Source organism: Staurois parvus, unplaced genomic scaffold (assembly GCF_062004578.1).
Source record: "Staurois parvus isolate SC_StPar_1 unplaced genomic scaffold, SC_StPar_1.0 ptg000053l, whole genome shotgun sequence".
Classification (NCBI taxonomy): domain Eukaryota; kingdom Metazoa; phylum Chordata; class Amphibia; order Anura; family Ranidae; genus Staurois; species Staurois parvus.
The window spans coordinates 4457840-4705470 of record NW_028317849.1 but is presented as its reverse complement, the minus strand read 5'-3'; the positions used below and the strand labels follow the sequence as shown (position 1 = coordinate 4705470).

At 42.1% G+C, this 247631-nt stretch overlaps 1 protein-coding gene and 1 long non-coding RNA gene across 5 annotated transcripts; one reads left to right on the top strand and one right to left on the bottom strand.

Annotated features, from left to right (window-relative positions):
- Nucleotides 1–39180: 39180 nt before the first annotated feature.
- KCNN1 (potassium calcium-activated channel subfamily N member 1) lies at nucleotides 39181–228205 on the bottom strand. Of its 4 annotated transcripts, none has more exons than XM_089667455.1 (9): nucleotides 228090–228205; nucleotides 210597–211049; nucleotides 200566–200661; nucleotides 176812–177230; nucleotides 75419–75560; nucleotides 75108–75218; nucleotides 58407–58534; nucleotides 52002–52071; nucleotides 39181–42858 (listed from the first exon to the last, which is right to left on the bottom strand). In XM_089667455.1, the coding sequence occupies exons 2-9, from the start codon at nucleotides 210966–210968 to the stop codon at nucleotides 42574–42576; spliced, it is 1623 nt and encodes a 540-aa protein (XP_089523581.1). In that variant the 5' UTR covers nucleotides 210969–211049; nucleotides 228090–228205; the 3' UTR covers nucleotides 39181–42573. The 4 variants fall into 4 exon arrangements, with proteins under 4 accessions (XP_089523581.1, XP_089523573.1, XP_089523566.1 ...); XM_089667447.1 differs by lacking the exon at nucleotides 228090–228205 and adding an exon at nucleotides 227249–227663; XM_089667440.1 differs by lacking the exon at nucleotides 228090–228205 and adding an exon at nucleotides 223452–223677.
- Nucleotides 223544–226817, top strand: LOC149470087 (uncharacterized). The gene is made up of 2 exons (XR_016310740.1): nucleotides 223544–223794; nucleotides 225610–226817. It is a non-coding gene; the product is annotated as an uncharacterized LOC149470087 (long non-coding RNA).
- Nucleotides 228206–247631: the final 19426 nt, after the last annotated feature.

The window sequence follows — 247631 nt, the reverse complement described above, 5'->3', positions numbered from 1 at the left end:
GTGCTATTGTATCTAATGTTGACATATGGGTATTTGCTGTAACAAAACATTTTTATTCTGGATGTTTCATTGTATTAATATTTTATTATTTTGTACATATAAAGGTTAAAAACTGGATATTTTCTCCCTTTGTTTATTTTTTTTAACAGTTGCGTTTATTGAATTCGTACAAAAGTAAAACAAGTCAAGGTACATAAGAACAAATAAGCTTATGGCAGTCAGTAGAAATACAATACACCTGAGATTCCAATGCTAAAGATCATACATAGTCAAACAGACTTCCTGGGTCAGATCGAAAGAAACATACATGTTGCACTGTGGATGGCCATCACCCACCAAATAAGAGTCAGGAAGGAGATCCAAGGGCATGAGCTGGAGCGGAAAAGAAAATAGTGGATAAAATAAAAAAGGGGGAGGGGGGTGGGGGAGAAGGGAGAAAGGGGGAAGAGGAGGGAAAGGGAAAAAGGGAGGGGGGCAAGGGGGGAGGGAAGGGAAGGGGGAGGGAAAAGGGGGGGGGGCAAAAAGGAAATGCATATCATAAACATAAACAATAGCCAATCAGATAAACAATACAAACTGGACATACCTACCAGAAAAAAACCCAGAATGTTATACCGTAAGGCCTTCTGCCTCCACCCACCAAGCCCAAATTCTATCAAACTTAGCCGGACAGTTACAACTCATATAAGTAAGTTTATACAGTAGAAGCGCACCGTTGATTGCCGATTTCCAACCCAAGACTGAGGGCGGGGCAGACTGCTTCCATCTCAATAAAATTTCTCTTCTACCATAATAAAGAGCATAGAAGAATGAACAATCTATTATGCTTAGACGTCTCTACGTGTTCCAGGAGACCCAACAACATAATCAGCGAATCCATGGGAATAGACAGTTTACTAACAGTGTTAATAGTATCTAGCACCCCAGCCCAAAAGGGAAGAAGCTTGGAACACTCCCAAAAACATATGGTGAAACGTGCCCACCTCCATATCACAGTGAGGGCATGTGGCTGATCTATCAGGATATATCGCAGTCAATCGCCACGGGGTGTAATATACTCTATGGATAAATTTCAGCTGTATGAAGCGGTCCCTTGCCGAGATCATGGTAGGGAGGCACTGAAAAAGACAATCCTCCCAATCATCCTCCGACAGAGATGGGAGGTCTGTGTGCCATTTATCATAAAGCAACTGCATTCTAGGGGTAGATATGGGTAGCAATGGATAGAGGACAATGGTTTGGGCAAGTCCTCCATTAACATTTGAGCAGGCCGCCGCATGACACAATTGTGAAAACCGGAAAAACATCCAGTTAGGCAGGCCATGATTGCATTTGAGTTTATCAAAGGGAAGCAGGACACCACCAGGCATAATATGGTGCAACATTTTAATGCCATACCGAGCCCACACCACAGGATCAGGTATTGTGTACAAATGAGGGAGGGCAAGGTTGCCTCAGAGCGGTGTGTGAGGGGAGCAGAAGCCAAAATGAATCCACACCCTCAGGGTCATCAGCATGGGAGTGATGGCCGAATTGGATTTTGGACCTCTATTAATTAGGTTTCGAAGTTCTGCATAGGAGCTGCCTCCAAGATCACCGCAGCATTATCCCTAGGCCGCGAGAACCACCAATGCACCGTGACTAGAACAGCTGCCCAGTAATATAAAAGCAGTTTAGGAAGTGCCAGGCCGCCACGATTAATAGGTAGGTGCAGAGTGGATCGGGAAAGTCTAGGGATCCTTCCAGCCCAAGTAAACACAGAGACAGCACCATCCACGCGATGTAAAAAGGATTGTGGGATCTGCACTGGCATATTCTGAAAAAAATAGATAAACTTAGGTAGAAATATAATTTTAAAAAGATTAAACTGGCCTATGGTACTGATAGGAAGGGAAGACCAAGTAGTACATTTTGTCTGCAGCTGTTGCAGGAGGGGATGAAGATTGTCCACTAAGAACTTTGTCAAGTCCCGCTGCACCATTATACCCAAGTATTTAAACTGAGAGACTGATTTAATAGGGTCGAAGGAAATATTAGGCAGGGTCCTCGGCACTAGAGGAAACACTATTGACTTCTGCCAAATAATGCATATTCCGGAGTTTCTGCCGAAGTAATCGATAAGACTCAGCACCTCTCTAAGAGACAGTTTACAGTCCCTCAAATACTCATACACGGAAACCCTATCCACCCAGTCGCCCACCGGTAGGCCATGTAAGGAATTGGAAGAGCGGATCAGGTAGGCCAAAGGCTCAATCGCCAAGGCAAACAAGCCTTGGCGATTGAGGATATTATTAGTACGTACTCTCGCAAGTGGTGCACTGTATAGGCATCTGCTCAAAGAAATGAAGTTAAGGCCAAATCCAAAGCGGCGCAGAGTTTCCCATAAATACTCCCACTTGACCGAATCAAAGGCCTTCTCGGCATCCAGTGACATCACTGTCGCGAGCCGCAGAAATATGGGTGAACAGTCTTCATATGTTAATATCAGTACCCTTCCCCTGCATAAAACCCATCTGGTCATGGTGTACCACTGCAGAGATAACCGAATACAGTCTCCTAGCAAGCACCTTAGCGAGTACTTTCGCATCAGTGTTTAACAGGGAGATCGGCCAATAGGAGGAGCAGTGATTCGGGTCCTTCCCAGGCTTCAAAATCACCACTATCACTGCTTTAGGCATTTGAGAGGGCCGAGTTCCTGTCTCAAGTAGTGTGCTAAAAAGTGTTTGAAAACGGGGAGCCATTTGCTCAATGTATGTTTTATAGAATTCAATGGGAAAGCCATCCGGGCCCAGCATTTTGCCAGATTGGAGAGCGCCAATCGCCTAATGGACCTCTGTAACGGAACTGGACCCCGACTGCACTAGGGTATTTCCGTTAGACTCCTGCTTCCCTGTCTGAACACAGATCCACGGACACCACCGCTGACCAAAAGACTAGACAAGACCAGACTTGAAGGAAACCAGGAAATAGACTGCTTTATTTTAACACAGACACAAGATATAAACATTCAAGGGAACAACCCACCTCCCTGCATATGGACACAGGGTGGGGCAAACCAAATCTAGCAACCACAGACACATCAGCAGACCCCCCCCACCAAGCCAATACACAAACACATACATCCCATAATTGTTTGCTCCCAAGCAAGACACACAATCAAGCAATGGGATGCACCACATGGCAGTAAACAATCAACAACCCCCACACCCCACCTATACATGTCTACACAATATCAGGACATTCCACCCTGTACCCCTAACAGGCACAGGGTGACTTACACATAAGAAGGATATGGGGAGCGGAGACAGGGGTCTCCCCACCTCTCCAAAGTGAGCTCCGGTCACAATCTCCTCCAAGGAAAACGGTGCCTCTAACTGCTCAATCTGCACCAAAGAGAGAGACGGCAGGTCAACATGATCAAAATAGGGGGACAACTCCTGTGGCGTGAAGATAGCCTTGGAGGAATATAAACATGCATAATAGTCGGCAAAACGCCGGTTGATTGAGATCAGATCAAGGATCCTGGAACCATCTTCAGCCTGCATAAGGGCAATATTGGATAGGGAAGATTGTTCTCTAGCCAACCAAGCTAGTAGGCAGCCCGCTTTATCTCCCTGTTCAAAAATACGCTGTTTTCGCCTTCCTGGAGGCCTCTGTGCGTAACAATAAAGTGTCCCTGGTAGCAAGTTGTAAGTTGTGGTGACTAACAGGACCTGCATTGAGCACATAATTAGATTCAGCTTCCTACAAGTCTGGTCCACCAAGTCCACTTCCTCCCTCCATCTAACCTGCAGCCCCCCTATCGTCCGATACTGGCCCCTAAGAGTAGCCTTACAAGTAGTAGTGGGCGCAGCAGTATTCTCATTAGAGTCCCAATAATGCTCCAATGCCTTCCCTATAGGGGGTTCTACATCAGGATCAGTGATCCAATACCGAGATAACCTCCAGACTTTTTCCCCCTGGGGCATCAGTAATACTTAGCCTAGGAAGGAGTGGAGCATGGTCATAAATCCCTCGTGGAAGGATGGAAATATCCCAAACCCTCGCTAAAATTGCAGGTGTAACATAACAAAGATCAATTCTAGACATAGTTCTGTGCGATGCTGAGTGACAGGTATAGGCTCTGGTCCCTAGATTTTTCCACCTCCATACATCCGTGAACTGGTAAAGCTCCGCCCACTTAGCCAACCCCGATTCCTCGCAGGGTATAATTTTTCAACACTAGGGACCAGAGTAAGATTAAAATCACCAGCAAGAAGAAGATGGGATGTGGGATAGGAGGCCAGGAGTGGGGCCAAAGTGTCCAGCGATCACGTGGAGGCAGGAGGCAGAAAATAGAGCCCAACAATTACCATTTCTAAGCAATTGACCATCACATGAATTATAACGTATTTACCCTCGGGATCCAGCCTGAGATGTATGAGGGTGAATGACAATGATTTCTGTATAAGGACACTAACCCCTCGAGCATAAGAAGAGTATGTAGCATTATAATAATGACCAACCCAAGCTCTCTTGAGGCCCAGTACCCTATGGCCCGTCAGATGGGTTTCTTGCAAAATACAAATATGTGGAGAATAGGATTTTAGAAACTGGAAGACCAAGGAGCGCTTAACTGGAGAGTTGAGGTCCCGCACTATCCAGGAAATACATTACAAAAATAAATACTGGAGAACTAAATTGTGATCTCTCAGGCTGGACCCCAGAAAGAAAACATAAAACTGTAAATCAGACAGCAGGAGGATCAAAAAATTAACTTTAAACCGTATATAGACTAAAGCACCGAAAAAAACAATTGTACCTTGCAACATAGAAAAAGGACGAAAAACACCCAATAAACATAGAAAACATAACCCCCCCCAAAAAAACTGGGAGAGTCATATATCCCTGAACAAAAACAGGCAACAGGCCATATGGATGTCCATGAAGCTAGTACAAAGAGCAAGTCAGAAGAGCTCACATGTCAAAGAGATGCCGCCTCAATGATGATGGGGCATATCACTCGGCCATCGCCGAGGGCACTAACTTAAATTATAACTGGTGAAACGGATGATCCAGGAATTGATAGACTCAAGCAGAGGTAGCAAAACAACTAATCTTCCACTGGTGCAACAAGATCAGCGCTGTGGTCACATGGTACAAGGCTATTCACAACAGCCTTGTACCATGTGACAAGCTCTGACCAATCACAGCTCACACAGTATTTCTCAATGGCTGCAAGAATGCAGACAGAGAGAAAGAGAAACGATTGCATCCTATATGGGTGTAAAAGCAATCACTGTAAAAAAAAAAAAAAATCTTCATCACCCCCTACAAGTAGTACAGTGTCACCATGGTATGTACTGCTAGGGTGACGGTATGTAAAAAAAAACAAAAAAAACCCATAAATAATAATTAAAAAAAAATAAAATAAAAATGTAAAAAAAATGTTTAAAAATTATAATTTTTGGTTATAAACTAATTTGGCGTATTTTTTTTTTTACTAAAAAGATAACGGAATAATTTGTGGCCAAGATTTATGATGAAATATTATTTATTTGCATAAGAAAAACACTTTTTTCAAACTTTTTGGACTTTTTCATTTATATAGCAAAAAAAATAAAAATCCCAGCGGTGAATAAATACCACCAAAATAAAGCTTTATCTGTCTCAAAAAAATGGTAAAAAATTCATATGGGTAGTGTTGCATGACCGCGCAATTATCATTCAAAGTGTGATAGCACTGAAAGCTGAAAATTGCCCTGGACAGGAAGGGGGTAAAAGTGTCTGGACAGGAAGTGGTTAAAAATAAAGGTGCAGGGAGGCGAGCCAGGTGGAGCCAAGGAGCGAAGGAGATTCTCAGTAAACCGAAGCAGATCATCACCCTCTGCCCCCTCAAGAAGACCCACCACCCTGAGGTTGTTGCCCCATCTTTGGTGTTAGTGAGAGGAATTGTGCCCCATCGATGGTGTCATTGGGCCCCATTCTTGGTATTATTGGGATGAACTGTGCCCTATCATTGGTGTCAATGGTGGGAATTGTGCCCCATTGTTGGTATCATTGTGAAGAATTAGTTGGTGTCAGTGGATTAAATAGTGCCCCAAGGGCCAGATAAAAGCAAGCAAAGGGCCGCATCCGGCCCCAGGTTGGCAGTTTGGACACCACTGCTCCATACTAATCTTTTCTATTCGATTCTTTGAATTTCTTTTCTATTCTTTTCTAATTGATTCTATTCTATTCCTTTATTTTCTGTTCTATTTTGCTCTGTTTAACTCTATTATTTTCTATTCTATTCTTTGATTTTAATCTTTTCTATTCTAGTCTAACTGATTCTATTATTTTCTATTCTATTTGATTTTCTATTCTAATCTTTTCAATTCTTTTATATTCTATTCATTGCTTTCTATTTTAATCTTTTCTTTTCTATTCTAATGGATTCTATTCTTTTCTATTCTTTTATTTTCAATTATGTTTTGTTCTGTTTTACTCTATTATTTTCTTCTTTATTCTGTTCTATTCTTTTATTTGCTATTCTGTTCTTTTTCCCTCCATTCTTTTATTTTCTATTCTATTATTTTCTAATTCTTTATTTTCTTTAATGTTTTATTCTATTCTTGTTTTCAAATTCAAATTGTTTTTCAAATTTGAATTTGTTTTCGAATTTGAATCGATTCAAATTTTGAACGAATTTCATTTCATTATTTCAGATCTGTTTAAATTCATTACTATTGTAATTCGGAATTCGGATACATATGAATCTCCGAATAGTGGAAAATTCGTATGAATTTCGATTCGGAGCCAAACTAACTGCACATATCTAATCTGTGCTTTAGTACCTCTCTCATAGTTTGTAAAATAACAAGAGCAATATATAAACTCAATAAACAGGTTCACTCACTAATATACAGCAAGGTGGCCACTATATACATACAATAGCACAGACCTAGCTATCTGGCAGTGTGCATGTGAAATAATAACAAAAAGACAGGGCAGAGATACTCTGTAGCAAGGATTTGTCTGTAACAAGGATTTAGATATACACTAATCAACTGCTTATTGTATCATACGAATACTTTCAAAATAGTCTTCTCTTGGGTAAAAATACAGCAGCAACTCCATGGACAGGACATTTGGCTCAGTTCTCTCTCTATTTCCTGGGAACTCCCCTTTATAAAGATATTACAGTCCTCTAATCTGAGGTTTCTGACCAAGCTAGTGAGGACAGGAAATGATGTACATAACTCTATGACAGTAAGAAGCATAGTCCTTTATAATTACAGACAGTAGAGGGCAGCAGATCCCTAACCTGGTAAATTCGTTAAAGTGGTTCTAAAGGCTCAAGGTTTTTTACTTTCATGCATTCTATGCATAAAGTTAAAATTTTTTTTGTGTGTAGCAGCCCCACCCAAACACTTACCTGAGCCCCCTCTTGATCTTGTGAGCCAATCAGGAGAGGGAGCGGGGCCACATCTCTATGTGTGAATGGCCATGCAGAGCATCAGCTAGGGGATGCGCGCCTTCTTGGCTGCCCCCATAGCAAGCTGAGGCAGGAGGGAGGGGCCAGGAGCACTTGAGGGGGACCCGAGAAAAGGAGGATACGGGCTGCTCTGTGCAAAACCAGTGCACAGATAGGTAAGTATGACATGTTTGTTATTTTAAAAGAAAAAAAACAAGACTTTAGTATCACTTTAAGATGCCGAAATGCCCTACTACCCTTCTCATAGACAAAAGATGGTCAATTATGCATGTAGCACCCCCTGACCCCTGAAGGCAGGTGGAATACCCCCAGAGACTGTGCAGGCTAACATTATCACATGGTTGACTCCATAGCTGCAAGGTGGGGGATGTGTAACAATTGGGTGCTAGTCACTTTAAAGCAGGGGTAATCAACCTTATGAAAAGCAAGGGCCACTTAAGTCCTTCAGTGCACCCACTTTTATTTTAACACTCTTACAACTTAAAATGTGAAAATGCAAAGTGTATTCCACATCATCAGTACTTTCAAGATTTATCAGTAAGGAATTACATTTTGGCCAAAAAATATGAAGCCTGCCACCATGAAAATGTAGACTCTTTTGAACAACACCCTACACTAACATTAACTGCACTACCTTTTCAAAGAGACAGCCCAATCCAGCAAAGAGACAGCCCCATATATTCAGCAAAGAGACATCCCAATCCGGCAAAGAGACATCCCTATATATTCAGCAAAGAGACAGCCTTATATATTCAACAAACAAATGGCCCAATCCAGCAAAGAGACATCCTTATATATTCAGCAAAGAGACAGCCTTATATATTCAACAAACAGATGGCTTAATCCAGCAAAGAGACATCCCCATATAATCAGCAACGAGACAGCCCAATCCAGCATAGAGACATCCCAATCTTGCAAACAGACATCCCCATATATTCAGCAAAGATATTTCCCAATCCAGCAGAGAAATCCCCATATATTCATCAAAGAGCCAACCACATATATTCAGCAAAGATATGACCCAATCAAGAAAAGAGACATCCCTATATATTCAGCAAAGAGATGGGCCAGTCCAGCAAAGAGACATCCCCATATATTCAGCAGAGGGACAGCCCAATCCAGCAAAGAGACATCCTAATCCTGCAAACAGACATACCCATATATTCAACAAAGAGCCTGCTCATATATTCAGCAAATAGATGACCCAATCAAGCAAATAGACATCCCCATATATTCAGCAAACAGACATCCCCATATATTTAGCAAAGAGATGGGCCAATCCAGCAAAGAGACATCCCCATATATTCAGCAAAGAGACAGTCTAATCCAGCAAAGAGGCATCCTAATCCTGCAAACAGACATCCCCATATATTCAGCAAAAAGACTGCCCGATCCAGCAAAGAATTATCCCCATATTCAGCAAAGAAACAGCCCAATCCAGCAAAGAGACATCCCTATATATTCAGCAAAGAGACTGCCTAATCCAGCAGAGATAGTCCCATATATCCAGCACAGAGACATCCTCATATATTCAGCAAAGAGATGGCCTAATCCAGTAGAGATATCCCCATACAATCAGCAAAGAGATAGCCCAATCCAGCAAAGAGACATCCCCATACAGCAAATATACAGCCCAATCCAGCAAAGAGACAGTCACAGCACAATCCAACAAAGGGAGAGTCAGAACCCGATTCAACAAAGAGACAGTCAGAGCCCAATCCAACAAGGAGACAGTCAGAGAACACATCCACGCCCTGTTCAGCTCTCACAGCTGTTCCCAATTCAGCAGTGCCAGCCACTCCTCTCCCGTGGGCATCACTTGTCCAAGACCACTGATCTCCTGTACTAGGTCAGTGCTCCGAGGGTTCAGCTCAACAAAGATCCAGTTCCGTTCTCAGAATGGCATTATGTACAGTAGAGTGGGATGCCTACAGGCGGAAGCCAGGAGGTGGAGCACTAGCATGCAGTGGAGCTAGAAGGAAGAAGTTACATCCTCCTACTCTACAGGTGCCTGTGAATGAATGTGATTGGTTGCCAGGACACCAGGCGGTCCTAGCAACCAAAAATGTTGACAGTGGCGGTCAGCAGCAGGTTGGGACTCTGGAGCCAGTGGAAAAAAAAATAAATTACAAAACATCAGTGTTGTTGGGGGCTAGGGGAAAACAAAACATTGGTGTCAATGGGGGCAGGGGAAAGAAGCTCTGGTCCTCCATGTTCCCCTCCCCAATTATGGGTCTTTAAGGAGGCTTACCCTGGGATGGGTTCTTCTGGGCTACGGTGGGCACCTGTAACAGGATCACTTTCAATACACATGGGGTGTTGTTTTCATCAATGCCCTGGGACAAGGCTGAGGTCGCTCTAGGTGAATACTCAACCTTAAGGAAAGCCTCTACTCTTAGAGATGAACGGCCAATGTGGTGCCAATGTGGTGCCAATATTTAAAAAGGGGTCAAAATCTTTACCAAGTAATTATAGACCTGTTATTTTAACTTCTATAGTTGGGAAGATACTGGAGAGTTTAATAAAAGACCAAATAGATTAGTTCTAGCTGGCAAAAAATATTTTAAACAACAGACAGCATGGATTCATGAAAGACAGAAGTTGTCAAACAAATCTGATTTCTTTTTATGAGGAGGTGAGCAAAACCTTGGACAGAGGGGTGGCAGTGGACGTGGTATACTAGGATTTTGCAAAAGCATTTAACACAGTTCCCCACAAACGGCTAATGTGTAAGGTAAAGTCTACAGGCTTGGAAAAATCTGTATGTAAATGGATAGAAAACTGGCTAAAATATCGTATTCAGAGAGTAGTGGTTAATGATTCATACTCTGAATGGTCTGGGGTCATCAGTGGTGTACTCCAAGATTCAGTGTTGGGACCTTACTTTTTAATATATTTATAAACAATATAGGGTCTGTGATTAAAAATCCTATTTCAGTCTGTGCAGATGACACCAAGTTTTGCAGTGGAATAACGTCCTTACAGGATGTCTTCAACTTACAAGCCGACCTCAATGCACTGTTTAATTGGGCAACTATGTGGCAAATGAGGTTTATTGTTGATAAATGTAAGTTTATGCACTTGGGGGCTAAGAATATGGATGCATCATACATACTAGAGGGGAGTACAACTGGGGGAATCAATAGTACAACTACCATCTCTATGCTGATGACACTCAAATTTACCTCTCCACCCCTCACCTCACCTCCACTTTCTCCGCCCGCATCACTCACCTCCTAAACGACATCTCTGACTGGATGTCGCTCCATTTCCTCAAACTCAACCTCTCCAAAACCGAGCTTCTCGTCTTCCCTCCTGCCCGCGCCCCCCCCCCCATCCTATCCATCACTACTAACATCACCACCATCAATCCCGCCCCGCAAGCCAAAGTCCTTGGGGTCATTCTGGACTCTAACCTCTCCTTCCAACCTCATGTCAAATCACTGACAAACACATGCAGGCTCCACCTCCGCAATATCGCCAAAATACGCACCTTCCTTACCCCAGACACCGCTAAACTACTTGTGCACTCCCTGATTATCTCACGCCTTGACTACTGCAACTCCCTCCTCACCGGCCTACCCCAGTGCAAACTCTCCCCGCTTCAGACCATCCTGAACTCAGCTGCCAGACTCATCCACCTCACCAGCCGCTCCACCTCTGCCACCCCCCTCTGCCTCTCCCTCCACTGGCTCCCTATCGCCCAACGCATCAAATTCAAACTACTCACTCTGACCTACAAAGCCATTCACAACACTGCCCCTAACTACCTCACCGACCTGATTCCCAAGTACCACCCTACCCGTACCCTTCGCTCTTCACAGGACCTCCTTCTATCTTGCTCCCTGGTCTCCTCCTCACACGCACGTCTGCAAGACTTCTCCAGGTCCTCCCCCATCCTCTGGAACTCACTACCCCAATCCATCAGACTGTCACCTTCCCTCCTCACCTTCAGGCGCTCCCTGAAAACCCACCTCTTCAGGGAAGCCTACCCCACCCTCACCTAACTGCTGCTCTCCTTCATTCCTCCTACCACTCCATCCCCCACAGCCACTTCCTCCTGTACCACTACCCCCTTCCTCCCAGATTGTAAGCTCGAAAGAGTAGGGCCCTCTTACCCCTCGTGTGCTGTTCGTAGCTGCTGTAATGTTTCATGTATTGTCCCCCCCTCTATTGTACAGCGCTGAGCAAACCCTTTGGCGCTATATAAACTCAATGTAATGTAATGTAATGTAATGTGGAGAAGGATCTGGGAGTTCTGGTAGATCACAAGCTTAATAATGACATGCAATAACAAGCTGCGGTTTCTAAAGCGAGCAAAATCCTCTCTTGTATTAAAAGAGGTATAGACTCCAGAGAGAGAGATATCATATCACCCCTGTACAAATCATTAGTAAGACCTCATCTGGAATATGCAGTTCAGTCTTGGACACCAATTCACAAAAAGAACATTGGGGAACTGGAGAAAGTACAGAGAAGGGCAACTAAACTGATAAGAGGCATGGAGGAGCTCAGATATGAGGAAAGATTAGAGGAACTGAATTTATTCTCTCTTGAGAAGAGAGGATTAAAGGGGGATATGATCAACATGTATAAATACATCAGTGGTTCATATAGTGAACCCAGTGTAGAGTTATTCACCCTGAGGTCATCACAGAGGACAAGGGAGCACTCTTTATATCTGGAGGAAAATTTAATCTCCAAACACGGAAAGATTTCTTCACAGTAAGAGCTGTGAAAATGTGGAATAGACTCCCTCAAGAGTTGGTTCTGGACAGCTCAGTGGATTGCTTTAAAAAAGGCCTGGATTCTTTCTTGGATACACAGAATATAACTGGATACTAACATTTATAGGTAAAGTTGATCCAGGGAATATCAGATTGCCTCTCGGGGGATCAGGAAGGAATTTTTTCCCCTGCAGTAGCAAATTGGCTCATGCTTTGCTGGGTTTTTTTCCTTCCTCTGGATCAACTGTGGGTGTAGGATTATAACTTTTTTTTTTTTTATGGTTGAATTGGATGGACTTTTGTTTTTTTTCAGCCAGACTAACTATGTAACTATGTACACCATGTACGCTTGCACCATAATTGTTCTCCAGTTAACTCTTAGGTTCCCGTGTAAAATGTACATCCTTTTACTACCGCTCGTAATTAGGTGGGCTGTGTTGAACACTGACCACAACCAACTGTCCAGCGTTTTCCACTACTGTCCCCAGTAGCAGAGTCGGCCCCGCCATGCACCTAGCACGGGCTCCAATGTGCACTTGACTTAACTCTTCAGCTTCCATACCTTTGTACAGAATGGGAATCTCGAAGGCGCAGATCTGCTTCTGAAGCTATGGGAGACTTAATGTGGTGTAGGAAGTGCTACAGGCCGTTCCACCTATAACAGGTACATACTATCAACAGGCTGCTGGCTAAACTTTTGTTAACCTAGGTAATAATTTGCTTGCAATCCACAGTGCATTAGTCCCTCTTGTATTGAACTGTATTGTTACTGTACTGTCTCCCTCCTAATGTAAAGCGCTGAGCAAACTGTCGGCGCTATATAAGTCCTGTATAATAATAATAATAATTAACTCTTGCAGAGCTGTCTTCATTCCCCAGTGTGTTTAATGACCTAGACTTAAGACTATACGTGCCAGTTTCATGCAATGCACCCCTTGAGTAACTTAAGAGCAGGCGGGAACAAAGTTTCAAAGCTATACTTCACAAAAAGTGCAAATTAACATCTCAAAGTCCAACATGCAAAAACAGGATTAGTCCTATGGCCCTACTCCTAACTCAGGCGAAGTAGAGTCCATGTACAGACAGGAGTCTATTAGTGGCATTTCCCAGTAGCTGGTATCTTGGGGGGGCGAACCCCAGGTGCAGAGGACTTTCTACAGTACGTCAGTAGCAGGTAACATTTTTGTACTCCTCGCGGCTGTGACTCTCAGATCCTCTTGCCTACGGGCTCTCAACCATGTTCCTCTCAGGGGCTTAGGCTCTTTCAAACCACTGTCCCTGACCACACAGCATCAGCGAGTCGGACCTAGAAATAACTAGCCAAAACCAAAGGAACGGGAAAGGCATTAACTCTTACCCTCCTGTCCAGGGCAGCATCTAACTAGCACATACTTCAACCTGTCTACATGTGCAGCTCCTTCTCCTTTTCAGCATATCATGGCTGCAATTAGTGAGGGGTGGGCAAAGTCCTTGAATGACTTCTGTTGACTCCCAATGTTAGAAAATCATGGTGGACACAGAAAACAAATTATTCTGGATAAAGATATCATCTTATACATTATGCATGACGTATATAATTTTAAGTGTACTTCTCACTAGGAAATCATTTAAAAAAACTAGCATTGAACTGTGATAGTAGTGTGAACCAGTTTGGATAAATGTAAGTATATATGTGTTATACTGGTGGGATTTCCTATGGAAGCTGTAAATTACCATAGCAGACAATGCTATTACAGGGATTGCTGCAAGATTCTGGGTCCTGTGTCCAGCATTTGCCCTGCTGCATGACAAACACAGGAGGTTACTTGCCCAGCATGGGCACTATTTAGAGAATGCAAAGTGTTCTCTGATTAGACAAGGTGCCTCACTTCTCCACCTTGTCTTCCCATAGAACTCTTTGCAAATGTCTCCTGAATGTCACCCTTGCCAAGTGGGCACCCTCCTGTGTTCGCTACGTAGCAGGGAAGCTGCTCAGCACGGGACCCCAGGGGCGGACTGACCATTTGAAAACTCGGGCACTGCCCGATGGCCCGGGGTCAGTAGGGGGCCCCATGAGATGCCCCTGATACCTTTTTCATAGGCTTTTTTGAGTTTGGGCAAGGACACAGGGGCCCCATGATCCCCTAATGCCCGGGGGGACCATGAGTTGTCAGTCCGCCCCTGCGGGACCCAGAAACTACTGGAGATCACTGTAGTAGCAGTACCTACTACAGTGATTTTCAGCTCACACGAAGATCCCACAGATATGGCTCATACATACTTAGATTGGTCCAAGCTGGACCATTGTAACTATGTGAAAATTGCCATAATTAAGCTGGTATTAAACCAAAAGCAAACATTTATTATATTGCAGCTTATGAAATCTTGTCTGTGTGCATTACTTTTCTCTTTTAGGCTTCCTTTCCTTTGTTTTGCATTGTGATCCTGCAGTGTTGGAACAAACCATTTGACAGGGGTGTAAAACCTTTATCCCTGAAGTTAAAAAATATATATAACTGCTATAACTGCTTGTGTAATAGCAGTGTGAGCTGGAGTTTGGCTTCAATTTGTTAGCGTATCTAAAGCTGCTAGTCCATTTAACACTCCCTTCCCCCCAGATTGACAATGCTGCTGTCCAAAGATGTCACCTGTGCTCCTTCATCCAGAGTGGGGGCACTCTAATACAGGAGATGTGTTACTGACCAGATTGCCAGGTGAAAACAAAGGGAAAAAACCTACAAAAATAAAATTAATGTAGCCACTACATCTAATGATTATAAGCTGCAGTATAATACATTTTGGTTTGGGGTTAAATGCTGCTTTAAGCTTTAAATATTCTATACCACAAAAAAAAAAATAACAGAATCTGATGGCCACTACCTAAATTGTGGTTTGGTCTAAATTGGGCTGGCTCTTTACAGATCTATATACCTCAGCCTAGGCAAGCATCATTTAAAAAAAAACATACTTCTCTTTTAATTACGAGTGATGCCTTGAAGGGTTTTAGAAGAAAATGTGTTTACCTTGCTGTATTTTTATCTTTGATCAGCAGGTGGCAGTATAAGCCCAATTTCTAGCTGTCATCAGGGTAGCCATCCATGAGCAGGATCAGAGATGTACTGATTGTTCTCAACAGCAATAATCTTTTACATTCTGTAGACAAGTGCTCTCCAGATTAAAGATGAAACACAATTGGATGTTTGTTTTTTCTGTTTTTTCTTTTTAATTTGTCACCCCATTTTATTACACATGATTGAAGGGTAGATAAATATATTTCTGTACAGAGTTTCTGAAAAACAATCCTATTTACCTTAATTTCAGCTGGGAAGCATTTATTCTGTGCATATTCATTGCACAAATCATGTGAATCTTTAATAAAGTGATCCTCATAACAGACAGTTTTGACTAAAAATATTACTCTTTAATACTGAAATGTTTCAGCCATTTGATTGTCTAATGCAGGGGTCCTCAAACTTTTTAAACAGGGGGCCAGTTCACTGTCCCTCAGACCGTTGGAGGGCCGGACTATAGTTTTAAAAAAAAAAAACTATGGTCATCTCCTGTACTGTGTTTGCATTTGTTCAGAGACTGCGGACATACAACGACGGTGGGAATACTGGGCCGGCCGCTCTATAAGACGCACAGACATTTCCCACCAAGTGTGTCTTATGGAGTGAAATAGTGTCCCATCATTGGTGTAAGTGGGAGGAATAGTGCCACATCATTGGTGTCAGTGGGAGGAATAGTGTCCCATCATTGGTGTCAGTGGGAAGAATAGTGCCCCATCATTGGTGTCAGTGAGAGGAATAGTGCCCCATCATTGGTGTCAGAGGGAGGAATAGTGCCCCATCATTGGTATCAGTGGGAGGAATAATGCCACATCATTGGTGTCAGTGGGAAGAATCGTGCCCCATCATTGGTGTCAGTGGGAAGAATAGTACCTCATCATTGGTGTCAGTGGGAGGAATAGTGATCCATCATTGGTGTCAGTGGGAAGAATCGTGCCCCATCATTGGTGTCAGTGGGAGGAATCGTGCCCCATCATTGGTGTCATTGGGAGGAATAGTGTCCCATCATTGGTGTTAGTGGGAGGAATAGTGTCCCATTATTGGTGTCAGTGGGAGGAATAGTACGTCATTGATGCCAGTGGGGGGGGTGGAATAGTGCCCCATCGTTGGTGTCAGTGGGGGGAGGTATAGTGCCCCATCATTGGTATCAGTGGAAGGAATAGTGCCCCATCATTGGTGTCAGTGGGAAGAATCGTGCCCCATCATTGGTGTCATTGGGAGGAATAGTGCCCCATCATTGGTGTCAGTGTAAGGAATAGTGTCCCATCATTGGTGTCAGTGTGAGGAATAGTGTCCAGTCACTGGTGTCATTGGGAGGAATAGTGCCCCATCATTGGTGTCAGTGGGAGGAATAGTGTCCCATCATTTGTGTCAGTGGGAGGAATAGTACGTCATCGGTGCCAGTGGGGGGGGGGGGGTTGGAATAGTGCCCCATCATTGGTGTCAGTGGGGGGGGAGGAATAGTGCCCCATCGTTGGTGTCAGTGGGGGGGGGAATAGTGCCCCATCGTTGGTGTCAGTGGGGGGAGGAATAGTGCCCCATCGTTGGTGTCAGTGGGGGGAGGAATAGTGTCCCATCATTGGTGTCAGTGGGAGGAATAGTGTCCCATCATTGGTGTCAGGGGGAGGAATAGTGCCCCATCATTGGTGTCAGAGGGGGGAAGAATAGTGCCCCATCATTGGTATCAATGGGAGGAATAGTGCCCCATCATTGGTAGCAGTGGGAGGAATAGTGCCCCATCATTGGTGTCAGTGGGAGGAATAGTGTCCCATCATTGGTATCAGTGGGGGGAATAGGTGCCCCATCATTGGTATCAGTGGGAGGAATAATGCCCCATCATTGGTGTCAGTGGGAGGAATAGTGCCCCATCATTGGTGTCAGGGGGAGGAATAGTGCCCCATCACTGGTGTCAGGGGGAGGAATAGTGCCCCATCACTGGTGTCAGTGGGGGGGGGGGAATAGTGCCCCATCATTGGTGTCAGTGGGAGGAATAATGCCCCATCATTATTATCAGTGACTATTCCTTCCACTGACAGCAATGACTCTTAACTAGCCGACCCCTGTTCCAGCATGGCGCTGCTGCAGCCAGCATACCTGGTTGCAGCAGTACCATCTGCACGGCACACTTACCGGGTGGTCAGCTGTCCTCCTTCCTTCACTTCGGCCTCTCCCTCCCTTGATTTTCGCAGGGCCGCTCGGCTCCGCCTCCTCGCCGGTGATTGGCCGCCTGTGTGCCTTTCCTGAGCTACAGTACTGGCGCCCAATCACCAGTGAGGAGGCGGAGCCGAGCGCAAGCGGACATCGAGTGAGGGAGCGGCCGGAGTGAAGGAGCTGCGCATCCTGGACTGGATCGTCGTGGGACTGGAGCCAGGTAAGAGACAGCAGCCCCCTGCCCGCCCCTGTACTTAGTGTCGGGCCAGATGAATGTGCTCGGCGGGCCGCATGTGGCCCGTGGGCCGTAGTTTGAGGACCCCTGGTCTAATGAGTACTCAATATATACACATGTATGTCCTGTTCTAGGAAACTATTTCAGTGTCTGGCATAGTCTGGCTCTATTTAGCTGATCTAGCCACTTGCATTTCATGGTGTGAGTCAAATTCCAGCCATATGAGTTCATAAAAAAGGTGTTGGCAATAAATTGTGGCTTTCTGTCCAGAAAACTTTCTCAACACCGCCATGTGCAATATTTCTAATAAAAGACTAAGCCACGGGCACGCTGGCAAATATTTCAGAACGGAAATGCTAATAAAGCATATGAGATCTTGTTAGAGTACATTTTTTACACATATTCCAATTCCAACCTAAGTTTTTTTTTATTTAGCCTTGGGTAGAGCAAGCAAAGGTTAGAACCACAGTTTTAATTGTCAAGACAGGAAGTGATGGGAAATTTTTGTAATTGGATAATAAACACATTTTTAGTAAAGTGGGGAAGGGTTAGAACCATGACCATGTTTATATTGCTGTCTGAGCCTTGCTGTCTTTGTGACGCTCACTCCTTCCATTTCTGGTGTGCAGAACTGATGAATTTTGTGAACATCTGAAAGCACTCTACTACTGCTGTTATCATTTGGATCCAATTGCTGGAATATTGTACTTATACAGCCCTTAAATCATGTGTAAGTTGTTCAATTAATATCTAGTTATTTGCCTGTAGGAGACTGCAGTGAAGATCCCGTTGTGGTTCTCTAAGCTGCCACAGGATGTCACTGAGTGAAACTAGCTTGGGCAATGATTGTAATGGGGTCCTTTGAGGTGGCTCTCCTCCTTGGGTTGCTTGGTGGCTGTGTACTGTCAGTCTGGGATGTTCCTACAGTGCGGTATAGGTGGGCTGGTGGGCAGGCCTTTGGCCTGTGGAGGAGGCTGGAAGTGTTTTAGATCTAGGACCAACCTGTGGGGACCATATGGCCAGGGTTCCTTTTTGTGTGGGTTTTCCCTTCTGGGGGAAGAATGACGATATTTACCATATGGTGGGGAGAGACTAGTTGCATTTCTCCTTTGGACTGTGTTCTGCCCTCTGCTGGAGTTCAGATCTTTTTCTCTCTTCCCTTCTGTACCTACAAGAGCTGTTGCAACTTGCCTGAAATGTATGGTCCGGCCTTTATCATATATGGCTGACTTTTCATTTAATGTTCTTCAGGAACAGTGACCATAACATGATTTCATTTATTGTTAGCTGTAAACAACAAGCACAAATGGGAAAAATAAAAATGCTCAACTTTAAGAGAGCTAATTTTCCAAGCCTGAGAGCTGGTCTCCAAGACTTAGACTAGGAGGGAATATTGGCATCTATTTAAACAACACAGAAATGGGAGTTCTTCAAAAAGACTTTATGTGAACACTCTGCAAAATATATTCCTATGGGCAACAAGTTTAAAAGGCTAAAAATCAAACCTATGTGGCTTACGGCCAAAGTTAAAAAAGCTATAAATAATAAGAAAAGAGCTTTTATTAAACATAAAAATTAAGGAAAGCTATTATCATTTAAACATTACAAAGTGTATAACAGAACATGTAAAAAGGAAATCAAAGCTGCAAAAATTGAAAACGAACGACAGATTACAAAAGATAGCAGGACAAACCAAAAATTCTTCAAATATATTAATAGTTAAAAGGGCTGGTCTGAGCATGTAGACCCTTTATAAAATAATCTAGAGTGGGTGACTGGGGAAGAAAGAGAAGGCAAATGTATTAATTACCTTCTTCAGCTCTGTGTATACAAAGGAGTATGGGGGAGCTCTTGTCTATAATGGGCATGTTATTGACACAGCTCCAGATGATCCACATTGGCTCACAATTGATATGTTCCAGAAATATTTAAACAGAATAAAGGTGAATAAAGCACCTGGACCGGATGGCATACACCCACGGGTCCTTAAAGAATTGAGCTCTGTCATTTCAAAGCCATTGTTTCTAATTTTTAGGGACTCTTTGATGACTGGCATAGTACCACTGGATTGGCGTAAGGCCAATGTGGTGCCAATATTTAAAAAAGGATCAAAATCTTTACCAAGAAATTATAGACCTGTTAGTTTAACTTCTGTAGTTGGGAAGAGTTTAATAAAAGACCACATAGATGAGTTCTTGCTGGAAACAAATATTTTAAGCAACAGACAGCATGGATTCATGAAAGACAGACGTTGTCAAACAAATCTGATTTCTTTTTATGAGGTGGTGAGCAAAACCTTGGACAGAGGGGTGGCGGTGGACGTGGTATACTTGGATTTTACAAAAGCGTTTGACACAATTCCCCCCACACGGCTAATGTGTACAGGTGAAACTCGAAAAATTAGAATATTGTGCAAAAGTTAATTTATTTCAGTAAAGCAACTTAAAAGGTGAAACTAATATATGAGATAGACTCATTACATGCAAAGCAAGATAGTTCAAGCCGTGATTTGTCATAATTGTGATGATTATGGCTTACAGCTCATGAAAACCCCAAATCCACAATCTCAGAAACTTAGAATATTTTCAATCAATAAAACAAGGATTGTACATAGAACAATATCGGACCTCTGAAAAGTATAAGCATGCATATGTACTCAGTATTTGGTTTGGGTCCCTTTTGCAGCAATTACTGCCGCAATGCGGCGTGGCATGGAAGCTATCAGCCTGTGGCACTGCTGAGGTGTTATGGAAGACCAGGATGCTTCAATAGCGGCCTTCTGCTCTTGTGCATTGTTCGGTCTCATGTCTCTCATCTTTCTCTTGCAATGCCCCATAGATTTTCTATGGGGTTCAGGTCAAGTGAGTTTGCTGGCCAATCAAGCACAGAAATCCCATGGTCATTGAACCAGGTTTTGGCAGTGTGGGCAGGTGCCAAGTCCTGCTGGAAAATGAAGTCAGCACCCCCGTAAAGCTCGTCTGCTGAAGGAAGCATGAAGTGCTGCAAAATCTCCTGGTAGACGGCTGCGTTGACCTTGGACTTAATGAAGCACAGTGAACCAACACCAGCAGATGACATGGCTCCCCAAATCAACACAGACTGTGGAAACTTCACACTGGACTTCAAGAATCTTGCAGTGTGTGCCTCTCCATTCTTCCTCCATACTCTGGGTCCTTCGTTTCCAAATGAGATGCAAAAGTTGCTTTCATGAGAAAAGAAGACTTTGGACCACTGAGCAACAGACCAGGTCTGTTTTTCTTTAGCCCAGGTAAGACGCTTCTGACGTTGTTTGTTGTTCAGGAGCGACTTGACAAGAGAAATACGACATTTGAAGCCCATGTCCAGGATCTGTCTGTGTGTGGTGGCTCTTGATGCACTGACTCCAGCCTCAGTCCACTCCTTGTGAAAGTCCCCAACACTTTTGAATGGCCTTTTCCTGACAATCCTCTCCAGGCTGCGGTCATCCCTGCTGCTTGTGTACCTTTTTCTTCCACACTTTTCCCTTCCACATAACTTTCTATTAATGTACTTTGATACAGCACTTTGGGAACATCCAACTTCTTTTGCAATTATCTTTTGAGGCTTTCCCTCCTTATGGAGGGTGTCAGTGATGGTTTTCTGCACAACTGTCAGGTTAGCAGTCTTTCCCATGATTGTGATTCCTACTGAACCAGACTAAGAGACCATTTAAAGGCTCAGGAACCCTTTGCAGGTGTTATGCCTTAATTAGCTGATTAGAGTGGGACACTTTGAGCCTAGAATATTGCACCTTTTCACAATATTCAAATTTTCTGAGATTGTGGATTTGGGGTTTTCATGAGCTGTAAGCCATAATCATCACAATTTTGACAAATCACGGCTTAAACTATCTTGCTTTGCATGTAATGAGTCTATCTCATATATTAGTTTTACCTTTTAGGTTGCATTACTGAAATAAATTAACTTTTGCACGATATTCTAATTTTTCGAGTTTCACCTGTAAGGTACAGTCTACAGGCTTGGAAAGTCCATGCGTAAATGCACTGTTTAATTGGGAAAATATGTGGCAAATGAGGTTTAATGTTGATAAATGTAAGGTTATGCACTTGGGTGCTAAGAATATGCATGCATCATACATACTAGGGGGGCTACAACTGGGGGAATCAATGGTGGAGAAGGATCTGGGAGATCTAGTAGATCACAAGCTTAATAATGGCATGCAATACCAAGCTGCGGTTTCTAAAGCGAGCAAAATCCTCTTTTGTATTAAAAGAGGTATAGACTCCAAAGAGAGAGATATCATATTACCCCTGTACAAATCATTAGTAAGACCTCATCTGGAATATGCAGTTCAGTCTTGGACACCAATTCGCAAAAAAGAACATTGGGGAACTTAAGAAAGTACAGAGAAGGGCAACCAAACTGATACGAGGCATGGAGCAGATCAGCTATGAGGAAAGATTAGAGAAACTGAATTTATTCTCTCCTGAGTTATTAACCCGTAGGTCATCACAGAGGACAAGGGGCACTCTTTATATCTAGAGGAAAAGAGATTTAATCTCCAAATACAGAAAGGTTTCTTCTCAGTAAGAGCTGTGAAAATGTGGAATAGACTCCCTCGAGAGTTGATTCTGGCCAGCTCTTTGGATTGCTTTAAAAAAGGCCTGGATTCTTTCCTAGATACACACAATATAACTGGATACTAATATTTATAGGTAAAGTTGATCCAGGGAATATCTAATTGCCTCTCGGGGGATCAGGAAGGAATTTTTTCCCCAGCAGAAGCAAATTTGATCATGCCTTGCTGTTTTTTTTGCCTTCCTCTGGATCAATTGTGGGTATAGAATTATAACTTTTTTTTTTGGGTTGAACTGGATGGACTTTTGTCTTTTTTCAGCCAGACTAATTATGTAACTGAGGAAACAAGCCTTTCTCGGACATGGGCTCTTGCCCAGAGTAATGAAAGGGTCCAAGGCCAGCAGGAAGGGATTGTGGGTTGGATCAGAGGACCCAGAATTGGATTGTTCCAAGCTTGGTTGCCCATAAGGTATCTCAGAGGGGTGATGTCTGCAGGTTTCTACCTGGCTAATGAGAGATAGAGAGCTCCTGCATCTGAGCCATGTGTTGCTTAGGACTAAGATTTTGCTCAGCTTGATGTCTGTTCTTTTGCCTGAGAGGGACAAGAGGGTTGATTTGCCCCATGTGCCCACATCTCAGCAGAGGTCACCGCCAAGCCAGCTGCAGTGAATGCCGTCTATTTATTTACCACCAAACATTTGAACAGAGAGATGTAGGAAACCGCACCTGGAGAATGAGGGACAATTCCATATGGCTAAAAAGACTGGGGCTCTGGTGATGGTTCCCTGCCCTGTCATGTTCATTTTAGGAGAGTTGTGGTATGTAATCCCCTCTAGGTTTGAGGTAGAGGCATCACTTGGGGACTCACAGGCTTCCAAAGACTACAGTAGGCCCCCATAGTCATCTCAGAATTTGGAAAGCAGTGAGTCCCTCAGGAGATTCCCAGCCATTTCCTTGCCAATGGGCTGGATTCTGAGACCTTATCATTTACCCACGCAAGAGGGGAGTTACATCACACCCCTCGGTATCAGGGGATAGTCTGGAAGGGACTGCATTGACAGAGAATGGCATGGTGTAGACTGCTGTACCTGAGAAGGAATTTGGAGATTATGCCATGAGCTCTGGAGCTAATGGTGCCGCAGGTCCAGCAAGTGGAGTTCTAGATCTACCAGACATCGAGGGGCTAGAGAAAACACTTGCTACTGCCAGTGCTGCTAGGGAAAAGGCAATATCAACAAGCTGGGGATTTAGTACTATAAGAAAGGCCCTGAACATGTGCCTGCCTGCAGCACTATTTAAACCAATATGTGGCTATGGAGTATGGGTGAGAAATCCTGTATGTGCTGGAGAAGCGACACTGCTCCAAAAAATTAAAGGAACACTTTTTAATCAGAGTATAGCATCAAGTCATTTAAACTCCTGGGATATTGATCTTGTCAGTTAAGTAGCAGAGGGGGTTGTCAATCAGTTTCAGCTGCATTGGTATTATTGAAATTAACAACAGGTGCACATGGGCAACAATGAGATGACCCCCAAAACAGGAATGGTTTTACAGTTGGAGGCCAAAAACATTTTTTTCCCTACTCATCTTTTCTGACTGTTTTTCACTAGTTTTGTATTTGGCTAGGGTCAGAGTCACTACTGGTAGCATGAGGCGATACCTGGACCCTACAGAGGTTGCACAGGCAGTCCAAATCCTCCAGGATGGCACTTCAATATGTGCCATTGCCAGGTTTGCTGTGTCTCCCAGCACAGTCTCAAGAGCATGGAGGAGATTCCAGGAGATAGGCAGTTACTCTAGGAGAGCTGTACAGGGTCATAGAAGGTTCTTAACCCATCAGTAGTACCGGTATCTGCTCCTTTGTGCATGGAGGAACAGGATGAGCACTGCCAGAACCCTACAAAATTACCTCCAGCAGGCCACTGGTGTGAATGTCTCTGACCAAACAATCAGGAATAGACTTCATGAGTGTGGCCTAATAGCCCGATTTCCTCTAGTGGGCCCTGTGCTCACTGCTTGGCACCATAGAGCTTGATTGGCATTTGCCACTGAACACCAGAAATGGCAGGTCCACCAATGGCACCCTGTGCTTTTCACAGATGAGAACAGGTTCACCCTGAGCACATGTTACAGACGTGAAATGGTCTGGAGAAGCCGTGGAGAACATTATGCTGCCTGTAACACCGTTCAGCATAACCGTTTTGGTGGTGGGTCAGTGATGGTCTGGGGTAGCATATCCATGGAGGGAAACACAGACCTCTACAGGCTAGACAATGGCACCCTGACTGCCATTAGGTATCGGGATGAAATCCTTGGACCCATTGTCAGACCCTATGCTGGTGCAGTGGGTCCTGGGTTCCTCCTAGTGCATGACAATGCCTGGCCTCATGTGGTGAGAATATGCAGGCAATTCCTGGAGGATGAAGGTATTGATACCAATGAATGGCCCTCATGCTCGCCTGACCTAAATCCAATAGAACACCTCTAGGATATCATGTTTAGGTCCATTTGATGCTGCCAGGAGCTCAGTGATGCCCTGGTCCAGATCTAGGAGGAAATACCCCAGGACACCATATATCGTCTCATTAGGAGCATGCCCCGACATTGTCAGGCATGCATACAAGCACATGGGGACCATACAAACTACTGAGTACCATTTTGAGTTGCTGCAATGAAATTTCAGCAAAATGGACTAGGCTGCTGCATCATTTTTTCACTTTGAATTTTGTGGTGTCTTTGAATTCAGTCCTCTGTAGGTTGATAATTTTCATTTCCATCAAACAATGGGGCATACATAAGTTCCTAACACATTACCCAGTCCATATAAGTATAGGTATCCAGCATGATATCCAGCATGATATTTTTCCCCATTGAGATCTGATGTGTTTTGAAAGTGTTCCTTTAATTTTTTTGAGCAGTGTATTTAACCACATTGCAGAGGAGAAGAGTGGTTTGCATGAATAGGCAGTGTGGGAGCACTTAAGTATTCCCCAGGATGTATTTTCCAAATCCAGCTATTATACTAAAAGTGGTAATAAAGTCATTTATTTCCCTAAATCAGACAAAAATAACATAACTTACATGCGTTTGATTTTTTTTTTCCTCCTCGGAGCTCCCTTTTTCAACAGTCCCCCAGCCACACCATTATATTCCTGTTTTCTCAGTGTCCCTTGGCCATCGGGACCTATGGAGTCCTGTATGACTGTGCGCCCCCACTCTTTTCTACGCCAGTGTGAGATTGAAATACTTGTGAGTTATGCATGTTCTTCTTATCTAATTTAAAAAAACAAAAATTTTACTTTATTGCCACTTTAATGATTGTTTGTTATGAGTAGGCATCTGATTAGTGTTCTGTAGAATCTTATGGGGTTAGGTTCTTTGAAGTAAAATGTGCGTAGTCCATGTTGTTATATTGTATTATATTATAATGTAGAAGGCACATGGATGTACCTTATTTAATTTTTCACATACATATTAAAATTTGCATGTTTTTGCTAGAAAATTACTGAGAACCCTCAAAGATTATATACTGTATTTTCTGAAAGCAGAGGTCCTGGAGAATATAATAGTGGCTGTTTATCAAATGCACATTTTCAGAAAAAGAATACACTTAAATATATTTTAGTGTACCCAAATGCAAAATAATACCCAATTTTTGGTGGGGGTGGGACTGGTTGTGTTCCTCTTGCCAGGAATGTGATCTGCCCTCTGCTAGGGTACAAGTCTCTTTCTCTCTTTTCTTCCTTACTGCAAGAACTGTTTTAACATGTTAAAATATTGTCCTAACATTATCATATATGGTTGACTGTTCATTTAATGTTCTTCCTTCAAAGACAAACGCCATTTAAAGGAGCCTGGTGTAAATCCTTCTCTATTTGGGAACTACTCTTGAATATGGGCCTATGCTCAGAAGAATGAGAAGAGCCAAAGCAGGCAGGAGGGGATTGTGTGTTGGATCAGAAGCCTGGGTTCAGGTTGGGGCAAACGGGGTTACCCACAGGGTATCTCAAAGGGGTGACGTCTGGAGGTTTCAGGCTAGCTACCACAGGAACCCTAGTGGACTCCAGTTTGGGGAACTGCAGCGTGCCCCTGGGTAGTTGAGCTGGGTAAGAAAAGAGTCAATGTGTACTACCTATTGTCCCATTAAATTCCATGCCTTTTTGGGATGCATGTATCTATAAGACAGTAGGGCACAAATTTCACCAGATCAGAAAATGTTTGTCTCTTTCAAATTAGCCCAAGAAATTTTTTAGTAACTTTACACACTTAAGCAGTTCTTATACACTGGCTCTCTGTAAATTGTAGGCAACCTCACAGGTAATTCATGAACAGCATAGCTTCCGTTCTAAGGGAAGGTTTTACACCAATCTCTGCATAGGTTTCTCTCAAAACTTCACAAGTGTCATGTCACCTCACTTGTCTAAAGCAGTCCTTATAGAGTCTTATAGAGGGTTGCTGCCTTGTCATTTATTCAAACCAAAATTTTAGGTAGGAAAATTCAGATCTACATTGAGACCATTGCTGAAGCTGTTGCAATTTAGACTACCAAGTCAAATTGCTTTCTACTTCATTCAGGTCTTGAAGAGAAAGGGTCCTTTACTCCCAAAACATGCTTTGCTATCAACTTATAAAAGGCTATTGTTTGCACCTAACCCCATATAGATCTGTCTGTTTTGGTGCTCCGTTTCTTTCACACTATTAGTCTTCACTCAAAGTCAATCAATAGGCAGAGGTAACCTTGGTTTAAAAGTAACCTAACTAAGATACTGACACTTCAACATTTTCCATATCATAAGGGCCTTCAAAGTCCCTCAAATCCAGCACCAGTCCTGACCAAACCCTTGCAGTCTCCAGTAGGGCAGAGTACTTGTCACTTGGACAAAAGATGTGTGAGCTCTAGGTGGCATCTTCCAGCATCTAGGACCTGGAAGCAACAGTGTATATCAGTGTAGCTGTAGAATTTTATTTTATTTGGTAGTTTTAATTTTAATGCCACATAAACTGCCCTGAAAACCATCTCACTTTAGAGACTATTTAAAGCAGAACTTTACTCATAACAGTTTGATAACAATTAATGTTCTTTAACAAAAGAACATACTGTACATTCCACATTGATAATTATGCTACTAAAATTAGTATGAGCTGTAAATTGCTTCCAGAATTTCTCCTGTTTCATCTTGCCAAAGGCCGACATTTTGTTGAAGCCCATAGCAGTCACTTTCTTATTGGAAACTTTCCCCCCTCCTTGATCTCAAAAATTGTACTGTATGTCACTTTCTGCTACTAAAATGTGTGCATTTCCAGCCTTGATTGTATGTCTTAGCTTAGTAGATGGGAAGGATGACAGAAGCCTTACAATCTGCTGTCTGTAATTGTGCCTGTTCACATTTTAACATTCATTCAATTGTTCAGGCAACACCATATGCTTAAAGGATAAGTTCATAAAAATATAATAAATGCACATTTTTTTTGCAGGTTAAAAAATGTACATTTATTTTTTTTTTTACATGTTCCAAAGGTGAATTTATCCTCTATGATGTACAGTACATGACAGGGGCAGACTGACAACTCATGGGGCCCCCGGGCAATAGGGGATCATGGGGCCCCTGTGTCCTTGCCCAAACTCAAAAAAACCTATGAAAAAGGTACCAGGGGCATCTCATGGGGCCCCCTACTGACCCCGGGCCCTCGGGCAGTGCCCAAGTTTCCAAATGACCAGTTCGCCCAAGGTACATGAGCTTTGTACTATGTACCCCAAAGACTTCAATAGGAGTGCCTATAAACACAATACACATATGTGTTTTTGCACATTTTTACACTTGAAATGCTTTTCCTCTTGAACTGCTCTTCTTGTCCAGCCCAGGAAACAAATGCATGACGTTTATATCTGTGCAAAAACGCTTGGGCAAAGCCTGTATAATGCTTTAAAATGCCCCCCAAAAAACTTTTGAGGAATGGACTCTGCTCAGCTGTGAATGCAGGCTAATGGGAACAATCATTACATGGGTATAATAATGTTTTCAGCAGTATGGCTACTTTCACACTGCTCTGTATGAAAACTGCATTAAAAACACATATGTGTTTTTGTCGCTTTTTTCCCACATTAAGTTAAATTTAATGCAGCACACTATGCGTTTTGCTGCATTTACATTGTATTTTCCCCATATCACTTCCCACTATTCTACTGCAATTTTCATGCGATTTCCAGTGCAACTATTGATGCGACTTTGATGAGACTTCATTGTGACTTTAGAAGTTCTCAGACCTGGTTTCACAGAATTGCATGACAAGGGAAATCACATTATATTTTGCCTTCAGTGCGATTGATTCCAGCCCCATAGATTTCTATGTTATCTCACTGATGTCGCATCAGCAAACATAAAAAACATTCCTATGCAACTTTGATGGATCAGTGTTTTTTTTTAACCCTTATCTATCCTCCCTCATCCTCATCCTTGCTGCCTAAAACCTAGGTTCACACTGAAGCAGTTTTGATCCTTCCTTCGATCGATCTATCCTTCCTTCGATCAATCGAAGGAAGGGTCAAGTGATCGAAGGGTTGATCGATCGAAGGAAGAATCATTTGATCGAAGGAAGGGTCGACCGATTGAAGGAAGGGTTGGTCAAATGACTGATCGAAGGAAAGGTCGATCAATCGAAGGAAGGCTCCAAAATCACAGCTGTATCAAAATCCATGAATGAAGGATGACCAGGAAGGAGAGCTGAATCCATCAAAGTCGTATAGGAATATTGCTTACCTACACTGATGTGACTGTTGTTGATTAGAAGGGCATCATTGAATATAATGTGATTTCCCTTGTCATGTGAGTCTGTAAACTGGGGCATGAAAACTTCCCACAGGTGCACTGCATTTTTTTATGCAGGTTTCATTTATTTCAGCAAAGGGATGCATTTTTGTTGCATTTTTTTTTTCCGGACCAAACATGAAGCAAGCAGGATTTTACTGAACTGAAGTGCAATGGACCAGTGTGAAGAACTGCATAGGATTTAAAGGGATGCAGTTTTCTTCCTCTTTTTTTAACTGAAGAACTCACCAAAAGTGGATCAGTGTGAAAGCACCTTAAGGTGGTGAGACAATGGCATGTGTAGATCCATAACACTCTGTTTTTTAGCTACATGCAGCATTCTTTAACCTCCCTGGCGGTATGATTATTTCAGATTTTTGGTGCTGAAAGCGGTACCATTATTTTGCATGGAAATTTGGCATTTTGTCTGTCCGAACAAGAGTCTAGTACACATCCCGGGTAGGATAAAACTTGAAACACGAAATCATAAATTATAATTTAATAAATAATCATAAAAAATAATAATATATTAATAAATTTAATTCAATAATATAATCAAACCAAAAACAATGAAATTTGAAATATAGCGCCAAGTTCGCACATCACTGAGCAAAGTCGCAAAATCGTTTTCAGTGTCTGATGATGAATTTCCCCATGAATCATTATCACTCAATTCTGCAAGTGGTTCTGATTTACGATCGCTGTTCTCTATCTGGTCTAAAACCGCTTTTGACCTAAAGGGGCGCTTTTTGGACGCCATGGACATTTCTCAGTTTCCAGGTAGAAAGAACAGTAAAAATGAAGGCAGGGCACAGGACAAAGCACTAGGGACAAAATGTATGTGAGATGGTTTGATACTGTAATGTTTTACTATGCGATTTTAGTGATTTTTGTGAATGTCACTTTTTGTCATTTTCAAATTTCCCGCCGTTCCGTCCCCCGTACGTCCCGACGCTCGCAGGGGACGGAACCCAGATGACAGATGCTGGCATCCGCCGGATTACATTGCCGGGGACACTGCAGGAGGGACATCGCGGGAGCGCAGGACAAGGTAATTGACCGAGGGATTGCGGAGCAGCACCACATGGTAAGCCCGAGCGTAGCTCGGGGTTACCGCTTGTGGTATTGAAACTTTACCCCGAGCTACACTCGGGAATACCGCCAGGGAGGTTAATGAATATCAAAGCAATGTTCTGATCAGGAAACTTCCTCCACAAATGACAAATGACTGTTTTTAATGAAGAATCGAGTATTTTACTGAACTTTATTTTTAAACAGGGCAATATGTTTTTATATATATATATATATATATATATATATATATAGTTGTGCTCAAAATTTTGCATGTCCTTGGAGAATTGTATACAGTATGTACCAGGGACGGACTGACAACTCATGGGGCCCCCGGGCAATATGGGATCATGGGGCCCCTGTGTCCTTGCCCAAACTCAAAAAAGCCTATGAAAAAGGTACCAGGGCATCTCATGGGGCCCCCTACTGACCCCAGGCCCTCGGGCAGTGCCCGAGTTTCCAAATGGTCAGTCCGCCCTTGGTATGTACCATTTTAAAGAAAACAGTGAGCAGGCAAACACATTTATTTCTTATGTGATTCATATTCAACTGTAGGTCATAAAAGAGTGACTCAACCATAAAACAAAACATGGCAACAAGTAAACAAATGAAATGACCCCTGTTCAAATGTCTGCATTTGACAGCATGCTGTCTTTTGTAATAGTTGTCTATGAATCCTTTCAGGTAGTATAGCTGCCCATTTGTCTTGGCAAAAATGCCTTCAGGTAATGTAAAGTCTTTGGTCATCTTGCATGAATTGCATGTTTGAAATCTCCCCAGAGTGGTTTGATGATATTAAGGTCAGGGAACTGTGATGGCGACTCCAGAACCTTTTTCTGCTGTAACCACTGGAGGGTCAACTTGGCCTTGTGCTTAGGGTCATTGTTGTGCTGGAAAGTCCAGAAACATCAGCTTTCATGCAGAAGAATGCAAATTGTCTGCCAGTATTTTCTGATTCCATGCTGCATTCATCTTGCCATCAATTTTCATAAGATTCCCTGATGCCTTTAGAGCTCACCCCCCTCTTCCCCACCAAAACATCAGTGAGCCACCACCACGTTCCACTGTGGGGATGGTATGCTTGTAGCTATTGACCCCTCTCCAAACATAGTGCTTATGGCTGTGACCATAAAGATCTATTTTGGTCTTGTCACTCCACAATACAGGATGCCAGAAGCTGGTCAAGGTGTTGTAACCTGGCTTTTTTATGGCATTGGTGCAGTAAAGGCTTCGTTCTGGCAACTCAATCATGAAACTCATTTTTGTTCAAGCATCATCATATTGTGCTCCTTGAAACAACCACACCATCTTTTCCCAGAGCAGCCTGTATTTTTCCTGAGGTTACCCGTGGGCTTTTCTTTGCATCCTGAACAATTGTTCTAGCAGTTGTGACTGCAACCTTTTTTGTTCTACCTGACCATGGTTTGGTATCAAGAGATCCCCAAATTTTCCACTTCTTCATAAGTTATTGAACAGTACTGATTGCCATCTTCAGAGGTCTAGATATCTTTTTATATCCTTTTAAGGGCTCATGTACACTGCAGCTGATAAACTCACGTTTTTTTAAGCAGCTCCTGAACTCACCCTAATGTTTTCCTATGTGTCCATGTACACATCTTCGTTTACAGTCATTTACAGTCATTTTTTTGAACGCAGAAAACTTGCATTCGTCAGTCGATTTTATCAGCGTTTCAAACGCATAACGCTTGTAAACGCGGCTAAATTTGGCAAATTGCGTTTATAAGCGTTTGCATTTGAAATTTTTTTTTAACTCTTCCAGTTCCCAATGCTGTCCAGAGTCTTTTTTCATCATGAAAAATGCATGCAAATTGTTTTCACAGTACTCAGATGGACAAAACACTTAACACAGTATGTTCCCACCACAGACCCCTCCCACCCTTGAAACAAAAGACATGTTAATGACCATTCACACCTCAAATTCGTCATGAACACCCCCTGCCAGGTGACCTTAATGACTCACTCCACCAGACACCTCTCCCACCCTTCCAAACAAAAGAAATGTTAATGAGCAGTTCCCACCTAATTATCTCAACACATACTGCTGTCTCTGCTTCTACTCTCTGTATTTCTCTGAAACAGTCTGAAATAGTTAATAATTTACCACTTTTCAGTGCATTCTGAGCATTTGGGAAGTTCTCCTGTGCTTATCTTTAAAAAAACGCTTCTAAACGCAAACGCACATAAATGCGCATAAACGCATTATGCAAACACGGCTAAACAGACTTTTTTAACCTACGTTTTCCAGCAGTCAGTTTCCATCGTTCAGAAGTGTCCCGTGTACATGGGGCTTTAATCTATATAAAGTTCCATTAACTTGTTACATAGGTCTTTTGACAGTTCTTTTTGGCTCCCCATGGCTCAGTATCTAGTCTACTCAGTGCATCCACGTGAGAGGTAACAAACTCATTGACTAATTATACACAGACACGAATTGCAATTTTTATATATACAGTGGGCATAGAAAATAAACACCCCCTTTAAAATAATCACATTGTGTTGCTTTGCAGCCTGAGATGAAAACAGACATAGTTTTTGTTTTATCCAGCTGTATTTACTCAGTGCAACTTATAACATCCAAGTGAAAGCAATAACATCAACATGTAAGAAAATGTTTTTTTCAAAACGTGATCACTGAGTTGGAAAAAGAATCACCCCCTTGTGTCAGTATTTTGTTGAACCACCTTTTGCTTTAATTACAGCCTTTATTCTGTTGTGATATGTCTCTACTAACTTTGCACATCTAGACTTTGCAATATGTGCGCACTCTTGTATGCAGAACTGCTCACATTCAGTTCAATTTGAAGGTGACCGTTTGTGGACTGCAGTCTCCAAGTTATTCCACAGATTTTCAATGGGGTTTAAGTCTGGGCTCTGACTAGGTCATGCAAGGACATAAGGACATTCACCCTTTTCTCCTTCAACTACTGGGTGTTCGTTTTTGCTGTGTGCTCTTCCCATTGACAGCTTTCGAGCAAAGGGCAGCAGATTTTCCTCCTTTGTTGCCTTGGTATGCTTTGGGCCATTGCCATGCTGGAAGACCCATCACGACCCATCTTCAGTGTTCTGGCTGGGGGAAGAAGGTTCTTATCCAAGATTTTTCAATACATGGCCCCATTCATTGGCCCCTCAATGTGGCAAAGTCGGCCTGTACCTTTAGCAGAGAAACAACCCCAAAGCATAATGTTTCCACCTTCTTGCTTGACCATACGGATGATGTTCTTAGGGTCATAGTCAGCTTTTTTCTTCCTCCAAATAGGCGAGTCGAGTTAATGCCAAAGAGCTCAATTTTGGTCTCATCTGACCACAGCACTTTCACCCCAATCCTTTTCTGAATCATCTAGATGTACATTGGCAAACTTCAGATGGGCCTGTACATGTACCTTCTTGAGGAGGGGAAGCTTGCGGGTGCTGCAGGATTTCAATCCATGACGGCGTATTGTGTTACCAATGGCTTGTTTGGTGACTGTGGTCCCACTTGCCTTGAGATCATTCACAAGCTCCTCCCATGTATTTCTGGGCTGATCCCTCACTTTTCTCATGATCATCCTTATCCCATGAGATGAAATTTAGAGCACTTTCTTAAATTGACAGGACTAATCTGTGTACCACATCAGCACATTCTGTAGGAGCCAGAATTATTATTGGTTGGTAGGGGATCAAATACTTATTTTACTCACTGAACTGCAACTCAATTTATAACATTTGTATCATGTGTTTTTTCTGAATATATGGTTGATATTCTATCTTTATCATTTATACACCTATGATAAAAATTATGGTCCCTTAATTTCTTTGTAAGTGGGCAAATTTACAAAATCTGCACGGTATCAAATAATTATTTTCCCCACCGTATATATATATATATATATATATATATATATATACCATCTTTCTGTCAATGCAGCTCCCAATCCATTTTTTTCTTTATCCTGTAGTGGCTGTCATTTCTGATTGCTAGGCCACTAGACAGTGGCAATGAAGCAGAATCAAAACAAAAAATGCAAAATGTGGTATTGCTGCTTGTTAAGGTAAAGTGAGATATAGTGACTATCTTTACCATACCTGGAAACCTTTGTAATCCTGTGAGTCTGAAATTCTGCAGTGGGGATAACATAGCAAGTTGACAACATAGCGATACGGGCAATGAACTGACAATCATTACAGTACAGGGGAAAAAAAACCTGGCACTTGTGACAGTCTTTGGGCAACAAACTGGCAGTTGTAACTATACACCGGCAACAAATCAACAGTGTCAATATGTGGTCAACACATGGGCATTTGTGAAAATATAGGGCCAACAAATGCACAATTGTATCAATATATGGACAACAAATAGGGACAGTATGCAGGCAACAAACACTCAGATAGCACCATTGCAATAAACTGTAGTAATACATAGAAAAAAGTGGCAATATGCAGGCAACATGGTAAACATGAGCGAATCACTGGCATTCATGACAATGTGTAGGCTATAGACATGGGCAACAAATTTGCAAAACCAGTAGCCTGCTTGTTCTTCTGTTCACACGTTCTTAAGGTAGAAAGATGGAGTAACTGAAGCTACAAACAGCACAACCTGAGCCTCATTCAAGATTTCTCCTCTTCTGCAGGGTTGGCTCGTTCTCTGGCTTGCTATGTTGTTGTTATGTCTTGTTTATACAGTTGTTATGTTGATCCTCTGGCTTACTGGGCCAGAATAAGTATGTTCATCAAGAAAGTCAGAAGCATCTCTTAAATAAGTAGTATTTCTCCTCCTGGCAGGCTTTTCATCTGTGCACATGGGGTTTGAGTGCATGGTTCCACAGCTGCATTTTATTAGGCTCAAGGACTGGGTTTCTGGAACCAGAATGCAGGGAATAGCCGGGATCTTCCAGACAGTTGGGAGACATGAAGCCTGTATCTTGGACATATAATGCACTGGGATTTTTGAAAAATCTTGTTTCACTGTTTGGTTATTTCTGTCTGCCTTGCATTTAGTTCTATAATATGTGAAATTCAGTAAACACAGTTCTGTAGCTGCACTCGGCTTCCTATACAGTGCTCCGGGAATTTCCTCTTTACCGATTGTCCTGGGACAAGGGAAATCTCTTCATTGGAGACTGAGACAGCATGAACACACATTTTAGCAGTGCCGGGAAGGCATAGAAGCACTGAGATTTCAGTCACTATCTTTGTTTTCATGGTGACACTGTTCTCAAAAACAGTTTTAGAGTTACGATTTCTGGGCTACTGATAAAAAAATAAAACTGTAATTGAGCTTTAATAAATGCATAACCATAATTATTCAATAAATACAATAACTGCCTGGAGTCCAGTATTAAGTTTGCACTGAAACACTGATCTAAACATGAGCTGCAGTAAAGCCATTGATTTCCCAGCAAAAGTCTTTGGCATAAGTAAACAAAATTTGTGGACAAACTCTAACAAAAAAAGATATCATGAAATTCATTATCTGTTCTTAGAGAACAATTGCTCTGAATGATGGCATATTTTATGATAGACCTTTTATTAATACGGACTTAATGGTGGACTTAAATGTATAAATGTAGTGCCAACCGAGATCAGTCCATTACAACTTAACCAATTTTCGATTGTATGTTGTTGTGAGCCAACTTTTAAATGCATTTTTCTTTTCTGATAAATAATTGTCCCCTCAACTCAGACCATTGGTAATGTTATTAATGATTTTTTACTAAATTACATCATTTTTGATCAAGAAGATATATGTACACAGTGCTACAAAATTTCCATCCCTCAAATCAATCGTTGGTTGTTTCTCACATATACTCTCTTTTCCACAATCAATAGTCAAATCATTTTACCCAATGTGTGGTGGGAGATTAAGCAGAGGCACTACAATGGTCAGTTAATGGTAGGGATGATCAGGAAACAGACATTTTTACTTAGTGGTACCTGGGAAAAGCAGATGTACTCATTCTGAGAGACTAAGGAGGGTGAGAGACCAATATGCTACGTTAGGATGAGATAGAGGAATCATTATTATAACACATTTGTTGTATGTTGTTGTGACAGGAGGTGAGACATATTATTGTTAGCCATTGACTGTGGTTTATTCATTGTCAAAAGAAGCAAATGCTAGTTGATTTTAGTCTTTGCTAACATTTTAGAGCAGTCACTATAGACTAAATAGTTTATTTCAATCATCATTTTTGAAGACCTATTACCATGATCAAGTGCTAGATTTTAAATCCTAGGAACAGCAGACATTTAAACTCATCAAATTAAGTGTTCACCATCCCAAAGGCCTAGTTCACACAGGGTGTACTATACCGTATGCCTGTCAATTGGGACCCAGCAGTTGCATGGACACGGCTGATATGTGCCAATATGACATCCATGTGGGTGAAGGGGCGTGTCCCCAAATGCAGACAGCATGAGCTTGGGCACATCCATCCACATGGATGGCATATTGGGACACAGCGGCCATGTCCATGTAGCTTCTGTGTGCAACTGACATCAATGGGACTGCTTTCATGGGGATGCATGGAACACGTGTATCCCCTTATGGGTAAACATGGCCAACATTGTGCAGGCATGGTCCATGTTGTCATCATCAGGGAACCAGTTTAGATTAAGGCCAGGCAGCCAACGTTGGAGCAAGTGCATTTAGGCAGGAAGTGACTGAAACAGACTGCTGGGGATGTGAACTACTATGATGCACAAAATATGAAAAAAAGGTAAAAACAAGTTTTTTTTTATGAAAAACAAGGCAATTTTTTATTATACACTGGGGTAGATTTAGTAAAACTGGTGCACTTAGAAAATCGTGTAGCTGCGCATGGTAGCCAATCAGCTTCTAACTTCAGCATGTTCAGTTAAGCTTTGGCAATACAATCTGGAAGCTGAATGGTTTCTAGGCAGAGCTGCACCAGATTTTTGCACTCTTCAGTTTTAGTAAGTAACCCCTGTGGGGAGGTTTACTAAAACTGGTGCACTGAGAATCTGGTGCTGCTGTGTATTGTAGCCAATCAGTTTCTACCTTCAGCTTGTTCAATTAAGTTTTGGCAATAAAACCTGGGAGCTGATTGGTTTCTATTCACAGTTGTGCCAGATTTTGTACTCTCCAATTTTAGTAAACAGTGCTTTGGGAAATTAGGGTTAGGGTTCATGTTCAATCACTGAGCATGTCATTCCACAACCACCTGCTATAGTTGGAGTAATACATCTATTAACTTCTTGCCAACCAGCCACTGTAGAAATACGGTGGCAGGTCGGTACGGCTGGGCAAAGGCACGTTTTAAAACGTGCGCTTGCAAAACAGGTAGGGGGCGCGCGTGAGGCACGTGCCCGCCCTACCCGTCCCGCCGATCGCAGCCGCGGGTGTCAGTCGCAAGGTCACGGCCGGTCATTACCTACCGTGTCCCGGCGATTAGCGCAATCACTGACAGAGAGGACGGCTGCAGTGTTTACACTGCAGTCGTGCTTTCTGTCAGTCCCCTGTCAGCTCCTGACATGCTGACCCGGAGAGAAGAGTTTATTTCTCCGGATCAGCATGTTCTTCTGCAGTACACACCCCTGCCCCCTAGTAAAACACTCCCCTCACACAGTTAACCCTTTCAGTAAATAAAAAAGTTAACCCCTTCCTCCCCAGTGCCATTAGTACAGTGTCAGTAGGTTTTTTTTTGCACTGATCACTGTATTGGTGTCACTGGGGATGTCAGTGACCCCAAGTCAGTTCCCTCCCAGTGTCAGAATGTCCGCCGCAGTCCTGCCATAAGTCGCTGATCGCCGCCATAAGTCGCTGATCGCCACCATTGTTAGTATAAAAAAAAATTTACAATCCCAGTATCTTTCCCGCCATTTGTAAACGCTATAACTTTCACGTAAACCAATTAATGTACACGTATTGGGTTTTTTTTTTAACAATGACATGTCGCAGAATACAAAAATGTAAAAAATTTTTTACTGGACATATTTTATAGCAAAAAGTCCAAAATATTGTTTTTTTTAATCAAAATTGTCAGGCTTTTTTTTTATAGCGCAAAAAATAAAAAACGCACAGGCAATCAAATACCACCGAAAGAAAGCTCAATTTGTGGGAAAGAAAGGATGTAAATTTCATTTATGTACCATATTAAATGACCGCGCAATTGTCCGTTAAACTAGTGCAGCGCTGTATAGCAAAAAAATGGCGTAAATTGCAGTATCTATACCATAGTTTGTAGATGCTATAACATTCACAAAAAAGCAATCAATATACACTTTTTGGGATTTTGTTTACCAAAAACATGTAGTAGAATACATTTTGGCCTAAATTTATAACCAACTTTGAGTTTACTATATATTTTTTATGGCTGAAAGTAAAAAATATCGTTTTTCTTCAAAATTTTTGGTCTTTTTTTGTTTATCGCATGAAAAATAAAAAGCGCACAGGTGATCAAATACCACCAAAAGAAAGCTCTATTTGTGTGAAAAAAAGGACGTAAATTTCATTTGGGTGCAGCATTGCATGACTGTGCAATTATCAGTTGAATTAGTGCAGCAGCGAGTACTAAAAAGAGGCCTGGTCATTAAGGGAGGTAAATCCTCAGGAGGGCAAGTGGTTAAAACATGTGAGTGTTACAAATAGTATATAAAAGTCCATATGCATAAGAAAAAGATGTGTAGTTTTCCTGAATAGCGATCTCCTTTTCAGCTGTATTGAAAGTGCCCTGGATTTATGGATCCTACTGTTTTGCACAGTTTCTAAGCATGTTGATTCACAAACTGGCCGCTTATATCTATATCCAGTCTCAATATCCCCCAATAGAATTCCTGGCTCTGCAGGCTTCCTGGGCCATTGCAAAACCAAATAACCAAATGAAGGTGTTATACTCCCCAAGTGATTTGTTATAATTCAGTATAAACATAAAATTGGTGAATCCAGCTGAAAGAGAGTGATTCCACTATGGTCTTGTGGGAAGTGGCACAAATACAATGCATTGCTCAGAGAACCCACTATTGGAATTCTCTAGAGAAGAAGCTGGCAAATTATTTAAATTATATTCTCCATGCAAAACTGAAATATTTGTTTTGTTTTGCTTTTGGAGGAGTATTCAATGTTGCAAAGCAGCATGCAATCGAACAAACAAATCACAGTAAGCCATAAAAAGTCTCCAATAGAGTTTATTTCTTTTTCTAGACCTGTGGCATTCTGATATTTTCTAGAAAATTGATTATAGCTTCTAAGTATCTTTTTTTACGTCCTTTAAAATAAAAACCTAGAAATTAGATATTACTAGTGTGAGCTGGGTAACTAACATTACCAACCCTTCCTAAAATGCAGGGGGTATCAACCTTTTCAGTGCTGGATAGACACTGTACACATTTTGGAGTTGGTTGCTTTTCCTCGGCAAGATTCCCTGCTTTGGAGTGAAGTTGGAAGCTGACTAGATTCTAGAAGGTAGTCAGTGCCCTCTATGGAAATAATGTTTCATATAGAACATGCTTACCCAGTATACCTGGTATCATCCATAGAAAACTCAACATTTATGCAGCAGCAGCATTCTTCCTCCAGACTGTGGTGCTGATGGCCAGATGGAGTACATGGCATTATGCATTTGAGAACAGAACCAGCAACTGTTTTCACATTAAAAAATATACCATCTGCAGACCTACAGTATATTCAGGTGTGTATTAGGTCCAGTTAAAAGCATCATGCTACATAGCCCATCTTCCAACTCTATAACTATATAGAATTATTAAAAAGTTAATCAGTAATATTCCATGTTTTTAATTTTTTACCTAATGTCTATCATAAAGCACTTTAACTTGAAGTGGCTCTCTGATTTTACCACCAATGATGTCTTTCATGTGTGCAGAAAAACCAGCATAAACATATAATGCACAAGTGCCTACCCAAACAGCATAATACACCCAACCCAGGTAGTCTTTTCATTGCCAATCGCCATCTTCTACACTAAAGGCTGCTGTCATCTTCATACATTTACTACTGGCGTGCACTGAAAAGTCTAAGTTTTAAAATAAATTATAATCTAGTGTTAAATCCAATTAACTAACTTATAACCGTATTAACCCATCACTTACAAAATTTCCCACTTCAAGTCATGATGGCCAATACAGAATCCAACAGTGTCTTTGGGAAGACTACAACCCTCCTAAGGGGGCATCATAGTGTCCTACACTACCCTATGGGTGCAGTGGGGAATACATGGATTAGGTGTCAGGCTGAGACTGCATCTGGCTTAGAATAATTTCATCTGTTTAATTTAAGCACTTACCTGCAAGATGTTCAGATCAAGTAGCAATGTGATAAAGACAGTGGTAATTTATGCAATAAATTATGCAATACTACAAACAAATTCAATTCTAGATCTGGAGTTGAAATGTGTATGTGTGTTTATGGAAAAAATAGCATTAAATATCTGTATTTAAAAAGTATTACTAATTTCAATTCTGTGATAAAGAGACCCTGTCACAGCCAATTACTCAGCAAGCCATAGGCATTCAGGGAATCTGTAGTAAGATAGGGTATGATTGTGGCAATCCTTCAGCATAATCAACACTTCAGGGAGCGCTGAGCAGAGAGACTTCTGGGCTGCTGGCCACGCAATTCTCCCTGACCTTACAATAACAGTGTGTTTTACCAGCATGAAGAAAACTCTCCCCATCTGTACTAAAAGCCAAGCATAGTAAACAATGACACTGGGATTACTACGCACAATTTTTTAGTGCTGACCTCATATGAGTTTTCCTCATGCTACTGATGCTGATACACATGATGTCGGGGTTAGGTGTGGGCAGTAGCGCTGTAAGCAGCACAGAAAGCTCTCTATTTGACACTCCTGGAAGTGTCAATTTTGCTGTAGGTATACTTCTGCAGATCCGTCACATAGTTACAGCAGGTTGAGTTTCTGTAAATAGAGGGAGAACAAATAGAAACCCCTGCCTGCCTTTAGTTTGTTTTGTACCAGGTGGTGATAGTTTCTCTTTAAATACCAACTGATCAGTGTTATAAATCAAATTAAAGTTATTTATTCATGTTTTTTACTGTTTGTAATCTGAGCGTTCTTTTAAATCAGATATCTTGGTTTATTCATTCAAATGTGATGGTGAAGTATTAATATGGATGTATATTACAAGCATCTACTTTAAAAAATAAATACATAAATAAATAAAGTTACAACCCCATCCTCTTTGCATTTAATGTGTTTTTTAGAGGAAGCTTTTTTAGTTTTGGGCCAATTTGTGCCTTGTGACAAATGTTGTGGGCAAAATATCCAAATAGGTAGTTTGTTCTGATGAGAACTGTCTAGGATTGGAATTCACTTCACTTAGCAGAGATTTTCTCTCATTTTCTTTTGCATCTCCAGTACAGGAAGTAAAAGGAAATCTCCCCAGCAAGGCAGCAAAATAAAAAAAATAACAGGATAGGGGTTTTATCAATTATCTACTCTATTTAAAACTAAAAAGAATTTTTGCCAATTCATACACTTTACAGAAAATGACTTCAGTGGAATAGAAATATGCAATTCAAATACAGTATATATTGTTTATATTATGTTTGTTGTTTCCCTATAAATTATATATATTAATGTGCCTTACAAATTTTACCTTGCTTACTGATTATTTTAAAAACCAGATACCAGTCTCATACACCATTCACCATGACCCTCATACAATAATACTTGTCACCCAGTGGGGTAGTAACATATTACATATTACACCACTCCAGAAATAAAAGGTTTAAAAAAATACAGAGTTTTGCTTTCTTTTATACTATATATATATATAAATATATATATGGCTATATTTATATATACATATTTATATATGTAAACACACACACGTACGTTTAAGACCAGTTAATGGCCCACTAACAACTGAACACCTTCCTGCCAGATGAATGTTGCGATTTCCTCTGACAAAAACAAGGTTACATGCAGTCCCATCTCATTCATAAGTGACTCTTTAAAATCTATACTATTTTTTATCACCTTCATTCCTATTTATATATCTATATATACATACACAGTTTTCTCTTTTGGCGGGAAGAGGGGGGGGGGGTTTAAAAAAATATGACTGACTGCTCATTTTTTAAAAACATGAAGCTGCAAGCCTCAGGACAAAGATGTTTGCATCTGTAACAAAACACATGGCAGACAACCTTAAAAACCTATTTTAAAACAAAATAAATACAATTTGGAGATTTCTTTAGCAGACTGATTTAGAAATCTATCTAGACTGGACTATACCCCATCACTGCGCAGGATCACCCTGTGACAGAGAGAGGGATAATCGCGCCATGCGCGTACTCGCGTGTGCGTGTTTACACAAACATTTTTATATTTTCTTTTTCATTTTTGATAGAACTTTCACTCCAGCATTTTCAAAGAACCCTCAGGGGTTAACAAATATCCAAGGCTTTTAAGAAAAAAAGCTGACATAATTAAACCACATAGTGGCTATGGATAAAAGGTGAGATTGTTAGGTCTTCACTCCACCGCTCCCACCCTGAATTCCAGCTGTCCTCTTCTCTCCTCAGCCGCTGTCTGAAGAAGTGTGAGGGGCAGTGGAAGGAGAGGTACGTCTCCGTGGGGGGCTCCATGAATTGTCCGAGCTGTTGGAAGGGGGAAAAGGCCTGTGGGACCGCAGGAGGAAGAGTTCTCCCTGCTCTCGGAGCAGAGCCTGAGCTATAAGCCCTGGTAGAGCATGGAGAGAACCATTCAGGGAGTCAATCTTGGTCTCCAGGGTCATGATCCTCTTCTCAAGATCATCATTTCGTTCTTGCAGTTCAGACATGAGGTCATACATCACATTCTGAGTCTGAGTAAGAGTCAAAAGATTACATTGAAATATTTAATATTTGAAATGTTTAAAAGTGCTACATCTTCTATTTTAAACACAATCTTGCAACATGAGGTTACTTAAAAACCAAGTGTATCTAAACCCCAAACTTTTCTTTTTAGTTTTTCAAAGAGTGGGGACTGGTTAGAACCCGTCAGTTTATTTCATTGCTGGCAGTGGGAGGAAAGCAAATTATACAATTGTTATCAGAACAGTTGTCTCCACTGGAAGATTTTCCCTCAACTCCTGTTCCTGTAACAACTGTAAGTTAGGATTTTCCATCACTTTCTGTATAGATGAAGAAAGGAAAGGGTGAATCTCCCCAGTGTGGGCACACACAGTAATATAAAGCTGACAGACCTTCTAACCCTTACCTGCTCTATATAAAAAAAAAAAAAAGTAGCTAAAGATATACTTTAAGTTACACAAACCCCCCACTCAGAATCCATGTTGTATTTGCCTGACTTTTGAAAGTTCTGCTTTAAGGCTTCCCCCTTAACTTCTCTTTAACATCTGGCATATTCTTTTGGGGTGGGGAGCGGGTACCTAATTTTGACAGGTACCCCTCTCCCTCTTCTGCTTGGATCGCCTAGGTGGGTGTCTAATTTTGACAGGTACCCATTCCCTCTTCTGCTTGGATCGCCCCTAGGCCTAGGAAGTCTCCCCCCCCCCAGCGCAGTCTTCTGGGACACGTCACAGGTCCCAGAAGACTGCGGGACCATTCACAGTGTGCAGCACAACTCCTGTTTGCACAGTGAGCGGTCAGCTGTGTTCCCTCTTTAGGAAACAGGTCCTCAAGTACTTGTAAGTCAGTGTTATGTTTTTGCAGAAAGGTAAACAAGAGGATACACCTATCTTGGACTGTGTACAGGACACCTTTAAAAGTTTCCAATGTTGACCATACTGGAACCATCACATAAAGACTCTTGGACTTGCACTTGGGTTCAACTAATAGACACTGGAAGGGTGACAACGTTGCCAGGATACAAAGAGATGATCATATAGCAAGTCAGGAATAAGAAGTTAACACACCCAGGATCAAAGTGCCAAAATCAAACTATATTTACAAAAATAGGTGGCTTTGTATTGCTATTACAAACCAAAGAATGCCACTGTATAGATATAAACATGCCAATATGCCAGCCACAGTGCTTGATCACTCTCAAGGTGATTTTGGGTCTTCAGAGGCTGAAGGCCACCCACAAAATGTATTTAGGATCAACCCCTTCAAGCTCTACAATACAAGACCACCTGGGAATGGTGGCTGAACAAATATTAGCTCTTCTCTTTTTTTCCCCTGGTGCCATAAAGTGTTGTATAGGTCATCATTTGATTGACAGGATGTGCACTGTGTACTTCCATTCTGAGAACACCGGTCAAAAGCTTAAGGTGGATTCACAGAGCAAATCCTGTCAATCAAGAAGAACTACAGCACCTCTATGGAGGGGGTGAGGTGATCTGCACCAACAGACCTATGCAGCATTACCCTTCTTCAGCACATCAAAGAGCAACAGAAAACTAAAACCTTGAATAGCCTGTAATGAATCAATATTTGTGTACACAATTTGTACATCAATTTTATCCATCCTATAACAGTGCTGTCACTACTCTGGTTTCTGAATATGTACATACACACACTATATAAATCACTCTATTTAACAACTAAGTGCAGTCAAAATAAAAACACAAAAACCAGCACAAAAACTTAAGCCTCATATTCATAATGAGAATATCGGACGAATTAAAAATTTTTTGCATGCTAGTCTCATTTCGAATGTGAAGAGGTTACTAAAGTTATGAAAATTCTTGTATGACAGAATAAAAATACAGAAGTGATATAATGTATTGTATTGTATTGTCTACTTGTCCCACTATGTGATATGAATTACTATGGACTAGAAGTTGCTGTTTTACTATGACAATCCTTGTTTCACTTGTCAGTTTGTGAGTACAGGTGCATCTCAATAAATTGGAATATCATCAAAAAGTGAATTTATTTCAGTAATTTAATTCAAAAAGTGAAACTCATATATTATATAGATTCATTACACACAAAGTGATATATTTCAAATATTTCTTTCTTTTTAATTTTGATGATTATGGCTTACAGCTAGTGAAAACTCAAAATTCAGTATCTCAGAAAATTTGAATATTGTGACAAAGTTCAATATTGTAGATTCATGGTGTCACACTCTAATCAGCTAATTAACTCAATACACCTGTAATGGTTTCCTGAGCCTTTAAATGTTCTCTCAATCTGTTTTAGTAGGTTACAGAATCATGGGGAAGACTGCCAACTTGACAGTTATCCAGAAGACAGTCATTGACACCCTCCACAAGGAGAGTAAGTCACAAAGATCATTGCTAGAGAAGCTGGCTGCTCACAGAGTGCTGTATCCAAGCATAATAATGGAAAGTTGAGTGGAAGGAAAAAATGTGGTAGAAAAAGGTGCACAAGCAACAGGGATAACCGCAGCCTTGAGAGCAAAGGCCATTCAAGAATTTGGGGGAGATTCACAAGGAGTGGACTACAGCTGGTGCTTCAAGAGCCACCACACACAGACATATCCAGGACATGGGCTACAACTGTTCCTCATGTCAAGCCACTCCTGAACCAGAGACAATGTCAGAAGTGTCTTACCTGGGCTAAGAAGAAAAAGGACTGGATTCTTGCTCAGCGGTCCATAGTCCTCTTTTCGTATGAAAGTAAAATCAAGATCCCAGAGTCTGGAGGGGGAGTGGAGAGGCACAGAATCCAATTTGCATGAGGTCCAGTGTAAAGGTTCCACAGTCAGTGATGATTTGGGGAGCCATGTCATCTGCTGGTGTGGGTCCACTGTGTTTTATCAAGTCCAAAGTCAGTGCAGCCCTCTACCATGAAATTCTAGACCACTTCATGCCTCCCTTTGCTGACCAGCTTTATGGAGATGCTGAATTCATTTTCCAGCAGGACTTGGCACCTACCCACACTGCCTTATGTACCAATACCTGGTTTAATGATCATGGTATCACTGTGCTTGATTGGCCAGCAAACTCCCCTGACCTAAACCCCAGAGAATCTGTGGGGTATTGTCAAGAGGAAGATGAGAGACACCAGATCCAATAATGCAGACGACCTGAAGGCCGCTAACAAAGCAACCTGGACTTCCATAACACCTCAGCAGTGCCACAGGCTGATCGCCTCCATGCTACGCCATATTGATGCAGTAATTCATGCAAAAAAGAGCCCCGACCAATTATTGAGTGTATAGTATACTGTACATGGACATACTTTTCAGTAAGCCAATGTCTCTGTATTAAAAATTGTTTTTTTTATATTGGTCTTATGTAATATTCTGATTTTCTGAGATACAGAATTTTGGGTTTTCACTAGCTGTAAGCCATAATCATCAAAATTAAAAGAAAGAAATGCTTGAAATATATCACTCTGTGTGTAATGAATCTATATAATATATGAGTTTCACTTTTTAAATTACTGAAATAAATTAACTTTTTGATGATATTCTAAATTATTGTGATGCATCTGTATATTACTTACCATGGTTTTACTAATAAAAGCCATGTTCTGGGGATAATGCACTAGGCTGGTGTGCCCTCTGTTTTGTTCAATGGTTTCAATGTATCCAGACTCCCCTAATCTTAAGAGGGCAACTAGGCAAGGCATGCCTATTAAAGCCAGGGAAATATAGGCAACGGTGATCTCTGGGGCTTACTCCCAAACGCAGGAGACTGTGTGTTTGCTATCAGTTTGGAACTTATTTATTCTCCATTCTAACCTAATTTTCTTTTTTTTTCATAGAAACAAGGCCACTCTTTATTTTACAACTAAGTCTCTCAGTACTGAATTCCAGGGCACCCTGGTATGCATGTTTCAACCAGTTATATCAACAGCCTCACCTTGCCCACTCTTGCCTAATTATTGGCCCATCACTGTGAAGAGTGATCTCACTGGCTGATATGCAGGAGCCTGAATTCCTTGATTGTGGTGCTTTAGCAAGTAAAATGCTTCTTCAGGTTCACTTTAAATGGGTGACACATTGAGGCTGCTTAGTTAACAAAATGTACTCCATTTGGAAGCATATTTTATTTTGGAGCAGGGAATACCAATATAAAAACTACATTACGAGTGTTGTTAAAAGCTTGTCAGATATTCAGAAGTGAAACAGTATATCTATATGGCTTTGTATGGAATATATACAAACAAAGCTGCCAGAAAAAGATAAGACTGTAGATGTTACCCCAAAAACACAATTCACTTGCCTGGCTGGGGTAAAAATGGATAACATTTTAATTATGGTAGTCTTGCAGTTAAATGCATGGGCTTCCTGAACAAGTCAAAATAGCTGTTCAGAAGAATAACATATCTGGTTTTACAGCTGCTCATAGGACATATTTTCAGTAGGAGTCCATATGGCATACATGTTTCAAGACACATGCAAATTGTTCATGGAAAAATACACCCAGGGAAGCAAGGCAATTAAAAGAATTAAGCTCGCTGACTGGATGGATGAAAAGACACATAGCCCCTTTTTCTGCACACTCCACTGAGTAGATTAATCATAGTATTAGAGTCAGAAAAGCAGAGGAAGTAGTTCAGTTGCAGTAAATTGGGACAAAGGTTCCTAGGAATGCAGATTTATAGTTATTAGCTATGACAAGTCAATGAATTGGGCCCAAAGAACAAAGCATAAAAATTTCATCCCACAGGCACACTACACAAAATTCAGCCAACATTTATAAGTGACTGGGCATGGGCTTAAGTAGCTTTAAACTGACCATTTTCCATTTACACTTTAAAAGTAAAATTCTGGCATTGATTTACTAAAGGCAAATAGACTGTTCACTATGTAAGGGAGTTAGCCCTAGAGCTGAGAGAATGCGGTGAAGTGTCAGTTTACAAAATATACCCAAACATGTGCAAGGGAAAATTTAAAAAAAAATGCATTTTTGCTTTCACATGATTGGATGACAGAAATCAGCAGGGCTTCATCTCATTCACTAAGCTCTGGGGCAAATACCTTTGCAAAGTACAACTTCCCTTGCAAAGTGGACAGTCTATTTGTCTTTAGTAAATCAGCCCCTCTGTCTAAGAGCAGAAAATGCAAGATGTCTACTATTATTAGCCAGAGAAAAAATGTCAGTTTCCCTCTGTGATTTAGCTTCACATTTTTACGAGAGATGAGCTTTTCTGACTTTAAAGCTAGGCCCTACCAAAAGCTATTCCACTTTCTAATGAACCAGACTAAAGGCTTGTTCACACTTGTGTGGAGACCAGTGCAGGTGACATGTGCGGAGCAGGGGAGGGCTGACAACTCATGGGGCCCCGCGGGCAATAGGGGATCATGGGGCCCCTGTGTCCTTGCCAAAACTCAAAAAAGCCTATGAAAAAGGTACCAGGGGCATCTCATGGGGCCCCTTACTGACCCCGGGCCCTTGGGCAATGCCCGAGTTTCCAAATGGTCAGTCCACCCCTGGTGCAGAGCATTGTGGTGTGGAAATCTACAGCATACTTGCATGTTTCCTTACCACACCCCATCTCTCTGTCTGTCACTTTTTGACATTTCAATAAAATTAAGTAAAAAAAAAAAAGGTAAACAGTGCCTTGTGTTGTAAAAATGCAAGGGACTGTCCCTGAATCCTATACAGCAAAGACACCAGCCAGGTGGGTATTTTGAATGAGCCTTATGTGGCCCTTGAAGGCACACTCATTGGATAGGAGAATAGAAATTCGTGGAGCTTAAAAGGCTAAGTTCACCTTTCTGAACATGTTACATGTTACACTCGTATTTTGGGTATAACATGTTCAGCATGCAACAGTAGTCAAGAAATTTTTCCCCTGCAGGAGCAAATTGGATCATGCTTTCCTGGAGTTTTTTTGCCTTCCTCTGGATCAACTGTGGGTATAGGATTATAACTTTTTTTTTTTTAATGGTTGAACTGGATGAACTATTGTCTTTTTTCAGCCAGACTAACTATGTAACTCTGTAACCCCTGCCAGGCTATTCTTTACTGTCTCTGTACCATTGTGAAAAATTTCCCTTTACTTCCTGACCTAGAGACGCAACAAGAAGTTAGAGGATGTTTCCAAAAGCGAGGGTAATTTCCTGCTTAGACAGGTGTCCTCATTGGAATATGTCCCCTAACCTCTTATTCTGGGGATACCTCTACAATTTTGGAATTCCCATCACTTTCTTTCTCTGTCACAATGGTGGCCAGTGCAAACAGAGCAGTGTGTCTCCCAAATGGCACAAACAGCAATTAAAACATATTAGATTGTCTAACCCTTCCTCACTCTACCAAAAAACTAGAAAAAAAGGATTTTGCATAGAGAATATCTTTAAATTATATTCCAGTCAAAACCAAACATTACATATCAGAAAGCAATACAAGGCACCTGTTCAAGGCTTATGTTATGATTTTCATTCAGCCTTTGTTAAAGTGCACAATGCAGCTTCTCTGCTAAAATCTCCTTACCACCGATAATGCTGTTCCAGGAAAATCATAAACCATGTTAATATGAAATTCAGGTCTTTCCAACCTCACCACCTGTTGTCTATGTCCTAGAGGTTTTACAACAAAGAAGTATGTGACCTGGCACCGCAGTGTCTCCCATTGAGAAAGTTCATATATATCTGGTGGCATTTAAATTAAATAAAATATGTGGACTATATGGGGTTGGTGTACTAAAGGCAAATAGACTGTTCATTTTGCAAGGGAAAATGAACCCTGCCGGGAATTTTTCCCAGCTTAGTGAATGAGATAAAGCTATGCTGACTTCCATCATCCAATCATGTACAAGCAAAAATGCTGTTTTCTTTATGCTGCATGGAAATGTACTGACAGTAAACACGTATATAAGAGTTGCGAGCTGAGGGGGGAACTACATCACCATTCTGCTGTTTATTTACTGTCCAGTTAGCAAGCTAGGGCAGAGAGATAACACCTCCTAGAAAGTTGTGTTATCTGCCTGGCTGTGGTTTCTGGCAGGACTGTGTAAACTGAAAGACTGAATAGACAGAAATACCAGTCCTGAAGCAGAACATGTGTTTGTATTTTGCCTGGAGATCTGCTTTAATGCCAAATTCTCGTGCATTCAATAGTATGTTGCACACATACCAGTTCCCTGGTCGTGGGAGGTATAAAGTACTATACTAACCTGTGTATAGTACTCTATTTCCTAGTGTACATTTTATTTATTTCAGGTACTTATATAGCACTATCAATTTACACAGTGCTTTACATATATATATTGTACATTCACATCAGTCCCTAACCCTCAAGGGGTGTACAATCTAAGGTCCCTAACTTATATTCATACATACACATACTAGGGACAATTTAGACAGGATCCAATGAACCTACCAGCATGTCTTTGGAGTGTGGGAGGAAACTGGAGTACCCGCAGGAAACCCACACAGGCACAGGGAGAACATGCAAACTCCAGGCAGGTGGAGCCGTGGCTTAGATTTGAACCAGCGACCCTAGTACTGCCAGGCAGAAGTGCTAACCATTTAGCCACTGTGCCACCCGTTGTTGCACATTGCTCCATTTAGTATGTATGAATCTATAGTGTACATTTCTCTGATGTAATTGGTATAGTGGGACTTGTTCTCTGTTAAGTATTATATACTTCCCACTTATCTAAGATATGGTACCTTGTTCACAATGACAAAGTGTTCAGTTCCCTCTAGTTACACAGCACCATTCCCCTGTATATAGTACCGGCCAATCAGAAAACCAAACTGTTGTAATAACATCAGAACACCTTCTGAGTAGTGTTATCTAACATTAGTGAAGTAGTGAAGCAATTTTGGGTGCAGGCCAGGGCTATGCCACCTTTTTCTTTTTCAATGCTAGAATGATAGTGCAGCATCCTCCTAGTCAGGTGCCAGGATAGGTAAATCTAGTTTTGGCCCATTATAGTCCATAGGGTTAATCTGTTCTGTTAGGCAAATTTAGTTGGCTCACTGTATCCATTGTAGCTAGAATTCTGTTTGGGGTTTATAGTGATATGTTAGTATAGGTAAATGTAGTTTTAACCCACTGCAACCAGTGGAGCTGGGTTTGATTATTTTGGTCTGGTTTGTGTCCCAAAGGCTGCCTGATTGTTTGCTTCTGCCTGTATTCTGGAGGAGCTCTGGGTAATCAAGATAGGAACATATCAATCAGCAGCTTAATATTTATGTAGCCCCAGCCAATCCCTGGGAGGTCTAGCCCAGAGGATTCTGAGCATATATAAATATCCTGGAGCGGAGAGCAGATTTGTCTTCTGCCAGGCAGAGTGAGATCATCACTCAAGGTGCTTGTTTTGACTTCCCTGGGTACGGCTGCCATGTGTTTTTGAGTGAAGGCCCAGGATGGGAGGCTGGAGGGTCTGGAACCACTGTATGTTGGTAAAGGCTTGCTGAGGGGCTGTTGTCTGAGGATCTAGTCTGGTAACAAAAGGAGAAGCTACCTGCAGGATACTGATAGGAGACCACCACTTATCCAGAGACATTCTGTGGGTATAAGTGGGGAAAGATCCTAGAGACTGAGTTCTGCCATGCTCTTGTGTGCTAGAAAGTCAGCCAGGTGTTTGCTAAGAAGTTAGTCCGGAAGAGTATAATCATTCCATTCCTTGTGAAGGAGCTGTTGCTTGGACTGTTCACCAAGAAAGGCTCAACCTCCTAAATCCTGTATTGCATGCAGAACCTGTACATTATTTGCTACACAGGGACACTGTTCGGAGTTTCAAGAGTTCAGAGTTTGAAAAAGCAAATTTAATATCCTCAAGTTTGTTCTAGCAAGTCACTGGAGTATCCTACTTTCCCCAATCCCCATCCAAGTTCATCCCTTATTAAAACAACAAAACCAACAACCCTAGACTGTTTCTTTAGCCAGAGTAAAACTGCATGTGTGCCTGGCTGCAGTGCAATAGTGGGAAAAGACCTTGGGACCTATAAACTGCTGGCCCTACGGGGCATCCAGCTACAATAGGAACCATGATCTTGGTTCTTATAACAGTATAAATATGAGCTATGAGCTAGCCATACATTATAATTTCATTGAGCTAGCCTTCCTGAAGTTGGTAGGTATATTTCAACTGAAGCTTGTATGAAAATAAAGGTCACTAATCAGCTCACCTTTGCTAAATCCACCAAAGTGTTGGCCTGATCATTGAGCTTTCTCTGTTCCATTTTCACACTGCGTAACCTGCAAATGACAGAATGGTTACTTTCACGATGGCAGACCAGTATTTGAAAAAGCCAGTTCCATGACACATGCAAAGCAACCAATGTCTTTTCTTTCTTCACAAAAGAAAAAAAAAGAAAACCAAGGCCAAAACAACTGAAGCTGAGAAATAACACCACCCCCTGTAGCACCTTCACATAGCCCAAAACATAGGACTGTTCAGTGCTGTCAGGGTTAAGAATCTTTATGCATTAGATCATGCAAAGTTAATTGAAAATGAGCAAGCAAAAAGTTCAAATCTGCATAGCATAGCTAAAGACCTTTTAATGAAAAGGCCAGTACACTGATGCACATCTTGTAATGGGTTAGAAGTTTAAAATTTGTTAAGCATCTTTGCATGCATCAGTATGAGTTACCCTTTGTACCACCATTACCTGTGATAGATAGCTTTCATGGAAAACTGGAGCAGCCACTGCAACCATCTTTGAAAATGAGTATGCTGCTAACTATTATGAAGAAGAGTCATTTCAGACTATGCCACCTGACAGATATCACTGAGTGAACTTCAGTTTCAAAAATGAAACTAAGCAAAATTGCTCTTTCCAAACCAGTGATTTACTACAGATTAGATCAGTTACAAAGCTTGGATAGTTTTTCTTGCTGGCCATGCTTATAATGGTAAAATACACTGTGTACTATATTAATATATCATATATCATAATACATTCTGTAGCTAATTAGAAAAATCTTGAAAGCAAATCTAAACCCAAGAACAACAATGCAATTATATTGCAGCTTATAAGTCATTAGATGTAGTGACTGCATTTGTTTTCTTTTTTGATTTAGGCTAAAAACATTTTCTGCAAGTACAGAAAAATAGCTATTGATCCTGTGTCCTCATGAGTGTGTGATTCACTAAAATCTCAGAGAATGATCTTAGATTTCTCAGCCATCTTCTGTGACCTGGAAAGCAACACCCCTCTATGTAATGTACATAAGAAGAGGAAGAGGTTTGTAGTCCAAACTGGGGCAGCAGCCTAGGATGACAACCCTGCTCCCTCATTGATACAGTGCAGTGAGTAAATGTTATCACTCTAGAAGGAAATGTGTGTTACTGGTGGGATTACCTGGTGAAAATAAAGAAAAAAAAGGAAACAAAGACAGCCACCACCTCTAAAGACTGGTAAGATGCAATATATACATTGTTTTGGGGTTTAGATTTGCTTTGAAAACACTAGACTTGCAGAGCAGCTTTTTTTCACATATTCCTACTTGTATACATCCATCTGTAGTTGGAAACATGTATGTAGGGAGTGAGACTGAAATGTTTCATGTCGAGCTTGAAACTTCAAAACCACAGAGATTGGCCATACAGGAAAAACTGAATTTGTTGGTGGGCAAGCCCTATTGTATGGCATAGTTCCCAGGGTTCCAGTTAGACTCATAGGGGTTTATTTACTAAAGCTGGAGAGTCCACAATCAGACTCCCTTCTGCATAGAAACCAATCAGCTTCTAACCTCAGCTTGTTCAATGAAGCTTTGGCAATGAAACCTGGAAGCTGATTGGTTTCTATGCAGAAGGGAGTCTGATTTTGGACTCTTCAGCTTTAGTAAATAAACCCCATAGAGTTTATTTTCTATTTTAGGGTGAACAGTAGGCATACCTGCTAGTTTCAAGACTTGAGAAAAAATGTAAGTGAAGATGACACATAGTACACCGAGGCAAAAAGTGTGTGTGTGTGTGTGTGTGTGGGGAGTCACAAAATAGCAAAGAATATTGGGCACAAATAATTAGGCAAAGTAAAAAAAATTCTATGGCATCAGTGGGAGGAAAAATATCTAGGCCACACCTATTTCTATGGTGGAAAGCTTGGATTAGAGGATGCCTATTCATTTCTATGATAGGATTTGTCATGGACCCGTGTATCCATGGGATTCTGTTCAATTACTGGGAGCCCCCACCTGGATCCAATACAGTCAACTGAAAGCAATTGCAAGTTTGAGTGTATTACAAGGTACTTTGATTACTTTTGGGTTCAAGCAGCTGCTGTATCAATTACAACCAATCTTGGAGTAGGACCTGGACTTCAGATGGACATAGACTACAAATACAGAAGAAACATGGACAGGACTTTATTAAAAACAAAATGCTACGAAACATTTAGGGGGAGGAAAGCTTCTCCTGCACTAAGGGTAAAGGGTAAAGTGTTCCTATACTAACCCCAGTGTTAGACTAAAGAAATGCCCATTTCTAATTTAAACCAAAACTTTTATGTCAAAGATTTCAGCCTAAGGGCTACTTCCATTGTATTTCACAGTGGAAGGATGTCTACTGAACAATTTTGATAGTCTTTAATTAGCACGTGCTCTGCTATCCTGTCACATGTAAAATACACACAAGCATTTGACAGGACCATTGAGTCTTTTGTTCATAAATATCTATGAGCGGCACTATGATAAAATGTGGTTTGTAACATCTTTTTCTTTAAATTATCTGCTAATTTACACTTAGTCCCTTAGTGGTTATAAAGTGCACATGACATGGGGGTCACAATTCCTGGCCTCCTTCTGGAATTGCCTGTTGTGTCTTACTATAAAACAATCCCAGATCTAGAACAAGTACGCAACAAGTAAAATCAAGATTCCTGAGCTCCATAACTTGTTTGAAGCACTAAACTGAGTCACTGTAAGAACCAAGCAAATTGCCTTTTCAAAAGGATATTTTAAAAATGGGTGACCCTTTTTTGCTCTCCTACCAGGTTTTTTTTAAAGCTAATCTCCAGGTAGATAAAAAGGACTAAAATGAATGTATCTTTCTATTCATTAACATATTCTTAAATGTACTTTTTTTTAACTCAAGCACAGAGCTTAGACTAGGAGAGGTAAAAGCAGCTTGGAGCCAGAGCATTGTGCTACAGTGCATGAAGCATATTGGTAGAAGAGAGTAGAGAGGCAATCTCATCTATCTGCTGCTTCTCTTTTCACTGTCCAGTCATAGGCTGTGGAGAGGAACTGCAAGTGTTACTATAGCTATAGATTTGGGTGTGGTTTGGCCAATGATTGCAATTAAAGTTAGGCAACTGTCTTTTATAATGTCTTATTTAGTTCTCTCAGGCAGCATGGTTACTAAAAAACTCTGGCTCATTATAGAAAGCAGCATGTTCACAGCTCACAGAAAGAAAAAAAATTTATGCCAGGTTTTCTCATTCATCAGCGAATGAAAAACCACAACAGGATCTCAGAGATGAAGATCACGACTTTGCAGTTGTTTAAATTCCCATGCAGACAAGCACCAATACATCTGGAGAAGTTACTCGTTGGAGAGTTGGGGTGGGGGATGGAGAAAGAAACTTACTTCTGTGCTCTGGTAGGGGATGATTTAGCAGAACAAAGACAAAACACAACATAATTGTTGTTGCCATTAACAAACAAGACACTAAACACAAAATGCAACACATCTAGTTTACAGGACTTAGGTGTATACAGGAGACAATCTGGAGGGTACATAAGCCAGGGAATTGCCAAGTAAATGACAATATAATTGATATAAGAGAATCATTTTAATGTGCTGATTAAAAATATATCAAAGGTTAGAGCCACTTTTGACAATGGGAATCTTTTATCTTAGAATGACATAGCGGTGTATCCTTGGATATTTGAATTTGTGAATCCTTGAAGTTTTTACACTCAGATTACTTCCAATGATTTCTTATATGTGGTTTCCTACATTGGGAAGCAAGGGCTGCAGAGACTAATCACGCAATCTAGCATTCTTCCCACAATAAAATAGAATGAGAAGCTTGTCTTTGTTGATATCTCAGTGGGAATGCACAAAAAAAGGTTCCACTTGGTCTCAATGACTTGCTCCACAATGGTCAACCCACATCTGTGCTGATTTATGGAAATAAAGCAGTGGTGAAGGCCACGTGTTCCATCTCTTTTTATATACTATAAAGCACTATTGCTGAAGGAGTGGCCTCTACAACCCGTCCATTATGTGAAGGCTTAGATTAGAGCAAGAAACCTTTTTTTTTGTGTTTCAAACCACTGCAAACAAAAATGTTAACTGTTATTAAAAAGAAACATGCAAGGCATGTTAATGTTACAGGGAACTACGCCCACTTGTTCTTTACAGCCAAGGAAGCTCCCATCCTAGCCTCTGTTTGATCTGCAGTTGCCATGGCACTGCACATGTGATCAGTTATGACACCAGCCATTTGATGGCTTGACAGTTCAGTTGAGAGCACATACTCCTGAAACAGTTATCATTTATGACATTTATCAGGAAACCGACATACAGTGATAACCAGAAAATTCTGAATATTTTCATGTAGGTCTGTCTGATCTGTAAGAACTCAAATATTTCAGCAATCCAGGCAATTATGATTTATGAATTACATGATTCTCTGCAGACTAGAAAAATCTGCATATCTTAGGAAAAAGAAAACATGCTTTTTGTCCATACACGAGTTTTGTGAATGAATTTCAGTGATCATGATTAATATCCATTATACCACCCGTTCTTTTATTATAACCTATAAGAATTAATTCTTGGCCCTTTATCTCTTTACTTCTCTCCCTATAAACTGGCACCTGTTTGGTTATACATTTCATCTGCATTGCTGCTGTATTTTTCGTGTTGCCATGGAAGCCACTTCAAGTATTAGCTAAACAAATCTCAGGGAAATCAGAGTTGTACAAGCTTCAGTTCATTTTGTCCATATTTATTTTCTGCATATATTTACTCACACAGGGAGGGTGAGAAATATTTAAACAGGTTGAAAATGAAAAAAAGGTATAATGTTAATTTCTAGCAGCCAGTTTAATAATAGATAATGTGTTCTGCCATTATTTGACCAATTGTTGAATATACACATTATAAGACAAATACATCGGTCTAACCTGATTGTATACATGCAAATATAGCATAACTTACACATTTAATAAAATTATACTCCACTGTAAAACATTGGAAAAAAAGCATATCGTTTATATTGCTGATTTTATTGCACAACTTAAATTATATCTAGAATTGTTCTGATTTTTTACTTCCAACATTATCTAATTCATAGATTAAATACAGTTTTCACCAGAAGTTTTTTTGTCCTTTGGTCTGCATAAATATCAATATAGCAAGAGCCCATAAGATAGCAAAAACCCCAATGCCTTATCTTTTTAGCAACATACTATGTTTAAGTGCACTAAAACAACACAGTGGGGTTGATTTACTAAAATTGCTAAATCTGGTGCAGCTCTGCATAGAAACCAATCAGCTTCCAGGTATTTTTGTCAAAGCTTAATTGAGCAAGCTCAAGTTAGAAGTTGATTGGCTACCATGCACAGCTGCACCCGGTTTTGCACTCTCCAGTTTTAAACAATCAACCCCAATGAGCACATATTTAGTACTATTGTAGTTATTTTTATGTATCTATTTGTAGGAGTTTTAATCTATGTTTTACCTTAATGATTCCTACGCATGGTAAGGATTATCTCTAATAGGTACCATACAACTTATTGAAGGGGTTATAATTACCATTAGGTGCTTATGGGTATGTGCCTAGGGCAGCAAGGCTGGAGGAGGCAGCAAAGTAGGACCTTACAATTTTTTCTCTTTTAATTTTTTTTGATCATTGGTATATCCTGTAGAAAATGGGAAGAAATGGTGCAGAACCTGTTAAAAGAAGGTTGTATATAAAACTGGCATAATTCTGGCCCAAGTAAGGCATTCTAATTTAAATAATAAAGAATGATTATGATAATTATTATTATTATAGTAGGGAGGGGTAGAAATATGACTACAGTCTATTTAAAAGTTCAGTCCTGAAATTGTGGAATTGCAAAGTAGTTGACAGGGGTTCCAACCTTCCCTTACTGTATTAAAAACCCATTGCAGTTCTATTACTCCACCACTCTATCTAAAATGAAAATTAAAAACTTTAGCTGCCATAAACTTAATTATCTTCCGAACCTAATTTAAAAGGTAAAGTGTATAAAAAAATATATCTCACATGCATATCAAAATTGGAGTTTAAGCCCAGTCTGACATATTTTGGCAATTTCCATCAGAGGGATATAGCGGCACAGACATAATACCATGTAACGTGCTTTGAAACTTGCAAAAAAACAATATTCAAAATTGACACATGGGTGGGCTTAGTTTACAAAAATGATACTCTGGATGTTAGGATAAAAATGATTAGTACTACATATGTTAAAAAAGGCTTTTTGATATTGCTCCCTTTTCTTCCCACTCTGCCCCCCTTATTTCGTTTTTATTTTGAACTTTTAGTTACCCTAATTTTCTTTCTCCCCTTGACTGACCTTTACACCTTTCTTTCCCTTCTACTCTCACTTACAGGTGAATTGCTTGCAGGAACTTGCGCTGATGTTTGCGTACTTTAGCATGGTCAATTTTTCTCACAAGTTTTGTGTGTTTGTAAATGAGCCACGTTTCCCTGAGCACATTGGCAGCTGCATTTTTCACCTGAAGAAAAAAGAATAAGAAAAAAACAAACAAATCACATCATCAGCAATAGTAGGAAAAAATTGTAATGAAAGAAGACAGAAACAGGAACACATGGAAATGAAGACTTGATATAGTGACAAGGAATTCTGCATGTAGGATTTTGAGGAAGGGTGAATGGGGAGAAGATGGTAAAAGAAAGTATTAGCAAGACATCATACCCAACAGACCACCCACCTTAATTTATTTTCTCCAATACCTTTACATACTGGACTAGAAGTAGAACCTTTTATACATGTGTTCATATAAAACAGACTGTCTAGATTGTAAAGAAAAAAGGTGATCAAATACCACCAAAAAAAATCTCTATTTGTGTAAAAAAAAAAAAAAAAAGATACAAATTTCAGTAGGTTACAGCATTGCATGACCGTGCAATTGCCAGTTATAGTAGAGCAGTGCCGAATAGCAAAAAACAGCCTGATCATGAAGGGGGTAAAATCTTCTGAAGGTTAAAGTGAAACTTCACCCAAAAGGGGAAGTTCCACTTGTTTGTATCTTTCCACCCTCCACTGCCACACTTGACACTTTTTTTTTTGGGGGGGGGGGTTGACAGGTAACAACACCCACTTCCTGTCAGATGTGCCGTGATGATTTGAGTTGGAGGTTCGGCCCTCCCCTCCTTCCCCCGCAGGTCCCAGAAGACTGTGGGACCACAAAGCCTTAAGGCTTCACTGCCGGTTTCCCTTACTTAAGATGCTGGCGCCTGGACACTAAGCCGACTGGAGAATTGGCTCGGGTGAGGATATGGATCCCTGGACAGGTAAGTATCTTTACATTAAAAGTCAGCAGGTACAGGATTTGTAGCTGCTGACATTTAATTTTGTGGGGGAGCTTTAAGTGGTTAATCTACAGACGCCACTTATCTGCATAGGCAGTTTTTTGGTAAAGGTGAAGTAACCCTTAAACAAATACAGGCTCAATGAAAAGGGCCCACTTGTTGAAAGCCTAGATTTGTGTAATGAAGGAAAAGTAAGAAGTCAATTAAACAAACTGGTTAAATAGATGAGGTAATAAAACCACACAGCCAAGGTAAAGAAGCTAAATTAATTAATGTTAAAAGCACATGTCAACATATAATGCCATAGTTATTCCACCAAAACACAAACTCTAACATTTTTAATATGTAGATATATGAAAGAAAATGTTACCACTGAGACTTGTTGGCTAGGTTCACACTTGCCCGCAGGCTGGTTGCAGGTGCAGGAATCGCACCTGCTCCTGCACCCACAACCAGCCGAATCGTACTGCTCTTACGAGCAGCGTGTTTGCGGGTATGGAAGCTTTATGGTCAAAAAGACCATACAGCTTTCCCTGTGGCCACATTTTTAAAAAGGTGCACACACCTTTTTCTTGCGGGCAATGTGGTCAAAGCAGCCCATTCAAATGAATGGGCTGCCGTACCCGAGCAAACGTAAACTGCACAGCATGCAATAGTGTGAACCTAGGCTTAAGGGGCATGGTGTCCTCAATCTACAACTCAACACTACAGGTAAAGAAATAAAAAGAAGTTCCTTTCTGCCATAATCAAGTGATTAAGCTGATAATAGTAGGGCATGCATTAGCCAGTTCTGTGCAAATTGGAGTAAGATCTGAGCAAAATGGGATAAAACATTATAGTAGTATTAAACCCAAAAACAAACATTTTATTTATTGCAGCTTACCAATTCTTAGATGTGGTGGGTGCATTAGTAGCCCTTTTTTCCTTTATTTTCACCTGGTGATCCAACCAGTAAGGGCTTGTTTACATTTGCAGTTGGAGGGCAGTAAAAACACATGGCTGAGCCAACTATCCAAGAAGCAAAGCTTCTTGACCTTGGAAGGAATAAAAACCCCTGCTACATTTGGCAGGCACAAAAGCAACTAATTTAGTTGAATGGAGACATGCTGCAACTGCTCCTTGATGAAGTGCAATGCATTTGGGGGGTTAAAAGAGGTGGTAAGGAGATGACATATCACCTCCTCACCACCTGTCAAACTCCTTTGAAATGCAATCTGAGTGTGGATTCAGGTCAGGGCTTCATTAAAGTGTAACTCTAACCAAAGCTCAGTTATGGACAGAGTCGAGAAGGATCTGAACCTCTACCAGGCTTTAATTGCAGCCTGTGTCTACACTCCAAAATATTCCCCTTATTTCCTATCCCGGTGACTAGAGATGAGCGAATTATTCAAAAATTCGATTTGGCTGATTCGCCGAATTCGCGGAATAAATTCGATTTGAGGCGAATATATTCGCTGCGAATTTAACGTGTAAAAAGGGTGTTTCTAGGCTTCAGAGAGCCTTTATATTAGTGCAGAACACTGTACCTTTAATTTAAATGCCCTTGGAGTCTGCTGGGGAAGAGAAATAATACTGTCAGTCAGTATGACATGCAGATGAGTGCCGTCGATCTTAGAATCACCGCACACTTCACTCATTTGGGCAGTCACGGGGCCAAAACCAGAGTGTGGAGCCACAGTGTGGCGGTGGAGGCAGCAGCAATGGGAGGCCATACAGCACCCTATCACAAAATGGAACCCACCAACAGTGTGAGGAGACCTGAAAGTGGCACATGGCAGAGTGTGGCGATGGAGACAGCAGCAATGGGAGGCCGTACAGGGACCCATGACACACTCTGAACCTGGCAGCAGCATGAGGAGGCGGTACAGGGGCCCATGACAGATTACGGGCCTGGCAGCAGCATGAGGAGTCGGTACGGGGGCCCATGGCAGATTACGGGCCTGGCAGCAGCAATGGGAGGCCATACAGCACCCTATGACAAAATGGAACCCACCAACAGTGTGAGGAGACCTGAAAGTGGCACATGGCAGAGTGTGGCAATGGAGACAGCAGCAATGGGAGGCCGTACAGGGACCCATGACACACTCTGAACCTGGCAGCAGCATGAGGAGGCGGTACAGGGGCCCATGACAGATTACGGGCCTGGCAGCAGCATGAGGAGTCGGTACGGGGGCCCATGGCAGATTACGGGCCTGGCAGCAGCATGAGGAGGCGGTACAGGGGCCCATGGCAGAGTGGCGGAGCGTAAGCAGCTAAAATTGAAGGCCATACAGAGGCCTATGTTAAAAAGTCCCCCCAGAAGCAGCGTGGGGAGACGACTAATAGTCGTCTCCCCACGCTGCTGCTGGGGGGACTTTTTAACATAGGCCTCTGTATGGCCTTCAATTTAAGCTGCTTACGCTTCGCCACTCTGCCATGGGCCCCTGTACCGCCTCCTCTTGCTGCTGCCAGGTCCAGAGTGTGTCATGGGTCCCTGTACGGCCTCCCATTGCTGCTGACTTCATCGCCAGACTCTGCCATGTGCCACTTTCAGGTCTCCTTACACTGTTGGTGGGTTCCATTTTGTGATAGGGTGCTGTATGGCCTTCCATTGCTGCTGCCTCCACCGCCACCCTGCGCCATGTGCCTCTGTCGTCTGCTCACGCTGCTGACGGCTTCCGCTTTTTAACCGAGGCCTGTGTTTGGCTTCCGAATACTGCTGCATCCACCGCCACCCTGCGCCATGTGCCTCTGTCGTCTGCTCACACTGCTGCCAGGTCCATACTGATTCATGGCCCCCTGTACCGGCTCCTCATGAACGTGGTTCAGCGGGTTTTCATCACTTAACGGCAAATCGTTGACAAACGCTGGGACGTTCAGTGTTGTGCGCATTAAGCCCGACACCAAAGGGCAGCACAGACCTGTTATTACTCGCTCAAGCATGGCTGAACAAAACCAGTCTCTACCACAAATTGGACCCAGACCTGCCCAGGGTCTCGTAAGTAGATTGCACGGAGGAGTAGAGTTCGTTATTGGAATTAACTGTGAGGGACTTTTAAACCTAGGCCTGTGTATGGCCTTCAATTGAAGCTGCTTCTGCTCCGCCACTCTGCCATTGGACTCTTGATAGTCGTCGACTATCAAGAGTCCAATGGCAGAGTGGCGGAGCAGAAGCAGCTTCAATTGAAGGCCATTCACAGGCCTAGGTTTAAAAGTCCCTCACAGTTAATTCCAATAACGAACTCTACTCCTCCGTGCAATCTACTTACGAGACCCTGGGCAGGTCTGGGTCCAATTTGTGGTAGAGACTGGTTTTGTTCAGCCATGCTTGAGCGAGTAATAACAGGTCTGTGCTGCCCTTTGGTGTCTGGCTTAATGCGCACAACACTGAACGTCCCAGCGTTTGTCAACGATTTGCCATTAAGTGATGCAAACCCGCTGAACCACGTTCATGAGGAGCCGGTACAGGGGGCCATGAATCAGTATGGACCTGGCAGCGGCGTGAGCAGACGACAGAGGCACATGGCGCAGGGTGGCGGTGTAGGCAGCATTATTCTGAAGCCATACACAGGCCTAGGTTAAAAAGCGGAAGCCGTCAGCAGCGTGAGCAGACGACAGAGACACATGGCGCAGGGTGGCGGTGGATGCAGCAGTATTCGGAAGCCAAACACAGGCCTCGGTTAAAAAGCGGAAGCCGTCAGCAGCGTGAGCAGACGACAGAGGCACATGGCGCAGGGTGGCGGTGGAGGCAGCAGCAATGGAAGGCCATACAGCACCCTATCACAAAATGGAACCCACCAACAGTGTAAGGAGACCTGAAAGTGGCACATGGCAGAGTCTGGAGATGAAGTCAGCAGCAATGGGAGGCCGTACAGGGACCCATGACACACTCTGGACCTGGCAGCAGCAAGAGGAGGCGGTACAGGGGCCCATGGCAGAGTGGCGAAGCATAAGCAGCTTAAATTGAAGGCCATACAGAGGCCTATGTTAAAAATAATAACATGTTTGGGGCATGATTCATGGCGGATTTAGTCAGTTGTGTCAGGAACTGGTGGTTTGAAATCCAGACTAATCCACGCCTGATTCATTTTCACAAACGTGAGTCTCTCCACACTTTGGGTGGACAGTCGTGTCCTCCGCGGAGTTACAATACCTCCTGCCGCACTAAACACGCGCTCCGATGCCACGCTACTGGCTGGGCATGACAGCCTTTCAAGGGCAAATTCAGCTAGTTGGGGCCAAAGGTCAAGTTTCGTTGCCCAGTAGTCAAGGGGATTGTCTACCTCGGTTGGCAGGGTGCTGTCCAAGTAGGCCCGAGCCTGTTGTTTGAGGTCCTGCTCCAGGTCCACCTGATGCTGCTGCTGCTGCGGCTGGTTAGTAGTTTCCTCACTGCGCTGGTGAAGAAAGCTACTCATCATCGACTGCAGACTGAGGCAGCCGCTGCTGGTGGAGCTGCCACTGCTCCTACCACCCCACCCCTCCCCTGCTGCCATGGCAGCGGAACGCGAGCGCACAGGGCCCACAGTGTCTGAGGATGGACGTTGGCGCAGAAAGGCAGAGACCAACTGACTACATAGGTGGTTTTTATAGTACTTTATTTTGGCCTCCCTCTCAGCAGGTGTGAAAAAGGCCACCATTTTTGAACGGTAGCGAGGGTCCAACAAGGTGGACAGCCAAAAGTCATCCCTCTGTCTGATGGTTATTATTCGGCTGTCGCTACGCAAGCAACCGAGCATGCTATGGGCCAGTTGTGCCAAGGAATGCGAGGGACTCCCTGCCTCCATCTCCACAGCATACTGCCACGGTGCGTCTGGGTCCTCTGTCTCCTCCTCCTCCTCCTCTACCAGATGCACCTGCTCCTCCACTCCTGTCCGCTGAGTGGAAAAACCACCCATTTCACTCAATAATTCCTGAGCACCAATGTCCTCCTCTACCTCCTCCTCTTCTTCCTGTCCTGCCCCCACAGGGGTCATGTGGCGTTGAGATCTGTGCGCCACGTCTACCGCACCCTGACCAGCCATTGTTAACAGCATTTGTTCCAGGACGTGCAACAGAGGAATGACGTCGTTCATCCCATAGCCCTGCCGACTCACGAATAGCGTGGCCTCCTCAAAGGGCCTGAGCAAGCGGCAGGTGTCACGCATGAGCTGCCAATGGCTGACATCTAAGTTACACAGGGGAGTACCTTTATCCGCTTGTAACATCAGGAAATCGGTGATGGCCTTTCGCTGTTCGTAAAGGTGGTCTAACATATGTAGGGTTGAATTCCACCTTGTTGCAACGTCGCAGATCAGGCGATGCTGTGGAATTCCGTTCTGCCGCTGCAGCTCAAGGAGGGTGTGCTTTGTGGTGTAGGAATGGCTGAAATGCATGCAAAGTTTACGTGACATTTTAAGGATGTCTTGCAGTGGGATGGTGGATTTTAGGAACCGCTTGACAACCAGATTGAACACGTGAGCCATGCATGGCGCATGGCACAACCTTCCTTGACGCAGAGCAGACACCATGTTCTTTCCGTTGTCGGTCAACATGGTTCCGATTTTCAGTTTGCGCGGAGACAGCCATCTGTCGATTTCTCTGTTCATTACACTCAGAAGTTCCTCCCCTGTGTGACTACGTTCGCCAAGGCATACCAGGTGCAGCACAGCGTGACACCGTTGCGCCCTGCACATGTCATATGCCGGTCGGGTAATGGGACTTGGCACGGGGGTGGCGGCTGAGGACACGGCGGAAGAAGAGGTGGTAGAGGCGGACATCTTTGCTGGACCAAGGACGTGCAAACGTGGAGGCAAAAGCGGCGTGACCTGTCCAAGTTGCTGGTGCGGCTGTGCCGGCACCACGTTCACCCAGTGGGCCGTAAATGACATGTACTGTCCCTGACCGTAGTTACAGCTCCACACGTCGGCGCTGCCGTGCACTTTGGCAGAGACCGACATGCTCAAAGACTGGCCCACCATCTCTTCTACATATGAATTCAGGGCTGGCACTGCCTTTTTGGCGAAGAAATGCCGGCTTGGCACTCTCCACCGCGGCTCAGCACAAGCCATCATTTCTCGGAAAGGTGCTGAGTCCACCACTTGGAAAGGGAGGGACTGCAGCACCAGCAACTTGGACAGGAGGACGTTCAGCTTCTGCACCGTCGGGTGCGTGCTCGCAAACTGTTGTCTCTTGGAAACGGATTCCAAGAAAGACTGCTGACGGAATCCGTGAAGAAGAGTAGCAGGAGAAGGAGCATCTGAACGAGCGGAAGATGCCAACGAGCGACAACTCCCCTCAGCAGAGGTGTTGGAGCCTTGACTGGCTGATAGAGGGCGATTGACGTCGGGTGACGGAGCAAGTAACGGAGCGGGTGATGGAGCGGGGGCTGGGGCAGGCAGAACCGCCGTATCTTTATCACGGTTTTCCCAGGCCACCAAATGGCGACGCTGCATATGCTGATGCAACGCTGTAGTCCCAACATGGGCCCCCTGGCCACGCTTGACTTTCTGGCCACATAGTCGACATACGGCTACGTTTACTTCCTCGGGCGGCTTGACGAAAAATTGCCACACCGCCGAGTAGGAAACTTTGCCCCCGCTACTCCTCACTGGCTGACTGCTACTTCCTCCGTGCACACCGGCACCACTACTGGCCGTGGTGGTAGGCTGCAGTGGAGCTGGTGCTCTACTCCGTGGCCGTTTGCCTCCACTGACACTGCTGCGACCCTGCTGCCTCCTGGGCAACCCACCGACTGTTTTGCTCGCTGCCAAGCTGGCACCCTCTTCTCCTGATGATGCGGAAGCAATAGCCTGATGACGACGAGGCTGCCAAGTGCGATCAGCCTCATCATCATCAATTAGGGTCTCCGCGTCACTACTAGCCCCCTCGGCTGCGTGTGGGTCAGGAGACAGACCTGTCTCTAGACCGGCTACCGAGCCACTCTCCTCGCCAGTACTTCTTCGCCTGGCTGCTGAAGAGGCGGATGTCTCCCCCCGTTCCTGACCGCCCTCTGTTAGCTCTTCCTCACTGTACAGTGGGGCTGAGCCCACAGCATGCGATACTTCGCTTGGTGAGGGAACACCAAAGGACAGGGGCAGGTAGAGGACACGTGATTTCAGTGGGCTTGCTCCCGGGCCATGCCAACTAACGGTTGTGTCTGACGTACCCACCGACCGTTGGCTGTAGGTGTCAGAGGTGACCTGGGAAGAGGAAGACGACCGAGTCAACCAATCGATGACGGCAGGGTTGTCGGTGGAGACACGACCGCTGGATGACACCGGGAGCACTGGCCTCTGGCTGCGACTAGTGCTGCCTCGACCCCTTCCTCTGCTGCCACGTCTGCTTGCTCCTGAAACATTGCCTCCTCTGCCACTCCTCTGCGTGTTGTCTGACATACTCTTTAATTCAATAGTGGTTGTGAAGCAGAAAGTAACGATTCTGTGTCCCTGAGTAACAATTCTGTGTCCCCGAGTAACGATTCTGTGTCCCCGAGTAACGATTCTGTGTCCCTGAGTAACGATTCTGTGTCCCTCAGTAACGATTCTGTGTCCCTGAGTAACGATTCTGTGTCCCTGAGTAACGATTCTGTGTCCCTGAGTAACGATTCTGTGTCCCTGAGTAACAATTCTGTGTCCCTGAGTAACGATTCTGTGTCCCTCAGTAACGATTCTGTGTCCCTCAGTAATGATTCTGTGTCCCTGAGTAACGATTCTGTGTCCCTGAGTAACGATTCTGTGTCCCTGAGTAACGATTCTGTGTCCCTCAGTAACGATTCTGTGTCCCTGAGTAACGATTCTGTGTCCCTGAGTAACGATCCTGTGTCCCTGAGTAACGATCCTTTGTCCCTCAGTAACGACTCTGTGTCCCTCAGTAACGATTCTGTGTCCCTGAGTAACGATTCTGTGTCCCTGAGTAACGATCCTGTGTCCCTGAGTAACGATCCTGTGTCCCTGAGTAACGATTCTGTGTCCCTGAGTAACGATCCTGTGTCCCTGAGTAACGATTCTGTGTCCCTGAGTAACGATCCTGTGTCCCTGAGTAACGATCCTGTGTCCCTGAGTAACGATTCTGTGTCCCGGAGTAACGATTCTGTGTCCCTCAGTAACGATTCTGTGTCCCTGAGTAATGATTCTGTGTCCCTGAGTAACAATTCTGTGTCCCTGAGTAACGATTCTGTGTCCCTGAGTAACGATTCTGTGTCCCTGAGTAACGATTCTGTTTCCCTCAGTAACAATTCTGTGTCCCTGAGTAACAATTCTGTGTCCCTGAGTAACAATTCTGTGTCCCTGAGTAACAATTCTGTGTCCCTGAGTAACGATTCTGTGTCCCTGAGTAACAATTCTGTGTCCCTGAGTAACAATTCTGTGTCTGTCCCTGAGTAACGATTCTGTGTCCCTGAGTAACAATTCTGTGGCCCTAAAGTCTCTGTGGCCCTAACTCTGTCCCTAATACAGACAGGTCTGTCTCTTGAATGACCGGAGGCTAATGGAGAATTCTAAGATGGCCGCAATTTATAGCTCCACCATTACACAGTGCTGGCTGGCTGGCTGCTGATTGGCTAATGCGATCACATGTCATGAATGAATGCATTATGGGTCAGCGCGCCTTGTCTGCGCGCCTTCCCAGAGATCCCCGCTCCGTCGCCACACATGTCGCCGCCATTTTTGGGAAAATTCGATTCGTGCATCCGAAGTTTGCTAATTTTCAGATTCGGCGCGAATCAAATTTTTCCTGATCTTCGAAACGAATTCCACTTCGCCATGTTCGATTTGCTCATCTCTACCGGTGACCACTATGACTGGTAAAGGAAGTGAAGAAATTTTCCCCAGTAGAAGCACATACTGTACAGCATTAGCAAAATAGCCATTCTACTGAATGAAATAATGTACACTCACCGGCCACTTTATTAGGTACACCTTGCTAGTACTGGTTTGGACCCCCTTTTGCCTTCAGAAATACCTTAATTTTTTATGGCATAGATTCAACAAGGTGTTGGAAACATTCATCAGATATTTTGATCCATATTGGCACAATAGCATCAAGCAGTTGCTGCAGATTTGTCGACTGCACATCCATGATGCTAATCTCCCGTTCCACCACATCCCAGAGGTGCTCTATTGGATTGAGATCTGGTGACTGTGGGGGCCATTGGAGTACAGTGAACTCATTGTCCAGTTCAAGAAACCAGATTGAGGTGATTTGAGCTTTGTGATGTGGTGCATTATCCTGCTGGAAGGAGCCATCAGAAGATGCTGTAGTTATAAAGGGATGGACATGGTCAGCAACAATACTCAGGTAGGCCATGGCATTTAAATGATGCTTAATTGGTACTAAGGGGCCCAAAATGTGCCAAGTAAATATTCCCCACACCACCACCAGCCTGAACCGTTGATACAAGGCAGGATGGATCCATGCTTTCAGGTTGTTTACACCAAATTCAGACTCTACCATCTGAATGTCGCAGCTGCAATCGAGACTCATCAGACCAGGCAACATTTTTCCAATCTTCTATTGTCCAATTTTGGTGAGCCTGTGCCAATTGTAGCCTCTGTTTCCTGTTCTTAGCTGACAGGAGTGGCACCTGGAGTGATCTTTTGATGCTGTAGCCTATCTGCTTCAAGGTTCGAAAGTGTTGTGCGTTCAGAGATGGTATTCTGCATACACTGGTTGTAACAAATGGTTATTTGAGTTTCTGTTGCCTTTCTATCATCTCAAACCAATCTGCCCATTCTCCTCTGACCTCAAGAAGGATATTTTTTCTTTTTCTGGGACCATTCTCTATGAACCCTAGAGATGGTTGTGCATGAAAATCCCAGTAGATCAGCAGTTTTTAAAATACTCAGACCAGCCTGTCTGGCACCAACAACCATGCCATGTTCAAAGTCACTTGAATCCCCTTTCTTCCCCATTCTGATGCTCAGTTTGAAATTCAGCATGTAGTCTTAACCACATCTAGATGCCTAAATGTATTGAGTTGCTGCCATGTGATTGTCTGTTTATCAATTTGTGTTATCAAGCAATTGAACAGGTGTACCTAATAAAGATGCTAGTGAGTGTATAAATGGACCCCTTGAAGTGTATATTTTATTGTTTACTCCTGTACAAACATATAGGTAGTTACTAGACCAAATATTCTGAATTACACTATAACTTTCCAGAGGTTTCCAAAACATAAAACAGCTTTGGTGTACCAGACAATTCATTATTTTATTGCATACTCAACAAAAACTCATGAATTCTTTGAGCACAACATGAATTGTATACTGCAATTCAGATGCTGTACAGGTACTTTATGGCTGATTGGTTTGTGCAGTGCCCATTTCCAGTTCCCAACCTGCTCATAATAGAGACTTGTATACAGTACATTGAACAGACCTACTTATTGGATGGAGATCAGGGCTAGTATGGCTTTCCTTGTATATGGTATATGGAATGTACAGTGGAAGCTGTAGTAGTTCTATTCAGAAATGGACTTCGGTAGCACAATATTGCACAATATATTGTTGCAATACAGTATACAGTAATGTCCCTTCCAGTAAAGTACCCTGCCAAAGCCATCATAAATACAGTACAATGTTAAAGTGATTGTAAAGCCTAATTTTTATTTTCTAAAATAACAAACATGTTATACTTACCTGGCCCCAAACGTCCTCTTCTGGGGTCCCATGCCAGCGCTCTTGGCTCCTCCTCCTCTTGATGAACCACCACAGGAAGTTGCTTCCTATGGGGGCACACCTGCAGGCTTGCTCCCCAGCCAAGCTGTGCACATCTATAGACCAACACAGCTCTTGGCCGATGGCTTCTCTCACTGAATCCTGTAAAGAGAGGGAGCAGCGCTGCTGCACTCAGGCACAGGACTGGATCGAGATAGGGCTCAGGTAAGTATTTATGCAGGTGAGGGGGCGATATAAATACTAGGACATGTTTTACCTTAATGCAGGGAATGCATTAAGGTAAAAAATGTCTTGCTTTTAGAACCATTTTAGATAAACAAATGGTTTGCCCAAATGGTAAAACAGCAACAGTAAATCAAGTACAATATGCAGTACTTCTATTCCTCTCATAATGACCAATTACACACCTCTGTAGGGTGTAAACAGGTCATAATTAAAGCGGAGCTCCACCCAAAAGAGGAAATTCCACTTTAAGCCATTGTCCCCATTGAGGATTGGCACCTTTGGGGAGCGGGTACCCGAATTTGACAGGTACCCGCTCTCACTTCCACTGCGATCGCCTAGGAAGCGGAAGTTGCCCTCCCCAAAGTCTGACAGGTCCCAGAAGAATACGGGACCATTCACAAAGCGCAGCGCTTCTCGCACATGTGCAGTGGGCACTCGGCTGTGAATCCGAAAGCTGTCACAGCCAGGTGCCCGCATTGAAGATGTCAGCGCTAGGGAGAGAAGACGGCCGGTAAAACCAGCGGTGGTGAAGACACCGCTGGACCGAGGGACAGGTAAGTGGCTGTATTTTAAATATGTTAAAGTGGCTGTATTTTAAAAGTCAGCAGCTACAGGTTTTGTAGCTGCTGACTTTCATTTATTTTTGTCTGGGGAAGGAAGCCAAAAAAAGAACTTTGTTTTAATGGGGGCCTGAACCTGGACCTACAGAATCTAGGCTGGCCTGCGACAGAGGCTAGAACAGCAATGGGCAAACTACGGCCCGCGGGCCGTATACGGCCCGGCGGACCTTTTAATCCGGCCCGCGGAGCTAGGCTCCCGCTAGGCTCCTCTCACAGTCCGCCCTGAAGACTGGTGTAGCATGAAAATCTGTATCCTATGAGGATCTGTCCCCCTCGACGTATCTGCGCATGTGCCGGAGATCGCCGATCGGCTGCTAATGCCGAAACTGGCACATGCGCAGATACTTCGAGGGGGACAGATCCTCATAGGAGACAGATTTTCATGCTACACCGGAACGGCGCAGGAACACGGCGAGAGGAACGCGTGGAGCAAAGGTAAGTGAATTGACACAGGGGGGACTTGGGGATTTAATATGGGGGATGAATTAATATGGGGAATGAATTACTATAGGGGGGATGAATTACTATATGGGGGATGAATTACTATGGGGGATGAATTACTATATGGGGGATGAATTACTATGGGGGATGAATTACTATGGGGGATGAATTACTATATGGGGGATGAATTACTATGGGGGATGAATTACTATGGGGGATGAATTACTATGGGGGATGAATTACTATATGGGGGATGAATTACTATAGGGGGGATGAATTACTATAGGGGGGATGAATTACTATGGGGGATGAATTACTATATGGGGGATGAATTACTATATGGGGGATTAATTACTATGCTTACTATGGGGGAATATTACTATACTTACTATGGATGACACATACACATCATTCATCTACTCTTGGTCCGGCCCCCGGGTCCAATATATGAACCCATTGCGGCCCTCAAGTCAAAAAGTTTTCCCACCCCTGGGCTAGAACCTAGAAAGTAGTTTCCCTTCTGGTCGTACAGAATCTAAATTGACCTGTGAGAGAGGTTAAAGAAACTGGAAGATAGTTGCTTATTTAAATCTAAATAATTATTGGAGAAGTCTGCTATGCTGATGGATCTTTGCTGTATCCTGTATCTTTTTTGTGTATCCTGTAGCTGTAACCTTCTCTTCTCAAAATAATTGAGCAGAAATTATCAAAAGAAGATTAAAACTCTGTCTCTCTGTTGACAGGATGGGGTTTATTTACTAAAGCTGGAGAGTCCAAAATCAGACTCCCTTCTGCATAGAAACCAATCTGCTTCCAGGTTTCATTGCCAAAGCTTCATTGAACAAGCTGAGGTTAGAAGCTGATTGGTTTCTATGCAGAAGGGAGTCTGATTTTGGACTCTCCAGCTTTAGTAAATAAACCCCGATACGTCACATGAAAGAAAGCTGGAGAGCTCACAAAATTCCAGAAGCTCCTTTGCGGGTAAACGTTACCCAAATATTTTTAGTTCACTTGAAGGCTGCAGGTGATGTTTATCAAGTAGAATAGCTTCATTCTAGAAGTTAAAAATCTGTTTCCGATGTGAAATACAGAGATTTGATTACACATACTTGTATTACTCTTCCCATTTTAGCTGAGATGGACTCTTCTGGATTAGTCAGTCATATAAAGGCTACCAATAAGTATGCAGGCAGTGCTAGGCTTTCTTAAAATACAGTAAAGCTTTTAAAAAATATAGATAAAATAAAAGAAAACATAAGTTTATACAATTGAAAACATAATAAATAAATAAATAAATAAAACTGACCATAACTAATTCCTTCAAAGGAAAACACTGGCCTAAACAAAATTTGTACTTTCTAATCGTAGAGCGTTCTATATTCCAAAATATAACCTAATAACAACATTATTGCTATTTTTGAAGCAAGTAAAGATTCCAGACAAATTAGAAGACTGCCTTAACCAGACAATCGGAATAATTTGCTGTCAGTGTTTGACCATCCTTAAAGAAAACCTGTTGTCACAGCAACATAAAGACTGACACTGTTTTGCTATGCATGAAAATGCAGATAAAGATTTTAATCTAAATATCTATATCTGCATACTTGTTCAAGGTTAGTGACTCAGAGAACATTGATAGCAGCAGCCAAGAAACTAGCATTTTCAGAAGGGGGTCAACAAAGGCAGCCCCCATCAGGGCTGCTGTTAGAAACCACGGGGCCCCATACAGCCAAAGTGACAGGGCCCCTCACCCTCCAAAAAAACACAGTTTACTATGCTTCAATTATGAATGAACACAGTGAGTGATCAGTACTGACCACTAATTGTGTTCATGCAGAAAATGAAGAGGCTTGTAAATGACATATTTACCAGGCCCTTCCCATAATCTCCATCCTGAAGGAATCTATTGTGTGCTCGCAACTGCCGATGGAAAGTAGAGGAGGGAATCTGGCAGCACTACAGGGGGAGGGGAGGTACACTAGGGGGGGGGGGGCTGGGCAGCAAGGGGAAACATATGGTGCACAAGGAGGGTGATGAAGGGGAAATTACTGGAACCAATCCCCTGTATGACTCTCTCTGCAGCAGCTAAAAAACTCTTTCACCAACTGAAAATCAGGGAGAGGAAAGGGAGAAGAAGCCAGCTTTCAGCTGTTGCAGAGAGAGCCGTTTGGAGGATCGGTTCCAGTAATTCCCCCCCGCCATGCTGATCACCCTCTCTGCCCTCATCTTTACCCAGATGCCTGGGCCCCCCCTGCTTGCTTGGGCCCTGTACGGGAGGACTGGTGGTACGCCCTTATCCACAGCTCTGGCCCCCATATTCTGTCATGGCAGATTGAAGTTAAAGTGACCCTTTCACCAATTTAAAATTTCAGGTATAAGTATTTAAACATGCTTAGTGTTTTTCCTTTCCATAATTATTTTTTATTTACTTGCGATGTGCCTTTAAACTTTGAAAATCTGACTACTGCAGAACAGTCAATTCCTTAACAGGGTGGACTGACAACTCATGGGGCCCCCGGGCAATAGGGGATCATGGGGCCCCTGTGTCCTCACCCACACCCAAAAAAACTATGAAAAGGTACCAAGGGCATCTCATGGGGCCCCCTACTGACCCCGAGCCCTCGGGCAGTGCCCGAGTACCAGAATGGTCAGTCCGCCCCTGTCCTTAACACAGTCTTCTTGCATGTCATAGTCCTCTTCTCTTCTTGAAGTGTCTAATTACTTTGTGCTGGTCCTGCTCCTCGACCTCTCCCTTCACCTCCCTACAGAACTTTTTACGTAGCTTCTGCAGGACGAGCACAGGGGAAAACTATAGGGTGTCACATGAGTAATAGCTCTGAGTATGCTGGGGCTGCTGATATAATATCCAAGATAGTGGTGTCCAGCAGCAGTATTGGGACTTTTGGATGTCTATCCAAGGGAGGCTTTTCCAGATAAATAACATACATAAAATTTGTTAAATATACATATAATCTGATGGAAGATTTATTTTGAAAAGAGTGGTCTGAGAACAGGGTCTCTTTAAGCTCACTAGGAATCAGAAAGAACCATGCAATGTCTGTGCTCACTCCCCCCCAGTGAGGCCTCTTTCACACAGGGCAGACTCCAACTGCAATTTGCTTGCTCAGCAGGGGATCTGACTGCTACTCCCCGATGAGTAGGCTCATGACAGGTCCATTTCCCCTCCACTAATGCTGAGCAGACAGGGACACAGCCCGCTCTCCTCTATGGGCAAGCTGGATGTAAATGGAATGCCTGTCCGTTAACACCAGCTGCCATCCGATCTGCTGGACAAAAAAGGGGAAATGGATCATCATCCGTCTGTTTTTGGTGGCCTGGATTGGATGTAGGTGGGTGTAAAGGGACAATGTTTCTATATACCTGGCGCTCCATAGAGAACAATGGAGGTTCCAATTGGGTCCACCTGAAAAGCGGACAGTCGAACCCAATCAGAACATTTGTGTTAAAGGGGCCTGACAGTTAAGAATTCTGAGGAGTAGGAACAGGGCTGCACACGACTACTATTTTTCTTCATTCTTCTATACATTTAGGAGAAGGTATATGGAACTGTAAATACTAGGGGTTTATTTATGTTTTCACCCAAGGTTCACAAAGCCTTCACCTAAGATCCACACACTTTTTCAGATTCAGTCAACTTTGTGTGAAAACGTTTCTTAATAGACCCCTAAGTATTTTGTCCTTAAAAGGGTTGTTTTTCCTAAAGTCACAAAGAAACTATGTTACCAGCCAAGTGGCAGACAATGCTTTTCAACCATCCAAATTTCTAACATTACCCATCACAAGCCACCCCATTCCCAGCCCATCCAGCTGCTAAGTACCCGCTTTGAAAGTTGTGTGTCCATCATAAAGTTGTGTACGTGTTTCTCAGCTTTGGTGAGTTCCAACTTTCTTGCAACAACGGCAACAACCAGAGCTGTGCAGCCTGCACCCTGTGGAAGGAAAGGAAATACTCACTGCAGACATGGAACAAGAAGAAAAAAAACATGAATTGAGATAGAAATTAGGCAAGAAATATGGGGTAGGATCTAAGGTACTACAAGGATGGAGGGAGGAAGGGACGACAGAGAGAAGCAGGAAGACAATGGGGAATGAATGATGTGAATGCAGCTCAACTGCTTTATTGTCTTACCATAATGCCAGTTAGTAGACAGACTCCCTTTCCACAATATGTGTTAGGCACCATGTCTCCATAACCAATTGACAGGAACGTTATAGAAATCAGCCACATGGCACCCAGGAAGTTACTGGTCACCTCCTGTTTGTCATGGTACCTGCCGGGGAGAGTAAACAGAGGAAGAGCAGAGTAAGTTAGTCTAGCAGGGGAGATTTTTTTTCTAAATTCTAAAACGCCTGTCATGCAGCATTTTCAAGTGAATGTATTATAGGCTGGATTCCCCCAACCTCATTTGATGTCAAAGATAACGTGCCCAAACGCTGACACCTGAAGGGTTTAAAGCTCAGTCCTGCAGTACTGCTTGATCAAAGATGTTTCTTTCTAGGACCCAAGTGAACTAATATTCCATATATTAAGTCTTGCAATTTCATTATTTTATTGGCCAGAAAGAGTTGAGGATTTGAATATTAATCAAAACATTATTTTTTATTAAACTAAAGGATGCAGAAATCCCAAAAATCTTTGCTACAAAATTAAATGAAGCTAAGTTAAATGAAAGCAAATTACCACCAAGAGTCTTCTGACTTTAGCCTGTTGATATTATTTATCTACACAAGTTTCAAGAAATTTCCGTACTGTTCAGGTGGCTTTAAAACCCAAAGTATAGTGAATGACCATTAGGAAATCTTATGACTACATCTATCACTCTTTATTTTTTTTTTACCTCTGCAGCTTCAGGTGTTACTTTTGGCCTCCACAAGCCACAGTAAGCATACAATAAATCTTCCATGGATGTATGTGGACACTTTAAATAGAATCTGGTTGGCTGTTCTCAGCAAAAGTGCCAGACTTTTTAAAGAAAACCACCAAAAACTGCTTTCATCCCTGATTTTTAAATTACAGCAAAATAAATTTAAATATTTAGCAATGATATCTGCAGCATCTTGTCTGCAATACAATACTGTGCATATCTTGTGAAGTTGCTGAAAGATTTAGCCCTATGATAAGCATTATCATTAGAACACTTTGGTCCTAGTAGGGACAAGTTGTCTTAGAAAATGGACACTGTGGAACACATTTTTCTGCCACAGAGGTTCTGCATGACCTAAATAATTAATTGTATTTTAGGACTGAGCCTTTAAAGAGTAACTCCATCTTTTTTTTATTGTGTAGCTAAGACAGAGCAGCAAAACAACTGATGTAAATAATAATCATTGCATATTTTATTCCAGGAGTCCACTGTCCCAAGCTAAGAGATTTCAGAGTTTGTTTTGCATAGGTAATGATTACTATTTATAGAGTTTATCATTTCACTGCTCTGATTTACTGGATCAATAGTTAGAAAGATGGAGATATACTTTAAACATGACCATGCTCACTGCATGCTTTCAAAATGAGCTTTTCTTACTAAGTTCTCTCACATGGGTCATGAGCGAAGTGGGCAAAGAAAATTTCATCAAACCCCTCACATGCATGCCGCAGACATGTGGCATGTAAGGGACATGCTTAAGCACATGGATGGTAGGCTAAACTGCATGCTGAAACCATCCGGGAACTTCATGACTTGCAAAAGTTCCCTCATCCCATGGATCCAGGTGATATGGGGTCAAGTGCCATTTCCAGGTGGAAACAAAAACATATCAAAAATGTCATCCTCGGACGTATTGATTTGAATTCCCATTACTCTAACTTTTATTAGTCCATTGGTTATTTTCATACCAGCTGCAAAACTGGTAGAGTCTGCTTATCAAGGCAAAAGGAGGCCGAATGAAACATACAATGTTATTAGGAAATAAAAAAAATGAAAAAAATTACACTTCTCAATGTTTTTTAACAGTCTTTACAATGAAGCTTATGAAAATTAATTAGAAAATCTATTAATTTTTAGTTCAGTGCTACAAAATTTGTTGTGTTTTTGAGCCTGATTAAATGCTTGCCTTCACGGGCTACAGACCCAGAAGCAAGTCGAATTGAGAATGCTTTTATGCTGGATAGCTGTTTGTATAGTTTTAACCTGATTACAACTAATTTCAAATTCCTTCTGTGGTACTTCTGAGTAGTTTAGAAGTCGCTTCATGCTGCTCTTTGGTTGTTTTGATAGCCTTCTGAGATGTTTCTGGGCTGCTTCAGAGATGCTTAAGGCTTCATGTACAGAAACCTATCCTGACGCGAGAAAATGCAAAATGCGGCAACCGCAGTACTGCATCTTTGTTACAGTTTTGCAGCATTTTGCGTTTTCCCACAGGCGGCGGTCAAAACGTTCCTATCCTAAATGCGATTCTTCCGCTTTCAGGAGATGGAAGTTTAACCTCACCTAAACGTGGCAACTCCTAAACTCCGATAAAAGCGTATGTTTTTCTATTCTATTCTTTTCTATTATTTTATATTCTATTCTAATGTATTCTGTTTGAATTCAAATTCATTCTATTCAAAATTGTAATTTCCGAAGACAGTTACAGTCTTTCTATTTTATTCTATTGTATTGTTTTTATATACTATTATGTTTTTTCTATTTTATTCTTTGATTTTCTATTCTACTCTTTTCTATTCTTCTCTATTCTATTCTTTGATTTTCTATTCTAATCTTTTCTGTTCTATTCTCTTCTAATTGACTCTATTCTATTCCTTTATGTGCTGTTCTATTTTGTTTTACTCTATTATTTTCTATTCTATTCTTTGATTTTCTGTTCTACTCTTTTCTATTCTTCTCTATTCTATTCTTTGATTTTCTATTCTAATCTTTTCTGCTCTATTCTCTTCTAATTGACTCTATTCTATTCCTTCATGTGCTGTTCTATTTTGTTTTACTCTATTATTTTCTATTCTATTCTTTGATTTTCTGTTCTACTCTTTTCTATTCTTCTCTATTCTATTCTTTGATTTTCTATTCTAATCTTTTCTGTTCTATTCTCTTCTAATTGACTCTATTCTATTCCTTTATGTGCTGTTCTATTTTGTTTTACTCTATTATTTTCTATTCTATTCTTTGATTTTCTGTTCTAATCTTTTCTATTCTATTCCTTGATTTTCTGTTCTAATCTTTTCCATTCTATTCTAATGGATTCTATTATTTTCTATTCCTTTATTTTCTACTTTATTCTGTTCTGTTCTTTTATTTTGTATTCTGTTCTTTTTTCCCTCTATTGTTTTCCATTCTATTCTATTCGATTCTTTTTCTATTCTATTCTTCTCTACACCTTTATTTTCTGTTCTATTTTATTCTATTGTTGTTTTCAAATTCAAATTGTTTTTCTAATTTGTTTTTGAAATTGACTTTGTTTTTTAATGTGTTTTCGAATTCGAATCAATCTGAATTTCAGGCAAATTTAGTTTTGGTATTTAAGATTCATTTAAATTCATTACTATTGTAATTGGAAATTTGGATACATTGACATCTTGGAATAACGGAAAATTCGTCCGAACCTTGATTCGGAATGAAACGAACTGCACATGTCTCAGGGTGACAACTCTCTCATTGTACTGTATCTATGGAGTAAGCAGTGTTGTCACCACAGGCTGCTCTGTTGATTTGGGCTACAAACCCTTCGCCCTTCATCCTCATTATATAAGGAGGAAAAGCTGTGTACCTCACAGAAGATAGCTTTGAGAGCTTAGAACATTGTTTGAGATTTCAGTTTTCAACGGGCATTTTTCTGTACTTGCAGAAAATGTACTTAACTTGAAAAAAGAAAACTAATAAAGACACCACATCTAAAGATTGGTGAGCTGCACTATACTACACTTTTGCTCTTAGATGTGCACTTTAGGGGCACTCTCAAACCTGTGCATGGACAGGTGGTTTTCTGCACTAGAAAAACACCAATCTCCGCAAGGGTGCATAGAAAACAAGAGTTTTTTTATGTTCTCTGTTCACACTAAAATGTAGGCGGCAAGTGTGGAGCACTGCTGTGAGGTGATCTGTAGCCTGTCCATATTTTTCTACACTGCATTGAACACAGGGAGCTCTCTTTTTGTCAGTGGGTTTGGGGTATATTTTATTACGTCATTGTTACTATTATTCTGTTTTGTTTTCAAGTAAGAACTGTGTTGGCTTTACTGATTTTTAAAGTGAACCTGTGCCCAGAATAAAGACATTAATTGATTTCTTATGAATTTCCGCACAATACCTGCAGCTAGAAAGATCTATGATGGTTTGTTTTAAAATACTTTTACTGCTTGTTAAAGTGTTACTAAACCTAGGACTGTGCATCAACTATATCTGGTCTCCCACAGTACACACAACATGGAAATACAATTATTTTAATAAACATAAACTGCTAAATACTTTTTCTCATCAGCAGTATATAGCAGTCTTGTGTTCAGCCAAGCACTAGCTAAAGCTTATAGGGGGATGCAAAACCGCTGACCTCTGTCTGACCAGTGCTGACTGGCCCTGTGCTGATCACATTTACTCCCCCCCCCAAAAAAAAACTCTCTAGCAATACACACCAAACTGAGCATGTGCAAATGCCTACAGTTCAGTCTGTCTTATTAGGAGATAAGAAGTGGACGCTTGAACAAGGGAAGGAACAGAGCAGTCACGATAAAAAGGCCTTTTTTACACAATGCGGAGGATTAACCCCTTAGGTTCCACAGTGAGTATAACAAGCATGCTTTACTGCATATACAGGCTGATTGTACTGTTGTGGGTTTAGTAACACTTTAAGAATAGGCATATACATTAATGACCATGGTCTGGGCAGAGTTGCATTTGCAGTATTAGAAATGTGGAACTTAGAGTAAAGTGGATCAGGGGTTTCTGGCAGTAGAAAGGGCTTTGATAGTATTTTATAAAGAGCATTATTTTAGTACATGCGGTCATTCATATGCAATGCAATGCTTCGATAACACCAATTAAAGAAAGAGGTATGCAGTAACCATGCACAAAAACATTCTATCTTTAGGTTCATTATTCTACACTGATAAAAGCTACGCTTTGAATGGTTTGGGCTGAAATAGGGTAATTGTATAACATTATTAAATATGTTCCAATGTCTTTATAAATTTATTTTTTCTTTTTAAATATGTTCAACATTTTAACCAAACTACAGGAATGACCTGTTCGCTGCAACAAAGTCACAGTAGGTCTAGTCATTTTATGTGGCAACATAACAAGGATACTTCTAGCCGTGTAAAGAAAGGATGGTGTTCCTGTGATACAGGTGAAGTTACACAGAAACAACTACAACTAACCAATATATATATATATATATATATATATATATATATATATACACATAAAACACTTCTGTGTAGGACCTGTAAGAGATTGAATATGCAGACTTAACCACTTATAACATAATATTGCCTTGATACACAGACACCAATGGTCAATAAGAAAAATACTGTTTGAGTGCTTCAGACAGGAATTCATGCTTATAATTCTATGCAATATTGTATATTAAATTATCACAATTACATAAATACAGAATCTTTAGAGGCATATTGATATAGTAGTGACTGTGACTTTTACCAAACATTCACTGCAGGGAAATCATTCACAGTAATTTAAATACATGCACCAGGGAGATTGACCTGCAGTGAAGTTTGGTGAATGTCACACTCGCTGCTTTATAAATAAGCCCCGTCTCTACATTATCCATTGCCCTTATTCTCTGAGATACCATATTTATTCCCATTACTAAGGGGTAAACATGCTTAGATGAACATTAGAGCAAAAACGAAGTACATGCTGGAAATGAAAGAACCCCAAACCTTTTTGTTATGTCATAAATGGATTCAAATGAAGATAGTATCTAACTGCTGTCATGAAATCAAGCAGTGAAAGTGGAAAGAGGGGTTTAGGAAGGAAAAGGGTATAGGTAGGAGAAAGGAAGCATTTTAGAGGTTGCTGCAGTTGTTTATTTTTCTCTTTGTAATTCTTTCAGTTGAATATATCCCATCTTGGAATCTGCATGGCTAATGCCTGGTCCATTCATACACTATATTAGCACAGTAGACAAAAAGTTTAACGTACACAATGCTAAAACACATAAAAATGAGGAAAACATAAAGTAAATACTATTATATCCTGGGTTACCCCAAGAAACATAGCTTAAACAGCATACAGATCCTATTAATCGCTGAGCTCTAAATTCCTGCAGAAGTAGGCCTTTCTCATAGAATATGCACAAAACTGCAATGATGTCTTTCTGCATACGGATGAACTAAACACTGGGCCCATCACAAGCTCAAATTCAGAATTCTGACTTTTAATCTCCGAATTCTGACTTTGAAACTTAGAATTTAGAATTTTAATCTCAGAATTCTGACTTTTAATCTCCAAATTCTAACTTTGAAACTTAGAATTCAGAATTTCAAGCTCAGAATTCTGGCTTTTAATCTCCAAATTCTAACTTTGAAATTTAGAATTCCGAATTTTAATCTCAGAATTCTTTCTTCAAATCTCCGAATTCTGACTTTGAAAAATAGAATTCAGAATTTTAAGCTCAGAATACTGACTTTTGATCTCCGAAATTCTGACTTTAAAACTCAGAATTCTGACTTTGAATTTTCTCTACTTGTCCTCTGAGTTTATGAATGTGACTATAGAGTAAAGTCAAACTCCAGGTTTACTTTCACTTAAAGCATAGTTCCAGTCACAATATAAAAGAATAGAAGTCAGCAGCTACAAAAACTGTAGCTGCTGCCATTTAAAAAACCGACACCCACCTGTCCTACGATCCAGTGGTGTCCTCACTACAGCCGAGTTCACCATCCATCCTGTGTCCCCGGCACCAGCATAAGTGTGGGTACCAGGCTGTGACAGTTTGTGGCTTCACAGATGGGTGCCCATTACACATGCGGGAGTAGCACTGTGCTTTCTGTTTTTCTTTCTGTCTCGTGTCCAAGAAGACTACGGGGAGGAAGGGGAGGACAACTTCCGCTTCCGGTCGCCTAGGTGATCGCAGTGGAAGTGGGAAACGGGTACCTGTCAATATCAGGTACCCACTCTCCAAAGGTGCCAATCCTTAACGGGTAGCAGGAGACGAAGCCTTAAAGTGGAACTTCCTGTTTTGGATGGAGCTCCGCTTTAAGTAGTTTGTTTGGACCAAGCTGGCCCAAACAAACTATTTCCTTTACTAATTATAGGGCTGCATAAACTGTATGTTGCCTCAGTTACATACAGTATATGGTGCTGTTTTATGGTAGCGGTACAGAGACTTCACATTCTGCTGCTGAAACATAATCCAGTTAGGCTGAGTACTTCTCTGCCATTCACAGGAAGCCATGTTCATTTATCAATGAATCTGAGGCTTCCTCTGATTAGCCAAGGTGAAGAGGCGAGTGGATAATGTCACAATATCCACCTTAGTCAGTCAGAGGAAGCTTTGTGTCCATTGATAAACAAATACCAGGCTGTCTGTGAATGGCTCAGAAGTGCTCAGTCTGACTCAATGTTGTTCTGGAAACAGACGGTAAGTCTCCATACTGCTGTTGAAAAACATTGCTGTATACTGTGTGAGGTTACATACAGTTTATACAGCATCGACAGAAGCTGCCTAATTTGGTAAAGGAAATAGTTTGCATGGGCTATCCTTCCCCAAACTAACGGTTTAAAGTGAAACCTTAAACCTCAAAATTTTCTATGGAACACTATACTACAAAATACTCCCACAAATGCAGGCCGTTGATTGCAAACAAGATTTGTTAATTCGCACACACAAAAAAGTATTTTCCCTAACAAATTCATTCAAGACCATGTTGCAAAAATGAATACACCCCAACGAAAGTCTTAGGAGTAAAGCTAGATTTTAGACAACAAATTAATAATTAACAAGAATTTAGCTACAGGTGAGTCTCAACAGGTGTCCAACAGACAGTTGATTATAAAAGGGCGTTACTTAACAAAGAATACCCCTTCCCATTTCATGCTGTCAGCAATGATGCCACATGGAAGAGAAATGTTACAAGGCCAGAGAAAGAAAATAATTTCTTTACACAGGAAAGGTGAAGGCTACAAGAAGATCAGCAAAACTTTATTTATCAGTCAGAATACTGTAGAAAAGTGATACCAAGAATTTAACAAAGCTGAAATTGCAACCATCTCACAGAGACTTCCAGACCGTCCACGGAAATGAACACCTCGACAGGAGTGTCTTCTGATGAGAAGGGTTGAAGAAAATCGCCATGAAAATTCACTGCAGTTAGCTAAAGAAGTAGAAAGCCAAACTGGGGTGATTGTTTCCCATGACACAATATGAAGTACACTGCAGAGGAATGCCATGCATGGGTGTTGTCCATGAAGGAAGCCTCTCCTAAAGCCCATGCACAAAAAATCCCATCTACACTTTGACAGGGCCCATGCTGAAAAAGAAGATGACTACTGGGACTCTGTACTCTGAAGTGATGAGACTAAGATAAATGTTTTTGGTACTGATGGCTTCAAAACTGTATGGCCTTGCAAAGGTGAGGAGTACAAAGGAAAATACATGGTGCCTACAGTGAAACATGGTGGTGGCAGTGTCCTTCTGTGGGGCTGCATAAGTGCTGCTGGTGTCAGGGATCTACATTTCATTGATGGTATCATGAATTCAGAGATGTACTGCTCTATATTGAAAGAGAAGATGCTACCATCACTTGCATCACTGGGCGTCGTGCATTTTTCCATCATGACAATGATCCAAAACACACATCTAAGGCCACTGTTGCATTTCTGAAGAAGAACAAGGTGAAAGTGATTCAGTGGCCAAGTTTGCCTCCTGATCTGAACCCAATTGCACACCTATGGGGAATTCTGAAGAGACAAGTTGAACATCACTCTCCATCCAGCATCCAGGCTCTAAAAGAGGTCATTCTTGAAGAATGGAAAAACATGGATGTTGCAATATATTGCCAACGTGTTCATTCCATGCCTAGAAGACTTGGTGCTGTCCTTACGAATCATGGAGGTCATAACAAATACTAGATGGAGTAGTTTTTGTTGTGGGGTGTATTCATTTTTGCATCAACTAATTTGAGTAAAACTGAAGATTTTGTAATCTACGTTATATTATTAACCCTACTTTCATGTAATGAGCTAAACAAATGTTCTATAAAGCTCAGTTTTGTCAACATTTTGGAAATTGTGTTCACTGAGATATTGATTAAAAATCTTACTTTTCAAAAGGGGTGCACTCATTTATGCTGAGCACTGTACATCATCCTGTACACCCATATACCTCTCTTATATACCATCCTATTTATCCATTTAGCTTTCTTATATACCATCCTCTTCATCCATGTACCTCTCTTATATATCATCCTGTACATCAACATACCCATTCAATATACCACCCTATTCTGTATATCCATTACCTCTCTTATATTCATCCATGTACCTCTGTAGTTAGTGCAGGGGGAGGACTGCGGAGTCTATGGCAGTGGGTAGTTAGTGCAGGAAGAGGAGTGCTATGGTGGGGGGTAGTTAGTGCAGGAGAGGTGTGCAGAGTGTATGGTGGGGGTAGTTAGTGCAGGGGGAGGACTGCGGAGTCTATGGCAGTGGGTAGTTAGTGCAGGAGAGGTGTACAGAGTGTATGGTGGGGGTAGTTAGTGCAGGAGAGGAGCGTGGAATGTATGGTGGGGGGTAGTTAGTGCAGGAGAGGAGTGTGGAGTGTATGGCGGGGGGCAGTTAGTGCAGGATAGGAGTGCGGAGTGTATAGTGGGAGGTAGTTAGAGAAGGAGAGGAGTGTGAAGTGTATGGTGGGGGGGTAGTAAGTGCAGGAGAGGAGTGCGAAGTGTATGGCAGTGGGTAGTATGTGCAAGAGAGGAGTGCTGAGTGTATGGCAGTGGGTAGTATGTTCAGGAGAGGAGTGCGGAGTGTATGGCGGTGGGTAGTTAGTGCAGGAGAGGAGTGCTGAGTGTATGGCAGTGGGTAGTTAGTGCAGGAGAGGAGTGCGTAGTGTATGGTGGGGGGTAGTTAGTGCAGGAGAGGAGTGAGGAGTGTATGGTGGTGGGTAGTGTAACAGTGTATACCCAGAGATGGATGTGGTTCAACCATTTTGGCTTCAACCTCCATCTTGGCAAAGGGATTAACCATCTTGACAAATATATTTCTCCCTCATTCTTCCCCCCTCCCTCCTTAGAGCCCAGCGACATTTGGCCAGTATGTGTGTGAGTTGGGAATGTCACAGGAGGGTCATAGGAGCTATAAAGCCCCCCAAGGGACTTGGGGCCTCCCTGTCCAAAGAACCTGCAAATTGTAACACCTTGTAAGAGATAAGGCAAGCTTTCCTAGGAGTTGAAAGAGATTCCAACCTAATAAACCTAACTCAGCGTAGGTGACAGAATCAGATAAACACTTTTCAAAATCCATTTCTCCCCTATGTCTCATATCTTGGAATATGAGAGACTTACATAAAAACCGGACCTATGGTCAGATTGACCACGATAAGGCGAACAGTTTGATAGGTCACTCGCATTGTCTCGGATACATAGGAAAACAGAAAAGTAGATCTCGTGAACCGTACAGTGTATAATTTCATAATTCATATCTAATCAGTCCTCAGACGTGTCTGCAATTTAATCTACCCACGGATGGAATCTCACTTGTGCAGCTGGAAAGTTATGAGCCAAAATATGAGTTACGGGAGATTTTGGCTCTAGTTGAGGTATCCACCCATACCTCCACACCCTAAGCGGGGTATTGGTGCTTGACTTCAGAGACACCCCCTGCTGGGGACTACAAAATAGGCTGTCAGGCCTAAGAGTCTAAGTTGAAGACGTCTCCCATTTTAACATCAGTACCACCTGGGGAGACCCGTGCCCTTTCCCTCTGAAACTTGGATCTGCTAACTCAGGACTTTGGCAAGTACCTTAACCCTTTCACCTCTCTCTGATATCTCTTTGCTGTGATGTTGGTTTCTGTTTATTTATATATATATATATATATATATATATATATATATATATATTAGTTACATCTTTTCTATAAATATTTTTATTGCACCCGTTTGACCTTTTAGTAATAAATCTTTCCTTCCGAAAGTGTTGAACTGTTTCTATAGCGCTTTATTGCAATTTACGAATTCCTGCCTCTAAAGAGAACGCTACTGTGTTTGTTTAACTATCTGCATAATCGGCCTGCAGTGACCGTATTATGCAGACAATTGTCTCAACCATTATAGTGTTTTAGCTGATATCGCCGAGTTTCCTCTTTCTCTGTACAAAAAGGAGGTGGTGGCAGTGTGAAGGGTTAATTGGTAATTAACCTGACCCAGTAACAATCGATTCAGGCTGCTGGTACATCGATTGTGGTCCAATTAGCTGGAAAATCATTGTGCAGGGTGCAGTTGAGTGTGGCATTGTTAAGCACGTGACATCGCGGTTATATTAGTGACCAAGGTAGTGATGTGCAGGTAGTGTTATGTTATTGTTATATTAATGACCAAGGTAGTGACATGCAGGTAGTGTTATATTATTGTTATATTAGTGACTAAGGTAGTGATGTGCAGTCAAATGTCCAAATGACACATCAGGGTTGATTTACTAAGGCCTCATTCACACCAAATGCGCAGATTTCGCTTGCAGAGACACAAGTTTACATCAGTTTTCATAATTTTTCATGCGTGTTTCAATGAGTTTTATACACGTTGCAGATTCCTGAAAGGCTCTGCACATGATACTAGTGCTGTGGTGTGAACAGGGCACATAGAGAACAATTGTTTTCTTTGTGCCCTTGCAGAACGTGCAGAAAGCATAACACCTCTGCACAGTGGTGTGAACGAGCCCTTAAACTGCATGGTGCAAAACCTGGTGCAGCTCTGTGTAGAAACCAATCAGCTTCCAGGACTTTTAGTCAAAGCTTAACTGAACAAGCTGAAGCTAGAAGCTGATTGGCTGCCATGCACAGCTTCACCAGATTTTGCACTTTCCAGTTCTAGTAAATCAACCATATTATATACAGTATCTGGTATTTTTTTTTACTACCATGCCGCTTACTTATTGTAACTACTTTATCCTTTCAAACAAAAATAGAAAAACAAAGAATTGACATAATTTATTTTTCAATGAAAACTGAACAGAAACAGACAGAAAAAAAACAATTCTTGCAGATATGTATTAATTTAAAAATCATTAAGGCTAGGTTTGCATTGTTGTATTGCATTACTGCCAACACACCATAAGTCACATATGAAAGGGTGTTGTGTTCAGGCAGCCCATTCATTTGAATGGGCTGCCTAACACACCAAACTGCACCCAAAAAGGTGTATGCAGCATTTTTGGCTGCAGCAGATGGTAATGCACATTTCCACATGTTGTGCTGCTCTGCAATACAAGTGCATTGTATCTGATTTCCCATAGTATATAGAACATGGAAGTGCAATTATTTTAGTAAATATAAACTGCTAAATATCTTTTCTCATCAGAAGTTAGAGCAGTCTTGTGACTTCTATCAGTGTCCAGCAGAGCACTGGTTAAAGCCTGTGTGAGATTTCATTTTGCTCTAGTAGGATGCAGAACCCCTGACCTTTGTCTGGACAGTGCTGATTGGCCCTGTGCTGATCAGGTGCACTCTCCCAGGAGAAAAAAAAAAAACCTCTCTAGCAATGCACACCAAACTGAGGATGTGCAGAGTGACTCCACATGATATGTCTTATCAGGAAATAAGAGGAGGACACTGGAAGAAGGGGAGGATCAGCGAAGTTGGGATCAAACAGTATTTTTACACAATGCAGAGGATTAACCCCTTAGGTTCCACAGTGAGTATAACAAGCATGCTTTACTGCATATACAGACTGACTTTACTGTTGTAGGTTTAGCAACACTTTAGGAAGGTGCTTTGGGGGCTATTAAGAATGAAAGGCACTGAATTGCACCAACCTACATGATCCATTTTGCAAGTTCATCATAAAAATGATACCTTAGATCCAGAGGTGGGTGGAGCTATAAGTAAGGGCGGCAGATCCATATGCATCTGCAGCTTGATTGGGATCTATTTATCAGACCACAAATGTTGGACCTACAAGCACTCTGAACAATCAGTGCTCCTTCTATCCTAACTTTATCTACTGTATTTGCAACACTAACAAGACAACATCAGTTGGTGAGAATAAAAAAAAAGACACATCACACATTTCGAATGCTACCAAAGCACCACTGGTTCCTCTGTGTTTTCCAGGAACATTGTCTTTTCCTTCTTTTTTTATGTATCCTTTAAGCGCAGCAGGGAGTCAAGTTCTGCTTCCCCATAACAGCTTCCTGCTCCAATGTGTCAGGCCATAATTTGCTTAATTACTCAGTTCCTCCTTCATCCACAAGAACAATTATGGCCATAATGCCACAGACATCAGCACTTGGGTTGGTACACAACAAAAGCAGTTTTCATAACATGGCCACAATTGAAGGTGACAGACTATGCAAACATGTAAAATAATGGTTCACATCACATATGTGAAAAGGCGTACTGGAAAAACAAACGTAGCCAAGGCAACAGGCAATGCTTTATAGAGAAACATAAGCTAGCTCAAAGACAAAACTAAAAGCAACAGGGTCATTATAGTCAAAGTCATAGAAAAACTTTCAAGGATCTTGCTATGTCCTTAGCTTGCTAATCTTTAACAAAATGAGGTATCATTTCTTATTTTCCCGTGCGTTTAATAATCCCATTAGACTTAGAGGCTCTAGCAACAGAAAATATACATGAAAAAAATGATTGTGAATGAAAAAGAAATGTTGCTTTAGAGCTCATGTACACGGAAAACTCTTTGGGACGATGGAAACTGACTGCTTTAAACGTAGGTTAAAAAATGTCAGTTTAGCCGCATTTGCATACCGGGTTTATGCGCATTTGCGTTTAGAAGCATTTTTAAAAGATAACCTCAGGAGACCTTCCCAAATGCCCAGAATGCACTGAAAAATAGTAAAAAATTAACTATTTCAGACATTTTGAGAGAAATAGAGAGAGCAGAAGCAGAGAGAGCAGTATGTGTTGAGATGACCTGTCTTTTCTGGTTGTATTCACCATGGATTTGAGTAGAAATATAGGGGTCTGACAACTAATGTTCTAATATGTATAAGAGTTTTTATTGCAGTTCCTTTTTTTCTTCTCAGGAAATTTGATTTGAAGTGTATGTCTGAGACACAAACTTAGCTGGCTAGAAAATGTTAACTTCCTCTTTCAAGGATAAGAAAAGCATGTTGACCAGTTTGAACCAGCAACTGTCATGATGGATGCTATTTTGGACTGATCATGTGCTATTAACCTGCACTTAACTCTGAGTTTGCTGTTAAGTATATGAAGATTTGATTGGATCAAAACCGTATGACCATGCCTGAATTTCTGTACGATCACACCCGGACGTTATGTCTATATATGTAATAGTCTAAAGCAGGGCTTGAAATTTCCGCTCACCTGCTTGCCAATGGCGAGTGGAAATTATGGTGGGGGCGAGTGTATCCTCCAGGGCAGGGGCGTATCTACTGCAATTTTTAGGGGGGCAGCACCACCCCCCCAGAAGAAGGGACCTTTTGGGCAGCAGCAGACAGAGCCATGCAGGGCCGCCAGCAGAGGGGTCGCACCGGTACCCTTGCAGTGGCCCAGACAGCAGGAGAATCGATGTGGGGGAGGGCAGTTGCAGAGCAATGCTCCTGTACCTCTCCCTCCAGCAGCTGACGAGCCGGGACCAGGGGACAGCCTGGAGCAGGGAGAGGAGAGGAGAGGTGTCAGAGAGGAATAAGCCCGGAGCAGGTGAGCTTTGCTGTGTTCTCTGGGATCTCCCTGCCTCCCTACCTACACTGACGGATCTTATGGGGCTGCAAGCCCCCCCCTCCTGCTGCCCGGAGATCAGCAGCCCTTGGAGAAGGTGTTTTTGTGCAGCCCCATACGATGTGAGAAAGGAAGAGAGAGAAAGAGAGAGAAGGAGAGAGAGAGAAAAAAGAGGCAGGAGAGGGCGAGAGAGAGAGAGAGAGAGGAGGGGAGAGATGATAGAGAGATAGAGAGGAGAGAGAGAGAGGGGGGAAGAGAGAGGGGGGGGGAGAGAGAGGAGAGAGGGGGGAGAGAGGGGGGGGATATAAGAGAGGGAGGGAAGAGAGAGAGAGAGGGAAGAGAGAGGGGGGATAGAGGGGGGGATGGGAGAGAGAGGGGGGAGTGAGAGGGAGGGAAGAGAGAGGGAAGAGAGAGTGGGGGAAGAGAGAGAGGGAAGAGATAGGGAAGAGAGACAGAGAGAGAGAGAGAGAGGGAAGAGAGAGAGAGAGAGAGGGAGAGAGAGGGGGGAGAAGGAGAGATATAAGAGATGGAGGCAAGAGAGAGAGGGAAGAGAGGGGGGGGTAGAGGGGGGGAGAGAGAAGGATGGGAGAGAGGGGGGGGGGAAGTGAGAGGGAGGGAAGAGAGAGGGGGGAAGAGAGAGAGGGAAGAGAGACAGAGAGAGAGGGAAGAGAGAGGGAGGGGGAGATAGGGGGGAGAGAGAGAGGGGAGAGAGAGAGAGAAGAGAGGAAAGAGAGACAGGGAGAGAGAGAGCGAAGATAGGGAAGAGAGAGAGGGGGAAGAGAGAGAGAGAGAAGAGAGAGGGGGAAGAGAGAGAGAGGGACGAGAGAGGGGGAAGAAAGGGAAGAGAGAGGGGGGAAGAGAGAGAGAGAGGAAAGGGAAGAGAGACAGGGAGAGAGAGGGAAGAGAGGGAGGGGGAAGAGAGGGAAGAGAGAGGGGGGGAAGAGAGAGCGAGAGAGAGAGGGAAGAGAGAGAGGGGGGAGAGGGAAGAGAGACAGAGAGAGAGAGAGAGAGAGAGAGAGAGAGAGAGAGGGAGAGAGAGGGAAGGGAGAGAGGGCGGAGAGAGAGAGGGAAGAGAGAGAGGGAAAATGTGTATTTCTGTGTATGTACATGTATCTGTGTGTTTGCGTGTCTGTACGTGCCTGTGTGTGTATACATGTGTCTGTATGTGTGTGTGTGTGTGTCCATGTGTCTCTGTGCGTGTGTGTACATGTTTCTGTGTACAGGTGTCCCTGTTTGTGTGTATTTGTTGGTGGCGAGTAACTCTTAAGGCCTGGCTAGTAGCTCAGGACTTGAAATTTTAAGCCCTGGTTTAAAGCTTAAGAGACAGATATATATTTTATATTACCTTAGTTCATCTCACATGAGGTGAACTTTTGTATGCTATATTATCTCCACTGCAGTGTAATAAATGCACCTTTCTTTGTCAGTCTGGATCTGCTATCTCATCAAGAAAGTCTCGCTTGGAGACACCCTAACCTGAAGTTACAGATCCCATCATGAGCATAACACAGCATGTCTACCATTTTTTCCTTCGCACAAAATCTGGAACTTACTGCACTGGTGTACTAGGGCCATTTGAATACATGGAAAACGCTTTGATGCATTTCTGATGATGAAAAAAGGCACTGGACAGCATCTGGACATGGAACAATTAAAAAAAGCTTCTAAAACGCAATTGCTTATAAACGCGGTTAACTGCATTTCTAAGCGTTTAGCGTTTGGAATGCCGGTAAAATCTACTCCTGAACCCAAGTTTGGTGCGTTAAAAAAAACGACTGTAAACTCAGCTGCCTGTAAATGACTGTAAATGACTATGTGTACATGGACACATAGGAAATCATTAGGGAGAGTTCAGGGGCTGCTGAAAAAAACGCTGAACAGCTCCTAAAAATCAGTTTATCAGCTGAAGTGTACATGAGCCCTTATACTGTTTAGAATGTAGTAAATAGCTGGTTAAAAAGAGGAGCAGCAGTCAGGCTTGTGTCCCATGGGCTAGTTTACTGAATATAGCATGCAGCAGAGCCAAATGCAGGTAAAGCTTCAAACAGCTACACCTCCTGAATAACAGTGAACAGCAGAAAAATGAATCAGACAGTTAACAAGAATTTCCCATGCCACAGTTAAAGGTCCACAACAATACAAATATTAGGCTGCCTGTCATTTGAATTACTGAAACCTGTACAGGGTCCAGGTTATAAAATGCTTTGCACCAGAAACATAGTTCTAGTCCTTTTGGTCCCTAAAAAAAAAGGAAAACAACACTTGCACTTTTGATGACTTATAAACTACTTTGGTTCTCTAATGCAAGAATGAATTTAATTTACAATAATGGAAATTTGGCTCTTTTACTAAACTGATTATGACTGTCAAGAGAGCCAGAGAGCACACGGAGACCGATTGAACTCGAGGTGCGGTCGTTTATTGGGGAAGTTTTTGGGGCACAGAGAACAGTTCCGTTAGTCCACAGATCCACACCAGACACAGCAACACAGTAAAGTTCTCTGGAAGGCAATATGGAACAACAGTGGTATGGTAATCCACAGGGTTAATCCACACAGGGAGCTCCAGGCAGGGAAGGGTTAAGTCCAGGCAGATTCAAGGAGAGCTCCAAGGTGAAGGGATTCCAGGCAGCAGGGACAGTCAGATCAGCCAGGGAGAGGAGAAGGGGGATGGGTGATGGTCGGCTGAGAGAAACTGGCACTCAGCACAGCCTTCTCTCACACACGCAGCCAAAAGAACACAAAGGGGGGTTGCCCTGCTCTCTCTTAAGTACAGAGCTAGGCGCCTTGCTGCAGCAGTGGTAACCCGAGACTTCCTGTCGGGTTACCATGGCAACGGGCCCTGTCCCCCAGGTCTCTGGACCGCCCAGGGAACAGGGCCTTTGTCCCTGTAGGACATGGAGCCTGGGAAGACCTGCACGAGGGGGAAGGGAGGGGGCCTGTTTGTGGATTCCCTCAGCAGGGGGCCAGACTGCAGGCAACAGGGGGGTGAGGGGCTGCTGGGGGCTGCCTGTGTCAGGGACACGGAGGACTAGAAGTCCCAGCATGGACAAGACAGAAGAGTGAGGGGCTGTTGAGGAGTGGGGGGGGGGGGGGGGTGGCAGGCAGCAAGCCTAGAGGATGGGGGGGAAGGGCCAGCTCCGTGACAATGACACACTGGTTAACTATGTTGCAGCTTCTCCCCCAACATATTTGAATAAACTTGGACCAAGGGTAGTACTCCCAAGGTCAGTGGCTGTTATTTCTGTACCCTTTACTGCCTAATCACTATAGTCTATGGGGTTGAGTTACTAAAGACAAATAGACTGTGCACTTTGCAAAGTGCAGTTGCATTCTGCAAGAACTGTTGCTCCAGAGCTTAGTAAATGGGCAGAGGCTCTGCTGACTTCCATCAATCAATCATGTGCAATCAAAAATGCTGTTTTTTAAACAAAAATTCTTTACATGTGATTGGGTATTCTTTGCAAAAGTGAAGCTTTACTTCGTTTACTAAGCTCTGGAGCAATTGAACTTGTAGAGTGCAGCTAACCCTTGCAAAGTGCACAGTCTAATTGACTTTAGTAAATCAACCCTTATGTGTGGATGTCCAAACACTATCCTTCTCAGCTCAGGTAATAGGGGCAAGGGTATGTAGTAGGCTGCTCATATTAACCCATATGCTCATCCTATTTATATTACTTAGCATATGTATTAATAACTAATAAGTAAAAATTATTATTGTCAAGCAACAGTTATTATTTCTAGAAATGTAAGAGTAAAATATGATATAAAATATGTATGTTTAAAAGTGGAACTCTAGATGACCTCTGTACTTCATATTGGTATCTTTTTTTTTAAGACAGTTATACTTGGGAAAGGTTTATGGCCTGCACGTGAAGACATTGATTATCTTTTCATTTATGTTAATCATATTGACATATGTCTTGACAACCAATCATATGGTACCACATGTAATTCTATAGTGAAAGATTCTAAAAAAGGAGTATATGATTTCTATTTCTGAGCATGTTTTGGACTTGCTGATAATAACCACTTTCCTGCCGCCCTATAGCAGAAATACTGCTACAGGGCAGCAGGGCTGTGCAAAATCACGTATATATACTTGATTTTGCATTTCCGGCTGCTTCAGCTGTCGATCACCGGGTCCCGACCAGTGATTCCCCACCGGCAACCGGCAATCACCAAGTATCACTGACAGGGGAGAGGTCTGTATGTAAACGTTTGAGATATCTCCCCTATCAGCTTCTGAACACTGCTTTGTATTGCTCTGCATAGCAGAGCAATACAAAGCAATGTGCTTACACTAGAAAAGAGTGTGTACTCTCCAGCGCTCCAGGAATCAAATGCCAAAAGGAGGCTCAGGGAACCAGGACAGGAGTGGCCTATGGATAATGCTTCAGGGATGCAGCTCTCCTCAGATGGGGGAATCAACAACTGGAAAAAGAGCAAACAGAGGCGCAAACACCTAGCACATTATCCACGATTTATTGAGAAGTAAAAAGACAAAAACATACTCACAGACATAGCATGTATGTAAAGCTTTGTATGACAGAAATGGCTGCAAAAAAGGGCAGGATGTTCTGACTGTCAGTGTGGTCAGGGCTGACGCGTTTCGGGGATGAATCCCTTTCCTCAGAGCTACTCAAGGGATTTGTCCCCGAAACGCGTCACAACTGACCACACTGACAGCTGGAACACCCTGCCTTTTTTGCGGCCATCTCTATCATACAAAGCTTAACATACATGATATGTCTGTGAGCATGTTTTTGTCTTCTTACTTCTCAATAAATCTTGGATAATGCGCTAGGTGTTTGTGCCACCTGTTTGCTCTTTTTTCAATGTGCTTACACAGTAAAACACACACAGCACACAGTAATACACCACTCAGCACACTGTTAACCCTTTGATCACCCCAGATGTTAACTCCTTCTTGCACAGTGTCATTAGTACAGTGTCCATGCTTTTTATGGTTACTGTATTAGTGTCACTGGAGATGTCAGTGACAGTTAGTCAGATTCCCCCAGTGTCAGAATGCCTGCCGCAGTCCTACTATAAGTCGCTGATTGCCACCATTACTAGTATAAAAAAATATTAATAATTCCAGTATATACTGTAAACCACTATTTGTAATGCTATAACTTTCACGCAAACCAATTAATTTACACGTATTGTGATATTTCTTAGCAAAGACATGGAGCAGAATACAATTTGGCCTAAATTTATGATGAAATTTGATTTTTAAAATTTTTTTACTGGACACGTTTAATACCAAAAAGTAAAAAATACTGTTTTTTTCTCAAAATTCTCATCTTTTTTTGTTTATAGTGAAAAATAAAATGCACATGCGATCAAATACCACCAAAAGAAATCTCCATTTGTGGGAAAAAAACAACATAAATTTAATTTGGGTGCAGTGTTGCATGATCACGTAATTGTCATTTAAAGTAATGCAGTGCCCTTTTGCAAAAAATGGCCTGGTCAGGAAGGGGGGTAAATCTTCTGAAAGGCAAGTGGTTAATAAACCCACTGCTCTTCTGGAAATTCACTGCCTGGTTATGTTGTTTTGTTACTTTCTACATCAGGCGCACACTTTATCATTTTCATCTTAAGTCCCAGGTCACACCGATACGACTTTAAAATCGTGCAACTTGCAGTGAAGTCGGATTTCACAGCTGGATGTCATTTCGACTTCCGGTGCGACTTGCAAGACATCTGAGGCTTGCAAAACACAGATGTCTATGCAAGTCGTCCCTGAAGTTGTGCATGCACTACTATCAAAATCGGTAGGACTCTGACCAAGTCAGAATCGCACCAATATGACCGCTTTAATTGCGGACAATAGGGTGTGACTTGCCATGTGATTTGAAATTCGCATAGCAGGGCAAATTGCATGGCAAGTCGCACCCAGTATGACCGGGCACTAAAGGCCTGCATGCACTGTGAGCAGGCTATACAGGTAAGACTGGCCACAGATGGATCAAAATTCAGCAGGAACAGGTTGAATTTTGATCCATGTGTGACTGTCCCCGTTCGCAGGACAAGCTGGAAAAATATTGTCAAACAGCGGCTAGTCAGTCTATTCTGACAACAGAAAGTCCCACTGTCAGAATACAATGTTCTGGTGGGCAAGGGGAATTCCTCCATCCACCTCACTTGTGTGGATGGAGAAATCTGTTTGTTATTTTTATGCATTCACCTTGCTGGCTGAACTAAAAAAAAAAAAATAACCATCTTTGGCCAGCTTTAGTAGATAGTCACTATCAGCCTTGTTGCCATGTGGTGATTGTGTTTCATGTTCACCATGTCCCAAACTGCCAAAAGAAAACAGTACTTACTGATTTATTCATTTATTATAGGTACGTGTATAGTGCTGACGATTTACACAGAGCTTTACATTTATATTTTACATTCACATCAGCCCCGGCTCCAAGGATGATTACAATCTAAGGTCCCTAACTCGCATTCATACATAAACATACTAGGGCCAATTTAGACAGGAGCCTACCAGCATGTCTTTGGAGTGTGGGAGGAAAACAGAGTACCCAGAGGAAACCCAAGCAGGCACAGGGAGAACATGCAAACTCCAGGCAGGTAGTGCCGTGGTTGGGATTCAAACTCTTGTGCTGCCAGGCAGAGATGCTCATCAATTAGTCACTGTGCTGCCCAGCTGATGCTAAAACATTTCCTGAGTTCCAGATGTCAAAGGTTCCTCCTGCTGGTCTCCATGTCACTTTTTTATACTATAATATGTGAAAGTCAGAGGTAGGAGGAAGTCAGAGGAAGAAAGTGCTGTGGGGAGGTTAGCAGTTGCTCTTGCTGGCATTCTCAATAGTCAAACCACTGGACCTTTCTGCAATGTCATCACACACAATGATGGGGCAGTGATCATGATGTAGGAGTGCCAACCAAATTCTGGCATCAGAATGCTCACCCACATTCTGACACTGTCTGTTGTGGGACTGTGGGGAAATCTAAGATTCCCCTAGACTACATGTGTCAAACACAAGGCCCACAGGCCAAATCCGTTCCACCAGGCCATTTCATGTGGCCCTTACACCTCTCCTGCAGCTGCAGTACCCCCCTCGTTTTCTCCCCTACCTTGATTCAGCAGTCACAACAGAAAGGAGGACAAAACTCATTTGCCAGATCCTGTTCTTCTCCATGCAGCCTCGGAGAGGATCTTCTCTGGCTTCTTTGTCTCAGCAGTTGGCAGCTGAGAGGAGGACAGAACTCCTACTACATGTCCTGTGCCTCTCTGTGAAGCCAACACATCTCCGCCACCCCTGATCTCTTCTTCCTGGCACCAGCACAAGGTCAGGGGGGTGCTTTGTGATGTAAGAGAGGGTGGGGGGCTCTTGACATCTAATGTAAGGGGGGATACTCTGAACATCTCCTTATAAATATTATGAGAATAATACAATTCTGTGCCAGTTGAAAAGGAGGGTCGCACACCGCTGGTATCATCCACAAGAAACGTTTTCTGGAGACTGCTCAGACAAAACACCATGGCAGAACCATGTTCAGTCTGAGCAACCTCCAGTAAAGTTTCTTGTGGATGATACCAACGGTGTGCGACCCTCCTTTTCAGACTTGTATCATCTGCTACAGGAATGTGGATGGGCTCTGTGCCGGTCTGCACCTATCCTTCACAACTTAAGTAATAAACAGGGGCGGACTGACAACTCATGGGGCCCCTGGGCAATAGGGGATCATGGGGCCCCTGTGTCCTTGCCAAAACTCAAAAAAGCCTATGAAAAAGGTACCAGGGGCATCTCATGGGGCCCCCTACTGACCCCGGGCCCTCAGGCAGTGCCCGAGTTTCCAAATGGTCAGTCCGCCACTGGTAATAAGGTATTACTAAAACCAGTAATAATTGAATGCAGAGACAATCATTTAATATGCAAAAGAGTAGATACATTTATATAGTCTTACAGATACAACTGGCTCTTTGAGGGTAACCATAATGCTGATGCAGCCCACAATGAAATTGAGTTGACACCCCTGCCATAGACAAAACAACCTGTATGTCCTGTATATGGTAGGGGGAAGATGTGGCACATAGGTTTTTGCCCAGACTAGAATTCTTCTGTAAAGTGTACCTGTGCCCTGACTACGTACATTTTAAATCCATTACATATTCTTAACAAGCTGTAAAGGGGCTTTAAAATAAGTAATTAAGCCATTCCTGACCTCTCTAGCTGCTTGTAATGTGGACTCGTGTTTTCAAAAATCCTCAAAGATCACAAAAAAGACTTCTCCAGTTTGCTTTAAAAGCCTTTTTAGTGCTCTTTTAGAATATGTAATACTTAATTTGTATAGCCTGTGCACAGATTCACATAAAGCTTTAATTGCCAACAAGAGTCTTCTTTAATGTGGGCAACTGCCAAATCCAAATCCACAGAACTTGTGTGCCTACTGCCTGAGGATGCCTGCATTGGCTTTTTCAGTCAAAGATCCTGAAGCACCTTGTGCAATGCCCTTGTCCACTGTCAGTATTGTATTTGGCATAGGTCACCCTATTACGTCTGGCAGGAACCGAGAAATACTTATTACATTTAGACGATGGGCACAGCAAAGCCTCATTATAGTCATGCCCTAGAGCTTAGTGCCAACAGAAAAAGCAAATAGGGCTTAGCTATAGTAGGCAGAGCAAATATGACACAGGGAAGGCAGAAGTACACAGAAGATAAAAAAAAATCTGCACTAGCAGTTTTTTAAATAACCTTGATATTTAATCCAAGATAAATAGATGCTGCTCACAGGACAAAAATTCATGTGCATATAAACTGTTTTTTTCTGCTTACTGCCTTGAAGATCATTCATAATACGCTTAATCGGGAACCATATGTATAGTACCTGTACCATCTGTACAAAATCCACAGTGCTTCATGCAAAGCAGATAGCTCATGGTCTGACAGATGTACAACACAATCATGACCCTTTAAACATGAAAGTCAATGTCACAAGACACAAGGTGATATATATATATACATCTATCTCTCTATCTATCTCTCTATCTATCTATCTATCTACAGTATCTATCTATCTATCTATCTATCTATCTATCTATCTATCTATCTATCTATCTATCTATCTCTCTCTCTCTCTCTCTCTATCTATCTATCTATCTATCTATCTATCTACACACAGTATATATATACATATATATATATATATATATATATACAGTATCTCCCAGAAGTGAGTACACCCGTTACATTTTTGTAAATATTTTATTCTATCTTTTCATGTGACAACACTGAAGAAATGACACTTTGCTACAATGTAAAGAAGTGAGTGTACAGCTTGTATAACACTGTAAATTTGCTGACCCCACATAACTCAACACACAGCCATTAATGTCTAAACCGCTGGCAACAAAAGTGAGTACACCCCTAAGTGACAATGTCCAAATTGGGCCCAAAGTGTCAATATTTTGTGCGGCCACCATTAACAACTAGGGGACCGGCCGCAGTAAATATACTGCTACAAGGCGGCTCCTGTGCGCAGGATCACGTATATAAACGTGATCCTGCATTCCGGGGTAGGGGGCGCATGCGAGGCACGCAACCGCCCTACCTGCGACACCGATCGCGGCCACATGTGTCAATCACCGGGTCCCAGCCGGTGATTACCTGCCGGAGCCTGACGATTGCCGGCAATCACTGACAGAGAGGAAGGCTGCATTGTTTTCAATGGAGCTTTCCTCCCTGTCAGCTTTCAGCACACTGTTTCTGGATCGCTGGTCACAGACTTCCGGATCAGTGTGTAACAGAGCAGTACACACCCCTGCCCCCTAATAAAACACTCCCCTCATACAGTTACCCCTTTGATTGTCTCCAGAAGTTAACCCCTTCCTCCCCAGTGCCATTAGTACAGTGTCCATGTTTTTTTTTGCACTGATCACTGTATTGGTGTCACTAGGGATGTCAGTGACCCCAAGTCAGTTCCCCCCAGTGTCAGAATGGCAGCCGCAGTCCCGCCATAAGTCGCTGATCACCGCCATAAGTCGCTGATCACCGCCGTAAGTCGCTGATCGCCGCCATAAGTCACTGATCATCACTATTATTAGTATTAAAAAAAAATCCAGTATCTATACCGCCATTTGTAAACACGATAACTTTCATGTAAACTAATTAATTTACATGTATTGGGATTTTTTTTAGCAAACACTTGTTGAAGAATACATTTTGGCTGAAATTTATGACGAAATTTGATTTTAAAATTTTTTTACTGGACATGTTTTATAGCAAAAAGTCCAAAATATTGTTTTTTCCTCAAAATTGTCGGGCTTTTTTTTATATAGCGCAAAAAATAAAAAGCACACAGGCAATCAAAAACCACCAAAAGAAAGTCCAATTCGCGGGGAAAAACAGATGTAAATTTAATTTTGGTACATCGTTGCATGACTGCACAATTGTCAGTTAAAGTAACACAGCGCTGTAACACAAACCGCTTATGTAACCGCTTCCTGACCGCCCTATAGCAGAAATACTGCTACAGGGTGGCACAGGTGCACAAAATCACATATATATAGGTGATTTTCACGCCCCTCCCAGATGGCGTCAGATTGCCCGTCAGTACACCAGTAATCACATTTAGCCCCTTGATTACCAGGAAGATGCTTATACACAATAATCCTCCATTGCTAGTATAGTGTCTGAACGGATCAATATCTTTGATCAGATCAGCACTATACCAGCGTTCACATTAGTATAGCATCCCCAAAAACGCAGCGTTAGTGGGATCAGCCCCGGCACCTGCGTTTAGCCCCTACGCTTACCACCCTTCTACCCTAGTAAGTGCAGTGTCAGTAGGTCAGTGTCACTTGATACATTGCACACACAACCGCAGTGTTGGCAGAATCAGGCCTGATCTCTGTTAGCACTTTCTGGTAAATTTTGATGACTCTCAAATGCAGCAGAGTGCTAGTACTAGTGCTGCGCTACCTGGTCTTTCACATACCTGGTCTTTCACATCCTGGTCTTTCACATACCTCTTAGATTGTAAGCTCCCAGGATCAGGCCCTCCTAACCCTCTTGTATTGAACTGTATTGTTGCTGTATTGTCTCCCGTTATATTGTAAAGCGCTGAGCTAATAATAATACCAGCACTGCAGTATGACTTGGTGACGTGGTGAGTCCCATAAGTGCAGTACAAGCTGGTGCGGTGGCGAGCAGAAGTATTGTCAACCACCAAGAATTCGCACACAGGCCCATAGAGCTCTTAGTATCCTTCCGATTAGCAACCCACAATTTCTGCAGCAGCCGTACTTCCCCCATTCACTGCCCAACCCGGAATTCAGGTGGAAATAGCAAATTTAACTACTCCCCTTGATTTTTTGGAGCTGTTTTTCACGGAAGATCTGTATGTATTGATTGTTGATCAAAGCATTTTCTATGCACAACAATGTATCGCCGCCAACCAAAATTCATACCTTGCCAGACCATTAGCATGGAAACCCAGTACGGTTTTCAAATTTATATTTTTTGGGGGCCTAACTCTCAACATGGGCATTACTAAAAAAAATGATTTGCAGTTGTATTGGTCCACAGACCCGATTCATCATATGCCCATGTTCTCTGCTGCCATGGCCAGGCATAGATATGAGAGTATAATGTGTTTTATGTATTTCAACAACAATACACTCTGTTGTCCTTGAGGTGACCCTGAATTTGACCAGCTACACAAAATTCAGCCCCTCGTAAACCACCTTAACCAAAAATTTGCAGATGTTTATACTCCCTAGCAAAAAATCTGCGTTGATGAGTCCCTTATTAATTTTTCTGGCCACCTTGCATTCAATTTCTCCCCAGCAAGCGTGCCAGATTTGGGGTCAAGATGTAGAAGACCTGTGGACAACAGGCTATACTTATAAGTTTCGGATTCACGAGGGAATATATAGTCATGTGGAGCCCTCCCAGGATGCCCAGACTACATGGGGAGAAGTGGCAAGATAGTTAATCATCCTTTTTCCATATGGTGTACCACTTATACGTGCACATTTTATTCAAGCGTGCCACTATTTAGCAATTTGTACAATCTTGGAACTGGGACGTGTGGTAAAGTGTGACCTAATGTGTGCCCACCATTAGAAGTGGGTGGATGCAGGGCAGTATATTTTAATGGTGGGCATACCACACACTTTTTTTTTTGGCAGAGATTTCTTCTCTTTTTTTCATTCACATGCATATACAGTTGTGTTCAAAATAATAGCAGTGTGTTGAAAAAAGTGAATAAAGCTCAAAATCCTTCTAATAGCTTTTATTTCCATACACACAAATGCATTGGGAGCACTACACATTCTATTCCAAATCAAAATATGAAGAAAAATATTTCAAATTTGTGTTGTTCCTCTAAAAAAATGGAAGAAAAGTGAATATTAGACTTCAAAAAATAGCAGTGTTTGTATTCTTATACACTGTTTCTGAGAACTGCTGTATATTTGTGTTGCATGGAGTCAACCAACTTCTGACACATGTGAACAGGTATTCCAGCCCAGGATGATTGGACTACATCCCACAGTTCTTCTCTATTTCTTGCTTTTGCCTCAGAATCTGCATTTTTTATGTCACCCCACAAGTTTTCTATTGGATTAAGATCCGGGGATTGGGCTGGCCATTCCATAACGTCAATCTTGTTGGTCTGGAACCAAGATGTTGCAAGTTTACTGGTGTGTTTGGGGTCATTGTCTTGTTGGAACACCCATTTCAAGGGCATTTCCTCTTCAGCATAAGGCAGCATAACCTCTTCACGTATTCTGATGTATTCAAACTGATCCATGATCCCTGGTATGCGATAAATAGGCCCAACACCGTAGTATGAGAAACATCCCCATATCATGATGCTTGCGCAACCATGCTTCACTGTCTTCACAGTGTACTGTGGCTTGAATTCAGTGTTTGGGGGTCGTCTGACAAACTGTCTCCGGCCACTAGGCCCAAAAAGAACAATCTTACTTTCATCAGTCCACAAAATGTTGCGCCATTTCTCTTTAGGCCAGTCAATGTGCTCTTTGGCAAATTGTAACCTCTTCAGCACGTCTTTTTTTCAACAGTGGGACCTTGCGGGGGCTTCTTGCAGATAGCTTGGCTTCACATAGGCGTCTTCTAATTGTACCAGTACTCACAGGTAACTTTAGACCTTCTTTGATCTTCCTGGAGCTGATTGTTAGCTGAGTCCTTGCCATTTTGGCTATTCTTCTATCCATTCGAATGGTAGTTTTTTGCTTTCTTCCACGTCTTTCAGGTTTTGGTTGCAGTTTTAAAGCATTTGCGATCATTTTAGCTGAGCAGCCTATCATTTCTGCACTTCTTTATATGTTTTCCTCTCTCCAATCAACTTTTTAATCAAGGTATGCTGTTCTTCTGAACAATGTCTGGAACGACCCATTTTCCTCAGAATTTCAGAGAGACATGCACTGTAACCAGCATGTACAACAGTCTGCTTGTTCACCAGGGCCCCTGATGGTGGGGCTGGACTTGGAGCAGACAGAGACCAGGTCGCGGTCCCTGAGTATACCCACCCGTGGTAGAGGGATCCGCCAGAGGTATATTCTGGAGGAGAGCCTGACGTGAAGAGCCGGATGGGTCCGTGCAGGACGGATGGATGGCTGAGCAGAAGCATGGTCAGACAGGCCGGGTCGGTAACGGTGGGGACAGCGCGGTACAAGGCAGCAGGCACAGAATAGTCGGGTCACTCGCCGGGACAGTAACAGGAGGTCAGATCCAATGGGGGTAGCCAAAGAGAAGTCAAACAGGCCAGGGGTGAGGGCAGGAGAAGACAGCACGCTCAGGATCAAGCAGGGTCGGCAGCAATCAAATAACGGGTACACAGAAGCAGGAACAGGTAGATTAGACCATACGGCAACCAGTGTCAGTGCAGAGCGGATTGACCTTGACCCTGTGCCAGTATGGAAACAGCAGTTGCACCATGCATGTGAGGTATCGCCATGAACGTCAGATCAAGGGCAGTAATTCTAACACTAGACCTCCTCTGTAAATCTAAAATGGTAGCTTGTAAAGGCTTTTAAAACGTTGCCTATGGATATTAAAAACGTAAGCAGTTTGTCACCATTGCACAGGGAATGCACAGTTTTAAAGCATGTAATGTTTGGTATCTATTTACTCGGCATACCAGCATCTTTTATAATTTACCAAATAATTGCCAATATATTGTGTTTTTGTGCATTAAAAGTAAAACAAAGTGTATTTTTAAAAATAAATTGCGTTTGAAAAATCGCTGCGCGAGTACTATGTGACAGAAAAAATTGCAGCACCCACCATTTTATTCACTAAGGTGTTTGATTTAAAAAAAAATATATAATGTTTTGGGTTTAAATTAATTTCCTAGCAAAAAATACAGATTTTTTTCATGTGAACAAAAAGTGTCAGAAAAGGCTTGGTCTTAAGGTGGTTAAAAGAGTGAATGATGTGTGGCATAAACTTCTAATGCTGGGCATAAAATGCCCCCACCCCCCAAAACAGCCCCTTTTTGGAAAGTAAACACCCCAAACTATCTGCTGAGAGGCATGTTGAATCAATAGAAGAATTTATTTTTTTACCACAAGTTTTTGGAAAATGACAAACAAAAGAAGTTTTTTTTTTTACACAAAACTGTCACTTAAATGATTTATTGCTCACACATGCCATGGGTATATGTGGAATTACTCCCTAAAATACATTCTGTTACTTCTCCTGAGTATGGGGGTACCACATATGAGAGACGTTTTGGCAGTCTAGCCAAGTACAGGACCTCAAAATCCAATAAACACCTTCAGGCTTTTAAAGAGCTTTATTTCCTCATTACACTTCCTGACTACCTACACAGTTTCGGAGGCCCTGAAATGCCAGGATAGCACCAACCCCCCCAAATGACCACTTTTTGGAAAGTAGACACCCCAAGGAATTTGAATAGAAGCATGGTGAATATTTTGCAGATCTCGTTTGTTGCCACAAATTTTTGGAATATGAAGAAAAAAACCAAAAACGTATTTTTTCTTTTCTTTTTTTATATTTCAAAACCTTGTGATAAAAAATGAGATCTACAAAATACTCACTATGCCTCTATTTAAATTCTTTGGGGTGTCTACTTTCCAAAAAGGGGTCATTTTCAGGGGTTTGGTGCTATCCTGGCATGTCAGGGCCTCCGAAACTGTAATAAGTAGTGAGGAAGTAAAATGAGGAAGTTACGCACCTTCAGGCTTTCAAAGTGGTCATTGGATTTCAGGCTCCTGTATGTGGCTAGGCTCCCAAAAAGTCTCACACATGTGGCATCCCCATACTCGGTAGAAGTAGCAGAATGTATTTTAGGGTGTAATTTCACATATGCCCATGTCTTGTGTGAGAAATATATAATTTAAATGACAACTTTCCAGAAACTTGTGGAAAAAAAAAAATCTTCCATGGACTCAATATGCCTCTCAGCAGGTAGCTTAGGGTGTCTACTTTACGAAAAGGGGTCATTTGGGGGTGTTTGTACTATGCTGGTATTTTAGCACCTCAAAAAATGTGATGAGCAGTACCATACCATACCATAGCATAGTTTGTAGACGCTATAACTTTCACACAAAGCAATAAATATACACTTATTGAGATTTTTTAACCAAAAGCATGTAGCAGAATACATTTTGCCCTAAATTTATGACAACATTTTTGTTTTTTTGGATATTTTTTATGACAGAAATGAGAAAATATTGTTTTTTTCAAAAAAATATTTTTTTCTCAAACTTTTTTTGTTAATAAAAAGCGCACAGGTGATCAAATACCACCAAAAGAAAGCTCTATTTGTGTGAAAAAAAGGACATAAATTTCATTTATGTACCGTATTGCATGACTGTGCAATTGTCAGTTAAACTAGTGCAGCGCTGTATAGCAAAAAAATGGCGTAAATTGCAGTATCTATACCATAGTTTGTAGACGCTATAACTTTCACACAATGCAATCAATATACACTTATTGGGATTTTTTTTACCAAAAACATGTAGCACAATACATTTTGGTCTAAATTTATAACTAACTGTGAGTTTACTATATATGTCTACTATATATTTTTTATAGCCGAAAGTAAAAAATATAGTTTTTCTTCAAACTTTTCAGTCTTTTTTTGTTTATAGCGCGAAACATAAAAAGCGCACATGTGATCAAATACCACCAAAAGAAAGCTCTATTTATGTGGAAAAAAAGACGTAAACTTTGTTTGGGTACAGAATTGCAGGACCACGCAATTATCAGTTGAATTAGTGCAGCGCCAAGTAGCAAAAAGGGGCCTGGTCATTAAGGGGGGTAAATCCTCTAGAGGGCAAGTGGTTAATTTCCAGCACTGCCTTAACCCTCTTGGGCATGGAGTTCACAAGAGCTTCACAGGTTGCCACTGGAGTCCTCTTCCACTCCTCCATGATGAAATCATGGAGCTGGTGGGTGTTAGAGACCTTGCACTCCTCCACGTTCTGTTTGAGGATGCCCCACAGATGCTTAATAGGGTCTGGAAACATGCTTGGCCAGTCCATCACCTTTACCCTCAACTTCTTTAGCAAGGCAGTGGTTGTCTTGGAGGTGTGTTTGGGGTCGTTATCATGTTGGAATATTGCCCTGCGGCCCAGTCTCCGAAGGTTCCCTCAATGAACTGTAGCTCCCCAGTTCCGGCAGCACTCATGCAGCCCCAGACCATGACACTCCCACCACCATGCTTGACTGTAGGCAAGACACACTTGTCTTTTTACTCCTCACCTGGTTGCCGCCCCACACGCTTGACCCCATCTGAACCAAATAAGTTTATCTTGGTCTCATCAGACCACAGCACATGGTTTCAGTAATCTATGTCCTTAGTCTGCTTGTCTTCAGCAAACTGCGAGCTTTCTTGTGCATCATCTTTAGAAGAGGCTTCCTTCTGGGATGACAGCCATGCAGGCCAATTTGATGCAGTCTGCAGCATATGGTCTGAGCACTGACAGGCTGACCCCCCACCCCTTCAACCTCTGCAGCAATGCTGGCAGCACTCATACGTCTATTTCCCAAAGACAACCTCTGGATATGACACTGAGCACGTGCACTCAACTTCTTTGGTCGACCATGGCTAGGCCTTTTCTGAGTGGAACCTGTCCTGTTAAACCGCTGTATGGTCTTGGCCACCGTGCTTCAACTCAGTTTCAGGGTATTGGCAATCTTCTTATAGCCTAGGTCATCTTTATATAGAGCAATAATTATTTTTTTCAGATCCTCTGAGAGTTGCCATGAGGTGCCATGTTGAATTTCCAGTGACCAGTATGAGAAAGTGAGAGTGATAACACCAAATTTAACACACCTGCTCCCCATTCACACCTGAGACCTTGTAGCACCAACAAGTCACATGACACCGGGGAGAGAAAATGGCTAATTGTACTCACTTTTGTTACCAGCGGTTTAGACATTAATGGCTGTGTGTTGAGTTATTTTGAGGGGACAGCAAATTTACACTGTTATACAAGCTGTACGCTCACTACTTTACATTGTAGCAAAGTGTCATTTCTTCAGTGTTGTCACATGAAAAGATAGAATAAAATATTTACAAAAATGTGAGGGGTGTACTCACTTCTGAGAGAGACTATATATATATATATAATCAACATTCCATCTTGTTCCTTGTTTTCGATGCAGCCTTTGGTTTTTAGACACCAACAGAATCCCACCTATGGGCATTTGGATTGGACTTATAAATAGGGTTGAGCAACTGAATGCCTCCTGCATTTACTGCCAATATGGCAAAACAAATATTTTTACTCTCAATTATTAAATGAAATATAACATAATATATATTTATCCTTAACTAGAATATGTAAACACAAATGTTATCCTCTGGTGTAATTTATTGGACAGGCTTGTCTATCTTGCCTGTATAGTTAAACGCCTCTGCTCTAAGATAGTGTCACACTATTGACTGGAAAGCAGCAGTGTGACAAGAGTCAAAGTGACAGCTTTACAATTTAGGGTGGGCAGCAACCTAGGATGTCAGTCCATTTCTAGACAGCTTCACAGACACTGGGAAAGAACTAGAGTACACTGACTACATTCTACCTAATATGACAAATAAGTTGCAAGACATTAGAAGCCAAGTTCTGTTTTTCGGTCCAATAAAGAAGCGACTGGAAGCAATAAATACAGTATAAGACTGAAATAGCATTTTCCTATTTTTATACCAAGTCAGTAAGAATGATTCAAATGACTGCAGCCTGCAGACATGAGAACTAGGCTTGAGTAACATGGAACATTATACTAAAAATATAATGAGCTAGAGAAATTGTGCTCTGTAGCTTTGCCTTATTGAAAACTCTGCACCTACAATGAAGGATGATTATAGAAAATAATCACTGCAAACTATCTGTAGATCTACGGCAGCCAAGCACAATGAGATTTAAAGCAGGCTACATTAATGGGGATGTCAGGACATGTCACGTAGCAACTGGATCTGTGAGCATGGCAAGCTTTAAGGTTAGTAATGTGTTATATAAAAAGAGGTTTCTCCTCTCTTCATTAACGGTGTCCCTCTGCCTTATAAACTATCCCTTTATAGAAATACCTTTGTGTAATACCACCCATATCTACCGTATACCTCAACTCACTCTCTCAGTGAATGATGCAAATGTTAAACCCTTAAGAGAAGCCCAATGCCAAGGGTCACCTTTGATTCTGCTCTACGCTTTCCCCTTAAATTAAGGCTCTGGGAAAGCTAAAGGAAATCTTGCCAATTCACCCCTTCTTTAATCTATGCACTCATCATTTCCACTGTGGACTACTGTAATTCTTTACAAACTGACTTACGATTCATTTAACTGGTACCAATTCAGTCATGAAGATAACTGCCAGACCTATCTTCCTTAGCAACTACTCTACTTCAGTTATTCTGTGCACAGGTTTCAGAATTAAAGTATATTTTCATTAAATGGCATTCTACCAGTGAATTTAGTTTTGCCCACATAGGATTACAGTTGATAACAAATAATGAAAATTATTTCAGCAACTATGGTGACCACTGCCCACCTTTAAACAAATCTTGGTTACCCACTTGGAAGAAAAATATATTTGAAATATATTTTAAAAACATTTTTCCCAAATATATTGACATATATTTGAAATACTACAATTTTGGCCATATTCAATATATTTCAATATATATATATAAAAGTATATATATACTGTATGTTGAAATGAGATTTTATTACAAAATATATGAAAATATTTTTAAAAATACATTTCAAATATACCCTATGTTTTTAAAAATACAAATCTACATTTTTGGAATGCATTTACAAATATATGTAAAAATATATTTTAAAATGACTTTTTTATATGTTAAAAAAAATCTGAAGACTATATTTTAAAAAATATATATTTATATATATACTGCATGTTGAAATGCGTTTTTTATATATACAAAATATATGAAAAATATTTTTAAAAATATATATTTTTTAAATACCGTATTTTTCGCTCCATAAGACGCACTTTTTTCCCCCCAAAAAAGGGGGGAAAATATCAGTGCGTCTTATGGAGCGAATATAAAGCGGCCGGTCCGGTATTTCTGCCGCCACCATGTCAGAATACCGGGAATACCGGCCGCTCAACTGTTCTCTCCTGCAGGGCCTTACCTGTTCCAAGCTCCAGCGCTGCACAGTCTTCCCGCGCTGGCTTCTGTGACAGCTTGGTGCCCACTGCGCATGTGCTGCGCTTTGTGAATGATCCGGTGTCCTCTGGGACACATGACAGGTCCCAGAAGGCGCCGGGCCATTCACAAAGCGCAGCGCTTCTCGCGCATGCGCAGTGGGCACCCGGCTGTCACAGAAGCCGGCCCGGGAAGAAGAGCGAAGGACAACTCCGCGGAAGTGGGAGCGGGTACCTGTCAAATTCAGGTACCCGCTCCCCCTCCCTCCCCAAAGGTCAGCAGTCTCTGGTCATTCCCTGCACTGTCTGCAGTCTCTGATCATTCCCTGCACTGTCTGCAGTCTCTGGTCATTCCCTGCACTGTCTACAGTTTCTGGTCATTCCCTGCACTGTCTGCAGTCTCTGGTCATCCCCTGTACTGTCTGCAGTCTCTGGTCATTCCCTGCACTGTCTGCAGTCTCTGGTCATCCCCTGTACTGTGTCCGCAGTCTCTGGTCATCTCCTGCACTGTGTCTGCAGTCTCTGGTCATCTCCTGTACTGTGTCCGCAGTCTCTGGTCATCTCCTGTACTATGTCCGCAGTCTCTGGTCATCTCCTGCACTGTGTCCGCAGTCTCTGGTCATCTCCTGTACTGTGTCCGCAGTCTCTGGTCATCTCCTGTACTGTGTCTGCAGTCTCTGGTCATCTCCTGCACTGTGCCGCAGTCTCTGGTCATCTCCTGCACTGTGTCCACAGTCTCTGGTCATCTCCTGTACTATGTCCGCAGTCTCTGGTCATCTCCTGCACTGTGTCCGCAGTCTCTGGTCATCTCCTGTATTGTGTCCGCAGTCTCTGGTCATCTCCTGTATTGTGTCCGCAGTCTCTGGTCATCCCCTGTACTGTGTCTGCAGTCCATTGGTTCAGAATATTTTTTTTTTCTTTTTTTTTACGCCTCTAAAACCTAGGTGCGTCTTATGGTCAGGTGCGTCTTATGGAGCGAAAAATACGGTATATTCTTCAAATTTTTTTAACATATAAAAAAGTAATTTTAACATATATTTTTACATATATTTGTAAATGAATTCCAAAAATATAGATTTGTATTTTTAAAGACATACAGTATATTTGAAATGTATTTTAAAAAATATTTAGCATATATTTTGTAATAAAAACTCATTTCAACATACAGTATATATATATATTGAAATATATTTTGAAATATATTGATTATTGCTAAATATTTGGGAAGAATATTTTTAAAATATATTTCAAATATATTTTTCTTCCATGCGGGTATGTGCGTTGGAAATCAGGAAGTCATCATAGCTGCTTTCAAATATTAGGATAAATTCACACCAGAACTGCGTTGGGTGGCTATTCCAGTGGAATCCCCGTGAGGCCTTGCACTAGTGCTCATGCTTGCCCCATCCGATCCCATGGAAGCAGGAGTTTGAGAGAGGCTCTATATGCCAGCACTTGTTGTGTCCACGTGTAGTTATGTAGTCCAGAATAAAGGTATTGCAATGTGTATTAAATAGGTTGTAAAGTCTTTTTTTTAAATAACAATAAAAAAGATGTTACACTTATCGGCTCTGTGCATGGGTATTGCACAGAGCATCCCCGAACCTTCTCTTCTGGGATCCTCTCTGCTCCTCATCTTCTCTGTGTGCCACCATAGGAGCCCCTTCTTCAGGGGACATTTGTGTGGGCTCTCTTCCAAGCTAATAGATACACACAGCCTGGCTCGGTCCTGCCCTCTGCCTCACAGGTTTTGCCTGACAGCGGCTGAACCTAATGGCTCCCACTGCCAGGGTTGTATTCACCACAAGGCAAACAAGGCACTTGACTAGGGCGGCATTTTTCAGGGGATCAGCACTTGACACTTGACTCTTGAACTTCTGTACCTCTGTACAGGATGGGGAACTCTGCAGTGCAGTTCCACTCCGGTTGCTATGGAAGATGGAATGTGGCATAGGGAGTGCCAACAACATCTCCAGGCACTTCCACCTATAACAGCTACATGTTTCTGACAGGCTGCTTGCTAAGAGTATCTCCGTTGCTATTGGCAACCACATATATAACTTGCACTAGAATGACTCTGAACATGCTGACTCTTTATACCCATGTGCTAATGACCCAAACTAAATACTGAGTACAGATATGTGCCAGTTACTTGCAGTGCACCCCTTTTAACCATTAGCCGCCCGGCCAATGGCCGTTTGGCGGCTTGAAAAGCGTTGCAGCTTTCCGGGTGCACGCCATTTGGCGTGCTCCCGCACATGCACGGTTTGCGCGGTTGCAGAGCGACGCAGCAGTGCGATCTGTCACCGCCCGTGCACCTCGGACACGGCCGATGACAGATCCGAGTACCGGCTCCCGTTGCCGGTACCATGTGACCTGCTGTGACCAATCACAGCAGGTCACATGACAGTTGTATACAATGGATGGCTTCATTCATGATGCCATCCATTGTATACTAGTGCCTAGCTGTGAATGGTCACAGCTAATCACATGCACATGTCATGTGATTAGCTGTGACCAAATCACAGCTAAGCACAAAAAAAAAAAAAAAAAGCTGAATGAATCGATTTCATTCAGGTAAATGCTTGCTTATAGCAAAGTAATTCTTTGCTATAAGCAAATTGTGTAAAAAAAAAAAAAAAAAAAAATACTGATCACTTCCCCAAAGTAGTACAGTGTTACTATGGTAACATTGTACTATTTTGGTCATAGTAAAATATGAAAAAAAATCTTAAAAAAAATAAAAAAAATGTAATAAAAAATTAAATATAATAAAAAAATAAAAAAAAATAAAAAAAAATATATTTTTTTTTTCATACTGTCACCAGTCAGTGTCGCTGTTCACCGCCATGCCAGTTATATGATGACGCTGTACTGCACTGGTGACAGTATGTAAAAAAAAAATAGTGAAAATACTTTTTTTAATTTTTTAATTTTCCGAAAAATTATGACAAAAAAATACAACTTCAAAAAACTCGCCATGCCTCTTATGAAGTACGTCGGACTGTCTACTCTGCAAAAAGGGGTCATTTGGGGGATATCTGTACTGTTCTTACATTCTTGGACCTCAAGAAATTAGATTGGCTGTCAGTACTTCAGGATTGATCAATATTCAGATCTATACCATAGTTTGTGAACTCTATAACTTTCCTACAAACTAAAAAATACATCCTAATTTGGGTTATTTTCATCAAAGACATGTAGCAGAATACATCTCGGCCTAAATTTATGAAGAACAATTATTTATTTGTAAACTTTTATAACAGAAACAAAGAAAAATGTGTTTTTTTTTCAAAATTTTTGGGCTTTTTTTGTTAATTTAGCAAAAAATAAAAACCCCAGCGGTGATTAAATACCACCAAAAGAAAGCTCTAGTTGTGTGAAGAAAATGATCAAATTTTAGTTTGGGTACAATGTTGTATGACCGCGCAATTGTCATTCAAAGTGTGAGAGCGCTGAAACCTGAAAACTGGCCTGGGCAGGAAGGTGTAAAATTGCATGGTATTGAAACGGTTAAAGGACTTCGGACCCGGCAGAAGGCAAAGTTTAACGCTTTATTGAAATAAAGTGCAACAGTACAAAGACCAAAAACAGACTAAACAGTTCAACAAGAACTCCAATGAAATAGCCATTATCCCTACATCTTTACTCCTAACCAAGCTATATATTGCAACGGCGTACCTGCAAAGGTAGAGTCCACGTGGATAAAGGTCCATTTGTGGCATTCCCCAGTAGTTGGTGTCTTCGGGGTGAACCCCAGGTTGGATGTCTCTCCCGATCTAAGTTGGTGTACCTCTCATGGGACACGGCTCATGGGCCAGCCACAAGGTTCTTGGACTTCTGCCAGGGGAACTCTCTGGCCCGGCCCACCATCCCTCACCATATTCACAGGAGCAGTGGGTCAGACCCAAAGATAAAGCCATAAAGCCAAAACCAAAGACCAGAAACAGAGTCATCCCCAACCCTCCCATTTGGGGTAGCACCCATCCAATCAATTGCAACCCTCCCACATGTGCTCTTCCTATGCCTTGAGTCTCATAGCTGCATATCTGCAATGTAAAATCCAAGGCACTGCTGCCTCTGACTGTAAATCTCATGAGATTTGAAGTGTTGCCTATTGTTCTTCTTGCTAAAGTGGAGGTTTTACTTGACGCCTGCAGCTTGGTTACCTGCTTTGGAGGGCAGGGGAGACATTGGGGTCTAATACACTCCCAATATTTCCAGATATTATGATAGCAATAAAGTTAAATAAAAATGTAAAAAAGAACATTTAATAAAATGTATTAGAAAAACAAAAACAATAACCCCCATTGACCTGCACAAACCAAGAAATGCAAATGAATGCAGAGAGTGCACACCTGTGATTGCACCACACATGTCATGAATGTCATAGTGAGAGCAATAATTCTAGTACCACAGCTCACAGTTAACTCTAAACTGATGAGCAGTAAATGCTAAAAAACTGTTGCCTGTGATACTTTTTGGGTACCATAATTTTGCGGTATCACAGGTGCACACAATTTGAAGTCCCCGGTTACACTGGTGTGAATTATGCAATTTGATTGTTTCAAATCGCATGATAAGTCCCACCCTATTGTCCACAATGAAAGATTTTGAAAGTAGTTCATGCACTACTTTTTGCAAGTTCAGGTGCATGAAGTCGCACAGATGTCTTCCAAGTCGCACCTGAAGCTGCACTGACATCTGAGTTTGAAATTGTGTGAATTCAAGTGAAGTCGCATGATTTCAAAGTCGGATTCGGTGTGACTGAAGAGTAAGGCCTGACATGTTTGGTATATAATTACACCACGCAGCCCTGTCTTTTATATTTTAATGAAAAAATTGGGTATATATTGTGTGTGTTTGCACTAACAATCATTTTGTTATTTTTTTCTTGAAATATCGTGCGACCTAAAAAATGCAACTACTATGTTTGTATACTACCAGGCCTCTGCTTTCAAAAACTATATATTATTCTGGGCGTTTTAAGTAATTTTATGACCAAAAATACAGATTTTTACATGTGCGCAAAAATGCAAAAATGCTGAACTGGTTAGGTGCTGGCTAGAATGCAGACGCAATGTGTTGTTTTGCTAGAGAAGGACTTCTTGTCTGAATATTCTTTATATAAAATGCTCTTCAAATGCAGACTTAAGATAAGGGAATATCCAATTGCCACTCGGGGGATCAGGAAGGATTTTTTTTCCCTCCAGGAGCAAATTGGATCATGCTTTGCTGTTTTTTTTTTGCCTTCCTCTGGATCAACTGTGGGTATAGGATTATAACTTTTTTTTTTTAATGATTGAACTGGATGGACTTTTGTCTTTTTTCAGCCAGACTAACTATGTAACTATTAGAGATGAGCGAATTTCTCAAAAATTCGATTCGGCTGATTCGGCGAATTCCAGTGTGAAATTCGATTCGATGCGAATTTCTTCGCTACGAAGATGACATATAAAAAGGGTTTCTAGGCTTCAGAGAGCCTTTAAATTAGTGCAGAACACTGTACCTTTAATTTAAATGCCCTTGGAGATGAGGAAAGAGAAGGAGAAGGAGAAGGAGAAGGATGAGAAGAAGGAGAAGGAGAAGGATGAGAAGAAGGAGAAGGAGAAGGATGAGAAGAAGGAGAAGGAGAAGGATGAGAAGAAGGAGAAGGAGAAGGATGAGAAGAAGGAGAAGGAGAAGGATGAGAAGAAGGAGAAGGAGAAGGATGAGGAGAAGGAGAAGGATGAGAAGAAGGAGAAGGATGAGAAGAAGGAGAAGGAGAAGGATGAGAAGAAGGAGAAGGATGAGAAGAAGGAGAAGGAGAAGGATGAGAAGATGGAGAAGGAGAAGGATGAGAAGAAGGAGAAGGAGAAGGATGAGAAGAAGGAGAAGGAGAAGGATGAGAAGAAGGAGAAGGATGAGGAGAAGGAGAAGGATGAGAAGAAGGATGAGAAGAAGGAGAAGGATGAGAAGAAGGAGAAGGATGAGAAGAAGGAGAAGGAGAAGGATGAGAAGAAGGAGAAGGATGAGAAGAAGGAGAAGGATGAGAAGAAGGAGAAGGAGAAGGAGAAGGAGAAGCAGAAGGATGAGAAGAAGGATGAGAAGAAGGAGAAGGAGAAGCAGAAGGAGAAGGATGAGAAGAAGGAAAAGGAGAAGGATGAGAAGATGGAGAGGGGGAGAAGGATGAGAAGAAGGAGAAGGAGAAGGATGAGAAGAAGGAGAAGGAGAAGGATGAGAAGATGGAGAAGGAGAAGGATGAGAAGAAGGAGAAGGAGAAGGATGAGAAGAAGGAGAAGGAGAAGGATGAGAAGAAGGAGAAGGAGAAGGATGAGAAGAAGGAGAAGGAGAAGGATGAGAAGAAGGAGAAGGAGAAGGATGAGAAGAAGGAGAAGGAGAAGGATGAGAAGAAGGAGAAGGATGAGAAGAAGGAGAAGGATGAGAAGAAGGAGAAGGAGAAGGATGAGAAGAAGGAGAAGGATGAGAAGAAGGAGAAGGATGAGAAGAAGGATGAGAAGAAGGATGAGAAGAAGGATGAGAAGAAGGATGAGAAGAAGGAGAAGGATGAGAAGAAGGACAGTTCTGTGACAGTTTCTGTCTATTTCTGACAGTTCTGGGACATTCACTCCATACAGCTGTTTCAACCGCTGTATGGAGGGAATGTCATGGAACTGTCAGAAATAGTCTATTTCTGACAGTTCTGGGACATTCACTCCATACAGCTGTTTCAACCGCTGTATGGAGGGAATGTCATGGAACTGTCAGAAATAGACTATTAATGACAGTTCTGGGACTCTGACAGTTCCATGACATTCCCTTCATACAGCGGTTGAAACAGCTGTATGGAGTGAATGTCCCAGAACTGTCATTAATAGTCTATTTCTGACAGTTCCATGACATTCCCTCCATACAGCGGTTGAAACAGCTGTATGGAGTGATTGTCCCAGAACTGTCAGAAATAGTCTATTTCTGACAGTTCTGGGACATTCACTCCATACAGCTGTTTCAACCGCTGTATGGAGGGAATGTCATGGAACTGTCAGAGTCCCAGAACTGTCATTAATAGTCTATTTCTGACAGTTCCATGACATTCCCTCCATACAGCGGTTGAAACAGCTGTATGGAGTGAATGTCCCAGAACTGTCAGAAATAGACTATTTATGACAGTTCTGGGACATTCACTCCATACAGCGGTTGAAACATTGTATCTATTTTTTTCCATAAATGACATTCTGCAGATACACTTAGAGGAGCGCTGCAGATACACTTTTTGCCGGCTTGGAATTATTCTTATTTTCATCCTACTTCTTCTTTTTCTTCTTATGAGGATGAGGATGAAGAAGAAGAAGTAGGATGAAAATAAGATTAATTCCAAGCCGGCAAAAAGTGTATCTGCAGCGCTCCTCTAAGTGTATTTGCAGAATGTCATTTATGGAAAAAAATAGATACAATGTTTCAACCGCTGTATGGAAGGACAGTCCCAGAACTGTCATTAATAGTCTATTTCTGACAGTTCCATGACATTCCCTCCATACAGCGGTTGAAACAGCTGTATGGAGTGAATGTCCCAGAACTGTCAGAAATAGACTATTTCTGACAGTTCTGGGACTGTCCTTCCATACAGCGGTTGAAACATTGTATGTATTTGTTTCCATAAATGGATCCATTTATGGAAACAAATACATACAATGTTTCAACCGCTGTATGGAAGGACAGTCCCAGAACTGTCATTAATAGTCTATTTCTGACAGTTCCATGACATTCCCTCCATACAGCGGTTGAAACAGCTGTATGGAGTGATTGTCCCAGAACTGTCAGAAATAGTCTATTTCTGACAGTTCTGGGACATTCACTCCATACAGCTGTTTCAACCGCTGTATGGAGGGAATGTCATGGAACTGTCAGAGTCCCAGAACTGTCATTAATAGTCTATTTCTGACAGTTCCATGACATTCCCTCCATACAGCGGTTGAAACAGCTGTATGGAGTGAATGTCCCAGAACTGTCAGAAATAGACTATTTATGACAGTTCTGGGACATTCACTCCATACAGCGGTTGAAACATTGTATCTATTTTTTTCCATAAATGACATTCTGCAGATACACTTAGAGGAGCGCTGCAGATACACTTTTTGCCGGCTTGGAATTATTCTTATTTTCATCCTACTTCTTCTTTTTCTTCTTATGAGGATGAGGATGAGGATGAAGAAGAAGAAGTAGGATGAAAATAAGATTAATTCCAAGCCGGCAAAAAGTGTATCTGCAGCGCTCCTCTAAGTGTATTTGCAGAATGTCATTTATGGAAAAAAATAGATACAATGTTTCAACCGCTGTATGGAGTGAATGTCCCAGAACTGCCATAAATAGTCTATTTCTGACAGTTCTGGGACATTCACTCCATACAGCTGTTTCAACCGCTGTATGGAGGGAATGTCATAGAACTGTCAGAAATAGACTATTAATGACAGTTCTGGGACTGTCCTTCCATACAGCGGTTGAAACATTGTATCTATTTGTTTCCATAAATGGATCCATTTATGGAAACAAATAGATACAATGTTTCAACCGCTGTATGGAAGGACAGTCCCAGAACTGTCATTAATAGTCTATTTCTGACAGTTCTATGACATTCCCTCCATACAGCGGTTGAAACAGCTGTATGGAGTGAATGTCCCAGAACTGTCAGAAATAGACTATTTATGACAGTTCTGGGACTGTCCTTCCATACAGCGGTTGAAACATTGTATCTATTTTTTTCCATAAATGACATTCTGCAAATACACTTAGAGGAGCGCTGCAGATACACTTTTTGCCGGCTTGGAATTAATCTTATTTTCATCCTACTTCTTCTTCTTCATCCTCATCCTCATAAGAAGAAAAAGAAGAAGTAGGATGAAAATAAGAATAATTCCAAGCCGGCAAAAAGTGTATCTGCAGCGCTCCTCTAAGTGTATCTGCAGAATGTCATTTATGGAAAAAAATAGATACAATGTTTCAACCGCTGTATGGAGTGAATGTCCCAGAACTGTCATAAATAGTCTATTTCTGACAGTTCTGGGACATTCACTCCATACAGCTGTTTCAACCGCTGTATGGAGGGAATGTCATAGAACTGTCAGAAATAGACTATTAATGACAGTTCTGGGACTGTCCTTCCATACAGCGGTTGAAACATTGTATCTATTTGTTTCCATAAATGGATCCATTTATGGAAACAAATAGATACAATGTTTCAACCGCTGTATGGAAGGACAGTCCCAGAACTGTCATTAATAGTCTATTTCTGACAGTTCTATGACATTCCCTCCATACAGCGGTTGAAACAGCTGTATGGAGTGAATGTCCCAGAACTGTCAGAAATAGACTATTTATGACAGTTCTGGGACTGTCCTTCCATACAGCGGTTGAAACATTGTATGTATTTGTTTCCATAAATGGATCCATTTATGGAAACAAATACATACAATGTTTCAACCGCTGTATGGAAGGACAGTCCCAGAACTGTCATTAATAGTCTATTTCTGACAGTTCCATGACATTCCCTCCATACAGCGGTTGAAACAGCTGTATGGAGTGAATGTCCCAGAACTGTCAGAAATAGACTATTTCTGACAGTTCTGGGACTGTCCTTCCATACAGCGGTTGAAACATTGTATGTATTTGTTTCCATAAATGGATCCATTTATGGAAACAAATACATACAATGTTTCAACCGCTGTATGGAAGGACAGTCCCAGAACTGTCATTAATAGTCTATTTCTGACAGTTCCATGACATTCCCTCCATACAGCGGTTGAAACAGCTGTATGGAGTGATTGTCCCAGAACTGTCAGAAATAGTCTATTTCTGACAGTTCTGGGACATTCACTCCATACAGCTGTTTCAACCGCTGTATGGAGGGAATGTCATGGAACTGTCAGAAATAGACTATTAATGACAGTTCTGGGACTGTCCTTCCATACAGCGGTTGAAACATTGTATGTATTTGTTTCCATAAATGGATCCATTTATGGAAACAAATACATACAATGTTTCAACCGCTGTATGGAAGGACAGTCCCAGAACTGTCATTAATAGTCTATTTCTGACAGTTCTATGACATTCCCTCCATACAGCGGTTGAAACAGCTGTATGGAGTGAATGTCCCAGAACTGTCAGAAATAGACTATTTATGACAGTTCTGGGACTGTCCTTCCATACAGCGGTTGAAACATTGTATCTATTTTTTTCCATAAATGACATTCTGCAAATACACTTAGAGGAGCGCTGCAGATACACTTTTTGCCGGCTTGGAATTAATCTTATTTTCATCCTACTTCTTCTTCTTCATCCTCATCCTCATAAGAAGAAAAAGAAGAAGTAGGATGAAAATAAGAATAATTCCAAGCCGGCAAAAAGTGTATCTGCAGCGCTCCTCTAAGTGTATCTGCAGAATGTCATTTATGGAAAAAAATAGATACAATGTTTCAACCGCTGTATGGAGTGAATGTCCCAGAACTGTCATAAATAGTCTATTTCTGACAGTTCTGGGACATTCACTCCATACAGCTGTTTCAACCGCTGTATGGAGGGAATGTCATAGAACTGTCAGAAATAGACTATTAATGACAGTTCTGGGACTGTCCTTCCATACAGCGGTTGAAACATTGTATCTATTTGTTTCCATAAATGGATCCATTTATGGAAACAAATAGATACAATGTTTCAACCGCTGTATGGAAGGACAGTCCCAGAACTGTCATTAATAGTCTATTTCTGACAGTTCTATGACATTCCCTCCATACAGCGGTTGAAACAGCTGTATGGAGTGAATGTCCCAGAACTGTCAGAAATAGACTATTTCTGACAGTTCTGGGACATTCCCTCCATACAGCGGTTTCCGGCAAAAAGTGTATGTGCAGAGTTCCTCTATTCTGCAGATACACTTAGAGGAGCTCTGCAGATACACTTAGAGGAGCTCTGCACATACACTTTTTGCCGGCTTGGAATTATTCTTATTTTCATCCTACTTCTTCTTCTTCTTCTTCTTCTTCATCCTCATCCTCATCCTCTTCTTCTTCTTCTGAGGATGAGGATGAGGATGAAGAAGAAGAAGAAGAAGAAGAAGAAATAGGATGAAAATAAGATTAATTCCAAGCCGGCAAAAAGTGTATGTGCAGAGCTCCTCTAAGTGTATCTGCAGAATAGAGGAACTCTGCACATACACTTTTTGCCGGCTTGCAATTATTCTTATTTTCATCCTACTTCTTCTTCTTCTTCTTCTTCTTCTTCATCCTCTTCTTCTTCTTCTGAGGATGAGGATAAAGAAGAAGAAGAAGAAGAAGAAGTAGGATGAAAATAAGATTAATTCCAAACAGGCAAAAAGTGTATGTGCAGAGCTCCTCTAAGTGTATCTGCAGAATAGAGGAACTCTGCACATACACTTTTTGCCGGCTTGGAATTATTCTTATTTTCATCCTACTGCTTCTTCTTCTTCTTCATCCTCATCCTCATCCTCAGAAGAAGAGGATGAGGATGAGGATGAAGAAGAAGAAGAAGAAGAAGAAGTAGGATGAAAAGAAGAATAATTCCAAGCCGGCAAAAAGTGTATGTGCAGAGTTCCTCTATTTCTGACAGTTCTCTCACAGCTTCTTCACATGTACAGCGGTTGAAACATCTGTATCCTAAATGGAAACTAATAGATACAAATTGTATCTATTAGTTTCCATTTAGGATACAGATGTTTCAACCGCTGTACATGTGAAGAAGCTGTGAGAGAACTGTCAGAAATAGAGGAACTCTGCACATACACTTTTTGCCGGCTTGGAATTATTCTTCTTTTCATCCTACTTCTTCTTCTTCTTCTTCATCCTCATCCTCATCCTCTTCTTCTGAGGATGAAGATGAAGAAGAAGAAGAAGTAGGATGAAAAGAAGAATAATTCCAAGCCGGCAAAAAGTGTATGTGCAGAGTTCCTCTATTTCTGACAGTTCTCTCACAGCTTCTTCACATGAACAGTGGTTGAAACATCTGTATCCTAAATGTAAACTAATAGATACAATGTTTCAACCGCTAAACATGTGTTCCTTCTGTCAGAGAACTGTCAGAAATAGCGGAGCTCACTGCAGGGACACTTTTGCCGGCTGATCGGGAAATGTTCGATTCGCGCACCCGAAGTAGGCAAAATTTCGGTTTCGCCGCGAATCGAATATTTCCTGAAATTCGACTCGAATTCCGGTTCGCCTGGTTCGATTCGCTCATCTCTAGTAACTATGTAAGTTTGACAAGTATGGTGTGGGAGGTTTTATTTGGAAAATGAAGGCTTATTGGTATTTGGGGAAATAGTCACCTGAAATCAAAGATACACATGAGTGGATTTTTACGCAATAGTTCAGGTTTGTCAGGCTACAATTAAGTTTCTTTTTAGGCAACTTTAAAATTTTGTATTGTTGATTTGATGTCCCTAGACATATAGGCCCTGATTAACTAATGTGCCTAGGGACATTTCTGTGGGCTAACGTCTACTTTTTAATAGCGACCGTCTACTTTTAGACAACAAAGACATTTACTAAAGAAAGTGTCAACAAGTAGATGCGAAATCGAACTTACTAACCAGGCACAATCCAGGTATCAGTCTAAGAAAGCAGACTTGCTAAGAAGCACGTCTAACACAATGAAAAATCACTGCAGAGACATGTTCACATTGAAATTTGCTTTTACAAATATCGGGACTTCACTTTAAACAATATCTTACATTTCGAAAAAAAAATGTAAATGTGTAAAAAATAGTTTTTTAAAGGAATTCATGACAGTCAAGAACTAGACGCTTTTCCAGCATCTATGAATGGATATAAATGCGCATGTGCAGAACACATTTTAGCTGTCTGCTGTGGGCGCTTTCTTTTTAGACACTGTTTAATAGTAAATCTCATGCGGTATTTTAGTAGTGACAACCATGTGTTAATGTTTCAGCTGTCAGCGGGGTTCCCCACTGACAGATGAATGTAAGAGAATTTCTGTAAATTAAATAAATACTAAAAAAATGGCGTGGGGTGCCCCCTCCCATCCATACCAAGTCCTACGGGTCTGGTATGGATCTTAAGGGGTAACTCCATGCCAAAATTTTTAAAAAAATGGCGTGGGTACCCCCCAAAATCCATACCAGACCCTTATCTGAGCATGCAGCCCGGCAGGTGGGGTCACATGCGTGATGTCCCCGGGTGGCCCAACCCCCATTTTTTTTTAATTTTGGTGTGGAGGTTCCCCTCTAAATCCATACCAGACCCGAAGGGCTTGGTGTAAGGCGCCAGCGACCCAGAAAAAGAAAAAAAAATAGGTTCCGCTCCCGACGATGGCTGCCCAGCCTTCTGCTGTGAGCTTGGTTGACAGCTCTTAAATATATAAGGGGCGGGGACATCACTCATGTGACCCCACCCCAGGTGACATCATTGATGTCACATGGAGCAGGGTCACTTGGATGATGTCCCTGGGTGGCCCCGCCCCTTACATATTTAAGAGCTGTCAACCAACAACCAAGCTCACAGCAGAAGGATGGGCATCCATCGTCGGGAACAGAACCTTTTTTTTTTGTCTTTTTTCGGGTCGCCGGCGGCGGGCTTCGTGATTGACGTTGGATCTACTTTGGGGGACATTCTTTTAGATTTTTCTTTTATTAAAGGACTTGTCAAAGACCGTGTCCTGTGTTTTTTTACACTATACTTTCTGTTTTTTGTGAATTAGTAGCGGTACCATGTACCCCATACTCATTCACGTAGGGGGGGACCGGGATCTGGGGGCTCCCTTGTTAAAGGGGGCTTCCAGATTCTGATAAGCCCCCCGCCTGCAGACCCCCACAACCACCGGCCAGGGTTGTGGGGAAGAGGCCCTTGTCCCCATCAACATGGGGACAAGGTGCTTTGGGGGGGAGCCCCCTTGCCCCAAAGCACCCCCCCATATTGAGGGCATGTGGCCTGGTATGATTCGGGGGGGGGGCGCTCGCTCGTCCCCCCCTTTCCTGACCTGCTAGGCAGCATGCTCAGATAAGGGTCTGGTATGGATTTTGGGGGGACCCCACAGCATTTTTTTTTTATTTTGGCGTAGAAGTTCCCCTCTAAATCCATACCAGACCCAAAGGGCTTGGTGTGGATAGGAGGGGGGACCCCACGCTTTTTTTATTTATTATGGTGCCAGTTTTTAAATGTAAGTCTCGCTTTTTTTTTTCACTATAGCTCAGAAATTCAGCTGTCACTTCCCCCAGCTAAAAGAGAAAGTTTCCTTTGAGTTTATATCCCTAAAGGAAACAATATTAACTTTTAGTTTCTTAAAAGATACAAAGTTTTCTGTAACTTCGGGGAAAGTGACAGATAAGCTTGTGAACTATAGTGAAGAAAAAAAAAAGGCTGGTATTTGCATTTAAAAATCAGCGCCGACATACACTTTGTATTGCGAAAAAAATTATTAACAATTGTGTATACCGAGGTATTATTTTCAATGGATTTCCATTCGTAAACTGAAAATGACGTTAACTGAGGCATTGGTAAACCGAGGTACGCCTGTATTAGTATTGCAATCCTTTGTTTTTGGGATACATAGAACCAACATACATCTGAATTGGCAACATAGCACAACATTTGTGTCATATTTGAGATATCTGGCTAGTTACACTGACCTTGCCCAGGAACTTAGGGTTGATTCACACCGCAGAAATACAGATGGGATTAGTGTTCAACAGCTTTGTGGGTGAGTAGTTAGTACTGCTGCCTCACAGCGCTAGGGTCGTCGGTTTGAGTCCCAACCACGGCAATGAAGTTGCATGATCTCCCTGGGTGGCTACCCTAACATAGATGTGCTGCTAGCATCTTTGCTTTCTGTCCAAATTATCCCTAGAATGTGAATTAGAATGAGGCCTTGTCTGTTCAAACACCTTTAAAGCTGCACCTTATGTGAATGTCAAATGATGGGATGAGATAAGGGCCTGGACTAATGATTGATTTGATAATGCTGGTTTGCACTCCACCCCCTTTTGGGAAGGATTTGTCAAGCCAAGAGCTAAGAGAGAGAGAAAAGGTTTTTTAAAAAAAATTAATAAAATAATGGCATGGAGTCCCCCCTCCAAATCCATAACAGACCCTTATCCGAGCATGCAGATACCGCATGCCTTCAAAGATTTATTTCCTTTGTTGAATTGCCTGCTTGGTTCCCACTAGATGCGATTTAAAATTGTACTTTTTGTTGGCAATTTCACCGTGTTCTCTGTAGGTTTACCAACAAGTTATTGCGTTTTCAATTGTGTTTTGCATTGCAATTTCTATTTAGTCTATATGTGAAATCGCTACAAAATGCAGAAAAAGTTAGACAAGAACTACTTTTGAAATTGTGCTGCAGCAAATCACGTATGTTAAGACACTCACATCCACATTCATTAGATCCGATATCAAGTACAATTTCAATTTCCAAATCGCACCTGAAATTGTGTACCCTGGATGCAACTTGGCATGCAAATCGCATGGCAAATTGCACCCGATGTGACTGGGGGCCACCCCGGTCACATCAAAGCAGATTTTGAAGTGGTGCGACTTACATTACGGTCACATCATGTGACTTACAGTGAAGTCACATGATTTCAAACTCGGGGGACATGCTGATTTAAAGTGCGATTTGCAAGACATCTGACAGATCTCTCTGCAAATCGCATGAAAAGTAGTGTATTCATTACTTTAGAAATTGTTGCGGCTCCAACCAAGTTTGAATCACACCAATATGAACGCTCTAATAGCGGTCACATTGAGTGCGACTTGGCATGTGATTTGCATGACATGTGACTTGTAAATCGTATGATAAGTCGCACCCTATTGTCTGCTATTAGAGCAGTCACATGGGTGCGTTTACAACACTGATTTTTAAAGTAGTACATGTACTACTTTTGTGCCGATTTGCATAGATATCTGTGTCAGATGTCTTGCAAATCGCAAGAAAATCGACATCTTCATTTTAAGTCTCACAATTTCTAAATCGGCTTTGATGTGACCGGGGTGTAATGTTTGATTTCCTGAGTGTTTTTCCGATTTATGGGAAATCCCGCATACTAGCAAAAGTGAATTGACATTTTCAGTATTGCATGGGAGATGTGGTCATGTGACTGCCTTAACTCATGCGATAATCTGGAGTGAATTGTGCCCATAATGCCAATAAATATTGCCATGGAGTTCCCCTTCACATCCCTGTTCAATGTTCTGTTGTATGCTGCACAGGTACACTTCACTGTGGTTTTCTTTCTGACTCTGATTTGTGGGGCCTGTACACCAAGGGTTAACGCAGGTGGGAAGAGGATTCATCAGGTGCAAACACTTTCTCTGACCAAAGGAATGACAGTGGTGGGTGTGGCCTATGTTATATAAAGAGTTGCAGTAGTGGGTAATTTTTGCCTTGTAAGAGGCCAGGTTATTTTCAGCAATTCCTTGCCTGTAGTGGTTTGGGGAGGAAGAGATATTGTGGTGACTTGCCCCCAGGCCACACTCACGCTGTGTTTTGATGTGGGCTGTAAATGTTTTGCATTTTTTTCCTTCTAAGGTGTGTTTGTGTGTTATTGTACAATGATTGTGTGTTTATTATCTTTGCATTGTAATCCTAACACATGTCAATTACTCTGCTCTTCAAAATCTGCACTTGGCTGTAGTTTGCTTGCTTATTTACACTGAAATGCAGTTTTGGGACAAACCTGATGAGAAATGTATGTGTGGGGGATTTGGGGAGGTGGGAGGTGTTTTATTTTGGCACGTATGTATTTTTATATTGATATTTTGATCTGCAGCCTGTCTTGTGGATAAGCCTACTAAGTGATTCATATTAACTGTTTGTTTCCTGCTGTAACCTGTGAAAGCACAGTTCATTAGAAGTATAATCCTTTAGATTTTAAGCTCTTATGAGCAGGACAGTTCTATTTTAGCAACCTCAATCCTGCTTTTTTCCTCCCACCAAGAAATTGACTACCTACTTGTTGCTGCTGTCCAAATAAATGTGGAATATGTATTTGATCAATAAACGTTTGGACTATGTATATTTTTTTGGGGGTAATTTCATGTTCAAGTTCAATATACTAGCACCCCTAACACTTATTTTTGCTAGCTATATAATATGCCCAAATCTAGCTCGTTAGAGTGCACATATGCAAGTATGTCCAAACTAACAAACCAAAAGCCCCCTATTTCCCCACAAGACCCTGTTATGTACCAATGAATAGTTCGTGCTCAATGTGCAACTAGCTATTCTTTTCCTACAATCCTCTTAACAGTAATAAATTAGGCCCCCAATTTATGTTGACTTTGGGCCTTTACCGGCAAACATATATTCGCCAATGCCAAATACACAATAGAGCTGCAAACATATATTCACCAATGTCATATACACAATAGAGCTGCAAACATACATTCACCAATGTCATATACACAGTAGAGATGCAAACATATATTCAGCAATGTCATATACACAGTAGAGATGCAAACATATATTCACCAATGCCAAATACACAGTAGAGCTGCAAACATACATTCACCAATGTCATATACACAGTAGAGCTGCAAACATATACTCACCAATGCCAAATCCACAATAGAACTGCAAACATATATTTGCAAATGTCATATACACAATGGAGCAGCGTGGAAAATTGCTATGGTGCACAAATAAACGCCAAGACGGCTGTTGGAGGAGGCGCTAGAGCAGCTGTCATACATCATCAAGTTTGCGGACAGGACGTTTGCACACACTGGGAAGTGGTAGTGGGGAGTGTTAGTGGATGGGAGTGTTAGGAGAGTTTAGTGGTAATTTGCAAGTCTATTTTTTAGCTTTGTCAATTGTTCTTTTGTGGAATTCCAGACCACATCTGGACATGGCGAGATTGCTGTTCTTGACCAAGGAGCTGATCCTCATTTGCAGGGGAAACTTTACTAATAATTGTTGTATTTTCAGTTGAAAACATGTCCAATTCCTAGATACATTGAGGTATATAGCAGAGGTTCAAGGTATTCTATAGAAGAAGTTATTGCTCTTCCTAACTATACAGGTGGCACGCACAGACACAAGCATACACCCAGGGCCAGTGTTAGATATCACGGGGCCCCATACAGCATACCTGACAGCCCCCCACCACCAGAGAAAAAAATCCAAATTATATTTATGGTAAAAATACACTAAAAACATTATTAATGGACATAATCCCAACCATATTCCTGTGAAATCTAAATGATAAAACTGTACTGAGTTCATAAATAAAGCTGTGTGTGTGTAATTGCTTATTGGAGCTCATTCACATGGGTGCTGTGGCCTGTAGAGTGTGAATCAATGGTTTGTTTTTGTGGCTGTCGCCGTTTGCAGGCAAATTATGTTACACAATGGAAATGCTGCAGGTCATAGTTTGACAAGCATATGGGTGCAGGTGTACAGCCCTGAACACATACAGTGAGCATTCAGGGCCACTTCCCCACGCCTGCACACCTGTCAGATTAAAACCTGTGTCCATACAGCTGCTGTGTCCCCATAATGTAACAGGTGGCTCTAGCCACATGAACAACCCACTCATTCATGCTGTACAGGCCAGAGGACCTGTGTGAATGTGGCATTTTTTACTTTTTTTTTCCACAGCTCATTAATTTAAACGGGCTGCCTAAAGTGTGGGAACATGCAAAAATACTGCAGGCATGTTATTGTAAAAGTGTGTTGCACCTAACCGCACAGTAGTGTGGTGCCATGCGTTTTGGTGGCTGTGAATGCGTCTGTGTTTACTAGATGTGTGGAGGTGAAATTAAGTTTTCATCATGGTACCTGCGCACATCTGCAGAGGACATTGCATTTCTTTGCTGTGCAGGAAAATGCGTGTTCTTGCATGCGTTTCTGCACCACAAATGGTGTGAACAGGTCCTAAGTGACAGTTCACACTATAGAAACACAGTCTAGATGTGTTCCAGATGCGTTTTTACATGCACTTTTTGATGCATGTTTAGCGTGTTCCAGTGCATTTTGGATGCGTTTTTGATGTGTTCCAGTGCATTTTGGATGCGTTTTTATGTGTTCCATTGCATTTTGGATGCGTTTTTGATGTGTTCCAGTGCATTTTTTTATGCATTCCAATAAATTTTTTCTGCTCTCTTTTTCTTCAATTCACTTAGGGACATGTACGTTTTAGTGCATTCCATGGCATTTTACCACGTTCCAGCACAGTTCTATGCATACACAATGCAGCCTGTTCGACTTTTTTGGCAGCACCTGCAATGCACTGGAACTGCAAGCGCTGATGTCAACTATGACTTTGACAACCATATAACCTTCTTTCTGTGCATTTTGGATGCAAAAAAGCAACTGAAACACATGTAGTGTGAACTGGCCCTAAAGGTTATTATAGGTCAGGGAACTGGACTGACCAGGAATTGTGAATTCAATCAGATTAGTGGTGAGATACAATCAGGAATCATATAATAATGCGATATCTGAGCTGTAGGTGATAGGAAATGAGACACATTAACTAGATCAGTAAATAAATAGTTAAATAAAAAGAGTGGGGCGGTGATACATAGATTGGCAGATGGAACAGGTGATGATAGGGGAGGGGGTCAAGTTGTATAAGGAGAGAGGTTTAAGGGCTAGTTCACACTTGACTTTATTTCTATCTCTTGCCAAACCCCCCTATAGCATTTGACAGGCATTTGGGAAGCGTTTTTAACACTCCTCAAATGCTCCCCAAATGCCCTATGCACGGTTTTGAGGCATTTGATAGGTGTTTGCCAAGCTTTAAAACTGCCTCACAAATGCCTGTAATGCAGTTAAATGGTATCAACGCTCCGCAAATGCCTCGCAACCGCACCGTTTGAGGAGCGGCACCATAGACTTGAATGGAAGGCTTCAACTCTTCCTGACTCGACATGAGGTGCCAGTTTTGCTGTGATGCAACGCTAATGCTTCAGTGTGAACAGCACTGTGTGTTGCCATGTGCAGAATTTTCATAAGCATTTGAGAAGCGTTAAAACGCTTCCCAAACGCCTATCTGACACCTGCTGACAAAGCTAGTGTGAACGTAGCCTAAGAGAAGATAAACAAAGTTGTAATGAAATATAAACAGAAGGAAAATTTAAAGTTTCAAACTTGTCAGAAGAACAGGACGCAGGTAAGGTTCACTCCCATTGATTGATCAATATTCCTGGCACTGACAGAACCCTGGAAATTGATCTCCATATTTTGGACATTCACAAAGGTCAAGGAGCTTACAATCTAAGGCCAGAAACTCAGACATACAGGTGAAACGCAAAAAATTAGAATATCGTGCAAAAGTTCATTTATTTCAGTAATGCAACTTAAAAGGTGAAACTAATATATGAGATAGACTCATTACATGCAAAGCAAGATAGTTCAAGCCGTGATTTGTCATAATTGTGATGATTATGGCTTACAGCTCATGAAAACCCCAAATCCACAATCTCAGAAAATTTGAATATTACATGCAATCAATAAAACAAGGATTGTACATAGAACAATATCGGACCTCTAAAAAGTATAAGCATGCATATGTACTCAGTACTTGGTTTGGGCCCCTTTTGCAGCAATTACTGCCTCAATGCGGCGTGGCATAGAAGCTATCAGTCTGTGGCACTGCTGAGGTGTTATGGAAGACCAGGATGCTTCAATAGTGGCCTTCAGCTCTTCTGCAGTGTTCGGTCTCATGTCTCTCATCTTTCTCTTGGCAATGCCCCATAGATTCTCTATGGGGTTCAGGTCAGGCGAGTTTGTTGGCAAATCAAGCACAGTAATCCCACGGTCATTGAACCAAGTTTTGGTACTTTTGGCAGTGTGGGCAGGTGCCAAGTCCTGCTGGAAAATGAAGTCAGCATCCCCATAAAGCTCGTCTGTGGAAGGAAGCATGAAGTGCTCCGAAATCTCCTGGTAGATGGCTGCGTTGACCCTGGACTTAATGAAGCACAGTGGACAAACACCAGCAGATGACATGGCTCCCCAAATCAACACAGACTGTGGAAACTTCACACTGGACGTCAAGCATCTTGTAGTGTGTGCCTCTCCATTTTTCCTCCATACTCTGGGTCCTTGGTTTCCAAATGAGATGCAAAAATTGCTCTCATCAGAAAAGAGAACTTTAGACCACTGAGCAACAGACCAGGTCTGTTTTTCTTTAGCTCAGGTAAGATACTTCTGATGACGCTTCTGATGTTGTTTGTTGTTCAGGAGCGGTTTGACAAGAGGAATACAACATTTGAAGCCCATGTCCAGGATCCGTCTGTGTGTGGTGGCTCTTGATGCACTGACTCCAGCCTCAGTCCACTCCTTGTGAAAGTCCCCAACACTTTTGAATGGCCTTTTCCTGACAATCCTCTCCAGGCTGCGGTCATCCCTGCTGCTTGTGCACCTTTTTCTTCCACACTTTTCCCTTCCACACTTTTCCCTTCCACATAACTTTCTCTTAATGTGCTTTGATACAGCACTTTGGGAACATCCAACTTCTTTTGCAATTACCTTTTGAGGCTTTCCCTCCTTGTGTATTCTGCACAACTGTCAGGTCAGCAGTCTTTCCCATGTTTGTGATTCCTACTGAACCAGACTGACAGACCATTTAAAGGCTCAGGAACCCTTTGCAGGTGTTATGGCTTAATTATCTGATTAGAGTGGGACACTTTGAGCCTAGAATATTGCACCTTTTCACAATATTCTAATTTTCTGAGATTGTGGATTTGGGGTTTTCTTGAGCTGTAAGCCATAATCATCACAATTATGACAAATCACAGCTTGAACTATCTTGCTTTGCATGTAATGAGTATCTCATATATTAGTTTCACCTTTTAAGTTGCATTACTGAAATAAATGATCTTTTGCACAATATTCTAATTTTTTGAGTTTCACCTGTATACTAGGCCCAATTAACCTAACAGCATATCTTTGGAGTGTTGGCAGAAACACACCCATGCAGAGAAAGCATGCAAATTCCAGACAGGTCAGCCATGACTGGGATTAGAACCAGTGACCCAAGTGCTGTAAGTCCTGAGTAATAACCACTAAGCCACTGTAGGAGACAGAGTTTGATCTGGAATGTAGAATAGTTACATGATTAAAGAGAAGGAAGATATAGAATTACATTGGGAAATTAGAACTAGACATTCAAATTATTTGAGATAAAAGTGTGAAAATGTTTGACATTTGAAAATAGAATGTATGACCTTCATTAGGAAATGCATTAGTTGGCCGATCATTTTTGAAGAAACAGCAAAAAAAAAAAAAAAATTGCTAGACGTCTTTCTGATGACTGATAGGTCTAGATTGATTGAATTGAGTCTGCCTGAATGTTCAGCGTCTGCTGGTAGACTCTATTCTTTGCAAATCAGGGCCAGAGAGTCTGCCTTTCAATTGTACATACCTTGAAAGTACACAATGGACAGGGCTGGAACATGAATCACCAACTAAGCCAGAATTTGCTTGGCATCTCTATAAGCTGAAAGACTTCTGGTTCATCCTTGATGGTTGATGTATGCCCCTACTGTGGCACTGACCAACTGAATCCTGGTCAGATAACCTTCTGCAATCGAGAGGTCCAGCGTAGTAAGGACAACCGAATCACTCTGAGCTCCAGAATATTGATTGGGAGACAAGTTTCCTTGACGCAGTCCCCTGGGACTCCTCCCCAGCCTGACTGGCTGGCATCTGTTCTGAGAATCTTCCTGGCCAATATGAGGAATGATTTTTCCAACGTGTAACTCACCATGTTAGGACATGCCCAGGGGCGGACTGACAACTCATGGGGCCCCCGGGAAATAGGGGATCATGAGGCCCCTGTGTCCTTGCCCAAACTCAAAAAAGCCTATGAAAAAGGTACCAGGGGCATCTCATGGGGCCTCTTACTGACCCCAGGCCCTCAGGCAGTGCCCAAGTTTCCATATGGCCAGTCCACCCCTGGACATGCCTGTTTTTCTGGGTCAAATGTATATGATGGTTCAAGGACCGAGCCTCCATGTCCCAAACAGCCAGAATGTTGAGTTGCAATGGTCTGGAATGAAAGTGGGCATGCAGTACTGCCTCAAGGAGACTACCCTCGTGCAAAAGTGGAGGGTTGTTCAGTTTCTGGACTGCAGATTCCCAACATGGGAGAAGTAGGTCTGGAGTTTGTTTTTAGGGAGGAAAACCTTGGACAAGAACATGCCCTGACACTCCAACTAATCGGTCACGCCAAGTTCTGGAGGTTTAGGATCCACTCAAATCTATGCAGAGTGTGGACAGTCCATTGGTCATTGGCTGACAGAAACAACAATTTGTGGGATTTTAAAGGTGCATTAATCATAATCAATTTGTTATATTAAAGAGAAAAAGTTCCACATTATAATAAAAACATACAAAATGTATATCCCTTATAAACCAATGTCTTACAAGATAAACATCTTGGGACATTAGCAGACTCCTTCCATAAGAAAGGTTATAAGGACAAAACTATCAACACCAGCATAAACACAGCCTTGAGAACCCCAAGAGAAAATCTATTTCAGTACAAAGAGAAAAAAACAAACAACCGTGTACCTCTAGTAACCACATACAACCCAGCACTAGAAGGAATAAGAAAAATAATCAAAGATTTACAACCCATCACAACAGAGGATGGAACTCTGAAAGAAATATTCTAGCAACCTCCAATACTGGCCTTCAGACAACCCCCCAACCTCAGAAATAAACTAATCAGTAGGAAACTTCCTTCTGATTATGAGGTTAAAATAATGGAAGCAAACCCTGCAATAAAAAATGCTGCAAACTGTGCAACCAAATCAATCCATCAAAAAGTATCAGACACTCAAAAGGGATCTTCAATATCTCCGGATCATACAGCTTCACCTCTAGTAATGTTGTGTACCTTATACAGTGCAGAAAATGTAGCAAAGGATCTTATGTTGGCAAAACAGGACAGAAGTTGCAAACAAGGATGAATTTGCACAGACATACCATCAAGGAACATAAAAAAGATGACTTTTGCACACCTGTGGGACACCATTTCGCACAACCAGACCACACAATGGAAGACTTCAATATTTTAGTTCTTAAAGGAAATTTCAAATCCATTTAGGAAAGAAAAACCTTTGAACTAAGAATGATAATTCTATTTGACACAAGAGATAATGGCCTTAATTTGGACATGGGATTCCTCAATCATTATCCAACAGTTTTATGACTATCACCTCAAGCATGACTCCCTCTGTGATGTGAGTGTTGTCTCTCCCACCCCCCCAGTCTGTGCTTTTGCTGTGTCTTATCTCTAGTCTCTTCTTTTTTTTTTTTTCATCCCCCACATCTCTTCTAACATTCTGCTAAAACTTTGTGAGTGGTACTGCTTGGACCTTGAAGAAGGGAACATACCCCGAAAGCCTGTCCTCAAAATTGTATGTTAGTGCAAATAAAAAAAAGTATCACGGACAGTACTCAATTGTTTCTGTCACCTCAAGCATAATATTACTCATCCAGCTTGGGGAGATCTCTTACTATAGCTGCCTAAATTCAAAGCAGTAAGATGCAGCGAACATAATGTATATTATACTGTACATATGAAAAGATTTTTGCTGTGGAGGAACAAAGAGAGGGGCGACAAATTGGTAATGTTGCAAGCTCACAGCAAGATGCAGGTATCATTAATGTGCTGGGAAAATGTTGACAAGCAAATAAATAATGTCCACAAAGACCAGCTCCCCAGAAGCAGGGAAGCAGGGAAGCAATTACTGCAATTCCTCATAGGACATTTGTACTAGAAGAAAAGTGTTGCGGACATGCAAATCCAGAATAGGGTGGATGGCTCATTTTGCCTTGGGGACAATGAACTGTTTCAATAGAAACCTTAGAACATCTCTTTTTCTATGACAAACGTTTTGACCCCCTTCGGGAAGAGCTGCTCCAGAGCTGCATGGAGGTCCATCAGTCAGTGGTGATGCTGGCAAGTTTGACAACATAAAGCAGGATGGACATAAAGACTAAAATGACAGCTAGCAGCCTCTTAATACCATGGTCTGGACCCAAAGGCCAGAACATGGTATCCAGACTTTGATAAGAGGATTCCCTTCCCCATTCTAAGGAGGACTTGCTTGTGGAACTGTAGAGTTTAAGGGCTCAAAACTTAGGCAGAACTGAGTTCCAAGCTTTGCTTTGGACTTGAGGAGGTTTTTCTCTCCTTTTCTGAAGAAAAGGGTAATACTGTCCCAAGTGACATTCCCCATTCCCATGGGCATATGCAACAGACATTTATTGGAGCCAAAGGGTTCTCTGCATGTGTGCTACAAAGAGGCTCATTCTGGATATTTGATCTGATATTCCCTATTCCAGGGGTCTCCAATATTTATAAACAAAGGGCCAGTTTACAATCCTTCAGAATTTAGGAGGCCGGACGATAGTACTCCATCGTTAGTATCATTGGTGTCAGTGTAAGGTATAGTTCCCCATTGTTGGTGTCAGTGGGAGGAATAATGCCCCATCATTGGTGTCAGTGGGAGGAATAGTTCTCAATCATTGGTGTCAGTCGGAAGAATAGTGTCTTGTATCAGTGAGAGGGCTGGTTAAAGGCAAGCAAAGGGCCACTTCTGGCCCCCTGGCCATAGTTTGGAGACCACTGCCCTAGTCCATCAACACAAGGCCACTGGCAAGAGCTCCAGCTGTTAGAGGATAGAAGTTTCAACCGGGACAGAACCGGGATCCTTAGACATGTCCTTAAACCAGACAGCAGGTGTGGCCGATGGACATGGCCACAATAGTAGGTTGCAGGGCAGGGCCTGCAAGTGAAAACAAGGCATTAGAAAGGGATTCTAACCTTTTATCCACAGGGTCTTTAAACACTTGATTCACGACAGGGAAAGTCCACTTTTTAGGAACTCCTTCTTCTCCTGTTGCTGGGCAAAACATTTGGGAAGGGAGTGAAGATTGTTTCGGGATTAGGCCAGTCACTGCACAAATAAGCTGCAAATGTGAGTGTACAGAAAAGGTTGCCTGGGGTCTCTTTAAAGAACCTTGGCTGATGATTTAGACATAGCCGACGCAGGTTGCTCCAGGTAAGGACCAAAATGTTTTCTTTAAGTTTGGAAGAGATGTCAGTAGTCCTCATGGACCTTGTCCTCAAAAACAGGCAAGGTGCAATCATAATCCTTCTCAGCTGAATGTGCAAAAGCAGCTGCAGATAGAGAAATTTTAGAGATAGACTCTGGAGGAGAGGACATAGGTACCTATTTGGAGCCCCCATGTGCTGAGTCAGCCAACATGGCTGAAATTTTACTCTTAAACTTAGATGCAGTAGTAGAAACCTCCTCTGTGGATAAGCAGGAGATGGGAACGACCCCTGTCGGGTTAGGCCTCTCAGAAAGGTAGTGCTTAAAGCAGGGAAAGTGGTCCAGGTGTTCTGTGTCAGTGCCCCTAGGGAATGCAATGCGACCCCTCCCCCCAGAACTATTCAATAACTGAAAGCCCATATGGCTGTTCCCCTTGTATAAGGTATGCCCACAAGAGGTACTTGCCACCTGTGACTTAACAGGGGAGGCATCAGGGAGCCGGATCACATGCTGGAGCAGCTGGGCAGATGATGGGAGTAAGTGGGCTGGTCTGCATGTGTAGCCCAAAATGGTGCATGCATGTATATTATGGACAACCAAAAGGAGGCTAAGCATACTCAGTAGGGGTGCATGGGTAGTAAACCTGAATATTATCACCAAAATTCAAAGTGATGCTGCAGCGTCCTCTCCCACCACCGGACTGCAACAAAAAGGTTTGCAGCAAGAACTCCTGAGATTTAACCCCTCAGTGGACTCAAACCAGCACATCCAGACTCACAAAAGGGCATGAGCCCTGACTTACCACAGCAGTGGTCCGCTTACAGTCTGCAGTCGTCAATGGGTTAAGAGCAGGATTGGGGGCATCCTGTTCACCATTATTCATCCTTTTGGTGTACATACTACTCAAGGAGTCCTCAGGGACAGGGTTCCTCTGGTAGTGTGGACCATGGCCCTAGACCTGTAAAGCACTCTGTGGCTAACTCTGCACATTGCACTGAAGGTTCTTAGTGGAACATCTAATGCAGTGCCACATTACAGGCTGGCTTCACCACTTCTTCCCAGTAGGGTCTGGGTATGGCTCCTAGGGCAAAGCTGAGGGTCAGTTGATCTGGGTAGCACTGTGGCAAAGTGGTTAGCACTTTCACCTAGCAAATCTAGGGTCATTGGTTTGAATCTCAACCACGTCATTACCTGCATGGAGTTTGCATGTTCTCCCTGTGCCTGTGTGGGTTTTCCCCCATGTACTCCAGTTTCCTCCCACACTCCAAAGACAGGCTGTAGGTTAACAGGCTCCTGTCTAATTTGCCCCTAGTATGTGTATGTATGAATGTGAGTTAGGGACCTTAGATTGTATGCTCCTTGAGGGTCAGCAACTGATGTGACTGTACAATGTATATTGAAAGCACTGTGTAAATTGACAGTGCTAGATAAGTACCTGTAATAAATAAATAAACTGGAAGCTACCACAAGTCCCAGTAGCTCTGCAGCAAGCAGTGGAAAATCACTACATAAAAAAATAATCTTGAGAGAGTTGCTTTAATCAGAGGGGAGAAGAAGTTCTTCTGAACACTAACAAAAAAACAAGGCAGGCTAGGAGAGTGAGGGATTACGGTATACTGTGCTTATACAAGGTTGTCCTTATAGCTCGTTTGCTTGTGTTCATTCTCCTGAAGTCAGGAGATACATAACCCTATGTACCCCAATACTCTTTCTTTCCTATAAAGCATTATTGAGAATTATCTTTTTTTGCTTATTATTGCATATTCTTCTGGGTTAATTCACATTATCGCATTCCGTTGGTGTGTTAACACACTTTCCACATTACCACATGTCACAATAAGCCAGCCAACTCATTATAAATGGGTTGCCAATGCACCGTAACAAATCAAAATATGCACTAGACTCTTTTTTAACAATGCGGAATAGCACAAGGCATGGTATGTCCATAGTGATGTGCTGCAGTGCACTTTGCTTTGTACTTTACTGTACATTGAATTAGGGTGACATTCACAATGAATGGCACCAAAGTGCATTAAACATGGGGCAAGTGCATTGCCATGCATTGTGGGAATGTGCTTGTTTTAGCACACACTGCCAAAGCACACAAGTGTGAATGGACCCTCATTTCAGAAACATAGTGTACATTATTTTTTTGAATTTATGTGTAAAGAGTAGGGTTTCACCAATTAATTTTTTATTTTTTTTTTCATCAGCGAGTACGAGTACCAATACTGGTGCTCATGAACATAGCCAATACCGATTAAACAATGAATGGTTCAAATTGCACAGCAAATCGACAGAATTTACACCGCATTCCTGTTCAAATTAAATGTGATTCTTTGCAGTGTAATATGAGCCCATTCATTTTGCATGGGCTCAAAACGGAGGGATTCTTGCTTCCACAAACACAGATGCTGCGGAGAATTTTTCCTCCAACTCATGCCAACAATAGGGCACTCTTCCACCTATTCACCATTGACAATTTCACATGTTTTTCTCCATATGACCACCAGCTGCCAACTGCTAACAATGGGGTAATTTTTTCTACTCACTAATGGTGATGCACGTTTCTTACCATTGACTATGGAGGATAGGGCATGTCTGACTATAGATGATGGGGCATGTCATCCTTCTATTGTCCACTAATTCTAGGGCATATTTCCATCCTAATAACACTGACAAAAGGAAACTGCTTCCTCTTACTGACCACTGACACCAGAGATTTTTTTTTACACTTACGGAGGCATTATTTCCTCCCACTGGTGCCTGGTCAATATTTTTTCCCACTGATCAAAAATGCTACAGCTTTTTTCTCCCACTGACCAGCAAGTGACATTATGTTACATACTGCTGACCTTTGCATTCTATAAGCTATATTGTGCATTACAAACTCCTGACTGCTGCACCCTGTAAACTTTGCTGTACATAACTTGCTCCTGACTATGGTGTTTATTATGCTAAAAGTTCCTGGCTGCTAAGTTGTCCCAAACTGTTTTTATCAAGTTCATCTTTAAAGTAGCACTGCTAAACTCTAGTTTAAAAAAAAAATCTATTCAAGTATATATTCTTAAAGCGGTAATAAACCCAAAACCAAAAATGTAACCCATTGCACTTTACCAATCATTAGATGTAGTGGCTGAATTTGTTTTCTTTTTTTAGGCATGTCCACTATGTTTTCACCTGGTGATCTGGCCAGTAACACATATCCTGTATTATACAGAGACCACTCTGGATGAATGAGCACAGGGGGCAGAACTGGACAGCAGCATTTTCAGTCAGGGGAAAGGGGAGTGTTAAATGCACTAGCAGATTTAAATACACTAACAAACTCCAGCTAACACTTTATAATCTATTTCAGCAACATTTTTTTTCTTTTTGGGATAAAGGTTTGACATAAATAAATAAAAGCTGATAATTTTAAGCACCCCTATCAGTGTTAAATGGTCTGTTTCAACCCTATAAATGTAAGAGAGCTTTTCTATTGAAAAACAACAGACTTACTGGCTGGATTACCAGATAAATAGAAGAAAGAAAGCCTAAAAAAGGAAACTAATACAGCTATCACATATAAGAATTGGTAAGCTGCAATATAATACGTGTTTGCTTTTGGGTTTAATACTGCTTTAACTCAAAAAAGTACATTCTCTTGTTCTCAGTCTCCATCAATTCTCGATCAATTTAGTTTGCAGTGATTTGGCTTCCTGTTATAGAAAAGGGTTCATTCTCCAGGGTCTGACTGTATGTAGGAACGTAGCTTGTGCACTTCCAAGATGGACTAGGGACTAGGGACTATGGGAATTGTAATGTACATAGTACAGTGCTCCTGACCAAAACTAACATTCACTGCTCCGTTTCCTTTGCAAATGGAAAGGAAAAGATCAGGAGCTCAAGGAGGACCTTAGAAGGAGGCAGAAAAACACAATAAGAAACAGTTTCATGAAGTTAAAGATTACAGGGCTACTAAGAAGTGGTTGTGTATGGATTATTTTTGGAGAATAATGATATTGTTTAGTATCATTTTACAGCAACCCTGTCACTATAAAAAAGTGAATGAAGTAAGACATACCTGTAAAGAAGTGACTATTCACCTTTCCTGATACCTGTGCTGCCAATTGTCCCTCCAATCTTTAGAAAACGTCTGCTGAATTATGTATGGAAACCAACACTTCCAGGAGTGTCAATCTCCTGTGGCCACTGCAGTTCTCCATAGGGGTCCCAGGAGGTATGAATGTGAAAAGCAATTCTGGCTTTGGCTCATACAGGTTTGGTTGCCTGGCAGGCTGCCTGCTTATTTATTTGCAAACTGACAAGAATATTAGGATTAAACACAGTGGGATGATTACTAGGTAGCCAGGCTTTTGGTTTCTTGCTATAACAAGGCATTTTGCAGGCTTCCAAATTAAGCCAGAGTCAATGGGAGCAAGGTCAAGTTATTCTGACAAGCAAATGGCTAGTTTTGGCACCACTAGCCATAACTTAATTTTACTAATTTATATACACTAATTTACATAGAACTGAATTTTTTCATGAATCACTCACATTAAGCATTGTCCCACAAAATTATGTCCCTAGCATAATCACACACATGTGCAGAGACTGTACAATATAATAACTAAAGCCAGTGCCAGTAAGTATTAGAGAAGCCCAAGACACCTGGATGAATCCCACTTGGACTTTGAGAGGACATAATCATTATTCTTGATGAGAATCATGCCCAAAACCCTAAAGCTGCAGACAATAAACACCAGTATCATGCTGGGAGTGCATAAGAAGAATGCAAAAGCTCAAACAGTGCAGCTTTTCCATACAGCATGCATTTGTTAGACTTATAAGAGGAAAAGTTATGAAGAATATAGGGATAGTTGCTTAGGTGTAAAGGAAGAAATGAAGAAATGTGCCTGTTTGATAAGTAAATAAAAGTCCAGGGCTCCATCTCTGTTCCTATGTATGCCCTATGCAATTTAGAGCCCTGGAAAAATACTACTGCTTATTCTCCATTTTACTATAATTTGTTAGTATATAATTAGTATTGTACACAAAACATAAAACAACTTAGGTCTATAAGTAGGAAAAGATCCTCTAGACCAGCATCTGTGATCATCATGGGTGCCACGCTGCATCCAATATTTTGCACAGTGCCATGCGTTTCCATAGTGCAAGTGGGTCAGCCACCAGCACCATGAAAAGGCATGACACTAATTCAGGGTGGGTGGTATTCAGGGCCATCCCAGCATTCAGAAAAAGACAGAAGTCCACCTCCGTCTACACCTGATCTACCTCCCAATCACTAGTATGCTGCTTCAGCTGTGCTGTGCTGAAGATCACAAGGTAGAACCTTGATGTGAAGGGAAGTGGGGGACTCTTCTGTGAAAGTGGGGGGCTGAGGACTTTGGTGTGAAAGTGGAGGGGGGTGGTAAGAGATGAGGACTAAAAGGGGGAGCTGAGGACTCTGATGTGGAGAGCAGGGACTGAGAACTCTGATTTAAAAGGGATGAACTAAGGAAATCCTCCTCTGTCTACCCATGTTCTACCTCCTGGTCACTAGTATGCTGTTGCAGTTGCGCTGTGTTGAAGATCACAAAGTTTAAAAGAGGGGGACTGAGAAATCTCATGTGAAATGGGGGGACTGGGAATCTGATGTGAAAAAAGGGCTAAGGACAGAGGAATGTCTTATGTGATGAGGGACTCCACTGTGGACTTTGAGTAAATGCAAATATCAACTTTTCCTTAGAAGTCAAGCTGGCCCTGTGGCCTCCCACTTCATGAGGCTCCCAAATGATCCTTAAAGTAACCCATGGTGGAGCCATGGTTGACTTGCACAGGGAAAGTTGGGGTTTGTATTTGAAATTCAATTGTCTGTATCTCTGGATCTGGTTATCGTTTTGACATACAGTTTAACTAAAGGCAACCTCTGTTCATGCAATTTTTCAAGGGATGTTAACTACCCAAGTTTGTAATAAGTTAATTTTAAAGCATTCATGATGGCATACTCATCAAAGACATAGTTTTTAGTTATCCCATTTTTAGGTTGTTAAAGGGACATTCATACTGCATATTTATTGAATACGTATGTTCTGAGGACTTTGATTTAAAAGAGGAGGACTGGGAACTCTGATGTGAAATGGGAGGACTGAGAACTCTGATGTGGAAGGGGGAGGGGACTGTCTTATATGATGGGGAGACCCCATTGTAGACTGGAATGCCTCAAAATGTTTGCATACATTTAAAGGGTGCTATGATTGCAAAAATCTTGACAAACACTGCTCTAGACATAGGTAAAGTCAGCCATAGGTAAATTATTTAACATCTTAACATAGTAACAATCAAACTCAGAAAAGAAAGCTCTTCACAAGATTGCTAAACCATGAAGGCGATTTCAGAAATAATCTAGGAAATGTAAGGTTATTAATGATCGAAAAACATTTGAACATTAAACATGTTGCATTCACACTGAATAAACAAAGCCTACCTTCTCTGAGACTCTGCTTTTCATCTTTGCATTCTTGTTCGTCTAGGTGACCCACTGGTTAAATCCAGTTATGGTATCCTTATTTTCTGAATGACCCTATATACAATGTATGAGCCTGCAAAAATGCTGGCAAAGAAATTCCAGGTTTGAAGTATCACCATCTCTAAGTCCACTGCAGGCTCAATCACACACATTGAAAGGAAGGCTGCAAAGCTCAAGGATTGTGGCATAAAGCTTTAGTTTTAACCAGAAGCAGTTAAAAAAGGATCATGAATCTAGCAATTGTTGATCTTAAAATAAACAAGTCTCAACCCTGGGCAATTTAACCTGGGCATATAAAGGAAAAACTGCTAAAGCACCTTATGTCAAAACAACAGAGGAAGAAATACAGAGTGCTTAAAGCGGAACTACAGGAATGATATTTTTTGCAAAGTTACTTCAGGGCAGCTTGGCCCAATGTAAGTATCCATATCTGATATCCAGAGTGCTGCTGTTGGTACTGAAACACTGTAGCAGTCTGCACTATTCACCAGGTTTCAGGTGCTGCTCTATCGACTCCCCCTCTGCACACTGAGCACAGGGAGATTCTCACACAGCACTGCCACCATTAAGAGAATACCATGCATTTTTTTTCAAAGAATAGAAGGTGGTCTCTGATAGCGGCAGTGGATTTAGTATGCAGAGGGGAAGCCATTGGGGCAGCACCCAGATCATGGATATCACTGAATGTAGCACAGACTATGTCAGTAATTTTCAGCATTCCCATTTGCCCTACAGATATCATATACTTAGATTGAGCCAAGCTAGACCAAGGACCTAGGTAAGTTTGCAAAAAAAAAACTGTTCCTGGAGTTCTGCCTTGGAATATAACTGTGGCCATGCTATAGACATTCACATATTTCCCATTCTTCAAAAGCAGGAAATGAGTCTTAAAACAAGTTCCCATTGACCTCTGTAGCTGCAACTACCATGGAGCTGTTCATCTCCAAAATGTACAGAATAAACACTTTTGTTTCAGCAGTTGCACGCCTTCTAATCTCTAATGTAAACACATAACAGCTGTATAGGAAAAGGGGAGAGCAGAGTGCTGAGACCAGATCTAAACTACTTTACCGCATCTCTTGTCAAGTTTGAGGATCACCTATTCCTTAGTGTCTGCAATTACAGAGGTCAGTTGGGACTAGTTTTAAGTTACGGTAATTTACTGCTTGTTAAAAAATATAAATATTTCAGTGTGCATAGCCTGTACACAGTTCTACTTTGAGTTAAATGCAAATATCAATGTTTCTGTAGAAGTCAAGCTGGCCTTGTGGCCTCCCACATCATGAGGCTCCCAAATGATCCTTAAGGTAACCTGTGGTGGAGCCATGGTTGACTTGCACAGGGAAAGCTGGGATTTGCCTATGAAATTCAATTGTCTATATCTCTGGATCTGCTTATAATTTTGACATACAGTTTTAACTAAAGGAAACCTCTGTTCATGCAATTTTTCAAGGGATGTTAACTTGTAATAAGTATGTAATAAGTTCCTTTTAAAGCATTCATGATGGCATACTCATCAAAGACATAGGTTTTAGTTATTCCTTTTCACGGTTGTTAAGGGGACATTCATACTGCATATTTAGTGCATAAGTATATTCTGCATCCTATCTTATTCGTAAAGTAATTTACTTTTCTAATCAATAGGTTGCCAAGAATCTGAACCAGCATCACAATATACAGCATGGAGCCATAGTATACAGAAGGGAGCTATTTAATTAATTGGTTTAACATGTTATGGCCTCCCACTTAGTTAAGTACCCAAACAGCTGCAGCAAGCCCTAAATCTTTGGTAGGATTTAGAGCAGTCGTGCATTTAGAAAAAGAGCCTGACGTTCATTTACAGTAAAACTCACAGTTTCTCCCTAGGAGCAGCATTGGTCATTAGAAAGAGGGGAGACAACGGCAGGTTAGGGAGCCTGTAACAGACTGGGGGAGTTGGTGAGAAGACAGCAAGGGGATTAGAAGATGGAAAGAAGAGGTGGGAAATGAGAGACATGTAGGGAGTAGCTGGTGAATAGGCTAGTCTCAAACAGTTTCAAGATTAGCAGGGCAGCAGGACGGGTTACAAGGGTGCTGGTAAAGAAGTCTTAAAACATTCAACACTGGAGGGAGAACCAAATCACAATATAACCCCATTCCTGCTTGAGAAGCTGACTGATTCCTTTTTGTCTTGCATGTCAGTGATTCAGACAGTAGCTGTAAGTTTTTCATAACAAAAAACAGTAATTAAAGCAATCAAATTTATATGTGTATATGTGTGAGTCTTGGAGAGGGTATTTTTTTAGGTAAAAGGCATTGACAGTACCATAAGAAATAAAACTGAATTCAAACTATAAGGGGGTGTAGGGAACTTCTACTTAGGTATCCTTAAAATGTATCTATAGCCCAAACATTATTTTGGATAGAGGTTTTACTTTTCTGTGTTTGTTCCCAATGGGTAGATTACACTCTCTGTTTCTTCTGGTGACCATTGAGAAATCCAAAATGTTACAGTTGTGAGAAGTATTCTAATAGACACACCTCTACCATCTACAGCTGGATATGTTCTTGCTCCAGTCACTTTCTGTTGTGCCTCTGGGATAGGAAGTAAAGATAAATCCCCCCAACAGGACACAGGAAGCAAGCCAAAAAAATTATGTTGAACTTCAGCATTTTCTAAAAAAGCTTTCCTAAAAATAAAGAAGGCTATAGATACACTTTAGGAAGTGTACACACAGGATGGTTTAAAGAATACGGCTGAATATTTTACACCATTCACAAAGGAAAACACTTCAGCATTAATATCTTTTAGCAGACATTAAGTAGTGTACATTTACAAATTGATTTAGAATTCACAATATTTTCTATGTTTTCATTGTGTTTTTGCATTGACTAAAACACAAAAAACTGCACTTAATTGAAGTAAAAGTGTATTTAACCTCATATTATTTAGACAATAGAAGCATAACATAATTATCACAATAATGGTTGTTCTGTTTGTTACTTCATCACCCATTAATATATTGTATAGACATGGGCAGTTACAATACAAAAATGTAAAAGCTCCTAGAAATTATTATTAAACTAAAGGGTTTTTCTACGACAATATTTTCTTTGATGTTTGGTTGCTATGATTTACATCACATTGTTCCTGCTTGTCATCACAGCACTACGCATTGGACAGAAGGTGACATGTTCACTACTTGTAATTGCATCCCATAGTCTTTAACTGCCTATAAAGCAAAATATTATATAACGATATATGACAGGCTTTCAAGTAAGAAAATGGGACAGGCGATGTTGCAGGTAGATTGACAGTAGTGGATCAAAGCTAAAATGTATTTGACAAATGTATTTGATAATGACCTAGTTTGTAGACTATAACAATGTGAGATGCAAAGTTGAAAAAAAAAACTTCAGTCCATCCTCTGCAACCTGCAGCCCTTACTGAATCCTAAATTTACCTAGTAAATATGCCTCCATATGCCTGTACTCCAGCACTTGAAAGCTGTTCGCTGTTTTAAGACCACCTATACATATTGCCAACTTTCTCTGAACATGGGTGAAAGGAATGGAATACAAGCCATTAGGAATTAGGCAGTAGGCTTTATTAATGAGGAAAAACATTGCCTTTACAAAACAGATGATGAGCTGGTGGTCACCTTTTCAATTGGCCCAAATGCTTGTTTTGTACCAAATCGGTCCTCTAGTATCTTGCCCAACTGTACCCTTTTATTACTACATGCTCACTTTAAAGTAGACTCTGAACCAAGTGGAGCTAACTAATATCTCTAGGAAACATGCATGCAGTTATTCTAAACAAACTCATATTAAATATGAATAACAGAGAGTCATTTTAACCTCATTTTACAACCATAATTGTGCTGGGTTGTGTTTGCCCCAGAGATGTTTCTAGGTGTTATTCTGAAATGAGCAGATAGTGAAAATATAGGCGTGATTTGAGAACCTATCATAAAATAATGTTTGAACTTCAAAGCCTACGCTCTATAGCCACCTAACTCATATACCAGAGTTGATGTACTGATCTGAAAGAAGATTCCTATAAGAGAGGCAAGCATATGGCGAGACTATGTGCTAAATGAAGACGGTACCGCTGAGACCTCCCTGTTCTGCAATGGCATTTTACAGAGAAAGCACAGTTTGGGTAGATAAAGCTGGGACTATCTGCAAGCTTCTCCCTGACTTCTAAGCCTGAAATGTTATATTGTATTATAGCGTGCTAAATTATTTATGCGTTTAGGCTTACTATAGAAATGCAAAACAGACATCATCAGATTTTCCTTCCAGGATTATCTATTTTATCTTGCTCTCCAGCAGCAATGGCCACTTGTAACAAATATCTATTGCTGGTTCTCTTACCAACAAGTAGTAGATCACTAATAGAATATATTTATAGCTGTGGACATGTAGAGGAGAAGGAAGAAAGAAGGAAAGATCGTAGGAAGGAAGGAAGGGAAAGGGATTTATTGTGGCACACATGTATAGAATCCTCTGTAACAAAATGTTCCAGGCTATCCCGACGCTTGCACTCTACAGTCCCATTTATTCCTATGGGCTTCTGATTAAGATCTTGTACCCAGACATTTATAGGAACTAAGCTCATAGTGCCTAACCTAAACCCCTTTGGAACCCATTGTGCAGCCATTGGGCTTCTGGTTTTCCATACTGTGGCGCTTACTCAATCCAGTGAAGAAAAAAATATTCTTCACTGGCTTCAAGTAGTTCAGTGGTTTGGTTTATTTCCTACACAGTATTTCACTTTTTTCTGTGCTGTCCATCCCCTTGCATGTTTTTTTTTCACCGATCTGATCTTATAATGGATCTTGCTGAAGAAATAACAAATGTGGCACACTATGGGTGTTGGGTGCACAAATATGAAAACATTGATTCATAAAAAGAGACAGTCATGGCCATGAACCTTAGAAGTCTCATGTCTATGAATGTCTCCTGAAGCCCAGTCTCCAACAAATAATATAGCATTTTTGCAGTTTCTGACCATCCACTGCAGAATGCAGCATATCCCAAAGTCTCTCACCATCTCTTGTAGAATGCATGTAGTCTTTGACTTTCTTCTGTTGCATGTCTGCAGTCCCTGGCAGTAACATCACATTCAATTATTATTATCTGTGGCCCTTTGGTAATGTCAGGGGCAGCACTTCAGGTTCCCTATATCAAGAAAGCTGACCATGCAGCGATATTTTCTTGTTTGGGGACAGGTAAATATAAGACTGGGAATGAGGCTGGGGGCAAGGGGCACCCTGATCAGTGGCATAGCAATGGGGTTGTGAGGGGTCCGCTCAGTGGTGTGGACAGTTCATACTAGTACATTTGAGTTGCACCATGCTGCACCCCTATGTTTTCCATCACAGCGTTGTGCAGGTACAATCGAAAAAGGTCAGCCAGCACCCCAAGCTGAGTCTGCACCTGCTGCTTTATGGCAGCAGCAGGACAGCCACTCATATGACAGTGATGAGAGCAGGACTTCCACTCACTGTGAGCTCCCACCTGTCTGCTGAGAGGTATCTCTAGTGAGATTTTGTACTTGGGGGGGGATGGAGGTGTCTCTGCTGACTGTTTGTATTTGGGGGGGTTTGGGGGTGTATGTACTGACAGTGTAAACTTGGGGTGATGGCGGGTGTCTGTACTGAAGGTCTGTATTAGGGGAAGAGTATGGTGGGTGTCTGTACTTGGGCAGGTGGTCGGGAGAAAAATTTAGGAATGTTTTTGGAGTGGTACTGTACTTAGTGGTTTGTGCTTGGGGGGGCGTCAGTACTGAAGGGTCTGTTTTGGAGGGTCAGTCTGTGCTTAAAGGTCTGTGCTTGGGGAGGGATCGATCTATCCAAGAGGGGCTTTCTGTACTAAGGAGTCTGTGATGTGGGGGGGGGGGAGGCAGTTTGTGCTGAGGAAGTTGGTCTGTACTGAGGGATCTATGTTGGGGGGTGGAAATCTGTACTCAGGGATTTGTGCTGGGGGAGTCTGTACTGAGGGGCTTGTGCTGGGGGGGTCTGTACTGAGGGGTTAAGCTACGATGGGGGATTTAGGGATGTTAGGGGAGATCTGTACTGTGGAGGGTATAGGCTTGGGGGGATGATTTTTAAGGGACAGAGGGGGTAATTTTAGTTGCACTTTGTAAAGTGGCCTGTGCATTCCACACTCCTGACCCCTGCACTTTATAAAAATTCAGAATCTGGAGCTGCTTTGGAAACCAATCAGCTTAACTGAGCAAGCTAAAAATAGAAGCTGATTAGATGCTATGTGCAGCTGCTTCAGACTCCACCTGCTCCAGTTTTGATTAATTATCTTCACAATGTTTTACATTTCATACTCCTGACCACTGCACTCTAGTACATTACTCCTAAAGTTCTACTCTAAGGTTGGCTGTACATAGAAAAGCATGTTTTGGAAAAGTTTCATTTTATTATAATAAGTGTTCTGAGATTTGTAAGTGTTTGTTAGGCCTTGTACACACGAGCTTTGGTCTCTGAATGGTGATCCGTGTTAAGAGCATTTGACAGTTGGTGTATCACCTCCATACTGCCTGCTTTAACCCCTTGAATCCTGCACGCTGATGTGAGGAGCATGTACAGTGGCCTGATTCATCAAAAGAGACAGGGGGTATAATTCTCGTCACAGCTGTGAAGCAAAAGCACCACGATCATGGCATGTGTACATCCCTGGCTGCTGCCTCTGCAGCTATAAAGGGGGGATCGGTTGGCGGGCAGGTTTTACCACTCCCCCAATCTTACTTGTGAATGAGCCCTTACACTATTGCTTGTGGTACAGTCATTAAAGCATATTTTGTGGTTAAAGGACTGTGGTATAAATGTGCTGAGTAAAGGGGTGTAGGTTCAGGGTTTATTTAGCTATGCTCCTTTAATCTCCTCCTTCTGTTAGTGCACATTGCCCACACCCACAATTCAGTTCAGTGCACATAGCATCCCACTTTATTTCATACTACTAATTTTTTTTTGGGGGGGTGTAAACAAAATGATTGGCACTGGTTGCTAGATGTGCTAGGTATGCCATTGGCTGTGATATAAATATAATTGCACAAAAGTTACACTTTAACAACTTCCCTACCGCTATTCGTAAATATACACTATATTGCCAAAAGTATTGGAACACTTGCCTTTACGCACACATGAACTTTATGGCATTAGTCCATAGTGTTCAATATTGAGTTGACCCACTCTTTGCAGCTATAACAGCTTCAACTCTTCTGGGAAGGCTGTGTGTCAATGGGAATGTTTTGACCATTCTTCCAGAAGCGCATTTGTGAGGTCAGGCACTGATGTCGGATGAGAAGGCCTGGCTCACAGTTTCCACTCTAATTCATCCCAAAGGTGTTCTATTGGGTTGAAGTCAAGACCTTGTGCAGGCCAGTCAAGTTCCTCCCCCCAAACTCACTCACCCATGTCTTTATGGACCTTGCTTTGTGCGCCAGTGCGCAGTCATGTTGGAACAGGAAAGGGCCATCCCCACACTGTTCTCACAAAGTTGGGAGCATGAAATTGTCCAAAATGTCTTGCTCACGCTTTAAGAGTTCCCTTCACTGGAACTAAGCCCAACCCTTGTAAAACAACCCCCCACCACAATCCCCTCTCCACCAAACTTTACACTTGGCACAATGCAGTCAGACAAGTACCTTTGTCCTGGCAGCCTTCAATCCCTGACACCTTCATCGAATTGCCAGACAGGGAAGCGTGATTTGTCACTCCAGAGAACATGTCTCCACTGCTCTAGAGTCCAGTGGCAGAGTGCTTTACACCACTTGATCCAATGATTTCCATTACACTTGATGATGTAAGTGCAATGCAAATGGATGCAGCTGCTTGGCCATGGAAACCCTTTCCATTAAGCTGTCTACACACTGTTGTTGTGTTAATCTGAAGGCCACACAAAGTTTGGAGGTCTTTAGTTATTGATTCTGCAGACAGTTGACGACTTCTGCACAATGTGCGCTTCTGCATATGCTGACCCTGCTCTGTCATTTTACGTGGCCTACAACTTCATGGCTGAGTTGCTGTTGTTCCCAGTTGCTTCCACTTTGTTATAATACTACTAACAGTTGACCATGGAATATTTAGTAGCAAGGAAATTTCACGGATGGACTTACAGGTCCAGGTGGCAACCTATCACAGTACTACGCTTAAATTCACTGAGCTCCTGAGTGAGCCATTCTTTCACAAATGTTTTTAGAAGCAGTCTGCATGCCTAGGTGCTTGATTTTATACACCTGTGGCCATGGAGGTGATTGGAACACCTGAATCCAATGATTTGGAGGGGTGTCCCAATACTTTTGACAATATAGTGTACGTCCTTGTAGGGAAACGGTTATATCGGGATCATGGCTGAGGCTACAAACATAAACCCAATATCATTTTTTAGTCTTGGCGATTGTCTTTCACGAAACAGTAATCCGAGTGACTAAGCAACCCCTGGATTACTTTTATGGGTGTTGGAAAGGGGTCCCACCCTCCTGCCTTCACCAGGTTCTCCAGTGTTATCAAGGAGCCCAGTAAGAATGCAACTGGTGGCATTCGGTTCCCAGCACACAGTGAGAGGAACAGAAGTTGTTCCTCACACTGTGTGATGTCAGAAAAAGGAAGCAATAATGATTTCATCAGTTCTGGTTTCAACTCTTTGTTTACTGGCAGGCTACTGGCCAGAGATGCAGCCAATCAGACCGATCTGTGTATGATCAGCTGCATTGAAGCCCAAAGGAGAGTTGGGGGGGTCTAATAGACCCCCGATCTTTCCATAAAGAGTACCTGCCACTGCCTATTGCTGTTCCAAGGGATGTTTACATTGTTTGTGACAGCAAGAAAAGTGATAAGGAAAATTAAAGAAACAGTGTAAAAATGAATAAAATAAGTAATAATTATAAAAAAGGTAAGCGCCCTAGTCTCCTCGTTCTCTAGTGCAAAGATGAACACATGTGTTGGTCCCGCACGCATATGTAAATTTATTCTCACCACACATATGAGATATTAATGTGAATATCAGAGCAATAATTCTAGCATCAGATCTTCTGTGTATCTCTAAACTGGTAACCTGTAAATGCTTTTAAAGTGTCACCTATGGATAATTTAAAGTACTGTAGTTTGTCGCCATTCCACAAGTGTGCACATTTTTAAAGCATTACATGTTTGGTATATATTAACTCAGTGTAACATAATCTTTTTTATTTTACCAAAAATTAGTATTACATTGTATTTGTTTTCACTAAAATTCATTAAAGTCTATTTTTTTCCCAAAAAATTGCATTTGAAAAACCGCTGCTCAACTACCACGTGACACAAAAAATTGCAACACCCTTTATTTTATTCTCTAGGACCTATGCGAAACAAAAAAAATGAAAAAAAAAAAACAAAAAAAAATGTGTGTGTGTAGCACCCTCTTAGTCAGGTGGTAGGATTTGTATAGGTAGGTTAAGCATAGCTGTGATTCTCTGCTTACTAGAGAGGCTGTCAGATAAATTCAGTGAGGTATTCTGCTTAACAGAGTGCTGTGATCGATTAGTTGGATTTGCTTGTGATCCTCTGTTGTTTGGGTTTATCTGAGTTCTGCCTGCCTTCAGGAAGCTATGGGAGCCTTCCAGAACATAGGTAGGAGCTAGGCAAAAGAATAGCATGAATACGGATACAGCCCTGGCCATTGCAGGGAAGGGTGACCCCATTGCATGCTGGGAGTTGATTTATGTTCTGGGAGCACATGGCTTTGGGTCTTTCCTGGGGGAGGATTGAACAGTCAGGCTGGAGGCAGGCTGCCTCGTCTGGCACTGGCTGTCATGTGGCCCCAGGTGGGTCGACCTGAGGGCCTGAAGTTAGAGAGAGTGGCTGACTGAAGGAAGCTCTCTGCCAAAGATCGGTCTAGTATCACTGACAAGAGAGTCACTTAAAAGATTGGAAAGAAGCAACTATTCTGTTCTTGGATAGAATACAGACACTGAGAGATCTTGGGAACTCTGTGTCCTTTGCTACCCTTCTGGTGCTGGATAGTGTGGGTCTGAGAAAAGAAAACACTGGGCTAGTGTTCTGAAGAGCTTGTCCAACTGTTGCTACTGCAAAGGGTTTTGCTCAGCTATGTTACCTTTGGGCTGTCACAGTCTGTTGTAACTGGCATGTACCTGAGACGCTCAGCCCTGTAACTACTACTGCAAAAGGGACTTTGCTCACTCCTAAACTACTTGTTGCTATACTTGAAAAGAGAAGTCCGATACCTGCTTTCAGTCAGGGCTTCAATACTGCCTAACTAAGAGCTCAGCTAGATATCCTCAGTGTGCATAGTTCTAATTTTGGAGTATCTTACTACAACTGCCCATCCATATCCCCAGTTTTTCAATAAAACTCCAAAAAAAAAACATCCCCTAGACTGGTCATTGAAGACAACGAGTGGAAGTGTGTGTATTTGGCTGAAGAAATTCACTGTGTCTGGCTTAAGTAAAGTTAGGTAAAGTAAGGGCGAAGTATATATATATAAAGTAGATTAAAGGGCAAAGTAGATATATACAGTGCTCAGCATAAATGAGTACACCCCTTTTGAAAAGTAACATTTTAATCAATATCTCAATGAACACAAGAACAATTTCCAAAATTTTGACAAAAATTAGTCCTATAGAACATTTGTTTAGCTCATTACACAAAAGTAAGGTTATTAATATAACTTAGATTACAAAATCTTCAGTTTTACTCAAAATTAGTTGATGCAAAAATGAATATGCCCCGCAACAAAAGCTACTACATCTATTATTTTGTATGACCTCCATGATTTGTAAGGACAGCACCAAGTCTTCTAGGTATAGAATGAACAAGTTGGTGACATATTGCAACATCAATCTTTTTCCATTCTTCAAGAATGACCTATTTTAGAGCCTGGATGCTGGATGGAGAGTGATGCTCAACTTGTCTTTTCAGAATTCTCTATAGGTGTTCGATTGGGTTCAGATCAGGAGACATACTTGGCCACTGAATCACTTTCACCCTGTTCTTCTTCAGAAATGCAACTGTGGTCTTAGATGTGTGCTTTGGATCATTGTCATGATTGAAAAGTGCATGACGACCAAGGGCACAAAGTGATGGTAGCATCTTATCTATCAATATAGAGCAGAACATCTGTGAATTCATGATGCCATCAATATAATGCAGCTCCCTGACACCAGCAGCACCCATGCAGCCCCACAGAAGGACACTGCCACCACCATGTTTCGCTGTAGGCACCATGCATTTTTCTTTGTACTCCACACCTTTGTGACTCCATTCAGTTTTGAAGCCATCAGTTCCAAAAACATCCCAGTAGTCTTCTTCTTTTACAGCATGGGCCCTGGCAAATTCTAGGTGGACTTTTTTGTACATGGGCTTTAGGAGAGGCTTCCTTCATGGACGATACCCATGCATGCCATTTCTCTGCAGTGTACACTATATTGTGTCACAGGAAACAATCACCCCTTCTACTTCTGTAGCTAACTGCAGTGAACTTGCATGATGATTTTCTTCAACCCTTCTCATCAGAAGACACTCTCGTCGAGGCGTTAACTTCCATGGAAGGCCTGGACGTCTCTGTGAGATGTTTGCAGTTCCATCTTTGTTAAATTTTTGTATCACTTTTGCTACAGTCTGAATGATAAGTAAAGCTTTTCTGATCATCTTGTAGCCTTCACCTTTCTTGTGTAAAGAAATTCTCAGGCCTTGTGACATTTCTCTTCCATGTGATGTCATTGCTGACAGCATGACATAGGAATCAACTGTCTGCTGGACACCTGTTTAATGAATAATTAGACTCACCTGTAGCTGAATTCTTGTTAGTTAGGATTTTGTTGTCTAAAATGTAGCTTTTCTCCTAAAACTTTCATTGGGGTGTATTCATTTTTGCAACATGTTCTTGAATGAATTTGTTAGGAAAAATACTTTTTTGAGTGTGCAAATTAACAACTTAAGAAAATATTGATTCTGAAGGAAAAGTAATGGTTTCCTTACAAATCTGTTGGGGTGTACTCATTTATGCTGATCATTGTATATAATTTTTGGAGGTTCTAAGTAATTTTCTAGCAAAAAAATAGGAGAGAAGTTTCAGAATTTGCCCAGTAGGCAAGTTGTTAAATAGAATGTGAAGTGGTTTGTATATACAGTATTTCTTTATTTATTATGGTCAGACAATTTTTTAAAATATATTTTTTATAAACATGAGATGTATCAATAGTACATATGAACCAGATAAGAATCATGTGTGCACAGCAAATGCTCTCAAAACTTTACCTCAATTCATTAGTGGTCCTTTTCTCCCACCATGGTCGTTCTACCTGTACAACTGGCAAGATTCAGCTGTTATTTTTACAGCCAGGCCCTGCTAAGTATCTTAGGAACTGCTGCCAAGGTTCCTGTTCAAAATATGTCTGCAAACAGCATTTTCAAGCTTAATTAAGGCTACGTTCACACTAGCGTTGTGCGCAGGCGGCAGAGAGACGTTTGGGAAGCGTTTTTACCACTTCCCAAACGCCTCGGACAATTCTGCACATTGCAGCACATGGTGCTGTTCTAACGTCAAAACGGACGCCTCTGATCGAGTCAGGAGGCATTGAAGCCTCCTATTCTAGTCTATTCCAGTCTCCCGCCGGCATTTGCGGTGCGGTTGCGACGCGGTTGCGGGGCGTTTGCGGAGCGGTAACACCATTCAAACTTCCTTCTAGGCATTTGTGGGATTTTTTAACACTCGGCAAATGCCTAGCAACTGCCACTAAAGCACGCATGCGGCGTTTGCGGAGTGTTTGCCGAGCGTTCAAAAAACGCCGGACCAACGCTTGCCAAACGCTATAGGGGCATTTGGCAAACGTTGATAAAACAGTCAAGTGTGAACGAGCCCTAATAAATATGTTGAAACAAGATTATTATTACCACATATTTATAAATTATTAATAAACAAAGAATCACGAGCGCCAACAAATTTTTATATTAATTTTTTTCTTTATATATATATATTTTTTTCATTTAATATTTTCTCATTTCTTTCTTTTTTAATGTGTGTTAATATGTATTTAATAATTTTTTTGTTTCTTATTAAAATCAAAGTTTTAAATGTTGATATTCATATTTGTAATAGGCATTGTCTTCATGGGATCATTATTGTAATACCGGTTAATTAATGAATGATATCCTGGAATTTGAATTGTCATTTTTTTGTGATGTGATATATATTGTAAAGGGACCCCGCATAAGTAATAGCTGACAGCTGAATCGTCCTGGGTAATGCTAACTGACCAATCCGGAATAGGGGGGAGGATCTCAAACTTACTATAAGAAGGGTTGAGGACCGGAATATTGTTGTCTGTGAAAACGCCCTGGAGGAGGGGCGAAACGCATTGATGCACTTCCAGCTTCGCCGTCCAATGTACCACGTCACTTCCAGTGAGTGGAGAGCATGCCGGTGTGCGGTGCTCTCAGGGGCCATCTTTGCTAGAGGGAGGAATCAACCATGTTTACACACGCTGTTATCTATCGCTGACTGTGAGATCTTTTACTCTGGCTATGTGGCAATTTGGCTCCAGATATAATAAATGCTGATTTCATTCTTTTCAGATGTGAGTGGTTTGGTATTTGAATTCATCCTGTTTTGAGTCTTACAATATTACACTATATATATATTTTTTCTCTGCACAAATTAACTTCCTATGGCGAGTGATCTTTGGTGGCCCTGGAGGTTGAAGACTGATTCAAATAACAGTTTGGAGTTCTGAGGCATTTTGTCTTACCTACAACTGGGGGATTTCTATCTATACCTGGAGATTGGAGGCTGATTCAAGGGGATCAAGGATCCCTGAGTCCAAATTTAAGGCGTTTTTTCACCAATATCTGGTGAGTGCGGTATGTGATTACAACGCAAACGGTTGTGAAAACGGGTGAGAATACTGGTCAAGGGTCTTGGAACAAGGACTTTATTCTATTCACCATATTTTCTATTCTATTTTTTTGGAGTGGGACTATTTCATTAATATAACATTTTTTTCTCTGTATTAATTGGAATTTTATGAGTTGCACATATAATATTATTTGCGCTGTTTTTAATGTTTTTTCCATATTTATAAATTATGCCTGCATGTAGGGTCAGTTGTAAAAACTTCACAAATAAAAGATTTTTAATAAAAACCTCTATATTAGTTAACCCTATTTAACCTTCAAAAAAAAATCTTGAATGCCGTACTCCAAATGTTTTCACTTTTCTGCTTATTGATATATCACATGCTTTCCACTTGAGCTTCTGCTCTAATGCACATCCTGTTTACCTCATTGTAAAAGAAACATGCCCCTGCTAAGATACTACTTCAACTAAAATTCACAATGTTGCATCGCAGTACCGTGTGTGTTACTGCAACGTGCAGTGATGCATGTTGGCGTGTTGCAATGCTTTTCATTCTGAATGGCACACCAACGCACCTTCCCAATGTACTTGCAATACAATGATCCACAACTCACACTAGCACACTACCAGGGGCAGACTGACCATTTGGTCACTTGGGCATTGCCTGAGGACCCGGGGTCAGTAGGGGCCCCATGAAAGGCTCCACACATTTCACACAGTTGCAGTATCTTTATGTCTGTCTGAATAATGTGTCCGCCTGAAACCAGAACACATTATTTAGACAGGAATCTACTCGGAGTGCAGCCTGGTGAGAGGGTGAGGGGAGCCCAAGATAGGAGCAGTTAAGGAGTCAGGAGAAACCTGTATCCTAGCAGCTGGGGACTATCAGTGATGGTGAGGAGAGCAGGTGAGGAGGCAGCAGCAGCAGAAGCCCCTGATCCAGGAAGCAGCTCACATCATGTCATGCATGTAGTGGAGGAGCGGGTCTCGGTCCCAGGCTGTACTGCCTCCCTACACACAGCTGGTGATGGAGCCGGTGAGAAATGAGTAGGTGAGAGGAGTCCCTAATATTAGGTGAATGGACACTGACTCCTTCACCACTAACTCTCTCTTCCCCCTCTCTCTCTCTCACCCTCTCTCTCTCTCACACTCTCTCCCTCTCAACCCCCCCTCTCTCTCTCTCTCACCCTCTCCCTCTCAACCTCCCTCTCGCTCTCTTACCCTCTCCTTCTCTCTCACCCACTCCCTCTCTCTTTCACCCTCTCCCCCCCCCTCTTCTCACCCTCCCTCTCCCCCCTCTCTCTCCCACCCTCTCCCTCTCTCTCACCCTCCCTCTCTCTTTCCTTCTCTCACCCTCCCTCTCTCTCTCCCTCCATTTCTCACCCCCCCTCTCACCCTCGCTCTCTCTTTCACCTCTCCTCTCTCTCCCCCCACCTTCTCTCCCCTTTCCTACATCTCTTTCCTACTTTTCCATCTCTCTCTCCCTCCCCTCTTCTGTCTGTATCCCATAACCTCCTCTTCCCCTCTTAGAATCTAACAGGAGTTTCTGTCATATTTCAGTAAAAAATGCGCTGTCAGTAGATTTTCCATGGTCTGTCAGGAAAAAAAAGGGTTGTGGGGGTTGGCATCCCTGTCAGGAAAGAGGCTGAGTGGGAGCTGAACAGCCGCACAAGGCAATTAACCTCTCAGTCATCGGGCATCTTTACTGTACAATGTAACCAGCAGCCCCAGAAAACCACATCCAGTTTTGTGCACACTGCACTTCTTTTTGTGCTGTCAGGGCCCAAATTATGATCTTGTACACAGGCCCACTGCTTTCATAAATTGCCCCTGGTTGCAAAATAAAAATGACTGCCATGCCGCAGCCATCTTTAAACCTGGAAGTGCCCAGCGGTTTCTACAGAAAGAAGCCAGGAACTTCCTTGCAGACTATGCTGCAGTAGATATGTAAATACCCCCTCTGCAGCTGAGCAGCAATATGTAGGTGGGGCATTGTGTGGGTGTGGAATGAGTGTGGGTGGGAACACAAGGGGCCCCATTATCTATTTCCCGGAGGCCCCATGAGTCGTCAGTCCGCCCCTGCACACTGCCATGTGTTGTGGTGCACTGTGTTTCAGAAACTTTGCATGCATATTTTTTGTGTGTTTTGGTGATTTAGGCAACCCACTCAAATTAATGGTTAATGTGCTAATGTTATGCCAGTAGGTGTTTTGCAGTTTGCACATAACGTCAAAAGAGAGAGCCCTCCTAAAAGAAAAGGGAGGCTTCTCTTTTTGAGCTTCTACATTCCCTTTACGTTATTTTAAAAATATAATTATACTGATTTGTGTGATTTTGCACAAAAAATATTCAGATTTGCCTGCAAATAGAAATTTTATCTGTCCAGAAAAATAATTGTTAATTTTCATAAAATAAACTGCAAAACTGAAAGCTTATAATAGGTGAAACTAAGCCCAAGAGGCATAAAATGAGATTTTCGCAGTAATTCAGTGTGAAGCATTCTTTTTTGCAGGAGCCTCCTGTAATAAAGACCAATCATTGCTGTGCTCTCTTCTAGTGCAGGGTGACTGGTCCTTTATCTGTCCCCCTCCTGTAGTTCTCTGCAGGAAATCTCTAGTGGGTGGACCTGCTCGGTTCCTCCCACAACTCTGCTCCCTGCACATGATATGTGCAGTACAATGATGATGTTACCACTACAATTGCTAACTTTACAGGATAAAATCAGGGTTTGCAAAGGCATTGTGTGCACACAAAGTGGACTTATATACTAATACTAAATTCCTTTTAAGAAAGTAGTGGAGATATCCACACATCCATATATAAGTGGCTGGGTGAGGATAAACAGTAACACAATATAAGTACATGGACCTCAGAACAAGAAGGATGAGGAGACCTTTCAACTCACACCTATAGATTCAGAGGTGTAATAACCACAATACGACCTGCCTGGTTATACCTGTGAACAGTCTGTCAGATGGAACAAGATCTACCTTCCCTTCTTCTTTCATAAATAGGTCCCACAAGGACCTCCAGACTTACAGTTTCCCACCTAGAGGAACTCTGTAGCTAGGTAACAGAGTGCCGTGTTTGCTGAATTTTTGGGGATATACAGAACAAACAACATGGATATTTCCTTCTGAGAAAGGAAACAATGTAGCAGTTATGATCAGAACACTGCCAGAGGCAGTGATCCATAAGACTTTGAGCCTGGGATGGAAATAGTGTGGACACTAATGACACCACCAATGCTTTTCAGCATAAAGAGACAGACGCTAGTAAGTTACAGGTGGAGTACAACATTTCTTTGAGATGTGGGTATTGCATGCTCAACCCAGATGCAACAAAAGTGAGAATAAAAAGCCTGACCCACATAAAAATGTTCCTGTGATTTGGGAGAGCTGTCTGTTCCAGAGAACCAGACAAAAAGGTGGAATACATCTTGTTAGAAAAATATTTCTAGGTTGAAGAAAAGGAAAAGGAATAATTTCCACCCTGTCCAGAAACTAGAGTAAATTGGACTTACAAGACCAAGGACAATTCTTGTACTTAGCACACATTTCAGATTCTGTAACTCAAGAGGAGAATCAGAAATTACTGAGGGACAGTATGGAAGGGGAGCATGTGAATGGAGTTCTCAATCAACCCCACAAATCCTAAAAGGGTACAATGGGGTAGCATCCACTAACTTCAAAGAGCAGAAAGGAGAAGGCAAGTGGCATAGTGGAAACTGTCAGAATCTAGGATGCTGAATTTACTCAGTAATCTATTAGGCATTTCACAATGGGAAAACTTGGAATAAAAGCAGTCCCTCATGAAAGAGAAAGGCCAGAGCAGAGTAAACATCACGAGGAGTGTAAATATCCTAAATGTTAAAAGACTCTTTTGAAAAAAAGTGGGAGAGAAGGAAAAGGGTAGTATACTTCAAAATAAACTTCGGGCAACATAGGAAGACTGAAGTCTTAGGGTGTGGGAAGCCTAAATAATCTATCATTATGTACAATGGATAGATAAAACTCAGAAGAGTATAAAAAAAGCAACTGAAGCTGGTGCCTGCTTGTAGGGTCTAACGTAGAAGCTTCAGCTTGACGTCTGAGCATCCAAACTGCGAGGAAGAATGCAAACAATAATAGAGGCAGTGTACCTTCAAACAGAAAATGCATGGTTTTGAAATCTGCGGTTTGAGGCCAACTCTGGCTGTTTACAAGATATTACAGGTGTAACGGGTGAAGATCTGGACTCTTTTACCCTATCTACATATTTATTGCGAGGAAGTAGGCAATAATCATAAATCTAAGTCACTGCCAACACAGGACATAAGAGTTGTTCAACTGTCTGTCAGTGAAATCCCTAAGGGTAGAGATGCCATCAACCTGTGTGGTGATAGGTCTGTTTTCGTGTGGAACTGGAGAGTCCATAGAAGAAAGGGGCGATTTATCAATACCAATTCTATATCAAATGGAAAAACTTCATCACATTGTCAGGAGGAAGTCATAATTATATGGGATGTTCCCCATCCTCAGATGAATGTTTAAAGTACTGAGTATATGAAGAAGCTAAACCTGTTGTACCTATAACTGGCAGAACACATTGATCCACTAGATGCATTGTAGAGTGTACTGCATCAATCAGATCGGAAAAAAACAGATTGCAAATTTAAGTTATATGAAACCTGCTCAAATACAGTCTCTATAGAGGCAGATTGTAAAAGCTCTGAATCTTAATCAGAGCTGGTGATAGGGCAACTCTGAGATAAAGACCCAGTAAGGTCAGGGGTAGCCATGGAAGGCTCAAGAGCATGATTAGAACAGACTGACACAAACTGACAAGTAGACATAAACAACCTGGAAGACACAGTACAAATATTAGGTTCAGGCAGTTACAGAAGCTGCTGATGAGGATGACTATGCAAAAACAGGGGTCCTTGGATCTAGGTAACAGGCATTGGACCTTTCTGGGGATAGTGATAAATCATCTAAAGCAGGGGTATTGAATTAAAATTCACAGGTCCAGTCAGTTAAATTTTCTTTTAGCAGAGGTCTAAATCTTATGCCAGAACTTGTGGCACATTTTCACATACTCCAAATCACATGGTACTGCAGCATATGTGGCTTGTTGTGTTGCAATTTTGAAACAAAGGGTCAGGGACTTCTTTCTCGTGGGTAGTGCAGCCCATGAAAATGAATGGGCTAACCTACCCATGACGTGTGCACGAAATGCACATGCACAGATATGAACCTGTTGTTACATTAGAGTACTCAGTTTCCCCTGCACATCACCATCCCTTCCTCTTTCACATCAAGATCCCCTCTTGATGAGTGTCCTGAGCTTTCCCTTTACATCACCCCCCTCCCATCCCTTTCACAGTAGTGTTCTCACACATCCTTTATATCAACTCCCCCAACGGTACTGTCCTCTGCTCGCTTCACTGCAGAGTACTCTGACTCTTTTTACATCATCTCCCCACATTACTTTCCTCAGGCCCTCCCACCCCACGTTACTGTCCTCTGCCTCCCCACATTACTATCCTCAGCCCCCACATTGCAGTTCTCAGCTCCCCTCACATTGCAGTTCTCAGCCCCCCTACTTTACAGTCATTACCCTCGACACTACTGTCCTCAGTCCCCCACATTACTATTCTCAGCCCCACATTACTGTCCTCATTGCCCCCCACATTACAGTTCACAACCCCCCACATTACAGGCTTCAGGTGCCCTCATATTGCTGTCCTCAGCCCCCCCCACATTACTGTCCTTAGCCCCTCCACTTTATTGCCCTCAGCCCCCCACATTGCAGTCTTTAGGCCCCCCATACACATTACTGTCCTAAGCCCTCCGCATTACAGTCATCAGCTTCCCTGCATCACAGTCCTTAGCCCCCCTAATTTAATGTCCTCAGCCACCCACATCATAGTCCTCACCTCTCACTTTAATGTCCTTAGTCCCTCACATTACAGCTCTCAGCCCCCCCACATTATGTCCTCAGCTCCTCCACATTACTGTTCTAAGCCCCCACACATTAGTCTTCAGCCCCACTATTTAGTCCTTAACCCCCCCCCCCCACTTTAAAATCCTCAGCCCTCCATTTAATGTACTCAGCCCTCCCCACATCTCAATCCTCAACCCCTTCCCCCCACATTACAGTTCTAAGCCCCCAATATTCAGTCCTTATCTCCTCCCCACATTCTGCCCTCAGCCCTCCCCCCCCCACATTCAGTCCTCATCCCCCTCACGTTCAGTTCTCCACTCCTCCCCACATTCAGTCCTCAGCTCTCCCCACATTCAGTACTTAGCTCACCCCCTCTACATTTGGTCCTTATTCCCCCTGCATTCAGTCCTCAGGCCCCCCACGTTACTGTTTTAAACCCCCCACATTCAGTTCTTAGCTCCCCCCACATTCAGTCCTCAGACCCCCACCCCCACATTCAGTCCTTAGCTCTACCCCCCCACATTTCAGTTTTAAGCCCTCCACATTCAGTCCTTAGCTCTCCCCCCCACATTAAGTCCTCAGTCCTCCCATATTCACTCCTCAGCCCCCTCACATTCAGTCCCCTGCTCCTCCACACACTCAGTCCTCAGTTCCCCCCACATTCAGTCCTCAGCCCCCCCCCCCTTACATTCAGTCCTCAGCTCCCCACATTCAGTCCTCAGTCCATCCATATTCAGTCTTCAGCTACCTCCACATTCAGTCCTCAGCTTCCCCCCACATTCAGTCCTCAGCCCCCCCATTCAGTCCTCAGTTCCCCCCAACATTCAGTCCTCAATCCCCCCACATTCAGTCCTCAGTCCCTCCACATTCAGTCCTCAGCTCCGTTTCACATAAGCAACATGGAGCACCTGAAAATGTGCAACAGGTGCTGACATGAGATTTGGACCTCTGCTGGTAAAAAAATTTTACTGTTCGGACTTCGGTGAACTTTAAATCAATACCCTTCAAAATAACATGCTCATATTCATCACGAAAATAATTGCACATATACATATTTATGATTGGACATATAGATATTTATCCAATGTGTTGGTATGACAGAGGGAAGTATGTGCAGAAGAGGTTTGTCAGATGGTATGACAGTGGGCATATTATGTCCTGGGGATAATTTAGAAGAGTATGTTCAAGAACAATATGTACAGCAGTGGAGTGCCTAAAGGTATAAAGGCAGCATCATGTACAGGAGAGGAATGTGAGGAGTATTAACTTTATAAGCAAAAGAGTGTGTAAGCTTTAATGAGGGCAATAAGTGCTGGAATAACATGTGGAATGCAAGGTAGTGAGTACTGTGTGCAAGAAAGAAATGTGGAGAGTATAACAGTAGATCTAGTGTTTGGTAGAGGTGGTGGTGAGAAGAGGCTATGGCAGCATTCGCAATATACAGAAAGGGCATGTAAGACATGGGGGGAAAGGAGTAAAAAGTGTGGGAGGAAAGGTTAGGATAGGATAATAGGATTTTTGCTATCACTGTAGAATTCTTTTATTGAAGTTCATTGAGGGACACAATTCAGAGACATTTGGGATGTCCACATGTAGTCCAACTGAGGGGTGGGCAACACAGCAAACAAAATGCTATAAGGCCCTCTAAAAAACAACAGTAAACTTGGGATGGCCTGCACCTAAAAGAGCCACTTGAAAGACTTTACACCCCAAGCTGGCATCAGCTGAGGCCAAATCAAATGTCTAGTGGAACTTAGAGAATGTGTGAACAGCAGAATAGGAGGAAGCCTTGCAAATCTTGGAAACAGCTGCCCAATGTTAAAAAGTCCAAGAGGAGCTCACAGATCTAGTAGAGTGTGACTTGACAGAAAATGGTAAAACCCAACCCCTAAGACTATAGGCTTGAAAAATAATCTTGAGAAGACAAATACTGGCTAGTAAAAATGGTTAAGCTTTTCTCAATGGAGAGAATAAAAAAACTGAGGCATTCTGGGAGTGGGAGAGGTTGTACCAGGCTGGTCACTATTTACTGTTTTTGCTTACCACTGTCCAAATTCTCCTGCAGCAGCAGTATAACCCAAATGTCCCTGAATCGTGTGTCCCTCAAAGATCAAAAAAGAAATATGCTTTTATTACCTTTTATTTTTATTGTGGTGACAAGGTCTTTTTTTTTTCAAATTTCAAAGGTCTGTTAGACCCCCAAGTCTTCAGTCCATCAGATACAAAATGGGGACAGAAAGTTCCCAATCTGCACCTGAGCCAGTTCAGAACACAGGCAGCCTGAAGGCAAGAACTTGAAAATGCTCTGTGCAGGCAATGTGATTGAGGTCTGTTGACTGTGAATGGGCATTGGTGTTCTATGATGTGAGTGTGCGATCTGCCAGTGTTGTGACTACATTACTACAAAGTCTCTGTACACCAGTAAGGGTAAAGAATTCAAAGAGGGATAGAGGGAACAGACCAGTATGGTATGGGTATGGTGACTGTAGGATATAAATGTACTTTACAGAATCCCCCACATGAAAAAAAAACAGAATCCCCCCTGAATACACTAAACAGCTGCCACAGCCACTGATCAACAAAGGTTTTTGCAGCATGTCCCTTCAACAAAAATCAACCAAATGATGAACTTCTGTTGTGCGAGATTCCCACACAGATATCAAAACTTTGCTTGGTGCCTGTTGAAAGCGGCACTTAGCTTTAATACTACAGTGGGGAAAACAATTATTTGATCCCCTGTAGATTTTGTAAGTTTGCCCTCTTACAAAGAAATGAAGGCTCTACAATTTTTATCAGAGGTGTATTTTAAATGATAGAGACAGAATATCAACCAAAAATAAAAAAAAAACATAATACAAATGTAATAATTGATTTGCAGTTCAGAGAGTAAAATAAGTATTTGATTACCAAGCAAAACATGACTTAGTACTTGGTGGAGAAACCCTTATTGGCAAGCACAGAGGTAGGACGTTTCTTTTTAGTTTATCAGGTGTGTACACATTTCAGGAGGGATGTTGGTCAACTCTGCTTTACAGATCTTCTCTAAATCCTTAAGGTTTCTTGGCTGTCACTTGGCAATCTGAAGTTTCAGCTCCGTCCATAAATTGTCTATAGGATTAAGGTCTGGAGACTGGCTAGGCCACTCCATGACTTTAATGTGCTTCTTCTTGAGCCACTCCTTTGTTGCCTTGGCAGTATGTTCTGGGTCATTGTTATGCTGGAAGACCCATAAATGACCCATCTTCAGTGTTCTGGCTGGTGGAAGAATGTTCTCATCCAAGATTTTGCAATACATGGCCCCATTCATTGGCCCCTCAATGCAGAAAAGTCAAGTCTGTACCTTTAGCAGGAAAACAGCCCCAAAGCATAATATTTCCTTCCTCTGTGCTTGACTGTAGGGATGGTGTTCTTAGGGTCGTAGTCAGGATTTTCCTTCCTCCAAACACGGCGAGTCGAGTTAATGCCAAAGAGCTCACATTTGGTCTCATCTGACCACAGCACTTTCTCCCGATCCTTCTCTGAGTCATTCAGATGTTCACTGGCACACTTCAGACAGGCCTGTACATGTGCCTTTTTGAGGAGGGGGACCTTGTGGGCACTGCAGCATTTCAATCCATGGTGGTGTATTTTGGAACCAATGGTTTGGTGACTGTGGTCCTAGCTGCTTTGAGATCATTCGCATGCTCCTCCTGTGTAGTTCTGGGCTGATCCCTCAATTTTCTCATAGTCATCTTTATGCCATGAAGCAAAATCTTGGATGGAGCTCCAGACTGAGGGCAATTGATGACTATTTTGTATTTCTTCCATTTGTGAATTGCTCTAACAGCTGTCTCCTTCTCACCAAGCTTCTTGCTAATGTCTTGTAGCTCATTCCAGCCTGGTGCAGGTCTACAATCTTGTCCCTGACAGCCTTTGACAGCTAGTTGGTCTTGCCCATGGTGGTGAGGTTTGAATGGAAGAAAGAAGTTCTGTGAACAGGTGTCTTTTATACACATAATGAGTCGTCATTAGGAGCACCTTCCTAAATTGACAGGACTGGTCTGTGTACCACATGAGCATATAGCCAGTCTGTGGGAGCCAGAATTATTTCTGGTTAGTAGGGGATCAAATACTTATTTTACTCACTGAACTGCAACTCAATTTATAACATTTGTATTGTGTTTTTTCTGCATTTATGGTTGATATTCTGTCTCTACCACTTAAAATACACCCATGGTAAAAATTATAGACCCTTAATTTTTTTGTAAGTGGGGCAAAAATCTGCAGGGAATCAAATAATTATTTTTATCACTGTATATAGGACAGGATATGATAGGATATGATATGTAAGAGTGCCATATAATTTCCATACACATTTCTTCATCTTTTTCTAGTGTATGCTGGAACATCCTAGTCTGATTCATGAATGGCTTTTGGTTATCTGACAATAAATGAAGTGTATTTAGAGAAGTATTAATGCTGTTAGCATTATTGTGCTCTTTGAAGTCCTGGCTGCTATTCATTACGTGCCATTCAGGAGGGACCTGTCAGATGATTGAACTAATAAACGGAGTGCTGCAATACAGCATTTAAAACCAGTTAATGGTGTAAATAACTTCAGGCAGCCCTGCGGATCTGATGGTTATGACTATCAAATAGAGGGAAAAGCTTTTTTTTTAAAGTATTTACTCTGAAGTACCAAGTAATGCATATTGCACTATTTTTGTCACACCATAATACAGTCTGCAGAGGTCCCAAACCATTGTCAACCTATCAGCTGCATTCAAATGTAAATCAGTATAAATCTTTGGTTAAAGTGGAAATTAAATTAAGTTTAAAAAAAAATCACTGTACAATGACTCATAGATAGTGCACCAAACTGATTCATGGAAACCCTTGTAAACAGTCTGAACACTGATGCTATGCCACTACAAATACAAACATCTAATAAGAGGTCTGTTTTTTTTTTTTCTTACAATAGCTGTTGTGTGGAACAATGGAGGAGGTTGCTGAATGTTTCAGCATCACTTCAGTTCCATTTGAAATTTTAATGAAAGTTTTATGAAATTATACTAGTTTAAATTACCTCTAAATTGCTGTCTGCAGAGAGGTTTTTGGGAGCCACATTCAAGTGTATATATATCCAAGGAGATAAAAAATTGCTACACAAGCTAGTTGTAATTTAATGTTATTAAAAACACCTTTCCATTTCAAATGGTAAACGCTGTAGTATTCTAAAACTGTTAAAAAAATACAATGCAATACTCACCTGGAGGCGTACTCAGAAATATCCTCAGAAATGTAATCCTTATTGTGTTATTGAATCAATTTAAAAGCTTTTTTTGAAAAAAGTTAATGCACATATTTTTACAGGTAAAAAAATGTGCTTGTATTATATATTTCACAGGAGCCTGCAGAGCATTGCATCTGCAATCCGTGAATCATGGGTGCAATGTCAGGCTCTTGCAGACTCTTTCTACAGCTCTATGCTCATACCTCTGCATGGGCTGTCAGTAGAGATGAGCGAAGTATTCAAAAATTCGATTCGACTGATTCGGCGAATTCGTGGAAAAATTTCGATTCGAGTCGAATATATTCGCTGTGAATTTAACTTAAAAAAGGGTGTTTCTAGGCTTCAGAGAGACTTAATATTAGTGCAGAACACTGTACCTTTAATTTAAATGCCCTTGGAGTCTGCTGGGGAAGAGAAATAATACTGTCAGTCAGTATGACATGCAGATGAATGCCGTCGATCTTAAAATCACCGCACACTTCACTCATTTGGGCAATCACGGGGCCAAAACCAGAGTGTGGAGCCACAGTGTGGCGGTGGAGGCAGCAGCAATGGGAGGCCATACAGCACCCTATGACAAAAATGGAAACCACCAGCAGTGAGAGGAGACCTGAAAGTGGCACATGGCAGAGTGTGGCGATAGAGACAGCAGCAATGGGAGGCCGTACAGGGACCCATGACACACTCTGGACCTGGCAGCAGCATGAGGAGGCGGTACAGGGGCCCATGACAGATTACAAGCCTGGCAGCAGCATGAGGAGTCGGTACGGGGGCCCATGGCAGATTACGGGCCTGGCAGCAGCAATGGGAGGCCGTACAGGGACCCATGACACACTCTGGACCTGGCAGCAGCATGGGGAGGCGGTACAGGGGCCCATGACAGATTACGGGCCTGGCAGCAGCATGAGGAGTCGGTACGGGGGCCCATGACACACTCTGGACCTGGCAGCAGCATGAGGAGGCGGTACAGGGGCGCATGACAGATTACGAGCCTGGCAGCAGCAACTTGGACAGGAGGACGTTCAGCTTCTGCACCATCGGGTGCGTGCTCGCAAACTGTTGTCTCTTGGAAACGGATTCCAAGAAAGACTGCTGACGGAATCCGTGAAGAGGAGTAGCAGGAGAAGGAGCATCTGAACGAGCGGAATATGCCAACAAGCGACAACAGGGGCCCATGACAGATTACGGGCCTGGCAGCAGCATGAGGAGTCGGTACGGGGGCCCATGGCAGATTAGGGGCCTGGCAGCAGCTATGGGAGGCCCGTAATCTGCCAGCACCCTATGTCAAAAAATTCAACACACCAGCAGTGTGAGGAGACCTGAAAGTGGCACATGGCAGAGTGTGGCGATGGAGACAGCAGCAATGGGAGGCCGTACAGGGACCCATGACAGACTCTGGACCTGGCAGCAGCATGAGGAGGCGGTATATAGGGGCCTATGGCAGATTAGGGGCCTGGCAGCAACTATGGGAGGCCCGTAATCTGCCAGCACCCTATGTCAAAAAATTGAACACACCAGCAGTGTGTGAGGAGACCTGAAAGTGGCACATGGCAGAGTGTGGCGATGGAGACAGCAGCAATGGGAGGCCGTACAGGGACCCATGAGAGACTCTGGACTTGGCAGCAGCATGAGGAGGCGGTATAGGGGCCCATGGCAGATTAGGGGCCTGGCAGCAGCTATGGGAGGCCCGTAATCTGCCAGCACCCTATGTCAAAAAATTCAACACACCAGCAGTGTGAGGAGACCTGAAAGTGGCACATGGCAGAGTGTGGCGATGGAGACAGCAGCAATGGGAGGCCGTACAGGGACCCATGACAGACTCTGGACCTGGCAGCAGCATGAGGAGGCGGTATATAGGGGCCTATGGCAGATTAGGGGCCTGGCAGCAGCTATGGGAGGCCCGTAATCTGCCAGCACCCTATGTCAAAAAATTGAACACACCAGCAGTGTGTGAGGAGACCTGAAAGTGGCACATGGCAGAGTGTGGCGATGGAGACAGCAGCAATGGGAGGCCGTACAGGGACCCATGAGAGACTCTGGACTTGGCAGCAGCATGAGGAGGTGGTATAGGGGCCCATGGCAGATTAGGGGCCTGGCAGCAGCTATGGGAGGCCCGTAATCTGCCAGCACCCTATGTCAAAAAATTCAACACACCAGCAGTGTGAGGAGACCTGAAAGTGGCACATGGCATGAGACACTGTGGACCTGGCAGCAGCATGAGGAGGCGGTATATAGGGGCCTATGGCAGATTAGGGGCCTGGCAGCAGCTATGGGAGGCCCGTAATCTGCCAGCACCCTATGTCAAAAAACTGAACACACCAGCAGTGTGTGAGGAGACCTGAAAGTGGCACATGGCAGAGTGTGGCGATGGAGACAGCAGCAATGGGAGGCCGTACAGGGACCCATGACAGACTCTGGACCTGGCAGCAGCATGAGGAGGCGGTATATAGGGGCCTATGGCAGATTAGGGGCCTGGCAGCAGCTATGGGAGGCCCGTAATCTGCCAGCACCCTATGTCAAAAAACTGAACACACCAGCAGTGTGTGAGGAGACCTGAAAGTGGCACATGGCAGAGTGTGGCGATGGAGACAGCAGCAATGGGAGGCCGTACAGGGACCCATGACAGACTCTGGACTTGGCAGCAGCATGAGGAGGCGGTATATAGGGGCCTATGGCAGATTAGGGGCCTGGCAGCAGCTATGGGAGGCCCGTAATCTGCCAGCACCCTATGTCAAAAAACTGAACACACCAGCAGTGTGTGAGGAGACCTGAAAGTGGCACATGGCAGAGTGTGGCGATGGAGACAGCAGCAATGGGAGGCCGTACAGGGACCCATGAGAGACTCTGGACTTGGCAGCAGCATGAGGAGGCGGTATATAGGGGCCCATGGCAGATTAGGGGCCTGGCAGCAGCTATGGGAGGCCCGTAATCTGCCAGCACCCTATGTCAAAAAATTCAACACACCAGCAGTGTGTGAGGAGACCTGAAAGTGGCACATGGCAGAGTGTGGCGATGGAGACAACCCACCGACTGTTTTGCTCGCTGCCAAGCTGCCACCCTCTTCTCCTGATGATGCGGAAGCAATAGCCTGATGACGACGAGGCTGCCAAGTGCGATCAGCCTCATCATCATCAATTAGGGTCTCCGCCTCACTACTAGCCCCCTCGGCTGCGTGTGGGTCAGGAGACAGACCTGTCTCTACACCGGCTACCGAGCCACTCTCCTCGCCACTACTTCTTCGCCTGGCTGCTGAAGAGGCGGATGTCTCCCCCCGTTCCTGACCGCCCTCTGTTAGCTCTTCCTCACTGTACTGGATGACACCGGGAGCACTAGCCTCTGGCTGCAAATAGTGCTGCCTCGACCCCTTCCTCTGCTGCCACGTCTGCTCGCTCCTAAAACATTGCCTCCTCTGACACTCCTCTGCATGTTGTCTGACATACTCTTTAATTAAACGATTCTGTGTCCCTGAGTAACAATTCTGTGTCCCTGAGTAACGTTTCTGTGGCCCTAAGTAACAGTTCTGTGGCCCTAAGTAACAGTTCTGTGGCCCTCAGTAACAATTCTGTGTCTGTCCCTGAGTAACAATTCTGTGTCCCTCAGTAACAATTCTGTGGCCCTCAGTAACAATTCTGTGTCCCTCAGTAACAATTCTGTGTCCCTCAGTAACAATTCTGTGTCCCTGAGTAACAATTCTGTGGCCCTCAGTAACAATTCTGTGTCCCTCAGTAACAATTCTGTGTCCCTGAGTAACAATTCTGTGTCTGTCCCTGAGTAAGAATTCTGTGTCTGTCCCTGAGTAACGTTTCTGTGGCCCTAAGTAAAGGTTCTGTGGCCCTCAGTAACAATTCTGTGTCCTGAGTAACAATTCTGTGTCTGTCCCTGAGTAACAATTCTGTGGCCCTAAGTAACGGTTCTGTGGCCCTCAGTAACAATTCTGTGTCCCTCAGTAACAATTCTGTGTCCCTGAGTAACAATTCTGTGTCTGTCCCTGAGTAAGAATTCTGTGTCTGTCCCTGAGTAACGTTTCTGTGGCCCTAAGTAAAGGTTCTGTGGCCCTCAGTAACAATTCTGTGTCCTGAGTAACAATTCTGTGTCTGTCCCTGAGTAACAATTCTGTGGCCCTAAGTAACGGTTCTGTGGCCCTCAGTAACAATTCTGTGTCCCTGAGTAACAATTCTGTGTCCCTCAGTAACAATTCTGTGTCCCTCAGTAACAATTCTGTGTCTGTCCCTGAGTAACAATTCTGTGTCCCTGAGTAACGTTTCTGTGGCCCTAAGTAACAATTCTGTGGATCTCAGTAACAATTCTGTGTCTGTCCCTGAGTAACAATTCTGTGTCTGTCCCTGAGTAACAATTCTGTGTCCCTGAGTAACGTTTCTGTGGCCCTAAGTAACAATTCTGTGGCCCTCAGTAACAATTCTGTGTCTGTCCCTGAGTAACAATTCTGTGTCTGTCCCTGAGTAACAATTCTGTGTCCCTGAGTAACGTTTCTGTGGCCCTAAGTAACAATTCTGTGGCCCTCAGTAACAATTCTGTGTCTGTCCCTGAGTAACAATTCTGTGTCCCTGAGTAACGTTTCTGTGGCCCTAAGTAACAATTCTGTGGCCCTCAGTAACAATTCTGTGTCTGTCCCTGAGTAACAATTCTGTGGCCCTAAGTAACGGTTCTGTGGCCCTCAGTAACAATTCTGTGTCCCTCAGTAACAATTCTGTGGCCCTCAGTAACAATTCTGTGTCTGTCCCTGAGTAACAATTCTGTGGCCCTAAGTAACGGTTCTGTGGCCCTCAGTAACAATTCTGTGTCCCTGAGTAACAATTCTGTGGCCCTAAGTAATGGTTCTGTGGCCCTCAGTAACAATTCTGTGTCCCTGAGTAACAATTATGTGGCCCTAAGTAACAGTTCTGTGTCCCTCAGTAACAATTCTGTGTCCCTCAGTAACAATTCTGTGTCTGTCCCTGAGTAACAATTCTGTGGCCCTAACTAACGTTTCTGTGGCCCTAAGTAACAGTTCTGTGGCCCTCAGTAACAATTCTGTGTCCCTGAATAACGTTTATGTGGACCTAAGTAACGGTTCTGTGGCCCTCAGTAACAATTCTGTGTCCCTGATTAATGTTTCTGTGGCCCTAAGTAACGGTTCTGTGGCCCTCAGTAACAATTCTGTGTCCCTCAGTAACAATTCTGTGTCTGTCCCTGAGTAACAATTCTGTGGCCCTAAGTAACGGTTCTGTGGCCCTCAGTAACAATTCTGTGTCCCTGAGTAACGTTTCTGTGGCCCTAAGTAACGGTTCTGTGGCCCTCAGTAACAATTCTGTGTCCCTGAGTAACAATTCTGTTTCTGTCCCTGAGTAACAATTCTGTGGCCCTAAGTAACGGTTCTGTGGCCCTCAGTAACAATTCTGTGTCCCTGAGTAACGTATCTGTGGCCCTAAGTAACAATTCTGTGGCCCTCAGTAACAATTCTGTGTCTGTCCCTGAGTAACAATTCTGTGTCCCTAACTAACGTTTCTGTGGCCCTAAGTAACAGTTCTGTGGCCCTCAGTAACAATTCTGTGTCCCTGAGTAACGTTTCTGTGGCCCTAAGTAACAATTCTGTGTCCCTGAGTAACAATTCTGTGGCCCTAAGTAACGGTTCTGTGGCCCTCAGTAACAATTCTGTGTCCCTGAGTAACAATTCTGTGGCCCTAAGTAACGGTTCTGTGGCCCTCAGTAACAATTCTGTGGCCCTCAGTAACAATTCTGTGTCTGTCCCTGAGTAACAATTCTGTGGCCCTAAGTAACGGTTCTGTGGCCCTCAGTAACAATTCTGTGTCCCTGAGTAACAATTCTGTGGCCCTAAGTAACGGTTCTGTGGCCCTCAGTAACAATTCTGTGGCCCTCAGTAACAATTCTGTGTCTGTCCGAGTAACAATTCTGTGGCCCTAACTAACGTTTCTGTGGCCCTAAGTAACAGTTCTGTGGCCCTCAGTAACAATTCTGTGTCCCTGAGTAACGTTTCTGTGGCCCTAAGTAACAATTCTGTGGCCCTCAGTAACAATTCTGTGTCTGTCCCTGAGTAACAATTCTGTGGCCCTAACTAACGTTTCTGTGGCCCTAAGTAACAGTTCTGTGGCCCTCAGTAACAATTCTGTGTCTGTCCCTGAGTAACAATTCTGTGGCCCTAACTAACGTTTCTGTGGCCCTAAGTAACAATTCTCTGGCACTCAGTAACAATTCTGTCTGTCCCTGAGTAACAATTCTGTGGCCCTAACTAACGTTTCTGTGGCCCTAAGTAACAGTTCTGTGGCCCTCAGTAACAATTCTGTGTCTGTCCCTGAGTAACAATTCTGTGGCCCTAACTAACGTTTCTGTGGCCTTAAGTAACAATTCTCTGGCACTCAGTAACAATTCTGTCTGTCCCTGAGTAACAATTCTGTGGCCCTAATAACGTTTCTGTGGCCCTAAGTAACAGTTCTGTGGCCCTCAGTAACAATTCTGTGTCTGTCCCTGAGTAACAATTCTGTGGCCCTAACTAACGTTTCTGTGGCCCTAAGTAACAATTCTCTGGCACTCAGTAACAATTCTGTCTGTCCCTGAGTAACAATTCTGTGGCCCTAACTAGCGTTTCTTTGGCCCTAAGTAACGATTCTGTGGCCCTCATTAACAATTCTGTGTCCCTGAGTAATGCTTCTCTGTCCCTAAGTAACGTTTCTCTGTCCCCAAGTAACGTTTCTGTGGCCCTAACTCTGTCCCTAATACAGAGCGGTCTGCCTCTCTTGAATGACTGGAGGCAAATGAAGAATTCTAAAATGGCCGCTATTTATAGCTCGACCATTACACAGTGCTGGCTGCCTGGCTGCTGATTGGCTAATGCGATCACATGTCATTAAGGAATGCATTATGGGTCAGCGCGCCTTGTCTGCGCGCCTTCCCAGACATCCCCGCTCCGTCGCCGCACATGTCCGCCACCATTTTAGGAAAAATTTCGATTCGCGCGTCCGAAGTAGGCTATTTTTCGGATTCGACTCGAATTCCACTTCGCCTACTTCGATTCGCTCATCTCTAGCTGTCAGTTTCAGAGTTGTAGGAAGTGTGAATGGACTATGTATGCACTGATATCAAAACTGTAAGTCCACCTTCCACAGCAGAAGACGGGACTTGTAGTTTAATCATTTACCAATCCCTGTAAATGCATTACGTGGCTGTGTGGGTGGATTTTAAATGTGACAGTGACTGCAGGGGAAAGGATCCCGTTTGCAGTCTCAGGGAAGGGGGAACTAGGGGGAGAGGGGGTCTACCTGAACATGTTACATATTACACCCTAAATATGGGTGAACCTATCCTTTAAATCACATATATTATATATGGCAGCATTCCAGACAGTAAAATCAGGCATTTCACATGCGTATTTGATTGTTTTCAGGCATTTTTGAGGATACAAAATGATTGGTCATGTGACCTTTCTGTAACTTGTACTGTGCACACTTCCCCTACAGGAATTTCAGGGAAGTTGCCTGAATGAGTGAGAGCAAGCTGGTTTGTTTGTGTGAATGAAAGGGGAAGGTTTAATACAACTTACAATTGTACGTAAACCCTGAATCTTTGCAATCAAGCCTTACTGTATACAGTTTTTTGAAGGAAATAATTTTCTGTTACATAGTTTCTTACCTGGAATTCCTGCCCATACCTTCCAACTTTCTGAGATGAGGAAGATGGATACCTTTTACTCTAAATTATGTAGGCAATGGACACATTCCTGCAATGAACCAGTTATGTGGACCATGAAGAATTGATATGCCAAAAAAGGACTGATTTAACCCGCAAGTGTTTTCTCTCACCACCAGTTTTTCTTTACACTGGCTCTTCAATTTCAAGGAATTCAATAATTTATTGGCTGGATGTGGGGCTTATGGCAGTTTAACACTTCTAAATAATGTATTTATTTATAGAGGTCTCTATGTCAGACCAAAAAAGAGGGACAACTATGAAGGAAAGCGGGACCAATGGATTTGCTTCCAAAAGAGGGGCAATCCCTCCAAGTCAGTTGGGAACTATGCCTGCCAATAATAGCACTTCCTGTTACAGGCTGACACCACTTCACATTTAGCAACAGTGTAGTTATTCTGCTCTGCACACTCCTTTTGATGGCTGCTGGGCTTCCCATCTGATAGACCAGATAAGCAGCCCAGTGGCTGTTTGACAACACTACTGCTAATTGACAGGCAACAGCTTAGAGCTGTCAGCCTGAAACAGGAAGTGCTGTTACTGGTAGGATCTCCAGATAAGTAACCTTGCAACAATGACATAAAATGCCTGCTTAAGAAAACTATATACAGTATGGCATGGGTGGGCAACTGTGGCCCTCCAGATGTTGTAGAACTACAAGTCCCATGAGGCATTGCAAAACTGACAGATACAAGCATGACTCCCAAAGGCAGAGGCATGATGGGACTTGTAGTTCACCAACAGCTGGAGGGCCACAGTTGCCCACCCCTGCAGTATGGAATAATCCAATACATACCGAAAATAGATTTATTGTTTATATACACTTTAAAATAGAAAAAAAAAATAAAATCATCATCTAGAAGGCTTCAGCTCAAAAAGAAGATATTGCTTGTTTTATATTTTCCTACCCAGCAAGCATTTTGTTAACCTTCCTATGTTTATTCTTTAAAGCCCTCTTCCTCCATCAGAAAAAACACCATTGCAGTGCAGAGAGGTCCCACTACAAGGGTGTTTATGGTGGAATTGAGCTTTAAAATAAATAATTGTAATGATAAATAATGTCAAAATGCATCTCTTTAAGTTTCTCAAGGAATGGGGTTATATACTACTGATTCGTTTTTTTTTCCCTTTCTAACGCATAATTCTTAAAATCATCCATTCTATATGATTATTTTTATGCTTATTATAAAAACAAAGTAGGCATGGCTTCAAAGACATTTTAATATAGGTGAATATTTACATGCAGCCCATTCGCCAGAGACATCTATTGCCTCCTATGTTTACACCTTTGTTTTATTGCAGTAAGATTGTGCTGCAATATGACAATGCTAAATATGGGTAAAGGTCATTTTAAACATGTGAAATAAGTCAAAATGGGTGGAGGTTTACAGACACATGGCATTGTCATATGAATGAAGAACAGTTGGAATGCTGTTTGCTAGAAGCTTGGTAGAGGTGACTTTTGATGGTATCTGATGTGGAAAGACAGAAAAGGACTATTTTAAACCCCATCATTTAAACTTTCATAAATGCCATGTAGCCATACATGGAAGACAGGCAGAGACAGCAATTAAATGGGACAAACAGCATAAGGAAGATGATCAGCAGCTGCATTTCCATGGTTAGTTTAAAATGATTGTCCAAAATTATGTTTGTTTTCTGAAATGTATAAACTCATTTGAAAGAAATTTTCCTTAGTGAGATGTAGGCAGATTCAAAAGGAAAAAAAACATGCTAAACACATGCTGAACACAAGAAGGATTTGCTGCTCTATAAAATCTACAGCATTAATCAATATAAGGGAAAGGACTTACCTTTCACATACTCGGACTGTCCATGCTGCAATGATCCAGGATGAGATGCTGAAAACCAGGAGAACTGTACCCGGACAGATGGTCATAAGAGTCTTCATTACAAAGCGTGTGTTGAAATTGATCTTGTTGAGGGCGCCTATGCTCCTTGAAGATGCATCAGTGAAGAGCTTGCTGTGGAGGAGCATCACACGTCCAATTAGATACAGCCTTAAGAACATAGGGATGGATAAGATGATGTCTATGTCGGCATTGGCTACAGAGGTGGTATAGAAGAAGGCCAGACGAGCTGTCCAGGTAAAAGAGTACTGTCCAGGGATAGGATGAATGGCACACACAGTCAACTCTAAAGTGATGAAAAATATGCGTTCATAGGTCATGGCTATTCTCCAGTCATCCGCTCCATTGTCCACCATAAAAAGCTACAACAAAAGTAAAGATAGGCAATATAAAATCAGGAGAAAATTAGTGGAAGATATAAAAACATGCTAAGATAAATTCAGAATGCTCACAAGTGAGATGTGGTTGAAACCAACACTTTATTGCCTAGACACACAATAAGGCAGAGGTAGGAGAATTGTTTAATATGCCATAAAAATATTACATTAAAGTTGATTCAGGGTTACAAAATAATAATTACGTTTATGGTAGGTAAAAAACATGCAATTGTTAAGGATAGAGGAAAATCAAGAACCAACCAATGAATAATAATAACTGCTTAGTCAAATCTTCCAGAACACTGGAGTGTGAAAAAGTGAAAGTTCAGTTTTGTTAGAAAAAATACAAATGACTAAAAGTATTCAGAATTATTACAATGCAGCATAATAATGAGAAGGGATGATGTAAGGCTTCTCCGCCATCCAAAGGTCTGCACGCCTCTGCCTGCAATGTATCAGCTGTAGTGAAAGTAACAGCCAGTTGGGTACCACATGCATGAGGAAATTCATGACCCTGCAGCACAGAGTTTAGTGAAAGCAGTGACTTAATAACATAAGTTGGCAGCAAAAGACCTGCACTTCTCCTTGTTCCTCACTTTTGGCATCTGCACCCCCTTTCCAACATTCTGCTGCTACATCCATTGCAAAATCTTCGGCCTCTAGTGATAGGGAGGGAAAGGGTTTCAGAGGCTTAGTATATGCCACATCAAGCGGGAAAGAGGGTCACAGGGCTACCTGAAGAGGATCAAGTGAAGGCTTGAACCTCTACAGAATTCTCCTACACTCACCCCACCAATTTGAGCAGTTTTTTTCTAGGGTAGGTATCTCTAATGCAGCTGCTAGAGGTGAATAAAAAAATGTCCTAAAGTCACCCCCATGCCCAATGCCCTAATGACAGAAGCTATCTTTGCAGCTGCTCCTATTCCAGCTGATAAAATTAACCCCCATTCAAATGTATGGCCTGTATTATGCCACAGTGGCAGGTACCCAGCCCCCATTACTTTGCCGAGAAGGCCATCGCTGTCCCCCACCAGCAGGGGCAACATAATGTGTCTGTGTTGCTGAATCGCTCTGTCAGCAGCAGGGTACAGCATGACCACAGACACATTGTCCAGAAAATATAAGCAGTGATGCTACTTATTTTTCATGGCACACTGGGTCAATCTTCTGGCAGTTGAGATGGATGCAAGACAAGGCACACCACTGGACGTGTCTGATAGTGACAGTGCAGTAACTTTTGTTCTGACCTTGTCCTGTGACTCCCTGAAACCTCTTAGGCTAAATCTGCTAAGTTGTGTTGCAGTTTGTATGCTTGGGGGATAGGGGCTTGCAGGACAAGGCTGACTTCAGCCAGGCAAGGTCATGTGTAACAGCACTAATCTACTGTTTGCCCTTGGTCTGTAAAAATCACACATACACCTTGCCTAGCACGTTTCCTAAACCTGGCGGTGCAGCAGTTCATCATGAATTGCCCTGGTTTTCAGAAGGTTATTTTTCGGGCATACAATCAACACCAACATCAACTATTGTCTCTCAGATGATACGCTGTAAGGTTTATTTCAAGATAAAACTTGCCTCATCCCTCCCTCTTATTTTGCAGCCTAACCAAGCTGCTTACATACTGTCTAGTCACTGTACAATACTTGTGTCTGTGGTCTCTTAGATAATAGACTGAGGGCCAGCAACTCTTCAATCGTGATCCACCTGTGGATCGTCGGTAAGTGACTGGTAGATTGTGTCCCTTCCTTGCCAAACCCTAGAACCTGGACAGAGGGAAGGGAGTGGCACTTACTAGAACCGTTCCCTGTATTTTCTTCCTGGAGCAGCTGAAATATGGCTTCTCCTCTCCCTCTCACCGACGGCAGGAGGAAAATACACTTGTGCTCACAAGTTTACACACCCTGGCAGAAGTTGTGAAATGTTGGCTTTAATATTGAAAATATGGCTAATCATGCCAAAAAAATATTTTATTTAAGGATAGTGATCGTATGATGCCATTTATTATCACATAGTTGTTTGGCTGCTTTTTAAATCATAATGATAACAGAAATCCCCCAAATGGCCCTGATCAAAAGTTTACATACCCTGGGATGTTTGGCCTTGGTACAGACACACAAGGTGACACACATGGGTTAAAATGGCAATAAAGATTAATTTTCCACACCTGTGACTATTTAAATTTCAATTAGTGTCTATGTATAAATAGTCAATGAGTTTGTTAGCTCTCACATGGATGCACTGCACAGGCTAGATACCGAGCCATGGGTAGCAGAAAAGAACTGTCAAAATACCTGCGTATCAAGGTAATGGAGCTTTATAAAGATGGAAAAGGATATAAAAAGATATCCAAAGCCTTGAACATGCCAGTCAGTAGTGTTCGATCACTCATTAAGAAGCAGAAAGTTTGGGGATCTCTTGATACCAAGCCAAGGTCATGTAGATTGCAGCCACAACTGCCAGAAGAATTGTTTTGGATACAAAGAAAAACCAACAGGTAACCTCAGGAGAAATACAGGCTGCTCTGGAAAAAGACAGTGTGGTTGGTTCAAAGAGCACGATATGACAATGCTTGAACAAAAATGACTGGCCTATTCAGTGCTTTGGATATCTCTTTATATCTTTTTCCATCTTTATAAAGTTCCATTACCTTGTTACTTATGTCTTTTCACAGTTCTTTTCTGATCCACATGGCTCAGTATATGTAAAAGCCATAGATGTGGGAAATTAACCTTTAATTGCAATTTTAACCTGTTTATGTCTTCTTGTGTGTTTGTCCCAAGGTCAAACATTCTGGGGTATGTAAACTTTTGATCAGAATCAGAGCTATTTGGGTGATTTCTGGTGTCATTATATTTTAAAAAGGAGCCAAACAACGACGTGATAATAAATGGCTTCATACGATCACTATCCTTAAATAAAAGACAGTTTTTTGGCATGATCAGTCATATTTTTAATATCAATGACAAAATGTCATGGTTTCTGCAGGGTATGCAAACTGTTGAGCACAACTGTATAAGGGATCAGTTCCAATAAATGCCACCCCCACCGCCTTTCCTGTCCAGAATCCACTTCCTTCTGCTGCCCGCGCCTCCTGTGTGCTCCTCTGGTCCATCCCCCTGCAGCACTGCCAGCTTCCCCTCCTCTCCTCTCCCCTGGATACTGCGAGGAATCATTTCAGGATGGAGATCAGGGAAGGGGCTTGTAAATATGTAATTTACTGGCCCCTTCTTTTTCTAAATGAGAACAGTGATTGATCGGTACCAATCAATTACAGTGTTCATTCATAACTGAAGCTTAGTAAACTGTTTAACCTCACATATTTAACTAAAGCCCCCCAACAGGGCTGCTAAAAATTGTAAAAAATAATACAAAATCAAAACTATAAAAAAAAAATAAAAAAAATACCCTACTGACAAAGTCACTGTCCTAACTAACTAACTAACTAACATTAACCTCTGTCCTTCTGACACCATCCATTACCCTCCTGGCATCATCCACTGACCTACTGACACGGTCCACTGCCCTACTGACTCTGTCCACATACCGGACACTGTCCTACTGGCTCTTCCCACTGCTCTACTGACCGGCACTGTTCACTTTTAAGATAAGCTTCTGTTTTTACAGTGACATTATAATTTCCTAGGTTTTCCTTACAATTTAGTTGGGCCTCGCTAGTTAAAGTCTTAAAAAAGGGTGTCGAACCCCAATGACCTGTTGTTGAGGTAGATCTCCACCTCTCAAAGATCGCCTACCCCTGTAATAGACTCAAATTACAATATAAAACATGCCTCTTCTCTGCCTCTTAAATTGTGGCCTAACCAGGATGCTTACATTCTGTCTAGCCACTATAAAATATTTGTGGTTATTGTCAAGAGACAAGAAATAATACACTCTAATTTTTACCTCAAGATGAAATCTTTTTTGTAGCTTTTTATTTACTGCCTATCAGTGTGCACGTGTACTATCCTAATGCAGGCCAATTTCAGCTAAACACATTACTGAAGTATATATGTATTTTCAATATTATGTGCATAATCCTTCCACTAGTCGAATCAGGCCTATCACAGCTTGATTTAAAAAAACAGGTTTCACAGCCAAAACTCCATAAAAAGGCCCCTTTTATCAAGTTGAAATGAATGGGAAGCAGCTGCTGAATTTATGCAAAACTACATGTAAAAGTTATAAAATCAATGACACATCCAAATATGTGATGCGAGAATACAGTGTCACTAAAGCTATCCAGGAAAATCATACCATTCCACAACACCACATACAATCGTGTCATTTAAAGAAATGGTATTTTTTCCATGTCACCCTTCCCACTGTATGGTATTTCAAAAATATTTTTTTGCCTTGTTAAATTATCCTAATGGACATGGCCAGCTCCCCTCTTTGACAATAATTTGCCTATTATTTCAAAGAATGGCCAGAGCTTAACAGCAGTATTAACCCCACATAGATCACAATGGGATTTGTTGCATTGTTCAGGTTTGCTGAACTTGGTACCAAATTTAAAAAGCCTGGAGAGAATCAAACACAGGCAGATTTACACATCACTAGTCAAGACTTGGATCTCAGGGGTTTATTTACTAAAGCTGTTTCACTCGGAATCTCGTATACTTCTGCATAGAATCCAATCAGCTTCCAGGTTTTATTGCTAAAGCTTAACTAAACAAGCTGATGTTAGATGTTGATTGGCTACCAAGCACAGATGCACCAGATTCTGAGTGAACCAACTTTAGTAAATAAACCCCCATATGTCCAAAAGTTCCATGTCACAATAGCATTTTTTGTAGCAGGGATGTGTAGGATCACTCTTTCATTTTTTTTTCTGGTGATTTGTTGCTTCTGTAATTGGCTACAATACACATCTATTCAGCCTCAAATGACTAGTGTGCCATGGTCATCAGCAGCATCAGATAACCTGAGCAGCTACTGAAAATAGTTATTCTGTAGATCAGTGCTTCAGTGCTTCTCAACCTTTTTCCAGTCAAGGCGCACTTTGAAATTATGAACAATCTCGAGGCACCCCATTCTACAATGTAAAAAACAAAATTAATAGTCTTACATATTGCAGCAGCATCCACACATGTAGGACACCCAACGTTAGAGGTAATTTATTCTTTCAAAGCAAATACACTGTTGCACACTGGTACTGACTAGTATTCTGGTATTTATTCTTCAACATTTTCTCTCCCCCTCAGAGTTAATGTGATTCCAGTGCTGACACAGAGGCGCTGGAGGGTCAAAGAAGGATGCTATGCAGGTTCCTGATGTCCTTATCAAACAATGACATAAGTGGCTGTTAGGACTGTGGTGGCTGGCCTACACAGTACCCAAGGTTTTAATATTGCAAAATGAAAACCTGTGGCTTTGTGTAACAAAACAGTAGGCGTGATCCACCTACTGGCTTGTACCCAATTTATGGGCAATTTCATGGAATTTTTAGGCATTTTGCTAAGGCACTCCTGAAGAACCCAGAAGGCACTCTGGTTGTAAAAGGCTGCTGTAGATAGCTCCAAGTACTGCAAAAGGGGAAACACTCAGCAACTGCAATTTAATTTTACTAACAAGAAAAAAAAAAAAGGGATAGACCACTCCAGCCAGAGGATCACTATAGAGGACACAGTAGGGAGATGAAACATTTACCCGCTTCTATGTCTTGCCCCTTGCACCAGCTGAATGAGCGATGTGTCACTTTCACACCAGGAACTTACATTCTACAGCCTTTTCAGGAGAAAGTAGGGAATGCCTTGCTGATCTAGCCAGTGAAGGTGTAAGGGTCCTCTCACACTGAGTGGACCCGTTGAGCGGATCCGCTTGCTAAGCGGGGGGATCTCTCCGCTGATCCCTGCTGCGCAAGTGGATGAGAGGTCTGTGTCCTTTTTGCTGCTGCAGAACAGACACAGAGCTGCTCGCTCTCCTCAATGGGCGGACGGATGAAAACGGACCACCTGGAAGTGGAACTGGATCCCCATCTGTCCCTTTCTGGTGGATGGGATTGGATGTCGGCAGGTATAAATAGACACACGTCCGTTTACACCTGCCGCTCCAAAGAGGAAAATGGAGGTCCCGATCGGGTCCGTCTGAAAAATGGGCAGGCGGAACCAATTGGAACATCCATGTGAAGGAACCCTAACACATAAAAGCTACTGTGTTCACCCTGTATACTTTAGCAATCCTCTTGCTAGAGAGTTTTTGAGTTTCTTTAATGTCAGGCTTGTCCTCCTCCACCCAAAAGGGGAAGTTCGGCTTTAAGGACTGCTCTCCCGCTCTCCATTAAGGATTGGCACCTTTGTGGAGCGGGTACCCGAATTTGACAGGTACCCGCTCCCACTTCCGGTCGTATCACCTAGGGTGATCGGAAATGGAAGGTGTCCTCCCTGTAGTCTTTTAGGACATGTGACAGGTCCCAGAAGACTAGAGGACCATTCGCGAAGCGCAGCACTACTTGTGCATGTGCAGCGGATACCCGGCTGTGAAGCCGCAAGCTATCACAGCCGGGTGCCCACACTGAAGATGCCGGCCTCCAGGAATACAGGACGGCCGGTGAAACGAGCTGCGGGGGACACACCAAGGAACCGAGGGACAGGTAAGTGGCTGTTTTTTAAAAGTCAGCAGCTACAGTTTTTGTAGCTGCTGACTTTTATTTTTTGATAGGTCAAGTAGAACTCCGCTCTAAGATAATTGAGAAAAAAAAAAAAACAACTGCTATAATTAAAGATTTGACAATTTTCCCAAAAAAAAAAAATTATCAGATATATTGGAAATAAAGTATATATATCAAACTGCCCATTCGCACAGTAAACCTAGTTTCCATGCAAGTTTCCCACCCTATATTCAATATGCACTGCAGTTGTGATCTGCAGCTGGTATTAATGTTAAATTAAAGATACCCCAAATGCAGGTCGCAAACACAGTGTCTTTGCCGACACCTGATTGCATTGTACAAAAGTACTATGCAATCCAGTTGCAGTGAATCTTCTAAAGACCTGCATGCACTATTTTTGGTGCAACTCAGTGCGATTCAGTCCATTCAAATGAATGGGACACCAACTGCACCTCACTGCACTCCATATGATCACACAGGAACATGTAGAGCATTCCTGTGCGATCCCTGGTGTGATCCGGCCTTGAATCGGGATTTTTACCAGGTAATCCACAACTCTGGTATGGCAACCACATGATGGGGGTATGAGACTGGAACTCTCAATGATAAAAAAAAACTTAAAAGAGCAATCTCTGCACTATTGGACCTGAAAAGTGGAGGATTACTTGATGTAGCAGATGATGTATGTAATTGTGCATCAATTTCATGTTTTGATTTCACAAAAACAATAGCAAAAATCTCACTAGTTGTAGCTAGCTTCTGACTTGTAATTTGCCATTTTTATATAAATACATCTTATTTTCTTTCAGCTTTTCTATGTAAAGTAAAACCAAGCTACTGGCACCTTGTAAGTCATACTGATACCCAATTGGTCTGGTGATGATAGTGATTTCAACAGTCTGAGGTAGGGGTTATGGGGCAGTGTTAATTTTAATCAGAAAAAATACGGCTAGAGTGTAGTATACATGATCACAAAATCGTACGAAAAATACCGCTACCGAAGCAATCGTATGATAATCTGATTGTTAGTACACAGCTTTCGTCCAAAGCGTGTACTAATGTGAAGCGTGAAAATTTTTCTTGTGCGATACCAGATCATACGACTTTCGTTTAATCGGTACAGTTTTTATCCGGAAATACAATACAAATACAATACATTACATCACTTTTGAATTTTTATTCTATTCTACAAGAATTTTCTTAACATTAGTAACCATTTCACTTTCGATATGAGACTAGCATGCAAAAAAAATGGACGATCATTCTTTCGATATTCTCATTGTGTGTACGGAGCTTAACACTAAAACAATTCAGATGACTAAAATACAACTAAAATGTCATTTTAGTCATAGGACTATGACTAAAACTAAATCAAAATTTAATGTTGAATTAACACTGGATATTTATCACAACGGCTAAATCTGTGTCTGTAGTGCATGTTTAAACCTTAATACTATAAATAACATGTTATTAGACTTTTACTCCAGGAGTATATAATGAGTTTTGACATTCTAGAGAAATGCTTCAATAATGCATTACAATTTAACTAAACCAACTGGATTTTGGTCGACTAAAATTATTTTATCCCCTGATTTCTCGGTCAGGATTAATAGCACCACTATCAACCTAGTGTGTGCTAGGTGTAACCCTGGATTCTGAACTATCCTTTCAGGCCCACATCTAATCCCTGTCCAAATCAATCCGCCTCAACCCCCACAACATCTCAAGAATACAATCCCTTTTTAACCAATGATACCACAAAGCTCCTAATTCACTCCCTGATTATCTTCTCGACTACTGCAACTCCCTCCTCATTGGTTTACCTTTACATAGGCTATCCCTCCTCCAGTCCATCATGAATACTGCTGCCAGGCTCATCCACCTTACCAACCATTCAGTGTCTGCTACCCCTCTCTGCCAATCCCTCCACTGGCTTCCACTCACCCAACGAATAAAATTCAAAATACTAACAACAACTTACAAAGCCATCCACAACTCTGCCCCCAGCTACATCACCATCCTGGTCTCAAAATATCAAACAAACCGCTCTCTTCGATCCTCCCAAGACCTTCTGCTCTCTAGTTTCCATGTCACCTCCTCCCATGATCACCTCCAGGACTTCTCCTGAGCTTCTCCCATCCTATAGAACTCCCTACCAGGGGCAGACTGACAACTCATGGGGCCCCAGGGCTATAGGGGATCATGGGGTCCCTGTGTCCTTGCCCAAACTCAAAAAAGCCTATGAAAAAGGTACCAGGGGCATATCATGGGGCCCCCTACTGACCCCGGGCCCTCGGGCAGTTCCCGAGTTTCCAAATGGTCAGTCCACCCCTGCTCCCTACCCCAATCTGTCCGGCTGTCTCCTAATCTATCCACCTTTAGACGATCCCTGAAAACCTTTCTCTTTAAAGAAGCCTATCCTGCTTCTAACCAGTAAACTGCCTTTTATTTCCTCCATCAGCTCATCCCCCACAGCTATTACCTTTTGTAGCACTCAACCCTTCCTCCTAGATTGTAAGCTCTAATGAGCAGGGCCCTCTGTTTCCTCTTGTACCAAATTGTATTGTAACTGTAATGTCTACCTTCATTTTGTAAAGCGCTGAGCAAACTGTTGGCGCTATATATATACTGTATAATAATAATAATTTTAGTCGACTAAAATGTACTGGAGATTTTAGTCAGCTAATATATTACTAAAACTAAAACAATTCAGATAACTAAAATACAACTAAACCTAAAATGCCAATTTTGTCAAAAGATCACTACGACTAAAACTAAATTGAAATTTGAGGTCAAAATTAACACTGTTAAGGGGATATACAGGGCAATACATCGGGGATCTGTAATCATAACAAGAGATTAAAAATACTGATTTAAATGAAATATATGATCACATGTGTTGTACCTTATTTTCCACATGTTTTGAGCTAAACTGTTTAACTCCAGATTCTCTAACACAGCAATACACAGAACTGTCACAGCCAGCAGCAAGGGAAAGGTGAATGGCAGCATTCATACATATACAAAGTGACACCTCTTTCTGAAGCATTTCACACTCCACTACACTTTTGGGTTTATTTAACAAGGCAGTGCAAAGAGCAGTGATGATGATGTTCAAAATGTAGTAACCCATAGTGATCAACCAGGATTTACTTCTATTCCAAGCAGTCAAGACAATGACAAATGATTTCTGATTGCTATGTCTTAAAAAACTACTAAGCATCTCATCTTAAAGTGACACTAAATTATATTCTTTTTCTCCCAAAACAACCTATACACATCTGCTACTAAATGGCTCTGTAAGGCCCCTTTCACACGGGCGTTACGTATGTTCGTTTTTCATCTGTCTGTTTATGGATGAAAAACAGACCCCATGTATTTCTATGGATTAGCGGAGGTAAACTGATGATCATCTGTTAACATCCATTATTGTCAGCATCCGTTAATATCCGTTTTTTTTAATTGAAGAAAACCCTATTTTTCTTCCGTTAAAAAAACCGGAATTGGTAAAAACGGATTTACACGGACGAAAAACTGATGTAAATGGACAAAATGGATGTAAACAGACAAAAAAACAAATGAAAAAGGATGTAAACGGGTAAAACCTGGATGTAAACGAATGAAAACCGGATGTAAACAGATGAAAACGGATGTAAACGGATTAAAACCGGATGTAAACTGATGAAAAACAGATGAAAAAAACAGATGAAAAATGGATGTAAACTGATGAAAAACGGATGAAAAACAGATGAAAAACGGATGTAAACTGATGAAAAACAGATGAAAAACAGATGAAAAACAGATGAAAAAAACAGATGAAAAACAGATGTAAACTGATGAAAACCGGATGAAAAATGGATGTAGACTGATGAAAAACGGATGTAAACTGGTGAAAAAAAACGGATGTAAACTGCTGAAAAACGTGACTGAACTGATGAAAAAAATGGAATACCCGTGTGAAAGGGGCCTTATCTATTTTTCATGACTGTGTTTTTTTGCCTTGTAATGTCCTCAGTGAGCACCTGATTTATTCCTTTTCCTCCTCACTTTGAAATCAGTCACAATAGTCCATAGTTCATAGTCCTTAGTCCATCTTGGAAGCAAGCAAGAGAGGGTAGCTACATTCCTACATACAGTGGGATCATGGCATAGCTGCCCTCTACTAGAAATTCAGATAACAGCAGCAAAAAAAAGGGATTTGTAGGCGGCTGAGAACAACAGAAGGTACTTTTTTGAGTACAGAATACAAATTTGAATATAATTTTATTTTTTTATACCTACAGTTCACTTTAAAGTTGAACTCTAGGCTCATAAAACCATCCAATTCCAGCAAAAATGGTGCTAATTGAAAAAAAGCAACTAAAAGCAACTTGTGCAAGTATATAACATTAACTTAGAGTTTGTGCTGCAGCACTCATGTGTTAACAAGGAACATGCTGACAGGAGAAGTGAACATACTCACATGGAAGAAAAATATATCTGAAATATATTTTAAAATATTCTTCTCAAATATATTGACATATATTTGAAATGCTACAATGTTGGCCATATTCTATATATATATATATATACATACACACACACACTGCACGTTGAAATGCGTTTTTTATAATATATATTTTTTAAATATATTCTTCTGATTTGTTTTTAACATGTAAAAAAGTCATTTGAACATATATTTTTACATATATGTGTAAATGCATTCCAAAAATGTAGATTTGTACTTTGAAAGACATACAATATATTTGAAATGTATTTTTAAAAATATTTTTCAGCTATTTTGTAATTAAAATGCATTTCAACATGCAGTATATATATATATATATATATATATATATATATATATATTTATTGAAATATATTTTGAAATATATTGAATATGGCCAAAATTGTATCATTTCAAATATATGTTGATATATTTGGGAAGAATATTTTAAAAATATAATTCAAATATATTTTTCTTCTATTTGGTAGTGAGAGAGATTAACTCATCAGTCTGCAGCCTCTCCACCACTTGCCCAATCACAGGCTGCGGGCAGGGACAAGACCTATTTGTATTAATTATATACAGTAGAGAAAAGTCAGGTCTCCAGGCTGTGCTGTCTGATAGGCTGTATAAATTGCAGAAATTAATACAGTTTGGATGGATTGCAAGCACTGCAATGATCGTTAACTGCTCGTTTATGTCTAGGAGAAAGTAACATAATGTAAAAGCTGCAAATAACTTTTTTCAAACATGTCTAACAATGTAGTACAAATTGCATTCAACATAGAGAATATGAGTCACTGTAAAGCAGCAAGAAGCATTTCTTTATTTCCATTTATTTTTCTTGATTGTATAAAGGAAACCTTTCAGATGGATTTATTCTGCACCTACCCCTTTGAAGTGGTAATAGCGTAGCCAAAGAGAACCATAAGACATAATTTGATTATGCATGATCTCTTCTTTCCATGTTAGCAGGAAGGTGTACAGCAAAGAGATTATAATTAAAAGTGGTTTGCTGGTGTTCTCAGTGTGGACAGAAACCTGACAGGTGGGGAAGCGGATGGGAGAGCATAGATGGGCTATCAAATGACAAGGTCACTCGGGGCTGTGGGTGTATTTCTTGTTTTTCCTGTTTGAATGTGTCACCTTTCGGTGTGTAATAGCACACATGCCACCTTTACTGTCTTCTGGTGCTACATTCACAGAAACATTTCACTAGGTCTTTTTGCTGGAATTTTTTCTTTTATATTACATACAATACATTTTTTTCTTGTTCTAATAGAGTATTTTCTAGATCAGGGGTCTCCAAACTTTCTAAGCAAATGGCCAGATTACTGTCCTTTAGGCTTTAGGGGGGCCAGAGCAGAGTATAAAATGCCTGGCATCAGTGCCCCATTAGTGGATGTAATCAGAGGAATAGTGCCCCATTGTTGATATCAATGAGAAGAATTGTGCCCCATTGATGGTATCATTAGCAGGAATAGTGCCACATCATTGGTGTCAGTTGGTGGAATACTGCCCCAAGGGCCAGATAAAGCAAGCAACGGCTACATCTGGCCCCCGGGATGCAGTTTGGAGACCGCTGTTCTAGATCTAAGTATATTTTAGTGTCCAACTTGGGCCATAATTTGGCATGACACACACAACACTTTCATGATTAGGATCTCCAAACTTTTTTTCACTCATACCCTCAGTCACGTGCTATACAGTATGTCCTTTTCAGGCGTTCTCAATGTTAGGTTCACCATACATGTAACAATCTGGCCACACAATGTTTGTATAAGACCACCTAACTGGAAAAATATGTCATGGTTTTCAAGTGGAATACCAGGGTTATGATTGCAACAATATGCCATAACCCCAGTATTGTTTTTTTCAGCCAGTGATTCTCTAACCGCTAAAAGTGATCCGAGTGGCTGATTAGCTGCTGGATCACTTGTAGAAGCAGAGGGAATGGTTCCCCCCCATCACTTTCCAATGGTTCTTGGGTTTACTTGGATGATACTGTATAGCACAAACATGTGCTATACAGTATGTCCTTTTCAGGCGTTCTCAATGTTAGGTTCACCATACATGTAACAATCTGGCCACACAATGTTTGTATAAGACCACCTAACTGGAAAAATATGTCATGGTTTTCAAGTGGAATACCAGGGTTATGATTGCAACAATATGCCATAACCCCAGTATTGTTTTTTTCAGCCAGTGATTCTCTAACCGCTAAAAGTGATCCGAGTGGCTGATTAGCTGCTGGATCACTTGTAGAAGCAGAGGGAATGGTCCCCCCCATCACTTTCCAATGGTTCTTGGGTTTACTTGGATGATCAATGAGCCCGGGAACCGATCCAGCAGTTGCAACAGCTGACCACAGAGATTAGCTGAGGAAAGATGGCATCTGCTAATCTCCATGGTCTAGGAGGACCGGGGCGACCTCATGATGTCACTTCTGGTTCTGGCTTGATTTAAACAAAGCCATTTTTTTGGAAAGCATTAGGTTGATTTTCTTTTGTTGTTGACTTAATGCTTTCCATTGTAGAGGAGAGATGTGGGGTCTTACCTACCCCAGATCTCTCCACTATTACCGCAAGGCATGTTTACATTCCAGCAGCAATAAAAGTGATACAAAAAAAATGAAAGACAGTGTAAAAAAAAATTTTTTATGAAATAAATGTAAAATCCCCTTCCTCCATTCTAACCACTTTGCAGACTTCTTTTTTTTTTTTTAGAGAGAGTGTACCTTTTTGTGACAGGTACCTGCTCCCACTTCCTTAATTCTCGCAAAAAAAAAATACGCTGGCTTGGCCACCCGCTCACCGCTGGCAGCCACAAGACATGGCACCTCCTGGGACATGTGACGTGTCTCATAGGGGTTGTTTTACTAAAACTCTGCATAGACACCAAACAGCTTCCAGTTTTGTTTTTTTTGCGTCAAAGCTTAATTGAACAAGCTGAAGTTAGAAGCTAATTGGCTACCATGCATAACTGCACCAGATTTTGCATTCTCCAGTTTTAGTAAACCTCCCTATAGTGTCTAATAGTGAGAGTGCACTCTTAAGCACAGTGACCAAGCTGTCATAGACAGCTCCCAGTCTCAATGATATACAGCCGACTGGATCAGCTTCCTGTGACCTCTGTGACAGCCAACCACAGTAGTCATTTGATTGGGCAGTCCTTCCTTCCCCCTGGGCATAAAGACCCTGTTAAATGAAAGCCAGGGCTGGACAGGAAGGGGTCAAACCCAGTGTTAATTTTGTTGACAAAAATATTTTTGTCGATTAAATGAAAACTATTTTTAGTTGGCTAAAATAAGACTAAAACAAACAATTCAGATGACTAAAATACAACTAAAACAAACCAATCAGATGACTAAAATACAACTAAAACAAACAATTCAGATAACTAAAATACAACTAAAATAAAACAAATCAGATGACTAAAATACAACTAAAACAAACAAATCAGATGAGTAAAATACAACTAAAACAAACAAATCAGATGACTAAAATACGACTAAAACAAAACAAAATACAACTAAGGCTAAAATAGCATTTTAGTCAAAAGACTATGACTAAAACTAAATACAAATTTGATGTCAGAATTAACACAGCACTATCACATAAGAATAAGTAGGGGGCATCTACTAAGCTGCTGAAAAAAAAAATAAGAAAAAGCCTTTTCTTATTTTTTTTTTTCTTAAAGAGGAGTTCCAGTCATTTTTGTGTTTATTAAAAGTCCGCAGCAACAAAAGCTGTAGCTGCTGACTTTTAATAAATGCACACTCACCTGTACCAGGATCCAGCGATGGGTTTACCCGTGCTGTCCCTTCTCTCCCTCTTCTCCTTCTGGCAGCGTCATCTTCAGTGTGGGCACCCTGGCTGTGACAGATTGTGGCTTCACAGCTGGGTGCCCACTGCGCATGCGCGAGTCACGCTGCGCCTCCTGAATGGTCCAGCATGTGAAGTGTCCCAAAAGACTGCAGGGGGAGGGATTGCATTAAGGTAAATAACCTCTTGATCCAGCACTGTGCCTATCTTCAGAAGTGCTGGTCTTTCTCCTAGCTCTCAGAGAATGGACTGATAGCATCGGGAGCCATTGGCTTCTACTGCTGTCAATCAAATCCAGTAAGGATAGAGCTGGGGGCATAAATGACTTGCACTGTGTGTGTCTATGGATGCACACAGCCAGGCTCAGGAGTGCTCACGCATGTATACCCCCATAGTGCACAGCTTACTATGGAGGCACACTCAGGTGAGAGGGAGCAGACAACGCCAGCAGGGGACTCCAGAAGAGGAAGGGACCACTCTGTAAAATTTGCTTGCCCAGAGCAGATAAGTATAAAGCTCTTTTTTCATTTTAGGTAAAAAAAATACCAGCCTTTAGCAGACCTAGACCTAGGCCACCATATCATTAAGCCTAGGTTCACACTACAGCAGTGCGGTAAATCCGATGTGATTTGCACAGTAACCGCACCCACACTCACACCAAAAATGTGCAGGACCCTTTTTTGGTCCATACTAGAATCGGATCGCATAGGTATTCACACTTATGCGATCCGAATCTGCACATCGCACCGCGTTTTGTGGACCGATGTCGGGTGTTGTTAACTTAACATACACACCCGCATCGGTTCACACTAAAAACACTGCGAATTCCGCACAGCATCAGTGTGAAACCAGGGCTCAAATGGTATGAGAAATATCAGTTGTGACCGATAAAGCACTTCTAGTAGGCATTCTGCAGCTGTTCATTTGCTCAGGCTCAGGTTTTCATCCATTGCACAGTATCCCTGTGGAATAGCTCTTCCTGTTCCTACACCTCGCTCTCTGATAAAAACCATTAATGTAATCCAATAATCAAAAGCAGAGGTGGGCAGGCAATGCATATCAATCTCCTAATAGGCTCCTGTGAGGCTAGAAGAACAGTGTGTACCTATGCACTGTCACGTGTGAAGAAAGTGCTCTGCTGCTTCTATTCAGAAATTATATGCTAAAGGTCCATTTTTACTGATTTTATTTGTCACAATAAAATGTGCTAATAAATCCCTGCTAGACACCTATACTATAGACGTTCACCACTTGCCCTTCAGAGGATTCCCCCCCCCCCCCCCCCTTCCTGACCAGGCCATTTTTTGCGATAGGGAGCTGCGTTACTTTAACTGACAATTGCATGGTCATGTAACACTGCACCCAAATGAAATTTATGTCCTTTTTTCCCACAAATAGAGCTTTCTATCGGTGGTATTTGATCTCCTCTGCATTTTTTTATTTTTTGTGCTGTAAGCAAAATATTCTTGACTTTTTGCTATCAAACATATCCAGGTAAACAATTTAAAAAGTCAAATTTCGTCATAAATTTAGTTCAAAATGTATTCTGCTACATGTCTTGGCTGAAAAAAATCCAAATATGTGTAAATTAATTGGTTTATGTGAAAGTTATAGCATCTACAAATGGCAGTATATATACTGGAATTTTTTTATTATACTAGTAATGGCGGCAATCAGTGACTTATAACGGGACAGCGTTGGGCATTCAGACACTGGGGGCAACTGACTAACTGCCACTGACATCCCCAGTGACACTAATACAGTGATCAGTGCTAATAAAAAGCACTGACTGTACTAATGACACTGGGCAGGAAGGGGTTAACATCTGGGGCGATCAAAGGATTAACTGTGTCCTGTGTGGTGTTATACTAAGTGTGTTCTGTGTGTTTTACTAGGGAAACATGCTACTGTGTATTTCTCTGCTGTGCAGAGCAATACAAAGCAGCCTGTTTGTGCTGACAGTGGAGAGATCTGTGTTGTTTACATACAGACCTCTCCCCTTTCACTGGAGCTGGCAGGGAATCTAAGGCTGGGACCCCGTCATCGACAGCTGTAGCCGCCAATGGTGGTGCACCCCCTACCCAGAAATGTAAAATCACACATATATAATATATATATATATATATATATATATATATATATACACTCTATGTGTGTGTGTGTGATTTTGGGCAGCCCTGACATTCTGTAGCAGTAGTTCTGCTATAGGGTGGTTGGGAAGCGGTTAAAGTGTTACTAAACCCAGGACCCTGCATTCACTCTGCCTGGTCTCTCAATTATTTTAGTAAATATAAACTGCTAAATACCTTTTCTTATCAGCAGTATATACTGGAGGAGGAGTTTTCATCCTCCTCTGACTGTCCTATGAGGCTGCATGACCCCTGACCCTCTATCTGGACAGCGCTGATTGTCCCTGTGCCGTTTACATGCACCCTTCCAAAAAAAAAAAAAAACCCTCTCTACCAATGAACACCAAACTGAGCATATGCAGACTTGCCACTATTGCTCTATGGCAGATGGATTGGGGACAGCAAAAGAAGGGGAGGATCAGAGATGACAGGATACAACAGCCTTTTTACACAATGCAGAGGATAAACCCCTTAGGTTCCACAATGCTCATAACAAGCATGCTTTACTGAATATGCAGACTTATTTTACTGTTGTGGGTTTAGTAACACTTTAAGTATATGTCTTCTTTAACCACTTCAAGTCCGGACACTTTCACCCCCTTCCTGTCCAGGCCAATTTTCAGCTTTCAGTGCTATCACACTTTGAATGACAATTGTGCGGTCATGCAACACTGTACCCATATTAATTTTTTAGCATTTTTTTGAGACAGATAAAACTTTATTTTGGTGGGATTTATTCACCACTGGGATCTTTATTTGTTTTGCTATATAAGTGAAAAAGTCCAAACATTTTGAAAAAAGTGTTTTTCTTATAAAATTTTGCAAATAAATAATATTTCATTATAAATATTGCCCAAAATGTATTCCTTTATCGTTTTAGTAAACAAAAATAACCCAAACTAGTTTATAACCAAAAATTATAATTTAAATTTATTTATTTTATTTTATTTTTTTACATTTATTATTTATGAGCTTTTTTTTTACATACTGTCATCCTAGCAGTACAGTGTCAGCATGGTGACACTGTACTACTTGTGGGGGACGATGAAGATTTTAATTTTTTTTTTTACACTGAACTGTTGGCGCTATATAAATCCTGCATAATAATAATAATAATTGCTTTTACACCCATAAAGGCTGTAAAAGCAATAATTTTTCCTTCTCTGTGGCTGCATTCTTGCAGCCATTGAGAAATACTGTGTAAGCTGTGATTGTGTGAGCTGTTGTGAATAGCCTTGTACCATGTGACCTCTGTGATCAATCACAGATTTCACATGTAGTAAGCAATGATGTCAGAAGTCACATCTTGCTTACTACTCTGCATGTGATCACTGATTGGCCAATCAGTGATCACATGATCGGGACCTCACACAGAGGTCCTGTACGACGATCTGTGTTCCACTGTGTCCGTAGGACACAACGGGCATGGGATTGCGGTGCTGCGCGCTCCCAGGGAGCACACACAAGCAGGGGGCGGGGAGGCTGTTTATAAACGGCCACCTGACCCTGCACTGCCACCGTCCGGCCGTTTATATACAACAGCCAGACGGGAGGTGGTTAAATACATATATGCATATATAAGAAACTGCTTTTGGAACATGCTCCAGACATGAGGGGGCTTGGTGTGAATAGCAAGCATACCTATTTTAATCAAATACAAATATATCACAGTTTTGTGTGTTTACAGCATATCGATGGTCCAAATGTTAATTCATAAATTCATTTCTACAGTTCTGCAGTTACTTCCAGCCTACTATGAATGTTCTTGAAGTTTGTAAACTTACTTTGTGAAGCTCCCCACACATTTACTTGAATTCCATGACACATATTCACTATATGCACTGTGAATATGCTTTGCTGTGTCACACATTTCACAGAGCCTGCTTTCTAAACTACAGAGGTGCAGAGAAGAGGAGTTTCAGGAGGTGGTTAGTACAGGAATCACTGTAAGCAGCAAGGTACCATGGAATATGTAGTTCTTAGATATTGAAAGTAAACAGCAGAGGAGAAGCTGCAAAGTATGCTGGGAATCCAGGAAGTTGTGGAAAGGAATGGTCAGCAGACAGGTAGAACTCACAACATGAATTGGAGATTATTCCAGTAAACTTGTTTTGGATTATTAAATATAACTATTGTTTATACTGCTATTGCAAAGCTCATGTTTTAACTGCTTCCCGACTACCCTGTAGCAGAAGTACTGCTACAGGATGGCAGGGCTGTGCGAAATCACGTATATATACACGTGATTTTGTATTTCCGGGTGGGACGCGCCTTTCCTGCGCTGCCATTGGCGGCTACAGCTGTCGATCACCAGGCCCAGGCCGGAGATTCCCCACCGGCACCCGGCGATCGCCGAGGAACAGTAACAGAGGAGAGGTCTGTATGTAAACAATACAGAACTCTCCCCGGACCAGCACGCTGCTTTGTTTTGCTCTGCACAGCAGAGCAATACAAAGCAGCGTACTTACACAGTAAAACACAGACAAAATAGTAAAACAGCACACAGTTAACCCTTTGATCGCCCCCGATGTTGACTCTCTTCCTGCCCAGTGTCGTTAATACAGTATCAGTGCTTTTTATTAGCACTGATCACTGTATTAGTGGCATTGGGATGTCAGTGGCAATTAGTCAGTCCCCCCAGTGTCAGAATGCCCGCTGCAGTCCCGCTATAAGTCGCTGATCGCCACCATTACTAATATGAAAAAAAATTCCAGTATATATACCGCCATTTGTAGACGCTGTAACTTTCACGTAAACCAATTAATTTACACGCATTGGGATTTTTTTTTAGCAAGGACATGTAGCAGAATACATTTTGGCCTAAATTTATGACCAAATTTGATTTTTTAAAACTTTTTACTGGATATGTTTTATAGCAAAAAGTTAAAAAATATAGTTTTTTTTTTCAAAATTGTTGGTCTTTTTTTGATTATAGAGCAAAAACAAATAAAAAAACGCACAGGCGATTAAATACTACCAAAAGAAAGCATTACATGAGGGGAAGGGGGAGCAGGGAACAGTACTTGGGAAGGGGAGCAGGGCACATTACATGAGGGGAAGGGGGAGCAGGGAACAGTACATGGGAAGGGGAGCAGGGCACATTACATGAGGGGAAGGGGGAGCAGGGAACAGTACATGGGAAGGGGAACAGGGCACATTACATGAGGGGAAGGGGGAGCAGGGAACAGTACATGGGAAGGGGAACAGGGCACATTACATGAGGGGAAGGGGGAGCAGGGAACAGTACTTGGGAAGGGGAGCAGGGCACATTACATGAGGGGAAGGGGGAGCAGGGAACAGTACATGGGAAGGGGAGCAGGGCACATTACATGAGGGGAAGGGGGAGCAGGGAACAGTACATGGGAAGGGGAGCAGGGCACATTACATGAGGGGAAGGGGGAGCAGGGAACAGTACATGGGAAGGGGAGCAGGGCACATTACATGAGGGGAAGGGGGAGCAGGGAACAGTACATGGGAAGGGGAACAGGGCACATTACATGAGGGGAAGGGGGAGCAGGGAACAGTACATGGGAAGGGGAGCAGGGCACATTACGTGAGGGGAAGGGGGAGCAGGGAACAGTACATGGGAAGGGGAGCAGGGCACATTACATGAGGGGAAGGGGGAGCAGGGAACAGTACATGGGAAGGGGAACAGGGCACATTACATGAGGGGAAGGGGGAGCAGGGAACAGTACATGGGAAGAGGAGCAGGGCACATTACATGAGGGGAATGGGGAGCAGGGAACAGTACATGGGAAGGGGAGCAGGGCACATTACATGAGGGGAATGGGGAGCAGGGAACAGTACATGGGAAGGGGAGCAGGGCACATTACATGAGGGGAATGGGGAGCAGGGAACAGTACATGGGAAGGGGAACAGGGCACATTACATGAGGGGAAGGGGGAGCAGGGAACAGTACATGGGAAGAGGAGCAGGGCACATTACATGAGGGGAATGGGGAGCAGGGAACAGTACATGGGAAGGGGAGCAGGGCACATTACATGAGGGGAAGGGGGAGCAGGGAACAGTACATGGGAAGGGGAGCAGGGCACATTACATGAGGGGAAGGGGGAGCAGGGAACAGTACATGGGAAGAGGAGCAGGGCACATTACATGAGGGAGAGCAAGGCACATTTCATGGGGGATGGGGCCAATGGGGAATAGCAGAGACACTTGGCACTTCCCTCCACTGCTCTGCACGCAGTCGGAAATTATAGGATTGGCAGTGGGGAAATGATCTACCAGTTAGCTTCCTGCAATTGAAGGATAGATCACGGCAGAATCTCTAGGGACTTCCAGTTTGCGAAACCTTACACTGTGCTGCTGTCCTGTCCTTGCTGTATAGTATGTCTGTGTGTGTATATATATATATATATATATATATATATATGGCTTTTTTTCAGTGGAGGAACTTGGGGGAACGCAGTTCTGGCACCTCCAGCAAAGAATGTATATAATGGCAATGGTGCTGGGGTGTGCTGGAGAGTCTATTGTTGCTGGCTCCTAGGGGATCTATTATTGCTGGAAGGGAGAACGTATCTTTCTGGGGCGGTCATTTGTTGCTGGGAGGGATCTACTGTTGAGGGAGGGGGTCTATTATTGCTGGCTACTGGGGGGCTTAGAGATCTAATGTAGCTGCTGGAGGTTCTATTGTTGCTGGCTGCAGGGGATCTATTTTACTTCTTTATTTTTTAACAAATTCCAAATTACTTAGCCCAACAATAGGATACTTGGTTCGGTATTCTTTAAAAGGGGCAGTACCTGGAGGTGGGTAAGAGTTGGAACCAAGAGAGGATACTCAGAGGTGGGTAGGGGGTGGAGACAGGGGTGACTCAGAAGGGAGGAGTTACTGCACCTATGAGAAAAAAAGCCCTATATATATATATATATATATCAGGGGCGGACTGACAATTCATGGGGCCCCCCGGGCAATAGGGGATCATGGGGTCCCTGCCCAAACTCAAAAAAGCCTATGAAAAAGGTATCAGGGGCATCTCATGGAGCCCCCTACTGACCCCGGGCCCTTGGGCAGTGCCCAATTTTCCAAATGGTCAGTCCGCCCCTGATATATATATATAATGATTGGAGGGATGATGAGCGTTCCAGACTCCGCCCCCTGATCGCTCTTCTCAACAGTGGGTTGACAGCAGTTCTTTCTTTCCCCATCTACTCTTATTGGCCAACATCGCTGCCTCTCAATCCTGTTGTTGCTTTGATCGATCATCAGGAGATGAGAGGTGGGACTGCAACGCAGCCTGGCGAGGGCGCAGTGACCCAGTGCAGGTTGCCTGGATTTAGCATGAAGCTGAGCAGCCTCAGGAGCCAGGCAGTGACAGGTGAAGTCGTTGCTCTTCAGACTTGTCTGTTCTATGTGTGTGGTGTGGGTCAGAGCACAGTGGTTTCCCCTTTCCATTGAGCCATGGATGATAAGCCACTAGATGAGAGGCTGGTTACAAACCTTGTGCGCCCACAACTGTATTCCCCTCTTTTTATACTTTAGTATGTTACCCAATTGCTGTATGGGACTGTGCTCAGGTAACCCATAAAATGTCTTATTTTGGACTCTAGGTATACAAAAAGACATGCTCAAAAACATGCAAAAGTGTATATAAATGCATAGTCTCATATATCTGCAGTCTGCAGATATACAAACTCTCATACAGCTCTCACCACCATCAAACCCACCCCCACCACCTCCAGCAGAACCCACCACTGCACCACCACCAACCCCCCCCCCAAAAAAAACAATCTATGTAGCAGACAGTTGGAGACTAAGTGCAGAGCTGTAACAGCAGTTGTGGTACCAGTCAAGTAAGATGGGTAATGTGCATGGTAAAAGCTAATGCTGTCACCAAGAAACAACACACAATGGTAATAAAAATACATAATTTCTATAAAGTTAGGACATACAAAGAATACCCAGATATTGCAAACAAACCTACCACCTTTCAGTATAGTTATAAAACATCCGCAGTAGGTCTTATGATGTATGTCCTTTAAAGAAAATGTAGTTTGAACGTACCCTTCTCTTATCATCCACTGTAGTATATTGAACAATATTATACTGCTGATTTTTTTTTGCCTTTTAAACCATGCCATTGCTACTTTTATATTTGTCCAACAGGATATAAAATCTAAGATGTAGGATAGCACAGATTTAATGCATAGAAATGGCTTCACACTATTACCTTTGAATTTATATTTTTGCAACAGATGTGAGAAAATGAGTAATAGAGCTGTTACGCGGTCTAATTTTAACAAGAGACAGTACCTGGATCTCTCTGGCGTGATACATGACAATGAGTCCAAGCAGGATAGCAGTTGAGAGGCTGATAAGGCATTTCAGTGCAAATGAGTAAGAGGATTCCTACAAAAACAAAGACACAGGATAGATCAATTCACAGCCATCACCTGGATATCATTTTCTGTAACACATTACTAATGAAAATATATAAAAAAATATATATATACCATTAAACACTAATAACTGCTCAGACAACACATAAATAGATAACAAAGATTATTGTGCGTGTGCTAGTCAGTGATGGTACAGCTTTATGAGTCTACATGACAAGTTTGAGTGCTTCCTATAGTAATCAACAGTGTATGGATAATGAATGACTCAAATGTGTAGTGCTGATGTTAAAAAAGCCCACACATTGCAACCTCCCATTATGGAGGATTTAACGACATGGAAATAGTCTGTAAAAAATCAAAACTTGATCAGATCCACTTTGTGAACTGACAAAGGGGTTCTTTGGACCTTAATGCTTGTTGGCAGACCCAAGCTCTGGTGTTGCACAAGCTCTTCAACAACCCTGAGAGACAAGCATCCCTTTGCAATGTCTCCCATGGCTGGAGCCTGCCCTTCTGCAAACCCTCAGGGGTCACCCCCCTCATAGGAGCGACTCTTGGGGTATTGCAACATTGCTGGGGTACCTCTGGCTTAGAGACGGTCCTTACTCAGCTGTACCCAGTAATATGCAACCTTTCCTTTCACACTGAGTTGGACAGATGGGAAGTCCAAGCAACTAGTATCTCAGGGCACATTCCACCTTTGGGATTTTATGACCAGCCAGTGGCTGAAAGTCCCATTGCTCTTGCTATTCTTGCCCCCTCTGGACGACTGGCGGCTTCAGTAGCTTACCCACTACCTCAGCAGCTTAACACTCTTGAGAAGAGGAGATAAAGGGGGGTTATGATGAACATGTATAAATACATCAGTGGTTCATATAGTGAACTCGGTGTAGAGTTATTCACCCTGAGGTCATCACAGAGGACAAGGGGGCACTCTTTACGTCTGGAGGAAAAGAAATTTAATCTGCAAACACGGAAAGGTTTCTTCACAGTGAGAGCTGTGAGAATGTGGAATAGACTCCCTCAGGAGTTGGTTCTGGCCAGCTCAGTGGATTGCTTTAAAAAAGGCCTGGATTCTTTCTTAGACACACAGAATATAATTAGATACTAACATTTATAGGTAAAGTTGATTCAGGGAATATCCGATTGCCTCTCGGGGGATCAGGAAAGAATTTTTTTTCCCTGCAGGAGCAAATTGGATCATGCTTTGCTGGGTTTTTTTGCCTTCCTCTGGATCAATTGTGGGTATAGGATTATAACTATTTTTTTTTTTTAATGGTTGAACTGGATGGACTTTTGTCTTTTTTCAGCCATACTAACTATGTAACTATATGTAACTATGTAACTTGCCACGGGATCTTTGCCAGTCCTAACACTCCCTTCCAAGATTTTTGCTATGAATCTGGCCCCAGCACACATGCACTTTTGACCACTTATAATCTATTGATCCGGCTTGCGGACGCCTTTGCACCCCCCTGTCTGCTCAGCTGGGAGAGAGACTTTGGTAGAGAGTTCTTAGCGGTACAGAGAGACCACATTATGTATTTCACCAATTACTCATTTATAGCGTACAAATACCAGGAGCTGGGCTATAAGGTGCTCACTTGATGGTATAGGTGTAGCGTCTCTGCCTTGCTGGGAAAACTCTACGCTGAGTCGACTAGTACCTGCTGGCGATGTAAAGAGGAAGAAGGTACTATCTTCCATGCAGGGGCGGACTGACCATCTGGAAACTTGGGCACTGCCCGAGGGCCCGGGGTCAGTAAGGGGCCCCATGAGATGCCCCTGGTACCTTTTTCATAGGCTTTTTTGAGTTTGGGCAAGGACACAGGGGCCCCATGATCCCCTATTGCCCGGGGGCCCCATGAGTTGTCAGTCCGCCCCTGCCTCCATGTGTTCTGGTGGTTGGAGAGCTTCTGGTCCCAAGTCAGGGAGACCATCAAACGACTCACCAACTTCTACCTGGGGACAGATCCAGCCAACTACCTACTGCACCACTCTGACCTCTTGAGGAAAAGATATAAAATCTCTATGTCAATACATTTGTTGAATGCTGCCAAAGCCTGTATACTGGCTCTGTGGACATAGGACCCCCCCCCCCCTACTCTTTCCTTGTGGTTTTCTAAAATAGCTGAAATATATGCAATAGAAAGTGTCATTTTCTCGGTGAAAGGTAGAAAAGAGAAATTTCGATGCAAGTGTTTCTATTGGACCATCTTTACTTGTTCATGGGAATATGGTTTGATATTGACAGGGGGTAGTGAGTCTACCCTTTTCCCCCTCCCAATTCCCCTCTACTTCTTCCTTTTCTTGCGTTCTTGTTTCCCCAGGGTCCAGAGGTTGCCCTTAACTTTGTTGGGCAGCTCCTGGAATCCCTATTTTATGTTAAGATTTGTTAAAATTGCAGCAGGGATCTGTATGTTTCTCTGTATGTTACTTGTGAACACCACTCCATGTACTATGTTTTATAGTAGTGTGGAATCCTGTTCTGTGTACTGTGTTGACTTGTCTGTGTAATGGTCATTGTTTCTACTTGTGACCTAAATTGCTGCATTCCTGTCTGTATGAAAACGACAGCATGAAGGCATGTTAAAAAAAAAAAGAATTCAAGGTCAAGCAGTTTTTGCAAAGCATAAATTTTACTGCATGTTCACAACTTCTGATCTGACACTGTGAGCTGTCAATTAGAATCTGGCAAAATGCAGTTGACTTTTTTGACTACTGCTACACCTTGTGAAAAAGAGGTTTTGTCAGAGACCATTCCATCACATAAAAAATTCTCAGGACATTGTGGTTAATTAGGTTTGAGGATGAAAAACAAGGTGTGAAGGTACAGGAACTCCATTTGGGAGGGGAGGAAAGCTTGCTGGAAGTATAGTTCTGTATTCACTTGACCTCCAGAAGATTTACCCCCTTCATGACCAGGCTATTTTTTGCCATACAGCACTGCGCTACTTTAACTGACAATTGCGTGGTCATACAATGCTCATTTTTTCCTCACATATTTTGAAAAAGAACAATACTTTTTTTTTTTGCAATAAAACATATCCAATAAAAAAAAAAAAAGCATCAAATTTCTTCTTCGTATTTCAGCCAATATGTATTCTGCTACATATTTTTGTAAAAAAAAAATCCCAATAGGTGTATATTGATTTGTTGGCCCTAAAGTTATAATGTCTACAAATGTTTGTATATATTCTGGAATATTTATTTATTTATTTTATACTAGTAATGGTGACGATCAGCAACATTGCAGCAGACAATCTGACACTGACACTTTTAACACTTTTGTGGGAAACAGTGGCACTAATACAGTGATCAGTGCTAAAAATATGCACTGTCACTGTACTAATGACACTGGCTGGGAAGGGGTTAAACAACTAGGGAAATCAAGGGATTTAATGTGTGCCTATCCAGTGTTTTGTGTGTACAGTGTGCTCCTTTCACTAAGGGATGTGTTGGATTTTCTTCCCTTTTTTGCAGGGAAACGAAATCAAGCACACCCCCACTGACAGGATGGAACTCTGCATTGTTTACGTACGCAGATCTCTATCCAGTGGGTCTCCTCGACCAGAGGGTGCCGGTGGTCATTTATTGTCCGACACCCACTGATCAGCTTCTGCTCTGTCTAATCACAGCGTCGCCCCAGCAGTTTGCGCTCACGCGCCCTACCCAGAAGTGCAGAACCACATATATATGCACGTGATTCTGCACAGAGCGCCCACCCAGTAAAGCTGCTATAGGGCAGTCGGCAGCTGGGTATATTGTATGATCAAAGGTAATATCTGGTTATAAAAGGTAAAAATTCAGTTGCAGGTGCCCTCTTCAGAATCATTTCTGATGACATAGAAAGCACATACTGTATCTATGTTTTACTTTGCGTCTAAATATTTCTTCTATAAACTTCCTTGACAGAAATGGCACGCAACGTGACAAAATCATGGCTCTTCTGATACTGGCTAATCTCTTCTATCGCAAGGCTGAAGTGGAAGTAAATTGCAGCCTTGCCACAACATATGGGGTATGTATAGGAAATGTTGATAGGAAAACCAGTTTCTGCAATATGTTAATAGCACTAATCCCAGCACATACAGAATACACGTATGCAATGCTTTGTTTTTGTGGTTGGAAACAGCTAAATATCAAATAATTCAGCTTTGTAATCTTAATATAATAATAATGATATAACCATGCTACCAGCATCAAGACCTCCTGTGGACAAAATTTTGATAAGCGAAAATACAGTATATCACATATGCAGTATATTATCAGGCTTTTCAATCTATTTCTCATCTTTCATATTGAGATTTCAAACCTTTTCTCCCTGACTTCACCATTATAAAGTCACCCGCATACAGTGCAGGGACTGTTTAATGTTTTAGTGCAGAAAGGCAGCAACTGTTGAAGAACCACACAGATTTTTCAGAAAAGTAGACAATACAAAAGCATCATACATTCTCAGTTTTCTCTAAAATATAGCAATAATGTCCAAAACACATCACCATCTTTTTTAAACATTGTTACAGGCTTTATTGTTTCAGAAGTGATGCGGTTTGGACTGCTGTTATGTGTACTGTGAGGATTGGACAAGCTCCATTCAAGACCTGCATCTAAAGCTAGTGGGCAAGTCATAAGTCTGCCCGGAGCCTCACCATTTTGGGTTCAATTCTCCACCATACGTAAAGTAGAATATCAGCTAAAGCTTAAAGTGGAGTTCCACCCAAAAGGGCAAATTCCAGTTTAATGTTTTGTCTCCCGCTCCCCGTTAAGGATTTGGACCTTTGGGGAGCGGGTACCCAAATTTGACAAGTACCTGTGCCGACTTCTGGTGCGCTTGCCTAAGGCGATCGGAAATGGAAGTTGCCCCCCCCCCCCTCCCTGTAGTCTTCTGGGACACATGACAGGTCCCAGAAGACTACGGGACCATTCACAAAGCGCAGCGCTTCTCGTGCATGCTCAGTGGGAACCCGGCTGTGCAGCCTCAAGCTGTCACAGCCGGGTGCTCACACTGAAGATGGTCGTGCCGGGGAGTGAAGACGGCCGAAGAAACCAGCCGTGGTGAAGACAACGCTGGACCGAGGGACAGGTGAGTGTGTATTTTAAAAGTCAGCAGCTACAGTTTTTATAGCTGCTGACTTTTATTTATTTTTTATTCAACTGGAACTTTGCTTTAACTAGTCTTAAAAATGGTCGCTCCCCCTCCTAAGACCTGTGTAAAAAAAGTCCAGTCAAGTGATCCCTTGTGTCAGGCAGCGGTGGCTGCATGGGAATGGAGAGCGCACCAGACAACGGCTGTGAAAGCTAGAAGTGATGAGATCACCCAATGGCTCTCATGCTGCAACTGTTGTTGACTGTCCCTCTTCTCCCCTACAGCTGCCACTGGCTGACACAGAGGAGTCGGATCATGTGACCAGACAGGAGCAGGCTGAAAATAGGTATTAGATGTATCTTTTTTACACAGGTTAGTTAGTATAGTTTTTTTTTTGTTTTGATGCTTTGTTTTGTGACCTAGAATGTTGTGACTGATCACTTTCTGAAAATCTTTTGAGGTGGTGGACTATACAGGAGTTTCCTTTGTAAGAAGGGTTTTTAACACTGGACTGTGCAATCACTCAAAGAGTAAATGCTTTTATAATGTAATCCCACTAGTATTTTTGAAGGAAAATTTCATCCTATAAATAAAAAATACTGGATATATAAAGCTGTTTGCTAAATTTTTATCTTCAACATGAAGAACACCTGCTATTAAAGAAATAAAGATGCTGCTACATCTGATCTCCTTCAGCACATAGTCATTGCCTGGCTTGTATGCAGATATACTGGTCACAAGATTGTTTGATTCACAGGTTAGAAACAGTATGCCGATCAGAGGATATGGTTTGCAGCATGTTTTCTTTGGGTCTGTAATTTTCACTGTGATAAAATAGCCAGGCAACTAGCAATTTCAGAAAGGGGTCAGAAAGAGAACCCTATAAATTACTCTTCCAACAAGATTGCTTTAATACATGTGCCAGCATTTTGCTGCCTCTGCACAGGTCACATAAGTCCCATAGATGATGTGATCATCATTCAATATGAGCAGACCTGGCTGGATCATGTGCTGATCACCTCCTGTTCATGAGCTGTCTAAGAATAAAGCTCTGAGCATGTAAACCTTCTTCTCATTATTGTCAGCATATATCAACCAATTATTATAAAAAGTGGCTAAATTTACCTGTTAAATCATCAGCTAGTTTGATGGATAGTTAGAAGATATTATTTCAAAATGTAATGGATTTCATAAAAGAAAAAAAAGGAAGTGAAGTTTCACTTTGCAAAGAATACCTAATCACGTGCAAAGAATTCCCTTGACACCATGTCAGGCTAGGACAGAAAGTATGTTAGGACTACAAAACTCCCCCCTCTCCATAACATAGCAAGGGATGTTCTGTAGGCCACAGAGAGAACAGGTAACTATACTAACTGACGGCAATGCAGCAGAGCCAACGAGAAGAGAAAGTTATTAGCTCAATGGATTTCTAGCTGACTCAACAGATATGGCAAAATGCTTTCAGTGGTAAATTTTAACAGACCAAATAAAAGTAAATAAGAGACGTTCATTGCAAGGATTTACATAAACTTTAAACTTCCCTACAAGCAATGTTAAGCATTTTTATAGCTGAAAAAACAACAATACCTTTGTTTTGAAGCCTTAAGCCTCATTCACACAGATGTACTTAAAAGGGTTGTAAACCTCAGACATGGAATATGATCTAAACATATCCCTCTGTAGTGTTCACTTAATTAAGAGCACTAAGGGGTTGATTTACTAAAACTGGAGCAGCTCTGCATGGTAGTCAATCAGCTTTTAACTTCAGCTTGTTCAATTAATCTTTGGCAGTAAAACCTGGAAGGGGATTTGTTGCTATGCAGAGCTGCACCAGATTTTGCACTCTCCAGTTTTAGTAAATCAACCCCTATGTGTTATTTCTGTCTGCTGCTTTGTTCCTCTGCTATCAGCATGAATCATTTTTTCTGACACCAAGAGAGAAAAGGTGACAGGCAAGGGACCTCCAGCATACATCTTGTGACTGACAACCTCAGCTCTGTTCCTGTGTGCTGTGTGAAGGGGGTGCGTCCCTTTCCTTCAATCAGCTCTCAGAGTTCTCTGCTGAGCTCTGCAGTGTGTAATTTCAGCTCTCTGCCCCCTGTTTTCTGACAGCTAAGACTAGTTTTATAAATTTTGGACTTTGAACAGATGTAGAGAAAAAAAGACTGCAGGTAGATACGTACAACCTATGTAAGTTTCATCTCTGTATTACCTGAGGCCAGTCACTACACTGGGTATATGTAAGGGTTTACAACCACCTTAAGGTCTTGTTCACAAGGGCGTACTTAACCGCTTCCCATCCGCCCTATAACAGAAATACTGCTACAGGGCAGCATGGGTGTGCAAAATCACATATATATGCATGATTTTACATTTCTGGGTAGGGGGCGCCCACGCTCCCTACCCACGCCGCCATTCGTGGCTGTGGCTGTCAATCACTGGGTCCCAGCTGGTAATTACTCGCCGGTGCCCGGTGATTTCTGAAGATCTCTGATGGGGAGGAGGACTGTTTTGTTTACTAACAGTGTTCCTCCCTGTCAGCTCAGGCACACTGCTCTGGGTGGCTGTGCACAGCACCAGAGCAGTGTGATTACAGTGAAGCATGCTGAAACAGCCCCCTAGTACACAGTTAACCCTTTGATTGCCCTTCATGTTAACCCCTTCCTGCCCAGTGCAATTAGTACAGTGTCAGTGCTTTTGTTTACCACTGATCACTGTATTGATGTCACTGGGGATGTCAGGGACACCAAGTCAGTTCCCCCCAGTGTCAGAATGTTCACCGCAGTCCTGCTATAAGTCGCTGATCGCCGCCATTACTAGTAAAAAAAAAAAAATCCAGTATATATACCGCCATTTGTAAATGCTATAACTTTCACGTAAACCAATTAATTTATACGTATTGGGATTTTTTTTTTAGCAAAGCAGAATACATTTTGGTGTAAATTTATGACGAAATTTGATTTTTTAAATTTTTTTGCTGGACATGTTTAATAGCAAAAAGTCAAAAATATTGTTTATTTCTCAAAATTGTCGCTCTTTTTTTTTCTATAGCGCACAAAATAAAAAACACATGATCAATGCAAAAAACTAAAAAAAGGCAGGTGATCAAATACCACCAAAAGCAAGCTCAATTCATGGGAAAAAAAGGACGTAAATTTCACTTAGATGCAGCATTGCATGACTGCGCAATTGTCAGTTGAAATAACACAGCGCCGTAACGCAAAATATAGCCTGGTCATGAAGGGGGGTAAATCCTCCAGAGGGCAAGTGGTTAAGCATACATCCGTGTGAAGGCTACATTGGATACACAGGTGTTCTGTTCATCTGCATGCAGGCAGTCCCATTCATGTCAACTGGGATGCAGCAGCTGCACGGACACAGTCCCTGCTCCCAATTTGACCTGTGTGCGTGCGTATAGGTGTGGGTTCCAAGTGTTCAAGGGCCCATACCTACACCCACATAGCTGTCAAATTTGGAGCAGCGACTGTGCAAGTGCAGCTGCTGCGTCCCATATGACATGCATGGGACTGCCTACATATTCTGTGCATCCTACACAGGCAAAACACGGCCCTCATGTGGACATACACTTAAAGTGCTTGTAAAGCCTTACATATATCCAGTAAAATGACTGGCCTCAGGTGATACACAGAGACGAAACAGATTCTTCTACATAGGTTGCACCTGTTTTTGTGCAGCCATCTCTTCTCTATATCCCTTCAAAGTCCAATATTTATACAGCTTGCCCGAGGGGTGTGGAGAGCTGAAATGACACTCTGCAGAACTCAGTGAGGAGAGCTCTGAGAACTGATTGGAAGGAAGAGACACACCCTTAACACAGCACACAGGAACAGAGCTCAGGCTGTCAATCACAAGCTGTGCGCTGGAGACCCCTCCCCTGTCACCTTTTTAGTGTCAGGAAAACTTGTCAGAAGGGATCCAATACTCTGGATTGAGACACGTACACACTATAGAGTGAAATGCTTTGTTTATATTTCTAGTCTTAGGTTTACAGCCGTTTTAAATAATTTGCAACTCATTCACCAAAGATTTAAAATAGGGAAACAAAAAAAAAAACATACAAGTTGCCAGTATCATCTGAGAAAGGAATTATGTCCAGATGATTTAAATTTTTTTTGCATTACGCAGTTAGAATGAAATCACTATTTGCATTTAGTAGCTGTTGGTGCTCAGACAGATAAACATTCTAAAATACTCAATCTTCTATGAAAATACATTGATCAAGTACAATTTTAATTTTGTTTCAGAAATGAATATGTTTTTGTGGTGTATTGTATAACTGATCCTAAAGTTAAAAAAGGAATAAAGGAATGACAGTGGGAGCTCAAACAGAGAGATGTGAATAAGTATGTTTAACAATAGCAAAGCAACACAATATAAGTTTAAAGCTATGCAAACAGTACATGTAGACAAGTTGTCAGGCAATACAAAAGATTTCAGTTGAAACCGTCTGACAATCTGACAGTGTATTTTGTTAAAACAACTGGAACTGATAGGAAAGGACAGATGTGAAGTCGATAAGTCTGAGTAGAAGACAATGCCTAGCTCCTTTTGCCCTCTGCTTATAACAGAGAAAAACTGGTGCCTATGGGAAGATGCCATGACATACATTGAAAGTGTAATGAGCAATGATGTGCAATAGCCTAAGGCAATTAGTCATAATCTTCATCCATTTTTCTGGCTACTATAAACTATTGAAATGATGAAAATGAAATATGATTGGGTATCAGAGAAAAATAAGATATGATTGCTAATTATAGGTTACCACACACGCTCATCCTTCCACGTCATTAAAGACATTGGGTTTTCTTACAAGCTAGTCATGTTTTCATCATTACCTTAGTGTAGACCCCCCAGGATAGCTCTGTCTCGGTAACCATGACCACAATACCAAACATCCCAAATATAAGTGCGTAATCACTGAGCCGTTTCCTCTTCTCGAACAGGGCTCTGCGGTGACCTAATTTGTAGCCAACGTTTTGGTTTTTCTTTTGGCCCCGATGACCTCCGTGGCTACCATCATCTCCTCCTCGTAGGCTGCGGTGCGATGCTTTGATTGGGTCATTTTTGCTTACTACCACTTCAATCCCTGGACTGTGTAAGGTCTGCAGGGGTTGGGTCTCTGGGTCTGCCTCATGGAGATTTCTCCTGGAGGAGCTCAGGCTGCTGAGGGGTCGTGGGATCCCCCCGTTGTATCTGCAGCTGTTCATGGCTATGTCCGAAAAACGGTTGGACTTTCTGAAGGATACTGCTGGACCATCATGACTGATGGACTGTAGGTCAACGTTCCCCTAAAGGAAAACAAGAGACAAGATACTTCAGAGATTATCCAAATAGAATGCATATATTGTATCTTATTAATTTTACCTGTTGTAAAATAAAACTTGTTAGAGAAAACCTGCATTAAACATAAAGGCTCCCTTTGCTTTCCTCTCCTTTTAGTTGCATGGCTCTCATTTTGACCTCCTTGGTTAAGCACTTTGAGTTGCTGACCCAGGAAGTCTCCATATAAGAGTTTCGGAGTTTTCCCTGTGACTCTCTTGATCTGTATACTTGTTCTTGGTCAGTGGTTTAGGAAAGTACTGAAGCTAGTAAGTCTGCATTAAAACCAGGCAATAGCATTTTTAGGAGACCAACAATGGCAACCCCCCTTATTACTCTCATAACAAGTATAAATTCAGATTCGAAGAATGGCATTTCTTTCTATTTTAACTAACATTAAAAGAAAAATAAAACCCTACTCTAAGCAAACATTTGATTTAGTTTGGTTTGATGTGGACATACTGGAGAAGAGTTAAAGCCTCATTTGGGTTCTATTACTATTTATTTACCTATTGGAAGATGTCTCCAATGGCGACAAAAAACGCATTTTAGTAAAGTGGGGATGGGTTTGAACAATGGCAGAAAATGACATGTTCTATTGCTGCCCGTGCCTTTTTGTCATGGTGACAACTGCTCCCCCTATAGCATGTCCTTATGTCACAGAGACAGAAAGTGAGGGAAGATCTTCCCATGGGGTCAAAGACAAAAAAACTAAAAAAATACAAGAACTTAAACTCAGTCCTGCCTTATACAAAACTATATAAACAAACAGCAGTTAATTTAATATGGTCTTCCCAATCAAAATCAAATGTAACTCTACAGCAGACAAAAAAAATGATTCACAGACATTTGTGCTTGGAAATATCTCTACATTATATGTGATTCTAGAGATACTTGTATATAGGAATAAGTTGACATTTTGGGGTCATGGGAGTTAAGTAAAAGTAAGTGTTGGATGGTTGAGATGTGTTCATTTGTGTGAAAGAGTGCACTAGGCTCATTCCTTTATGCCAGTGGTTTCCAAACTGTGGCCCAGAGGACAGATGCGGCCCTTTGCTTGCCTTCATCTGGCCCTTGGAGCACTTTTCCTTCCAATGACTTTAACAATGGGGCATAATTCCTGCCAGTGACACCAGCTATGGGACACTATTCCTCCCACAGACACCAATGATGGCACACTGTTCCACTGACACCAATGATGGGACACTATTGCTTTCACTGACACCAAGGATTTGGTACTATTCCTCTCACAGTCACCAATGATGGGGCATTTCCTTCTCCTATTGGCCAAAGTCCAGCCCCTCTAAAGTCTTAAAAATAATATATTGGCCCTTTGTTTAGAAAGTTTGGAGACCCCTGCTTTATGCCAAGGTGGCAAATTTAGAGAATGTTCTAGGAGGTGGGGAAACCAGATTGATGTAATTCGTGTGTGGTTTCTAGGTGTTCATGAAGTTAGCAATTAACACAAAGAAGTGGACACACATTAATTGTGATGTTCAGAGTATGTTGCACTAAAACAGCATGTTGGCTTCATTGCTACATTTACAGATATGTATGACCTTATGTATAAAGGTATGACTAATAATGATCGGTGTGATAAAGAGAAACTCTATGTGGTTGACTTACTAAAGGCAAATAGGTTGTTCATTTTGCAAGAGAATTTTCATTTAACTTAGAGATTGTGGTGAAAATCTACTTTGGAAAGGACACCCGAACACGTGTAAGGAAAAGAAAAAAAAAAAAATGAATTTTTTACTTGAACATTGTGAACATGATTGGATGATGGATGTTAGCAGAGCTTTACCTAATTCACGACGATAAGAGAAAATTCCCTTGCAAAATAAACTGCCTATTTACCTTTAATAAATCAACCCCTATGCAATAGCATTGAACAATGCAGTTAGTATTGACGTTTCCAAGAATTTTACTTCAGTTGGATGCACTTTTCTGACAAGATGGAAAGATGGGTTAATTTGCTTTCCTTTCAAGGCATCTACAACAACCATCTTCTAATTGTATATACTGCAACATTTTCCAAGACCACAATTGGCAACTTTCCAGCTATGAAATGATTTCTTATAAATTATATGGTTATCAATTACTTGGATTAGTTACACCCTTTAGTAAAATGTGCATGCCTCTTCAGCAGTGGAAAAAACACCCACTTTGGAGACTAAACCTATGTGTCTGTTTCTTCCTTAAGCGGTACTCCAGGCCAAATTTTTTAATATTGGATAGAGCGGGGAAGCTTTGGATTCTCTGTCAAACTTTGATTGCTGTTTGTGTTTCCCTTTGGGAGATTTTCTGTCACTGATGAGCGTTAGACAGAACTGAAACCAGGGGGTAATCTCCTCCTATGAAAGATAGATAGATAGATAGATAGATAGATAGATAGATAGATAGATAGATAGATAGATAGGTATATAGATAGATCAGCCTTTCTCAACCAGGGTGCCTTGAGGTTTTTTCAGGGGTACCTTGGCAAAATGTCTAAAAATTTACCAAAACTTGTATACAAGCCAGTGGGTGGAATAAGCCTGCCTTTTAGTTACAAAAAGTCATAGGTTTTCATAGTGCACCATTATGATCTTCTAGCTGCTGGTGGTCTGACAGCCAATGACATCATCAGTTGATAAGGAGGATGTCAGCTGCCCACACAGCATCCTAGTTTGACCCTCCCCTGCCCCTCTCCATCAGTGCTGGGGTCACATTACCTCAGTGATGGAGAAAAAATGAGGGAGAAGAGAAACACTGGAATACTAGTCAGTACCAGTGTGCAAAAGTGTATTTGCTTTGGAAGAATAAATAATCTCTAATGTTGGGTGTCCTACATGTGTGGATGTTACTGTGTTATATAAAACTATTAGAATAGTTTTTCACATTTTACATTTTAGAATGAGTGCCTGAAGACTGGCCATAATTTTAAAGGGTGCTTCGGGACTCTCCATAATTTTAAAGGGTGCCTTGACCAAAAAATGGTTCAGAAACACTGAGATAGATAGATAGCCTGGTGAGAACAGACTGTGGTTACTTTTGCAGTATATTTCCGCAGTGCTGTGAGACTCTGGACAACAGCTGCATCAAGCATTTAGTTGCTGTTTTTGCAGGTAAGGTGTCAAAATCAGTAATTGACTTTGAAGAGATAACTACTTTTCACACCTGTGATTGCAAATGACATCTTCCTCTCCAAGATAACAGCATGAAACAACAGTGGTGCCATGTATAAAAGAAATATGTTCACAAACACGCGCACACACACACACACACACGCGCGTATCTGGCTTTTTATTGCACTGTGTACCTTATAAATGAAAGCAGAGTAGTACATCCCCTGTACAGTTTTATATAGATTTTACTACTACATTGCCTATACAGATGCATCATTTTCAAAAGAGAAAGCTTTAAATTAGGCGGTGCATAGATATCATAAAATAATTTGATATAATAACAATATACAGCAGACTAGCATCTGTTCATACATATGGAAAGGTGCAAGCCATCAAAAAAAGATGGCGGTCAAAAGATCTGACCACTGCGCTACTGTTCTTTAGAAATATCATAGCATAAACATGTATGTTTTCTTCAGATTGGTTCAAGGGTGTCTGCAGAGGTCCAGATATCTACACACTTTCCATGGCCATATGTTATATTTAATCCTGCTATAATCAGTTGGATCAGCAGCAGACAGCTCCTATCATCCATAGGCATCCATAGGCACCTTTACAGGCACTGCTATATAGACAAAAACATGAAAAATGTTTATTCTGGTAGCTGGTACAAACATTGCAGGTTGTGATGATAATAGATATCTTACAATTCAGAGAATATAAGTATTGCTACAGATACGTTGCCAGATTTATGGTGAACGTGGATGATAGATTCTTGTGTATATGGCAACACAAAATATGAAACGCAGTCATTCAATTGTAATGTTATTCATATACAGAGCCATAGCAGCTGCAGTACTGCAAACCAGCTTCCTTGTCATGCCAGCATCAACCTTTCTTCTACCCGGAGTTCATTCACCAAAGCTGCATTACAGCAAGGTAGATAGTTGCCTTTGTTTACTGTGTCCATCTATCTCATCCAGGGCCGTAATTGCCAAGTATTTGTGAGGCAGTGCCTAGGGTAGGAAGATAAGAGAGCAATGACACAATGTTTATCATTACTGCTTGCCTTTTGTTATATGTGTTACTTGTAGACATTGTGGAAAAATCCAGTAGCAGCAGCAGCACTGAAAGGAAAAGGGGATATAATAGCCACAGAGAGGAGTCTTGAGACTCTCAAGTCATTCTCTGAAGAATTTTGACTGGTAGACTGTAAGTAGTAGCTCTGCACACAATGCAAAAAGCAAGCTGCCTCCAAAGGTACATGAGGGGGCATGTACCTAGGAACATATCCAATCACATGTGCCTAGGAGGTATAGGAATCAGATTTCCTCCTGAATGCAGCATTTACATCGAAAATGTGAAAAGGAGACTAAGAATCCATGGACTGTGGCTTAAAAATCGCTGTTTCTACGGGAATTTAGTGTTTTGCCTGTAGAAACAGCTCAATGTTATCCTATGTGTCCATGCACATTAGGATGATTAGAGGCATATTTTAAGCTCAGCGTTTGGAGGCAGGAAAGAAAACCCTTCTGGTTTGTGTTTTTGATTAGAGTTTTTTATCAGAAAAAATGCTAAACTCTCCTAAACGCGCCTAAACATTGTACAAAACGCTCTCTGTGAATGTTTTTTTTTTCTGCCAAGCGAATTGCCATTTTTTTAAACCTAGTGTGCATGGATCCTGAAAGTTCAGAATGAAGAGTCTGTTGTGCAATTTGTTTGTTTTCAGGTGAATGTTCTTGCACATCCACTGTATAATAGTCAGCGCCCAGGACAAGGTCATCTAGTGCCCAGGGCAAAGATGGCAAACTATTCCCACCCCCCCCCCCAGGTGAAGGAGGGGATGGGGCTAATAGAGGCATTTGCTGAAATAGTGCCAATCATGGCTGGATCTAGGGGGGTGTTGGGGTGGGCTATGCCCCCCCAGATTTTAGTTGTGCCCCCCAAAGCCTACCCTAACTTGCCACTATACTGCCCTAACCTGCCACTATGCTGCCCTAATTAGATACTTTACCACCCTAGTTTGAAACTATACTGCCCTAGCCTGACACTATACCATCCATGACAGATATTATACTGATCTCAGGTATGTATTGTGTGGGGAGGAGGAGCTCCGCTGCCTGTGCCCACGATGTGTACAGTGCAGAGATGGAAAAAGGAGCTGTGCCCATGTCCTCTGCCCTGCCAGCAGTGACCCCTCTCCTCTTTCCCACCAGCAGTGACCCCTTTCCTCTTCCCCTCCAGCAGTGACCCCTGTCCTCTTCCCCACCAGCAGTGATCCCTGTCCTCTGCCTTGCCAGCAGTGACCCCTGTCCTCTGCCCCACCAGCAGTGAACCCTGTCCTCTTCCCACCAGCAGTGACCCCTGTCCTCTTCCCACCAGCAGTGACCCCTGTCCTCTTCCCCACCAGCAGTGATCCCTGTCCTCTGCCTTGCCAGCAGTGACCCCTGTTCTCTGCCCCGCCAGCAGTGACCCCTGTCCTCTGCATCGTCCAGCAGTGACCTGTGACCTCTATCCAGCTGATATTTTTTACTGCACCCCCACATCAGACAGGCTAAATCAGGTCCTGGTGCCAATAGCTGTGGTTCAGCAAACAAAAGAGTTTAATATTGGTGCATAAACATGGGTCTAAGAATGGCAAAGGAAAAAAAAGTTGAAGCATACGTGGTTTCACTGAAAAGAAAAAATGTCTCAGCATTACTGGTGTCAATAAAAGAAAAAAATGTTTACTGGAAGGAAAAAAAGACCCTGTGCTGGTGGTGTCACTGGAGGTAAAAAAATGCCCCTGCACTGGTGGTGTCACTGGAAGGAAAAAAATGTCTCTCTCTTAGTGATGTCAGTCTGAGGTGGACTGCTTTGGCATCTATGTCGGCAGAATGAAGGGATGATGGGAGCTAGACTCTGTGGGGTGCATGTAACTAAAGTAATCTGGCGGCTCTAAGGGACAGATGAAGCTAAGGAGCTCTTTGGAGGTTTTGAGGAGGAGGTCCAGGGCTAGGGCTGAGTTGTCCACTTATCCTTATGGAGCACACCAGAAATGTAGACACCTCCTCCTTCTTACTGTCTCTGGTTATGTGATATGTCACATTATGGGGGAGCATGCTGAGACAGAGGTGTATTCTTGCCAGACACCAGCTCTCCTCTGCACACAGAAGGCTGCTATAAAAGAAGAGAGCAGAATCCTCCCTTCAGCAGCTATCAAGACCCCTACTCCTTCTCACAGGAGTGTAAATTCTGAGTCTGCTAATATCACATCCAAGGTAGTGACGCCTAGCAGAAGTCTCAGTCTTTTGGATGTCTACACAAGGGTAGGTAAATAGGTTAATAACATACTTAAAATACACTATATTGCCAAAAGCATTGGGACGCCTGCCTTTACACGCACATGAACTTTAATGACATCCCAGTCTTAGTCCATAGGGTTCAATATTAAGTTGGTCCACCCTTTGCAGCTATAACAGCTTCAACGCTTCTGGGAACGCTGTCCACAAGGTTTAGGAGTGTGTCTATGGAAATGTTTGACCATTCTTCCAGAAGCGCATTTCTGAGGTCAGGCACTGATGTCGGACGAGAAGGCCTGGCTCGCAGTCTCCGCTCTAATTCATCCCAAAGGTATTCTATCGAGTTGAGGTCAGTTCCTCCATCCAAAACTCGCTCAACCATGTCTTTATGGACCATGCTTTGTGCACTAGTGCGCAGTCATGTTGGAACAGGAAGGGGCCATCTCAAAACTGTTCCCACAAAGTTGGGAGCATGAAGTTGTCAAAAATGTCTTAGTATGTTGACGACTGAAGAGTTCCCTTCACTGGAACTAAGGGGACAAGCCCAACCCCTGAAAAACAACCCCACACCATAATCCCCCCTCCACCAAACTTTACAGTTGGCACAATGCAGACAAGTACCATTCTCCTGGCAACTGCTAAACCCAGACACATCCTTTGGATTGCCAGACAGAGAAGCGTGATTTCGTCAATCCGACGCTTTGCATTGCACTTGGTGATGTAAGGCTTGGGGCAGCTGCTCAGCCATGAAGAAACATTCCATGAAGCTCTCTACGCACTGTTGTTGTGCTAATCTGAAGGCCACACGAAGCTTGGAGGTCTTTAGCAATTGACTCTGCAGACAGTTGGTGACTTCTGCGCACTATGCGCTTCAGCATGTGCTGACCCCGCTCTGTCATTTTACATGGCCTACCACTTTGTGGCTGAGTTGCTGTTGTTCCACTTTGTTATAATACCACTAACAGTTGACTGTGGAATATTTAGTAGCAAGGAAATTTCATGGATGAACATATTGGCAACCTATCACGGTACCACCCTTGAATTCACTGAGCTACTGAGAGCGACCCATTCTTTCACAAATGTTTGTAGAAGCAGTCTGCATGCCTAGGTGCTTGATTTTATACACCTGTGGCCATGGAGGTGATTGGAACACCTGAATCTAATGATTTTGAGGGCTGGCCCAATACTTTTGGCGATATAGTGTATGTTAAATGCACATATAATCTTATGGAATTATCGTAAAGCCCCTTAGTACTTTCCTGTGGTTGGTTAAAAGTGTAATAATTAATGCTGCCATTAGAGGTCCCTATACTTCTGTAGATGGTTGTGGATTACCCTTTTTTAACCACTTGCATACTGGGCACTTATACCCCCTTCTTGCCCAGGCCAATTTTCAGCTTTCAGTGCTGTCGCACTTTGAATGACAATCTTGCGGTCATGCAACACTGTACCCATATGACATTTTTATAATTTTTTTTACACAAATAGAGATTTCTTTTGGTGGTATTTAATTGCCTCTGGGTGTTTTATTTTTTGCGTTATAAACAAAAAAAGAGCAAAAAATTTGGAAAACAAATAAAGTTTTTCTTTGTTTTGATGATAACATTTTGCAAACAGGTAATTTTTCTCCTTCACTGATGTGTGTTGATGAGGCTGCACTGATAGGTAGCACTGATGGGCACTGATGAGGTGGCATGGATAGGCAGCACTGATAGGCACTGATAGGCTGCACTGATGAGGCGGCACTGGTGGGCATTGATGAGGAGGCACGGATGATGCTGCACTGATAGGCGGCACTGATGAGGCAGCACTGGTGGGCATTAATGAAGAGGCACGGATGCTGCTGCACTGATAGGTGGCACTGATGGGCACTGATAGGTGGCACTGATGGGTGACACTGACGGGCGGCACTGACTGACAGCCCTGACTGGCAGCACTGACTGATGGCACTGACTGGAGGCACTGCTGGGTACTGATAGGTGGCACTGATGGGCGGCACTGCTGGGCACTGATGGGAGACACTGGTGGGGGGCACTGATGGGAGGCAAAGCTGGGCACTGGTGGGTGGCACTGCTGGACACTGATGGATGGCACTGGTGTGCGGCACTGCAGTGCACTGATCATCAGGGCATTAATCACCAGTGCCCTGATGATCAGTGCCGATCTCCTCTGTGACAGCTGTCGGTTGTTGGCAGTACTTTCCTCACGCTGTGACAACATGAGGAAAGTGCTGCTGATAACCGGCAACTGTATTTACTCCGTGATCTGCTGTGTCATTAGACACAGCAGATCACGTGGTAAAAGGCCGCTGTGATTGTCCTTTTACCTCATCACATGATCAGCTGTGTCCGTTGGACACAAAGATTATGGAGATCGCCAGGTGCACGCCCGTGGGGGCAGGCAGGAGGGCGCGTTCTGGGAGGACGTCATATGATGCCCTCCCAGAACTGGGTAACCGCGCTGTAGCCGTCATTTGGCTATAGCGCGATTACCAAGTGGTTAAGCTATATAGTCCAGGGGGTATAAATAATAAGGTGGCCCTTGGAGGAGCCCTGAGGGTAGTTGCTGCTGATGGGAAAATGAAGGCACCTGAGACTGCATGTGAGGCACGACCGAGGTGCAACCATAGCTTGCAGTTAGCCCTTTCGAGTGGAAGCTGGAGTAATCTACTCAGTGGGCACATCCAAGGTAGCTGTAAGTTATTGCTACTAAAGGAATTTCTCATGCTGCTAACATTAGTAAATAGATAGGCTGGTATACAGTATTACATTTAATTGTTCAAGTCTTTTGTTTTTACTTTTCTTCAGTTGCTTCCCTGTTTCTGCCCTAGGTCAAATGATGTCTTTGTGGGCATTTTGTTTCTTTCATCTAGAGGAGCGGGAGGAGGGGCTTTATCAGCTAAATACACCCTCCTGTCTGCATGCCTGAGCTAAGGGCAGATAGATTCCAGGAAGTTAGTGAATCATCTGCTTATACTTAAAATGGTCATGGCTAGAAATGCTAGGGGGTGTTTTTCAAAGTGATTTCTCAGCAAAATAAAGCATGGAGACATTAATGGATGGGTGAATCTACTTTGAATTTGAAAAAATAATAATTAGCTTTTTCAGTTTGATGTGTTCAGATGTAGTTTAGCTTTGCTTTAAGTGGGAGAGGAATCTGGATTTAGATAGCCATATACTAGAGAACCATGATATTTATGGACTGTAATCAAGTTTCTGCACAGTAAAGCAGAGTTAAAGGAGGATGTGGGCTAAGATGTTTAGTTCCGATGGAACTAAGGGTAAGTCTACACCTGTGGGACAAAGCTAGAGACTAGCTCAGTCAGGAACAGGTGGTAGCTTGGTGAAGATGGTGGAGTTGAATAGGCTTTGGTGAGATGGGTTTCCCCGTGAGACCACGTGCCTCATATCCCATGAGGCTGTGAGTTTTGGTTCTGGGTATATGGCACATTCAATGGGCCAGGCCTGTAACCAGAGCCCCTTGCAAGCAAGCGTGTGAATGTTGCCTACATTGGCCATCATGCCATGAAGTTTGGAGCTAGAGCATTGTAACTGGGTTCTCAGGAACCACCACTGCTGATACTATTCACTGTAGGACCCAGGCTAGCACTGGCTAAGCAACCTGCCTCTAGAGGGTGCTATATGATTGCTATTGAAATGAAAGATCTGACAACAGATTCTCCTGTGTGGTCATACAGAGTTACTTTTTGACAGGCATTTACAAAACAGTTGTGTCAATCTTAGTCAGGTCATACATTTGTTTGATTCCACCATCAACACAGTCAGTGTTGATGGGGGAATGCCTCCTGCAGCGCTTTACATATATGTATTTTTTTTGTTTTGCAATTTTGTGCAACTGCACCAATTTATGATAGCAAACACATGGAAGTTCTTGGGACATTCTGTATAAAATTGTATTGTGAGATTATAAAGCTAAAGAGGACAACTACAGCAAAGAAAACATCATAAGTGACAGAAGGGCTCCTTCAGACTTACTGTGAAAGATAAAAGAATAAAAAAAATGTAAAAAAGCACGATAATAAAATTAATTTCTCCCTGATTGTAGTGTATTGAAATTTGATTCGTTTTTGTACGTTATCACACTTTGCAAATCTTCATTACTCCTTGCTCTACTGTACTGAATACACCTGATGGTGAAGCAGTAACAGAAAAGTGGTTTGTTACTGCATAGGCAGGAGTGTATTCTGGCCTTAGGCACAATTCTCCTTCGATTAAAAGCTTGACACTTACATGTCCTTATGCTAGTAAATAACTATCTGTATGAATGAAGAGATGAGGTTGTTGCTGATATGAATGATTTTGGTGCAAACATTGTGCCCTCTGTGTGTAGTGAAAAAGAGACCTATGGGAAAACTGGTGTCACACGAAGAAAACATACAGTGGGTTAGAAATATCTATGTAATTGCCAGCTATTGTTTGTTGATTTATGGTAATATGGTGCCCCAGGTCATAGTCTATTGGGACAATGTATGACATTAAATGAACTAGTGTGCATTTAGTAACCTGGAGAAATCTTTCAAGGGTCTGATTGTCCTTAAATTGCTCACATTAGGAACTCTTACATATGGGCAGCTTTACAGAGCCCACGTCTGTAAGGACTGTACAAACCTGGTTTACTCACTACATACTATAACTACTTAAATATGTAATTGTCAACACTGGCCTAAACAGTTATCAAAAGGCATCAATACAATTTTTTAAAGCAGTCATAATCAACATGCTACTGGAAGATAAAATGTTGAACCATCTTGTCAGTTACACCAGGGTGTAAAAAGGTTAATGAAAACATACAGAAGGGAGTAAGCCATCGAAAAGCATAAAACATACATTACATACATGCACAGGATCATTTTACATGGATTACTGATTACATAGGATACAAAGAGTTTGAAATTCTAAGGTGTAAACAAGCTCAGGTTGTAGTAAGTACAACGCCATTCACTATTTATCTACAGTCAACACAACTGCACCTTCCTATTAAATCATTGAAGTGTGATACCATCTCTGTAGACTGAACCTTTACACCGGAGGCACAAGTAAAACCCTCATAGAGTGGCACCTGTAAAATAGTCTTGGCTATATCAGGATGCACAAATGTCTTAAGCTGCAGCCTGACACAAGAAAGGTCATGAATGAATCTTAGGGTCATTGGTAGCTTTGGGTTCTAATACAGTCTATACAAGCCGGAGCTTATTACACATCCAGACAGACACTAATGACCAGAGCAGCCACAGACCTTCACATCACATTGATTCTCTAGAAAACGAATGACATAGACATGTTGCTATATGAACAGAAGCAAACATTCCTGCACTGCATTAAACTGCATTATCACATTCATTTCTCACTGAGCATTCACATGCATTGTAAAACAGGGAATGGCATAAACTAGCAAACTGATGTATTTTATAGCAGTCTATAGAGCACTCACCCCCAAATTCCTGCACCTTGCTTCCCCTCAGCCAGACAATCTCCCTCTCAGTAATACTATCTTTCCTTTCTTATAACCCATGCATTATTCATGCCAACTGCATCCCTGCACTGAGTTTAGTCAAATTTCTTATCCAATTCTTCAGTCTCTAGCCTGGCAGCTGCACACTTGCAACTTTCTGCATCTCATCACACGTCCTGTGGAGACATAGCGGCAGTTTGTAGCTAGCCAGTAGCAGCGTACATCACATCCCCAAGACTGTCTCCCTCTGCACTCATCAATTATGCATTCATTTCACCCTGTGCAAGATGTGCCCTGGGTGCAGACTCCTCTATGGCACATCCCAATTGTCCATACCCGAAAGGATACAACTAAATGCAGAAAGTCACAATAATTTGTTGCAAGCACTGATTTGATCATCAAAAACTGCTAAACTCCCTAGGCCACATGGGCAGCCCAAAAAAGAAAAGGCTGAATCAGTTTGGCTTCAGTTAACCCCTACTATGGCAACACAGCCTCGTCATTGACTTACCCATGCTGCAAACTGGAAACCAAGCCACATAGGGTTAATTCTCTGGCATCGCAGGGTAGACACACAATTCTCCAACACATGGGATGGTAATTTTATACTAATGTCTCCTTTTGGTGTCTCATTCTGGGTGCAGGGTGGCGAAGAGATCAGAGGAGAAGTTTCTGTGGCATTCGCCGCACTGCTGCAGCCGAGGAGCCCACCCTGGTCTTGTAGATTGGTCAATGCTGCAATGTCTCCTCTCTCCCCAGCCCTCCCTCCCCCCGTTATTCCAACGGGTAACAGTATTGTGGAGAGCCTGGCAGCGGAGCAGACAGAGGAAGGCTGTATCTCATGCAGCTGGCTGGTAAGATAGCAAAGGGTGACTTGGGTGCATACATGCTTTGCTTGCTATGGGTGGGGAGATCTAATGTCAACTCTCCCTGCATTCCTGGATTTTACTATCTACCATAACATATAAGACCTTACACTACTAGGTCTTGTCTTTTGGATATAATACCTGACTGCCAACCTGTCACAGTATATAGACAGGAATATGCACAACAGACACCATCTTATTTTAAAGACAACAAACATATTGTAAATAGTCTAAATCAGTTAAAAATGGGAGGAGAGATGAATCATTGGTACTCTGGATGTAACATCCCTCTCTGATTATTGAACATGATAGAGGTTGTGAAGCTGTGAAATATTTTTTGAATATGAATGATCCATGTCTCTAGATCAGATACAATTTTACTGTGTAAGAGGTACATAACCAACATCATTTTGTTTGGAGAGGGGAGTCAGGATTTATTGGAATCTTTTTTTGACCTACCTCAGTTAGAATGATTGGGACCATGTTTTATTCCCACACCTACAGTGTATGTGAAGTGAACTTTTTAGAGCTTCACATTTGACATTTTTGAAAATTGGTTAGATACAAATAGATAAATCCTGTCCAACAGTTGCCACATGCAAAAGTGGCTGATGAATGTGCCTAAAAGCCTATTCATGTGTTATAGAAGGGAATGTAGCAGGATGCAGGATTATAATGAAGAAATACAAAAGCATTTAGAGCCGCCTTTCCTAACCTTTTTTACCCCAAAGGAACCTTTGAAATATTTTCTGGTTCTCAGGGAACCCCTGCTAAATTATACCTAGAGTTAATGGTGAATTACTGTGATCAATAAGTTCATAACGTTTTAAATAAAAGAATAAGTATCATAGCATACCTAGCGTATTTTGACACCCAGCGCAAATTATTTTGTTACCAAACCCCTACAAAATTAATAGAATTAATCATAACTACAGAAAAGAGAAGACAGATAAAATTGCAGTGTCATCTAACATCAGTGGTCAGTGTAGAAGTGATACCTTACATTGGTGGTTAGTGGGAAATTTCATGCTTGCATTGGTGGCCTGTGTAGGTAGATCAATCCACCAATGCTCACAGCTCAAGGAACCTCGAGCAACCCAAGTGGAACCCTAGGGTTCTATGGAAACCTGGTTGAGAAACACTGATTTAGAGTAGAATAAAATCAAGGAATACCCTGATCCAAAAAAATGTAGTTAATAGTGGAGATGAGCAACATATGGATTTTGCATTGTTTGTATCTTACAACTCTCCAACTGATTGTATGTAAGAAATCATTAGGAGGTACCAACCCTTTTTAAAAGGGGAATAGAGTCTTAGGCCCTGTAATTCCAGAAGATCCAAAATGTATATACAGTATAGGAGAACTACCAATTTGGGATTGAAAATAGCATGGCTATACAAAATTTAAAAAAAAATGAAAGACATTGGAAGTCAGTTTTGGAATGTGTGTAGTTCTAAATAATATGATAGGTACATAGCTTGTAAACTATCTAGAAAGTTGGGGGTGAATTCTAAAAAAAAACCAAAAAAAAAACTATTTTTTTAACACAGATGAAAAAAAAAGACAATTTAGTAGCCATGGCAAGGGATGAAACTTCACTGCTGGAACGTAATGACTTGTGACGCCGAGAAAGTATTTAATCTAATTCAATATACATCAGAATCAGCTTTATTGGCCAGTATGTACAGGCATACAAAGAATTTCTCTCAAGTTTAAAATTTAAAATTTTAATAATGAATACGTAGCTACGATAAAATATGTTGAAATCATAAATTTGAAACCTTTTCATTATATATTATTAGGAAAGAAGAAGCATCCGCTCTCCATTCACTATGCCAATTAAATAGGAGAAGGCACTACAGTTCAGGCAGTGGAAAAAGTATGAAGGTTTTGGGACATCACAAAGTGGATTTTTAAGTTAATTTTATATGACATTAATAGTAAATTGTAACTTTTTGTATTCCAAAACATCATGGATTTATCTTTACCGGTTTGTTTTTTTAATATATTGGCTTTGTTAAAAATTTTGAAAAAAATGGAAAATGTCAGCTAAAGGTAGAGATGAGTTGTATACGGATTGTAGATATATTTGAGTGTAAGAGTTAGATGTACTGAAATAAAATGTATGTTTGGTTATTGGTTTTAGACTTTCTATGTGAGAAAGTTGAAAAATTCAGTTAAGGGTGGCGATGAGTACAACATGAGTTTTGGATGCTATTTGAGTCTAAGGATGTAATATGCTGTTAGAAAGAAAAGGCATGTTCAGAAGACAAATAAAAAGCTGGGCATTCAATGCCTGTATAAAGTGATACTTATATTGTTGGGACCATAAAAGGTTAAAAAGCAGGACCATCAAAGAGTTAACACCATAGTCTCTAAAGGGGAACTGTAGACAGAGGAGATCTTAAGGAAGGAGGCTCTCAAAACATGTCGATCTAATCGTCTGGGTGAAAATGACGTCATGGAAGCACTTCCTGTCAATTATTGCTGCACGCGGTTGCCCTCCATCTGTGGCCAAGGCAGTGGACTTACTTTCAGGCACAGCATGTGCCAGATTCCCCCCCATGTGTGAGGGGAGTTGAAAGCCTACAACCGGATCCCTGAAAGCTTGTCAATGGGGCTAATCCCCGGATATCCATACGGAGGAGAAGGTTTAAAAAAAAACTGATGGGATACAACCTATTCCATTCCACTGTCAGATCTATGTGCTATATGTTACAGCAGTACCATTCTTTAACACAAGGAGTTGGATATATTTTATCAGCGGAGACTCACTGTTTTTCTTAATTTGATAAATGATCCTGCGCCATTACGACAACATTGGTGAGATCCCAGTGGACAATTAGAATTTATGTCAATATACATATGTTTGTTTTATTATCTAAAGGAATACTTTTTTTAGAAGTCACCATGTATTTTTTATGTCAGGTGCTAGCACCAAGTATATTTATGTACATGATTTTAGTGTTTTAAGAATAATAAAAAATAAAGAGCAATTTACCTTCCTTTACATTACCCCTTTCCTTTCTAATACCCCATGCCAACTGCATCCCTACACTGAGTTTCTTGTAATCAATTTCTTATCCAATTGTTCAGTCTCTAGCGTGGCAGCTGCACACTTGCAACTTTCTGCATCTCATCACACGTCCTGTGGAGACATAGCGGCAGTTTGTAGCTAGCCAGTAGCAGCGTACATCACATCCCACTGCACTCATCAGTTATGCATTCATTTCACCCTGTGCAAGATGTGCCCTGGGTGCAGACTCCTCTATGGCACATCCCAATCATCTATACCCAGTTGCATACAATTCAACGCAGAAAGTCACAACAATTTGCTGCAACCACTGATTTGATTGCCAAAAAACTGCTAAACTCCCCAGACCACAAAAAAAAAAATCAGTTCAAGTCAACCCCACACAACCCCAATGTTCACCCACTCACCCATGCTGCGAACTGGAAACCAAGCCACATAGGGTTAATTCTCTGGCATCGCAGGGTAGACACACAATTCTCCAACACATGGGATGGTAATATTATACTAATGTCTCCTTTTGGTGTCTCATTCTGGGTGCAGGGTGGCGGAGAGATCAGAGGAGAAGTTTCAGTGGCATTCGCCGCACTGCTGCAGCCGAGGAGCCCACCCTGGTCTTGTAGATTGGTCAATGCTGCAATGTCTCCTCTCTCCCCAGCGCTCCCTCCCCCCGCTATCCAACGGGTAACACTATTGTGAAGAGCCTGGCAGCGGAACAGACAGAGGAAGGCTGTATCTCATGCAGCTGGCTGGTAAGATAGCAAAGGGTGACCTGGGTGCATACATGCTTTGCTTGCTATGGGTGGGGAGATCTAGTCGCTGGCTACGGTCTGCTACTTGGGTATCATGTGAGGTTTTGGTAGACACCCCCTACTTCTGCAGATTTGATACTGCAGGTAATAATACAGCACATTGCTGTGATGAGCAGTGTAAGACTGGCTGGCTCTTTGCAGTGCGCAGTTGGATGGGACTCTTCTTGACTCATGATCATCTGCCAGCTCATTGCTGTACATAGGCACTATTTGCTTTATAATAGAGAGGACTGTGAAATGCAATCTATTCCCTTCTTGCAGGGGGACCAGAACAGAGCTGCTTAGGAATGCTGCATTGTGCTGAAGGACAGCTCCTCTGCACCTGCACAGCTATGGGAAAGACACTTAAGTGACATTTTCACATGATTTCATGATGGTGAAGGACATTAGGACAACATTGCTTCCACAGGGACAGAGGTCAGTTCTCAAATCCCTTTACCTGCCAGCTGGTCCTGAAGAAGGGCTGGTGCCAGCTCTCTGTGTTCTGCAGCTGCTCTGCAGTGGGACAGCCCTGTGTTGCTGCAGCATCCCATCTCTGCTCTGCTGCTGGCTCGCCTCCTCTTGGAGTATGTTGGATTCCAATGGGTCTACTCTGATTGGCTGTTTACACCACAACTATCCTTATGGTGTCTTTTGTGTACTACATGCTCCACCCATATTTAAAGGAGAAAGCACTGCATTAGAACATGAATGGTCATTAACCCTCCCCCTACACACGCGCACACACACTCACACATTCTGCAGCAGCAGAAAGATTTGGCAGCCCTGTGATCGCAGATGCTTTCTGTCAGTCAAGGGTTAAAAGCTACAATATAAGCATGCATAGGTTTTACAGCCAACCAAATGCACTCATCCATGTAAGGACAACCTGCTTCTTACGCAAACTGCTTTATGTCCTGTTTGTGCTGCATAAGATGCTTCACTGGTGTGAGTTTTTTGTGCAAATCCATATTCTGGGATATATTGCATAACCAATGTTATCTGCAGGTATTCATGTGCAAAAACCCATCAATGGACATCTGAAAGAAAGTGTCTTTCTGCACGCTAATATGGGTTGCCAGGGGTCACGAAATATAATGAAAAAATTACCAATTAAAAATATATTTACAGATTAAGTTGAAAAAGTTATCTTACATAAACATTGCATTTATTTATTAAACATGTTCTTTTAGCCACTTGCACTCCTGGGGATTTACCCCCCTTAATGACCAGGCCTCTTTTTGCTATTCAGCACTGCACTAATTCAATTGATAATTGCGCGGTCATGCAGTGCTGCACCCATACAAAATTGACGTCCTTTTTTTCACACAAATAGAGCTTTCTTTCGGTGGTATTTGATCACCTGTGCGCTTTTTATTTTTCACGCTATAAACAATAAAAGACCGAACATTTTGAAGAAAAACAATATTTTTTTACTTTCAGCTATAAAAATATATTGTAAACTCAAAGTTAGTTATAAATTTAGGCCAAAATGTATTCTGCTACATGTTTTGGGTAAAAAAAATCCCAAGAAGTGTATATTGATTGCTTTGTGTGAAAGTTATAGCGTCTACAAACTATGGTATAGATACTGCAATTTACACCATTTTTTTTGCTATACAGCGCTGCGCTAGTTTAACGGACAATTGAGTGGTCATGCAATGCGGTACATAAATGACATTTATGTCCTTCTTTTCACACAGATAGAGCTTTCGTTTGGTGGTATTTGATTACCTGTGCACTTTTTATTGTTGGTACTATAAACAAAAAATTTTTTGAAGAAAACATTTTTTTTTTAAAAAAACAATGTTTTCTCATTTTGGTCATAAAAAATATCCAAAAAAACTATAATATCATCATAAATTTAGGCCAAAATGTATTCTGCTACATGTTTTTGGTTAAAAAAAATCCCAGTAAGTGTATATTTATTGCTTTGTGTGAAAGTTATAGCGTCTACAAACTATGGTATAGATAATGGAATTTATACAGTTTTTACTTTCTGACTGCTCATCACATTTCTTGAGGTGCTAAAATACCAGGATAGTACAAACACCCCCAAATTACCCCTTTTTGGAAAGTAGACACCCTAAGCTATCTGCTGAGAGGCATATTGAGTCCATGTAAGATTTATTTTTTTCCCACAAGTTTCTGGAAAATGACAAAAACATTTTTTTTTTACACAAAGTTGTCATTTAAATGATTTATTTCTCGCACAATGGGTATATGTGGAATTGTACCCCAAAATACATTCTGCTACTTCTACCGAGTATGAGGATACCACATTTGTGAGACTTTTTAGAAGCCTAGCCACATACAGGAGCCTGAAATCCAATGACCACTTTGAAAGCCTGAAGGTGCGTAACTTCCTCATTTCACTTCCTCAATACCTATCACAGTTTCGAAGGCCCTGACAAGCCAGGATAGCACCAACCCCCCCAAATGACCCTTTTCTGGAAGGAAATTAAAAGGAGGCATGTTGAGTATTTTGCAGATCTAATTTTTTCTCACAATGTTTTGAAATATAAAAAAAATAGAAAAAATATGTTTTTGTTTTTTTTCTTCATTTTCCAAAAACTTGTGGCAACAAATGAGATGTGCAAAATACTTACCATGCTTCTTATCAAATTCCTTGGGGTGTCTACTTTCCAAAAAGGGGTCATTTGGGGGGGTTAGGTCCTATCCTGGCATTTCAGGGCCTCCGAAACTGTGATAGGTAGTCTGGAAGTGTAATGAGGAAATAAAGTCCTTTAAAAGCCTGAAGGTGCTTATTGGTTTTTGGGGTCCTGTGCTTGGCTAGACTGCCAAAACGTCTCTCACATGTGGTACCCCCCTACCCGTAGCGGTAGCAGAATGTATTTTGTAACCCGTAGCAGTATGTATTTTGGGGAGTAATTCCACATATACCCATGGCATGTGTGAGCAGTAAATTATTTAAGTGACAATTTTGTGTAAAAAAAAAAAAAAAAAAAAAAATTTGGTCATTTCCCAAAAACTTGTGGTAAAAAAATAAATTCTTCTATTGATTCAACATGCCTCTCAGCAAATAGTTTGGGGTGTCTACTTTCCAAAAAGGGGTCGTTTTGGGGGGTGGGGGCGTTTTATGCCCAGCATTAGAAGTTTATGCCATCACATCACTAACTCTTCTAACCACCTGAAGATCAAGCCGTTTTTGACAATTTTTGTTCACATGAAAAAAAATCTGTATTTTTTGCTAGGAAATTAATTTAAACCCCCAAACATATATATTTTTTTAAAGCAGACACCCTAGTTAATAAAATGGTGGGTACTACAATTTTTCATGGCACATAGTACTCGTGCAGCGATTTTTCAAAAGCAATTTAAAAAAAAAAATACACTTTTTTTTACTTTTAATGCACAAAAACACAATATATTGGCAAATTATTTGGTAAGATATAAAAGATGATGGTATGCCGAGTAAATAGCTACCAAACATGACATGCTTTAAAACTGTGCATGCCCTGTGCAATGGCGACAAACTGCATACATTTTTAATATCCATAGGCAGTGCTTTAAAAGCCTTTAAAAGCTACCATTTTAGATTTACAGAGGAGGTCTAGTGTTAGAATTACTGCCCTTGATCTGACATTCACGGCGATACCTCACATGTATGGTGCAACCGCTGTTTACATACCAGCACAGGGTCAACGCTTGTGCACACAGGTGTGCATGCATGGGAGGGGCAAGTTTTTTTTTTTTAAGTTATTTTGATTTTTTAAATTATTTTTACATTTGTACCTTTCATTTTTTTTTTTTTTTGATCACTTTTAATGCTATCACAGGTAATGCAAATATCCCCTATAACTTCAATGGGCATTGTCATATATTCTTTTTTGAGAAATCTGGGGTCTATCAGGCTCTAGATATCTCCTCTGCCCTTACATTATCTAATCAAACCAAAATCGGTGTGATCAGATGCTTTCCCAATTTACAAATGGCGCTGTTTATATCCTGCGAATCTGAAGTGATGAAATGCTTGTAGCTTCCGAAATTTTTAGACTATAGAGATGATTGGCACCACTCTGGTCTCCAATCAGCTCTATGGTCAGCTGGCAGAAAGACCGGCTGCATTCTCAGGTTCCCCGAGAAGGCCGTGGAAGGCAGCGGGGGAGGGGGGAATCATCTCCCACTGCTTGTAAAAGCAATCCTGCAGCTAATTAGCCACTAGGATTGCTTTTACATGAAAGCCGATCGTTGGCTGAAAAAAGTGATACCAGGATGATGCCTGCAGCTGTAGGCATCATCCTGGTATAACCATGCAAAGTCCAGTGATGTACCAGTACATCTCTGGTCCTTGTTGGGTGTATATGCTATGTTCTTTTTTTTGTATGCAGCCTGTGGACTGAATGAAAAAAAGAGAAGAAATCTCTGCCAGAAAAAGTGTGTGGTATGCCCACCATTAGAATATACCGTCCTGCATCCACCCACTTCTAATGGTGGGCACACATTAGGTCACAATTTGCCACATGCGCCAGTTCCAACATTGTACAAATGTCTAAATAGTGGCACACTTGAATAAAAATTGTCCACGTACAAGTGGTACCCCATATGGAAAAAGGATGACACCAAGTCCTAAACTATCTTGCCACTGCTCCCCATGTAGTCTGGGCATCCGGGGGGTTCCACGTGACTATCTTTTCCCTTGTAAATCCGAAACTTATAAGTATAGCCTATTGTCCTCTCACAGGTCTTCTGCATCTTGACCCCATATCTGGCACGCTTGCTGGGGAGAAATTGTTTGAATTCAAGGCGGCCAGAAAAACTAATCAGGGACTCATCAACGCAGATTTTTTTCTGGGGAGTATAGACATCTGCAAATTTATGATTAAGGTGATTTGTGAGGGGCTGAATTTTGTGGAGCCGGTCAAATTCAGGATCACCCCGAGGATGACAGAGTGTATTGTCGTGGAAATGCATAAAACACATTATGCTCTCATACCTATGTCTGGCCATGGCAGCAGAGAACACGGGCATATGATGAATCGGGTCTGCGGACCAATACAACCGCAATTCATTTCTTTTAGTAATGCCCATGTTGAGGGTTAGGCCCAAAAAAATGTAAATTCGGAAACCGTAATGAGTTTCCATGCGACTGCTCTGGCAAGGTTTGAATTTGGGTTGGCGGCAATAAATTGTTGTGCATATAAATTGTTATGATCCACAATCAAAGCATACAGATATTCTGTGAAAAACAGCTCCAAAAATAAAGGAGGTATGTGAAAGACCAAGATGTACTAGACTGCTGGTACTCGCCAGTTCACCAAAAGGTTGCGTGGCACTGGTACTGGCACTCTGCTGCATATGAGAGTCATCAAAATTTACCGGTAAGTGCTAACACAGATCAGGCCTGATTCTGCGAACAGTGCGGTTTTGTGTGCAATGTATCAAGTGACAGTGACCTACTGACACTGCACTTGCTGTGGGAGAGAAGGGGAGGGTAAGCGTAGGGGCTAAACGCAGGTGCTGGCAGGTTCCAGGGCTGATCCCGCTAACGCTGTGTTTTTGGGGACGCTATACTAATGTGAACACTGGTATAGTGCTGATCTGATCAAAGATATTGATCCATTCAGACACTATACTAGCAATGGAGGTTTATTGTGCATGAGCGTCTTCCTGGCCTTCAAGGGGTTAAATGTGATGACTGGTGTACTGACAGGCAATCTGATGCCATCTGGGAGGGGCATGAAAACCACGGGAGCGCAAATCATATATATATATATATATATATATGTGTGATTTTGCGCATCCATGCCGCCCTGTAGCAGTATTTCTGCTATAGGGTGGTTACAGAAGCGGTTTGTGTTACGTCGATGTGTTACTTTAACTGACAAATGCGCGGTCATGCAACACTGCACCCAAATTAAATTTACGTCCTTTTTTTCCCACAAATTGAGCTTTATTTCAGTGGTATTTGATTGCCTGTGCGTTTTTTATTTTTTGTGCTATAAAAAAAAAAGGCTGATAATTTTGAGAAAAAAAACAATATTTTGGATTTTTTACTATAAAACATGTCCAGTAAAAAAAATGTAAAAATCAAATTTCTTCATAAATTTCGGCCAAAATGTATTCTGCGACATGTCTTTGCTAAAAAAAAATCCCAATATGTGTAAATTAATTGGTTTACGTGAAAGTTACAGTGTCTACAAATAGCTGGAAAGATACTGGGATTTTTTTTTAATACTAATAATAGAGTTGATCAGCGACTTATGGCGGTGATCAGCGATTTATGACAGTGATCAGCGACTTATGGCAGGACTGCAGCGGACATTCTGACACTGGGGGGGAACTGACTTGGGGTCACTGACATCCCCAGTGACACCAATACAGTGATCAGTGCTAAAAAAAACACTGACACTGTGCTAACGGCACTGGGGAGCAAGGGGTTAACTTTTTTTAGGCAATGAAAGGGTTAACTGTGTGAGGGGAGTGTTTTACTGGGGGCGGTGGTGTGTGCTTCACAGGAACGCTGATCCCTAGAAATAAACTCCTCTCTCAGGATCAGTGTGTCAGGAACTGACAGGGAGCAGAGCTGCATTGTAAATAATGCAGCTGTGCTCTGTGTCACTGTTTGCCAGCAATCACCGGGACCTGGCGGGTAATGACCAGCCGGGACCCGTGATTGACACCCGCGGCCACAATTGGCGGCACAGGTAGGGCGGGCACGCACCTCGAGCGCGCCCCCTACCTGTTTTGCAATATCACGTTTTAAAATTTTGCCCAGCGGAGCCACCTTGTGGCCGTTTTTCTACAGTGGCTGGACAGCAAGCAGTTAATAAATACATAACAGATTTATTTTTTTAATTTATGGAAATATAAACAGAAAATTTGTATGTAAATACACTCACCGGCAACTTTATTAGGTACACCTGTTCAATTGCTTGGCAATATAAATCGCTAATCAGCCAATCACATGGCAGCATTTAGGCATGTAGACATGGTGAAGATAACTTTCTAAAATTCAAACCGAGCATCAGAATGGGGAAGAAAGGGGATTTAGGTGACTTTGAACTTGGCATGGTTGTTGGTGCCAGATGGGCTTGTCTGAGTACTTCAAAAACTGCTGATCTAATGGGATTTTCACGCACAACCATCTCTAGGGTTTACAGAGAATGGTCCGAAAAAGAAAAAAATATCCAGTGAGCGGCAATTGAGTGGACGAAAATGACTTGTTGATGTATGAGGAGAATGGGCAGACTGGTTGCTGCGACATTTAGATGGTAGGGACAGAATTTGGTGTAAACAACATGAAAGCATGGATCCATCCTGCTTTGTATCAATGGTTCAGCTGGTGGTGGTGGTGTAATGGTGTGGGTGATATTTTATTGGCACTAGCAAGGTGTACCTATAAAGTGGCTGGTGAGTGTATATTGCTTGGTCTGAAATAACACCAGTATCAACCAGTCTTTACAGAGCCCTCAGCAGTCTTTGCCAATACTTACCCAGGACAGCAACACTGCTCTTCCAGTCTTTACCATAATCCCAAACATCTAATAGTAGCCATATATTTTAAATATCTCCAATCCCAGGCATCATACTTTCCAACTAGCCCTCTCCCAGGTTCACCCTGCCTCCCTCCAAACTCCAACAAGCCCCCTCCACAGACTCCATTATCATTGAATACCATGTCTCACTAATCCAACAGATATTGATAACACCCCCAGTTCATGCTTGATTTTCTATGTCAACCACATGCCTTTTGGATCTTCATTTGCACATTTTGGACATCAGTAGCAATCAGGAATCAAATTCCCCATCCTGGACTTTAGCCCTTTCCCCAATTTCATAAGCACCCCCAGGATTTGACAGCATTCTCCCTAGTCTTTAATAGCTCCATCAACTGAACTAAAATAGACCTTTTTATGATGTCCCCAGTCCAACAATAAAGCATGTTAAACTAATTCATTTAGTATTCTTTTATACAAGTGTTGAAGGGTACCTAAAAAGCCTAAAAAGTCTACTTCTGTACTTAATGCATATCAGCCAGCTGAATGACTTGTAACTAACTGTACCCAATGCAGCTATTATGAGTAGAGCTTACTTTTCTGGTGGATGTTCTTTATTTATTTTATATCCCAGAAAATGCATCAGCAGACGTAAACTACAACCTGAGGGGTGGCAGACACTGGAATATTTGTGTATCACAACTGGTGTCTCCAAGAGTTCCAAGAAGCCAGTATATGATACAATCCATATGAATCAAACAAAAAGTATATAGTAAGTACTTTTCACAACTAGTTTACACTATAATTGCTTTAAAGCAGAACTCCGGGAATATTCTTTTTTCGCCCGTGCAGTGAGGATGTGCCTGTACTGCATGGCTTAAGCACTGGTTCACAGTAGCCTGCATGCTGAGGGCTGGTTGCGGGTGCAGGAATTGCACCTGTTCCCACACCCGCAACCACCCGCAGACTCGTTGCGTTTTTCTTGCAAAACGTGTGAGGGTGCCATTAATTTTGAATGGCACCCTCACGTGTCTCATCCTGTAGTGCGATCACGGGTGTGGGAACCACATGGAAACCACATGGTCAAAAAAACCATGCAGTTTCTCTGTAGATGCATTTTGGAAAAGTGGCATGCACCTTTTCCTTGCACGTAACGCAGGCACAGTAACCTAGTCAAATGAATGGGCTGCCGTGCCTGTGCAAATGCTGGCTGCACTGCCAGCACTAGTGTGAACTGGGCCTAACTGCTCCTCTTGTTCTAGTTTAGAGGACAGCAGAGATATACTTACCTGACCCCCTGATCCTCCCAGCACAAAAGTGGTCCTTTCGGCTCCTGCTTCCCTTTCCCCAGCTGTGGGGTCCATCCATCTTGAAAATGGCCTGTCCTGAAGTCAGCACGCTCAGAGTATGCTCCGTAGACAGGAACACTTCACCCCTGGACTGTGGGAGAGAGCAGTTTTCCAGACGATCTGCGGATCAGGTGAGTATGAACTTTGTGCTCACCCGTAGAAAAAATGAGCAGTTGACCCATGGAATTGGGGCACAGCCCCACTACACGGTGAAAAAAAAATTGTGCTCAGAATTGGGCTTGAATTCAATTTCTATTTTAATTAATGATTACCAATAAATTGGAATTAAACTCTGCTGCCCATTCCTAGGGTTTTTGCCATAATTGTGCAAGTATGTGCAGCATTTTAGCACATTATGGCAGACCTCCCTCTCAAGCAATCTTTTGCAGTGCTGTGATGGCAGCTTACTTGTTGCTCCACTGCCACTTTTGACATCTTCTCCTGGTCTTCTGGGTTCAGTTGTTTTGGCAATTTCAAATGGCTGGCTGCGTAGGAGGTAGCTCCTGAACATGCACATAGGAGTTAATTCATCCTAACACCCAGCAGATGCCAGGATTGTACCCTGGACAATGTATGCAGGGGCGGACTGACCATTTGGAAACTCGGGCACTGCCCGAGGGCCCGGGGTCAGTAGGGGGCCACATGAGATGCCCCTGGTACCTTTTTCATAGGCTTTTTTGAGTTTGGGCAAGGACACAGGGGCCCCATGATCCCCTATTGCCCGGGGGCCCCATGAGTTGTCAGTGCGCCGCTGTATGTATGTGTGCACATTTTTAACCACTTCCTGTCCAGACACTTTCACCCCCTTCCTGTCCAGGGCAATTTTCAGCTTTCAGCGCTATCACACTTTGAATGACAATTGCGTGGTCATGCAACACTGTACCCATATGAATTTTTTTACCACTTTTTTGAGACAGATAAAGCTTTATTTTGGTGGTATTTATTCACCGCTGGGATTTTTTTTTTTTTGCTATGTAAATATAAAAGTCCAAAAAAAATTTTTTTTTTTTTTTTACATACTGTCACCCTAGCAATACAGTGTCACCATGGTGGCACTGTACTACTTGTGGGGGGTGATGAAGATTTTTTTTTTTCTTTTACAGTGATTGCTTTTACACCCATATAGGATGTAAAAGCAATCATTTCTCTTTCTCTCTGTCTGCATTCTTGCAGCCATTGAGAACTACTGAGTGAGCTGTGATTGGTCACAGCTTGTCACATGGTACAAGGCTGTTGTGAATAGCCTTGTACCATGTGACCTCTGTGATCATTCACAGATTTCACACGTAGTAAGCAATGATGTCACCAGTGACATCTTGTTTACTACTTTGCATGTGATCACTGATTGGCAAATCAGTGATCACATGATCGGTACCTCGTACAGAGGTTCCGTCCGACGAGCGGTGTTTCACTGTGTCTGGAGGACACAGCGGGCAGGGAGCGCGCACAGCTAGAAATGGCGGGTGCCGTTTATGAGTGGCAACCCACCCCTGGAGTGCCACCATCCTGCCGTTTATAAACAGCAGGCGGACGGCAAGTGGTTAAGAAAACATTCCTGGCAGACAGGTAAAATCAAAGTCAAACAGAGTCCCTTCTGCAATAAAAACCTACCTGTCAGCAATGTTTATTTAAAAAAAGAATTTAGTTCTATGATAACATAGTTATCCTATCATTAAGGCAAAGTTCTAGGTTAAAAATCATATGTGCTTCTTCTGGAGGCCTTTGCACACCAGTACCCTTACCTTCGGGGATAGCAACAAGGTGTTCTGCATTCACATAAAATGATGCAAAGAATGGCATTGACATCATTACAGGGAAGAAAAATTACTCTATGCATCACCCAGTCGGAAGACACCTGGTAAAGGTAAATGAAACCCCCCCCATAAAATACAGCGTGTGTGTGTATGGGGGGGGGGGGGGGTCTGGAGTTGGGCTTTAATTGGTTTCTTTCTGTTCCAGAGCAGCAAAGAGTTAAAACTGTTGTCAGATTATTATATGCTGCTGTGTCCTCCTGAGGATATTACATTTCACTTCCTGCCTTAGAGAGGCCGTCCACAAGTGAGGGGAATTCCAATCTTAAACTGCCCATAGATGGATCCAAATTTCGATCCAACTATGGCCGTTCCCTTTTGGCAACATAAATGACCCGCTAATGTTTGACTTCTGTTAAACTAGACTGTTAGAAAATTCTGAACTGTTGCAGTTGCTGATCAGTGTAGTCTGATAGCAGAGGTGTCCTGCTGTCAGAATACAATGGCACAGCAAGGAGGATTACTTCATCCAACTCACATCTATGGATGGGGGAATTTTTTTTTTTTCTTTAATTTGATCAGCCCTTTGATTGATTAAAAAAGAAGCATACTATGGTCAGCCTTTGACAGTTGTCACTGGAACATTTGACCCCATTGGCCATTGCAAGACTTAATCTTGCCTCTAGGAATTTCACTTTTTGCCTGCATAACAATGGTCACCATGAAAAATGACCGTAAGTCTCACATGCAGACAGCAATAAAAACTTGGCAGAGGGTTTAACCCTTCTCCACTTCATCCAACACTAAAAATGTTTTACCTTTACATACACTTTAAAAGGCAGAACCTTTTAGTAACCAAGAAAGGTCAGGCATTTCTTTCAGACAATTTAATGCCTGAAAACATATTCATGATCTAAGGTACTATGTAATTTTGTCCAAAACATTCAAAAGGGTCGCTTACATCCTAATCAACTTACAGTATGTTATACCTTATATACAGTTGTGTTCAAAATAATAGCAGTCAGACATCACTAACCTGATCAATCACTGTTTTTGGTAGAAATGATATTTCTACATGGCAAATAGTTTACTAGCAGGTGTAGTAGAGTAATAGAAATCCAACAGACCCAACAGTCATGACATGCATGCTGCTGACTCTGTGTAATTGAATCACTAATTGAAAGGGGCATGTTCAAAATAATAGCAGTGTGGAGTTCTATTAGTGAGGTCATTCATTCTTTGAAAAACAGGTGGCAATTATTGCCCTTATTTAAGGAAGGAAGGCAGCAAATGTTGTACATGCTGGTTACAGTGCATTTCTCTCTGAAATTCTGAGGAAAATGGGTCATTCCAGACATTGTTCGGAAGAACAGCGTACCTTGATTAAAATGTGTATTGGAGAGGGGAAAACATATAAAGAAGTACAGAAAGTGATAGGCTGCTCAGCTAAAATGATCGCAAATTGTAAATCGCTTTAAAATGGCAACCAAAACCTGAAAGACGTGGAAGAAAGCGAAAAACTACCATTCGAATGGATAGAAGAATAGCCAAAATGGCAAGGACTCAGCCAACAATCAGCTCCAGGAAGATCAAAGAAGGTGTAAAGTTACCTGTGAGTACTGTTACAATTAGAAGACGCCTATGTGAAGCCAAGCTATCTGAATGAAGCCCCCGCAAAGTCCCACTGTTGAAAAAAAGGCATGCTGAAGAGGTTACAATTTGCCAAAGAGCACATTGACTGGCCTAAAGAGAAATGGCGCAACATTTTGTGGACTGATGAAAGTAAGATTGTTCTTTTTGGGTCTAGTGGCCGGAGACAGTTTGTCAGACGACCCCCAAACACTGAATTCAAGCCACAGTACACTGTGAAGACAGTGAAGCATGGTTGTGCAAGCATCATGATATGGGGATGTTTCTCATACTACGGTGTTGGGCCTATTTATCGCATACCAGGGATCATGGATCAGTTTGAATGCATCAGAATACTTGAAGAGGTCATGCTGCCTTATGCTGAAGAGGAAATGCCCTTGAAATGGGTGTTCCAACAAGACAACGACCCCAAACACACCAGAAAACGTGCAACATCTTGGTTCCAGACCAACAAGATTGACGTTATGGAGTGGCCAGCCCAATCCCCGGATCTTAATCCAATAGAAAACTTGTGGGGTGACATCAAAAATGCAGTTTCTGAGGCAAAACCAAGAAATAGAGAAGAACTGTGGAATGTAGTCCAATCATCCTGGGCTGGAATACCTGTTCACAGCTGCCAGACGTTGGTTGACTCCATGCAACACAGATGTACAGCAGTTCTCAGAAACAATGCTTATACAACTAAATATTAATTAAGTGATTCAAAGGAAAGCAAAATCTTCAAACATTTTTCAGTTTATATTCAGTAGTTTTACAGAAACATGTGGCAGATTCCGGTATTTCTTAATTATACCACTTTAAAAAGTGGTGACTTTACTGCACCAGGTTAAAAATTAATTACCTTCAGTTCCTAGATAATGAAACTGTAGATAATTAAGACCAACTATAAATTGGTGTACAGAGACAGGAATAGTGCCTGTCTCTGTTTGCTGTTTAGCAGAGCCGCATGCTTTCTGCTGCTTCCCTCTCCCCTGTCATCACATGTTGTTAAAATAGAACTAAACAGACCGCATTAATTGTTTCCCAAAACAATTACATCTAAGCATGCCTTGAATGATAAGTGTTACAGTTCATTGCGTGCTTATGTCAGCTGTCAACTGAACTGTCAGGCTATCAAATTGCTGGTGTCATAACTGATCACATGTGCAGCATATGGGCAAATGCAGACCAAGCAGACTAAAATAGCAGCTTCCTTGACTGCAATGGATAGGAGTGTTTCGTTTCACTTTAATTATGGCCACTGTTGGCTTCACTGCATCCTAGCAAACAGTGATGCTGACTAGAGATGAGCGAATCGAACTTGGCGAAGTGGAATTCGTTTCGAATATTAGGAAAAATTTGATTCGCGCCGAATCCGAAAATTAGCAAACTTCGGATGCACGAATCGAATTTTCCCCGATCGGCCGATTTTCATCCCTTCTACAGCCGGCAAAAAGTGTCCCTGCAGAGAGCTCCGCTATTTCTGACAGTTCTCTGACAGTTCATTCACATTTACAGCGGTTGAAACATTGTATCTATTTGTTTCCATTTAGGATACAGATGTTTTTATTCGGAAACAAATAGATACAATGTTTCAACCGCTGTAAATGTGAAGGAACTGTCAGAGAACTGTCAGAAATAGCGGAGCTCTCTGCAGATACACTTTTTGCTGGAATGGAATTCTTCTAATTTTCATCCTTCTTCTTCTTCTTCTTCTTCTTCTTCTTCTTCTTCTTCTTCTTCTTCTTCATCCTCATCCTCATTCTCTTCTTCTTCTTCTTCTTCTTCATCCTCATCCTCTTCTTCTTCTTCTTCTTCATCCTCATCCTCTTCTTCATCCTCATTCTCTTCTTCTTCTTCATCCTCATCCTCTTCTTCTTCATCCTCATCCTCTTCTTCTTCTTCTTCTTCTTCTTCTTCATCCTCATCTTCCTCTTCTTTTTCTTCATCATCCTCATCCTCTTCTTCTTCCTCACCATCATCCTCTTCTTCTTCTTCATCCTAATCCTCTTCTTCATCCTCATCCTCTTCTTCTTCTTCTTCTTCATCCTCATCCTCATCCTCATCCTCTTCTTCTTCTTCTTCTTCTTCTTCTTCTTCCTCATCCTCATCCTCTTCTTCTTCTTCTTCTTCTTCTTCCTCCTCCTCCTCCTCTTCTTCTTCTTCATCATCCTCATCCTCATCCTCTTCTTCTTCTTCTTCTTCATCCTCATCTTCTAATTCTTCATCCTCATCCTCTTCTTCTTCTTCTTCTTCTTCTTCTTCTTCTTCTTCCTCCTCATCCTCATCCTCTTCTTCTTCTTCATCATCCTCATCCTCTTCTTCTTCTTCTTCTTCTTCTTCATCCTCATCCTCTTCTTCTTCTTCTTCATCCTCCTCTTCTTCTTCTTCTTCTTCTTCTTCATCCTCATCCTCTTCTTCTTCTTCTTCTTCTTCTTCATCATCCTCATCATCTTCTTCTTCTTCTTCTTCTTCTTCTTCTTCTTCTTCCTCATCCTCTTCTTCTTCTTCTTCCTCATCCTCTTCTTCTTCTTCTTCTTCTTCTTCATCCTCATCCTCTTCTTCTTCTTCTTCATCCTCATCCTCTTCTTCATCCCCATTCTCTTCTTCTTCATCCTCATCCTCTTCTTCTTCATCCTCATCCTCTTCTTCTTCATCATCCTCTTCTTCTTCATCCTCCTCCTCCTCCTCCTCTTCTTCTTCTTCTTCTTCATCCTCATCCTCTTCTTCTTCTTCCTCACCATCATCCTCTTCTTCTTCATCCTCATCCTCTTCTTCATCCTCATCCTCTTCTTCTTCTTCATCCTCATCCTCATCCTCTTCTTCTTCTTCTTCCTCGTCCTCTTCTTCTTCTTCTTCATCCTCATCCTCATCCTCTTCTTCTTCATCATCCTCATCTTCTTCTTCTTCTTCATCCTCATCTTCTTCTTCTTCTTCATCCTCATCCTCTTCTTCTTCTTCTTCTTCATCCTCATCCTCTTCTTCTTCTTCTTCTTCTTAATCCTCATCCTCTTCTTCTTCTTCTTCTTCTTCATCCTCATCCTCTTCTTCTTCTTCTTCATCCTCATCCTCTTCTTCTTCTTCTTCTTCTTCATCATCCTCTTCTTCTTCTTCTTCATCCTCATCCTCTTCTTCTTCTTCTTCTTCTTCTTCTTCTTCATCCTCATCTTCTTCTTCTTCTTCTTCTTCTTCATCCTCATCCTCTTCTTCTTCTTCTTCTTCATCATCATCCTCATCCTCACCATCATCCTCTTCTTCATCCTCATCCTCTTCTTCATTCTCATCTTCTTCTTCATCATCCTCATCCTCTTCTTCTTCTTCATCCTCATCCTCTTCTTCTTCTTCTTCTTCATCCTCATCCTCTTCTTCTTCTTATTCTTCTTCTTCATCCTCATCCTCTTCTTCTTCTTCTTCTTCTTCTTCTTCTTCTTCTTCCTCATCCTCTTCTTCTTCTTCTTCTTCATCCTCATCCTCTACCTCTTCTTCTTCATCCTCTTCTTCATCCTCATTCTCTTCTTTTTCATCCTCATCCTCTTCTTCTTCATCCTCATCCTCTTCTTCTTCATCATCCTCATCCTCTTCTTCTTCATCCTCATCCTCCTCTTCTTCTTCTTCTTCTTCATCATCATCCTCATCCTCCTCCTCTTCTTCTTCTTCTTCTTCTTCTTCTTCCTCACCATCATCCTCTTCTTCTTCTTCATCCTCATCCTCTTCTTCATCCTCATCCTCTTCTTCTTCTTCTTCATCCTCATCCTCTTCTTCTTCTTCTTCTTCTTCTTCTTCATCCTCATCCTCATTCTCTTCTTCTTCTTCTTCTTCTTCTTCTTCATCCTCATCCTCTTCTTCTTCTTCTTCTTCTTCTTCATCATCCTCATCCTCTTCTTCATCCTCATTCTCTTCTTCTTCTTCATCCTCATCCTCTTCTTCTTCATCCTCATCCTCTTCTTCTTCTTCTTCATCATCCTCATCTTCATCCTCTTCTTCTTCTTCTTCATCCTCATCTTCTTCTTCTTCATCCTCATCCTCTTCTTCTTCTTCTTGCTAGCTGGGGGGACTTTTTAACATAGGCCTCTGTATGGCCTTCAATTTAAGCTGCTTACGCTTTGCCACTCTGCCATGGGCCCCTGTACCGCCTCCTCATGCTGCTGCCAGGTCCAGAGTGTGTCATGGGTCCCTGTACGGCCTCCCATTGCTGCTGCCTCCACCGCCACACTGTGGCTCCACACTCTGGTTTTGGCCCCGTGACTGCCCAAATGAGTGAAGTGTGCGGTGATTCTAAGATCGACGGCACTCATCTGCATGTCATACTGACTGACAGTATTATTTCTCTTCCCCAGCAGACTCCAAGGGCATTTAAATTAAAGGTACAGTGTTCTGCACTAATATAAAGGCTCTCTGAAGCCTAGAAACCCTTTTAATAAGTAAATTCGCATCGAATCGAATTTATTCCACAAATTCGGCGAATCAGCCGAATCGAATTTTTGAATAATTCGCTCATCTCTAATGCTGACAGTCGGTGAAGCCTCATTTGAAATTGGAGGAGACACTAGTTCCCAATCAGCCTTTGCCCTGAGGAAGGGGACAGGGTCCCCAAAATGCATCAGAAACTCATGTCATCCTTTTTCAGTTGGAGGTGGAGAGCGGTCCACATTGTGTGTTTATGCAACCTTATGTTAATCACCAACATGGTTTATAAATAAAACCTTTGTCTTTTACTTTCAATAAATTGTTTAACTACTTGCCGACCGCAGATAGCCGAATGACGGCTATACTGCGGCCGGCCAGTTCTGGGTGGGCGTCATACGACGTCCTCCCAGAACGCGCTTTCCTGCGCGCCCCCTGGGGGCGCGCACCCAGCGATCTCCGTGATCGCTGTGTCCTGCAGACACAGCTGATCACGTGATGTGGTAAAAGGCCAACCACAGCGCCTTTTACCACGTGATCAGCAGTGTCCAATGACACGCTGATCACCGGGAAATGCAATTGCTGGTTCTCGGCTGCACTTTCCTCACGCTGTCAGATCGTGAGGAAAGTACTGCCGAGAACTGGCAGTTGTCAGAGCAGGGATCAGCACCGATCATCAGGGCACTGATGATCAGTGCCCTGATGATCGGTGCCCACCAGTGCCACCCACAAGTTCCGGCCACCTGTGCCCAGCAGTGTGCCCACTAGCTCTGCCCACCTTTGCCCAGCAGTGCACCCACCTGTGCCACCCAGCAGTGTCAGACACCTGTGCCCAGAAGTGCCACCTGCCTGTGCCCCCCAGTGCTACCCACCTGTGCCACCCACCAGTGCCCATCAGTGCAGCCCAGCAGTGCTGCCAGTCAGTGCCACCAGTCAGTGCCCAGCGGTTGTGCCAGTCAGTGCCCAGCAGTGCCGCCAGTCAGTGCCCAGCAGTGATGCCAGCCAGTGCCACCTATCAGTGCTATCAGTACCCATCATCAGTGTCGCCTATCAGTGCCGCCTATCCGTGATACCTCATTAGTGCTGCCTATCAGTGCTGCCTATCAGTGCTCTTCAGTGCCGCCTATCAGTGCCCATCAGTACTGCCTCATCAACACACATCAGTGAAGGAGAAAAATTACATGTTTGAAAAATTTTATAATGGAAACAAAGAAACTTTTTTTTTTCAAAATTTTTGCAATTTGTTTGTTTATAGCGCAAAAAGTAAAGCGTCCAGCGGCGATTTGTGAGAAAAAAATGATAAAAATTTCATATGGATACAATCTTGCATGACTGCACAATTGTCAATCAAAGTGCGACAGCGCTGAAAGCTGAAAATTGGCCTGGTAAAGAAGATGGTATAAGTGCCCGGTAGGCGAGTGGTTAAGGTAATGCGCTTCATGTTTTGTGCAGTGTTGGATTTCTCCAGTCTGAAGAGGGTTGCGCCGCCATTTCTTTCTAGTCTTGGTTGTGAGAAGTCCATAGGATCACATCTAGAGTGATGGCATCCATTTCTGAGTGCCAAGTGTCAAGTTTAACATTCTTTTTACTTGCTAGTTCCCCATCAAGCCTACTCTCTCCTTGTGATTGACAGCAGTTTGATTCTATAGCCAATAGCAGGCTGTCTATTGGCTAAGGATCCACCTGCTGCCTACTGTCACTCACAAGGGAGCAGGCCTGATGAGGAACTAGTGTCTACGAATCCCCATCAGGCTCTGACTACCCAGCTTTAAAAGTACTCTGCTCCTGTACTACTGTATGTGCCCGCTGCAGCAATAACACTTATCCTTTTCATACAACTATATATTTGTGAACAGTTTGATATGCTGTATATATTAATATTGAATATTACATTTACCTGATTTAAAATTCAAAATGAAAAAGTTGTCCAAACTGACCCTCCCACCATCACTTTTGACGACTTTGAAGCAAACGTTTCCTTTTCAATGGCATTCGGCCCTACCATATTTAGGAATTAAGCTCACCCCGACATATGACGGACTGTACCAGGCTAATTTTCCCACTGTTTTTCAGGAGCTGACCGTACTCTTGACCTCCTGGTCTCATTTCCCGCTTTCATGGTTCGGCAGAATTAATGCGATCCGTATGAACTATCTTCCTAAACTACTGTACTTATTTCGGGTATTAACAGTTCCTGTACCTTTGCATATATTGCGTATTCATCAGCGAAAACTTTTGTCTTTTACTTGGAGTTCTTCCCGGCCCAGAATTAGTAAACATATTTTGTTCGCGCGAAGGAGTGAAGGTGGGTTATCTGTCCCAAATCTCCAGTCTTACTATCTGGCGGCTAATATTGCCCCTTTGGCTGATATCCATGCTTCTCATCACTTTTCCTTGTGGGCTGTCATGGATATGATTGACTCCCACCCGATACCGCTCTCCTCCTTGCCATGGCTTCCTACTTCTAAACGTCCATCTACCCTTAGCCCGACGCTGACGCTTTCGCTCCGTCTCTGGGATTCTATCAAATATTCCGCCGGCCTTATTTCTGCTCACCTGCCGCTGTTACGTTTATTGCATAACCCGTTATTCCCTCCAGACCGGGACAACCCCAGGCAGTTTGCCTGGTGGCAGACGCATGGTTTTTACGATGTACATTCACTTCTATCTCCCATTTGAATACTTTCCTTTGAAACTCTGCGCTCTTCTTATAATATTCCTCTGCGGGAACACTTTGGATATCTTCAACTTCGTCACTTTGTTAATACACTAATACGCACGCATATCGTCTGTCCCCCTTTGAAAGCCAGTGCAGACACAGACCCCATGCTCCGGGTTTGATTTCCCTGATTTACTCCTCCATTATTTCTTATAGAACCCCTCCGGTTCGCTCCTATCATCAGCGCTGGCAGTCTGAATTAGGGGGGACTTTAGACCAACAGGATTGGCGAACCATGACCCAAGCATTATCTAAATGTTCTAGGAATGTCATTATTCTTGAGAATGCCTACAAAATTCTTTATCGATGGTATTATACGCCTGCTCGTTTATCTAGTTTCATCCCTACATATTCCCCGGTTTGCTTTCGGGGATGCCAACAATTTGGTACCATGGCTCATATCTGGTGGACTTGCCCTAAAGTAAGCAGATTATGGATTAGGGTGTATGCCCTCCTTCGCACTATGCTTCACACAGACATTAAGTGTAACCCGTACGAAGCGCTTCTATTTAAACCACTGGAGGGCCTTCTCCGTTCTGAATGGCAGCTGGCATCATACTTATTTATGGCTACTAAATTGACAATTGCGAGGGCTTGGAAGACTCCCCTTCTCAGCTTTGAGGCTGTCAAAAATTGGATGAACTTCATCATGGTTAATGAAAAACTGACGGCCATATTATTGGATACCCA

Excerpts from the sequence above, each read along its gene's own strand:
- KCNN1 (XM_089667447.1), bottom strand. The coding sequence starts at position 227,278 with ATGTGGCTTGGTTTCCAGTTCGCAGCATGG. Across the intron at positions 52,072-58,406 it reads TTCCTGCAAGCAATTCACCT|GTTACGCAGTGTGAAAATGG; the intron begins GTAAGTGAGAGT and ends TGTCATTTGCAG. Across the intron at positions 42,859-52,001 it reads CTTTGGTGGATTTAGCAAAG|ACTCAGAATGTGATGTATGA; the intron begins GTGAGCTGATTA and ends ACTCTTACTCAG.